At 46.7% G+C, this 275,631-nt stretch overlaps 4 protein-coding genes and 1 long non-coding RNA gene across 8 annotated transcripts; 2 read left to right on the top strand and 3 right to left on the bottom strand.

Moving 5' to 3' along the window:
• The first annotated feature begins 23,106 nt into the window (after window positions 1–23,106).
• Window positions 23,107–32,264, top strand: TM2D2 (TM2 domain containing 2). The gene is made up of 4 exons (XM_084804058.1): window positions 23,107–23,359; window positions 25,682–25,769; window positions 25,955–26,070; window positions 26,415–32,264. Exons 1-4 carry the CDS (start codon window positions 23,136–23,138, stop codon window positions 26,626–26,628), a joined length of 642 nt encoding a protein of 213 aa, XP_084660184.1. The 5' UTR covers window positions 23,107–23,135; the 3' UTR covers window positions 26,629–32,264.
• On the bottom strand, window positions 28,946–48,973 carry HTRA4 (HtrA serine peptidase 4). The gene is made up of 9 exons (XM_084804057.1): window positions 48,293–48,973; window positions 45,773–45,872; window positions 41,877–42,081; window positions 40,383–40,577; window positions 38,092–38,124; window positions 36,389–36,503; window positions 34,812–34,869; window positions 31,588–31,689; window positions 28,946–29,129 (listed from the first exon to the last, which is right to left on the bottom strand). The coding sequence occupies exons 1-9, from the start codon at window positions 48,927–48,929 to the stop codon at window positions 28,964–28,966; spliced, it is 1,611 nt and encodes a 536-aa protein (XP_084660183.1). The 5' UTR covers window positions 48,930–48,973; the 3' UTR covers window positions 28,946–28,963.
• Window positions 48,974–61,516: 12,543 nt separating this feature from the next.
• On the bottom strand, window positions 61,517–143,044 carry PLEKHA2 (pleckstrin homology domain containing A2). Of its 3 annotated transcripts, none has more exons than XM_084804053.1 (12): window positions 142,347–143,044; window positions 111,513–111,676; window positions 106,976–107,032; window positions 103,944–103,992; window positions 100,403–100,500; window positions 92,255–92,362; window positions 80,879–81,019; window positions 78,341–78,409; window positions 76,492–76,562; window positions 74,601–74,664; window positions 66,457–66,534; window positions 61,517–63,294 (listed from the first exon to the last, which is right to left on the bottom strand). In XM_084804053.1, the coding sequence occupies exons 2-12, from the start codon at window positions 111,651–111,653 to the stop codon at window positions 62,923–62,925; spliced, it is 1,248 nt and encodes a 415-aa protein (XP_084660179.1). In that variant the 5' UTR covers window positions 111,654–111,676; window positions 142,347–143,044; the 3' UTR covers window positions 61,517–62,922. The 3 variants fall into 3 exon arrangements, with proteins under 3 accessions (XP_084660179.1, XP_084660180.1, XP_084660181.1); XM_084804054.1 differs by lacking the exon at window positions 142,347–143,044 and adding an exon at window positions 124,251–124,483; XM_084804055.1 differs by lacking the exon at window positions 142,347–143,044 and adding an exon at window positions 119,012–119,372.
• On the top strand, window positions 142,339–152,363 carry LOC146340686 (uncharacterized). Its single transcript, XR_014783742.1, has 3 exons — window positions 142,339–142,493; window positions 147,352–147,431; window positions 151,842–152,363. It is a non-coding gene; the product is annotated as an uncharacterized LOC146340686 (long non-coding RNA).
• A 1,970-nt stretch (window positions 152,364–154,333) lies between these two features.
• On the bottom strand, window positions 154,334–235,024 carry TACC1 (transforming acidic coiled-coil containing protein 1). Of its 2 annotated transcripts, none has more exons than XM_084804052.1 (13): window positions 234,273–235,024; window positions 230,175–230,290; window positions 199,543–200,686; window positions 183,548–183,608; window positions 180,154–180,280; window positions 171,395–171,453; window positions 168,219–168,350; window positions 166,300–166,376; window positions 164,783–164,826; window positions 163,301–163,461; window positions 161,923–162,029; window positions 159,884–160,004; window positions 154,334–158,898 (listed from the first exon to the last, which is right to left on the bottom strand). In XM_084804052.1, the coding sequence occupies exons 1-13, from the start codon at window positions 234,482–234,484 to the stop codon at window positions 158,830–158,832; spliced, it is 2,430 nt and encodes an 809-aa protein (XP_084660178.1). In that variant the 5' UTR covers window positions 234,485–235,024; the 3' UTR covers window positions 154,334–158,829. The 2 variants fall into 2 exon arrangements, with proteins under 2 accessions (XP_084660178.1, XP_084660177.1); XM_084804051.1 differs by having other exon boundaries at window positions 180,067–180,280; window positions 234,273–234,651.
• Between the last annotated feature and the right edge of the window lie 40,607 nt (window positions 235,025–275,631).

The following is a 275,631-nucleotide window of genomic DNA, read 5'->3' as shown; positions in this document are numbered from 1 at the left end:
AAGCATATAGCAGATGGTCAGTAGCTATAGGCTCTATGTAATTCCAGAACAGTCAAGAGCTAAAACTAGAACTGTAACAGAGATCTACACAACAGGTTTCCCCACTGAAATCTCTGTTCCTCAAAACACCGGGAAAGGGGTTTGAATGATTCCTGACATAGGCTGTTCCAGGCAATCAAAGACAAGGAAGAGTAACCTGAATAATTCCTGGGGTCAAGCTTCCCAGGCAATCAAAAATAAGAGTTCTAGAATTACCCGAACATATCCATAGAGAGAGAGACTTCGTCCAACCTCGAATCTTCGTTGGGATGTCTGCACTACATGGCAAGGCTTACTAAGTCCAAGTGTACGTCCACGCGAGGAGAGGGTTCCACACCATCACTTTCACCTTGGTAATGCCAATCTGCATGAGTCCAGGCAGAGAAAAGTCCAAGAGTCAAGATCAATCCTGCCTGCTGGGACTCTGGGCTGACAACAAGGAAGACACACAGTCCACAGGAAAACAAGAGTTCAAAGTCTATGAAAAGAATCACAGTACTCCTCATGGCAAGTCCTTAGCAATCCAAAGTTCCAATTAGAAAGAGTCCAAATGCAGAGTGCTTCCAGAGTCTCAGATGGTGATGGATCCAAACAGAGAAGGTTTCAGGCAAGGAAGACGAAATGTTCCTAACAAAGTCTCCTCGCCTTTGCATCATCTTAAAAGGGGAAAGTGTGACTGTAAGACACCTCCTCCAGATCCTTGATTGTTGGAAGTGTGGGTGCAACTCAGCTAGTTTCAAAAAGAAAAGAGAAAGGCCAATGTGTCTGCATGGAAAGAGAATAGATAGAGGACCTTTCCAAGCTTCCTAGGCTGTCCTCTGATCGGTGCTGACCTTCCTTCCAGTGCTCGACTGATACTCAAAGGGTTGCTGACCTCACTTCCTACTTCTTTCTGCTTCATGCTTTTGCCTCTCAGAGAGGAGACATCTCTTTTGGTCTCCCTCCATCTTGAGTTGGGGACTGTCCTATACAACATGTCTTCCCTGCAATAAACACAAGCTTCCTTATTCCTTTGACCCAGAGTCTCCAGTGTGACTTATCCAAGGTAAACCATGCTCCTTCAGCTGGGATTTCACATGGCTCAGCCTCGTCAGATGTATTGCTGTTCTGCCAACGTTGATGGACAAGGGCTTTTGGCCTTTCAGCAAGGCCTCTGTCCAAACAGGGCCTCACTGCTCAGCCCTCTGGCAATGATGCCTCAACCTGAGTGACCCTTCTGCAAACCACAAACCACCTCTGTCAGGTTCTCATGGAGAGCTTCCAGCCTCCCTCCTTACCAAGGCCAATCTAGCAGGTGGGCACAGGGAGTTGGGAGACTCCCCCCAGCTGTACTTTGAGAATGCTGACAGAGATAAACTCACACAGATTCTGACATTCCACAGGGTGACTAAGCCAGACCTTTCCAGACTACTTCTAATCAAATCCTAGCTATAAACTACAAGGCCCACCTCTGTGCTGAAGCTTGGTACTGACAATACTGTCCAAGAACCTTTCCCACACAAACCCCAGGGCTGTCTTCACGAGCAATTTAGTGTGAATTTAGAGCAGTCTGAATGCCTTCACAACGGATGACGTCATCACCAATCCACTACCAACCAGCCACTTCCCTCTTGAAAAGCTGCATTTTCTGAAATGCCTTTTTGACTTTTTTTTACTGAAAGCAGCTCCCCAGCGGTTTTACCACAGTGTGCCATGTCGCGCCCCCCCCTGCATTAAATCCTGGGTATACCTCTACGATCTGGCAATGACGTGGTCAAGGGGGTGGGATGCCCCATTCCTCTTGTTTCCCCAATGGAAGTAGTTTTTCCCATTGAGAAAATCCCCAGGAGTGCAGAAGCGACCCCTCATATTATTGCAGAAGTGGGGACACTCATTCACCTTAGGTAGCCTGCTTTTAATCTTTAATATACCCCCCTTCTGTGCATGTTTACTCAGAAGTAAGAAATAAATTTTGTTGCCCTGTAGTGGAAGGGTTAAACAATAACTTTAATAACTAAATAACTAAAGCGCTCTCTTGCTTCTCCAATGCTCTCTTGTTGTGCTTCTTTGATGTTCTGTAGTTTCTCTGATGTAAAGTCAATTCTTTGTTATTATGTGAAATTTCAGGTTTACGGGAGTTTCTTATTGCCAGCAGGGAAAAGGAGAAAGGGGGAATTGGAAGCAATAATTCCATGGCAGCGTGCTGGAATGGGGCAAAATTGGCGGGCTGGTCTGCTTCGGGGGGCGTCTTCAGATGCTGCACTTGAGAATTGGGGATTTCGGCTTCTCAAGGCAAAAGTGTGCACATGGGGAAAAATGGGGTGGGAGCAATAACTCTGCAGCAGATTGCTAGAATGGGGCAAAATTGGGGTGGGGGGAAGCTCTCAGGGACAGCCTTCAGATGCCACACTTGAGAACCGGGAATTTTGGCTTCTTCAGGGAAATCTGCACACATAGGAGAAATTAGTTGCTCTCCATTCATACTACTGTAGTGGCCGGGGGGAGCTTGGACAGGGGCAGGAAACAAGCCACTCTCATTGGTTGAGCAGCCCCTGCCAGGTTGATAATGTTCAGTTCTACTCCCCCATCCCCACTCAGAAGCATGTTTGTTTCATATGCCGTGTGACACTTGAAAACCCGATTTTAAAGGTTTTTTAAAATACACTCGGCTTATCTTGCTTCGTGTGTCCCTGACAGACCAAAGACAATTCCATGAAAATCCGGGTAATACTCCAACCCACTTCTCATTCCATTGTCATGAAGGTTCCCCCACCCTTGACAAAAACAGGAGCTGTGGAAGAACATTATGGGTTGTTCCCAGAGGTAGATCTGCCTGTCTCACCCTCTGAGGAGGCCACCTCACCCTTGCCCATGTCATTTATGCTTCATAACAAGTCAAATTATTTGTCCATCTCGCTCAGAATTGTCTCCTGTATCCTGATTGGCATCAACCCTCCAGCCTGTGACCATTTGAGAGGCCGTACAATTTAGGCACACAGAAATACATGTGGAATACAAGTGCAGCTATGAAGTTTGGTAGGGAAACAATGAAGGACCCAACATTTCTTAACCTTTGCTTTTAAAACAGTTCATGATTCTGTCTTTAAAAAAATCTTGTCTTAACAAGCTACAATAAAGAACCCATGGATGTGTGTAGCATTGAAATGGAGCCATCTGGGAAACTGACAGTTCATATCTTAGGATCGCCTGAGGTTTCTGTTGTGGAAATTCTGGCCCGCACAGAATTCAGAAAAGTAATTATTCCTATTGGTCCTGTAGGACTGGTACAACTGTTGAGTCACCTTCTAAGCATGATAACTGTCATCCCACAGAAATTATGATCTTATCATTTCCTTATTATATAAGGATATGCCAAACCAGTAGCATACAAAATATAGCATTTAACATCTCTGCCGGTAGTTATTCCAAAACCACACAGCAGGGAATGCCCTGCTAATGGCTTGAGGTGTCAAGGAAGGCATTCAAACAGTAGTAGGAGATAATAATGAATGTGCCCAGCTTGCTTTGTCACCAGAGCCATAGGCCAGGAATGCCCAAACATTCGCTGTATTCCTATGCACCAGCCTTCCCCCAACTTGGTTCTCTCCAGATATTTTGACCTACAACTCCCATCATCCCTGGCCATTAACATAAGAAGAGCCATGCTGGATCAGACCAGAGGCCTCTCTAGTCCAGTATCCTGTTTGCACAGTAGCCAACCAGTTGCCCCAAATGGAAGCCCACAAGCGGGACATCAGTGCAACAGCATGCTCCCAAATGTATTCCCCAGCAACAGGCATGCAGATACTGGAGTTAATATATATACCCATCATGACTAGAAGCCATTGATAGCCTTACGTTCTATGACTTTGTCTAATCCCTTTTTAAAGCTGTCCACATTTACGGACCATTGGCCATGCTGGCTGGGCCAGGGGGGCGTAATTAATGCCTCCTTACAAGAGGGAGGGGTCCCAGACCACCTCAAAGAGGCAGTGGTAAGGCCACTCCCAAACAAGTGGAGTGGGGGGAGTCTACATGGAAACGGAATGAGAAGCACTTCTGCTATTATACGGATTTTCATGTAATCACTTTTGGTCCTTTCCAGGCACACAAAGCAAAAAAAAAAAAGCAGAATAAACCCTACCTTAAAACCCACTTTTCACAGGTCAGTCTGCATTTTAATCCTCCTTACTTTGCGGTTGGATGGGCGGAGTCCCACTAGTAGAAGTGAACGTCGTCAACCCCATAGATGCTGCTCAGCCAGTGAGAGAGGCCTGCTCCCACCCCTTTTCATGCTCCACTGCTCAGAGAAGTTTAATGGAAGAGATGAGTAATGTCAGATAGTTTACCATACACCTCTCCCCCTTCGCATCCACCGACTGTGAACCACCAATATCCTGTCTGCCCACCTGTTGGTCTGCGAAGCCCAGGGACAGACCGAAAGGTGGGCAGACAGGAGGCACCTAAGGGCTGTCTTCATGAGCGATTTGGTGCAAAGTTACAGTAGTCTGAGTTCCTTTGAGACAGATGACGTCATCACCAATCCACTGCCAGTCAGCCGCTTTCCTCTTGAAAAGCTGCATTTTCTGAAACTCCTTTTACTCTGCTTTTTTTTTTTTTTTTTTTACTAAAAGTGGCTCCCTGGTGGTTTTACCACAGTGTGCCATGCCCCCCCCCGCATTAAATCCTGGGCATGCCTCTGTGACCTGGCAGTGATATGGTCAAGGGGGTGGGGCACCCCATTCCCTCTTGTTTCCCCAATCAAAGTAGTTTTTTCCATATCCCCCTTTTCTTTGGATGTTTACTCATAAGTAAGAAATAAATCTCGTTCCCGCACAGTGGATTTTTAACAGACCTCAATACATACAGAGCCATGGTAAATCGCTAAAACATTAAAGCGTTTAAAGGGTTAAAGGCTAACTTTAGTAACTTGCCCTAAAGAGCTCTTTTGCTTCTCCATGAAATTGCTGTCTTGATGCTGTGCTTTTTTGTTGTCCTGTAGTTTCTATGTAAAGTTGCAGCTGTGATTGTTTGAGATCACGGGAGCATCTCATCTCATTGTGAGCAGGGAGAAGGAGGAAAGGGGTGGGGTGGAAGTAATAATTCCGTGTCAGAGTGCTGGAATGAAGCAAAATTGGGGGGCTGGGATGCTTTCATGGGAAGCCTTCAGATGCTGCACTCCAGAATTGGGGATTTTGGCTTCTAAAGGCAAAAGTGTGCACATTGGGGAAAAGGGCTGGGGAGATAATGTAGTAGCAGGAGGGAGCCTTCAGAATTGTGAATTAGTTGCTCTGCATTCATAATAATGTAGTAACAGAGAGGAGTCTGGGCAGGGGTGGGAAACAAGCCCCTCTCATTGGTTGACAAGCCCCTGCCAGTCTGATGATGTTCTGTTCTACTCCTCCCACCCCACCCCAGCTGGAAGTATGTTCCTTTCAAGTGCTGTGTGACCCCTGAAAACCAGATTTTAAAGGTGCCATACACTCAGCTTTTCTTGATGTGTGTGTCCCTGACAGACCAAATCCAATTCCATGAAAATCCAGTAATCCTCCAATGCACTTCTCATTCTCTTGTTATGAAGATCCCGCCCAGGTCGTGCACAGAGGGGAAGGTCTGGAATTGGCTCCCTCTGCTAGCACTCTGGAGTCAACAGTGACACCTACTGCTGCTGCTGCATCTGCTTCTCCAACCCACTAAGCCTCCTCCTCCTCCCCACAAACACACAGGAAAATCACACACACAGGGGACTGTTCTGAAGGGAAGACATGAATGAATCAGCGGCTGTTCTCTGTGAATGGAAAAAGCAAACTGCGGCATTACTCTGAAGGGGCAACCCAGTGTGATTCTGTGATGGAGGAAGTTTGTTCCCAACCCTGTCCATGCTCCCTTGCTGTACTGGCCGCACTTTCTCCTTCCCTTCTGGATATTCTTTAATTGTAGGTGTATTGCACGACTGCAAATGTGTAGATTACTGCGAAGTTGCAGGTGTATCGTGACTGTGAAATATCGAGGGTGGTTGCCCTCTCTCCTTCCCTTCTGGGTATTCCTTAGTTGTAGGTGTATCGCGCCACTGCAATATTGTGGGTGTATCGCAGTAATGCAACTGCGAAATACCATGGCTGCAGGATGCCCTATGACTTTCAGCGGTGTGTATTCTTTATTTTGCACTATATATAAACGGGCTACTCCACTACTGCGAATGAAACAGCTCTACTGCTATTATGAATGGGAAAAGGAGGCTACTTATTGTGAAAGCAGCCCTACTGCAAATGGGGGAAAAGAGGGGAGGGGGGAGGGGCAGCCCCACCCCTTGACCACGTCACTTGCAGGTCACAGAGGCACCCCCAGGAGTTAATGCAGGGGGATGGAGCACACTGCCGCGGAACTGCTCTGGAGATGCATGCAAGAAAAAATCATGGAGTAAAAGGACTTTCTGAAAACGCACATTTTCAGGACGGATGCTGTGGGATGGCCGCAGATTGGCAACAACTTCATCTGTCACAAACAACCCCAAAGCGCTGTACCACTGCATTAAATCGGCTGTGTAGATTGGCCCCTGAGCTCAGAAAATCTTAACGACTTTAGGCCAGTGGCAAATGTTCCTTTCCTGGGCAAGGGCCTTGAGTGGGCAGTTTCCAACCAGCTCCAGACTCCTTTGGATGAGACTGATTTTCTGGATTCATTTCAGTTAGAGTTGCCCTGTATGATGACCTATGTTGAGAGACAGGGAGAGTGTGATCCTGTGGGGTCTCCTTGATCACTCGATGGCTTTCATTACCACTGGCCATTATATCCTTCTGGGGCGACTGTCTAAGCTAGGAGAGGGGGGGGGGGTATTGCATTACAGTGGTTTTGCTCCTGCTTAGATGGCTGGCTTGGGGGATACTGCTTGGTCCCGTGGATTCTCCCCCAGCATGTGGTTCCTCCACCATGCTCTTTAACATCTCATGAAACTGTTGAGTGGGGTCCTCAGTGGTTTTGGAGTGCATTGCCATCAATATGCTGACAACAATGAAGAAGCTCCACTTCTCCTATTCGTCTTCATCAGGTGAGGCTGTGGATGTGCTGGATAAGTGTCTGGCTGCAACAATGGACTCAATGAGGGCTAATAAACTGTGGAACATCCTCCTCACTGAGGTCCACCTAGCACCGACATTGTCATCTTTTCAGCGCCAGGTTAAGACCCTACTCCCAGGCATGTGATGGGGCTTTTAAAGTCAGTTGTTTTATCAGCTCTTGGTATTTTCTTGTAACTGCTTTTTGGCAGTTTTAAATTGTTTTTAAATTTTTTTATGTTAAAGATTTTATATTATTGTTTTTATTCTGTTGTACTTTTGGGTTGTAATTTTTGTGAACCTCCCAGAGAGCTTTGGCTACTGGGCAGTATAAAAATGAAATTAATGAAATGAAATTAATGAAAAAAACAGAAAACATGGATGGGGGTGGAATACGGTATTTTGGAAAGGGGCGTGGCTGTTTGGCAGGCATCCTGAACAGGAGCACGTCACACTGCAACATTATGTTGCAGTTCCTATTTGTTCTGTTAAATATTCTTAAGTAGCCTTTCCCCCAAAAGTTATAGTCCTTTTTCAAAAAGGTGATAGTTTACTAAATAGGCCCATTTCTGAAGACAGTGCAGGCCAGGATACCACACAGTAACTGAATACAACGTAAAGTGGATAGAAAACAGCCTTCAAAAATGTGTAAAGGGGTGGGAGGCTCCAGCAATTTTCACTGCCCCAATTTTCATCTGTACAGTGTACTAATTAGATTTATCTAACAGGTCCAGTACATATGATTTTCCCCCACTGGGCATTCAGGACGATGGTGCTAACTCTGGGTGAGTTAGGACGATGGTGACTAACTCTGATCCGACTGTCGGAGTTTACCCACCAGTGCTACCTCTAGTATTTGGGCTGGGTATGGTAACACCCTTCCGAAGGAAGCAAATCTCAGAGTTTTAAAACTGAGGTGGCAATCCTCACACACACACTTACCCATGAATAAGTACAATATAACTGAGTGGGTAAAAGATGTCACATTCTGTTATTATGCTGTATTTGGGGGTTGTAATTTTTGTGAACCGCCCAGAGAACTTTGGCTTATTAGGCAGTATAGAAATGAAATGAAATGAAAAATGAAATGAAATGAAAAATGGGAATTGTGGTCCCAAACATCTGGAGACCACTAGATGGGGGAAGGCAGGCATACACGCTTACCTGGAGGAAGTCCCATTGAATATACATAACTATCAGATGAATGGGAAACATCCTGATTTCCAACCACAGTCTCACTGGCCCAAGTGTGTACATGCATGTCCACGTACGCATGCACGCACAGACACGTGCGCACGCGCGCACACACACACACACACACACACAAACACTACCTCTGTACCTCTCCTCTGTACCTGTTCTTCCCAAGACTACCCAAGGGGTTCTGCTTGTAGTTTGCAATGAAGAGCAATTATTGGGTAGCACTAGGAGAACCCTGTTCCTTATCTGGTGGGGGAGGGGGGAGGATGGTCCTGCAATCCAAACGTTGAGCTAGACGGTGAGCTTTAGAAGGCCAACCCTAAGAGATGGAGAGCCGCTGGCAAGCCAGGCATTAAGACAAGGGCTCGGAGCTCAGTAGTAGGGATGCTGGACAAATTTGAGACGGACTAAAATGTGCTCAGATTTCCAGGAATCCGACCTGCGGAATCCTCTGCAGAGCAAGCCCCTCAGGTTGCGCGGAGTCCGTGGGCTTTCGGATGATGTTTTTACTTTCCCGAAATTTACACATATAAATTCGTAGGAAAATACGTAAGTTTCTGCTGAGGAAATGTTGAATGGAATGGGGGACAATGCGCTAAATGTTACGTACTAAGGTAAATTGTGTACATACTTATGCAAATACTTACGCAATTATTTGCGTATTTTTCAGCACGATGACAAAAAAAAATATTCGCATCCGTCTCTGGGCAGATGATGGAACAAAAGGCGCCTGACAATCCGCGAAACACAAACGGAGCGGATTTTACACAGTCCATACATCCCTACTCAGTAGCAGAGCATGGGCTTTGAGCACACCAGGTCTTGGCTTCACTCCCTGGCATCTCTGGTGATTCCAGGCAGTAGGACAAGGAAAGGTTCTTCTCTACCTGAAGCTGCTACAGGTCAGAGGAGACAATAGCTAGTAGATAATACACTGCAGAATTAATGCATGCATTTGCTACTATGAGATAGGGTAACACCCACTCGCTTAGATTGGGGGGGGATTAATGCCTATGCTGGCAGAGGATGATAGGAGTTGTAGTCCAACACATCTGGAGAGCACCAGGTTGGAGAAGGCTGTTGCAGAGCAATCCTGTGCAAACTGATCTGGGGTGGAACTCCATTGATACAATAAGACTAAGCTCTGAGTAAATGTGCAAAGACACACTAGGGACGCTTACTCATCAGGCCTCCAAATGCAAACAAACAAATATAGATTTATCATAGTAGAACATGTTGCTCTGGGCACCAGGAAACACAGTGAGGGAGAGGAGGAGGAAAATACCTATGACATGTTGGAAGACCTCAAGAGAAATGAGTGGCTCTGAAATTGGGATGTTTAATATCTCTCCAAATGTTAATATGATATATACCGTCATGATTCTCTCCCAAGTAAACAGTCACGCTTGATGACAAAGTGGCAAACATTTCCAGGACATAAAGTTGTCAAGAAAAAAAAAACTGTTAATAAAATATCAAAGCTTTTTCTTGGTCAGACCACTAACCACCCTCTCCACATTAAGGAGCAGCTGGTTGAGTACGGTTGGGTACAAGTTCCAACAGGATCTACTGGGTGATTTGCATTAGGCTGGTAAGGGTTTTTGATTCCCATTCGTTACCAATTCCCCTAGCAACAAAATTCATTTTTTCCACCTAAATTAGGCTGCTGAATTGAAGAAAGCTTGGGGTAACCAGGAATTGACTTTTTGTTTGTTTCTTTTATTTTAAGGGTGTAATCCTATGCATGTTTAGACAGAGAAAAAGCCTACAATGCTGGGAGTTGTAGGCCTTTTCTCTGTCTAAACATGCATAGGATTGTGCCCTAAGACATTTATACCCCTGCCTTACCTTCAAGATGTTTGAAACATCTAGTGTATGTCTTTTGCAGCTGGCTTTAGTTGGTGGATCTTGAGGTTCTAGTGAAAAATAGAGTAGACCTGACCAGCCTGAACTCTGCCAACTTCTTCTTGACACCAATCAAGGAGTTAGTTGAGAACTGTTTTCTTGTCTGCAACAAGAACAGAACAGATAAAGGAGATGCCATGCAGATACAACTCAGTCCAGTGCCACCTAGCAACTAAACTACATAATAATACTATCAACATAGGGTGCATGAAGCTGACCGCATGACAATACCTCTTGGATCTTGCATCATTTCCTACAAGAGCTCTCGCCTGGTCTGTAACCTTTTCAGCTTGCATCTTCTCACAAAATGACAAGAATTAAAGATATTCTCTTGTTTCCAGTGGTGCAAGGACAGAGCAGGTAGGAATGATCAAGGATCAGTACCAAAAGCAAGGTCTGAAGGCTGTCTAATGTCCAAACAGAGGAGGAACCAGAGAAAAGCTAGGTAGTCAGGGGAAACACAAGTCTAGGAGTTGATGCACCGGCAGTGTTCCAGCACCCTGTGCCTAGCAATGAAGGCTTCAAAAGCTGAGCCTTCAGAGCCCGTCCTAGGGGGGATCTTCATGACAACTGAATGAGAAGTGCATTGGAGTATTATCCGGATTTTCATGGAACTGGCTTTGGTCCATCAGGGGCACACAAAGCAAGAAAAGCCAAGTGTACCGTACCTTTAAAATCTGGTTTTCATGGGTCACACAGTGCTTCAAAGGAACATACTTTCAGGTTTGGTGGAGGAAGTAGAACAGAATGTTATCAACTTGGCAGGGGCTGCTCAACCAATGAGAGAGGCTTGTTTCCCACCCCTGCCCAGCCAAAAATGCCCAATTCTCCAGTGCAGCATCTGAAGGCTCCCTATGAGAGCATCCCCCCACCCCAATTGCACCCCATTCCAGCAAACTGTCACAGAGTTGTTGCTTCCACCCCCCACCCCCTTTCTCCTTCTCTGGGCACTTTCTCCCTGCTTGCAGTGATAGGCTCCCAAGAAGCATTACTGGAGAAGCAACTTTACACAATATCGAAGATGCCATTTAACACAACAATGGAGAAGCGAAGTAATGCAAACATCAGAGACGTGCATCTTCACAGAGGCTAATTACTGGCGTAATGGGAGTGCAGGGTGATTATGAATGCTGGAAAGGCTCATTGAGGTCAGGGCCAGGTGAAAGATATACCGAAGTAAATATAGAGGCTAGGGGCACACAGCACCAGAAGCGCAGAGAACTTGAATTAAAGGAATAAAACAGAATAAAATAGTCTCAGAAAATCTGGCTTTTCCACCAGAAAAGTCCAAGGTGGCTGCAGATTGGCCACATCATCATCCACCATGAATAACTTTGAGATGCTCCCAATTGGCAGCAAATCGCCTGCGAGGCCAGCCCCCCAGAGTATAACTGCAAGCCATCTATGCCACCTGAGGAATGGTCTACTCACAAGAACAGTATCCCTTTACTCACAAGGAGTCCTGCTTCCTCAAACAAGCACTCTTGCATCTGACAGCCAACCAAGAATACACTGAGCATGGACAGTTTTGCATTTTAAACTCACTTGACTCATAGCACCATCACGACCACAGGAATAAAATGGAGTTTGCTTCTGCTGCTCTGATGCCTTCATCATCTGCTGGTCTTTGGGTGGTCAATTGGGCCCTGGACTTATTTAATTATTTATTTTATTGCATTTATATCCCGCCTTTTTTCCTCTTGCAAGGAACCCAAGGCGGCTCACATTATCCTCCTCCTCTCCATTTTATCCTCACAACAACAACCCTGTGAGGTAAGTTGGGCTGAGAGTCTGTGACGGGCTTCCATGGCTGAATGGGGACTAGAACCTGGATCTCCCAGCTCCCAGTCCGTCACTCTCACCACTACACTACACTGGCTCTACACTGACTTTAGCTCCAAGGCCAAGTTCTAGCTAGTGGAGGCTTAGTTGCTCTGATGTCCGTGGTCAATCTGAGTGCCTGGGCTGTACCATTTCAGATTGCGGGGGTGGGGCAGGGGATTACATGATCGAATAATCTTTCAACTGAACAAGAAAATTCCTTCCACATAGAAAAGTAGCATATTAGGGAGCAGGATAAGACCTAACCCTTCTCCCTGACATGCTAGTTTTCTATGTGCAAGGATGTTGATGTTGTTCTTAGGAAGAATATCCAGACAGCAGATATCACAGATGCAGGTTTAGCTCATGCCTCAGTTAGAAGCCAGCCCATCAGGTGATTATCCCTATTAGCAAGTATGTGAGAAATCACATATAGTCATTGCCATACATGTATGTCTCAGAGCAGAATGGAACTAATAAGTAGTGGCAGCGAAACGGAAGGTGCCCCAGCGACAGTTGTGGGAGAGAGCTGAACTCCACTGAAATAGATGAGTGGCTGTCAGCATATCACGCACAGTTCTTTGGGTTGCTAAAAGTAATTAGCATGTCAACAGTTTTCAGTACCTTTTGTGTGTGTGTGTGTTTCTTAAATTCAAACCATGTAAGGAGAGTACATGCTACTGTCTTTAACTTTTTACAAGTATTCCAATACAAATTCTACATAATATAATACTTAAATCAAATTAAGGGCACGATCCTATCGATTGCGCCCTTAGCAATCGGAAGCCTCTGAACTCGGAGGCCTCTGATTATCCAGTGCAGGGCGGGAGGAGAGGCAGAGGTGAACTGTGCCTCCCCGTCCTCCTGTCCTGCGGATTTTGCTAGACGGGCTCTACAGCCTGTGTAGTGAGGGCACTTCAGAGGGGGAGGGAAAGAGGCTGGAGGAGGCTCAGGATAATTCGTATCCTGGCCTAACTGGTCTACTCCCCTCCTCGCCCATCAGAACACCCCTTTTCCCCCTCTCCGAGGTTGAGTTTCCGACCTCAGAAAGGCAGCCAGCACAGTTCTCTCTGCACCTGCTTGGGGGGTGGGGGCAGGGCAGGAGGTCGGATCTCTAACTCCCCCTTTGGAACATGGTTTCTGAGGTCGGAGCGTTGTCTCCAACCTCGGAAGGATTTTACAACCAATCCTATGGTCCTTGGCATGCTCTCCCAGGCACCATAGGATTGCTATCTAAGTGTGCTTTAATTTTTTCCTTTAAACATTTCAGGTCAAATACTTGTGGTGTGTTGGGACAAAAATTAACATGGGGCTCTTCTTTAGTGTTGTTGTTTGTCTTACCTGTATTTAGTAAACATGCTAAATTATATCTCTGTAGGGCAGGGGTGGGGGCCACTTGTGGCCCTCCAGATATTTTGGCCTACCATTCCCATCCCAGCTGTAGTACTTTTTCTGTCCATACATGCATAGGATTGTGCCTTGACATATTCAGTGTGCATTTCCACAAAGAAACAGAATCTCTCCTTCCTCTAGAGCAGGGTGGGCAGTTTGTGGCCCTCCAGACTTTTTTGGCCTATAACTCCCATAGTTCCTCACCATTGGGTATTCTGGCTAGGGCTGATGGGAGTTGTAGGCAAAAACATCTGGAGGGCCACAAGTTACCCACCCCTCCTCTAGGGCATCAGGACATTCTCCAATGCAAATGAACCAGAACATGTCCCAATTCAGAATTTTCCAGAAAACCCACATCACACAGCTAGCTGGGGTAGCAGCATTGCGGCAATGGGGCTCTACCACCACCAATCTACATGTGCTCATTGGATGCCCGAAGAGGGCTCAGCACATAAAGATATAGGAGCTCTGCTCAGGCGTTCAGTACATCAGGAATCCTGCTCCCCCATCCCACACAGATTCATTGAATAGGGGGATGGGGGGAAACAGAGGCATTTGTTTATTTATTATTATATTTATAGGCCACCTTTTTTTCCTCTTGCAATGAACCCAAGATGGCCGACACAGTCGCCTTTGGTAATAGAGCAACCTGCTCTGCATGCCCAAGGTCCCAGGTTCAATCCCCGGCAGCTCCAGGTAGGGTGAGGAAAGAATCCTGCCTGAAACCCTGGAGATCCTGCCAGTCAGTGTCGACAGTACTGGGCTAGATGGACCAAGGGTCTGAGTCAATGTAAGGCAGCTTCCTATGGTCCTCCTCCTCCTCTCCATTTTATCTTGGGCCAAAGGAAGTGAGGCGGGTGGCTACTAGGAGGAGGGCTTTTTCTGATGTGGCACCCCGGCTCTGGAATGAGCTCCCTAGTGAGGTTCGCCTGGCGCCTACATTGTACTCCTTTCAGCGCCAGGTGAAGACCTTTTTATTTTCCCAGGCATTTTAGCATTTTAGCTTTCTAAATTTTTATCTTTGCTGTTTTAAATCTGTATTTTAAACTCCTGCACTGCTGCTAGGTTTTATTGTGGTTGTATTGTTATATTGTGGTTTTAATGTTCTATATATTTTAAATTGTTTTATTGTGTGTTTGGTTTTAATTTTTGTGAACCGCCCAGAGAGCTTCGGCTATTGGGCGATACAGAAATGAAATCAATCAATCAATCAATCAATCTTCACAGCAACCTTGTCAGGTAGGTTAGGCTAAGAGTCAGTGACTGGTCTAAGATCACCCAGTGGGTTTCATGGCCAAGGGGGGACTAGAACCCAGATCTCCCTAGTCCCAGTCAGACACTCTAACCACTACACCACAGTGGCATACCATCTGAATGGAGCTTCCACGTTCAGCCTAGTATTATCGACTGTAGATGGCCTCGGCTGTCCAACATGTTTCTCAGTCCTGCTGCCCAACAGCCTTTTAACTAGCGATACAAGGGAACAAAGCATCCAGTGGGGCACTCAGGGGAGACGTCTGGGCCCCCGCTCAGCAGGAGGGCACCAAACACAGCGGATCTGGCTCACAACAGTTCGAAGCAAGCTGGGAGCAGGAGTGGAAGACTGCTTGAAATAAATGAAGTAATACCATTGCCATGTAAAGAGCCCACTACCGCCCGCCAAGACCATTAAGTCCAGGGGGTGCTATAAGACCATTACATCCAGAATCTAAAATGGTCCAAGTGCTCCAGTGAAAGCCTGTGTTCGGCCGTTGAGGTGCGGCCTTTTCCCATCTGCTTCTATTCATGCGCCAAGTTTATTATTTATTTAAGGCATTTTTATCATGCTCCTCAGCCAAAAAACACTTGGAACAGCTTACAATCAATCAAGATTGTAATCAATCAATCTGTAAGGGGGTTGGACTCGATGGCCTTGTAGGCCCTTTCCAACCCAACTATTCTATGATAAGAAAAACAAGACAGTGCAATCTAAAGAAGGCACGACACAAAAGGAAAAAAGGAGAGAAGCGGGGGGAGGGGGGAGCAAGTGGTGTTTCAGCAGGACTGGTGGAATTGTGAACCACCCCGAGAGCTTCGGCTATTGGACAGTATAGAAAGGTCCTGCTTCCCATTACACGTTTGAAGAGAACCCATCAAGAGGCCTTTTTGGTGGCTGCCCCTCAGAGATGTGGAAATCTTTTCTTCAAAAGATACTTCATCAGAGTATGAGCCCAAACAGAGTCCCAAAGAGCTGTCTAGTCATCCTCTTTGGCTGGCAGCATCCAACAGGTCCAGGAGCCAATCTTCACGGAAACGCTTAGAGAAGCATTTTCAGTTTCCCTCCGCTTTTTCCTGAAATTGGCTTTGGTCCATCAGTGGCGCATGAAGCAAGAAAAGCCGAGTATGCACCACCAAAAACCCGGCTTCTCTTGCTTCGTGTGCTGCTCACAGGCCAAAGCTGATTTCATCATGAAAAACCTCATCACCCCCTTAGAGAATGAGAGAGGCTTGTTCCCCACCCCTGTCCATGCTTCACTGCTCAGGGAAGTTTACTGGAAGTGCTGAATTAAGCCCTCATAGTTTACCCCACACCTCTCCCCTCTCATCCAGCACTGGGGTGAATCCTGTCCTGTATCCTCGAGAAAGAGCCAACCTCAGTTCATCCTTCCCAGTCCCAATCCTAAACATAGTATTTACTTGGGAGCAAGTCCCACTGCCTCCTGTGACATTACTTCTAAGTAAACATCCACTGGGAAATACAGGATCCAGGCAAACTTTATAAATCCTGAGCTTGAGTCTGCACAGGAGCTAGATTTACTTCTTACTGTGGGGAGTGAAACTTACTTCTGAGTAAATATGCCCAGGGCGCTATGGGATGCAGACTTCCTTTCCCACTTTTTTCTCCCCTTCACCAGACTGTGTTAGTCTTTTCCATTCATAAATACTAGCCTCTGATTGAGTCATTCACAATCACACCCCTGGTTCCTTCATTCACAACCCTGCAATGGCGGTGTTTCGCCCCTTTTAACAGACTGCACTAACCTTCATTCAGAAATACCAGTGTCCCGGTTCATTCACAACTGTGGTGTTTTGCCCCTTCGACAGAGCACATTAACCTTCATCCAGAAATACTAGCCAGTTTCCCCAGTTGTGTGATGTTCATGCTTGTGTGTGTCTGGGGGGCGGGGGGGAGGTTTCCCCGCAGAAACAAGAGTTTGGAGCCTTGGAAGCAGAGGCAGCGGCGGCGGAAGCACTAATAATGATAATAATGACACTGCTGTGGCAGCGCCCCTGAGACCTGGTGAAGTACGGCTCAGTTCGCCCATCCCTACTTCTGATTTCCCAGCGCTCATTGATTGACTATTGAAAGGAAGAGGCGGCGACTGAGCAGTTTTTAAGAAAAAGGGCTGGCAAAGGAATTCTCCCGACCCCTCTGCTCCTGTAGGCAAAGTGCAATTGAGGGCAATGAGTTACTTCCGGGTAGACATTTAGCCCTCTGCTCTCCCCACATCCTCCTCACCCCACGCGACTTTCCCTTCCGCCTATCAGCGCTGCTTCCACCAGCCCGCAGCGAGGCCAGCTGAGGTCACGCAGGCTGCCAGATTGCACTGAAGCCGTTGTGATGGGGAAAAGGCTGACACCAATGAGTATGGGGGAAAAAACAGATTTAGGGCAAGAAATACCGGGCTAGCTGCGTGCATCATCTGACCCGATTGACTTGGGGATGGAGGAGAACCAGAGTAAAAGCCTCGTGTAGATACCCCCCAGGATAAACCTTAATTTAATTAAGTTGAACAATTACTCTTGGGTGTGTTGTTTTATTTTTGACTGTTATCTGCCCCATGCCCTCGGGAAAGGGCAAGCTAGAAACTGTGCTGACTGAATAAACAAACACCTTATATAATCAAGAGCTTTGAAAACCCAAGGTCCAAGTGAAATGTATTCGCAGCTCCATCGGGAGGCACCTTCACTACCCTGAAAAGAATTTAGGGAAGAATGTAAAAACCTCATCCCAGCCTTCCTTCAACCTGGTGCCCTCCAGGTGTGTTGGGCAGTATCTCCCAGCATCCCCAGCTGGCTGGAGATAATGGGAATTGCTGTCCAACACACTTGGGGCAAGGCTACCCCTATGCAATGGTTGTAACTTGGGGAGGGGTGTTAACGTTTATCAGTAATAGGACCCAGGGCACCTCCTGGTGGAGGAAACAGCAGCTGCGGACTTGCCCTCCAGTAGTACCACAGATCCGGTGTAGCGGTGGAAAGCAAAGGACTGCCCCCAGTAGATGCTGGGCTGAGGGCAATGCAAGGTGGGCAGCTCTGGGCCAGTGTCCTCCCTTTCGGGAAAAGGTGATGCCCAGTGGGGAAGGCAGATGCTTTGCATGCAAAAGGTCCCAGGTTTGATCCCTGCCATCTACCCTTAGGCCTGGGTAAGATCTCTGCCTCAATCTCTGGAGAGCCACTGCCAGGCTGTGTAAACAGGACTGAACGAGAAGGACCAGCAAACTGATTCAGCACATTCCTATGTCTTAACTAGCCCTTCCTACGCTCCGGCTCCCAATTCTACATCGAAGCCAGGCCCTGAAATTGACACAGGGGAGAGTTACATATAATTGGGGGCCTTTCAGGGTACAGGAAAAAAAGCCCTACAATTCCCAGCATTCCCCAGCCACCATGGCTGGCTGGGGAATGCTGGGAGCTGTAGGGTGTTTTCTGTCTAAACATGTTTAGAATTGTGCCCTAAGAGAATCAGTGTGGTACGCTGGGACTTCCAGATGGGACTGATGTTGCTCGGGTCTCCGTGGGAGCTTTCTCAAACAGCTTTTTAAAAGGTTGAAAAACCTTTTCATCTCCCCCCTGGAATGGAAGGGGGGGCAAGGCAACAGCTCTGACAACATCTTGGAGAAAGGTAACTCCCACGCGATAGTGGGGTGGGGGGCCTGGATTCCAGGATTATCTCCCCAGAGCTTTACCAACACAAAAAGCTGTACCGAGACTCCTATTTTATAGGAGAAAACAGGGCTGATGTGTTCCATAATAATATATGCTTTAAGAAATATCAACAATCTCTGAGGGATGATTTAAGAAACATTATCTGAGGACCTGTAAGATCTATTTGAGAGAAACATGTCTGTGCCGCATCCTCTGTGTCAAAAGTGTCGAAGACAGAAGATATAGGGGAATTATTTATGCTGATAAAGACTTTATCTTCACAATTTACGGAGCAAGTCAAAAGGCTGGATTTAATCCAACATTCCATCACCGCCCTGCGAGGAGCTGTAGATTTAATTAATGTGTCACAGCAAAAAATGGAGACAAAAATTACTGAGCTTGAAAACCAAGTGGGAGGAAATGAAACTACGTCACAAATTTGTTTTAAAAATATCTCTGATAGAATCGCTCAACTGGAGGCCTTCACGAAAAGATCCAATGTATCATTTATTTGCTTAAAAATCTGCCTAATTATGTAAAATTGCCTATTTTTGTGGATAAACTTTTGCATGAGATACTCCCTATTTCATCTGATTATTTATTTGATATTGAGCAGGCATTTCGTGTGCCAAATGCTAAAGGGACTGATTACACCATCACAGTTCAATTTGCAAAAGTCTCCACAAAGAATTATATCCTGTGCTTGGCAAGGGAGGCTGGAAGCCTTTCCTGGAAACAAGATAAAGTTATGTTATTCCCAGATTACATGAAAGAGGTGGCGAATAAAAGAAGGCAATTTATCAAAGCAAAGAATATGGCAAAACAAATGAATTTACAATATTACTTAAAATATCCTGCTACATTTTGTATTGTGTCTGAAGGTCAGATGAAGTTTTTAAATCATGAAATGGCAGAGGCTTGGCTTAACGTAAAAATGCGTGAGAATTCGATTACAACCCCATGAACTGGAATCGTTAAACAAGCTTTGTTAAGTGTTTGTGCTTAGTCTATATGACTCAGGCTAATTCAGAAGATAAATGATTATATTTATATTGGTCTATTCTCTTTTATTTTTTCTTGCTTTTCTTTATATTTTTTTATTTTAAAATAGATAATATATCTAGTATAAAATTTATTACTGATGGTTGAAGGTTTATATTTTTATTATTATATAATACTATATATATATATATATATATATTTCTTTATTATTATTATTATTATTCCTAATAATAATAATATAGGCTTTTAGGAATGAATTGTAGACCTGTTTCCTTGATATAAGATTGATGATATGATATAGAAATGTAAGGTTGTTTATTAAACTGTAAGATTGTTAAGGGTATAGATACAGTTTTTAAAATAGAATGGCATCAGAGGCCGGGGGGTGTTGGAGTTTAAACTTAATTTTTTAAGTGGGAGAGAGGGAGGGAAGGGGAGGGAATTTTTTTTCTTCTTCATTTCCTTTCCTTTCCTCCTCCCTTTTCCCCTTTTTTCTTTCTCTCTTTTTTCTTCTCTCTTTGTTAGTGTGGTGTCCTCATCAGAATATTATACTGTTGGGAAACTGAAGTATTGATTAGGTTGTTGGTAATTTTGGTATTATTTCATTTATAAAAATAAAATAAATAAAATATATTTAAAAAAAGAGAGGATCAGTGTGGTACACTGATTAGCCTGTCAGGGTAGGGCTTGGGAGTTCTGGGTTCAAATCTCCATTCAGCCATGAAGTTGCCTTGTGTGTCCGCCTAACTTACCTAACAGGGTTCTTGTGAAGGTAAAAGGTGGTGGGGTTGGTGGGAGAAAAGAACCATCTATAAAACCCTGAGCTGTTTGGAGGAAGGATGGGTTTAAAATATCATTAGGAGTTCTAAGGTATCACTGCTCAGACAGAGTGGTCCTGCTTTGGAGCTGTTGTGCAGAAAACTTGCTGCAATTCAATGCTGATTGTCTCTTGCTTTCTCTTCTGACACAGAATGTGGGTTACTGTGTTAGGCTTTAGGCAGTGTCAGTAAGAAGCTGCAAGGCCTGGCCTGCTGCCCCTACCAAGCCTCTGAGCAGGCCAAAAGCTGGCTTTTCATCTTCCATCTTGAAACCATGCAACAAAATGAGGTGACCGTGTTGTGAGATGGTACAATGCACTGTACCACTTCAGTCTGCAGATGGTGGATCACATTTATGAAAGCTCCCTTACTTTTCAGCCAGCCCACAAAAAGGATTGTGAGAGCCCTCACACTCATACTCCAGGACTGGAAGGACAAATCCCAGTGGTCAATCTTTCAAGGGACAGAGGACCATACTGCCCTTTCCATACCGTAAACATGCAGCTTACTATCAGCAAGAGCTCTGACTTATTTATACATTTGGATTGAATACTCTGAGGTCTATGCCTCACTGCCCTCCATAAACCCTGGTCACTCACCTCTTATTCCTATCAATGTTCTTTTTCCTCGTGCAAGCTGTAACCTATTGCTCTTATCCACCCCTTGCCTTGCCATTATGTTTGGAGTTAAAAAAAATAACAAAAAAAATCAGTAAATATAATAAATGCTCCCTTATATATACTGCAAGTAGAAAATTAACACAACAGGGAGAAGGCAGACCTAGAACCTTTCTCCCTGACATGCTAGCTGTTGACTTGCACGGTTTACATAGTGTTTTTTTAAACGTGGGAGAGCATTAAAAAATGGCATCTCTCCTCCTTCAGTCTGAGATAATATAGTCTCTAGTCATCTACCTCAGGACTCCACAGCTTTTTATCCCATCAGTCCTTTTTTCCTTGAGCGTTCTGTTTTCCTTATACAGTAATCCCCCACCCATTGCCTCCTTACCCTTGTTTCTTATATTGTTTAAAAATTAATAGAAGATGCCTTAGACAGAGTCAGAGCACTGATCCCTCTCAGTGCCAGCTCCAAGTTTTTGTAGACCCTTGGTCAAGACACCCCCAATGGCCCCCTTCCTCAGCGAGTCCTCCTTCTCACTGCCATGGTCACCAGCTGCTCTTGCTCCTCATCCTTTTTCTCATCACCGCCCCCACTTGGTTGCTTGGCAGGCAGCGAGCTGGTGAGCAAGTCTGCGAGGGCATCTCCTGCTCCCCCTTCTCGCCACCACCGCTGTCCGGAGGCGGATGAACAAGCAGGTTGCAATGGTGAAGAACAGCAGCAACTCCAGCGAGCTCTTGGCGGTGGGCCCCCGCTGAGGCGTGGGCCCTTGGCTGGTGCCCAACCGTGCCTGGGCCATCTCGATCAGTACTGTCTACACTGCCTGACAATGGGCAGCAGCTCTCCAGGATTTCAGACACTAGTCTTTCCCAGTCCTACCTGGAGACAAATTTGGGACCCTCTCTACGCAACGCATGTGCTCTTCCAATTATCTGCAGCCCTTCGCTCGTTGTTGTTTATTCGCTCAGTCGCTTCCGACTCTTCGTGACTTCATGGACCAGCCCACGCCAGAGCTTCCAGTCGGCCGTCACCACCCCCAGCTCCCCCAAGGTCGAGTCCGTCACCTCCAGAATATCATCCATCCACCTTGCCCTTGGTCGGCCCCTCTTCCTTTTGCCTTCCACTTTCCCTAGCATCAGCATCTTCTGCAGGGCATCCTGCCTTCTCATTACGTGGCCAAAGTGCTTCAGTTTTGCCTTTAATATCATTCCCTCAAGTGAGCAGTCCGGATCTAACTCACTGACCACACCGTCAAATCTATCCCCAATATTATCCTTCCTATACAGATCTTCCGTATATTCTTGCCACCTTTTCTTGATCTCTGCTTCAGTTAGGTCCTTGCCATCTTTCTTTTTGATCATACCCATTTTTGCCTGGAATTTACCTCCGATGTTTCTAATTTTCTGGAAGAGGTCTCTTGTCCTTCCTAGTCTATTATCTTCTTCCACGTCCGCGCAGTGCTTGTTCAAAAATAATCCCTTATCTCTTCTGGGTATCCTCTGGAATTTTGCATTGAACCGGGCTTAATCCCCCTATCACTGTTGCCTTTTGCTTTCCTTCTTTCTTGGGCTGCTTCCAGTGTCTCAGCAGACAGCCATCTTGCCTTCTTGGTTTTCAGCCAAGAAGGCCCTTCGCTCAGGCTCCCTTATATACGCACAAGCTCCCTGCAAGCAGAAATCTAGCACAACAGGGAGCAGGTGGACTGAGAACATTTCTCCCTGACCTGCTGGTTTTTTGCTTGCAGGGTGTTTTGCGTCTCCTTTTTTTTAAGGTGGGAAGCATGGGGGGAAACGGCACCGCCCCACCCTGGAGCAGCGCGGCCTCTGGGGTCTCTGCCGCCCCTCAACGAGCCCTCAGTTGTGCAGAGCCGGGGAACGACTCCCCCTCGCGCGCCTCCCGCCACTGGCGGCCGCCCCCCGTCGGCGCGAGAGGGGAACGCCGCTCTTCCTTTTCCTCTTCCCTCATTGGCTCGAGGCCTCAGCCTCGCGGCCAATCGCGGCTCCGGCCCAGAAGTCGGCAAGGCTGCCATAGAAACGCAGTCCCTGCGGCCTCACCATAGGCTCTCCTTCCCCCTACCGTGACCCGTACGGAGGCACTTCCGGTCAAGGGCTGGACCGCTTTCCCCAACTTCCCCAGTGAGGGAGGGTTCACCAAAGAGGCGATGAGGCCTAGAGCGGCAACATCCTGTTTTCAAAGAGCGAAACGGTTGAATCGGAAGCTCGCGCTGCGCCGCTCTACCTTTCCTAATTCTATCCCCCGTCGCTCCCGCCTCCGATTGGCTGGAAGCGCGAGCTCGCCCCGCCTCTGCGCGACCACGCCGCTTTCCGAGGGGCGGGGAGAGCGCCCGGAAGCGGGAGGCAGCTTCCGGAAGGGCCTGGCGGGGCGCCGAGGGGGCGCCATGCCGGGCGGAGGGCCGGTTGGCTACGCGCTGCTGTGCGGGCAGGCGGCGCTGCTGCTGGGCAACCTGCTCGTGCTCCAAGGCGTGTCCCGGAGCCACCAGCACAACGCCACGGGCAGCCCGGCCACGCAGAGCCACCAGCCGCCGCCGGACCCGGCCTCCGCCTCCTCCGGCACCTGGGAGTACCAAGGCCCCCAAGCGCCGCTCGTTTACTGCAACCACCTGTGAGGAACGCCGAGAGGCGGGGCCTGCTGCGGGGGGCAGGTCTTGTAGGGGTTGGGAGGGGGGAGCCTGATCGCGAAGGGCAGGACGGGAGTTCAAGGGGCGTGGTAAATGGGGAGGGGCGGGGCGTCCGTGGGAGCTGGGGGCGGGGCTAAAAGTGGGAGACATAGGGGGGCACGCAGAATGGAGTGAGGCAGGGTCTGCCTAGTGCACCCTGTGGGCAGCCTGAGCTTAGCTTCTTTGATGGCTGCTGGGAGGTGCTGTCTTCCCACAGCGCCCGGAGCGGTGCTTTGCCTTTGTGGGTCAGTGAGCGCATCTGGAGATTTGAGTGTGTCATGGGCACTCTCACAAGATGGCAGCAATGGGGGGGCTGCCTATTCATAAAATGGCTGCCATGATGGGCGTGGCTGATCACAAAATGCTAATTTCTCAGATGCGAAGTGGTGAGACTGAAAGAAAGGTAACTTGCCTAAGGAAAGGAAAGGTTCCTCCTGTGCAAGCACCGGGTCATTACTGACCCCTAGAGGGACGCTGCTTGTGCTGGCGTTTTCATGGCAGACTATAGCGGGATGGTTTGCCATTGCCTTCCCCAGCAAGCTGGGTACTCATTTTACCGACCTCAGAATGATGGAAAGCTGAGTCGACCTGAGCCAGCTACCCAAGACCCAGCTTCCGCTGGCATTGAACTCAGGTCGTGGAGAGAGTTTCGGTTGCAATACTGCGCCCACCACTCTGCACCACACAGGGCTCTACTTGCCCAAGAACCCAAGTACAACGCAGAGGTGGGGTCTGAGCTCCAAAACACAAAACTGCCCCTTTGGTCCCAAATAAAGATGGTGCTGGAGGGCAGCACCTTGCTTTGCAGGGTGCTGGAGGGCAGCACCTTGCTTTGCAGGGTGCTGGGATCCAAACTAAAAAATAAATACTTAAAAATCTTAAGCAATGCAATAAAAAGCAGGAGGGGCAGGGAGCCTGGTGTGTGCCAAGAGAAGTGTCCCACAGGCACCATGTTGGGGACCACAGCTTGAGGGCATTGTGAGTAATTTAAAATGGCAGCACAGTGCATGGGATTCCAGAGCAGGCATTGGAGCTGGCAGGCCCTGCTGGGTCTTCAGTACCCTCAACTGTCAAAGGGTTGGATCCAGGATAGGCCCTTCACAAGAGGAAGAGACCTTCCACGAGAGGAAGGGTTCTGCTTGTGAGAGGTCTGTCAGCCTAATTTGGGGGATCCCCTCCTCCCCACACCACATATTACCCATTCAGCAGGGTCTCCAGACTCCGTGTAGTATTTTTAGGGGCCTGGAGGGGCTGCTGTGGGAAGGAGGGGCAGGGAAGTCTACATCCACCAGGGCAGTTGATCCCATGTAAATCTGGATCCAACCCAAAGGATGATGGGTGTGGACACTGAACTGTGGAGTGCAGTGATGGGGTGCATTCATATCTATGCCTTCACTCAGCAGCAGTTTATTTCAGCAGTAAAGTATATTGCCTCAGTACCGGTTGCAATGCTAGCCATTCTCATTCACCTCAGTGCAGTAACTTTGGAAGTAAAACATTGCACTTCTGTACTGCCAGCTCAGAGCGGGAGTCAACTGAATTGGCACTGCAGGTAACACAGATGTGAACTTCACTGCTGAAAGCCCTAGGGCTGTTAACTGTTGCTAAGGGCATAGCTGTGAAAGCACCTCAGCTTTTGTACAAAGAACTAAAGAGGCAAAATGGTGGCATTTGAGAAGGGATTGCGAGGTGTTTAAGGGGTGATGGTGAGGGCTGTGCACAAGGGGAGGAGCAGTGCAGGGTGGAAGAGTGGTTGCAGCAGTCAGGGCCTGGGATATGAATGGGGGCAAAATGGAGGAGGGGCTGAAGGCCTGGTAGGATGAGTCTGAAGGAAATGGAGTTGGGTGGAAGAAAAAAAGGAAGGGTTGATGGATAAAGGAGACCTTAATGTGGCATTAACATGGAGGTATGTTGGAAACAGAGAAGCCATCTTACCCAGGGAGCATTATTTAGCCTTGATGACAGGTGTCTAAAGTCCAGGATGAAAGGTGTGAGTTGGGGACAGCAAACTACCCCTGTTGGGAAGATATGCTATAAAGGCTACGCTGGAAGGGACAGTTAAGAAGATTGGGACAGGGATGGGGTTAGATTGATGCTTGTTTTCCCAAATATATGCTGAGGAACTTACTGTTAACCTGGATTAGTCGCTGCTGTACTCTCCCTTTGGGCATAATAGAACTCCTGGCTCCTGCAGCTTCTGAAACTTGACTTTTGTGGACTACTTATGTACTTCTCAAAGCTGAACTCTCCTTGTGGTTTATTTGCAGACCGGAGGAGTTCGTTGAGTGTGAGGATCCTATGGATCATGGTGGAAACACAAGTGCACGAGATGAAGTAGGCCACGGGTGTCTCAAGGTGAGTCCGAAAGGGGTTATTTTGCCACTTCAATATTAGATAAAGCCTGGTAATTTTACGGGGTGGGTAGAGAGAGCTTGTGGTTCTACCTGCTATGTTCCAAGGCACATCCATTCGCAATAGAAAACGTATACAAGGAATTCCAGCAAATAAATCCTGTCTGCTGTTTTTTGTCTCTATAATAGTTTGGTGGCCAAGCATATAGTGATGTAAGCCACACTCGGGTCTCCTGCAAGGCACTGGATGGCATTGAGTGTGCAGGACAGCGGACCTTTCTGCGTGGGAATAAACCATGCATAAAGTGAGTGTCCTTTCTTGGGTACTTGCAGTTTCGGATGACTGAACCCAGAATTCAGGTGCAACATCTAAATGTGTGATAGGTGGTGTGTGTGAGATACATGTGACTCTCTCTTCACCCCTTTTGTGTCTTACTGAATTACATTCCAAGCTAAGAGTAAATATAGGACACCCCCCTGTAAGGCAAATGTAATAATTTTTAAATATACTACATTCTATGTAATTTCTTGTATGTCTACTAGAGGAAATTGTTGTGCAGCGAAGGCAATGGTTGGGCTTGAATTAATACCTCCCCTTGTGATAATGAATCTACTTGTAAAAGTTTTATCCAACTTCGTCTTTTCATAGATACACCGGACACTACTTTATAACCACTCTCCTCTACTCCTTTTTCTTGGGTTGCTTTGGAGTGGATCGTTTCTGCCTGGGCCACACAGGCACAGCAGTGGGAAAACTGCTTACTCTTGGAGGACTTGGAATCTGGTGGTTTGTGGACTTAATTCTCCTTATCACTGGAGGACTAATGCCCAGTGATGGAAGCAACTGGTGTACCATTTACTGAAAAGCTACAGCTCTGGACTTAAACCAAAAGAAGATGAGAGGGGAATCTTAGTTCAGCTGGAGACTACACTGGAGTATTAGTTTTGTACTGGAACTAGGTCCTCCTAGAATGCAATTAACTGAAAAAAGCTAACCATAATTCTGCTGTACATACCTCATTGTTTGTTTAAATGGAAGCTATACTTTTCCTGCCTACGAGGGACTGGGGAGATGTCTACCCAGTAGAATAAGTTGCCTCAATGAATTTACCACTCTAGTAAAGACGTTATTGTTCCATATATCTTCATACACTTCTGTACTTTAGGAGGCGCCAAGGTAGTAACTGTGGTCTACCCCTCCCCCTGTGCTTAGCCCTAGTTCTCACTGGTGTACGTTTTAGAAGTTTTCCAAATAAATTTGTGTATCCAGTATTTGCTGGAAATAATTTGTGAGGTTAGTATGTTCCTTAAGGGTAATACCGCAAAAGTTACTGTCTGCTTTTTATGTGTGCTCTTTTTTTTTTCATTTTTAGCTCAGACTACTTCTCCATAAGAACATAAACCCAAAGCCCCAGTGAGGTAAAATGCATCTTGGTATGCGTTTTCGTCTTCCCTTCCTCCTTCTCTGTTAATCTTCTCTTGTGATGGGACATGGAGAAGCAGCCGTGTTCCAGCTATGCCGGGTCTAATTTGTTTACAGTCAATTCCAGAACATGCTTATAAATCCAGAGAAACCAAGCGCAGTGGACCCTTCCCTCCCCAAAGCTGCTCAGTTCCTGACCCATTTTAAGAGAGTGGGAGATTGCTGTATTTTGGTACTAAGAGCCAGATTTTAAGCCAAACTAATTTTGCAGGCATCTTAAAAGTTAACTAGGAAGCAAATTTCTTCAGGGTGTCTTTGGATGATCAGTGCATGATAAGCCTCTTCGAGAATCCAACAGATGTTGGAACATTCTTAGATAATCCATGTCAGCAGAGCTACAATCCATGTGGCAGAGCTTGCTGGTAGGAACACCTCGCCCCTGGCCTGTGGAGCTGCTGCAGAGTCTGGGTTATCTGCTTTCCAACAATATGCTCCATCCAATGTCACATGAATGAGCTTCTGCTTGCACTATGGGACTCTCCCTTCCATTGTTCTCCTTGCAACCCCCAAATCTGCTCCAGAAGGTTCCCCAACCCTCTGGCACAGATTTGGGGTGTGCGCAGGTGGGTGGGGGGAGTTCGTTCCCACCGACGGATAGACACCATTGGATACAACCCAGTGGAATTAAAAATATGTTCCCATTTTTCACTATGACTAGTGAAAATCACTAGTGGCCTAGTCAGATTTAAAGCTGATGGATAACCATAATGTCTGGAAGCATAAACTTAAATTTGTGCCCATTTCAATCTCTCTTTTTTTGGAGATAGTTAAAAAGTTACTGCTTTAAGCCATGTCTGGAAGTGGCATGAGGATCAGTATTGTTAAAAGCTTGTTGGCTCTTTGTATCAGGGATGGTAAAGTAGTACCAGTTAGAGAACAGATGGTAAGATGGTTAGAAGTACCCTTGGGGATACTCAGCTACCATATTTTGCCATTGCCCAATGGGGTTGGGGAGGAATGTCCATCAAAGTAGTTGGGTTAGAGACCCCAGTATTTTTAACTGCTAATGCAGAGCTAGTTGGACCAATGTGGATAGGTCTATATTAAACTTTTTTTCCAACTTGCAGGCAGCCTCTGGCAGAACATCACCTTCATCTATGATGTTCTACACCTGGCCCACCATGAAACTGGAGGAGTTGGGTTAATGTGATCATGCAGGGCTTCTGTATGGAGGCCCTTGCCTTGGTATAGGGTAGGGGTGGGCAACATGTGCCCCACAATGTCAAAATTTGCGGGAGCAAAAAAAAAAATACTGATGTGCCATAATCAGCAGCAAACCACTATGGAACACTGCAATGGCCAGATTTGGTCATTCTAGCTTTCTTTGGAAGCAAGTTGGTGCATTCTTTGCTACCACTGAATTCCGTGGGGTTCTGGGAGGAGTGCAATTCAGGGTGTCTGAAAATAGCTCCTAGGTGTCCCAAAGTTGTCCACCCCTGGAATAGAGTATTAGACATGGTGCTCGCCAGATGCCTTCCACCTTCAGAGTGGTATGACTGGAAGGCTATTTCCCCCCAGTTTTGACTCACTTGGATGAAAGGAGGGTTTTCTTTTTACCAAACAAACCTTGTCCCGCTTTCCCAATGCAGTATTTGATGATCTGTATATACTAGAAAACTAGAGCTAAGTGTACAGTCTGTACAGTTACTCTGTACGCTGTTTCTCGCAGGCTATAATTTAGGATTCTAAACACTCTTGCTTCAGAAGGGCAACTTTTAATCAATTTCATCTGGTGTTACTGAAAGGATGATGTCTTCGTTTCCTCTCCGCACCACAACAGCGAGGGTATTGTTGTTCTGGACAGCATCTGTTACGTCTTGGGTTGAAGTGACTGTTTTCCCATTAATTGCTATAATGACATCACCGTCTAGCAGGCCGGCACTGTAACCAAAGGCAGAGATTGAAAAACGTATAAGAAAAGGCTAAAATGCCTCTCCTAAGGCTTAGTTAGCAGCAGTAAGAGCTTTAAGCTATCCTGGTATTTTTGCCCCACCCCTTTTGCATTTGGCTCCGCCCACCACTGGAATGGTGAACCCTGAGAGCTTCACCAAAATTGTATTTGGACCTCTGGTTGAAAGGTTCCCCACCCCTGCAGTAAGTCTTCATTGGCCATTAGATCTCAAAGCATGTCATCATGAGATGTCTTTGAGGGAAGGTGCAGGCTGTGAACCCTTGCTTTCAAGGCTGCTTCACACCTGCCGCTTCTTTTAGAAGGGTGCACCTTGCTGTGGAAAGCCTGTATGATGCAATCCGTCCAGTATGGCATTGTGGCAGACATGTTCCTGTTGTGAAGTGGCTGCCAGCTGCAGCTTTCCCCCAAGACTGGCTTCCGCATATTAGGGTTTGGTTTTAATTTTGTTGTAATTTACACTTTTATTGTAAACTGCCTTAAATTCTATTTTGTCATAGAAAGGCAGAATATGTCCAAATAAATAGTGCCTGCTATTGTGATATTTGCACAACAGTATGTACAGCGACTTCCCCTACAGCAGTGTCCTGTACACCCTTCTATAGTGAATGGCTCTCCTTCTTAGTCTGCACTAGTTTCCTGGGTAATAGTCACAAAGGGTTGCAGGAAATGCACCTGTTTTTTTTAATCTCTGTTATTGATGTTCCTAGTTGGTTATCTCTGGATGACCTTGGCCATGCTCGCACTAGCACTTTAGTAAACGTTCAATGCAAATGTTCAAAAGAATTGCGTGCCTTTGCTTTTTTAAAGACACCCAAGATAAGCAGGGAACCAAATACACTGGATTCTGCAACATCCCCTCTAAGGTTTTATGGGATGACACCTTCTGTTTTTTCTCACACCTCACACCATCTACACCAACCCAAGAATGGGATAGCTGGGAATGATGGGAGTTGCAGTCCAACATATCTGGCAAGCGCCAAGTTGGGAAAGGCTGATCTAAACTCTGATCAGATAGGAGTGGAGAGGCTGGTATGAGTTGATGGTACTGTTTGTATACAATGACCTGTACCTCTTTTAAGGACAAGGGATATCTGTGTAAAGAGTTTGTGCTTCCTTTCTATCTCTTGAGTAGGGAATAAGGAGCAACATGCAAATTTGTCATGCAGATCTCCTCTGTGGTCTGATCAGTATATTAGTGTAGTAATAGTAGTTTCTGTGTGGACAAGAGCCCAGCTTCAGTCCCTAGTATCTCCAGGCATGGCTAGGAAATATTCCCTCTGAAACCCTGGAGAGCAGCCACCGGTCAGTAGACAATATTGAGCTAGATTGAGTCAGGTTAATGCACCTTTCCATGTTGTGGGCTTGCCTCCTTCCCTTGAGAGCAGGCAGTTCATTCCCTTATACATCCTCAGAAAATCTTTTGGGAGAAGGAATGTAGTTCAGTGGTAGATCACATGCTTTGCATGCAAAAGGTCCCAAGTTCAATTTCTGGCATCTCCGTGTCCGGCAGGGAGGCTCCTGTCTGAAAGCCTGAAGAGCTGCTGCCAGATAATGTAGGCCAGTGATTCTCAGACCTTTTGCCCCGTGGCATGGTCTGAGGGCACATGATGCAGTCACCTTGCTGAGAATGGGGGACTGCCTGGGAACTCAACAAGTAAACTGCTTTGAATTCAATGGTGATGGAAGAAAGGCCAAATGTAGATATACTAAAGAAATAAACAATCCCCATCTGCCTCTATATATGCATATATGTGCACGCGCGTGTGCGCATATGTACACTGAGCTATATATACATAGCTCCAAAATCTGCAGACAGTACGATATAACATGTAAAGAATTGCTGCCAGAAGGCAAAATCCATGATCGTCAGAGGAGCAGGGGCTCCTTAGCAATGTATAGTCAGTATTTAACACAGCTAACATGCAAAGTTATGCTGCTACTTATTAAAACCAAATTCAGTACATTTGCCCTGGTTCAACAGTACGTAATACAGGAAGTGGGGTAGGCTGGGTAGAATCAGGATGGGTTATAGCAGCCTTCCCCAACCTGGGGCCCTGCAGTTGTTTTGGACTACAACTCACATCCACACAAGCCAGCATGGCCAATGGTCAGAAATTCTGGGAGTTGTAGGTGAAATCTGGTTAGGTTACCAGGTTGGGAAAACTGCTATAAACCATCCTGATTCTGCCTCCAACCCACCCTCCCCATAGCTGAGATTCACTTCTGCACTGCAGAAGTTAAAAAAGATTAACTCCACTGGTGGACTACAGTTCCCACCATCCCCAGCCAGCATAGCCATGCTAGGTTAACCTTTCCTGGAAGAACTTGGGCGGTAGGCCAGGACTACTGCATCCAGGGAGGGAGGGGGGAGTAGTCTATATCCCATCCCAAGGGCTTGGAGCAGGTCATTGTATGCTCAGCTTTTACCTTGCCGCAGCCGTTCCTTGAATCACTTCATAGACATAGACACCGACTCCGGCACTCAGGTCTGGAAAATCCCTGTCCCGCCGTCTCAGCTCACGGATGAGGCTGAGAAAAGAGAGTAGGACAGCTCTATCAGGCAGTTTAGAAGCCCACACTAAACACAGGGATTGCAAACTAGGTTATCAAAAAAAGAAAAATGTGTGTTATGCAACTAGTGCAGACATCTAGGGAGGGCAAGACTAGGCCCTCCATTGACTACAGACCACCGAGCTTGGCAGAAAATGGGGAGGTGCCTCTTAACAAGCCCCAGCTTCCCTGAAGGCCCCCAAAGTGGCAGAAGTGAAGGTAAGAGTTCATCAACAAGTTTGATTCTAACTCCGAAGGCTTGAATCAGGATAAAGGGTTTTTATCACACTACATGTGTTAATTGGCTTACCTCTGCCAAGATGTTTGTATTACCAGCAACAACTGCACTATGAATGACCACTGTTAATAATGTGAGTGTCACTTTCTGCATTTAATCTCCTGATGTCACTGTATACAATTCTTCCTCCCACCCTCCCTTACCATATGTACTGTATATAAACCCCAAACTCTCCATAATACTCCATGAATCTGATGATGTGGGCTATAGTGCACAGACACTTATGCCAGAATAAATTTGTGAGTCTTTAAGGTGCTACAAGACTCTTCATTGTTGTTCTTCTGCAATGAACTAACATGGCTATACTGTGGAAAGAAGTTAAGGTTGTCCATGCATAGTAAATGTATGCCACTAGATAGAGGTAATTCCAGGCCATACAGGTCCTCGCACAAGTATGAGCCCATGGGGAAGGAAATGTGGGTGGTGTCTGGGGGGCGGGGGAGGCACATCTGGCAATTTTTCCCCTTGAGCATCCTTGAAGTGGTGAGGCGGAATGCCCCATTGCAGCTTTAAAAAGGACAGAAAGGAATTAGAGGATGCTCCCTATGAGCTCAGTTCTCTTCTCCCCCCACCCCCGCATTTCACACTGAAAATGTTGACATGCCCCAACTTGCTCTACCTATTGATAGGGATGTACAGACTGTGTAAAATCCGCTCCGTCTGTGTTTCATGGATTGTCAGGTGCCTTTTGTTCCGTCGTCCACCCACAGATGGATGCAATTTTTTGTTGTTGTGCAGAAAAATATGCAATTAAATAGGTACTTATGTGTTCACATAATTTACCTTAGTACATAACATTTCCCCCATTCCATGCAATTTTCCTCAGCAGAAACTTAGGTATTTTCCTACGAATTTATATGCGTAAATTTCGGGAAAGTAAAAAAAATCATCCGAAAGTCCACGGACTCCGTGTGGCCTGAGGGGGTCGCTCCGCATCAGATTCTGCAGGTCGGATTCTTGGAAAACCGAGTTCATTTTAGTCCGTCTCGAATTTCTCCAGCATCCCTATTGAACAACTTTAGGTTTCACACTTTATTTCCCACTTGGTCCTCTAAAACAATGAATCCTGAAATGATTCTTCTACAGATTCAAAACATGGACTGTCTCTACTGTCTGCTATTAAAGGGCAGTTCACAGGGTAGATAAAAATCAATATATTTTTAGAAGATAAACAGATTTTTTTAAAAATGGATTTTTTTAATGTAAATTGTGTGTTTTTAAAAAATCATAAAATACTAAATTTCTCACTTGAGAAATAACATTGTTACAATTAAAGCTCATTCTAAACATGCTAAACCGATGCTTAAAGTCACATAAAATGAAATTACCTTCCAGTTAAACATGGGCATTTATTTTAGTTTTTCATGTCATGAAAGTAGCTCCACTCCTAACTACCTAATTAGTGAGGACAGCCCAGCTACCAGCTCTTGCTATCTGGATCAATGGTTGCTGCTGAGCCTGGGGGGAAACTGCCTATCCAGTGCAGGGTGGGAGGAGTGGTGAGGAGCAGATCTCCTTGCTCTCCCAGCCCGGCTTTCGCAGCTAAACAGCCGATTACGGCTGTCTAGCCGTGGGACCTTGGAGCGTGGGAAGCGGCAGCTGGATGACATGTAGGATGTGTCGTACCAGCATTTCTGACTTCCCCACCCCAGCGTGCCCCCAGAAATGCGCAGTTTTTGCTGCTCTGCGCTCCTCTTCCAAGCATGGAGCGCGGGGCCGTTCCACACTGCCCACAAGGCGGCGGAGGAGGAGGTGGAGGTTGGTTCTCAGGGAACCGGCCTCAGACTGCAGGTTCCAAGGTCGGTTCCCAGAAACCGACCTATGGCCATGTAGCTGCTGACTAGCGGCCATAGGATTGTGCCCTAAAGTCACATGTGCAAAGATGCAAGCTAGATAGGGTTGTTGCTCTGTGCTCATGTAGCAGTGGAGCTGGGCCAAGCATGGCTGAGGAGTTCAGTAAAACAGAAAGACAATCTAGCAGGGTTGATCCAAACTGATGCTGAAAAGAAATCCAAAACACTGGATTTTTTTTTAATTCTGCCCAATAACTAGAAAGGTTATTGTCCAGTGCACAAAATTGTCCAGTGTGCATCTTCCTGTATTCCCATACTAAGGCTGCAATCCTACACTCACTTACCTGGGAGTAAACCCATTGAACTCAATGGAACTTATTTCTGAGATGGCATGTATAGGATTGTACTGTTAACTCAAGCGGTTGTGAGTGTTGGTCATAAGAAAGACCTAGGGAATGTTTTAAAAAACATTCCCTCTATAGGTAAAAAAAAAAAAAAAGGAAAGCATGCAAAATATATACAGTGAGACAAAGAGATTGCAAAGCCTACTTGTAAGAATGAAACAGTGTAAATAATACTCTATTTAGTTATAAATGAAAACAGCTTTGTGGTCAGCTGTGCACCACTGTTCGGGCAATTTATGAAAAAGATGCAATAGGAAACTTGATTTAAATCAGTGCTTTAAATCAACCTTTTTTCCCCTGATTTAAATCATTGATTTAAATCGCCTTGATTTACATCAATCGACCCTGGCAGTTCACAAAATAAAGTTTTGGAGTGATTGCACATCCATGTCAGGTACTCCACGTATCCTCCTGTTAGTTAAAAATGTATCGGCAACAGAGGATTTGCAGTAGCAGTTTCGGCCATTTGGGTAATTATGGGGGTGGCTGCAATCACAGAAACTTGTCCTAACATAGATACTCAACCTTACAGTGAAAGGCCATGCAGCATCCAGACAGGTAAGAGGAACTGGGGGCAAGGGCCAGGGGAGCAGACTAAGAACTTACTTGAAAGTGAGAGGGAGCATTCGGAGTCCCAGATATTTTTTCTTGGGTCTAATCTTTCCTAGAAAGACAGAGGATCAGAAGCACTCTCAAAAAGCCGAGTTAAAATGGCATGGAAAAAGTTGGGTCTAGTTCACACACAACTCCAGCCCTCCCTCTGTGTGTGCATGCATGCGCACCATACCTTAGGGTCACCCACATAAGCCCTACTTCAAGTCCCCCCCCATTCTGAGGCTCAGAGGGTGGCAAACAAGAGAGATTTTTTGGTGGTGGCCCCTCAGCTCTGGAATGCTCTCCAAAAGGAAGCTTGCCTGGCACCCAAATTCTATCTTTTCAGCACCAGGCTAAGACTTTCCTGTTCTCCCAGGCTTTTGAAGTCTTTTAGGGCACAATCCTATGCATGTTTAGACAGAAATGAGTCCTACAACTCCCAGCTTCCCCCAACCAGCCACGCTGGCTGTGGAATGCTGGGAGTTGTAGGACTTATTTCTGTCTAAACATGCATAGGGTTGTGCCCTCAGACTGCAATTCTATACCCACTTGCCTGCAAGTAAGCTGCACTGAACTCAATGGAACCTACTTGTGCTGTTAAAGTGTTTTAAAAATATTTTAGTATTTTTGCATTTTACCTCTTACACCTGATAATGTATTTTATGTTTTGTTGGCACAGTTACTGGTTTTATTTTATTGGTTTGATAGTGATCTTATTTGTATGATGAAGATGACTTAAATTATAAAATGCCTACAGAAATTGATTCCATGAGGCATTCAATACATTTAGGGTGCAATCCTATCAAGATAGGCAGCTGCCTCCAAACTCAGAGGTGACTGCCAATCCAAAGCAAGGCAGGATAGGCATGGGGGGATCGTTCCCTCCGCGCCTCTCCTGCCTTGCTATTTTTTGCTAGACTGCCTTTTGGCTGTCTAGCAGCAGGGGGGCCGACCGGGAGAGGAAGCCGCTGTACGACACATTGGATGTGTCATATGCACAGCTCCATTCTCCCTGGCCCAGAACACCCCCCACCGGAACACCCCTTCTTCCGAGCGCGGAGGATGGGGCTTCTCCACGCTGCCTCTAAGGCAGTGCAGACGAGGGGGGAGGTCAGTTTTCTGGGAAACGACCTCGGAGCGCAGGCTCCGAGGTCGGTTCCCAGAAATGAGCATATCCCATGGCCCTGTAGACAGTGTCTGGTGGCCACTGAATTGCTCCCTGAATGTTTTTTAATACATGCATGCATTTAAAAAATGCCTCCTTGAGCAGCTGTCTTTTGCCTGGTTCCTCCACTGTAAAAAGGGGGCAGATGGACTGTGTGATCAGGGCTGACTTGCCTATGCCCCAATTTACACTTGAGGTGCTACCCATAGTAGTGTAGGACACACAGGAATGCCACTTATTAAGAATGCAAGAAGAGTTGTGCTGGGTCAGACCAGAGGCCTCTCTAGTCCGCATTCTGTTCACACAGTGGCCAACATGATGCCTCAATGGGAAACCCACAAGCAGGACATGTGTGCAAAATGGGGTGGGTCTGTGAGCTTTACCTCCAAGAATTGGTTTCCTACGATCTTTTCTGACACCCTACCTTTCAGCCGACGATTGTGAGAGTCTTCCAGGAACTGGCGGATTCGGTCAGAGGGGATGGCAAAGGAGATGCCAGCTGTAACCTTCAGGGTATTCATCCCAATTACTTCACCATCCTGTTAGACAGAGCACAGGTGTTGTGACCAGACTGGAGGCTTTTTGTCCCTCGAACATGCAGGGTGAAGCAAGAATACAAATCAAGGATGGAGCAGGGGACACACACGTGAAACAGAAGTGGGGGCAGGGGCATTTTAGCCAATGTTAGAAGGTAACCTGGTTCACACGTAACGAAAACTAATTTCGTACACTTAATTTCATTTTTATGCGACTGTAAGTGTAGGTTTAGCATGTTTATAATGTGCTTTTAATTGGAACAATGTTATTTTTGAAGTGAGAGATGTAGGATTTTAAAAAAAACTATTTGCACTGTAAAGCATTCACTAAACTGCTAGCGTGAACATGCCTATGGTCATCCTTCTAGGAACAGGCATAAGAAGCTAGTGGGAAAAACACAGAGTCAGTGCACATTTCTTGCATCCCTGTGTAACTATTTCCCAGGAGACTAGTGCGGACTAAGAAGGAGAGCCATTCACTGTAGAAAGGTATGCACCAATGTAGGGGAAAGTCCATGGGGTCACGAAGAGTCGGACACGACTTAATGACTGAACAACAACAACTAGGGGAAAGTCGCTGTACACAGTTGTGTAAAGATCAAAATACTAGATACTATTTATTTGGACAGTTATATCCTGCCTTTCTATGACAAAATGGAACTGAAGGCAGTTTACAATAAACGTGTAAATTACAACAAAATTAAAACCAAACCCTAAAATGCTGAGGCCAGACTTGGGGGAGGCTGCAGTTGGCAGCCGCTTCACAACAGGAGCATGCCTGCCAAAATACCGTATTGGAGTGATTGCATTACACAGGCTTTTTCACATTTTTAAAAACTGACAGGTTTAAAATTACAGGTTTAAAAATGCTTCCACTTTTATTCAGCAACCCACGATCAGCTCCTGCTGAGCATCACATCTGAACCCAGACTGCTGGAATGTTTAAGATCTAAACAACCCAGCGGCTGACCCATGGTTGGTTGTTGAGTTAACCACTGGGTTGTTTAGCCCCTAAACAACCACGCAATCTTGGTTTGGTTGTCATGCTCCACAACCTACAAAGTTGCCAATCATGGGTTGTGGGGTAAAAGCGGAAGAGGCATGACAACCCACTGTTTTTTGAACCGATGGGTTGTCATTATGTGTGAACAGGCCCAGTAACGAGGAAAATGGCTTCTCAGTGAGATGGGAAACAGCAGAGCCAATGCATTGGGGCAGGGGGACAAACCAACAAAGGCTATGTCAATCATGAAGAGAAAATGTCTGGAAATATCAAAATCCAATAGTGAGGTCAGAAGGAAATTAAATGCAAAAGGTGACAATTATTATTATTTGGGGTGGCTTTTCACAGTGCAGGTCTTGCCACAACTGCACTGTGAATGACTAGTGATAATAATGTGATTGTCTCTTGGCTTGAAAGTCTTCTGGATAGGAAAGGAAGATGGGGCATCTCTTACTCCAGAGGATGTTAATAAAGCAACAGTAGGTTGACAGCTGCTGGTGGAACAACAAGGAAAAATGCTGGGAGTCCTTCAAAATGTTTAGACAGCACTTAGGGTAAGGAAAAAAGACAAAGGAAAGGACATCTTACCAAGTTTACCAGCGGCCCTCCAGAATTTCCATACTGTGAAAGAGAATAGAATTGAAGAGGAGGTCAATACTCCAAATACGTCTCCTCTGGCAAGAATTCATTGCAGGTAGAACTTTTGACAAAGTATTTTAAGAACACAAAAAGAGCCCTACTGGATCAGACCAAAGACCCATCTAGTCCAGCATTCTGTTCCCACAATGACCACCCAAATTTATTTATTTACAATATTTATATACCGCTCCATATCTACAACAGATTTCAGAGTGGTGAACACAAGAGATAAAAGAGGTAAAGGATAAAAAGATTAAAACACCAGATTAAAATTATGCTACTTTTAAAAAAATACCAATAAAACCCACGACTGGTCAATTAAGGAGGTGCCAGAAACAGCACAGTGGCCTCCAGGGGCAGGGAATTCCAAAGAAAGGGGCCGCTCCACTGAAGGCTCTTCCCATAAATGCTTACGGGAGGCTCACAAGTAGGGCATGTGTGTAACAGTGCCCTCACGCTCATGTTCTCTAGCAACTGGTATTGAGAGGCATCCTGCCTCCGATCCTGGAGGCAATATGCAGACATCATGGCTAGGAGCCATTGACAGCTTTATCCTCCATGAATTTGTCTAATCCCCTTTTAAAGCTGTCCAAGTTGCTGTCCATCGGCACAGCCCGTGGAAGCAAATTCCATATTGTAAGCATTTGCAAAGAGTGTACAGCCTATTTGTCTGCAGCTTCAGAATCTTCTGAAGTTCACAGCACAAAAAAAGCCTCCAACCCCTGTGCTGGCCTCTGACCAGGTCAACTTACATTTCTGAACCACTTGTAGTAAGTGCCCAGGTTTGCATGATCAGCAGAGGAAAAAGAAGCCACCGTGGCTTCTTCCCCCATCCCTACACGTGCTGCTTGTGTGCCCACCATTTGCCTAAATACCCGCGATGTAACCAGAACCACGAAAAGGGCAGGGCAAGTGTAGATCTCCCTTAACAGGACTTGCTGGAGACAGGGAAGTGTGGAATGGAAGCAGACACTTAAAACCCTGGAGATCCCCTTTTCCCCAACTGTCAACTGCTGTCAAATCAGCTTATATGGAGTCCTGTCTTGTCAATTACCTTGTATGTTTCATACTGCAGTTCCTGCCCTTTGACAGCTGAAACATACAAGGCAATAGGCAAGGCAAGATATATTTTTGGCACTTGCACAACTGCAAAACCCCTGTAAAAATAATAATTAAAAAATAAAGACATTTGTGCAAATTCCTGGGGCTGAAAACATTAAGAATATTAAAAAATATTCCGCCCCCACTTGTGCAAATGTCGGGCCCCCCCAAAAAAGCCAGGGAACGAAAATGGGGTTGTGATTGGGGTTGGAAGTGTGACAGCATGGGCAGACAAGGTGGTTCTGCCACCAAGTCCCCTGGGATACCTGCCAGAGCCAGCTGGAGAACCACAGGGGAAGGAGAGGGAGCATAACCATAGCCCATTCATCTATTGGGCTCGCCATGGTTGTTCTTCTGCAAACAACCCACCCTACATAGCTTGTTTGCCAGGGTGGGTTGTCACGTCATGAAAACTCACCCAGTGGCTCCCATCCACAGCCCCACGTGTACTTCAATGAACTTATGGAGCTCCAATAAACATGGAGCCCGTGCTGGCTGGGGATAATGGAAGCTGTAGTCCAACACACCTGGAGGGCATCAGGGTGGGGAAGGCTGCCTTAAGGTCTCTTTCTCCAGATTGCAAGGAAGCAAAATAATGCATGTGGTGGGGAAAAAAAATAGGGGTCTGCCTCAGTATATAAGTGGGTGATTAAATAAACAAAGAAATAAATAAACGAAATCGTTCAAAGTATTTTTTATCCCACTCCTCAGCCGAAATGGTCCCAGAGCAGCTTACATCCAGTCCGTAAAATAAGATGATCCTCGCCTGCAGACTTACAATATAAAATGATACAACATACGAGGAAAAAGTGATAGGGAGGGAAGAGGAAAAAAATGACTTTTCAGCAGGGCTGGCAGAATGACCTCACTTCCCCTCCCATCTCCCTCTGTACAGCCTGCTGGAACGGCTGCTTCTGGTTAACTAATCACTCCACACCCATCTCATTGCAATAGCTGACCTAAGAGAAGGCGGGTGTCAAACTAGGCATAGCTGGGATAGAAGTAGGGAAGGAAGAAGCAAGTGTTTTGGCCTCTTTTGAGTAGACAGTGGATGTGTGGCAAACCAATACTTTACCAAACTTCGCAGCAGCACTAATGACTGGCAGCGGTCCAGGGAAGCCCCCAGAGGAGTCTCTTACATTGATAATGGCGTCAGTCTGGATGTATTCCATATCAGAGTACTTCATCCCCAGCTCCTTGCCGTCTCGCTGTGTGCTGCTCACAATTCCTGTCGTCACTGTATTTTGCAAGGAGAAAGGACTCCCCAGAGCCACCACAAACTCCCCAGGCCGAAGGTCAGAGGACCTGCCCAGCAGGAGCACCGGGAGGACCATCTGCATGGGGATGAAGGCAGTGAAAAACCAGGCCTGAAAGACATAATTCTTCTGCTCTCCTATGGCGATCCACAGTTGCCTGCAGGCGAGCAGACAGAGAAACGAAAACTGTTCTTTGTGAGCTATAAAGACCGTGGGTGCATTGTGTGGGTGGGCAGGCCTGAGGGCCAGGAACTGCAGTGGACTTCTTTGCAGCTTTGATTAAACTTGGCATGAGAGCTCAAAATCAGTGGTATAGCGGAGCCAGGGCTCACAGCGATGCAACACCAGCACTTTTTTATTAGCAGGAACACTGACGTCATCTGCCACCCTGCTCAGAATTCCTTGTTCCCGCTAAGCTTAATTGCAAATGAATTTTCCCAGCAACAATATCTTGTTCCTTGTTGTATTATAAAGTATTTTGGACCAGTGTGGTCTTGAATGGGCATGAAGACCCATTAGCTGTACAAAAGACCTACCTGCTCCTGCTGCAGACAGAAACGGCTAGGATTGGTTTGTTGATGTGGTTCAACACAGCTACCTCCAGTTTTGGACTTTCCTTGGGGGTGCGCTTATGGGGAGTGTCACGATGCACAGCTATTTCAACATTTACCGCTATGCTGCTGCTCAAAACACACCTCCCACACAGACTGTGACAACAGAAAACATTTAATTTAAATAGCTGGCAATCTCCCACAAGGCCTAGAGCTGCCATTTGTCCTGCTATCAATCAGAGTTGACAAAATTAGGCTGGGCAGGCTGGGACTCTCAGTTGGACCTGTCTGATTTTCCCAAATAGCCCTGCTGTATTTTCCTCATAGCCGGTAGAGGCTGGTGGCTCTGATGTCAGTGGGGTGGTGAATCCACTCTGGGTGCAGTCAGAACCAGTAGGAACTCTAAAGTTCTCAAGCTTTGCACCTTGGATTGCCCCTTTAGAGTTCTGACTGAAACCCAGAACGGATTCATTGCCCCACTGACATCGGAGCCACCAGCTTCCACTGGAGCTGAATTCTTATATGTCACCTCTGCTCTAGAGCAGAGGTGCAGAACCTCTGGCCATTGGCCTAATCCAACCTGCCAGGCTCCCCAATAAATGCTCCAGCACTAAAGCCATGGCAGAAGCCCTGAGTTCTGATCTGTCCTGACTCCAGGCATTTATAGCAGTTCCAAGCCAGGAACCTCGCAGAAATCCTAGCCTCTCTCTACCAGAACTCTGCTTATGGAAGAAGTTCTGCCTTCCTCATTGTGCCAGTAAACATGCCAAGGGAAGGTCTAACCTCCGGAGCGACTTGCCCTGCTGGAAAAGAAGCCAATACTCACATCGGTGTCTATTTTGATCAGCGCGATATCCAGCTTGTGGTCAACGTCTTTGACTTTGGCATCAAATTGGTGGCCGCTCTTCAGTTCCACTTTGATCCTCTGCTTGTTGGTGAGGACGTGGGCATTGGTGATGATCAGACCATCCTCAGACACAATGAAGCCCGAACCACTGGACACCAAGACCTCTTTGTTCGTGTGAGGAAACCTGCCCCAGGGTCATCAATCGATTGATCGATCAAATCCACTCCCACCAACCCTATAATCTTCTAAACCAAAGGCATGAGCAATTCGGCAGGGGTTCCTAACCTTTTTGGGTTGGTGGATGCATTTGTAAGTTTGAGAGAGTGTCGTGGGCATTTTCGCAAAAGGTCTGCCATGGGGGGGGGGGGTTGCCGTTTCATGAAATGGCTACCATGGTGGGGGCTTACCCAGACACAAAACACTCATTTCCCAGAAGCCCAACTGGTGAGGCTCAAAGAAAAGTAAGTTGTCCAAGAATCTAAGAACAAGGCAGAGGTGGGGACTGAGCTACAAAACAGAAAAGAAATATTTTGAACCCAAATACAGATGGTGCTGGAGGGCAGCCCTTCACTTTGCAGCATGCCAGCCTCCCAGTTAATTGTATCTTAATCTTTTAAAACAAAATAAAAATCAGGAGGACCAAGGCACCTGGCAGGTGCCAAAAGAGGTGTCTCCAAGACATTACTATGTCTTGCAATACAAGAATACAAATAGGTACAGGAAAACTTCAAAACATTACAATCAGTTCCATCCTGGTAAAAATATGATGACCTTACATTTGCAAATTGAAAAGCATATTTTGATATGAAAGCTCTTCACTTATTAGCAACTGCAAATCCAACTACTTTCTGGATAACTTTTGCGTTTATACCACTTACGGTGCAATCCTGTACATATTTAGACAGAACAAAGTCCTACAAGTCACAGCTGGTATGGCTGGCTGGGGAATGCTGCAAGTTGCAGGACTTTTTTCTGTCTAAATATGCATAGGATTGCACCCTTAATAGAAAAAAGCAAACATCTTATCTGGTATATCCAGAAAGGCAGTTTTATTATCTGGTATTATCCAGACTGGCTGACTCTAAGAAAATCTTAGAAAATCTCTACAAATCTCTACGAAAACTTTAAAGCTGAGTCTAAGAAAATCTCTTTTCAAGGTTTGGTATAAAGGAGATGAGGAAGAAGGGTCAGAGCTCCACAGGGGAGCCCCGCTTTGCATGCAGAGGGTCGCAGGTTCAATCCCCGGCATCTCCGGGTAGGGCTAGGAAAGAGTCCTGTCTGAAACCTTGGAGAGCCACTGTCATTAAGGCAGACCAGTGGCTGGGAACCTCTTTCAGCAACACTAACCCAACACTGATTTCACTGGGCTTAAGTCCCAGGGTGGCTAGATGCAAAACAGGTCAGAATTCCCACACCTCTAATAATTGAGTAGGAGAGGGAATTGCAAGCCACACCTGTGGAAACTCTCTTTGACACAACTATTAAAGGTGCAGGAGCAAACCCTATCCTCTTTTGCATTTGGCCGCTCTATTAAATCCATTGATCACAAGGATGTTACACACACCTAACCCTGTTTTCACTTGTGGCCACTATCTACTCTGGAACTTGAATGCTCTAAAATAGGGTGGGCAACTTGCAGTGCTCCAGATCTTTTGAACTACAACTCCCATCATCCCTAGCCAGCATAGCTGATGGTAAGGGATTATGGGAGTTGTAGGCCAAAACAACTGGAGGGCCACAAGTTGCTCACCCCTGTTCTTGACGCTTTTTTGGCTCCATTAGAACACAGCAGACAACCATTAAATGGGGTTTGAGTTAGGGCTGCCATCCAGTTGAAGGATTTTTAGTGGGTCTATCATCAGCCTTTTAACTGTTTAATAACGGAGACAGTAAACCTATGGTCCCAGGGTGAGCGTCCCAGGGACCACAGCATGGCTCAGAAAACCCTTCCGAAGTCAGGGGTCCAACCTCAGAAGGGGGAGACAGAGGCCTGACCTCCGACACCTCCTCACAGCTGGCATGGAAAGAACCACGCTGGCTTCTTCTCCTAGGTCAGAAAATCGACCTCGGAGGAAGAAAGGGGGTGTTCTGGTAGGCAGCCGGGGAGGAGACTGGAGAGGCCAGTATACAAGTTATTTTGAACCTCCTCCTGCCTCCTCCCCTCCCCCATGAACCACCTGAGCTAGATGGGCTGAAAAGCCCATCTAGCAAAAATACAGGAGATCACAGGACAGGGAGGCGAAGATTGCTTCTGCTGCTCCTCCCACCCTGTTGGCTTCAGCCCGGCAGGGCATAGGAATCACAGCAGTCCCGAAGTTAGGGGCCTTCTGAGCAGCAACAGTGCAGTTCATAGGACTGAACCCTTAATCAATTAAATTTATCTTAAGAGACTGCCTGACCCCCTGTACCCGCCTGTTTGGTTACCGTGCATCTGCTGATGACCAAGATTTCGGAGGTCTGGTCCAAGGTGGGTGAGAATAGAGCCTCCAGCAGGGTAGCATTCACCCTCAGGAATTTTCTGCCACTACAGATTAGATATGTGCCAACCCTTCTGGGTCTTCCACACCTACTGAAAACATACTTTTTCCAACAAGCCTAGCCAGGAAGGTAACCTTCTATACTATATACTATATATTCTATATACAGTGTTAGTCTTACTTAGAGTAAACCCATTGAAATAAATAAATCTTCAGTTAGTCATAACTAAGAAGTGCCATGCATTTCAATGGCTCTACTCTAAGTAGAATTAACACTGGATACGACCCACAATATTTAATTATGATGTTATACCATGTTTTTTGTACATCACTTAGAAATTTATTTTAATGTAAGTGATTCATACAAATATATATATACACATACATACATATAATCTTTAAAAAGAAGAATACATTTAAATTACACGGTTTAATTGCACTCTCAGACCCTTGTGTTGATCAATCACCTAGATTAATTAACGAAAAAGGTGCCTCCAATGAATTGTACAACATTTTTTTAAAATGTTAATGGTTTTTAAATACTTCTCAAAGCTGCAGTTCTCATCCTAGAACAGCCGTTCCCTCCTTTGCATATTTTCAAAAATGCCGCCTCTGAGCCTTTTTAGATGGTCTTTTCCGCTAGCCTAGTCTTTAACTGCCCCTGCGCCACTATGCTCAGTTTGTCCACTCCCCTTCTTTCCCTTCTACTCTCCCAGTGCCTCTACTGGTGCTTGTTCCAGCCATACCAGCAGGGGCGTTGCTAAGTACTTAAAACATTCGGAGCTCAATCTTTTCATTGACATCAATGGATTTATTTATTTATTTGCCACCCATCTGTCCAGCTACCCAGCCACATTTTCTGGATGGGTGTTTTCTTAGCTTAATTGCCACGTGGAGGCGGGATTGGGGGGGGGCACAGTGTATGGGGTGGGTAACCTTTCCCTCCCCAACTGTGATCCCCTAGGACATTCCCCCCTGCATGACAGCTAAATTTGGGGGGAGGGATTTCTCCCATTGGCACAGATGGACACATAGGGCTCAGGTGAACAGACCTGCAGGGGAAAGATTGCAGCATCCTTGCATCCCAGCACTGAACGGCTGCAATAACAAGCCCGGTGCCCCAAAGAGAGCCACAGTGCTTTCCCGAGGCTGCGTAGCACATCTCCCTGAAGCACCCCTTCAAGATCTGGGTGAGGCAGCGCCATCTGTTGCAACAGTGCCCTTTCCTCCAGACAGGAAGTTGCAGCGCAGCAGTGCTGCAGAGCTTGGCTTTAAAAGGCTGGGAGGGGCAGCAGCTACAGAGATGGAGAGCTTTGTCCAAGGCCAGCTCTAAGAGGAAGAGGCGGCAGCCAGGTAGGGGGCCAGTTTCAGAATCTAAGCAGACAACGCTTCCGTTACCTGCGGAAGAGTTCCAAGTGCACAACAGCGGGAGCAATCTTCTCGACCACGTCAGCAATGAAGTTGAACTTGTAGCGCAGGCTATTAGGGTCCACAGCACCTGCAGAGCAAAAAGGAGGCTACGTAAAGATTACGTAGACTACGGCGAAAATAAGGGCAACGCTATTTGCGTTGCCCTTATTTTCGCTGTAGTCTACGTAAAGATTTACGTAGACTACAGCGACCAAATAAGGAACGTGAATGGCGGCTCCCTATGGGGGCCGCCATTTGCGTACGCGCTTTTTTTTTTTTTTTAAGTCACCCGTGATAGGCTACGTGACGATTTACGTAGCCTATCACGGCTGACTTTGCAGATCTAGCCGTGATAGGCTACGTTAGTCGTCACGTAGCCTATCACGGGGGCTTTTTTTTTTTTAACTCTTTATTTCGCGGCCGGGCAAGGTGAGGCGCCTCCTCCCCAGCCTGAATTTCGGCCGGGCGAGGTGGGAAGCCTCCCCCCCGGCCTGAATTTTGTCTGGGCGAGGCGGGAAGCCTCCCCCCCCCCGGCCTGAACTTCGGGGGGAGAGCAGCGAAGCGCCTCCCCCCCACCGCGAAAAGCTGCGAGGCCAGGTGACTTTCGTGCACCCCTATCCACACTTACACTCAGCGGCCAGTCTCCAAGACCGATTCAGACATGTTTCATCATCTGATGGAACACTCTGCCCTTGATAACTCATGGAATCAAGTCCACTGAAAAACAGCGCATTCGAGGGGGCACGTGCAGTGCTACAGACATGAGGCCATGGGAGTCCCACTAGATCAGACCAAGGACTCATCTGGCCCAACATCCTGTTTCCAACAGTGGACAGCCAGATACCTCTGGGCTGCCCCCAAACAGAACATGATGGCAACAGCACTCGGCCAAGTTGTTTGTCGCCCAGTTAGGGATGTATGGATTGTGTAAAATCCATTCCATCTATGTTTTGCGGATTGTAAGGTGCCTTTCATTCCGCAGTCCACAATCAACAGAATCAGGGATGTTTTTTTTCATTCCTGAATTTGCGCAAATGCACAGTTGCACAAATTTGTATGTGCAAAAATACACAAATTCCCCCAACATGCACAAAATACCCAAGAATGTGCATTTTCATGCTTTAGCCTATGGGGGAAATTAGCATTTTGGGACATTTTAAAAAAAATGCATAGTTTTTGACGAGCAAATTTGTGCAAAATCGGGAAACTTAGAAAAGTGGTCTGCAAGTCAGCAGAATCCACCCAACCGGGGGGGGGGGGGCAGTCCACTGCAGGAATCTGCCAGTCAGATTAATCAGAATCCAAACTCATTTGGTTCCGTTGCAGATTTGTGCGACATCCCTAAAAAGGTAAAGGTGTCCCCAACCAGTCATGTCCGACTCTAGGGTGTGGTGCTCATCTCCATTTCTAAGCACTGTCCGAAGACGCTTCCGTGGTCATGTGGCCGGCATGACTGAACACCGAGGTGCACGGAACGCTGTTACCTTTCCCGCCGAGGCGGCGCCTATTTAAAGGTAAAGGTAAAGGTGTCCCCAACCAGTCGTGTCCGACTCTAGGGTGTGGTGCTCATCTCCATTTCTAAGCACTGTCCGAAGACGCTTCCGTGGTCATGTGGCCGGCATGACTGAACACCGAGGTGCACGGAACGCTGTTACCTTTCCCGCCGAGGCGGCGCCTATTTAAAGGTAAAGGTAAAGGTGTCCCCAACCAGTCGTGTCCGACTCTAGGGTGCGGTGCTCATCCCCGTTTCTAAGCCGAAGAGCCAGCACTGTCCGAAGACGCTTCCGTGGTCATGTGGCCGGCATGACTGAACACTGAGGTGCATGGAACGCTGTTACCTTTCCCGCCGAGGCGGTACCTATTTATCTACTTGCAATTTCTTGCTTTCGAACTGCTAGGTTGGCAGAAGCTGGGACTGAAGACGGGAGCTCACTCCGTCACGCGGCACTCGGGTCTCGAACTGCTGACCTGCCGACCTTCCAGTCTGCAGTTCAGCGTCTTAACCACTAAGCCACCGCGGTCCGGCGCCTATTTATCTACTTGCAATTTCTTGCTTTCGAACTGCTAGGTTGGCAGGAGCTGGGACTGAGGACGGGAGCTCACGCCGCCACGCGGCACTCGGGTCTCGATCTGCTGTCCTGCCGACCTTCCGGTCTGCAGTTCAGCGTCTTAAGCACTAAGCCACCGCGGCCGATAGACTGCTTTTGAACCTGCAGGTTCTGTTTAGGGCTAGCCGCCCTTGATAGACTTCCCGCCCTCCTTGAAATCTGCCCACGTAATCCCCCATTTAAGCTGGCAGGGAATTCCCAATTTAAGGCGGACGTTCCATCGGGAGCACCAAACCCCGTGCAACGCACTCACACGTGCCTTGGACGTCGTCGCTGCCCCCGAGGTGAGGGCACCAGCGGACCGGCGTCTCCTCCGCCCGCACTGGTCCGTGCTTGAACCTACGCCCCGAGCTGCTCCCCTTCCAAGGCTCCCCCCCGCGCGCGCGCGCCCCTTCCGCACCTGCTTCTCCGCAGCCGCCTTTCTGCACGGCGATGGCCGGCAGCTCGCCCCGGAGGCGCCCTTGCTCGTTCCGCGCCCGGAGCTGGCAGAGGCTGCCGTGGGTGCGCCCGTCGCTGCCGCACACGGGCCCGGGGGACTCGGCGCACGAGCAGGCGCCCGGCAGGCGGCTGCCGCCCGCGGGCCGCCGGCAGAAGAGCCCCGGGGCGCACAGGCCGCCCGGCGCGCAAGGGTGGCCCTCGCCCGGCGCGCACTCCCAGCAGCAGCCGCAGCGGTCGGGCCGGAGCTCGCCCGCGACGGCGGAGCAGGCTTGCGGGGAGCGCGGCGGGCAGCGCGCCCGCTCGCACACGGCCGGGCAGCGCGGCGCCGCCGCCGAGGGCGCCGCCGCGCCGGCCAGCAGCAGCGCCAGCAGCACGCGGGGCGCCGCCGCCATGGCCGCCGAGGGGCGCCGCGCGCTCGGGGGCCCCGCTGCCGCCGCGCCGCTGAGCCGGCCGAGCGTGGACGCGGCCAGCGACGACTCCCGCCGCCCGCCGGCCGGGCCGCGGCTTTTATGGACGGCGCCCGGGCGGCCCCGATGCCCCGCGGGGCGGGGGAGAGGCGCGGCGGCGGCGGCCAGCTGGTGGCGGGGCCTGCCTGGCATGGGCCCCCGGTGCCCCAGGGGGTGCTGCCACGCCAGTGACGCCAGCGTTTGCAAACAAACCCTTCCCCAACCCGGGGCCCTGCAAATGCGCTGGACGACAACTCCCAGCACCCGCCAGCCAGTGCTGGGAGGTGTAGTCCGACGACTCTGGAGGCTAGTGGCCAGGTACTCCATTGTACGCAAGACAGCCCTCTTGTGTTACAGGTGCCCTCTGCTTACATTTATATCCTGCCTTTCCTCCAAGGAGCCCAAAGCAGAGTACGTGACCCCCGGCTCCTCTCCATGTTATCCACACAACAACCCTGTGAGGTAGGCTACAGCGAGAGCCAGTGCCTGGCGCAAAGTTGCCCAGTGAGTTTCATGGCCGAGCAGGAACTAGAACCTGGATGGCCCAGTCTGACACTCCGACCACTAGATCACCTCAAGATAAAAGCCCTCAAGAAGGCAGAGCAATAGCCTTAAAGTTGCACCTCAATATTTAGCACCCGGACAACAGAGTGAGTAGGCAAACGGGTGACCCTATCACAGCTGTCCCCACAGCAGATGGATGTCTTGTATTTCTGTTTACATTGGAGATGGGCCACGTTTTGGGGCCCATGGGCACATTTAGCCATTTAAGGAACTGTGGTGGGTACCATCACAAAATGGCTGTCATGGGAGGCGTGGCTAATTACAAAGGACAAGTAACCTGCCCAAAAGATGGAATTCAAGGCAGAGGTGGGGGCTGAGCTTCAATACACTAAACAATTCATTTGAACCCACAATTTTCAGTGCCAACAGAAACCTGAAGGCAACAGGCAAGAACCTGGACACCAGACTGAGCAGGCACACAGCTCAGCAGGTCAGAATCTTCCCTGCCATGTTGAGATGCACTGCATTTCTATTTCAGTTCTAGCCATTCTTTTTAAATTTGCATCTCAGTGTATAAATCAGCGCATGCAATTTCTTTGCAAATCTGTCCTCTCTTGTCCTCTGTCTTGGTGATTCGTAAGTGTCCACCCTATGCACTTACATTGGAATACGTCCCATCAGACACTGTGAAACTTCCTTCTGAGTAAACATGCACAGGATGGCTGGGCTTTCTTTTTATTACTTTGCTTTTGTGAAAGAAGGTGCAATAACACAGATCTGACATGAGCAAAGAAACACATGGCGCTCAAACCAAGGAGAGTTTTAACATGTTCTAGGCATGAAAGAGATGAAGATTTACGGCACATGCTGGGGAATATTGGGAATTGGACATCTTTTCTGTCTAAACATGCATAGGATTGCACCCTTACTTAGAGGGTGCTTTCGGGGTGGGGGAGGTTCTGCCAATATAAGGCTCAACAAGCTTAGAGATGACCTGAAAACAAAAAAAGGCACATATAGGAAGTGGAAGGAAGGCCAAGCTACAAAGGAAGCGTACAGGCAGGTAGCACAGAATTGCAGGGATGGCGTCAGGAAGGCTAAAGCTGAGAACAAGCTGAGGCTAGCGAGAGATGCTAAAAGCAACAAAAAGGCTTTCTTCAGATACGTGCATTGTAAAAGACAGATGAAAGAAATGGTGGTTCAGCCATGAAATGAGGATGGCAAAATGATAACAGATGACAAAGAAAAGGCAGAAGTGCTCAATTCCGGCTCAATCTCCTAAAAGAAGGTCTATGACCCCCCTGGCAAAGGCAAAGCACAGGCTGAAGGGGCAGGATTGCAGCTTGAGATCGATAGGCATATGGTCAAGGAACACCTAATTACTTTGAATGAGTTCAAATCTCCAGGGCCAGATGAACTGCATCCTAGAGTAATAAAGGAACTGGCAGAAGAACTCAGAACCACTGTCTATTCTCTTTGAGAAATCATGGAGGACGGGGGAAGTGTCAGATGACTGGAGGAGGGCTAATGTCCCTATCTTCGAAAAGGGCAAAAAGGAGGAACCTGGGAACTACAGACCAGTCAGTCTGACATCAATCCCTGGGAAAATTCTGGAGCAGATTATAAAGCAGTCCATCTGTAAGCACTTTGAAAACAATGCAGTGATTACTCAACGCCGACATGGATTTGTCAAGAACAAATCCTGCCAGACGAATCTGATCTCAGAAGAACTATACAGGAAAGATCTTAATGTCCCTGATAGCCATGATAGTGCGGTCACTGAACTTGAGCCGGACATCCTAGAGACTGAAGTCAAGTGGGCCTTAGGAAGCATTACTAACAACAAAGCTAGCGGAGATGACAGTATTCCAGCTGAGCTATTTAAAATCCTAAAAGATGATGCTGTTAAAGTGCTGCACTCAATATGCCAACACATTTGGAACACTCAACAGTGGCCACAAGACTGGAAAAGGTCAGTTTACATTCCAATTCCAAAGAAGAGCAATGCCAAAGAGTGTTCAAACTACCATACAATTGTGCTTATTTCACATGCCAGCAAGGTGATGCTCAAAATCCTACAAGCTAGGCTTCAGCAGTATGTGAACCGAGAACTACCGGAAGTACAAGCTGGGTTTCGAAGAGGCAGAGGAACTAGAGATCAAATCGCCAACATTCGCTGGATCATGGAGAAAGCAAGAGAATTCCAGAAAAACGTCTCTTTCTGCTTCATTGACTACGCTAAAGCCTTTGATTGTGTGGATCACAACAAACTGTGGCAAATTCTTAAAAGAGATGGGAGTACCAGACCACCTTACCTGTCTCCTGAGAAACCTGTACACAGGTCAAGAAACAACAGTAAGAACCACACATGGAACAACCGAGTGGTTCCAAATTGGGAAAGGAGTACGACAAGGCTGTATATTGTTGCCCTGCTTATTTAACTTATATGCAAAGTACATCATGAGAAACGCCGGGTTGGATGAATCACAGGTCGGAATTAAGATTGTCGGGAGAATTATCAACACCCTCAGATACGCAGACGATACCACCCTAATGGCAGAAAGAAAGAGGATCTAAAGAGCCTCTTGTTGAGGGTGAAAGTGGAGAGTGCAAAAGCTGGTTTGAAACTCAACATTAAAAAAACGAAGATCATGGCATCTGGCCCCATCACTTCCTGGCATATAGAAAGGGAAGAAATGGAAGCAGTGACGAATTTTATTTTCTTGGGCTCCAAGATCACCGCAGACGGTGACTGTAGCCATAAAATTAAAAGACACTTGCTCCTTGGGAGGAAAGCTATGGCAAACCTAGACAGCATAGTAAGAAGCAGAGACATCACCTTGCCGACAAAGGTCCGTCTAATCAAAGCTATGGTTTTCCCAGTAGTAACGTATGGCTGTGAGAGCTGGATTATAAGGAAGGCTGAGTGTCGAAGAATTGATGCGTTCAAACTGTGGTGCTGGAGAAGACTCTTACGAGTCCCCTGGACTGCAAGGAGGTCAAATCAGTCCATCCTAAAGGAAATCAACCCTGACTGCTCATTGGAAGGACAGACACTGAAGCTGAAGCTCAAATATTTCGGCCACCTAATGCAAAGAGAAAACTCCCTGGAAAAGATCCTGATGCTGGGAAAGATTGAAGGCAAAAGGAGAAGGGGACGGCAGAGGATGAGATGGCTAGATAGCATCACCGATGCAATGAATATAAATTTGAGCACACTCTGGGAGAGAGCGGAGGACAGGAAGGCCTGGCGTGCTATGGTCCATGGGGTCACGAAGAGTTGGACATGACTGAACAACTGAACAACAAACCTCCCTTGTGGACTGTGGGAAAGCTGTGGACATAATATACCTCGACTTCAGCCAAGCTTTCGACGAAGTGCCCCATGATATCCTGATGAGCAAACTAGCTCAAAGTGGGCTAGATGAAACAACTATCAGGTGGATCCACCGTTGGCTACAGAATTGGACTCAAAGAGTGCTTATCAATGGGACCTTCTCAAACTGGGGAGAGGTAACGAGTGGGGTACCGCAAGGTTCAGTCCTGGGCCCATTGCTCTTCAACGTTTTTATTAATGACTTGGAGGAGGAGGAGGTGCAGGGAATGCTGATCAAATTTGCACATGACACAAAATTGGGCGAGATAGTAATACCTTGGAATACAGAAACAAAATTCAAAGTGATCTTGATAGGCTGGAACACTGGGCAGAAAACAACAGAATGACATTTAATAGGGATAAATGCCAAGTTCTGCACCCAGGAAAAAGAAACCAAATGCACACTTACAAGATGGGGGATATGTGGCACAACAATACTACAAGCGAGAAGGATCTTGGAATTGTTGTAGATCACAAGCTGAATATGAGCCAACAACGTGATGTGGCTGCAAAAAAGGCAAATGCTCTTTTGGGCTGCATTAATAGAAGTATAGCTTCTAAATCACTTGAAGTACTAGTTCTCCTCTACTCAGCACTGGTTAGGGCTCATCTTGAGTACTGTGTCCAGTTCTGGGCACCACACTTTACGAAGGATGCAGACAAACTGGAGAGAGTTCAGAGGAGAGCAACAAAGGTGATCAGGAGTCTGGAAACAAAGCTCTATGAGGAAAGACTGAGAGAACTGGGCATGTTTAGCCTGAGAAGAGAAGACTGAGGGGAGATAGGATAGCACTCTTCAAGTACTTGAAAGGTTGTCACAGAGAGGAAGGCCAGGATCTCTTCTCGATCATCCCAGAGTGCAGGACGTGGAATAATGGGCTCCAGTTACAGGAAGCCAGATTCCGGCTGAACATCAAGAAAAATTTCCTGACTGTTCAAGCAATACGACAACGGAACCAATTCCCTAGGGAGGTGGTGGGTTCTCCCACGCTGGAGGCATTCAAGTCGAGGCTGGACAGCTGTCTATCAGGGATGCCCTGACTTGGATTCCTGCATTCAGCAGGGGGTTGGGCTCGATGGTCTTATAGGCCCCTTTCACCCCTACTATTCTATGATTCTATTGCTTATAAAAATGACACCTGTTGAACAAATAACTTGGCCTATAAAAATAGCCAAGCTAAAGATTTTGCAGGGGCAGTGGTAAAATTTTGAAGTACAGGTGTTCATCGCGACAGTCCCCTAAGCCACACCCCCAGAGGCCAAAAATGCAGGCAGCTGTGTTGATCCATGTTATATCTACACCCCCTTTGCATTAGAACAGTGTTAGCTCATATAACAACATACTGTTGCATTCCCGCACCAGCCCAGCTTCTGAGAGTTTTGCAGCCAAGTTGACAAGAAACAGTGACACCTGAAGGGGGTAGCAGATGATGTCATTGTTCCTGCTAATGAAAAAGTGCTGGTGCTTCGGGGTTGGGATCATCTGACATCCGCTGAGGCCCACACCCACACAGGGGGTCTGCTGCCACTCTCCAGAGGCAATTCAAGCTTTTAGAATGGGGGGGAAACTGCACATGATTGGCAGTCAGGGGAAGGGATTCCGGCCATACAGCAAAGTTGGGAGATCCAGACTGGGACCCCATGTGGGCCAAATTTGGCTCACAGGCCTGAGCTTCAACACCCCCAATATAGGCGGGTCTTGCTGAAGAGGAGTCAACCTTGGCTCCTGCCAAGGTACGTCCTGTCTCAAAACACATTTTAGAATTCTTTTGAGTGTCAATATGCATGTGGACAGGGGAGATCCATGCTGGCTCAGGAATGCTGGGAGTCATAGGATATTTTTCTGTCTAAACATGCATTGGATTGCATCCTTTCTTTGATTTCCAAAAGGCATTTTGACAGAGTCCCTCACCAAAGGCTTCTGAGCAAACTTAGCAGTCATGGGATAAGAGGAGATGGCCTCTTACCGATTGGTCGCTGGTTTAAAAAAACAGGAAGCAGAGACTGTGGGGTTCTTTCAGATGAAGCTTTTATCTTGCCATCACCCCACCTCATTCATGCAATGTTACAGGGGTGCCAGACATTGTCATCTTCCACTCATAACCGATCCATGTTTTCATACCACATCTTGCTTTTTTCTTACTGTGGAAAATCCATGATGGAAAAAAGCTGCATAGTGCTTTCTGTTCGTGCTGGGAAGCACCCGGTTCTCACAGTAGAGGGATGTAAGAAACAGGGTTCCCCAAGGCTCTGCATTCCTGGTGCTTTTTTACTTGTTCATACATGATCTGAAGATAGGGGTGAGCAGTTAGGTGGCCAAGCTGGCTGATGCCACCAAATTATTAATAGTAGTCAAAACCAAAAAAGGACTGTGAAAAGCTCTCAAGGAATCTCCCCAAAGTGGGTGAATTGTTCAGGAGACCTTCTAAAGCAGAGTTTGGGTGCATATAGGGGTCTGTAGGGGGAGGAGAACCAGAGGCGGAAGTCCACTTCTGCAATGTTGGATTTAACCCAGAAACTCTTATCCTTTTATTATTTATTACATTTATATCCCACCCTTTTTCCGCTTTCAAGGGGTAGTATCCAACGATGTCATTCCGCAGACTCAAATAGCACTAGTGGAGCTACACCAGATCTTTGTTGTGCATTATGCTTGCACAATGGGTTGGGCAACTACTTGCACAGGCATGCATAACCACTTGTACAATGGGATGTGCAAGAGTAATGCACAGCCGCTTGTACAATCGCATTTGTGCAATGTAACTAGCTGGGTTCTTCTCTTGCACATAGTTCAGAACCTAGTTTCCGCTAGTGCAACATCATTTGCACTAGTGGAATGACACAGCTGGATACTGCCCAAAGAGATCAAGACGATTTACATGGTCCTCTTCTCCGTTTTATCCTCACGTCAGCCCTGTGAGGTAGGTTAGGCTGAGAGTGACTGGCCCAAAGTCACCCAGTGAGCTTCAAGGCCAAGAGGGTACTAGAACCTGGGTCTCCTGAGTCCCAGTCAACATTCTAACCACTACACCACAGTGGCTGTACATATCCTGCACACTCTCACGGAGCTTACAGAAGTGGTTTTCGTTGCTGCTAAGCTGGAAAACATGAATTTATAGATAATTTTCATGGTTTAAAAAATTATGACAGTTTAAATTACACCATACAGTCAGGGCCGGAAGAAAAACACATTAAAATGTTCACACAGTTTTATTAGAAAAACAAACAAAAAGTTACTGCCAATTACTTGTACAGATGAAGCAGTTGTACCACACATTTTTTGCTCAAGGAAAAATCACTCTACAGGAGTGCATTTCACAGCTGAGAATTGTTAGTGGAAGAATCACCGCCAAATGCACAAGCAGCTCCAAAACGTTTTATTAATAATACAAGAAGACCAGTCTTGATAATGGATCAGTTTGTTTTTTCCTTGAACCCACTGGGTGGATGCTTGGCAAAAAGAGAAAAGTTATTACAACTTGATCCATTGGCTCAATTAAGCCAAATAACTTGGATTTGCTTCAATGGGACTCATTTGGCCTACATCCAAGCATTTTGGCTTTTGTGGATAGAGTTGCTTAGGTAGTCACAGATCAGAAGGTGGCAGTGGTGCAACATGATCCTAAGCGTGTTAGCAGTCCTATTGAGTTCAATAAGGCTTGCTCTCTTGTAAGTGTACCTAGGATGGCACTCTTACAGAGAGTGGATAGACAGAGGCATTCCTCTCCCTTTCTCATAGTGCTAGAACTTGGAGCCTTCTACTGCAATTAATGGGAAGTAGATTCAGGACAGAGAAGTACTTTTTCACACAGTGAGCAACTAATTTATGAGATTTACTGCCACAAGATGGCCAGTGGCTTGGAGGGATTCAAAAGGAGACAAATTCATAGCCTGTCAGTGGGTACAATAGCTGAATGGAACCTCCACACACAGAAGCAGTGTATCCCTGAATACCAGACACGGGGGACAAACAGCAGGGAAAGTCCTCTGCCTTCATATCCCACATGTGGGCTTCTGAAGGGACATGCCTGGTTGCTGTTGGAAACACAATGCTGGACTAGGCAGACCTTTGGTCCTATTCAGTGGGGCTCTTATTCTCGTTTTAAGTTTACAGGATCCTCCTTACCCAAACCTAACCTGTCCAAGAGCAGGGAAATTTTGAGGCAGTAGCTGCGTATTCTATGCATTCAATGTTGATTTAGCGAGAGAACTTTGTGCCTGATTGAGATCCACAGTTTGCGGGCGGGTGGGTGCCATCTGTATTTTCTTCATAAAGGGCAGCCTCTAATCCGGGGAAACCCATCACACCAGCAAACGCTATCGGTGTAGCGCTAGAGGGATCTTAGGCTAGTGCAATGTAATTTACATCCCTGCGAGTGCTGAACTGGATACTACCCGAGAGGAGCCATGCTGGATCAGACCAGAGGCCTATCATTTGCACACCGTTTGTTCCCGCAGCGGCCAACCAGATGCCTATGGGAAGCCCACAAATAGGACAGGCGTGCAATAGCAGCCTCCCTGTCGTACTCCCCAGCAACATGTATCGAGAGGCACACTGCTTCTGTTGTTGGAGCCAATATATAGCTATGATGTTAGCCACGGATAAGAAGACCACCCCTTGGGCCACCCCTCCTCTGAGTTGCATCAAGTATGGTTTCCATTGGAATTCCTCAATGGCACGGATTCAGTAATGGTGCATGAACTTTTCCAAAGGCCAACTGGCTCACCGTTTCTAATCTTCCCCAGCACCGTGCAGCTCCCTAGAAGCTGGACAAGTTCTAGGGTACATGCCTGGCGAGTGCCCCGTGAACCGAGCATGTGCAGTAGAACAAGACCCAGAATCCCTTGCAGCACACAGGAGTTCTGCAGCAGTTTGGCCAGGGTTGTGTGGCCAATAAGGCCAAAGTGGAAAAGATTCTCTTCCGGCAGAAGATTTGGGAACTGTTATGCTAGTGGATTTGGGCCATTCATGATTAATTGTATACTTCTCCGCCAACGTAGCTGTGGAAGGGCAGATAATGTTATTCCATCCTCCTCCATGCACTGTAAGGGCGACTTCTGCAGAGGGGAATTGGCTTTACTTGAGTGGGCTCCCCACAAAACTTAGAGCCCTGATCGTGCAGGGTTCTAAACTGCACACCGAGTAGCCTGCATGAGTAGCACAGGCTCCCTGCTGATGTTCACCCTCCAACACATGGAGGTGATGGAGCCAAGTGACGGGAGCATGGTGGAGGGGGCAAGGCCAACGAGCGCAACCTCCTCATGAGAAAACGCCCTAACACCCTGATCCTAAGGAGCTCTACTCAGAAGTACAGTGGATTGCGTTCAAGTGAGTTTTCCTTACAGGTAAGTGTGCTTAGGATTTTAGCCTACAGCTGCCAATCCTATGACCCTTAAACCCTTAATATGCATTAAGGCTCTAATTTTAAGCACGCTTAACATTTAAGCACGCTTAACATTTAAGCACGCTTAACATGAAAAATCAATGGGATTGCAAATTAAGGCTGCAATCTTACACATACTTACTTGAGAGTAATCTCCATTGCTCAGTGAGGCTTGTTTCCAAGTAAACATTCACAGGATCATGCAGCACATGTGTTTAGAACAGTATGTCAGTGCTTTTTTGGGAGGGGGGGAGACGGTAGGCTCACAAATCTGTTGTTTTATCTACACAGATATTTCATTGGCTGAACAAAAGTGCCCCCTCTTTTTTATGGCAAAGCTCCTGTATCCTGCACCTGTTAAAAGCAGCCGACTTCCAGAAAATTGTTTGCAAACTTTTAACAGGCTGGTCAGTGTTAAAAAAAATACTCTGGTGATCCTATACATTAGTGCAAACAATTTTTTTTTTTAAACACGCACTGGTTACATGTACATTTTCATAAGCAAAGTAAAAGAAAAAGCCTAGCTGGTCCAAATACCATACCATTCGGTCCAATGTATTTTCAGTTTCCGGAAAGGTTCACTGCTCCAGCACAACTGTCTTTTAATAATTCTTTTACACAGGGTGCTTCCAGATGAGGCTTTTATTGTGCAATTGTCCTGCCTCATTCATGCCATTGTCTTCCATTTCTAACCCTCCTGTGTTTTCCCACTGCTTCTTCTGTCCTTCTTCTTGCAACAAAAGATCTGTTAAAGAGGGAAAAATGGAACAGCCGCACAATGCCTTTTGACTGGTAGCGGAGGCTCAATAGTAGAGCACAGGTTTTGCACACAAAAAGAATCATAGAATCATCCAGGGCTGTGGTGTGCACTGAGATTCTGTGGGATACAGAAAGAGCACAAAACATGGTGCTAGGACACACAATTCCACTTTCTGAGAAACTCAGCTTTTTTTTTTTAAATGGAGAGCACACAAGATTCTTACTATTACAACTGCCAAGAGATGATTAAATTTGCATTGGCAGCACATGCTGAAAATCTGCTAAAAAGCAGAGAGGTGGCTGAATAAGGCTGCAATTTTGTGCACACTTGCTTGGGAGTAAATCCCACTGAACTTAGTACAACTTACTTCCAAGTAACTTATTCCCTGACTAGCAAAACCAGAACAGCACAGTTTTGTACTTGTCTACTCATAAATAAGCCCCACTGACTTCAGTGGGACTTACTCCCAGGTAAGTGTGTATAAGATTGCAGGCCTATGCAAGTAGTTAAGCAATTAACAGAATAAATCATGCAGCAAGAAATAAGATGCAAATGGCTCAATTTGTATAATTTATACAGGCTGCAATTCAGCTTTTCTTGGAGCAGTATTAGGGTGATTTGGTCACAGAAGCTTGGATCCAGGATCAGCCTTCCATTGGTCAAAGGCCTCCACTCTTGGATGGCGTCTCCACCTGATTTGGGGGGGATCCCCCCCACAGCTCAGGCCATTTAATGGGATCCCCTGATTTTCTGTGTAGCATTTCAGGGGCTGGAGGGGTACCCCATGGAGAAGAACAGGGAAGACTGCCAGCCCAATTGCACACGCCTAAATCTGGAACCAACCCAGAATTTTTTTTAATTATTTTTTTTAGTGCAGCACATACACTGCCTTACTAATTGAAATCCCTGAATATCTCCATATTATGTTGCTTCACATCTCAACCAGAAGAGGTTTCAGGCTAATTCAAGGTCTGGCTCAATACTAGTTACTGCATCCATTTAAAAAATAATATTTTTGTGCCTGACATAGCTGTAATATAAGAAGGATGTGTACCTGAGCATATTCTTACCACAGACATTCACACAGGTTGTAAGAGAGTAGTCCTTGTACAGTTCCACACATTATTTAACATGATGCTCTGGTCCAGATTGAGTTGCGCACAACTAAGGCCTTGAATGGTGAACACAGATCCTCATCTGCATCAAATGATACATCCAGCCAATTGAATGGGGTCCAGGTAAACATTGTGCTTCTGGACGCACATCCGTTATCACATCTGCCTCACACAAGAAATTCTGCTTGCTAGATCTCCCCCGCTAGACAGGGGTGCCAGACTAAAAACACAGTAATTTACAAAACAAAAAGAAAAAAAAAATACAGATTCCCCCCTCCCCTGAGCCCCAATCCTCCTTAGTCTAAGAGCTGTGCCATACATTGACTGGAGAACATGATTGGTTGATATATTGTTACTTAGAAATATGGGGGGGGGGAGAATATTTAAAGAGGGGAGCTAGTCCTCACTGTGAGATGTAAAACCTTCCTCCTGCCTTGTGCTCACCATTCAGAGTCCACAAATGGACTGAATGCAGATCATGTGTCTTCTTTCTGAATAGCCCAGGTAGTAAGAGGCTAGCAACAGAGCTGTCCTTCTTTAAGGAGGCCAAAGCAAGGGGCCTGGGATTAATTCTAGAACAGCTGTTCTTAAACTCTGCTGTACTGACTACCATCCTTTGCATGTTTTTCGTGGCCCACTGCCTATGCTTCATGCTACAGCTGCCATGTGGGAGGCTGTTCAAAAGCCTTCCAAATCAAATCTTCTGCACTCCAAACCAGCTGTACTGAAAACACCTAGGAACAGGGAAACCGTCCTGTGCAGTGAGTAGGCGTTGCTAAGACTGTGCATGATCTGCATCACAGAGACATGCTTGGCACAAGGTGTCCGGTGCTTCCCGCATTTCCTTTCCCGTGCAGTGCAGCTGCATCAGCGTGCAGGAGGGTGGCCGTAGGTCAGTGGCGGTGTGTCTGCTGGGCATGGCAAAGGTCCAGGTAGGGCTGGTAAAGACCCCTGCCTGAAACCCTGGAGAGCCATTGCTGCCCATCAGTGCACAGCGGCCTTTCCCGACCCGGTGCCCTCCAGATGTTTTGGACTTCAACTCCCATCAGCCCTGTCCAGCACAGGGGTGCATCCAAAATAGACCCACAAATAGAAGAGAAATGTCTCAGGATGCTGAAACAAAGATTTTATTTGTAAAACCCCCCAGTGCATTTTGGCCTATTTCCCTTAAAGCCTTCTTCGGGGGGCTAAAATAGCATAGAATATTTAGCATTAAGAAACATATAGAACAGTAAACACTCAGACAGACCTGCAGACGTTTTTGTTAGCGAGTGCTATTCTAGGTTATTTTGTAATGGGTTGTCTGGTATTATTTTACAGCACCCTGAAGAAGGCCTCGAAATACAAATAGGCCAAAACACATTGGGCTTTTTTACAAATCTTTGAGACGTTTCTCTTCTATTTGTGGGTCAGTATGGCCAACGGTCAGGAATGCTGGGAGCTGTAGTCCAAAACATCTGGAGAGCGCCAGGCTGGGGAAGGCCAGTGTAGACAATACAGTCCTAAAGGGACCAAGAGCCTGAATATGGAAGGTGCTAAGTTTTTATTTGGTGTTTGCTCTGGAAAAGGCCTCGACTGTCTTCCTCCATTATTATTTTTTTTATTATGGCTTCACCTGAACGCACACTGTGAAAATCTGGCTTGGGCTGGATAAACACACTATGAACTACCAAAGGTCCCCAGGGTAGAGTTTAGACTCCAAAATAAAAGTGATGCTGTTTATCTTGTGAATGCTCCAAACCCACTCTCATCCTGCCCCCCGTTCAACATCCCCGCCAAATCATCTGGCTCAGCTGTACCCAAACTGGTGCCCTCTAGATGTGTTGGACTACAACTGCCATCATCCCACAGTCATCATGGCCAACGGTCAGGGATGATGGAACTGTAGTCCAAGACATCCAGAGAGCACCAGGATGGGGAAGGGTGTTCTATGTTATTGTATTTGATACGGATGGTTCCCTCTCTGCAGAAACAGCTCTCCAGAAACTCCACTGTGTTTCAATCTCTCTTACCATGGACAAAAAGCACGTGTGCTTTCTTTACATCCAAAGAGTGCCCCACAAAGCGGAGGTATTAGACAGGCCTTGCTGCTTTCCCTGAGGCCGTGTGTATCTCTCTCTTTTATTATTTATTTATTTATTATTAAATGTATTAATCGCCCATCTGGCTGGTCACCCAGCCACTCTGGGCGATGTACAACATACAATAAAACAGTTTAAAACAATAAAATTCTACAATAAAAACATTTCCTAAAATATGGAAATATGGTCTCTCCATAACACCCACCCCAATTGGTTTCCACGGGGTTGGAGGGAGAGAACACTTAATGGGAAAAGACAGTGCAATATTTTCTGAAAGGATTACAGAACTAAAAGGTTTCTTCCCAGACACAATGTTGGAGGAACCTTAAAGTTCATTTAGTCTAACCCTCTGACACAAGACAGGACTGTTCCCCCAGATCAAGCATGCAAGCCAGTATTGCCACTACCAGAAGAGTGAGGTACATAAAACACACACACAGGGAAGCAACACCCTTCCCAGGGTTTCTAGCTAATCACACAACATGGCCTCCCCTTCACTACATGGGGAAGCATCTCAGTGGAATGGACCACACTGTATCTAGAATGGGCCAGGTTCTTGCTCCTAGAGGAAGACCTCTATCTGATGAAGGAAAAGACTTGATGAACATCCCCCAAGCTAATATGGGGCAGGGATGGATTGCTCCATTCCATGGTTTTGCAAACTCAGCAGACTGGCAATAGGATTGAGTTTAATCCCCTGAGCACAGCTAGTCCATTGCTGCTTCAGCCTTCAGAAGGTCATGGAGCTTGTGGTCCCATCTTACATCCTTCCCAAGTCTACGTTTATAGCATCGCAGTGGTTACTCCACTCTCGGCTTCCTGAGCAGGTGCAAGCTAGCTCATGTTCGCCCAGCACATCCTGTGCTTGGGTCCGGATGTCTCCAATGCCATCTGAACACCTGCAAGCCCCACGGTGCTGTGCATGGTCACACATCTGAGGTCCGGATGCTCTCGTCATCCAGGTCATAGGGAAAAGGGTGTTCTTTAAAGTTCTGGGGTTCCGACCTGTGCCGCAGACGCCTGCCGTGCACGCCTCCGGCCTGGCGCTCAGCAAACACAGGGGCAAACTCCGCATCTTTCACTTGACCGGCCTTCTCTTCTGCTGCAGGCTGCGGCTGCTTCCCTTCTGGCTGCGGCACAGGCTCCCAGGGTAGCCAGCCTGACGTCGAGGGACCCTTGCCAGCCGCCTTAGACTCCTCTCCCAGTTGCTTCAGCCTGGGGATGGCAGGCGTGGCCGAGCTGGGCATGGCAGGGCCTCTGCGTTTGCTCACTGACATGGTTCTCAACAAGGGCATTTCCTGGGGCGGGGGGTGGGGGGAGAGAAAGACATATACATTGTAGCTCTGATAAAAATCACCCTAAAATAGCAATTTATTACAAGAAAGTGTATCCACAGTTAACCATTCTGCCTGGTAGAGGAATTTCATATGGGCTTTTTTTTGGTTTCAGATGCAGTTCCAGGCCAGTGCTGGTGATAATCAGGGCTGTGTGCATAGTACAGTTGCACAGAAAATGTCTAGGGCTGAGCACAGCATTCAGCTTTGTGAGAATCACAATAAAAAAAAAAGGAAGTTTAATCGTAGCGAAAGTGTCCTTGAAGCTGTGTGAACAATGACTGGTGAATTTCAGAAACTATTGGTTTGGCCAAGTGAAGTATTACGTGGCTGGGGCAAGTAAGGTTCCAGTGCCCGCCACCCCCCGCCCCCAGCCCTGTGCCCCTGTGCCTGACTAGCAGAAACAGCATTACATGTAGTGAACAAATAATATAAAATTGAAGAATAATTTATGCAAAATCATGAAAATGTTCCTCAACCTGCATAATTCATATAGGTTGCAGAATTCAGCCATTTTTTGGTACAGAATTTGGATATGGTTCTATATAATAATTGTTTAATGCAAAGCAAACCCAACTTGGGCTTGGCAAAGTTTTCCTATGAGGAAGCTTTCTTATGGATGCCCCACCAGGCAGCCAGAACATCTTGCACAGAGTTTAACATAAATCTGTAGTTAAATATGAATCTGACTTTGTGGGGATGCATTCTGAAGAAACTTTCACAGAAGGGGAGGAAGAGGGGAAAGTCATCACATGGCACCATTTTTCTGTCTAAAGTCATCATCTATAGCAGACTTCCCCAGCCTGGCACCTTCTAGATGAGCTCCACTACAACTCCCATCACCCACATGGGGATGATAGGCATTGTAGTCCAATACAGCTGAAGGGTGCCGTGTTGGGGAAGGCTGATGTACACATTCTACACTCTTTCATAGTCCAAACAGAGTTGAAGGCTGATTCACAAGACAATTTGTTTTGTTTTTCCTTATCAATTTTGTCACAAGCTGGCTTTTCTAGGCCAGTGGTCTCCAAAGTGGGGTGCGCGGACCGCAGGAGGTACACAAGATGATCTACTGGGATGCACGAGAGCAGACCCCTGCTGCCCTGATGAGTTGCTATTGTCAATGATGGCAGAGGCAACAGGATGGGACAGGAGCCAAGAGGGAAGCTCCATGGCATTTCTCTCTCAGCTCCAGTCCTATCCTGCCTCTGCCATGGCCACCGAGAGCAACTGCTCCAATCTCTGCCAGGCACAGCAGAGGAAGGTGCAGTTGCTTGCTTGGCCATGGCACTAGAGCAGCTACCGTCCTGCTGAAGGAGAGCAAATTTGTTCCAAATTTGCTGACCTTTTCTGTGAAGACAAGTGGCTGTCAGAAGTATGCTACCTAGCAGATATTTAAAAACACACACACTTAATCTGTCCCTTCAAGGTAAAGGTGACGTTTTAACAATGAGTGAGAAAGTAACTGCTTTTCAAAAGAAACTCGTGCTATGGAGAGAGCATTTTGAGAATGGATGTTTCCATCAGTATGTGATTTTGTTGCTGAAAACTATGTGTGTCACCTATAAAAACTATCATATCTACACACTCAAAAAACTTGGAAAAGGAATTTTCTAACCTGTTTAAAAATCTCCCAAATGAAGAGTTTCTGTGGGTTTTGAACCTATTTGTTAAAAATATAAAAATGCAACACCTTCCGATTGGTTTGCAAGAACAACTGATCGACATCAGAGAAGATGGAGGTTTACTTGCTGAATTTCAACAAAAACTTTTGCATAATTTGTGGATGAGATTAAAAAATGAGTATCGTGATTTAGTAAGTGCAGCCAACGATGCACTTATTCCATTTGGATCTACGTATCTTTGTGAGGTGTCTTTTTCAGCTATGACAGCTATTCAAACCAAGTATTGAAATAAACAGAACCAGACCTTCGAATCGCTGTATCACAAAGTGTTAAACCAAGATTTTCAAAAATAATGAAGCATATTCAATTACACTGCTCTCACAAAATATTATTAATAATATTTAATAATAAAAATATTTTAATAATATTTTTAGTGAGAGCAAAAAGGTTTTTAATACATAAAATACATTATTTTAAACATATGGTTTATTTCGTCTTTAACTCATCCTTCTTTATTTCTATTGTTTGTGTATGCTTTATAATTTACATGATATATTAGTACATTATAAAGTATATGTATATTATTTATAAATAAATATATATATATTGGGGGCGCGTACGCAAAATGTTTTACTGTTGGGGTACATGATCAAAAAAGTTTGGAGACCGCTGTTCTAGGCAGTTGTGATGAGGTGAAAGTCTTCTCAAAGAATTGGAAAGAGCTGTGGCTGGTTTACCATGTCTTTGGAAAATATGGCAAAGTGGGCTGAAGCCAGTCATAGCAAATGTCTCTTTTAGAACTGTCCCAAAATCACCAAAATGGCTCAGAAAAGTCAATCCATGCTGATTTTGCCAGAGGTCAGGTCTTAGTCAACGGCTTCAAACAAGGAAATTCTGGCCGCTGCAAGGCCATGATCAAGCCATAAATGGCAGAGTATGGCTTCTCTGACCACAACTACCTCTACTTCCATTTCTTTCCTCTGCAGAGCAAGTTACTAGTCCTCACCGATTAAAAAAGGCAAAAGCAGGCTGCCTAATAATGGAGCCCAGAGGCGAATTGGGTGTGATACCTCATACATGGCATCTCAGACATGGCCATCCAGGCACAGATTTTTGCTGGCTGGGAATTCTGTGAGCTGCAGTCTAACATCTCTGGAGGGCACCAGGTTGGGGAAGGCTGATTTAAACTTAACATTTCTAGGCCTTCAACTTGTACTTAAGGAACTTTTCCAAGGAAAAGTTTTGCTTCTCCAGTTTTGCCAAGTCCCCCTCTGCAGCTGCAGGGACACGTAGTCACATGGCCCCTGTCCCATGCCTGCTACTTTCCCCAATCTTCTCTGCTGCCCATTCCTGGTCTTGCGTTGGAGGAACCCAGGGACTGGAAATGAGCTATTTCTGAAATGTTTTGCCCAAGACATTAAAATAGATGATGTCTGCTTAAGAAAACAAACACAATAAAGTTAATTGATGCTGCACTCAAAGCGGGAAGGATATGACCTACCCTGGGGCAACTCTTTAGCGCGTGCACCGCCCCCGTGATCGCTTTGATCCAGCTGTGCATGTCCTCAGGGCTATAGGCCTGCAGGAAAGAAAAAAGACACCAGTCAAAAAACCACGAGGCTCCTGCTCACGCCCACAGATCTTTCTTAGCTGGATGATAAGCAGAGCCTGTACCCAGAGGTGAGTCAAAAGGGGAACAGAGGACACATTAATTTCGGGACTGTGAGATGGTCTGGCTAATCTGGTTCTGAATGGTCTGGCACTGTGTCCGCCCAGGATCTACATGTCATAGTGCTGCCAGGGCTGGACCACAGGGCACAGGTCAGAGGCCCTGCGGTCCAGAAAGGCCCCAAATGATCCCTTGACAAACAAAGCCCATCCTTTCACCTCCCAGGTTAAAAAAAAGAGAGTTGGCAGGGAGAGCCATGCCTCCCTCTCAGGTTAAAAAGGGGGGCTGACAGGGCAGTGGTGGAGGTGGGAAACCAACTGCCCACCCCCCTCAAACATAGTGGTGTCTCTGCCTGCATGCCAGCCCCCTCCACATACTCTGGCCCATTATAGGAAGCTTTGTAAAACAGAAATGATGTGGCAGCATCATGACCTGTGCCTCAGTTTGCATGCTGCTCCATAACAAAGTAATCTGGGCAGTTTACAATAATCCAGCATAAAATCAAACATAAGATCAAAAGTAGCATAAATACAACACATGACAGAACACACAGCACCTGCAGAATTAAAACACTTTTTTTTTTAATAACAGGCATTTCCTGAGCCAATAGGCCTGGGATGAACAGAAAGGTTTTGCCCTGGCCCCAAAGAGACCACAGGGTGTTCTGGAACCTGTAGTGTTTTGCAAACTTGATGGCATTTTTGTAATAACTTTCTAGTAATAGGATTTTTCTGGTGCGTTTCTTTTAAGGAACCAGCTGCAGTTCTAAAAGCTCTATTAACCACACCTGAACCAGCAGATTTTTTTAAAAAAATTGTTTTTATAACTGCAGGTGGAGACACTACAGTATTCTATACCGTCAATGGGTGTGGAAAGCTTGGAGAGTGCGTGCGTGTGTGTCTTTCTATATACCTTTTTACATACTAGACCACTGAAGAACATCTATGGCTGAAACGCATTTGGTTATTTCCGGTATTGAATGATATGATTGCACAACTTGATTTTGCTCTCTTCTGTTGCTTGCTGACTGTATGTTTGTAGCCTGTATAGGGTTTGGGGGATATTATTCATCTTCACCGGTTCCTTATTTGAATTGTTTTATTGCTAGCATGCAAAATTCCAGCAGGGGGCAGAAGTGAGTTTTTTTTTTTTAAAATACATTATTTCGAAAAACCAGGGGTTCTCTCCCTCCCCCCTCCCCCCCTCCCCAAAGTAACGAATCTCCAGGGCATTTTGGTAAATGTGGCTTTCTGAGAAATGGAGACATCCCCCATCCAGACAGACAGCGCACCAAACGCTGCAAAACCACATGCAAGTCCCACTGAAGTCAACAGCGCTTGCCCACGCATAACTAATAGCAAGCTCACACCCCAAATAGCCAGGGAAGGGAAAGTTCTTGTCACTCTGACTACTCATCACAGCAAGGGGGAAAGAAAATACTGAGCAGGGATAGACGGATCTGTCAATGTTCAGTTCTCTCAGTTTCTCATTTTTCCAATCTTTAGTTTGGTTCATGACGACCTTTGAGGTTTGAGATATATATTTTTTAAAGTTTGCAGGAACATGTTTATGCATTTGTGTATGCATTTGTCCTAATACGTGAAATTTTGTATGTACGTTTGGCTAGCACACGCTTAAAAAAAACTAATTCCCACAATACAACGCATTTTAATCTTTACTAAGGGCGTAATCCTATGCATGTTTAAACAGAAAAAAGTCCTATAACTTCTAGCATTCCCCAGCCAGCTATGCTGGCTGGGAAATGCTGAGAGTTGTAGGACTTTTTTCTGTCTGAACATACGTAGGATTGCGCCCTAACACACACATTTTTGTGTGCAGTTTTTAAATTGGGGGACTCCGTTGCAAAATTGGGACAAGTGTGAATTTCGAAGAATAACCAAGTTCCCATCCTGATATTGGTTCGAAAGTGTGAGGTTCGATAAGTTTGCCTTAAAATGTGACTCAAACAAATTTCTCCCCTATCTGGAATAGCAAGCAACGGTGGATGTTTTTGCCCTGGCCTTGAGGCAGCCTTCTCCAAGCTAGTGCCCTCCGGATGTATCCGACTGCAACTTCCATCAGCCAATGCCATGCTGGTTAGGAATGATGGGAGTTGTAGTCCAACACATCTATCCTGGGGAAGGCTGCCCTGAGGAATAAATCTGGAGATCCAGTGTGGTGCAGTGGTTAGAAAGTACAAAGCTCCCACCCACGAACCCCATTTTATCCTCATAACAACCCTGCAAGGTAGGTTAGGCTGAGAGTAACCTAACTGGCTCGAGAACACCCTGTGAGCTTCATTGGCTAAATAGGGATGTGAACCTGGATCTTGTTGGTCCTCATCTGAGACACTGACAACTATACCACACTGGTGTCTGAGGTTGAAGGGAATTCGGTGGAAGTTACCCCAGGATAATGCCTGGGACAGGCAGCCCCTGAATGACTGGTGGTGTGGACGTCTATAGTTAAAGAAGGCAGGCTGAAACCCAAGGCTTCTTGAGGGTGAATGGACAGGAGACAAGACGGCAGGAACTGATGCATTTGTCTGTCTAGCCCAGTCTGGTCTGGTCCAAATGACAGCGGTTCTCCAAGCTCTTCGTCTTCCTACCCAAGGTACTTTTAACTAGAGATTCCGGAGGTAGAACATGGAAACTCCATCGGCCAGAGAACTAAGGGCCACGGGGAGGTTGCACCCCCCGCCTCCCAAGAAAAACATCATGGCAAGTGGAAGACCAATCTAGCCCCTTACATTGGCCAGAGAAGGAACAGCTGCAGGGAGCTTGTTTCGCTCTTCCCTGCCAGAAGGAACACTTACAAGAACTTTAAGGGAGCAATCCTATGGCCACTAGTCAGTGGCTAGACAGCCATAGGATATGTGGTTTTCCAGGAACTGACCTCGGAGCCCGCGCTCCGAGATCAGTTCCTGGAGAACTGACCTTCCCCCCGCTTCCGCGCTGCCTCGGAGGCAGTGCAGAAGAGCCCCACCCTCAGAAGAGGAGTGGCCAAACCGGGGCGTTCCAGGGGCGGGGGGAGGCGGAAATGCCGATACGACACATCCTATGGCTGTCTAGCCGCAACTGCATGGCAGGAGAAGCGCGGAGGGAACGATCCCCTCCATGCTTCTCCTGCCCTGCATTGGATAGGTGGTCGCCTCTGAGTTCGGAGGCAGCTGCCTATCCCCATAGGATTGTGCCCTAAAACTAGTGCCTAAGTTTTACTTTTTTTTCCTCCTCCCTCCCACTCCCTTTTCCTTTTGTGGCATGCCTTTTAGACTGTAAGCTTGAGGGCAGGGACTGTCTTGATAGTAATCTTTGTATGCTACTCTGGGAGCCATTCTTGGCTGAAGAACAGGGTTAAAAATGCTATAAATGAAGTAAATTGTATGTGCCTCGCACCAAAAGATGGTGCAAGGCACGCTCCTGTGCACACGAGCTTACCGCACAGTTCTGTGACAGATAAACAAAACACAGCCAAGCATAACTCCTCAACAGGTGCACAAAAAAGCAATGTGCTTTGCAAAAACCATTCTTAAGAACATCCTTTGCCCCCACCCCACCCGATTATTCTGCTCTTCCCTCCCTCTCCAAATCTGATGGCTCTAGGGAGAGGGGCAGAAATGGAAGCAAAACTAATTAAAACTATTCCCCCACTCATGCCATTCTGCATTTTCACATTTATGAAATGTGAAAGGCTTCTACTGCATGATGAACTGCTAAAGCAGGGGTCTCCAACACGGCACCTGTGGGTCCCTCCAACAGCACCCACAAAGCTCTCCACTCCCTGCCCCCTTCAAAAATTTCTTTCTAATAGCCTGAAAAACATTAGGGTGCCCGATTCTCCTTCCTATTCCTGAACCTGTCGCTGGTCAGCTGTTCAGAGGGCTGGACAGGAAGGAAAGAGTTACTTTCTGGCCTCAGCCAATCTTCTTCCATCCACACAGTCCTTTCCCCGTTGCTGTCTCTCTTATTTCTCCATGCCCAGCTTCTAGTCTCGCCATTTCTCTCCACCCAACCCCTTTCCTCACTCTTTCCCTCCCTTCCCTGTCCCTAGCCACCTTTCTCCCCTTCCTAGCCTCTAGCCTTGCGCTGTCTCTCTCCCCCAACCTCTTTACTCCGCTTTCTCCCCACTCCTAGCCTCGCTCTTTCTCTCCCCTCTACCTTGATATTTCCCCCTTCCTCCCAGCCTCTAGACTCACTATTTGTCTCTCCTCACCTCTTTTGACTAGCCATTCCCCCACTAGCTACATAGGAGCCATTTTGTGGTGGTGCCCACAGCAGTTTCTCAAATTCCCAAATGTGCCCATGGGTCCAAAAAGCTTGCGGATCCCTGTGCTAAAGTACTGTCCAAGATCTTCCAAGCTGAAACACACCTGGAATGGCCAACTTCTATACGTTTGGGGGCCACTCCAAACAGTAGGTATATATTTTGCCTCTCTGCTCTTACATGGTTCCATCCTTAAAGGAGGCATAGAAATAATTCTAGACAGATGGACAGACAGTAGATAAATACATACATACGTGTGTTCTCCCCTCCACATTACCAACCAGGTCCACACCCACTTAGTGTTAGCAGTCCTGCACTATCTAGCATCCTTAAGTCATACATAGAGCCCACAAATTCATCTCCTGGAAGATCTCCAAGGCAGATTGGCAGTGGCCTTCTGCCTTTCCAGAAGGAGCACAAGATAGCAATACAATCTAATTTATATGAAATGCATATGAAGGCTCAAAACTACATAGTACTGCAGGCATGGGGTTGTCACTAGAAAATACAGCTCTAGGTCATTCGCCACTTATTATTTATTTTTTACATTTATATCTCGCCTTTTTTCCTCCTTAACGAACCCAAGGTGGCATACATACTCCTCCTCCTCTCCATTTTAGCCTCACAACAACAACCCTGTGCAATGGGTTGGGCTGAGAGTCTGTGACTGGCCCAAAGTCACCCAGTGAGCTTCATGGCCAAGTGGGGACTAGAACCCGGACCTCCTGGCTCCCAGTCCAGCACTCTAGCCACTACACCACGCTGGCTCTCACTTACTCCCAACAACGTGCAAGAACTAAGAAGAGCTCTGTTGGATCAGACCGGAGGCTTATCTAGTTCAGCATTCTGTTTCCCCAGGCCAGCCAGATGCCTGTTGGAAGCCCACAAGTAAGACATGAGTGCAGTAGCATCCTCCTGCTCGTGTTCCCTAGGAACTGGTATACAGAGGCAGATGCTGAGCCCCAGGGAGTGCAGGCCAGCTGCCAGCCACAGACGTGTTTGGCTGAAGTATAAGGACTCCCCATGAGTAAAGGTCCAAACACAGGGAGGTTCAGAGAAGAGCAAAGGCAAGGTCAGCAGGCAGTCCGAAGTCTGGAGAGGAGCAAGGTTATCAGGGAAAGACAAGGCAGGAATCTGGGAGCTAGTGCACAGACATTGTTCTAGCACTCTGTGCCTAGAATGGAGGGCATTTAAACCTGAGCCTTCAGAGCCCCACCCAGAGAAGAGCTGCAACCCATGAATGCCACCTGAGGAATGGTTTACTCATGAGCAGAGCCTTGTTTATGAGTATAACTTTACTCATGTAAATGACCTCTGTTGTTTTAATGAATTACTGATACAGGTTTTTAAAGACTGGATTTGAGATCCAAGGTCACCCCTAATAGAAAGGTGTTCCATGTTAACAGCATGGTTATAAACAAACAAACCTATAGAATTCTGTCTGGTTCCCATTCATTTCCATGGTGCTTATGCAGGGGAACTTTCTGGTAGATTATGCCCAGCATCTTTACGATGCTTCCTCCCAACTGCGTGTACCCTTAACGCAGTGTTCCCCAACCTGGTGCCCTCCAGATGTGTTGAGTTGCAACCCCCATCTTTCCCAGCCGGTACTGCCATATGAGAATGATGGGAGTTGCAGAAGGCTGCTCTAAGACATGCAACACAAAAATAGTAGTCCTCTCCAAAGGCAACCCAGAGCATCTGCATCTCTCTCCCATCTTCATGGTTCCTTTTTGCACCAGTACAAATAACCTCCATTGTAAATACAATGAAATGGAGAAGTGAGACTGTGGCACAGCCAGGCTCCCCTTGGTACACAGGGCCCCCTGAGGCCAAAGTGAGCTGTGTACAAAGTCTCACTTCAGTCACCCTTTCTGCTTGAAAGAGTGACAGCAAAGCATCCTGTTTGGCAGGCTTAAGGCCAGCGTTAACTGTCAAGAGCTAAATTTACTGCCTAGGAAAATGAATTCAAAAACAAACACGGCCGTCCCCGCAAGGAATCCATTTTCAAATGACGTAATACGGACTGGCAACTCGATAAATCTTCTACGTTGCTGGCTTTTGAACATTCTCGTTTCAGGGAACCCTTTGGACACTAACTCAGCAGCCAAGGAGTCAAACATGTTGTATTCTGGGGGATCAGGGCTGGCGACAAGAGTAGGTATGGTCGGGCACCTGCTAAGGGCCCACACCCAAGCATGGGCCCACTGGCAAGAGCTCCCTGGACTTGCTCCTCCTCTTCACCACTGCACCCTGCTCATTCCCCTGCCTCTCGCTCTGGCTCAGACTATGGTGGTGGTGGTAAGGAGGAGCAGGAGATGCCACGGCCGGCTTGCTCACTGGCTCTCCAACAGTCAAGCAAGCAAATGCTAGCGATGATGAGAAAGAGGAGGAGCATTAGCAGCTGGTGACAAGTGGTGGGGGGTTAGAAGGTAGACTCACTGAGGGAGGGGGCCCATGGAGGGTGTATTGCCCAAGGGCCCGCTAAAATCTGGAGCTGGCACTGGGGAGGATGTTCTAGGATGAATTCAGATCCTGGGTCCATATGAACAGGCTTCTGAGAGTGCTTCCAGACGAGGCTTTTCTTCTGCAATCAATCTGCCTCGTTGTCAGAATTTTATGAGTAGGTTGAGATGTCCTTGCCTTCCACTTGCAACCCTCCCATGTTTCCCCACTGCTGCTTCTGTCTTCTTCCTTTTCACAAAAAAGCCCCCATTAAGGATGAAAAGATGGAATAGCTGTGCAATGTTTTTTGATAGCACTGGGAACCCTCCATCTGGAAGCATCCTGATCATTAAAAATCCTTAATGGTGCAATCCTATGCATGTTTAGACAGATAAAAAAGTCCTACAACTCCCAGCATTCCCCAGCCAGCATGGTTGGCTGGGGAATGCTGGGAGTTGTAGGATGTTTTTCTCTCTCTCAACATGCATAGGATTGCACCCTAAGTCTCCCCTGGAGAGACAGGAAGAGAAAGCTGGTGGGCTCTTGGCTATCTTTCCCCATCCCTTGTTTATCTATGCTCATCTTAGCTCTCCTTCAGTAGCTAAAGGCGCAATCCTAAGCATGTTTAGACAGAAAACAGTCCTACAACTCTCAGCATTCCCCAGCCAGCCATGCTTTTCTGGTTCAGAGAGGAGAGACCAGGGATACTTACGTCCTGAAGTATAAATGTATTTATTTATTAAATTTATATACCGCCCAACTGGCAGATCCCCCTAGGGGCATTTGCAATCAAAAAGTTTAAGAAGATAAGCAGAGAGGAAACAATAAATGAGAAAGGTGGCCAGGGGCTCTATAATTCCCTTCTCAGCCCCAGCTCTCTCTATGCTTGTCTCCACTATATGTATACTTTTATACACATATACTGTACACATATGTGTACAGTATATGTGAAAAGTATATGTGTACTTTTCATGTCAGGAGTGTCATGTGTAACTAGGCCTGTGGGGTCTCCCTGTTGAACCACTTGAACTGTGAGTATGATCTAGATGCCTAACACCCCCCCACCCCCGAGGCTGCACATTGCAATGGAAGATGAGGAATGATGGGCAAGGTGTCTTAAAGAGAAGCTCGATGCTATGGCTGATCTCCTCTTGGAGTAAACCCTAAAAAGCTTCCAAAGAACCATGCTCTACAAACTCATATATACACCAAAGCTCCCCGGAATACTGTTGGAAAGCCCCTGCTCTATATGGCAGCATGTGTTTTACCTGGATATAGAAGGTCCTGTTGCTTGTTATGATTTCAAAGAGGTTGTCCCGTGTTAGAAGGTCACTAGAAAGACAGAAAGATGAGTTAACAGGGAAGTTGTTGCACACACTGGGGATTTTTTTTCTTCTTTATGCCAGTTTTTCTACAAAAGAGATTAAAGTACTGATCCTTAGCGGAGGATTTAAAGCAACCTGCTGCCCTCCAGATCTGTTGGATTGCAACTCCCACGATTCCCAGCCAGAATGCTGGCTGGGAATGATGAGAGTTGTAGTCCAACACATAATGCATTATGTAGCAATATCTCCCCAGCCTCCAGCAACACACACACACACACACACACAATCCCAGCCTTTCCGCAAAACCAAATGTATCTTCTGGAATACAAAATGAATTGGCAACCAAAGGATCTGCGACCAAAGACAGGAGAGCCTGTTGCTACTGTGTTCTGCTTGTCTGCACAGTAGCAACTCCCAAAAGCATCTGGCTGCCCTCTGCTGTAAATAGGATGCTGGGCTGGATGGCCCCTTTCGACTCATTCTGCAAGGCTCTCCTTATGTCTATACAGCAGCCTTCCTCAACCAGGAGTCCACCAGATGTGTTGGACTACAACTCCCAAAGAACGAGTTGGGAACAGAGTCAAGGAACAGAGGATCAGAGTCAAAGAACTATAAAAGGCAAGATAATTTATTTCTTTTTTTAAGAAGGCGGCACTGTGCAGCTATTTCATATTCCCTTCCTTAACAGATTATCTGCAGTAAGCAAAAAGACAGAAGGAGCAGTGGGAATATACAGGAGGGTTATGAGTTGAAGATGATGCCTAGACCCCCTGCGCCCCCCGTAAAGTTTCATGAGTGAGGCAGTGCGATTGTGCAATAAAGCTTCGACTGGAAGTACCCCCACACATACACACACCAGCTACTTTTGGCAAAACAAAACAAAAAGATCCACCAAAAAGTTATGTTTAGTTTAGCCCACAGCTATCCTATTATCAGGAACTTGGCTAGAGAAATTCAAAGACACATTCGAGTCAGGCAAGACGGGGAGATAAAAGTACTACCAAAGTTTTTCTTAGCCATTGTAAGGCCTGACCAATATTTCTCAGAAGATAATTTTCTGATAAATTTTTGAAAACCTTCATTTTGAAGCTCCTCCTCTATTGTAGGAGAATGTTAGTCCACCCCTCTAGAACATTCAGCAAAATGCTCCCTACCCCACCCCCAAGTTCACTGTCCATGAATAGGGTGGGACATAGGAAGTTGCCTTATGCTGAATTAGATCACTGGTTCATCTAGCCCAGTATTGTCAACACTGACTGGCAGCTGCTCTCCAAGGTTTCAGGCAGAGGGATTTCAATCTCTGGCAGGGATATGCCGGGGATTGAACCTGGGACCTTTTGCATGCAGAATGTGTGCTCTACCACTGAGCTACAGCCCTTCCTAATGGTGCAGCCATGGATCTTGCTTTAGAATTACTGAAGGGAGCAACATCCTTGGCCCCTACTCCTTCCAGACCACCTTCTTTAGCCCATTGCTTCCTTCCATCCACCAGTGTAAACAATATAGTTCCATTCCATATTAACTCAACCCAAATTTCTTAGGAGACTATTTCCTTTCTCCATCCTCTCCACCTCAGTTGTTGGAGAATTTCACCTTTTGCCCCAGGAAAGGCCTCCCCTCCCCACAGTTTGATTCCCACAAATAGCATGGAGAATTTTGGGGTGCCATTTCTGCTCATCCCTTCTCTCCATCCATCACTCCAGTGAGATGCTAGTGCACAAAAAACCGTGCTCTCAAATATTGGTCCTCCACATGGGCAGGCACAGGTTTTGCAGAACTTAAGCCTCAAGTGTCAATACCAAAGATAAAGACCGCCTGGAGAGAAAAGTCATACCCAGATTTGACTAAACATTCATGCGACTTCTGCACGTCCTTCAGCAGGATTGAACGTAAAGGTTCCTTATCCTGAGGAGACAAACAAAACAGATGCTGGGGTGAGTAGACCACCAGTAATGAGAGTAGATGCTACACTGGTCTGAAGGATGCAAAAACACCAGGTGATATCACTTCATGTTGAGATGGCAGAGGCTAGCAAGCTTCTGGATTGCACAAAGGTGTTTTTAACAACAGCTGTCGGAAGAAAGATACTTTGCAACTCAGATGTTTGCTACCCTACCAAACAACGAAGCCAATAGGTGTTATCCTATTTGCATAGCACTGTTCATTTATGCTGATGAGTATGCTTAACAAATTCATATGTAAGTAATTATGATGCACAGCTATATTATGAATATGATTATTTTCATTTTTATACCGCCCCATAACTGAAGCTCTCTGGGCAGTTTACAAACATTCATTAAAAAATACAGCAACAATATTACAAAAATATGACATTATGATAAAAACAGTCTAAAAAATTTTAACACACAAAATTTAAAACAACTTAAACAGCTAAAAAAAGAATTTTGGTAAACAATTTTCCCATAATAGACCTGTTCAAGACAGCAGACAGAGATGCCCCATCATATGACATTAAATGCCTGGGAGTAGAGGGCAGTCTTAACCTGGCGCCGAAAAGACAACAGTGTCCGCATCAGGCGGGCCTCAGTGGGGAGCTCATTCCAGAGTTGGGGGGCCACCACTGAGAAGGCCCTTTCTCTTCTTGCTACCTTCTGAGCCTCCCTTGGAGGTGGCACTCAGAGGAAGGCCCCAAATGTTGATCGCAGTGCCTGTACTGGGGCAAGATGCAGTTTTATACTGTTCAAATTGATTTTATCTGTACTGAGATCTTAATGATATAGGGTGGGATACAGATGTTTTAAATCAATCAATCAATCTATCAATCAATCAAATAAGATGCAGGATTCCCATTGCTCAAAATACAGGATTCCCATTGCTCAGATGACATTCCAGCCCATGAAGCCCTCTTGGATTCCCCCAGGGGGTGGGGCTTAGCCTCCAAGCTCTGCCTCCTGGAGGAATCCCCACTGTTATCTCCAATTGGCAGGGGAAGTGACACACGCAGGGGAATCCCAGCAGCTATCTCCATCACTGATCCAATCAATGAAGAGGAGTGTCAGAAGGAGGAGCCCAGCTTGGCTGGCGCTCAGAGGAGCTGCTCCTCCAAGTGCCAGCCGAGAAAGTCTTCACAGGCTGCTCGCCAGCCCAACTGGGGTGCTCAAAGGGGGTCCTTTTCTCCGTGCAGTAGTGCCTCTGTCGGCATGGAGAAATGTCAAATGGGCAGGGTGGATGAGATCAAGGGGAGGGGTTTCCTGGTATAGCTCCACCCCCTGACATCAACCAGCCCACCTCATTGGTCCAGGGGGGCAATTTGGACTCTGGATCAAATAGGGTCCTCACCCTTGTTTTACACACACATACACACAGACCTAGATTACATTATCCATAGCTCTGTATGCATGTACATTTGTGTGTGAGATGACTTGTCTCCTCCAACTGTTTACTAGCCTTTCTGGCCCATTTACTGGTCACTTCCAAACAAAAGATGTGGCTGGCCCACGTGACTGCTGGCCATTAAGGAACTTTAATTCTGATCCCCTTTGCCTCATCTGTCCAAACCTGACACCTTCAAAAAAATCAAATGGCAAATTCACAACATTAATGACAATGGTATTATTTTACTTAACGGAAATGGAGCTTTAGCTCCAAGGAGATGGGATCCTCTCCAGTCTTAGGACATGAGAGCAAATTACCATTCTACAAGGCGTGGCAGTATTGCTTACCTGCTCGCACTTGAAGTAGCTGATGGAAAAGTCATCCAGGGTAAAGTAGCGCCGTTTCCAGCTCTTTCTCTGAAAGGCAGAAACAATCCCTTTTGAAGCTGATATTCTCTTGCATTCCTTTACTGCTGCCCCAAACACTCCACATATCATAGGGGCCCATGGCTGGTTCTTCACACAACATATAATTAACCTATAGTATTCACTGCCACAAGTTGTGTGTGTGTGTGTGTTAAGGACTGGATAGTTTCAGTGACGATTGGTCTCTCAACTCATAGCCATAATAACGAAATGGAACTCTCAGGTACAGTGGCAGTATACCTCTGGATGCTTGGCATTGGGGATACAACAGGCGATAGCATCGATCTGGCTGCTGCTGGAAACAGAATGCTGTATTAGTCGACCAGCCTTCCCCAACCTGGTGCCCTCCAGATGGTGCTGGCTGTGCGATTCTGGGAGTTGTAGTCCAGCGCATCTGGAGGGCACCAGGTTAAGGAAGGCTGAAACAGACCCTTGGCCTGATCCAGCAGAGCATTTCTTATATGATACAAAGCAAGCACAATGGGATAGGTGCTGGAAGAGTCCTCACGCCATCCAGATTATACCAGCCTTCTCATCTCAATGCCAGCATGTCATTAAAAAAAGAATACTGGAGAACTGGAGAAGGTAGAGAAGAGGGTAATCAAAATGATCAAGGGCTAGAGCAACAGTTACAACACTTGGGGGCTTTTAGCTTAGAAAAAAAGGCACATAAGGGGTGGGGGACATGACAGACGTGTGTAAGCTTATGCATGGTGTGGACAGGGAGAGGTTTTTCTCCCTCTCTTATAATACTAGAACCCATGGGAGATTTAGGACAGATAGAAGGAAGTCTTTCTTTACAGAGTTAAACTATGGGATGCGCTACCACAAGATGTTGTTATGGCCAGCAATTTTGATGGCACTAAAAAGGGGTTGGACTAATTCTTGGAGGAGAAGGCTACCAATAGCTATCAGTCATGGCGGCTATATATTACTCTAACATCAGAGGCCGCATGCTTCTGAATACCAGAGGGTTACAGGAACATAGACAGCTGCCTTCTACTGAGTCAGAGCCCTCATCCATCTAGCCTGCTACTGTCGACACTGACTGGCACTGGCTCTTTGGGGTTTTTAGGCAAGGGTTTTTCCATCCCTACCTGGAGACTGAATTTGGGACCTTCGGCATACAAAGCATGTGCTTGGCCACTAAACCCGTCTCTCTGGCCCCTTTCCAGTCACTAAGGAACAGCAACTGGAGGTTGCTATTGTGTTCATGTCCTACTTCTCTCTCTCTCTCTCTCGTATTTATTTATTTAATTTCTAATCTGCCCAATAATTAATGTCCTCTTGGCAGATTACAATCAGTTCACAAACCAAAAATGCCATTTTAAAACATAGTTAAAAATATATATGCTTTCGAACCGTGGTGCTGGAGAAGACTCTTACGAGTCCCCTGGACTGCAAGGAGGTCAAATCAGTCCATCCTAAAGGAAATCAACCCTGAGTGCTCACTGGAAGGACAGATACTGAAGCTGAAGCTGAAATACTTTGGCCACCTAAAGCGAAGAGAAAACTCTCTGGAAAAGACCCTGATGCTGGGAAAGACTGAAGGCAAAAGGAGAAGGGGACGGCAGAGGATGAGATGGCTAGATAGCATCACTGATGCAATGAATATGAACTTGAGCACGCTCCGGGAGAGAGCGCAGGACAGGAAGGCCTGGCGTGCTATGGTCCATGGGGTCACGAAGAGTCGGACACGACTGAACAACTGAACAACAACAACAACAAAAATATATAAAACACAGTACAAATATTTAAAAAAATAAAATGCAATATAATAAATACGTCAGGTTGACCACTGTGGGAAACAGGATGTTACGCTAGACAGGCCTTTGGTGTGATCCAGCAGGGCTCTTCTTACGTTCTTATGCTATGGTCCTACGTCAAAGTGCCACCCCAGTAGCACAGAGAGTAAGGCGCCTGGACCCAGAAACCCTGGTTCTAGTCTCCTGTTGCCTTACTTCTGCTTCCTCCCCTTTGGAAAGAGACCACAGCTCAGTGGTACAGCATGTGCTTTGCATGTAGAAGGCCCCAGTTCAAACCCCAGCATCTCCACTTAAAAGGATCTCTCTCAAACAGGGCCAGCCCTACTCATTAGGAAGAGTGAGGCAACTGCCTCAGGCAGCTGATTTTGAGTATCTTGAAAGCCAGCAAATTGTTACTTATTTAATTTATTGTTGCATTTTTATTTCTAGGGAGGGCAAAGAAGCGCTTGTGGGATTGTCTGCTTCAGGTGACGAAATAACATGACCAGACTTGGGTACTTGGCACCTTGACTTGAGGGGTATTTGCTGCTCTGCCTCAGGCAGCAAAATGTTTTGGGCTGGCCCCAATCCCTCCAGCAGCAGGGTCACAGTTACCTTCCAGTTCAGTCACCTCCTTGGAGCCTCGCTGGGCAAGTGACTACCTCAGTGGAAGCAGGGAAATACACCAGAAAGACAGGCTAGGGTGGCCACCTACCACGTTCCCTTGCTTGACGCAATAGCCACTCTTGATGACTGGAGGTCCAACTGGCGTCTTGGTACTGGGGATGTAACTCTGGGACCGTCTCAAAAGAGGATGAACTGCTACCTCGCTGCCTTCAGAGCCATCTCCTCCATTCTGAGAGAGAGAGAGAGAAAGGAAAGAAAAAACGAAACAGTCAGACCACCACGGAGAGAGCAGAAAGAGCAACAGGGTAGAAAAGATGCAGGAGTGAGCACTTGGCAGCGATAGAAGCAGATTATATATTTTGCCAGAACTCCTGTAACTTGGCCAGAATGCTTAGGGTGCTTCCAAACAGACTGCGCCTAGGACTAATCAATCACTGCTTTTCCACTGCAAGCTACAAGCAGAATTGCAATTGCCTTTCCATATATTGGGGGATATCACGTGCTTCCAGATCGAGGGCTGCTAGACTACTGATCAAAAGGCACTGTGCAGCTATTCTGCCTTTTCTTCCTTAATGGATTTTTTCTCTGATAGGAAAAAAAGATGGAAGAAGTGATGGAAAAACATGGAAGGGCTACAAATAGAAGGTGCATTGTCTGCAGCCCTGTAAAATTCCATGATTGAGGCAGGGCACTTGCAGGATAGAAACACCCACTGTGCATGTTCTGTGAGTACATCCCACTATGTTCCATCCAAACCAGTGCCCTTAGCACTACTCTTCTGGCTTCAACGGGCGTGGTTTTGACATGGGTAGTGACTTAGCAGGCAGCTGAACCTATCACAGCTCAGCACACATTCATTATACCAGCCTTCTCCAACCTGGTGGCCTCCAGATGTGTTGGACTACATCTCCCATAATCCCCAGCTATGGGAATTGTAGTCCAACACATCTGGAGGCCACCAGGTTGGAGAAGGCTGCACTATACCCTTTGCATCCATTTCTTTCTTTTTTTAATCAATCTTTTAAGTAGTGCTAGAACAGCTTTCCAGCTATAGATTTTTAATTAAAATATTAAAAGAGCAAAATGCCACTTATATGAAAGAATGCTGTAGTGCTGAACCCCGGAAATACTACAATACAGTATATATACTTTTAAACTGATTGGGGGAGGGGCATTTCCAGTCACCACCATGTTAGTAATGGAGGTGACCAGAAAGGAATTAAAAAAAAAAATCAACATTATAGGGTTATATCCCCATTAATGCATTTTTAAAAAAAATCGTAAAAAAAAAGACAGTACTTCCTGGGTGACTTTGGGATTCATGCTCTGTCAGTCTAATCCCGATGTGAAAATAAAAATGGCATAACCTCATATATGCTCCCTTTCACATTTTGGTAATCATACAGGATACAAACACCTTCCTTTAGCTGCAGCATCAAAACCCACCAACTGTTTGTGCAACTGCAACTTATTCAGTATCGTAGGCAGAGCTGTGTGTATGCTGTAATTCCATGGGAGTGTGAAGAGAGCACAGAATATGGTACTGGTTGTAGTATTTCCTGAAAAGCTCTGTTTATATATTTTTTTTAAATCAAAGCCAAGTTTCTAGCCCTTATGACCGCAAAACTATGCTTGAATACATGTGGGCAAAGCTTGCGGAAATCTCAGAAGGCAGAATGGTTCCTGAACAAGATTTCTGGTGCTGAGAGAAGGGGGTTTCCATGGTCTATATAGCTCCTTGCCCCCATTACAAAACCAGAATGAATTACTCAAAGCAAGGGAAAATAGGCAATTATGCATAAATCATCCAGGTAGAATAATTAAGTGCCTCTTGGTAGAAAGATTAGGTTTGCCTGGGTCAAGGAATGTTGATGATGATAATGATGATGATGATGATGATGATGTTATTAGCTGGGAGAGGCTAAAGCACAGGCCTCCCCACCCTGCCTTTCTGGAGGGCACAGAACTGGATCCGTGCCGGAACATTTGTCCCAAGAGAACAGTGACCACCGTCTGTATACAGAAAAGGCTGGGGGTTGGGGAGAGGGAAAGTAAATGTGAGTGGAGGGGGTTGTGGGAAATGGCACGAGGAAAGTAATCTTTCAGCCAAACATCAACGAGCAGAAATGCAGAAAAATAAGCTGGTGATAAAAACGAGGCCTCTACAGCCTCCTTTTGGTTAAAGAGAGACCAAATGAAGCAAACAGCTGTACTGGTGAAGCTTTTGACTTTAAGAAAATGGGCCCCAAAGGCCTTAGCTCTGCAGAGAAGCAAGTGGGACTTTGCTCGTTGCATAAATTACATGGGCGAGTGCCTGCTTACTGCTTTTTAATCACTGCAGCTCCCTGGCGACAATGGGGACAGACACAGAGTGTCACTGTGTGCCCCCATTTCGAGTAGCCGACTCACTCCGGCGGGGCGTCAGTCTCCTTTGGCATGGAGGGCCCACAACAAAGCACCCTAGTGTCCCTGCCAGGTTGGACGGGGTGGTGGGATAAGGTGCAGCCAGAGGGAAGAGCTGGAGGGGGGGAAAAGCAACACTGCAGCCTCCAAAGATGGCATCTGTCCCTCTGGAGCGGTCAGGGGTTTGTCACAATGGACTAGTCCCACAGAGAGAAGCTGGCAGGAATTAAACGGGGAAGAAAGTTGCCAAAAACCGGGGAGGCTTGGCGGAGGAAAGCAGGAGAGAGGAAAAAAGCTCTGTCAAGAAGCTGTCCGTGAGGTAAACGTTTCTGTGGTTTGCTTGGGGAACCTCCTCACAGATTTATGGCACAAAGCGACCCAAGCTTAGAAAATGGGCACGGGCGGAACTGGTGCCTTTGAACATTATAGCACCCTGCCATGACAACGTGTATATTTAAAAAAAAGAAAAGCATTCTTTGCCTACCCAAGCAGGGCCGGCTCCAGGTCTAAGGGGGGCCCTGGGCAAAGTGGTGGGCACTCAAGTGGGCTGGGTAGGTTGAACCTCACTGTGACAGCAGCACTCAAAGCAGAGCCGAATGGCTGGGACTAGCCACTCTTTTAATTTCCCACAATGCAGCATGATGACGCTACATTGGGCATTGTGGGGAAATTAAAGGAGTGGCTTGGTCCTATTGCCCTAGCAACTTTGATCTGGTCCAAGGTGCCAGATCAGGGGGAAAAATGGTTTAGGAGGGCTCAGGGCTAGGGATGTGCAAATCAGTGTAACTCAAGCTTGTGGAGGTTCCCCAAATTCCATCTCAAAGCCTGTTCTGAGTCATGTCCATCTTGGATTGCAAACTTTGTGTTTTTTTTTCTTTTCACACAAAAATCTGGGTGTCTTTTCATATGCATTTCCCCAAATGTTCACATCAATCATGCGCATTTTTCAAGTGTGCGCATTTTTCAAATGCTTTTTGTTGTTGTTGTTCCGCAAATTACATTGCAAGCTCAGAAATGTATGGACTTCAACTCAGGAACGTAGGGACTTCGACTGCAACTCCCATCACCCTCACCATTGGCTATGGGCTGATGGGAGGTGTAGCCCCTCAACATATGCAGGGCTGTCCATTCCCCATCCCTGCTGTAAAGCAAGTAGGCCCGGGCACTGACAGCAGCACCAGCCATGCTGTTTTACAAATTTTAATTGAGGCTTAGTCTACCTTGCAGCAGTATGAGATGGAAGTGAGGTGTTCAGGTCCTAAGATGGTAGAATGGGCTGTACCACTTCAGACTGCAGGTGAGAAGGCCCCATTTTTGAATGCTCCTGGGAGAGGGCAGTGCTAGAACTATTCTCCTTGATGGACTTTTTTATTTGCAGGGATATTTTTTTTTAAAATGTGGGAATATTAAAAACAATGGCATGGCATCACCCCTGCATGCTGAAGTGGTACAGCCCATTCTACCACCTCATTCTGTTGCAGTCTTCCCCAACCTGGCATCCTCCAGATATGCTGGATTACAACTCCCATCATTCCCAGCCAACATAGGTATGTTGGCTGGGAATGATGGGAGTTGAAGTCCAACACATCCAGAGGGCCCCAGGTTGGGGAAGGCTGTTCTACTGTGTGTGCAGACTAGTCCCACATCAGCAATTTAACTGGGACTGCTAGTTGAAGAGAGCTTCGGCTATTGGGCGGTATAAAAATTAAATAAATAAATAAGGACAACTCAGAACACCTTGCTAGTGTGTCCCTGCCGCTTGTTCTCAGCAAAGCGGAACACAGCATAAAGAGTTCAAGCGAGTGGGTGATCCGCACAGCCAAGCCATTTAATTAAGCATGGCAGGGCCAAGCCTTAATTAAAGTCGACTCTCGTAAAACAGGCAACTGGCAACAGCTGTAATGAAACACAGGCCAGACTTCCTCTTGTAGCTCAAGCCCTTAACATCTAGCTTGTTGGTTGGCATAACTTACTTCATTCCCTAGCCTGCCCTATCCCGGGGGCTCAGGGAGGATTAACAGCACTAGAACCACAGCCCAACAAAGCCAGTAATTAGGATGCCAGGATGTAATACCAAGAGCTGATCTTCATGTTCAGCAAAAGCACCATGTCCTGGGACTGAACCACTTCAGGAGGTGTGGTGGGAAGAATATATGTTTGACTATTCCCCCATGTTTAAATCTCCCTGCAGAGAGAGGTCAGGATTTTCTCCCCAACACGAAAGATGTCCAAGGGCAGGGAGTGCTTAACATCGGAGAGGAATCAAATATCCAATTCCACACCTGCATTCTGAAGTGGTACAGCCCTTAGACCTTTTAACTGGAGATGTTGAGGACTGACCTTGGAACTCTGGACATGTTGATCATGCACTCCATCAGTGAGCTTCTGCAGGGCCCTGCCATCTTATAGGTATGGCTATGAATTGGAGTTGGGCTGATACCAAAGGCACTTTACATCAAGCTAAGGCCTGGTTCACACATGCATAAACATCAAAATGGTCCCGTTTGCATGATCAAATAGCCCAACATGGCTTATTTAAGCCACGGTGCGCTGTAGTGTGGGCAAGTGACCATACTGAATATTCAATACCTGTCTGCAGCTTGTTGTGTCGTGCGAGCCCAGGGACTGTGGGTTATAAAAGGGTTAAACAACCCTTGCATAACCCATGGTCTGTTGCTGGGTTATCCGAGGTTTGTTTAACCCTCGGATAACCCATGGTCCCTGGGTTTGCATGACACAAAAAGAATATTCAAAATGGCTGCCCATCTGCACCGCAGCTCACTGTGGCTTAAATTACCCATGATGGGCTGTTTTGATCATATGAACCAGATCAGAGACTTGCAACTGAACAGGTCAACTGCATCCTTAGTATGGACAGGGGTTCTTTTGTTTCATGCGATAGGGAAGCTCCAAGTTATAATAGATTTGGACTCATGAAGGACATCACTTGATGTTGCAGGCTAGGTCTAGGCATGCAGCAGAATCAGGTGGGAAACAGGGAGTGGAATGGAATAGACTGAGAGTCGTAGTCCAACATCATCTGGAGGGCCTGATGTAGCTTGTAGTTTAGCTCTCAGCGTGGATCCTTATGAAGCCACAACAACACCATCCGCACACAAGAGGAGGGTATCAGCAGACTTAGGGAAACCCCAAGGTTTGCAGAAGTACAAAAAATCTTGAGGGGGAAAAACCCCCTAAAGGGGCAACCTTCTCCCCCAAGTAGCCTAATGAGAATGGAAAATGCAGTGGACAGTTGGAGGGGGTTTTAAAAAACCATCCATACCGGGGGAGGGAATGGAGTACTATGGAAGGGGACAGGGCTAGCTGGCACTCTGAACAGGAGCACTCCTGCTGTAACATTTTGTTGTAGGCCCTGCTAGTTATTTATTTATTTATTTAAAGCATTATTAGCTGATCTTCAAGCCACAGCTTCCACTAGAGTGCCAGGCTTTTCCTCCTTGAGCCTCTTTCCAAACCTTCTAAAACTTGTATCACAGGATATACAGCTTTCCTTTCAAAAACAAAAAAGAAGAGTGCACTATTAAAGGGGAGGGTGGCATACTTTTCTCTCCTGAGTTAATGAGGCCTGATACGGTGGTTGTGCTAGCAGTGAGGCTAAGCAGCTATGCCTGGGATTTTGTGATGCCCAAGAGCTGGGCAGGTCAGCATTATTGCCATGGTGTCTTATTTATTTATTTTTGCCTACGCCCAACTGTAGCCAAGGGTGCCCAGGCCATTGGTTCTGAGCTGGTGGGTTGAACAGCGGCACGACCACCATGCAAATATATAGTAACAGAATTGAGAAGCAGGTCCCAAATTCATGTTGGGGCTATAGCTGGGTCCCCCCAAGAGATGAAAACTAATTTAGGGTGCTTCCCAATGGACAGCTCCTAGCCCTACCAGCAAAAGACATGGTGCAGCTATATCATCTTTCCCTCCTTAATGGATTTTCTGTGGCTAAGAAAAAAAAAAAGAGAAGAAGTTGGATGAACAGAAGATGTTGTCTGGACAACCACCTCTCTCCCTGCCACCCCAAACCCTAAGAATGAGGCAGGGTGATTTCACAATAAAAGCCTCATCTGGAAGCAACCAGAGACTCTGCACTGGAAAAAAAAACTCCAAACATTCTGAAGTAAGGTAAACCAGTTTCTGCACCTTGAGAGCCAAGGTGTAGTGCAATGGCAACAAACACATGAAGAGGGAACTCTCCAGTCCAAATCCCACTTCAGATTTAGGCAAGCCACCCATTTTCACCACAACCACACCCCTGCAATATGGGAATATTAATACTGACCTATGTTACAAGGTTGTTGCAAGGATTAATTAGTTAATGTAAATGATGCATTTTGAATGCTCTATATAAATGCTTATATTGGTAGTATTAAATGTGTACTAAGCACATTTTTCTATGCATTCTGCAGATGTACATCCCCTTACCTTCCCTCTCCTCTTTTTTTTTAATAGTACAGCCTAAATTGTATACAACCCGTAAGAAAAGGGCATTTAAACAAGAGACAGAGAGGGAGAAGTGTAAAGAGGCACAACAGCAAACCAATAAGGAGACTCTGGATCCACTATGGATGCAGTCAGTCTTAAGTTAAAATATTAATATTACTTATTTCATTTCTATACCACCCAATAGCCGAAGCTCTCTGGGTGATCACAATAATTCACAAGATCACAAACCACAGTTACAAGATAACAAAATACAGCATAACATTTATTACAGATAATAAAATACAGCTAAAAACAATTTCAATAAAATATTAGTCCTCATATGCCATTAAATGCCTGAGAGTACAGAGCAGTCTTAACCAGGCACCAAGAAGATGACAGTGTTGGCGCCAGGCTCAGGCTTCAATGGGGATATCATTCCATAACTGGGGGCCCATACTGAGAAGGTCCTCTCCCTTGTTGCCATCTTTCAGGCCTCCCTTGGAGGTGGCACTCGGAGGAAGGCCTCAGATGTTGATCATAGTGTCCAGGTAGGTTCAGGTTGGGAGAGGCGCTCTGTCAGGTACTGCAGTCCTGAGCCCTGCAAGGCTTTACAGGTTAAAACCAGCATCTTGAATCCAGCTCAGAAACATATAGACAGCCAATGCAAATGGGCCAGAACTGGTGTTATATGCTCAGACCTTGTAGTCCCAGTTATTAATCTGGCTACTGCATTTTGCAAAAGTGCCAGCTTCTGAACAGTCTTAAGGGAAGCCCCTCGTAGAGTTAATTGCAGTAATCTAACTTGCAGGTTACTAGAGCGTAGATTACTGAAACCAGGTTATTCCTGTCCAGATAGGGGCATAGCTGGGCCATGAGCCAAAGTTGGCAGAAGGCTCTCTGTGCCAGTGAGGCCACCTGATCCTCAAGTGACACAGCTGGCTCTAGGAGAACCCCCAAGCTACGAACCTACTCCCTCAAGGGAAGTGCATCCCCATCCAGAACAGGATGAGTCCCCTCCATCCTGTCAGAACAATCACCCACTAACAGCATCTCAGTCTCGTCTGGATTGTGCTTCAGTTTATTAGCCCTCAACCAGTCCATTGTCACAGCCAGGCACTGATTTAGCACAATCACAGCCTCATCTGACGAAGACGAAAAGGAGAAGCAGAACTTGCATGCCATCAGCATACTGATCGCAACACACTTCAAAACTCCAGATGACCCTACTCAGCAATTTCACGTAGATCTTGAATAGCATGGACAAAACTGACCCCTGAGAAACCCCATGCTGGAGAATCTATGGGGCCAAGCAATATTCCCCAAGCAACACCTTCTGGAGCCGACCATCCAAGTATGAGCAAAACCACTGCGATACAGTATGCCACACTCTCAGCTCAGACAGTCACCCCAGCAGAATATCGTTGTTGATGGTACCAACTGCTGCTGACAGATCCAGGGGTATCACTAGGGTCACACTCCCCCTGTCTCTTTCCCGACATAGGTAATCATACAGAGCAACCAAGGCTGTTTCTGTGCCCAAACCTGGCCTGAACCCTGACTGAAATGGACCCAGATATAGAAGAAAGATAGACAAACTAACAGAATAATTTCAAAATATATTTAGTGCTAAACCTTTCGGCTTCAGCCCTCATCAGTAGCTGTGATGTTAAATATCACAGCTACTGAATATGGCAGAAGCCAAAACGCTTAGCTCAAAATATATTACAAAATTACTCTGTTAGTCTATCTTTCACACACACACACACACACACGTGTGTGTGTGGGTGTGTGTGTGATTGAGAAAGAGAGAGAGAGAGAGAGAATGCTGACATTACGGCATTTGAGAGAAGATGCAGGTTAAAAGAATTTTATCATAATGTTAACTACACTCATATTGTGAACCCACACCATAATCTTTTCTCACAATTCCTGCCCCTCAAAAACTGGACAACACCCCTAAATAGAAATCTAGTATTGGAAACCTTCCTTCAATCAGTTAAAAAAGAATTCATGAACACAAACCTGGACTTATCTTTGACAACCTAACAAGAGAAAAGAGGCCTTCAACGGACTTCGAATTAGAAAGGACATAGTCATGAAACCAGTTGATAAAGGAGGAGCTCTTGTTGTGGTGAAGGCTGAGGAGTATATTTCTGAAGGTCTCAGACAACTAAATGACACCAATACATACAAACTCCTCGATCATATCACAGCTGACCTAAATTTAAAAATTGGCAAAGTAATCCATAAATTCCTGCATGAAAAATTACTGGACAGAGAAACTACTGACCTTTTAATTAACCCCTCCGCTGCTGCAGGAAGATTTTACAAGCTACCAAAGACCCATAAAAACAACAACCCAGGACGACCTATTGTTTTATGCAACAATACTGTCACTGAAAGAATTTCAGTACATATTGGCTCCATAATTCAATCACTAGTCCATAAACTTCCTTCATATATTAAGGACGCTACCGATTTCCTTATGAAAATTGAAGGACTAAACAGGAACATCCATTTAACAATGATACCATCATCGCAACCTTCGCTATTACTTCTTTATATGCTAACATACCCCACAAAGACAGCCTTTCAGCCTTAATACACTTCCTAAACAGCAGAACCTCTAATGAACCCTGTACTGGAGTCTTAACCTCCCTGGCTAAGTTGGTACACACTTGCAACAATTTCATGTTCAATGGCAATCACAATTTACAACTCCAAGGGACAGCAACTGAAACACATATGGCCCCATCATATGCCAATCTATTTACGGGACAACTCGAAGAAACTATCGGCAGAACTTCCACCTACAAGCCCAGCATGTGGTGGCATTACACAGATGACATCTTTGTCATCTGGGACTATGGAAGGGGTAGCTTGGAGAATTTTACTAAGTTTATCAACACTATCCACCCAACAATGAAATTTACCAGCAACACCACAACTGAAAACCCAAAATTATCCTTCCTGGATGTCCTCTTAACCAGTGAAAACCATCCAACTGTCACAGACTTATATTGTAAACCTATGGATTTTCACTTGTACCTCAACTACAAGTTATCTCATCTAAACCATGTAAAGAAGAACATTATATATAGTTCGGCTCTTAGGATAAAATGCTTTTGCAATAACAAAAACTTATCAAAAATACAGAATGAACTTAAAGAACTTCTCCAATGATGAGGAATCACATGATTGACTACAGTATCAACTGAGCATCGGTAATATCCAGGGATACCCTCCTTTATGAAGCAAAGGTTAACTCTTTGAAGGAAAATCGCATTTGTTGTGGACTACCATTCTGCTGCCCCTAAGTTAAGATTTTTAGTTAAAGATAATTACCCTATTACAGGAGTCCCCAAACTTTTTGGACCCATGGGTGCATTTGGGAATTTGAGATACTGCTGCAAGCACCAGCACAAAATGCCTAATCAGTTGGTTGCCGCTTTGACGTCTACCTGTCGCGTCTGTGGATCTTAGGCAGCGTCTTATTCAGCAAACACTTTTGCTTTGTGTCTACTGGACACCACAACGTCTCTTTAAGAAGGGATTGTCTAATTCAGCTAATTGCTGGCAGGGCAATACTATACAATACAGCTAATACTTCATTTAAACATATGTTTCGGCAATGGCTGGTAGTTGCTTCTTTTTGCTGGGAGGTTATTTCACAGATAAATTTTGTACTGGAACAGTCTTTAATATTCACTGATGTACACACTCTTTTAAATTATTTATCTGCTTCATGGGAATTAACAAATGGTCAGTGTAAATGGATTCTCCACACCCTTTTGACAGCTAAAAGACCGATATTAAAACTTTGGAAGGATAAACACTCACCCCTTGTAATGCAATGAATTAAAGACCCAACAGCACTTTCAATATTTGAAAGGGTGGCATACAGACGTTACCTTCAAATGGATACTTATTTGGATATTTGGTCCACTTTTTTGCAGCCCATGCATAGTTGTATGCATCTCATGCAAATCCATGTATGTATATTTCAAAAAAGGGGGAGGGATAAAATAATTTAAAAATATATTTTCAGGTGCCCATAGGCACCACGTTGAGGACTCCTGCTCTATTATATTCTATTGTGCACATTTAACGGAAGCCATTAATTCTCTACCATGCATCACATTCAGAAAATCCCCCAATTTACATAAATTAAGTTAAAGCAGCACTTAAACAAAATATTTACTACTCAGGATGACACCAGTACAAATCAGCCTATTGCATTACTTGCAGTTACCTTCCAGAAACCACTCCTCTTAAGAGCATAGTTACTAACAAAATGTTCTTGCATTAGACAGTAACATACACTTCCACTAAAGTGTTTTTCTTAACTGAATCTTTTAAAAAGAATCTCGTATGCAATATGTAGGAAAAACTACAATGAACCTAAGAACAAGATTCCATAGCCACAAATCTGCGATTCTTACTAAACAAAACTAGAGCAGCCTGTTGCAAGACATTTTAACTCACCTGCACATGGTCTCTCAGACTTTCAATTGCTTCCAGTTGAACAAACAAAAGGATACTGACGTGGCCCTTCCCAAATACAACCCCCCTTCTCTATATCCCTCTTCCACAGAAATAGATCAGGCTGAACCCCCCTTCTCACCTGGTTGACCGAAATGGGTGTGTGCACAACTACCCCACCAATGATCTCAGTCTTGTAGGGGCGTTTGCCAACATCTGTGGATAGGGGTAAACTTCCACCCTTCGGGACCTAAGAGAAAAAATAGGACAAGTTATGCACAAAACCAATCAACTGCCTGCTCAGAACCTGCTAGTCTCTTGGTTCCAGAGACAGATTCCTTCTGTACCCCTCCGGCTGTACCCATTTTCTCAGTACTTGTACCAGTTGTTAAGAGTGTTCTGAAGCAAACATTCTGGGATAGAAATGACTGCCAGAAATGTATACTGAATCCATTGGGGATGGTATGTATATGGATGGATGGCATGTAAATGTATGGATTATATATATGCATGGGTTTGAGTATGTCTTGGTGTGTATATGGTATACGTTTCATTTCACTTATTATATTTCTATATGGCCCCATAGATGAAGCTTTCTGAGCAGTTCACAAAAATTAAAAAACCATTAAAGTGCATTATATAAAGTATAAAACCATGCACGTAATGACAAAGAACAAATAGCATACACAACACAACATATATCCAAAACAATTTAAAACTGATTGTCTGAGACAGTAAAAGAGACTCCTTAAATGCTGCCAAATGCCTGAGAGAAGAGAGCAGTTTTAACCTGGCACCAAAAAGATGACATATATCTCCTGTTACAGGGTAGAGCAGGGTACTCCAACCGTTTTCAGCCTGTGGGAACATTTCTGAGCGCCAGTCCGAGACTTCACCTCTGCTTTTGGTTGGCTTTGTAGTACTCCTCATATCTGCTACTGGCTTGACAGGAAGTGAGTGCTACTTCGAGATCCATGTCTATTAGGGCCAAAACAGACATTACTTTAAATCTGTGTCTAGCAGCAATGTCTTTTTAAAATGGTTACTCTAGAATATGCACAAGGGGCCCAAGCCAGATTTTAAAAGCTACCACACCCCACCCACCACACCCCTTGAGGGTCCCAATCTGGACCAGGGGCCCTACAATTACTCTAGAGTAAAAAATGAAAGCAGATGTAGCTGCTAGATACACATTTAAAGAAATGTCTGTTTTGGCCTTTGTTGGTATTGTGTTTAGATGCGACGTTTCAAATCCCACTGGCTATAATGCAACACAGTGCGAACTGGCCCCATGCCTTACTTGTCCACTGTTACTTATTCCAGTTGCCTTAACCATGCTTAGTTTGGTGTCAGATTGAGGCCCAGTAAATAAACGCTGCTAATGTGTTAAAGTAGACATCACTGCCAAGGCCCATAATTTCTACAGCCATTCTTCTAAAGTAGACATCTCATTTCACCTCCAGCAATTTGTTCATGCCAAGCTTGCTGCTATTATCATATTAAATAAATCATACTACTAATATTTTTTCCTTAGGGACTAGTGTCAAGGGCTCCTTGGAGGCCTCTCTCAGTCTAATTCAGTAGCCAAGTCCAGACACAGACAAAGGGATTCTTTTCAAAGCTTTATTCCTCTTTTACAACTTAACAACTCTACCGTTAGCAACTAGATATGAGCAGCACAGTACCTATGCCCTAAGTTGGAACAGTTGGTCCCCGTCTGAAAGGGAATTACTGGCAGACCCCTGAACTTAAGGACTAGGGAGAGTCCCTCCCCTTTTCCCTTGGATCCTCTGGGCACAGCCGTTGTTTGCACGCCAGCCAGGCACTACGCCTCCTTTCTGCGCCCTCCATTTGGCGCCGCTCTCTGCGTCGGCATCGCGCGTCCATCAAGTCTGCTTCCCGCGCTCTGTCACTCCCAGGACTGCTATCTAAGCTAGGAATGCTGGTGGGAGGAATCTCCGTCAGCTGTTGGTCCTGGGAAAGAGGAGCGCACTCCTCTCCCAGGAGCGACTGCTCTTCCTCAGAATCAGAACTACTCTGGGATTCTATGGGCTCAGTGTCCACCCTGACATCTAGAACCTTTCTAAAACATGGTATCTAGGCTTCCCTGGAGATGTTGTAGTAGAAACTACATACTTTGCAACCCACAATGACATTCTCGAATGACTGGTTGCCTCCCTTTGTCCCTTCCAATTGCCTGCCCCTGCACAAGGGCACCAAGATGCTCAGACATTCTCCCGCAAGCTACAGCAGCAACAGCATCGCCCGCACCATCTGTGTGGCCAATCACACGGAGACATTAGGCAGCTCACAGCATCCATCAGCTATTCTCTCCAGGCAGAGCATAAGCATAAAAGCCAGACCAGTATCAAATTCAAGCTGGTCCTGAAGCTTTCATGCATTCCTGTCAACTAATAGCAGCAATTCTTATTCTGCAACCTGGGGGCAAATCCTGGGTGGATTGCCTTTCCATCAGAGAGGTGAAGATACTCTGTGGGCTGAGCTGGTAAAACTGGCTTTTCACTAGGCTGACACCCAGTGAGCCTAGATCCCTGCTCCCTCATCTGGTCCAACATGCAACATTCCAGGTCTAATCTCAAACCACTGGACGCATGCACATACACACACCATCAAGAGCAGAAGTATGCCAAGCCAATATGTGAGCGGAGATTGCAGTAACTCTCTGCACATGGTGCTAATGATAAAGGTGGTAAGAACCACCCTGCCAGATCAAGCTGATGTTCCCATCTAACCCAGCTAGGGACGTACGGACTGTTTCGTGGATTGTCAGGCACCTTTCGTTCCGTCGTCCTGTAATCAGTCATGACACTGCTCTGTTTTACTGCTTTGTTGTAATGTTTTAAGGTTTTTATTGTTTTATACTGTTTTTATATTGTACTGCATGTGTTTTTATGTAAACTGCTTGGAAATCCTGGATGTCAAGCAGTATAGAAGCAGCACGCATAAACTGTGGTGTCAAGAAGTCCTTCCTCTTGTCTGTCCTGAATTGACTGACCCTTGCACTGGATGACCCCAAGTCCTAGTATTAGGAGGGGTGTGTGCGTGTGAATCTCTCCATCTACTTTCTCCATGCCACGCATAGTTTTATAAACCTCTATGACATAGCTAGGGAGACAGCATTCTCCTGTGGTTTGAGAGATGGCCTAAGAAATCTCCAAACATGCTCAGAAATGAAGTAGGCAGGTAGCCTCGAGATGCCCATAATACAGACAGGAAACTAAAGCTGAGTTGTAGAGACTTGGCCCTTAGCCTCAGTGTAACTATTTCTAATATCAGAACCATAAATGAAGGTTGAATGAGTTGGGGGGGGGGGTTTTCCATGCTATCAGCTTCACTTTGTTTGCAACTTTGTTGCAATGTTTCCCCAATTGCATCTTCTCCTTTTCCTGTTTCCACAGTCCATAAAGACCTGGCTTATCATCGCTGTAGCCTGGGGCTCTGTGCTGTTTCCACTGAGCTGTAATCAAATTATTTTCTTGATGGCTGGGTGGAGTCTGGACTGGGTCTGATGACCTTATCCATGTTCCCACCTCCTCCTCTTGCCGATTCCCCCCTCCCTCACCCCCTTCTGCTCAGCTCCAGTTTCCCACTATGGCCAGTCTCCTCCTTGCCTTCCCAGCCATTTTGTTTTGCCTTACAGAAGGAGCAAAAAAATCAAAACGCCATGTTTGGGGCATCCCCTCTTTAAACCTTCCTTGTTTCCCCTAAAACAGGAATTTAAAGCGCAATTGTGCATTGACGAAGTGGCGAAAAAGCAAAGTGCTGTGTCTGGAGCATCCCTCACCCCATTAAACCTTCCTTCTTGCCCCTAAAACAAGGATTTAAAGCAAAACTGTGCATTAACGAAGGGACGAAAAAGCAACGTGCTGTGGCCAGTCTCCTCCCTGCTTTCCCAGCCCTTTTCGCTTTAGAGAAGAAGTGAAAAATCAAAGCGCTATGTCTGGAGCATCCCCCACCCCTTTAAACTTTCATTCTTGCCCCTAAAACGGGCGCTTATGTGTGCATCTTTTCATCGCTACCTGACTGCTCCCTCTAAGACCATCTCCCCCTCTCCTTCACACAACTTCCGGCTGGCTACACACCCCCATGGGCAGGACTAGGATACCAAACCCAGTGCGGGTGTGGAAACAGCTCCATGCTGGAGCCGAAGTAAACAGGAAAAGTCAGACTATGAACAGTCTCAGAAGAAGCAGTTCTTCAGCGATAAAATACAGCGCTGGTGCTGAATGGCCACGACATCATGGAAACACAGAGACCTCACAGCGCAGCCAGGTTGGAGTAAATTGCTGGTGGAAACACACCCTTGGTGAGTATAATGTGCTTTATACAATAATATCACCTGATGAAGAATGAAGCAATTGTGATGAGAGTCTCTGGCCAGGTTTGTATGTTCAAAAGAAGGCACCGTGGTTTGTGGGGGCCCAGGGGGGCCCATTCCATGACCCAACCCCTGCTCGTAGCTTGTTGTGTTGTCCGAAGCCGGTGAGGATGGGCTATTACATGGTTAACAGAATCCATGGGCTGTTCCTGGTGGTTTGTTAGCCAACAACCCACCCTTGCCAGGTTCAGATGATACGACAAGCTACGAGCAAAGGTTGGGTTATGGAATCGGCACCCGCAAACCACAGTGGCTTATTTAAGCCACCGTGAATGATTTTAATTGTATGAACCAGGTCTCTGTGACTTTTGTTTGAAAAAAGTAAATGAAATGGCCAACTGCTTGAAAATGTGAAGTTGATTGCTTGTAAAGGGCTAATGCGTCATCCTTTTCTGTGTACTCCTGCCTCCAATTCCTTCCTTTTCCTCTATAGCTCTCCCCCCAACCCATGCTGCATATTAGATTATAAACTCCTGACGGCAGGGTCCTCTCCTCTAGTAAAGTGCCATGCACACTGGTGGTGCTAAATAAACAAATATGCTTGCATTTATAAAAATGCTGCATTCCCACAATGGCAGCTGGTGGCTAGCGTTGCATACAGTCAAGATGACACGTGATGGCTTTTATCACTAAACAAACATCCCCCCCCCCACCAAAACTGTTCTATTGGAGGGGTGGGAGGATGTTAAAAGCTGTTCAAGCTCTGAGGGCCTTTGTGTGAATTATAGATTTGTCAATTAACATGGCAATTCTGACCCCTTACTGAGTGTATGTGTATAACATTCATGTGTTTTTTTAAAATTACAATTATGTATATGTCATATTTCTGGTTACAAATCCTACCAAGGCAGCTTATAAGTAAAATAAAAATAATAACATCACAATAAATATTAACATTTTAAAAATAGTCAGGATCATTCCCACAGTGCAGTTGGTGGCAAAATGGTCTTGGGGCAGGGAGCACCCAGCTGGAAGAGGAGTAGGTGTCTGGTGTCATCCTCATCCACCTCTCTCTTTCTCCTGGAATTCTTCCCACAGAGCTGTTGATGGTGGATGGCCCTGTGGGGGCAGGCGGGGGTGGTGGTGGGGGAAGTCCAGGTGAGGCAGGTCCTGACATCTTCCTCACCTGTCTGTCCTTCTCTCCTTTTTGCAAACACAAATTTATCTCCACTTCTTGTTAATGCGTAAGTATTCAGCTGTACATCTAAAATGTATTAATATATTTTTAGATGTTCATCTAAAAAACCACAAACCCACAGTGTGTGAATCAGCCCTATATTGACTTGAAGAATCTAAAAGGCCGCCTTCCAGATTCATTTCTCAGGATAATCACTCACGTTCCAAAACAGCAAGCAATTCTCAAAAGCCAAACTTGGTCAACTCAAGGGAGAAGTCGCCAGCCCTCATGGCCAGGGAAACAGGAAATAGGCATGTAATAGAGTACGGCTTCCTGTTTCAGAAGGAGCACGTTTATGTTACAGAGTGGGTAAGCATGGGGAAGTCAGGCATCCGTTAAGTTTGCTGTCAAGTCAACACTTCATTTAAAGCCCCAGTGACCAAGCTTTTTAACCAGTGCGCCACAGCCTCGGTGCTGAAATCCTTAGTGGGTACAACAACCACAAGAGTGAGATAGTGCCTCTTGTCCTTGGGGGCAGGGGGCGGGGGGTTGCCTCTAAACTTCTGAGCTGGGAAGGCTGTGCCATGGGGCTTTGAGTGCCTGCCCCCAAATGCCACAAGCTCGAACTGCCTGTGCCGCTTGTATGTGTGTTCTTGCCACAATTTGGCGACCCATGCTTGAAATGCTCCAATGGGAAAGGAGCAGGGGAATGGGGAACCTGTGGCCCTACAGATGTTGTTGGACTACCACCCCCATCATCCCTGAACATTGGCCATACTAGCTGGGGCTAATGGGAGCTAGAGTCCAACGACGTCTGGAGGGTCACAAGTTCCTCCCCCCTGCACTATGGGCACTTCCAGATGGAGGGCGGCTAGCGCTACCAGTCAAAAGGGACTGCGCAGCCGTTACATCTTTCCCTCAGAAGAAACAGTGAGAAAACACTGGGGGGCGGGGGGGAAGTTACAAATGAAAGACGACGTCATCCGGATCCTCTGCAAAATTCCGTGAATGAGGCAGGGCAATTGCACAATAAAAACCTCGCCCGGAAGCACCTTGCATCTCTCAACCCACTGCTCCACCAGACCCCGTTGCCCACCCTTGTCCTGCCTAGTGGAGCAATCAAGGTCTACCCTGCACCCAACACAGGGAAAGACGGCTAAAAGCAGACAAGCTGTGTCTTGGGGTAAAGCTTGTCTGCCCCTGCAGATCTTCTCAATTGGGGAGCTGCTGGCATGTTTCCAAAGAACCACAGGGCTCCTTGGAACAGAGCTGGGGGGGGTGGGGGGAGTTGCTTGACTTAGATAATTCCAGCTGCAACTTGGAAATAGGCCTAGTGTAACCCAGGCTCTGGAAACTGTGGCATATGCGGCAAGAGGAACATCAGAGCCAGCAGGTAGGGGCATTTGATCTCCCAGCCACCAGTGTTTGTAGTGGCGCAAACCGCCCACCCTCTGAATACTACAGGGCAATTGGCACAAACAGAAAGGCGTCCTTCTCCCACAGACGCCATGTGATGTGGCGGAGGCCCATCAGCCACTGAGGGAAGGAAACACGCCCATCTCAGCTGGCCTCTAAATACAAGGCGTTCCTACATTTTGGGTGAGAAGTTCAAATCCCACGTAGATCTCTCCCTTTAAAAGAAAGAAGCTATTGTTTTTGTCCCCCCAAAGGAGTCAGTTCAGACACATCTAGTTCTAGGTGATTACCCCAAAGTGTGGCTAATGCTTGAAAAATAGCACTAAACAGGGAAGCAACTTTTGTTTTTATTATGTCCATGTCATGAATTGGCGGGGGGGGGGGGAGGGTGTTCATATTCCGTAAAACAGGGGTGGGCAACTTCTGGCCCTCCAGATATTTTGGCCTATAACTTCCAGCAGCCCTCACCATTAGCTGTGCTGGCTAAGGCTGATGGGAGATGTAGCTCAAAACACCTGGAAGGCCACAAGTTGCCCACCCCTGCCAGAAATCCATGCATACGCCATAGAAAGGCAGGTGTATTTGCAGTGGCAGCAAACTTTTCACACAATACAGAGTCCACACAGATGGCCAAACTGACCCAGGATGAGCTCTGGCTGGTCACTATGGGAAACAGTATGCTGGCCTGGCCTATACTGACCAGCTTTCCCCAACCTGGTGCCCTACAGATGTTCTGGATTTCAACTCCCAACAGCATGGCCAATGGCCAGAGATGATGGGAATTTTCGTCCATCAGGTCTATATCAGGGCATGAGGTTGGGAAAGGCTGTTCTACATTGTATGGTTTATTAAGAGCTGGAACACCGATCGAAAAAGAAACAACAAAACCGCTCAAGTCTCTAGTGAAGATCAAATTGGTTTTGGAAACTATTTTGAGGTTGCAATTCAATACCTAAAATTGTTTCAGGGAAGAGGAAGGGGCTTCTCCTCCCCCGTCCCCGCTGCCTTTCCTTTAAAAAGTAAAGAAGAATTAATAAAAGAATAAAAAAGCAGGGGATGAGCAGTCAAGAAGCCCCTCCCCCTTGCTGGAATTGTAAGTCCCCTCTCCCCTAAGTTGTTTCACCCATCTCCTTCCGTTTAATTTCAGGGTTTTAGTCAAAATGCCCCCTCACCAAATTTGACTGAAATCTCAAAGTGAAATAAAAGGAGACCAGCTCTAGGATATATGCAGCATCAAGGAGAATCAAGCCACTTCTTTCCCACTGGGACAGTGTTAGATAGGAGTGAGGCTCCACCCCAAGGAGTGAAGCTCCATCTCTTCCCATGGAGCTTGAAAGCTACACACAGGGCAAACCTACCGTAATCTTGCTGGCCCGATTTAGTGCCTCCACCCAGTCCTGCAGATCCCTTTGGTCATTGGCTTGCAAGACATAGCGCCGAGACAACGCATTGATAACTGCGGACACAGAGATCAGTGTCAGAATTCAGCATCGTTTAAGGGAATGACGACGTTTGATCTCTGCAGCAACATCTCAGCCTCCAGAAATAAACCCTCCCCCTGTATCTCCTCCCTGCTGCTGCCTCAGGCTGGGATCCTCCAAGAAGATCCTGCTACAAGTACCTCCACCATCTGAGGTCCAGCAGATGACTGCAAGATTTAGGGCCTTCTCGGTGGTGGCACCCCAAGTCATAGAATTACTTACCCAGGAAGGCTCACCAGGTCAGCTCTGTTTTTACTTTCTATATGTCAGGGGTGTTGAAATTCTTTCAGCCCGAGGTCTGAATTCCATTTCAGAGAAGTTCTCAGGGGCTGTGTTCCAGTGGTGGGTGGGAGCCAAAGGCAAAAGGGGTGGGGCCAAAAATACCAGCATACTGTAGCTTAAAGCTCTTACTGCCAGTAACTAAGCTTTAGTAGAGGCATTTCAGCCTTTTAGAATGGGGGAAAAAACATGCAAAAGCTGGGAAACCACCAAACGATCAGTAGTCAGGGGGAAAGCAGTGGGGTGAGGCCATCTGGCAGTCCCCATCTGGCTGGATTGGAACGCTAGGTGGGCCAGATTTGGCCTGAGATTCAACACCCCTGCTATATGTCGATGAAAAGCAGAGATGGAGAATGTGGGGCCCTCCAGATGTTGTTGGACTACAACTCCTGTCATACCTCACTACTGGCATAGGCTAGGGCTGATGGAAGCTGCAGTCCACCAACATAAGAACATAAGAAGAGCCATGCTGGATCAGACCAAGGATCCATCTAATCCAGCATTCTGTTCACACAGTGGCCAACCAGCTGTCAACCAGAAACCCACAAGCAGGGCATGAGCGCAACAGCACCCTCCCACCGATGTGCCCCAGCAACTGGTGAGCATAGGCTCACTGCCTCTGGTACTGGAGGTACCACCTAGCCATCAATCAAGACTAGTAGCCATGGATAGCCTTTTCCTCCAGGAATCTGTCCAACCCCCTTTTAAAGCCATCCAAATGGGTGGCCATCACTACATCCTGTGGTAGCGAGTTCCATAGTTTAACTATGCAGCTGTGTGAAGAAGGACTTTCTTTTATCTGTCCTCTTCTTACGGTCCCCAACACTGATGAAAAGTATTCATTTCTGGAGGGCATTTGCCCTCTCTTGGAACCCATCCAGATTTCGATCTTATCACTGCCCTTAGCCACTGGGTGCTTCTAGATGATGGGCTCATAGCGCTACCACTCAAAAAGCATTGTGCACCTATTCTGCTAACAGTGTAGCCTCCAGGATAGTATAAGCTGTTAGGGGCTCAAGCAAGCCATTCTATCTCTGCTCCCCAGTTTTCCATTTTTCTTTTCCAACTGAAACTCAACATTCCGTGGCTACTGAGCATACTCAGTCATCACTGGGCTGTGTTTTTTTGCAGGGGGGGTGTTGCTCTTTTAGATTTGGATGTTTAATTTATTTTTAAATGTACTTCTGCACACCTTGGGGTTCTGCCAAACATACTGATACCTCCCTCTTATTTCTCAGTGGCCCAATTTTGGCTCCATGACTGTCGGCACTCACCCCCTGAGTTCACTATTAGAGAGAGTGATACTGACATTTCACGGCATTTTTTTAAAAAAAATGTTCATCGCATCATGAGCACTTCTTTGGGGCCGGCAAGGCCGGATTAACATTCCTGACTTGGTGAAAATCAAAATTGGCAGGGAATGTGGTTGGGGACTTGAAATGCAAGCATACTACAACTTTGTCAGTAAGCCCACACATGTTACTAGCCTGCAAAAAAGAAATTAGCCTGCTGGGGCTGGCAAAGGAAGGTCAAAGAGCTCTGACCCTCCTGCAGCAGCCTGCCACATTTCTCACTCACCTGCATGCCATTCCTTGTCACCCATGGCTACCAGGCTAGTGCTTAGAGACAAGGCTGGTGCACTGTATGAGTTTTATACCCAAAAGTACTCAGTACTTAATATGGTCAGGGCAGTGTATATTTTACAGACAGGCAGAAAGGGTGCAGCACATGATACAGGATACAGAATTCTGCTTTCTAAATGTCTTGGGTAAAGCATGTTTCTAGACCTTATGGCGGAGTGGGGAACCTCAGGCCAGGGAGCCAAATCTGGCCCTACTGTGGTCCCAATCTGGCCCTCCAGGGATCCCCAGGCCCCTCCCCCTTCCCCTGGATCCGCCCCTTTCCCCAACTACCAATCATTTGGTGATATCCCAGCTTTTGTGCTGTTTTTCTCCCATTGTAAAAGGCAGAAATGCCTCTCCTAAGGCTTAGTTACTGCCAGTAAGAGCTAAGCTAAAATATGCTGGTATGTTTTGTATTTTGGCCCTGGTCCATTTGCCTTTGCCTCCACCCATTACTGGAATGTGGCCCCCAAAAGCTTCTCTGAAACTGAATTCAGCCCTTGGCCTGAAAGAGGATACCCACCCTGTGCCTTATGGTTATAAAGATATGCTTGGGAGTGTCTGGGGAAAAGCCTGCTGAAATCTCAGCAGTCAGAGGTGCGGCTGGGTACAATTTCCAGTGGTTGGAAGCTGGGCTTACAAATGAGGGAACCAAGATCCTGGAACAAGTCTATGGCAAAGTGCTGGGTTGGGGTGGGGGAGGAGAGCCTGAATCCACTTCCAGACTACCATGGTTTGAAGCCTCATGAATGAGGCCCCGTGTCCCCCTCCTCCCTTCTCAGACATGGGACTTCATTACTTCCTGTTTTGGAAGGATCACTCGAAAACATTGTTCGCTAGTTCAGATGCAGCTGCAAACAATGCTTTGATTCAAACAGGAAGTAACAAATTAAGCCCATGGTTTGGAGGATCATCTGAACACAGCCCTTCAAGCCATGGAACGAAACCGATTCACAAACTCCTATCCCAAGTCATCTAACTGACATAGCATTAGCTCTCCTCTGCTCGCAAGAAATAGCAATAGAGTGATTTTGTGGACACTTGAGCAAAACAACTTCAATAAGGGCTGGATGTGCCTGATCTCAACTGATCTCGGAAGCTAAGCAGGGTCAGCCCTGGTTAGTACTTGGACGGGAGACCGCCTAGGAATCAGGCTTCCTGCATTGAGCAGGGAGTTGGACTCGATGGTCTTGTAGGCCCCTTCCAACCCTATGATTCTATGAATTATTTGAATTATTATGTTTATACCATCATTCTTGAACATCTATGTAAGGTAGGGCAATTCACAATTCCACATTCACCATTTAATGACTGCAAGAAACATCAAGTGATCTTGCATGTGTGAACGAGCCATCACAGGTCAGAAGCCACACATCTTCCAATGTTTCCTCAAACACCACACTTCCCAAAGCAGTCAGTTCAGGAGCCAGCTGCTAATTTTCAAAACCACAATAATCATAGGATATACATGTGTGTGTTAACCAGCCCTACCCTCCTTCCCAATGACTCATACTTACCAAAACAGAAAGGTGTTTTAGGCTTTTGTTTTGGGGTAGCCACACTGACCTGCAAGGGAAGAGTTGATGGACATGAGATGCCAGTGATGTAGCCCGAGTAATTCTGTTGCAGAGGTAAGTTGCCAACATTTCGGAATGACCTCCCTGACGAGGCCTGCCTTGCGCCAACATTATCTTTTCGGCACCAGGTTGAGATTTTTCTCTTTTCCCAGGCACTTGGCAGCATGTGATGAGTTTTAATTGATCCTGGGTTTGTTTTATGGTTTGGCTGATCGCTCAAAGTTGTTTTTAGATCTACATTGCCTTTGCGTATACTGTCTGGGTTTTTTAATGTTTTCATATTTTGCATATTGTATGTTTTATGTTTTTAATCTTTGCAAACCACCCAGAGAGTTTCAGCTATGGGGCGGTATAGAAATGTAATAAATACATACATACATACATAATTTTGAAGAGGGGGACAGGGTTCTTGCACTTTTAGGTGTGTGGCAGGCAGACATTCAGCAGCTGAAACCTCCCTCGGCACAAAAGAGGAGGAAAGGCTGCACCTGTTAAATTTCTGCTTATCATGCTGCTATTAAAGACATGGGAACCTTGGGAGGGAGGGGGGAATCATGCTAAAGGGAAGAGCCACACCGTACAAAATCCAGGGAAGAACTCAGCCCTACAGCTTCCAAGGTTCCAGCCAGAATTCTGTATTCAGCAGGAAGCAACTAAGTCCAGTTTAATCTACGTACACAGGGTGGAGAACAATCCATTGCCCACAAAGCTGCCTGCCTCCCAGCCAGCCCAGCATCTGCCCCATTTAGGAAAGGGTTAACCCTTTAATTGCAGTAAATTGTTTTACTGCAATTAAAACAGTTTAGAAACATGATGAGAAGGTAAAGCTAGCTGGAGTTGCTGGACAAGTAACTCGGCAAAAAGGGATAGGCCCAGTGACCTAGCGCCTCCCCCTCCTGTAATTGCTGCTTGCTATCTTTCATTTATTTTTTATTCGCTACGCTTTGTTATACGTTATTGGTTACCCCGCCCTTCCTCCTTCAGAGCTTGGGGTGGTGTACATGGCCCTCCCACCCCACCTGTTATCCCCACAAGGACCCTGCATCCGCCTTCTTCCATCTGCTGCCCTTGAGATGTGCGGGGCTGCTACTTCCATCGTTCCCAGCCAACATGGCCAGGGTGGAGAAGTCTGGCTTAGGGAGCAATCCTATGGCCCCAAAACATTGTCTGAAGGGCCAGAGGATACTGGGGATTCCCCCCTCCAAGGCTGGAGACAATGCTCCGACCTCGGAAGGGGGAGTCAGAGATTCTCCATCACCACCAGCCCACCCCCTCACAGCCAGCATGGAAAGAGCCGTGGTGGCTGGCTTCCGAGGTCAGCAAAGCAACCTTGGAAAGGGGGAAAAGGGGGTGTTTCAGTGGGCGGGGAGGGGAGGAGACCAAGAGGCCAGAATAAGAGCTATCCAGAGGCCTAAGCTCCTTCCACCCCCCTCCGATACACCGGTGCTGGACGGGCAAAAAAAAGCCCATCGAGCAAAAAACGCAGGGTGGGAGGACTGAGAGGTGAAGATCATTTCCTCTGCTCCTTCCGCCCTGCACTGGATGACTGGAAGCCCCAAGTGTTCAGGGGCTTCTTATCATCGAGGGCACAACTGACAGGATTGCTCCCTTAGAATAGTTGGCCCAAGGTCACCCAGTGAGCTTCATGGCTGAGTGAAGGATAAGGTTCAACCTAGGCTCACGCTTGTAGTTTGGGTGGACTTCCGGAGTCAGCCTTGAACCTGGATGCCCAGGCTTTAGCAGCAGCCAGCACCCGTTCCTACAGATGTCTGATCTGGCCACAGTCACACATGTCTTAATTATACCTGCATATTGTAGCCTAAAGCTCTTACTGCCAGTAAGACCCCTGCACTACGTGACAGCAGCTCTCCAGTCTTTATCTTCTTTATCTCTAGAGAGGGCCTTCTCTACAGTGGCCCCACACTTTTGGAACAAGTTGCCATCGAAGGGCTGCCATGCTCCGTCAGAAGCCCTTGAAGGCCTTGAAAACATATTATTTCACTGTGGCCTTCTCTTGATATGACTGCTATTATTGCTGTTATTGTCAATACCATTGTTGCTGTTTTTACTGTTGGCTTTTATTGTGGTTTTTAAACACTTTTAATATTTTAACTGTTTTTATGTATTTTATTGCTGTAAGCTGCCTTGGGAGGGTGTCTGCCCTGAAAGGTGGCCAAGAAATGTTTTAAATAAATAAATAAATCTTAAAAGTGAGAACCTGCACTAGCCTTCCTTTCCATAAACTTAATTTGAAGATATGACATAATTAAACGGCAATCTGCGAACCTTCAGGCATTCTGAGTGGAAATACAATGACGGTGATAGGGCGAAGTACTGATGTATATAGAAATATCACAATGAATGGAGTTGCTGAGCCTTTACTGGGCACTGCCACTCAACTGCAAGCTCTGCAATCCAAAGGACTAGAAACTTGGGTTTTAATAAATGGATAAAGCTGAAGTTTTCAAAATGCCCACCTGGGTGCTTGGCCCTGGCCTCTACACTGCACAGAGCCAGGATTCTGTCTGCCCCCACAGCAGGATATAGCTCTTCCTTCTTCTTCCCACCTCCTAGAAATGAAACCTCCCCTAGTTGATGCCTGTGCCAAAAGGATGTATGAATCACTAGGCTTGGCTGGTCAGTCTGAAACAGACTTACTCCAATGGCCACAGTGGTGTTTTGTGTCAGGCTATGGATGTCTTCACTACTGATGCTGAATACTTATTCACCACGGTTGATGTACTTAAGACCCCGTACTGAAATGACACAGTCTGGATCCAGGGGCCTTAAATAATCTATCCACCCACACTGAGCTTTTTCTCTGACTGTTATGTGCTCACTTTGTTATGAGGCAAAGAAGTGGATGGTTTAACCCCCCCCCCAAAAAAAAAAAGCCATGAGGGCCAGAAGCTTGTGGGAAACCATCAGGCCTAACCACTTACTTGGCAATCCTATCTCCACCTTGAGCTTACCTTAGAGATGTAGGTCAGCTGCAAAGATCCAACTGCTTTTGCCCCTACAGCCAGGTTCTGAAATACATTAAAAAGTCAATCAATCAATCAATCAATCAGGAAGCCACCAACAAACGGCCGAACTCTCCCCTGGCTTATTTATAAGTAGTGATGCCTAGTGGTCAGGATGATAAAATTGAGAGGCGGAGGATCTGGCTCAGTTACTTTTTTACTGCTTTCACACATTCATGGACTTTTGCAGAGTCTCTGGTACTAATTATGCACCCCCACCCCACACACACACGCTATACTTCACATGGCCATCTAAAAGGGGGGGGGGTTTAAGAGCATTAAGTCTAAAATTACCTAGTTGCACCACTGATGGCCATTTCTACTTTGAAAATATAAGTATCAGGAGTTATAATATCCAGAGGGAACTGCCACGATGATGCTTTTTATCCCAGTAGTTCTTGGTACAACCTAAATTAGCTTTTGTAGCCAGCACGGTCTCACCTAATTAAGTCTTCATAACATGGCCTACTGCATTCCATCTTAAGGGTAAAATCCCACATAAGTCCTACTTAGAGAAGACCCAATGAAATGAATGGGATTTGAGTGATGACTCACTTACGTCCCATTCATTTCAATGGGTCTACTCTAAATAGGACTTACCCTAGATTTTAGTCTAAGATTAACACCTTAGGACAGCCTTCCCCAATGGTGCCCTCCAGATGTGTTGAACTACAACTCCCATAATCCTGGCTGGGGGATTATGGGAGTTGTAGTCCAACGTATCTGGAGGACGCCATGTTGGGGAAGGCTGCTTTAGGATATTCCCCATCTTCCCCCACCTGCTTTAACACCATCCTGAAGAAGAGCTGTAGGGAACTTGGAAGCTCACTACTCTGCGTCCTTTCATCTGTTCCTAATCAAGGCATTTCCCTACTGTTGTTTTTGAATTCTCTATTGGGCTGATAGGACTTCCTGAAATGTTTACCAAACAGGTAAGTACTGAATCAAGATGGTGGCAGTTACTCCAGATGGATAAATCCAGGGTGCTTCCAGACAACTCCTAGCACTACCCCTTGAAAGGTGTTCTGCAGGTATTCTGTCTTTGCCTCCTTAACTGACTTGTTTGGGATAAGAAAAAACAAAAAAGACAGAAGCAGCAGTGGGGAAACATGGGAGGATACAAGTGGAAGACGATGATGCCTGTCCCACAACCCATAAAAGTCTGTGAATGAGGCAGGGTAATTGCAGAATAAAAGCTTCATCTGGAGGCACCCTAAATACTGAATCAATCTGGTTGGGTTAACTGCTGGGTTGTTTAGCCCCTAAACAACCCAGTGGTCTGAGTTCGCACATCACACTGAGCAACATACAAAGGAGCTGATCATGGGTTGCTGAATGAAAGTAGATGTGATGGGCTCAGCTCTCTCCTGCTCCTCCCAAGAGTCCATGGGTTGTTTAGCCCATGGGCTGTTGTGTTGTGTGAACCAGTTCAGAGTGTAATCTTGCATGTGCACCGTCTTCTGCAAATAGGCTCCCATTCTGTTCAGATTACAGCTGGCTTAGCGCAGCTGCCCACAGAGTGGGGGTTTCCCAGACAAAAGGATCTGCTGCAGTTTCCCTTCCAAGATGCTCAGACAGAGGAAGGCATGATATGAGTCAGAGCAAAGACTGGGTCAGATTTCCTCTTTGGACACATGAAGCTAAGCTTCACGTTGGTCTGGTAGGGAAGGATGAACATTTTGGTTTCATGGCTGGCAGCAACATCCAGACCTGAGGACAGCAGGGACTCATGGTTAGGATACCCTCGGGGGGGGGGGGGGGCAGAAAAGTGGCAGCCACAGTATAATCACCACATAACCTCACTCTGGAAATGACCAGAAGGTTCAACCATCTTGCTCTGTGGAAGATCCTCTACACATCATCTGCCCCCAAAGTAGAATCATCCAGATCACCAACACCACAGTATGCCAGGAAAGAGAGAGCTGGGATGCAGAGCATCACACCAATAAGAGCACAGCTGCACTCAGGCTACCAGATGCCAGCATCACATCCCATGAAAAACTTAAGTCCCTTTGTGGATAACACTGTTATTAATTATTCTTATTATTATATAATACATATTTGTATAGTTCTTTCAAGTGTTCCCTTTGCACACATTCTGTATCTGTAATCCTTATAACAACTGCATAAAGATATCTGTACTATTATCCCCCATATCGCATGTGGGGTGGGACTGAGGCTAGGAGAGAGTGACTTGCCCAAGGCTACCTAGTGAATTTGTGGCAGAGGCGAAATTCGAACCAGGGACTTCCTGATTTGTGACTCAGTCTCTGAGCCACAATGCTACACCCACAAGGGGAAGCTCTCTCAGTCCCTGGAGTATGCATCATCTGTTGATCTGCTAAAGGATGACTTAGATCCATTTTATATCCACTTACTGTATGGACTTTTCCAGGGCTGGCAGCAGAGCCTAATATATTCAAGCAGCTGCCAGGGCCCACCCATGCAGATGCTTGGCTTGCCTGCCTGCCTGCACTCGTGACCCCCAGGAGATCTGGTGGCAGTGGCTGTGAAGCTGCCCGCCATTTTGATTTTCCCACAATGCCCTGGAGCACCTACCATTGATTGTGAGAAAATCAAAACAGCACATTGCTTCCCAGATACAGATCTTGCTACCACGTAAGTCCATGGCTGGGGGAGCAAGACAGCTGGGGGCCCGATGACGTGGGCAGCGGGGAATCCGCCACAAGGCTCTTTGCCAGGGCCCCCCTCTAAACTGGAGCTGATCCTGGACTTCCCCTGAGAATGCTGGGCATTGCGGTTCAGTGAAGGTGTGGAGACTCCTCTGTTAGAATCCCTAAATCCCGCCTTCTCAGCCCAAACTACGGTCACTGCAGCTCTCTCTATTAAACCAGTTAAACTCTTTAGTGTAGACCTGGAGTCTCCAACGTGGCTCCCATGGATACCCATATGACTGCCAGGCTTCCTGCCCCTCCTGATATTTATTTTATTTAGGGCGCAATCCTATGGGGATAGTCAGCCGCCTCTGAACTCAGAGGTGACCGACTATCCAATGCAGTACATTTGCGGCTACACGGCCGATTTCGGCACTCTAGCTGGGGCACCTTGGAGCGGGAGGGGGGCCGGATGGCGCATAGGAAGCATCGTAGCAGCGCTTCCACTGTCCCCTCCCCCAAGAATGCCCCCTTTCCCCCCACTCCTCACTGCTCTTCCGAGCATGGAGCCAGGGATGAACCACGTCCACATCAGATACAACTTACCTGCCTATTAGATCAGCTAGGGCACATCCTAGAAATTAGAACCAATGTTGTGCTGCTTATATTTCCTGGATTGCAGTCATATGCTCTTGGTGTTTGTCAATAAGTCTAGTTCCTCGGTTAAGGGAACTTGATCTCAAGTATTCTAGCTAGCCGTATCTCACCCCCACATTAATGCCTTTGCTCTACAAAAGTGTAGTCCTCAGGGAAGTGGGTAGTTATAGGTTGGAAGCTGGCAGAGTTTAAGTCGGTACTCTGGTTAGACCTCTCCCCCATGACAATTAAGAGCCCTAACACCCTTCAGCCCAGGTGGTGGTGTGTCAGCTACCAATTTTTCAGTGTATATTTTAGGGGGGATTTAGGTCTAAATTAGGCAGGACTTTAATTCTATGAAAGCAATTGACATACATGGCATTGGTTTAAAAGAAAAAAAGTTAGCTAGCTGCCCAAGCAGGTTCCAATGGGAGCTTCCATTCTGAGGTCACAGCAATTTGCTGGGCTGGGGGGATTTTCATAGGGACCAGGGGGGAGGGAAAGGGTTAAATCTACCTCCGTGCACGTCATGGGCCCGATCCTGCTTCTGTCTGTCCTGCACCCATCCTCAGGGGCTACTGATATTTTAAAAAAACATGCATGTCAATTGTCTTCAAGCAATTAATATCATATCTAGTTTGGCTTCAGTCCCACTGGTAATGCTGAAATAACATGAAACCCATCTAATTTGGTTAACTGAATCACCTCTCCGGTAAGCACAATCTCATTCTGTCTTTCTGTCTGTCTTGTATTTGTTGACTTGTATGTAAATCTAAAAACAAGGCCAGCCCAAGGCATTCTGTTGTCTGAAGCAGAGTAAAAAATGGCACCAACCCCAAGTCAAGAAGCATAGTACCGAAGAGTAGCAAGGTTATTTTGGCACACGAGACAAAAAAAAATCCCACAAACACCTCTCCCCATCCCTGGCAGTAAAAACACAGTAACAGCAGATTAAATCACTAACTGCACTTTCATGGCACCCAAAATCTGCTGCCTGAGGCAGCGGCCTCACTCAGCCTAATGGTAGGGCTGGCCCCGTCTAAAAATATAATGAATAATTTAAATTTGATGGATTTCAGAGATGTCAGAGAGGAGCTGCCACTTTCCATGGCAGCCCAGGGTATGCCATTATGTCTAGATGTGAACTGAGTCTGCCTCTGGGGAAAAAGAACATGGGAACAGACAAATTAGGCTTTTCCTACAGACTGAGCCTGCTCCTGAGAGGAAAGTTTCACCTGGGGATTGTCCATGTACCACAGAAGGCTGTTGGCCTGGGTATCCAGGATGAAATATCTTCGCAGGAACTTTCCACAGGCTTCATTGTCCTCGATGTCCAGGAACCCACAGATTCGGTTCTGACGATCCACATAAGGCATTCCGGGCTCCTTCTAGCATCCCCCTGCAAATCACAGACACGTACAGATGAGACTCCGATCTTTGGCATACACAACGACCTCATGTAAAGACCATTCCTTCCTATGGCTCCAGAGCCGCTCTGCACATTTTGCAACCCCATCGGTGCTGAACCAGCCTCCTACAACAACACAATGCTTGCCCAGGACAAACAAAATGAAACAAAAACCCAGAGGGGTTGTCAAACATCTAGAAAGCCATGATCCATAGCTGGTAAACGTCTGTGCTGAGTTTGGTGGGTTACAAGTTGTACAGGCCTACTCTCTAAGCCAGTGGTGTTGAACCTCTCTCAGTCCGCAGGCCAAATTCCATTTCAGAGAAGCTCTCGGGGGCTGTATTCCATTGGTAGGAAGGGCCAAAGACAAAAGGGGCAGGGCCAAATACCAAAAATACCAACATACTTTAGCTTAAAGCTTTTCCTGCTGGTAACTAAGCCTTAGGAGAGGCATTTCAGCCTTTTAGACTGAGATAAAAAATACAGAAAAGCCAGGAAACTCCGAGGGAAAGATTGGAACTGCAGGCGAGATGGATGTGACCCGCAAGTCAGAAGTACTGCACCCCCACTCTATGTAGCCCACGTGTCCAATAACTGACATGCAACGTATTTCAAATATGCCTTTGAACAAAGTTCACACAACATGGAGACGATTAATGTGTGCCCATTGTACACTTGGGTTTTGTTTGGGTTTTACTGTATTTACACTTAGGTTTCTCTCTCTCTCTCTCTCACACACGCACACACATGCACACACACACACACACGAAAGCCACAGGCAGCTTCCCAGTGAGTGTACATATAGCAAAACTCCGCGAGTAAAACAAATGTGCACTGCATGGGTGTAAAGATAATTTCACGCTAATTTGGATTTGGAAATGCCCTTGACATTAGAACTGTCTAATTGGCACATGTGACAATCCAAGAACTGAATTCTATAGGCAGAAGCGGCCTTACAAGAAAGCGGCCACCTCAGATAGATTGCCGATGCTTTGAAGTTACTAGCCCATAACATTTATAGCTAGCCAACGTGAGTAATATTTTTCTTGGTAGAAAGGGGAAGTACAAACCAAATCAATCAATCAATAGTCCACCTGCCCATAGGGCATTTCTACATCAGCCTAAAATCCTGCATTTAAAACGGGGCTTTCTGCTTCCATTTTAAGGGCAGGATCATGATGACTCCTTTTTTCATGCGCTTCCTTTCCCCCCTCCCCTTTCCCCCGCCTTCTCCCCGTATCTGAGTCTTCCATTATCTTTCATAGATCTTGCTCCTCTTCTTGCCGCTTTAACTCTTCTCATGGAAGGAAGCCAAGCGGAACACAACAGGGTAATTTGATAACTTATTATCTGCGATCTATTTAAAAACGGAACAAAGGGCATTTAGTGCAGGAGGGTCACGGCAGGGTCACAGCGTTGTGTAAAGAGCCCGCAAACTTCCGTGAAGGAGCAATCTCAATCGCAGGATAAAAGCTCCGTGTCATGAAGCCCATAGTTATCTTAGTTATTTATGACATGATGAGAACTGAAAAGGGAGAAAGACATCCTCCATCAACAGAAAGCTTCTGCTGTCCAGTTGCCTGGGATCTAAAAGAGGCACTGTGGCATACTGTGTTCAACTTGGGACTCAGGAGGCCTAAATCCTAATCTCTGTTTATCATGAAACTTAGTCAGTGGCCTTGACAAAGTCATTATCTGTCAGCCCTAAGGTACCTCATAGGGCTGTTACGACAACAGAATGAGGTAAGCCCTATGTCTCCCCATGTACCCTTGCCAGAAGAAATTTGCCATGTGACAACACGAGACAGCACCTTCTCTGTGATGGCACCTCAACTTTGGAATGCCCCCCGCCCCCAGGAGTACAACTGGCCCCAGGTCAAAATCTATTTACTTGCCCAGTCATTTTAAGACCAGTGTACTGTTTGGTATGGTTGCTTTTAGCTTCCTCTGTTTTATTGTAATGTAGTGTTATTATGATGCGTTTTTCTTATGGCTATTACATATCTCCCTGGTATCCCTGAGGGGAAGGGGAGTCTAAAAATAATTTTAATAAATAACCAGTTCATGTGGCCTACCCTCTTGTTCTTAAAACCCTGTTCCAACCAAGGAATCACCCTCTCCTTCCCAAACCACAACGAACCCCATCCTCACCTATTGCTAAGAGAGGGCAAGTCCCTGAGAAATATCACAAAGAACCCCCTTGCTAAAGGGAAACTTTGAAAGGGTTACTAGGAAGCCACCACAAAAGCTCAGGGCAAATGTGAATTAGTCACATTTGTTTTCCCAAACAATGCAACAACTGGAATTTTTACCCCAGTGCTGGGTTTTTCAGACTTTCTGCCTTCAGGGAAACCCCAATAACTCATCCACCAAGGAAATCTGCATGGCTCCTACAGAATTAATGCAGCCAGTAAGGATGCCTCCAAATGAGGCTTTAATCGTACCATCGCCCTGCTGTTTCCACAAAAAATCTGTTAGGGAGCAAAAGATGGCGTAGATGCACCAAGTCTTTTGACTGGTAGCAATAAAAGCCCTCCATCTGGAAGTTACACATCGGCATACAAGAGGAAATGCGTCACCAAAAAGAAGAGGACACTGTTTTACATATGCTCATTTATATAAACAAAGACGATCAGGGGACTGGAAACAAAGCCCTATGAAGAGAGACTGAAAGAACTGAGCATGTTTAGCCTTGAGAAGAGAAGACTGAGGGGAGACATGATAGCGCTCTTCAAGTCCTTGAAAGGTTGTCACAGAGAGGAAGGCCAGGATCTCTTCTCGTTCATCCCAGAGTGCAGGACACGGAATAATGGGCTCAAGTGACAGGAAGCCAGATTCCGGCTGAACAGCAGGAAAAACTTCCTGACTGCCAGAGCAATACGACAATGGAAGCAATTCCCTAGGGAGGTGGTGGGCTCCCCCACACTGGAGGCGTTCAAGACGAGGCTGGACAGCCATCTGTCACGGGTGCTCCGACTTGGATTCCTGCATTGAGCAGGGGGTTGGGCTCAATGGTCTTATAGGCCCCTTCCAACCCTACTATTCTATGATTCTATGATATGCATAGATGCAAATTTAAAAATTAATATAGTGTAAATCAGGGGTAGGCAATGTGGTACCCACAGGCACAAGTGTGACCCCAGACACCTCTCTTGGTGCCCGTCAGGATGCCCCCCCCTTTTTATTAAGAAGTTTTCTTATCTGCTGCTGGGATTGCTTCAAAGCAAAGTGAGGGCCTTCAGCTGCTGCCATCTTCGTTTCCCATGAATGCCTCTGGGCCACACATGGAGTCTGGGCTCCACGTGTGGCCCAGAGGCATTCTTCGGAAATGAAGATGGTGGGCAGCTGTGGGCTTGCCTTTTCAGTGCACCCAGTCACCAAGAAAAAGCGGGGGGAGAAAAAGGGACTCCTGTGAGAGTAAGAGATGTGAGTATGAGTTGGCAGGCAGAGGGTGGGGGAGAAAAACAGCTTGCCTTTAGGTTTTTGTTGACGTTGAAAAGTGATGGTTCAAATGAGTTGCTTAGTGTACTGGGGCTCAGCCCTCATCTCTGCCTTGTACTCAGCCTTTGGGGCAGGTTACTTGTCCTTTGTGAATAGCCACACCTCCTATGGCACCCATTTTGTGGTGGTGCCCACAACAGTTTCTCAAATTCCCAAATGTGCCCATGGACCCAAAAGATTGCCTACTTTGGGGGTAAACAGAAATCTAGCACAACCCACAATAGTGGGGAAGGCTGTGATCAGGTGATCTGCGTACCTATTTTAAACACTTTAAGTGATGAGCTTTGGTATTATGATGTTTTTAATTTTTGATTTTGTTAACCACATGGATGGATGGATGGATGGATGGATGGATGGATGGATAGATTGATAGATAGATAGATAGATAGATAGATAGATAGATAGATAGACAGACAGACAGACAGACAGACAGACAGACAGATTTTAGATATGGTAAGCAGTATATAAATTGATCAAATAAATTAAATAAAGGAAGAAAAACTGGGACAGAGCAGGCAGAGAGAAGCAGTGATCGCAAGTTGATTTGAAATAACCAGCCACATCTTTGGCTAGCGTCAGGACTTGAGTCCTCAACAGGTCTTGAACCGGTGACATGGCGGACACTGGGTGAGGATTGGGCCTGTGTGCCACCACCCAACTGTGTAATTGCAGGGACACCAGCCAAGAAAACCTCCTTTTGCTCCTTCACCCCCATAAAAGCTTCTGGGTTGGGCTTGCTCCCTAGTCTAAACAACTGGGAGGCTGGGTTTGGACAGCAGCAGATCTCTGATACTACATTATCCCTTTTATAGCATATAAACTTGATATCTATCAAGATGGCTGTGCCCAACTCTTGTACTCAGTCCAGTGTTGCAGTTGGGTATGGCTGTGAAGAAGCTGCACTCTCAATGCTCATCAGTATCATCATGTTTGTAGCTCACACAGATAGTATCTGCATAGTGTACTTACATGTATTTATTTATTTACTGCGTTTGCCCCCTTGTTTTCATGCCTTTACCTCGCTCTTTCAAGGGTAGGTAGGTGGACATTACTAGTGGGTAAGTGAGATACTTGTTTGGTTATATTGGGGCTAATGTTGGTGCAGGCGCCCGATTCAGTCCGGGAATCTGGTGGAACCCCCCCTGCCCACATTCCTGAAGCCCATTCACCAAGCCCCTGCTCACCCCCTGCCTACGCTTGGTGAATGGCCTGCACTCACCCTGGTGGCCGTGTCAAGCTTCACGGTCACCATTTTTTGAGAAATAAAATGGCGATCGCAAAAATGTGCATATTTGTGAATGCGCATATTCGTGTATGCAAAAATGCACATTTTTTGAGAATGTGCATATTTGGGTATGCACGAAAATGCGCATTTCTGAAAAAATGCACATTTCCGCATTTATTTATTTTTTTAAAAAATGGCGACCACAGAGCTCAACGAGGCCGCTGGGGTGAGTGCGGGGAGGGGCTCGAGCACGGTTCGGGGACCAGCGATCAGGGCCAGGGGCTGGGCGGGAGTCTGGAGAACCTGGATGGGGGTGATTTCGCACACCCCTAATTGGGGCACTGTTTTTTTCAAATGGAACTTATGTCTGTATGAGAGTGTCCTCATGAGAATATCAGTAATAGCGGACAGACATCGCTGTAACCATCAGTAATAGAGGACAAGCTTGATCTTCCCCTGCAATGTGCAGCCAGTACCACAAGGAAGTGTTCTGTGGTCCACATGATTAAAAGGAAATGGGGTCATGTGCCATGCCCCCATCGGAAGACTCTGAGGAGGAAGAGCTAGAGCCCCAGTGGAGGACCGTGTCCAGGCCCTGCCAGGGCCTGTACCATGACAGGGACAAAGCCCATGGAGGAGCCTGCTGAGACCCAAGAGGAGGCTGAGCATCCCCCAAGTCCCAGGGAGCGACGATGCCAGAAGAGGCAGACCCAACTCAGAGAACCTCAATGAAGGGCCAGGTTGCAGCAGAGGTCTACTCAGAAGGAAAGGAGCTCCTCATGACTAGAGCGACATCCTCATGAGGAGGACTCTCTGCAATCGAAGTGACCAACTGTAGCTGGACTCTAGAAGCTGTAGGATAAAAAGCCCAGTAGAAGCTTACCGAAGCTGCTGGGATCAATGTCTATGTTTGACTCTGGCTCCAGCTTGCTACCTGCCTGAGGATCCTGGTCTGTACGTGACCTTGGCCTGGATTTGACTACTCTCTCTGCATAGCCCCTTTTGTCTATACTGCCTGACTTTGCTATTTGCTACTCTGGATGTGACTAGGACTGTTTGTGGACTCTGGCTTGACATGGCCCTCTGTTGTACCTTCAGCTACTGACTCACTAGGCCCCAGCTCAGCCTCAACACCCAGGGGGGAAATAAGACACCACCATATGGTGGTCCAGTCCCACCCCACTCACCGTTGACTGAACATCTGCAATGGGCCACCTACGCATGAGGAATTGCTTTCTTGGCTGACATCCATGCTCAACGTGTGGACTTTGGGGGTGGACCCGTCAGGGGTGTTTCGACCCCTTTCTTTAGTCCCTCCCGGGGGGGGGATTTAAGAGAGGAAAGTGGCTGGGTAGGAAGGTTTAAGCCCCCTACCTGCATGCAGTGGTCCTGATCCACACCAGGGCCCTGCACTCTTGCACTAAAGTAAAAAGAGAGTTAGGATAAGCTGCATGACACACATTTAATGTAGCATGTAGTATAGGCATTAGCCAAAAGCTGGCACAGGTTTCACCACCTCCAGATTGCTTCTCACATAACAATACAGATATTTATAAAATACTTTGGCGGGGAGGGGAGAAGGTGTGCTATGAAGCCATGAATGCAGCTGGGCTTACCACAAAAGCAGTTCATATGTAAAAATATTTTGCAACTGTGAAAAGAAGATGCTTGATTAAACAGAAGAATTAAAAATTGATACTCTTGGTTTTGTTCCCAAGGCAAAACTTGCCAACTATAAATAAAAAGGGTTTCTTTTTGTTTCTTTTTCCTTTTTTAAAGATAACCTGAGAAACATGTATGAGAAAGGATGTGGCCACATAATCGACAGACACAAGTATTACAGTCAAAATTTCTGCCTCCCTCCCTGAGTGGGGCATGGGCCTCTTCTCAGTTTCATATATGACAGTGTTTGCATGCTGCACCCCTTTCCAGGCGAAGGGATGCCACCGAGGCTGTCTTGCCCAAGAGCACCATGGTAGTGGAGCCAACAGTGGCAAGAAACTAAACGATATTTTAAAATGAGGACCTCCCTCCAGCTGCTGCAATGCAGCTAGTCCCAAACATGCTCCCAAGGCAGATGCATTCATATTAACAGAAGGCGTTAGAGGAGGAGGGCACAGTTTCGTCTTCTCCAGGTAAAAGCTGTAAGGTCTGTACTAGCATAAGAGAAAGGTATGAGTGAATAATGTATAAGTAAATTATGACCCTATAACTGGGGCGACTGTTTTCAATACACCAGCTAGGGGCCATGCAGGCTCAGAATGATGGCAGTTGCTGTCCAACACATCTGGAGGCCACCAGGCTGGGGAAAGCTATGACAAAGCTGTGAGAACACTGAGGGGGGCACAGTGGAAGCCAATGCAAAAAACAGAAAGAACCTAAACACAACAATATATTTATTAAATAGTTTCAATAAAATAAAAATACGTTGTTTTTTAAAAAAGGTCGGAAGGGCCTGTCAACCATGCCCATGCCTTTGCAACTACAGGCCAGTACTTTTACATCTTACGACAAAACTAGGTAGAACACAGAACACTGCCTGCCCACACATCTTTTCCTCTCCTTGTTCCTCTGAAAGTAAAAGTGCCAGAGAGACTTACCTTTTCGTTTGCTCATTTAACTGAAAACGGAGAATTTAGGGGAAATCCACGCTCCCCTCTGCCCTTCCCTTGCTAGAGCCTTGTGTCTAAGTATGCTCCGAGGGTACAGGAAGGTTTACACAGCCCACAGACATCATCATAGGCATGAGAAAACCTCCAAAGGGAGGACATGGGAGTAAAGAAAAGGTCTGGAGAGAGAGCGATGGGAAGCCAGCAAGTTCAGAAGGACACCCCAGTCATAATTCTGCAGCCAAAGTAATGGGTGGAGATTGGTAAGCACTTTCTAACTGCACAAGCTCAAACACAGCGTGCTCTGGAATGTGCACGAAGGCTGTGGGTGCAACTATCTCCTCCTCTCACTAGATCTCTGAGCACGATCTGAGGTAATGACGCCTTTTCCTGTGCAGAGGGAGCTTGGTTAAGAGTGTGAAATATTTGTGCCAATCTCCTTCAGCGAACCCCATGGGAAAAAAAAGACAAGCAGCAGCACCTCCCTGGCTTCATAAGAGCGTATCACATCTTCATTACCACCACGACTTAATGTGGTGCCTGCTCTGCTAGAAGGTGGAGAGAAATGCAGAAGATGCCCTGCACGCTTCCACTAAAGTAAAAAAAGAGAGAGTTAGGATAAGCTGCACGCCACGCATTTAATGTAGCATGTAGTATAGCCATTAGCCAAATGCTGGCACAGGTTTCACCACCTCCAGATTGCTTCTCACATAACAATATAGATATTTATAAATTATCTATATTGTTATGTTTATGAAATATCGATATTGTTATGTTTATGAAATATCGATATTGTTATGTTTATGAAATATCGATATTGTTATGTTTATGAAATATCGATATTGTTATGTTTATGAAATTTCTATATTGCGCAGGAGGTAGGGAAGAATCCTGCCTGAAACTCTGAGGAGCCGTTGTCAGTCAGTGTTGACAATACTGGCTATGCGGACCAATGGCCTGACTCAGTATAAGGCAGCTTCCTATGTTCCTAACATCAGCCCCTGACATTAGTAAGGAGTATAAAGTCACTGGATTGGCCAACCCCAGTATAAATATTAGGTGCCTGGCCTTCTGCCTGGTCAACAATGCAGCATCTCCCTTCATGCTGCATTTCAGCTCCTAGCTCAAGCCACTGACTGAACTCAAAGACCTTGACCTCACACTGCAGGCTGCAGTCAGGTACAACTGCTCACAGGTCTCCAACGTACAGTCTACTCAGGCTTAAAGCTGGCCTACAAGTTCAAAAATATAACATGGCATTGTGCCGGGCAACTGCCTGGGCTAGAGATGAGAAGGCCCAGAAAACAAACAGAAAATTTGGGGGTTCCAAATTTGGGGGTCCCCCCCCAAAACTGGAAAAACTGAACAGCTTTGGATTATGAAATATTTTCTTTTAGAATTTAAGACAAAGTGTTTATATATTGTTACACAGCCTTTACTCCCCCAAAATGATTTCTAAAAGCTATGTAATAAGAACACTTTTATAGAAAGACTAGACATGTAAAATGTCTAGAAATAATGATGCCGTGGAGGCAATTTTTTTTATCCTCTGTATAAGATTCCCAGCATAGTTATTTTTTTCATTCCTTATTAAAATTACTGTCCTAGGGTATATTTTACTGATAGATGTTCAGTTTCCCAACATCTGAATAGTCACCATTGTGCATTCTTGACAGTAAATGTGCATTCTTGAGAGTTTTCGTTTAGAGTCCTGTTTCTGAGCTTGTTCTGGTTAGATGTTGTAGCAGTCAATTAATCTAGTTCTAATCTAAAACCCTCATATGAAAAAAAAAATACTGTAGGTTATCTAGCTACTGTCACTAGATGTGACGGAACAGCATGTGGGTTATCCCACCTATGTTTCTTTTTAAAAATGAATTTTGAGGCTTGTGTCTATAGAACTCATTGTCACAGTTTTTAATAAAGTTCTCAATGAGACTTCACCACTAGGAAATGCTGCCTCAAGCTTTATAAAACTTTTTAACTGCTGCAACTAGAATAAACCCTTTACCTAAAAGAAACTCAGTAACCTGGTTCTTATGACAGCTTCTCAAAATGAACAAAAAAATAAGATGTTCATTAATGGAAATTATTTGCAAGAGTGAATAAAATATTACTCTTCAAATAATTAGTTGAGATTTCTTACCATTCCTAAGCTAAATCTTTCCTGGCTAAATAAAATCTCAATAGCTTTTCTTCCAATCAGATTTCCCTGAGCTCCACCCTACAAACAGGAAGAGGTTTAGGAATTTCCCTAAACTTCCTTACAAATAGGAACAGATGCTGTACACCAGTATTCCTCCACTTCCAGTTCTTCCTGCTTCTAGGATGATTCAAATGTTTCAGGGACTACTTGCTGATGTTCCCTCTGGTCAGATATTAAATAGGAACCTAAAGTATGTTATGTATATCTCGGTTGGCTCATAAAATTATCATGTTTACATTAATTAAATGTAAAAGTATAGTTTATTCAGGCAATAATTACTAATTTACTGAGTTTACTTTTAAACGTTTTGAAATATAATGATAGTTTTATGAGCAAACCAAGTTATATATAAAACAACTTCAGGAACAGAAAGGCTGCTTTATACTCCTAAAGCAGCCTTCCCCAACCAGGTGCCCTCTAGATGTTTTGGATTACAATACCCAGCCAGGTTGCCTGATGCTGAGGGGAGCTGAAGTCCACAATATTTGGAAGGCGCCAGGTTGGGTAGAATAAGAACAAGCAATTATATAGAACTTGTGGCATATGATGCTTCTGAACATGGTGTCAGGGTGGACACTGAGCCCATAGAATCCCAGAGAAGTTCTGATGCTGAGGAAGAGCAGTCGCTCCTGGGAGAGGAGCGCGCCCCTCTTTCCCAGGACCAACAGCTGACGGAGATTCCTCCCACCCACATTCCTAGTTTAGAAAGCAGTCCAGGGAGTGACCCAGCACAGATAGCAGACTTGGTGGATGCGCGGCGCAGACACAGAGAGCGGCGCCAAATGGAGGGCGCGGAAAGGAGGCGTAGTGCCCAGTTTGCGCTCAAAGAACGGTTGCGCTCAGAGGATCCAAGGGAAAAGGGGAGGGATTCTCCCTAGTTCTTATATTCAGGGGTCTGCCAGTAATTGCCTTTCAAACGGGGACCAACTGTTCCAACTTAGGGCATAGGGATGCTGCTGCTCAGATCTAGTTGCTACCTGTAGAGTTGTTAAGTTGTAAAAGAAGAATAAAGCTTTGAAAAGAATCCCTTTGTCTGTGTTTGGACTTGGCTACTGGATTAGACTGAGAGAGCCCTCCAAGGAGCCCTTGACACATGGCTCTAGAATAGACAAGAAATGATTAGGAGAAAGGCAGGGATTGACAAGAGAGAGGATTGGCCAAGACAGACTAGGGAATGGTGAGGAATTCATTTCAGTTTGATTTTGACCAGAATTTACCCAATTCGCACTTCTCGGAATTAAATGTGAACCCAAACGCAATCTGAAGCCTTTACATTCCAAGTTTGTGATGCAATTTACACAACAAAAAAGTGTTTGAAAAATGTATACGCTTTAAAAATGAACACAAAAATATGTACATTAAAAACACGTACATTTTTAAAAATTGCACATTTGAAAATACACACAAATACACTTTAGTTAATGGAAGAAAATGCACGCATTTAAAAATGCACACAATTAATGAGCGCATTTGGAAAAAGGCGCACAAAAACATGAACAAGCGTTCGTGCAAAAACTCCTCTCACCAAGCTTGCAATTTGATACGGACACGAGTCAGAATGAGCTTTGAGTTGGAAAACAGAGAACCGCAAGAAGCTCAAATGTTGTTGTTTCGCACATCCCTAGAACAGACTAGGATGCTTTTGGCTGCCCAAAAAGGAAGCAGCTATTTTTCAGGGTCTTCAACACCTGCACTTGGAACAGTGGCAGCCTCTGAAGGCTCTCCAACCTAACCCAATTTTGGACCTGATAGAATTCAAGTGATTTGAATTCTCTTTCTGGACATAAAAGCAGGGCAGTTAGTGGTGGTTGTTTTTAATCAACTTTCACACTGAGAGAATTGCATAGCTATACATTTGCTGTTTTATTTTACCATCTGGCTTAATAAGGAGCCAGAGGAAGATACAGTGACATCAGCCACACAGAGCAGTGAGACATATTCCTTGGGGAATACCATAGGCACTGTATGTACTCAGTTCTGCACGCAGAGGAGTTCAATTCCACCCTTGTGTGCTATGTAAATTAAGATAATTTATTTTGCATAGGGTTTTTTTGGCTTCCGCTAGTCATGCAAAAGCTCAAGGAACTATGGAAGGCACCTCAACTATGGGAAATCCTGTCACTTCCCTCCACCAGGTTTTTGAGATTTCACCATGTGTTGCTCATACACTTCTACTGCCTTATGGGCCAGAAATGCACTCTCTTTTAGTAAAAGATAAGGTTCTCAATATGCTAATTCGTTGTTTAACATCAAATGACTGTAATCAAATTATTACTTACAGAACGTCAGAATACACACTGCACTGGATGAAGTCCGATTGCTAATCCACACAGTTAGTAACTCATAGCTAAGCTGATAATGGCAATTGTACTCATTTTAATTTGATTTTATTTACTGAATTTGTACCCCACCTGTTAAACAAAAGCATCCACAAGTCAGGAGAACCATAGGGATGGACCACTAGTATAATATTTCTTGGCTTCTATCCTTGCAACCCACTTAATAATTCCAATATTTTCATATCCTTTTCTCTTTCTCAGTCCATGAAGAATAAAAATTAGATGTAATATATGCAATAAACCTAAGATACTGCCTGACCACTCTACTTGCCCATTCAGTTGCTATGTTCATCAGGAGATACCTTCCTGGTGGTACCCAAGATTTTGGAGATCCAGTCCATCATGACTTGGAATAGGGCTGTTAATATCATAGCATCCACCATCTGTAACTCCCTACCACTACAATTTAGGCAGGTGCCAACCCAGGTGGGTTTTTGGCACCTACTGAAAATGTACCTTTTCCAAGAGGCATTCCCACCAGGGTAATCTTGTCTTCTGTATGAAGACTTGTTTTTGTACATTGCTTAGAAATGTCTTTAATATAAGTGATTAATAAATATTGGATAATTAATAATAATAATAAGCAGAAGTAGAAGCAGAAGTCACATAAGCTAGGCAAGGTAAGCAAATATAAGCAAACATCCTGAATGTCTAGATGCTATTCCAGTTACAGAGTTACCCTTACCTGCACTGCAGAATCTGGATCCAAAGCACACGTAGCCCTGACTCCCAAAAATGCACAGAGAGACACACTCTGAGTCAAGGCCAGGGTCCACCATACACAAGGCTGGCATGGGAGGGTATTTTCTCCAGTCTATGGTCCCTTGCTGAGGAGGGAGCTGATCTAGGAGCTGGCAAAGCTAAGCCTCAAAGAGCAATAGGCAGAAAGCCACAAGGCTCTAGTCCCTCAAGAGCACTGGCAGCGAGAACAGGAAGTAACTAACATCGTACCTAAGAGTATTCCTGAACGCTTTCAGCCCGCAGTTGAGTACTGAACTAATAGTGAAAGAGACTCCGGAGTTTGGCATTTTGTAAAAGGAGGAACCATATATTGTGCAAAAAGGTTGCAGTAAATGATTGCTCATGTTCGTTGTGGGACACTTTTTCGCTTTACATATTTCCAAAAAAAGAAAAAAAAAAAAGGAAGAGATGGGAAATAAATGTATCATGAAAGGTCTCCAAGGACATGTGGTTAAAAGCACCACTATCTACTTATATTTTTACAAGGGATGATTCTAACATTTTTACGTAGGTTACACTTAGGCAAAATGAAATACCGTGTGGTGTAGTGCTTAGAGTTCTCAATCCCAACATGGCTGCGAAGGTCAATGACAATGCAATCCTATACGTTTACTGTGTTCAATGGGGCTTATTCTCTGAAAAGGGTGTACATACAATTGCAGCCTGAATGGTATTGGGCCACACTCTCTCTCTCTCTCTCTCTCTCTCTCTCTCTCTCTCTCAGCCTAATCTAACTCGCAAGGGTTGTTGAGAGGGCAAATAGGGTAACAACTTAAAACTAATTATGAAGCAACAACAAACTTCTGGGCTACTGACAAAAGGATAAATGGGGAAGAGGCAAGGCACAAAGTTACAGAACAAATCATACCACATATAGAGAGGGATCCAAATTAAATAACAGAACCATGACATTGTCAGAAGCAAAATACGAAAAATCCTATGATCTGTGCCACCCTAAGCTGCATGGCAGGATACAAACGCCATAACAATTTCCAAGGGAAGAGAAGTTTGTATGTGTATGCTGTGTACATATTTTTGGCTTTGGGCCCGCACACTTTCCCCTAAGGAATGAGGCCTTTGTGTGGGACATGGGGAGAAGCCCCTTGACTTAAATTCTGTCTCAGCAAAATTACAAAAATTCAAAAGATTTGCAAAAAGTGGTGTCATTTTAAAAATGCAGTCATTGTATGTTGTTTGAATGGTGGTTTAAAAACCTCCTCTTCCCATGACCCTGTTGTCAGGTGAAGAGATTTAAAATGTTATATGATACGCATGCGCACGCGGACACCCATGCCTAACACTCTAAAAAAATCTCGTGCGAGACTTTAAAGCGTTGGCCCTTTTATTTTACCGCTGCAGTGTGGGAAGGCAGAGGACGCTTCTTCACACCTGCCATGTTCGTCATTTGGATAACTGCAACATCAGACAGTGTCTTGTTCATGGGAAGTCGCCCTCACAGATCTAACACCACTGACATAACTTCCATATCCCCATATCAGGGGAACATAGGGAGCTCCCTTAGGCTGACACACAGTGACATAGATCCTATGGTCTTTCAGGTCAAACTATTCCAGTATGGTCTGCTCTGGCTGGCCATGGCTTCCCAGAGCCTCCGCTAGGCTGAGGCCTCTCTCATCAACTGGTACATGATCATTTCAGCCAGAGATGGCTGGGATTGAACCTGGGACTTCCTGCGTAGAAAGCTGGCATGTCCTACCACTGAGCTATGCTCCCTCCCAAAACTCAATGCTTGCCAAGATGCATTGGAGTTCAACGCTGTTCATCCCTAGCCAGCATGGTCAATGGTCAGGAAACCTAGGAGTTGTGGTCCAAAGGATCTGGAGGGCACCAGGTTGGGGAATACTGATATATGTGTATAAATGAACTAGGCCCTAGTCCTAAGCAGCAGGCAGCTGTAGTCATATCTGAGGCCTGAACAAGCAGAGCAAGGCATGGCCTAGTTCGTACTGAGGTGGTACACCTGTTTCTGGGCTGCACCACTTCAGAAGATGCAGGGGCGGGGGTTCATCACATGACTTGAATGCTCCCCCACACTGCAAAAATCCTTCCTGTCATAGAAAAGTATCATTTCAACGAGAAGCTTAGGCTAGAATAACCCTTGTCTTGGACACGCTTGTTTGCTAGAAGGGGGTGAGAGAATTTCAATATGGAGGGGCATTCAAATCATGCAGGCCCCCCACCTGCAGTCGGAAGTGGTACAGTCCGGCGCCACCTCATGCAGATGGCAAGTTTGAAATGTTCCTCTCTTAGTAATTCAGATTCTTACATCACATTATGTTTCCTTTTGGTGGCTGAAGAGACCAGTCCTTGATCTACAGGACCTGCCACAAATACCACATCTGCAATCATTTAGTGATTTAATCATGACCAAACACTATGCTTCTTGTAATTCAGGCTTGTTCTAAATTAGTCAGCGAGGCCTAGTGTAGCATATAGCACTCAGCATTAGCCTAAAATAGCCTTCCTTAAAATGGCACCTTCCAGATGTTTTGGCCTTTGGCTCCCATTAGCCACAGCCAGCATGGCCAATGGTCAGGATTCTGGGAGTGGTAGTCCAAAACATCTGGAGGGCACAAGGTGGAGAAGGCTGGCCTAAAAGACAAGTCCGACCTCACTGTGCAACATGGGACAATGCGCTCTCTCTCAGACACGCTTCTCCAACTTGTAAAATGGAGATAACCATGGATTCCGCAAAGGCCATTTATATCCCACTACATGCCTCAGGAATAATGCTCAGCACGTACATAGCACCTTTGAGCATTCAAAGTGCTTTGTACACATGACAGTGTTGTAAGGGTTATAACAACTCTGTAAGGCAGGTCAGTATAATTATCTCCCTATTGCAGAAGGAGAGCACAGGGAGTATGGTTTGCCCAGAGCCACCTAATGGGTTCATGGCGGAGACAATATTCAAGAGGATGTTCCGATTCATGGCCTAGCCTCTTCGTCAGTATGCAGCACCAACTTCACTTACATTATCTCAGTTGTTCTCTACAACAGCCCTGTAAAGTGGGGTCATTTTGAGAAACTACAAGAGTGGCTAGATCCAGTTGCCTGGTGTTGATTGGGAGTGCTAGGTCAGAAAAAAAATGGGGGGGCCCCCTTGGGGCAGGCATCACCAGTAGGCCTTGTCAGGCTGCTGGGGTCTTTCCAGTTGCCCAAAGATACCAGGTGTTGATGCCAGCCCTGGGCCCAGCACTCCAAGCAGTGCCAGCAGGTGGCTGCATTTAGCCACCCTTTTAATTTCGCACAATGCCCCTGAGCTAGTATTGTTCTGGGGCATTGTGGAAAATTAAAAGGGTAGCTAGGCCCAGCCGCTAGTGATGTGAGATTTCTTGAAAATTTTGAATTGGATGTGTGTGTGTGTGTGTGTGTGTGTGTGTGCGTGCAAAATTAGGATAATTTGCTTCAGGTAATTTTCAGTTTGCATTGGAAAATTTTCTGACGCCTAGACTCTGAGTGTGATCTAATTTGGCATATTTATTTTACCAGTATTTAGTAACAACAGCTTTTTAAAAAGTACCCCATGTTCTTTTTTTGGCCCAATACACTCCAAGTATTTGACCTGAAATCTTGGGGGGGGGGATTAAAACACACTTAGGGCGCGATCCTACTGAGACAGACTTCAGCCTCCAAACTCGGAGGCCGACACCTATCCAATGCAGGTTGGGCAGAGCACAGAGGGGATCCTCTCCTCTGCTTGTCCTGCAATCTTGGCTAGACGCGCGATATTGTTACCCAGCCTTTACTCCCCCTAAAATGAGTTTTTTTAAATGATGTAATAACACATTTATAGAAAGACTACAGATGTACAAGGTCTGGAAATAATGAAGCCATGGGGAAAAATATTTTTAATCCTTTCTGTAAGATTCCTAGCATAGTTATTATTTCATTCCTTATTAAAATTATTGATCTAAAGTATATTTTACTGATAGACATTTATGCTCAGTTTCCCACCATGTGAGCAGAGTCACCACTGTGCATTCTTGACAGCTTGGGTTTTGTTCTATAGAGTCCCGTGTTTCTGATATTGTAGCAGTCAATTAATGTAGTTCTAATCTATTCAGACAATAATTACAGATTTACTAAGGGCGCAATCCTGTGGCCGCTAGACAGTGGCTGGATGGCCATATGACTATTCGGTTTTCGGAAACTAACCTCGGAGCCCACGCTCTGAGGTAGATTCCCAGAAAACTGCCTCCCCACCCCCTCTTAGGCGGTGCAGATCGTCCCGGACTCTGCACTCATAAGAGCAGCGTGGAGTGGGAGGAAAGGGGGGTTCCCAGGGGTGGGGACCTCAGAAGGGCCAGTACGCTTTCTATGCATCGTCCAGCTGCCCCCCCCCAGCTCTGAAGCGCTGTGGCTAGACAGCCAAAATTGGCCATTTAGCCGCAAATGCAGGGTGGCCACAGCGTGGAGGTAAAGATCCCCTCCACCCGCCCTGCATTGGATAGGCTGTCACCTCCGAGTTTACTTTTTAAGGTTTTAAAATATAATTATATTTTATTAGCAAACTAAGACATACACTAAATAACTTTAGGAACAGAAAGTCTGCTTTATGTCCTTAAAACAGCCCTTGCCAACATGGTGCCCTCTGAATGTTTTGGACTACAGTGCCCAGCATTCCTGGCCACTGGCCATGCTGCCTGAGGCTGAGGGGAGCTGAAGTCCTAAATATCTGGAGGGCCACAGGTTGGGGAAGGCTGTCTTAAAGCAACAAAGTGACTTTACATCTGTAAAGAGTGCTAAAAAGTAAGTATTGCTTATTTTTCAATTTTTCAAAAAGAAAACACAAGAAAAAAGGTTTTCCATGGCCTCAAAATTTCCAGAAATTTTACATCACTATGTGGGCCTCTTTTTCTGAGTTTGGAAAACAGTAGGGATTCCTCCCCAACTTTTTTCTTACATTTGATCAGTCATAATTTTTTTTACAGTGATCCCCAGGACCAGGTAGGACTAGTGACCTTGGTGGACTTAGGAAGCTGACTTGTGCCAGCTCAGACTTTGTCAATTGAGCACAGTACTTGCTCAACTTGATGCCCTCCAGATGTGTTGGACTACAGCTTCCATCATCTGCCTGGGGAAGTTGGGAGTCGCTGTCAGTGGAGGCTGGTGGCTCCGATGTCAGTGGGGCAGTGCATCCGCTCCACGTTTCAGGCAGAACTAGGCAGAACTCTAAAGGAGCTCCTTTAGAGTTCTGACTGAAACCCGGAGTGGATTCACCACCCCACTGACACTGGAGCCACCAGCCTCCACTGGTTGCAGTCCAACACATCTGGAAGGCACTGGGCTGGGGAAGGATGGTCTACCCTGGCTGACAATGGCTCTCCCGGGTCTTAGGCATGGAAAGATTTTTCCCATCACCTGCTCCCTGATCCTTTTAACTGGAGATTGAATCTGAACACTTCTGCAGCAAAGCATGGGCTCTACCGCTGCACAATGGTCCTGTCAGGGTGGAGACACAGAGCCCCAGAGCAGTTCTGATTCTGAGGAAGAGCAACAACCCGTGGGAGAGGAGCCGCTCGTCTCTCAGAGGCGCAGCGGCAGGGAGAGATTCCTCCTGCCTGCATTCCTGGGAGAGATAGTGAGCCTGGCAGCGAGAGAGCGGGGGAGGGGGCCTTGCTGGACGCTCGGCGCAGACGCAGGGAGCGGCGCCAGATGGAGGGCGCCAAGAGGAGGCGCTCTGCCCGCTTGGTGCTATGACAACGGTCGCATCCCGAGGACCCACGGGAAGAGAGGACCTCTCCATAGCCCATAAGTTCAGAGTTTTCCTGCTCTACTCCTTCAAATGGGGACCAACTGCCTTACCTGGAGCTTAGGCTACTCTGCTAACTACCCCAGTGCAGTTCCTTGCTTAGTCGCTGGTGATTAGCATTCAAAAGAGCCATTAAGTTGTAAATGGAATAAAGCCTTGGAAAGAATCCCTTTCGTCTGTGTCTTGAGTTGGCTATTGGAGGGGACTGTAAGAGGCAGCTAGGGCGCTCCTGACAGGTCCTTCCTCTAAATTCTTCTTTGCTGTTCTTCTGCAAAGGAAAAATTTCCCATTTTCCTAACTCTTGAACAAAACTCACATCTTAAGGTCCCATTCTTCTTCAGATTCTCAAAGAGAGCAAATTTAGGTCAGCTGAAAACACTTTAGTTCAGGTGTTCCCAAAAGGGATGTTGCTTAATTTGACTAAGGAGCACTTAATAGCTTGGGCTATGGAACCTGTCTTCAGAGTTGGATCCAGAAAGCATGTGAAGAAAATAAGGAAAACAGGAGCATCTCAGAGCATCTGCAGCACACCTTCCCACTTATTAATCCAGTTTGGCCACTACATATCTGGATTTAAGGGAACGACTGCCAGGCTTAACGGTTCTCCCAAGAAGTTTTTTTTCCCAATGTTAATCACTGCAGACATCTTGACAATATATACAGCCTCTCTCTATTGCCCTCAGGTTGAGAAATGTTTTACTAGCCCCTGCTCATCTGCTTTAAGCAACAGCTTGATCTTCAGATATTAGCAGGTACGACTGGTTACCTCTATGTCATGAAAAGCTTTCCCTGCTTCTTTTGGCAGCCCAAGCTACCCTTAAAGACACAGAAGCATGTTTGTCTAAGGTTTTTTCCCTGGTCAGTTGGCAATCCTACATGATTCACATCCTCCAGATGACACACCATAGCCCCAATGTCCCCTTCCCCAGGGTTCATTCTCCATTTTTGTGGACTTCACAACAAATCTTTTAAAGGTTTATTTAACCTTACTTCTTTTTTTTTAAAAAAAAAGCACACACACACAGCGCTAATTGCCCAATACTGATGTTGAGCAAGGATAAATGTTGTACAGGTGGTTAATCACACTTGGTTCAAAATAACTAAGGGTGCAATCCCATGCATGTTTAGACATTATAAAATCCTTCAATTCCCAGCATTCCCCAGCCAGCATGGCTGACTGGGGCATGCTGGGAGTTGTAGGACTTTATAATGTCTAAGCATGCATAGGATTGTGCCCTAAGTGGTTAAAATTAATAGGTTCTCAATTCCTTTCAAGAGAACAACACAGAGCCTGAAGCACCATTCCAAACACTATTATCTGCTTATCCACCCTGCAGGGCCGGGTGGGGGATGTTGGTTTAGAACATTGTGATATTACCGCATTTGCAAATTCCACTTCCTTTTATGAAGGTTTGCTGAGTGTGCGCGTGTGTGTGTGTACACACACACACACACACACACAGGGAGGGGCTGTAGCTCAGTGGCAGAGCCCTGCTTTACAGATAGAAGATCCCAGGTTCTATCCCTGGCACCTCCAGAAAGGGTATACAAAGACCCCTGCCTAAAACCTGAAGAGCTGTTGCTAGTCAGCGTTAATACTGGCTTGGATGGACTAATGGAATGACACAGTATAAGCCAGCTTCCTATGTTCCTTAACATGCCTACAAACAGGCACACATTTCCTCTCCGTCTCTTCCAAAAGAATTCACCTGCAACACAGCAAGCCCAGCAGCCAAGTTACTACAGCCTGTCACAGGCTGGATAAACCTCCTGTTTCTGATGCCTGCCTGTGATTGCAGAAACAGGGGTTGTGGAGCGGGAGTGTCAAATATATGTTAGCAGGTCACAATACACAGCTGGCTGGCTGCACTTGGCTTGCAAGGTAACAAGTCATGTAGGCCTCCATTTAAGTTTCGCTACTGTAATATATTTGGGAATTCAGAAAATCAGATACAGAACTTTCACTCTCTCAAACACACACGCACGCACAGCTAATTCAATTCTTGGAGCGCCGCTCCTTCTGTCAAAACGGCACCATCCACGCACAAGAGGGAGTGGTTGGCATGCTCGGAGTAGGGTAACGTCTTGGGTGGGAGACCCAAAACTGCACAACGAGGACCAAGCATGCTTAGAGCCCACAGAATAATGACCAAACTGTTGGAGTGGTGGTGGGGAACACAATAAAAAAATTCTTGGGGATGGAATAGAATAGCTTAGAAGAGGGCATGGCTGGCTAGAACCCTGAACAGGAGCACTCCACACTGCAACATTTTGCTGCAGGTCCTAATAATACCTTTGAATACCAAGAAGTTGAAGAAAGGCAATGGAGGAAAGTGGTTGCCTTCCTGCCCTGCTGGAGAGCTTTTCTAGGGCATCTGGCTGCTCACTGTTGGAAACAAGAGGCTGGACTACATGGACCTCCCTTGGACTGACCAAGAATGAGATCTTGAGGTTGTGGTGGACAGATCAATGAAAATGTCAACCCAGTGTGCTGCTGCTGTAAAAAAAGGCAAACTCCATGTTAGGCATAATTAAGAAAGGGATTGAGAATAAAGCTGCCAATTTTATACTGCCCGTATACAAGTCTGTGGTGCGACTACACTTGGAATACTGTGTACGGTTCTGGTCACCACACCTAAAAAAGGACACTGTAGAGCTGGAAAAAATGCAGAAAAGGGCAACTAAAATGATCAAGGGGCTGGAGCATCTCCCTTATGAGGGAAGGCTACAATAGCTGGGATTGTTTGGCTTGTGTCCTTTTCCCCTACAAAGTGTCCATGGGGCAGTTCTTGCTGGGGATCTCAGACACCAGGAATCAGCAAAAGAAGGCCATCAATTGCCAGACATGATGGATTTGAATAAGCAGCAGATGAGGCAATGGGGCTGGGCTGTAGGGCATTTGTGGGGATGGAGCATTGGTCCTCGGCTCAACAGATCCCACTCTGTGGCTATTTAATGTCTGTTGGGGGTAAACTGGTGGAAAGCACTATTAAAGATAAAATCATCCAGCATACAAAAGACCAAGTCTTGCTGAAGAGTCAACATGGCTCCTGCAGAGGTAAGTCCCATCTCACTAACCATTTAGAGTTCTGTGACAAGGGCGAATAAGCTTGTGGGCAGGGGTGATCCAGTAGACATTGTTTACTTGGGCTTTCAAAAGGCTTTTGACAAAGTCCCTCACCAAAGACTCCTGAGCAAACTTAGTAGTCGTGGGATAAGAAGAGAGGTCCGCTTACGGATTGGTAACTGGTTAAAGATTAGAACACAGAGAATGGGAATAAGCAGACAGTTCTCAAAATGGATGTAAACAATGAGATTGCCCAAGGATCTGTATTGCGACCGGTGCTTATTAACTTGTTCATAACGATCTGGGCTTAGGGGTGAGTAGTAAGATGTCCAGGTTCGCCGACACCACAAAATTTAATAAATATTTGGTGCTGCTGTTTAGTTTGAACTGTATTTCTTTATTTTGTTGCTTCATCATTTCACCTTGTAAACCGCCTAGAGGAGGCTTCGCCTCACAAGGAGGTATAATAATATTTTAAATGAATAAATACCAGTTGCTGAGGAACATGAAAAGAAAAGTGCTATTGTGCGCATGTCCTGCTTGTAAAGTTGTAGTGGAAATGCAGAAGGCCATTGTAATTTCGAGGAGTCAGCGGGGAACAGGCCTTCCCTTCTGTGCCTAGGCTTCCCGTTGGCCTGTTGCATTGTAGTTAGCTATGCTGTTCTTTTATTATCTCCCAATTTCTGTTTGAGATGGTATGACTTAGAATCATAGAATAGTAGGGTTGGAAGGGGCCTACAAGGCCATCGAGTCCACCCCCCGGCTCAATGCAGGAATCCAAGTCAGAGCATCCCTGACAGATGGCTGTCCAGCCTCGTCTTGAACGCCTCCAGTGCAGGAGAGCCCACCACCTCCCTAGGTAATGGGTTCCATTGTCGTATTGCTCTAACAGTCAGGAAGTTTCTCCTGACATTCAGCCGGAATCTGGCTTCCTGTCAGTTGAGCCCATTATTCCGTGTCCTGCACTCTGGGAGGATCGAGAAGAGATCCTGGCCTTCCTCTCTGTGACAACCTTTCAAGTCCTTGAAGAGCGCTAGTACTTCAAGTACTTCAGAAGCTACTATTTACCTTTAGATAGTCCTTGGCTAGATTTCAACGACTACCACCGAGTATGGGCGGGAGTGTCTGGGATGGTTGTATAGCTATCTATGCTGGCTACTTGCCATTTGCAAGAGCGAATCCTTTCATTTTGCAAAGGTGTGTAAGCATTCTTGAAGACACTGGAGTATGGCCAGAACATAGGTAAGATTAATATGAACATAATAGTGTATATAAGTCCTTAGGACCCTTCCAGGGTAGAATCCCAATGCAGGCTGACCCAGGAAAGGTGCTGTTTACTGGAGGTCATTATTGGAGTCCATCCATTCTCATTCGGAAGGGGTTCCTGGCAACTGTAGGGACGTAAACCTTATAATCTTGCTCTGTGGTTTCTTGCTACAATTATTGCTCTGTAGTGTTTTGCTTTCCTGCTGTTAGTTTGTTCCTGCTTAATAAAAGCTTTAGCCTTCACCCATTGGCGTATTCGTTGTTTCGGAATCCTAAAGAGAACCACTGCCTCTAGGCAACACAAAACGTCCCACAGGCATCGGGGTGGCCACAGTGGGAAGGGACGCTGGACTAGATGGGCTTTTGATCTGATCCAACATGGCTCTTCTTATGTTCTTATATCAGATTGCCCCTCTTGCAGAATTAGTTGCTGATCAGGGATACATACATATACAAGCATACATGCGCGTGCACACGCACACATGGAAGAGGTTATTTCACTGTGTTGGCAAGGGACTCAAACGTCCAGCTACAGAAAGGATGTTCTGAAGCATACCAGCTTGACTAACCCTCCTTTTTCAGAAGCTTGTCCCCCGGGAAGGCTGCGAAGTTTATCGGTGACTGTAATCTACATAGCTTCCTCTCTGGGAATTCATAAAACACATGCTGACTTACATATGGTATAGAAGGAAGGCACATGCATACATGCGCGCGCGCGCACACACACACACACACACACACACTTAAGATGCAGGCAGAGAGGATAGGGTGAGGGCCACTGATGCAGAAGAGACCCTGGCAACTGACCTTACTGAGGGTCTCTGAAATCAAAATATAGATCTGAAGAGGAAAAGCCAACTTTGTCTCCTCTGCTTTTCATGCCCAGGCATGTTACCTCTCAAAGCCAGGGAGTATTCAAAGAGGCGTTCGTCCTTGCAGAAGTCACTTGAAGCCTATATGCCTGTATGTAAGAACTGCCAAAGTATTTAGGGTTACCAAGGTTTTTCATGGCAGTGCTTCCATGCTTGTAACATGTGCAAGACAGGAAGAAATGTAACAGGTGAAGCTTTTTTCCAGCAGAGAGATGACATTCTGGGATGAGCGCAACCTGTCACGGGGGAGTGGAGCCTTGCCAGAAAAAGAAAAGGAAAAAAAGACAGAACCTTAATAGTGTTTTAAGAGAAGCAAAGGGAAGACATCTACTTCCATTTGCCATGGCAACCATTTTAACATCTGATGTAGCAGCAGAATTGCTAATTTATGAACCAGGATATCCCCAGTTCTAAACTTGCCATACTAGATGCCCTTAGATATGTGCCAGTATATTCTCTTAGCCTCAGCTGCCCATCTGCAAAATAGGGGTGAAAATAATACCCCCGATAAGGGGAAAGGCCATGGCTCAGTGACAGAGCACATGTTTTGCATACAGAAGGTCCCAGATTCGAGCCCTGGCATCTCCAGGTAGGGCAGGAAAAACTCCTGCCTGAAACCCTGGAGAGCCACTGCCAAGTAGTGTTGACAATACTGGGCTAGATGGACCACTTACCTGACTCAGTATAAGGCAATGTTGTATGTTCCTATGTGGTCTATCTCACAGGGCTGTTGCAGGAATGACTGAGATTATGTGTATGAGATGCTTTGAATGCTTGAAGTGTACTATGAGAAAAGCTGAGTATTCTTAAGCAAATGTGAGTTCTCTTGTTTTTCCATCAAAAACATAACCTATATGGGGAAAAATAAGCAAGAATACAAATAGTACCTGGCCCAGGAAAAATAATATGGGTTAAAACCAGTGAACTAATCTACTGTTTCTACTGAACTAATAGACACAAAAGATGCAGAACCAAACCATCAGATTGGGTAAACTCCATTCTAGAGCCATTACCTTGTATTCACATACCTACTCCTCTCCCACTGCATGGAGGATTTTGTAATTACCCCATACCAAGATTGATGTGCGACTTAGGGCTTCTTCACATGGAACTTTTACCCTGCTATTGAGATTGGTTACTCACGGAAGTTTGCAGGTCCTTTAGACGACGTCATCAGCCTCCAGAGCATCTCCCACACTACAAGACCTTTATTCCATTTTTTTAAAAGGTCAGAGATAATCAGCTATCACATTACAGTGCTTGGGTTCCACTTGAGTTCCCTCCTGAGAAGAAAACCTGCAATAAGAGGAGCTAGACCACAGTGCCATCTAGCAGCTGTATAATGAAACATATGGAAGACTCAGATAAGGGGGAAAAGGTGGGGGGAAGGAAGCACGTGTAAAGGGGGCCCATCATGATCCTGCATTTAAAACGGAAGCAGAAAGCCCCATTTTAAATGCGGGATTTTAGGCTGGTGCAGAGATGCTTTTACTCTTGCGAAAGCATCCAAATCACGTATCACTCCTGAGTGGCCCACACACACAGAGCAACCATAAAAGAAGAAACAAGAATGAAATAAAGAAATCCATTATTTAGATAACGCCACCAACACCTCATGACCTAGGCAAACCATAGGGGCCAGAATCACAACATCCAAGCTCCCAAATTTTTCAGGATGGGAGAGATAAAAAAAACTGGCTTGGGATGGATTCCTATAACATTTGGCACCCAAGACATAAAATCTGAACACCACTATCCACTATCTTCCTCCTGGGGCACAATCCACTGGGACATTCTCCAGCACTGTCCCCATAGAAGCAAACAGGAGTCATTCAAATAGTAACTCCAAAAGCTATGCTTCTTCATCATTTTGAACATAATGATCCTGGATTTCTGCATAAACACTTTCTTAAGCAATTGTGTAGAGCTGCAAAAACATGTATAGCACATAAATGCAAGTCTCTAAAGCAACCAATGAAGCAGCCAGGGGTTGATAAAATTTAGGAGACTATACCTATATATAAATTTACTCAGCAAGAACAACAAGCAAGGATCCTAATTTTAAGAAAGCTATTATGGCACCATGGTTTCCATTCATTTCTCAAATGGAAGCCCTTCAAACATCTGATCAAATTCAAACAAGTACAGCTGCTTTTCCCCCTGACTGAAACACACACAAAACAGACCTTATATATGATTTATTTATATATACACACACACACACACACACACATACTCGTATTTTCATTATCTCATTAGTTAATAGACTAAGAATTATAATTACTGAGTTTCTGTATTCCTTTAGTGACCTTGTTGCATTATTATGTTCTTTTTTGTTGCCTTTTTTAAAACTTTATTTCAAAATAAAATAAAACTTCATGAGAAAAAAAGGGTCCTATGTGTCTGATCAGTCTCTGCTACTCCTAATGTCCCCCAAACTATCTGCGGCCTTCACACTGATTCAGGGTAACATTCTCTCTCTTTCTACATATATCTGGCAATGGTTGTTGTGGGCCAGGTCACATCAACAAAGCATCTTTTGAACTTGAACTGGATACTTCAGCAGGGAATTGGTGCGTGGGTGGGGAGGAGACAGAAATCTTCCCATTTCCTGCCCCTCTGCAGCAGAACTAAGCACCTCAAGGGAGTTCTTCCGAGCGTGCATTTCCTTTGGTGCCCTTGTCACGGCCTCTCGCTCCACGCTGATCTTCAGCACAGCAGCTGCCAAACACAGCTATTCCAAATCAGCGCATCTCTCGGAGAGCGAAGCACAGTGCATCCGTATGGGGACTTCCCTGGGTGTTGCAAATGTGCCTGGGAAGAGCATAAGACACAGCGAACGTGATGGCAGATGCACCTCACAGCCCACACTCGCCAGCTGTCTACCTGCCCACCTACACAGCTAAGCAAAGGAAGGTAAATCCAGCATAGGTTGTGCAATCATTCTGAAGGAATACATAGGAGCCCCTTTCCACCCAAGGACAGAATTCAATCTGAGAGCCCCCGGTGCTGCATTCCAGTGGTGGGCGGGGCCAAATGCATAGGAGCCTGCCAAATGCAAAAGGGGTGGGGCCCAAAACACAACACATACCAGCACACTGGTATATTTCTATAGGGATGCTCTGACTTTCTACAGGGATGCTCTGACTTGGATTCCTGCATTGAGCAGGGGGTTGGACTCGATAGCCTTGTAGGCCCCTTCCAACCCTACTATTCTATGATTCTATGATTCACCCTAACTCAAAGCTCCCACTGCCGTAGGAAAGGCATTTCAACCTTTTAGAAGGGGGAAAGAGGAACCTGCACTAAAGCTGCAAAACAACCAAATGACTGGTTGTTGGGGGAAAGAGGGCAGGTCTATATGGGGAACCCTGGAAGGCTGGATTTGTGCCCTCGGCCTAATTCTCCCCACCCCTGATCTACACAGTGGTGTTGCTAGGCTGGACCGCGGGGCCAAAGTCCAGGGACCCAAATGGCCAACTAGAGAGCAGCAGGTGATGGAGGCAAGCCAGGGCCTTCGGGGACTGATGCTGCTCTTTCAGCATAGGTACAAGTACAACCTGGGAAGGGGGGTGGGGGAGAAATCTTCCTGCACATTTTCCCAATGAACGGTAAATTATCTTGTATTCATTAAAATTCACTCCCTTATTCTCTCATTCTTATTCTCCCCACTGGCTATTTCACTATTTTTTAAAAAAGAAAAATGGGAGCAAATCACACTCCCGCTCCCCCTGCAAGGGAACAGAAACCAGCATTGAAGCACGCAAGGGCCAAAGCAGACATGAGTTTCAATGTGTGTCTAGTAGCGATGTCTTGTTTTCATTTTTACTCTAGAGTAGGTAAGAGAGAACCAATCCAGATCATGACCTTAGAGTAGGGGGCTGGGGCTTTTAAGATCCAGGTCAGGCCCCTGCACCTACTCTAAATAAAAATGAAGAGAAGATATAGCTGCGAGACACACATTTAAACTAATGTCTGCTTTGGTCCTAAGAGAGGCTATTCAAGGGGCAATTCAGAGGCCATTCATCACTACTTCCTGGACGTGGTCTTCAGGAAGCAATAAAATAAGTTAAACCTAACAGAAAACGTTTAATTAAGACTGATGGGAACCTTTGCTAAACAGACTTACTTGTGAAAGAATATTATCATAGGATCTTGGCCATGGAGAAGGGCATTGCTGGATAATAAAGCACTATATCACATGACTCTTTAGAGCCTCCATTGTAAAACCACTTCTTGTGGCTTGCAAAAAAAACAATGCCTCAGCAGTGCTGAGCGTCTCTCTAGTGTGGAAGCAACCAGCCAAAGGGCTGAACTTGGCCCACGGCAAGCAGAGTTCAAATGCCCACATTAACTCACTGGGCAACCTTGAACCAGTCACCTCCCTTGTCTGCCTAATCTAGCTGAAGATAAAATGGATACCTCCCCGAGTTCCTTGGAGGAGTGGAATACAAATGCAAGCCAAAGACAGATAACTGGCAAGATTCAAGGTGCAACTGTTCTATTTCGGTGCTATCAGTGTACAATACAACAACAACTCTTTCAGATACAAGGCAGCAACAAAGTGAAAATAGATAGAAATGGTCACAGGAAATAGATTTTATGGAGCAGAAAAATGCAAGTTGCAATGTGCTTTGAGTATTAGTAGCCCCAGTGAAGAGCAGGAGAGGTCCTCATTTAAAAAATTTACTTTCAAAACACACACAGAATCCATCCATTCACCCACACTCACTGCTGCAATTTGCACGGGGGGGGGGGGTGAGGGGTGAGTGTTGAACCTCTCAGTTGCTCCAATAGGAGTTCCCCCCACCAATACAAATAGCAGGTGCTGAGGGCCTAATCTGGATCGGGACTCTGGCAGGCGGGTTGGCCCTCAGCACCTGCAATCTGCCTTGCCCAAAAAAGGATTCCTTAAAATGAATGGATCCTTCTTTGTAATGCACGTTGTAGGCGCAGGGACGGGGGCAATCTGGATCAGGACGTTGGTGTGGGGGTAGAGGGGTTTTAACCCTTCTCCCTCAAACTGTGGTCTCACTCTAGATAAGGCTTCAGCAGCTGAGATTTGCATTGCAAAAAAATGATCCATTCATTTCAATGGATCCTTTTTTTTTAGTCATACAAATTGTAGGCCCAATCCATCTTGGGACTACAACGGGAAGGGAAGGGTTAAATGCCCCTGCCTCCATGCTAGGGTCCCAATATGGATCAGGCCCCCAGCTCCCATGCTGGATGGGGAGAAAGAGAAATGCCTCTCTCCACAGCCCGCATGGAAGCCAAGGGCAACGGGGAGGGGCATGCACCGGATCAGAAGCCTGATAGGGCCACATCTGGCCCACCCCTGCTCCCAGTCTTTACTAGATAGTAGAAGACTCCCACAATGCAGCATTTCTATAGCAGCACGCTCAAAAGCCTTTTAGCATACATTGTATGAATTCCCCATACGACAGCCCTGGAAAGTAGGCCAGGATTCTCATCTACGTAGCGCCGATGAAGCCGCTAGAGGAAGCCACCTAGCAGGTTTGTGTCAGAGTCAGTATTTAAATTTGAACCCAGCTCACAGCTTTCCCCCCTATTACGCTACACCAGCCCCAGTGTTAATAGGAGCACCTAAGGTGAGCTGCGGGACACAGCAGCACCAGAAGTGTGGGCAGCTGCAGGTGCGACCTTCGCAAGGTCAAGATAAGCTGTTGACCCACGTGCCCCAGAAATGCTTCTCAGACTCCCAGAAGAAGCCTGCAAAAGATAGGGCATGCTGAGAATTAATTAGATATCCGGGGAGGAGGTGGGATTCTGCGGAAGGCGTCCAAGCAGGGGTGTCACTAACACTGGGCACGTGGGGGCCAAGCACCAGATCTGTTTTCCAGGGCCCTGGGTCTATTCCACAGACCCCTGAGCATCTGTCGGCTGCAATTTTTTTTCTCAGCTTAATTGCCACGTAGGCGGCAATTTTCAAGGGGGCACCCCCTCAAAAACAGCAACAAGCCCCCCTTCCCCTGAATGACAATAAAGCTGTGTGGGGGGGGGGCGGGGGGGCTTTCCCCATTGCTTTGGGATGATCTGGGTCAGGGTGGAAATTGACAGAAGAAATTATGTTATTTGAGGTGATCTGGGTGACAGATTAATTGGATGGCTTTGCCTCCTATGGAATTCAACATCTTTGGAATTATTTCTAAATTTGCATACGTAGACATAAATTAACATACTCAGACTTTATGTAGATTTGTGCCCTATGGACCTGAGCCCGGAACCTTTCAAGTGCCTAGCCACACTCCTAAAGTTCAACGGTTGTGTTAAAACACACACACACACTTTGCACTGCAAGGGGACGCACCCACTAGTGGAATCGCTATTCCCTGTGCTCCGGACATTTACTTGGGAACTCGGTCGGGCTTACTTCTGAGTAAATATGCATACAAGCAGGACTCCACTCTCTTAGCAAACTTCTTTGCAAGTAAATCACGCGCGGAGGAGGAGGGAATATCAATGGGACTTCTAATTAATGCCAACACCTTCCGCAGTTTTACTTGCGAGTAAGCGTCACTACCTTACTTCAGTGTAAAGACGCAGCAGACCAAGGCGCCAATATTTAATGTTTAGTTTTGTTTTAAAGCAACGATGAAAGGCATCCTCTTGACCGCGGAAACTGCCCCACTATTCTCCAAAGTCTGGAAGCTGTCGAGATACTATAGTCATTCGTTCCGGAAGGAAAGGCGATCAGCACATGCTCAGAGGCCGCCTCGCTTCTCAACCATCGTGCCGCGCTTCCCAGGGCTGAGCGCGCTGGCATTCCAGACAGGTTCCGGGGCTGAGCCTGTCGGGTGCGTTTGCGCGAGCCCTCCAAGTCTGAGACGCCAAAGCATCCCGATTGCCGAGATGCGATCTCCCCAACAAGTCCCCCTCGCCGCCTCCTCCCCGCCGCGTCCTCCTCGACCCCCTCGGGGGGCGCACGACCCCCTCCCAGCACCCAGCCCCCCTGCCTGCCTCGCTCGCTCCCCGCCCTGGCCCTCCTGGCCAGTTGCGCGCCTCCTCGCGGGGCCCCCGGCGAAGTTCCAGACTCACCCAGCTGCGTATCTGGCCGGCGTCGAAGGAGCGGCCGGCGGGCCCCGGACATGGCCGAGGAGGCTGGGCCGCCGTCCAGGCTGCGTGCGGTTCCCGACGGCACCCAGGGGATCGCGCCTGCCTCTCTCCGGCGCCTCTATTTTCCGGGTTCGTTACGCTTCCCATTAGCCAAACCCAGCCCCGGATGTGAGTGCAGGGCGCGCAGAGAGCGCCCGCAGAGGCTCGCCGTCGCCCGCCGGCCTGCCCGCTTGGGCGCAGCGGCGAGGCGCGGGGGCTGTTTCTCAAGGCGCCCAGTGGGATCGGGGGCGGCCGGGGCGCGCCGGGCACCCTCGTGGCGCGCCGGGAGCGCACGGCAAAGCCTTGCCAACCCAAACGCAGGCACAAAGCGTGGCCCCTCGTGGAGTTACCAGCTGATGATGATGATAACGACCGCCTGCCACTGCTGCAATGCCGTTGAAAGTAGCCCGATAGAAATGAAGGCTGTGAGCCTACGCTCGCTTATTGGGGAGCAAGCCCCCCCCCCTTATTAAATCAAAGGGACCGGCGTCCGAATACACATGCAGAGGAGCGGCGTGCAAGTCCTGCCCGCTCTTATTCGGGAGCAAGCCCCGTTGAAGTCGACGGGACGGACTTCTGAGCCTTACGCGGCTAGACGCGCGGGGCTACCGGCTTGCAAACCGGAGAGTCGCATTCGCAGTAAGAAACCGGGCAACCGCAGCTCTCCCACGGCCTTCTCCGATCTCTAACAGCGGGTGTGTTGCTCGGCGCTTTCGACTAGGACACGAGTAGGTGGGAGACGCTCGAGGCGCCTTGTTCAGGCCGGTAGCCAGCCTGAAAGTGCGGGGAGGGGGGGAGCTCATCTGGTTTGCAAGCTTTTTAAAGACAAACTTGTAAACTGTTTTTTAATTATTCGTTTGTAAAAAAAATAAAAAATAGGGGGGCGGCGGCAAGGCTCCCCTAGCCCAGCCCTGCCTCATTTGTAAATGCATGGGGAAATTTAAAGGTACAGGGCAAACTTCCAAGAAGCAACCTAGTATATATAGATCCTAGTAAGGACCTACATGGCTTCATCTTGCAGTCAATTCTGCCTGCAGAATAAAAGTCATTTAATTATTACATTTATATCCCACCTTATCTCCAAGGAGCTCAAGGTGGTATCATAAGAACATAAGAGCCATGCTGGATCACACCAAGGGTCCATTCAGTCCAGCATTCGGTTCACACAATGGCCAACCAGTTGCCCACAGGAAACCCACAAGCAGGACACGAGTGCAACGGCACCTCCCACCCATGTTCCCCAGCAACTGGTGTACATAGGCTTACTGCCTCTGTACATATAGCCATCAGGACTAGTAGCCATTGATAGCCTTCTCCTCCAGGAATTTGTCTAACCCACTTGTAAAACCATCCAAATTAGTGGCCATCACTACATCTTGTGGTAGCAAATTCCATAGTTTGACTATGCACTGTGTGGAGAAGGACTTCCTCTTATCTGTCCTGAGTCTCCCACCAATCAGCTTCAGGGGGTGGTCTCAGGATCTAGTATTATGAGAGAGGGAGAAAAAATACTATCTCCCTAGTATTAAGGGAGATAGGTAACTTTCTCCCTATCCACATTCTCCACACCATGCACAATTTTGTACACCTCTATCATGTCTCCCCGTATCCATTGTTCCCTCTTCCATTGAGAAAGTTACCGGCCCAAGGTCACTCTGTGCACTTCATTGCTGAATGTGAATTTAAACCGGGATCTGTTAGTCTATCTCTAACCACTGACTCTCAAATACTTAGCTTTTATGTTACACTTTTTTAGTGTCCAAAGGACTTCACATATATTATCTGATTTATTCTTAGAATTTTGGAAGGTAGATTAGAAAGAGTTATTATTCCCATACTGTAGAGCACAGGTGGGCAGCTTATGGCCTGCCAGATGTTTGGCCTACAACTCCCATCAGCCCTAGCCAGCATAACCAGTGGTGAGGGCTGATAGGAAATGTAGGCCAAAACATCTGGAGGGCCACAAATTCCCCACTTCTGCCTGTAGATGGAAGTGTTGAGGCTGAGCAGGTTCATGGAAAGATCTGAACCTGGGACTTGTTAACTGCTCTGGGTGCTTTCAGACAAGGCTTTTAATACTCAGTCACCCACCCCATTCATAGAATGTGTGAGATTATTGTATAAGGAAAACATTACAACACTCAAGGAGAAAGGGATTGATGAGAAAAAAGGATAATGAAGTGGTAGAATCTTGAGGTAGATGACTAGAGACTACATTAGCTCAGACTGAAGGTGGTAAGATGCCATTTTTAATGCTCCTCATTTAAAGATGAGGAAGAGGATAAGCAGCAATAGCAGCTGGTGACAATGGTAGTGAGAAGCTATACTCACTGAGGGAGGGGATCTATTGAGGGGGCCTCATCCAAGGGCCCACCAAAACCTGGAACCAGCACTACTCTTGTGTTCTCTCACCTCTTCTTCCATGGACTTTCTTACCACAGAATATCCACTATGGAGGGAAAGACATAATCGCTGCACATTGTCTCTTTATGGGTAGTGCTGGGAATACCCTCAGTCTATAATCCTATGCCCACTTAGCGGATAGTAAGCCCCATTGAACTCAATGGGATTTACTTCTGAGTAGACATGTATAGGACTGTGCTGTTAGCTATCCCTAGCTGTTAGCTGTAAGGATTACTATCTGCCCCTTACTATAGTTAGTTACAATGTTCAGGGTTACTATCTGCCCCTTATTTTAGCTGGATAGCCTGATGCCTGTGTAATATGCACACTCAAACTTATTTTTTAGTGATCCCATCCCCCAAAAACACATGGAAAAATTATGCTTGAAGTACCTAACCCATGTTGTTTTTCCAGGAACTATCTGATGAGTAGGCCAAGATCCTTGCTGAAAGAGTTAGGTTCCCCCTTTGGTGGTAGGTAAGCAGGCATGTATCTGCACTAGAGATGGGTGAGAATTTAATTTCAGTTCAGTTTTGGTAAGAATTTACTAAAATTCACACAGTTTTCCATATTCGGGACACAAAGAACTTGAGGATTTTGAAGTTGACGTTGTTTTAGATATATGTTCTTGTGTTTTTTATGGAATTGGCTTTTAAAATCTGTATATTGTATTTGTAAATGTTTTAATCTTTGTAAACTGCCCAGAGAGCTTTGGCTATTGGGCGGTATAGAAATGTAATTAATTAATTGAAAAAGAACATGGAATGTGGGACAAACAGAAATTGTGAGATTTGTCCATTAAAGGCCCAGGGCTTGGAGTGCTTTGGTCTTAAAAGTGTCTGGTTTGAGTCCCTGTATATCAGTTAAATATCTTTGATGCTAGGATACCAGCTGCTTTTCTCAGACAACACAAAATATTAGTCAGCCCTGGGCAGAATTTGGCCTTTGGAGTTGCGCTTTTTAAAAAAGAGAGTGTGTGTGTGGGGGGGGGTCGTCTTCTTGGCACTGTCATTGAAGCCTACAGAGCAGCATTCAAAGAGAACTGCAAGAATCCACCTGATGCAAATGCTACTGCACAGGCCTATTGGCATGAGCTACACTTCCCATTTCTGAAACTGCGTGCATAGACAGATCACCAAGAGGTTTGGGAGTGGGGGGCAATGCTTGCAGTGGGTCCACCACTCCTATGTAACAAGTGAGTCAGAATGTAGCTGCTCTACCCCCTGGACTTTGCCTTGTGGGATACCACAGGATTCCATCTTGTCCCAAATATGCATATGCAACCACTGGGAGAGAACGTCCAGCAGTGTGGAGTATGGTGTCATCAATTTGATGAAAACACTCAGCTGTACTTGCGTTATTCAGCAACCCCAGCAGCCGCAGCGCAGTGCTGTCTGAATGAAGGCAGGGTCTGGGGGAGGGTCAACAAATCAAGGCATAATCTCCAGGCAAGACAGATAAAAAGTTCTTAGAGCGGCCCAGCCTGTTCTGGACAGCTAAGACTTTTGGCTGTTCTGGACCCAAGAGTTGGCCTTTTAAATTTTGAACCGTGGCTTCTGTGTTTTAATAGAGTTGTATTGCTTGTTATGTTTTTATTTGTACTGTTGTACGCCACCTGGAGACATTTGTGGAAAGGCGGCATATAAATATTATAAATGAACAGTATCAGCACCACCCCCTCAGGGTGCTCCTGGATCTTGCTTTGCTGCTGGATTATCAGATGGTGTCAGTGGGCAGGGGTCCCTTTAGCTGGTCAGCTAGCTGTGATCGCTTCTCTCAAAAACAGATTTGGCCTCTGTCATTCCTGCTTTGGTGACTTCATGCTTTTACTACTGCAGTGCTCTTTATCTGCATTCTTCACACAGCAACACATAGTTAACATATAGAATTTGTTGCCACAAGATCCTTGTTTCTGTATTTTTGTTGTGCTGTGAGCTACTTTGGGCACATTGTATAGGAAAGCAGCATACAAATTAAAAGCGATGATGATGAAGATGGCTTTAAACCGGGTTTACACAAATTAATGGAGGATAAGTCATGATAGCTGTGTACTACCTCCAGGTTCGGACACTGCATGCCTCTAAATTGCCACTTGCTGGGGAACAACAGCAGGAGAAGACTGTTGCCCTCGTGCAGTGGTTTAGTGAAGCTAGAGCTCACAGGGACACAGCAACGGCACTTTCTTTGGAGCAGGGATGTTTGTGTCATCTCTCACCTCCATCAGAATTCCCTGTTCCCTCTGAGCTTAACTGCAATCCTCACAGTAGGATAGTGATGGGTCATCTCAGTTTGCTTGAGCCTTAGGGCTTCTCTAAACCAGGTTTTTTATCCCACAACTTTACCAGGGCTTCCACTTCCAGATTCTTTGTGGGATTAAGATTCGCTCCTTCACACTCACTTCCTCCTTTTCTTTTTTTCCTGCAGTTGCCTTTATCTGCAAGTTCTATATGTTTAATTATACAGCCACTAGATGGCGCTGCAGTTATAGCACAACTCCCTCTTTTCTCCATCACACTTTTGAATTACCTCATTATCTCAATTTCAGATAAAGCCGCGGAAATAGTTGGAAAGCACAGGAGAGGCGCTGGAGGTTGACACCATCATGTAAAGCACCCGCAAACTTCCGTGAGTAACCAATCGCAATCACAGGATAAAAGCCTTGTGTGGAGAAGCCCTTAATGATAGTGCCAGCCCTACCACTGCCTCAGGAATTCACTGTAAGACTGGATGCTACGTCAGCACAGAGGGACAAGTGTTCCTTGTGAAAGCAGTTTCTTTCTTCTGTTTGTGTAGAGTTATTGATTCCAGTGTTATTGTGTAGAGTTATTGATTCCACTCATAATATGGATGCCATAGCATTTACATTGACTAGTTAGTTGTAATTAAGGCTTAGTTTATACATTCAGAAGAATCAAATGGTGCAGTTTTCCTGGACTGTATCACTTCGGGATGAAGGGGGTGGGGTGGAGATTGCATGTTTGAATGCTCCCCCACTAAAAAACCTCCTACACACAGGCTGAGACCTGCTTCTTAACATGTCACATTTCTTGACATATAGGAGAGGTTAAGATGGCGGGAACACGGCATAGAGCCTCCTCTGTGGTAGCACTCCTGCTGTGGAACTCTGTCTCAAAAGAAGTTAGACTGTTCCTAACAGAAGCAACCTAGTATATATAGATCCTAGTAAGGACCTACATGGCTTCATCTTGCAGTCAATTCTGCCTGCAGAATAAAAGTCATTTAATTATTACATTTATATCCCACCTTATCTCCAAGGAGCTCAAGATGGTATCATAAGAACATAATTGCCATGCTGGATCACACCAAGGGTCCATTCAGTCCAGCATTCGGTTCACACAATGGCCAGCCAGTTGCCCACAGGAAACCCACAAGCAGGACACGAGTGCAACGGCACCCTCCCACCCATGTTCCCCAGCAACTGGTGTACATAGGCTTACTGCCTCTGTACATATAGCCATCAGGACTAGTAGCCATTGATAGCAGTGCTATCCATGTCTAGTCAGACGTAAACCCCATTGAGTTCTAGGGGACTTACTCCCAGGTAAGGCTTACATCTGAGTAGACACATATAGAGTTGCACTGTAAATCTCTTCACACTCAGTTCTTAAGATTCTTTCCTCTCAGTTTCTGCTATTGGTGCTGTTTTAAAGTTTTAAAATTGTTTTTAGGATGTTTTAAAAGTTCTTTAAAATTTAAAAGTTTTTAAATTATTGTGAGTTTTAACTATAAATTGCCTTGAGGCCCCTGCTTGGACCGAAAGATGACTCATCCATTTATAAATAAATACATGAAGCTCATTGAGTGAGCTTGAGCCAACCACTCTTTCTCAGGCTAACCTACCTCACAGGGATGTTGTAAGGCTAAAATGGGGTGGGGTAGGGGAAACCATGTATGCCACCTTAATCTTCTTGGAGGAAGGACCATGGGATATATATGTAGTAAACCTAATTAGTATGGGGTGTATTCAGATCCACAGCCTGAGCGGTACGGTCTGGGAAGAGCCTTTCCAATTGATTCTGCCGAATGTCTGAAACTCACACTCTACGCTTTTCTTTTTGCAAGACCACATGTGGAGGGTTCCATGATTTAGGGAAGATGCAACACCCCATTTTCAGTTCAGTTCCGTTAGATTTCCATTTCCCCATTCTGTCAGCATATAAAGAAATGACAATTTTTGCTGGAGTTTTCTCAAAAATCACCACATATGCTTCATTCTGTTTTCCCCTCAAAACAACTGTAATGTTCCATACGGGGGGGGGGGTGTTAAAGAAGAAGAAAAACTCGGCCTAGGGCATCTTTTGCAAATCTTGTGACTGTCTGAGGTCTAGATCTGAAACATTTTTTCTATGACAGAGTCAGAGGGGAAGAGATCACCGAACTATTTATAGAACCTGGGAAGCTTTCTACTTCTGTACCAGAAACTCTTTTACTCCACAAGAGCTTTGCTCGAGAAGCTCTGTGGGCCACAGGTCTGTTGTAACAGTGTGTTGCTACAGGCACAGGAGCAAGGCCTGTAAATGTAGGTTGCAACCGTACTGAAGGTGGGCTCCATAGGCTTCGCGATTTTGCTATTCATGAATTTTGAGCAATATATTTTCTGCACATCTTTTTGCATACGGGTCTTTTGTGGCTTCAGTAGTGGGAGCCGTTTTGCCCAGCTAGAAAACTGCCATGTTGCTGTTGCTAAGCAGCAGCAAGGCCCCCTTCAGGTCAGATCCAGGAAAAGGGCCAGACCAGAGTTGAGTCCATCACATGCCTGGAAGCAGCAGTGGGAACTCCGCAGCAAGCAATTTAGCATCCAGCTGGTGCTAGAGTTGCCAACTGACCATTAAGTCAGAATGGCCTGCTACTGTGGCTTCATCAGGAGCTTGAGCTGCAAAAATCTAAAGGTGACACTTTTCACGGCATGATCTATATGGGGCTGCCCTTGAGGCTGATTTGGAAGCTGCAGCTAGTGCAGAATGTGGCTGTCCGGTTCTTGTAAGGCGCCCCTCCGTATCAGCAAGTAACGCCTCTGCTGAAGACTCTGCACTAGCTCCACATCTGCTACTGGGCCAGGGCTAAGGTTGTAGTACTAGTCTATAAAGCCCTGAACAACTTGGGACCAGGCTACCTGAGGATATGTCTTCTCCCTTATCATGCTGCCTAATCACAGGACTTCCAAAGAGGCACCCCTGGTGGTCCCAGAAGAGTCAGAGGTCCGTTTTGAAACTGCCAGGAAAAGGGCCTTTAGTGTGGTGGCTCCCGCCCTATGGAACACCCTTCCAGCTGATATCAGGCATTACTCTGTTTTTGGCATTGGCTGAAGACTTTTCAGGCAAGCATTTCCTGACTTCTGATTAAATTCCAGCCAGTTGTTTTTATTGACGTTTCTGCTTGTTATTGTATTTTTTGATGATATCTATCAATATGGAGCGATTTATAAATTCTATAATAATACGGAAAGTATCACCTATTAATGTATACAAAACATGCTGCTGTTAAAGACATGGGGGCATCCCTCAAACGCTGGTCAACTTGACTGTACCTGTATTCTCCTCACATCAGTGGAATGTAACCTGTTCCCTTGTTCCTTAGCTCCCTAGCACCTTGTCCTCATGTTTTTATTGTTTAAAACAAAATCAATAAAAGCAGATAGCAGATTCTGAATACTTGTGAACAAAACAGAACATCCCATTTTTATACGCAAATCTATCCGAAGCTGCTTGGTTCCTATTCATATTTGCTTTCTCAACTAAACAGAGCCCCCAAGTGGTGAGGGAAGAGGCTAGCTTGCGTGCCCATCCTCTGGCAAAACATCTGCCCTGGAATGCTCACATCTGCAGATCTGGGTTTTGCTGATGTTGAGTTATAAAGGAAGGGAGGAGATTAATGTCCCAAGGGGAAAACAGACTTGACACAGGGCTAAATGGCTGTAAATGTTATTAAATTAAAGGAACAAGGTGTTTGGATATAGAAACTGCTGCTTATTCATGTCTCCTGCTCCTGTCATTCTTGGTAGTTTGGGTACAACGTGGCGTTGTCTTAAAAATGTATCATTTTGGCATATGAAATCTTACATGGGGTTTACAGTTCTGCCTGTTACAGTGGCACAGGTTTGCCAGGTCTCAGGGGTGAGACCCAACCCTTTAAGGTTTTGACCTTTGTCTTAAGGTTTCATAGAATCATAGAATAGTCATACAACAGTAGAGTTGGAAGGGTCCTACAAGGCCATCAGGTCCAACCTCCTGCTCAATGAAGGAATCCAGGTCAGAGCATCCCTGACAGATGGCTGTCCAGCCTCGTCTTGAATGCCTCCAGTGTGGGAGAACCCACCGCCTCCCTGGGTAATTGGTTCCATTGTCATATTGCTCTAACAGTGAGGAAGCTTTTCCAGATGTTCAGCCGGAATCTGGCTTCCTGTCACTTGAGCCCATTATTCCATGTCCTGCACTCTGGGCTGATCAAGAAGAGATCCTGGCCTTCCTCTCTGTGACAACCTTTCAAGTCCTTGAAGAGCGCTATCCTGTCTCCTCCTCAGTCTTCTCAAGGTTAAACATGCCCAGTTCTTCCAGTCTCTCTTCATAGGGCTTTGTTTCCAGTCCCCTGATCATCTTTGTTGCCCTCCTCTGAACCCTCTCCAGTTTGTCTGCATCCTTCTTAAAAGTGGTGCCCAGAACTGGACACAGTACTCCAAATGAGTTTCCAGGGGAGGAAATAAAATCTTAAGAGTCAGGAGCCGGAAACAATGTAATCATCTATTTTCCGCAGAGCTGACCTCACCTGCCATTCCAGAACTTTAAACCGCCTTATTTTTTCCATTTCTTGTTCTTCTGTTTTCAATATCTTTCTCTTTTGGGGGTGGGGAGGGGAAGGATTGGATCGGAGGCAAGATGCAGACTCACACATTCTCAAAACGTTTTAAAAATAGAGGCGAAAGACGGCAATAACCCTGCACTGATTTTTGGTTTGTAAGAGATCCATTTATAAATAAAACCTGGCAAGTACTGTCAAGCTCTTTTATTTCTCCAGCAGGCCTGCACCTCAACTACCATGCTCTGCCACCCCATCTTGGAGTCTGGATGTCTCCGGCAACCCTACCAAGAGGAGACAGAAATCCATAATCTGGCCTTCCATTCCTGAGTCAGGGCTGGCTCCACAGGGCAGCAAGGGCAGACATTTTACAAGGCCTCGATATCAGCAAAGGACTCTGCTTGACAAAACCCACCATTCTCATGTCTCATGGAGTGCCAACCTCAGAGGCAGCTGGAGCAAATTTTTGGCTTGCATGCTCTGTTTCTCCTCCCATGTTAAGGAGGCCAACTGAGGGTCTCTGAGAGCCCCCCAAATACTGGAGTTAGCACTGCACGTAGCTTTCAGGTTCCTGAGTCTAGAAAGGAGAGCTCAGCATTTCAGGGGCAGGTGGATCCTTCTGGGCTCCCCTCCACCATTTTTTGCTTTGATCCTGGATCTCACAACGTCAACATAACTGATGAAAAATTGTGACTCTTTTGGAGCAAGATTCAAATGAATTAAAATTAGTACATTTCCAAAGTACAGAAGTGTAAGAACTGTTTTTGAGGTAGTAACACAAAGGAAGGTTTACAAAATCCTTTAAAGCACAATCCTATGCATGTTTAGACAGAAAAAAGCCTTATAATTCCCAGCATTCCCCAGCCAGCACTGCTGGCTGGGGAATGCTGAGAATTGTAGAGCTTTTATTTTTGTCTAAAGATGCATAGGATTGCACCCGTAGTGCCACTAGTTGGCCATCGTGGCTTGCTGTGTAATCTTTCTAGGGTGGCTACTTGTGCGCTGCCAAAACGGAGGACACAGACTGGCATAAAATATGCATATGCCAATGTATATATGTAAAATTAGAAAGCATTACTATAGCTTAAATAGAAATGCAATACAACTCACCGTAGCAGGGAAGACATCTCTGTGCTCGCTGCTCGGTCTGCTATCCGTGTGCTAAAGGTTGATAGGCAAGTTCAAGGGTCCTGCTGCTCTTCCTACTTGGGGTTCTTTATCTTTAAATAAGAGATGGACCAGACAGCTCTTCAAACGGAGGAAGCCTCCAAATAGAGGACTGTCCTCTGTATAGTAGGGCACATGGCCACCCTAAGAGTTATCACCTTGTGTAATGTAAGGTCACTGCAAACAAAATGGCTGTATGTTGTCTTTATTGTCACACAAACACTCGCTCCACAACGTAGCAGCTGAAATGGGTTCACAAAATGGCTGCTCCCTGTGGGAGCTGTGCCCCTTGAGGCAAGCTGCTGGTTGTATCAGAACTTGCCTTCACACAAATTTGGAGGATTTTCTGGCCTTTAAAGCCATTCATGGCCTTGGCTTCACATCTCTCAAGACGGCCTCCCCTTATATTACGGTTATATTAGGGCTTTTGGTTTAATTGGACAGCTTGTTGGACCTTTCTTGGCCACTGTCTTACCCTACATTTTATGGTATATAAAAGGAGGAGACGGCAGAGGATGAGATGGCTAGATAGCATCACCGATGCAATGAATATGAACTTGAGCACACTCTGGGAGAGCACGGAGGACAGGAAGGCCTGGCGTGCTATGGTCCATGGGGTCACGAAGAGTTGGACACGACTGAACAACAACAAAAGTTTAATCATTGTGGGAGCAGTCAAAAGGTGGCTAAGAAATGTTTTTAACTTAAAAAAGCAGCTTGGGTGGAATAGTTGATCCAACAAGTATTAACTCACTTTTAGGGCTGCAAGGAACAGTAAGAGATATACAGAAAACTAGATCCTCCATATTTGGGGGTATATGCTCTTTCAGAATGGAAACAGCAGCATAAACAGATCACAAACACACAATTGCTCACATCACTGGATTTGATTGAGAGAGGGGGGAACTCGTGGCCCTTCATATATTTTCGCCTCCTATTGTACCGCACCATTGGTTATGCTGGCCAGGGCTGCTGCGAGATACAGGCCAAAACATCTGGAGGACATTGCCCGCTCCTGCTTTATAGATACGAGTCCCTTTGGTGGAGAAGGAAGAATCTTTGTATTGGCTAATTCTGTCTATGGTTTGTTCCTTTGCCATGGTCCCTGGAACTAAATCAACAGCCAGCCAAAGGCTTCCTTACTTAAAATGTATAAGAAAGTGAATGATATATTCTGGCATATGGTTGCCAACTGTCAGAAATTTTACCCTCCTATTTGGTATTTTTGCTTCTGGTTCAGTAGCAGATATTTTGAGCTGGAATGGGGAGGGGAGGGGCATTGTAGGATTTTTTTTTTCCTTTGGACCTCAAACCTTGAGGACCTTAGGGTCCTCCCCCTGATCCACCTGCCCCTGGCTCTGCTCACCAACTAAGTATTGTTAAAATTCAAGCTTGGCAACTCTACTCTGGCAGGGTCCTGAAAAAGTGCTTTTAATGTCAACTGTTCTAAAGTAGTCGATGCACAGCAAATGTGACTACGTTTCTTAGCTTTCAGAAACAACACACACACAGAAAATAAAGATGGCCCCTAAAAGAAAAACCATACCCAAGTTGGAAACACATTTTTATTCAGGCAATGGAACATGGAAAAAATATATTAGTAATCATTATAATAATCTCATTTGTGCGAGTATAACTCTTACAAATATTTACCTGACATAGAAAAGGGAAATTATCATACATATCAAATGCGTGAAGGTGACAAGTTACTTAGAGCCACTGTACAAAGCTACCCCAGGCGCAGGGCATCTTAGCCTGGATGCCAGAGGACCTTTGCCAGATGGTAGAGAGGAACCAAATTAACAGTCAGGTTAACATTAACATTTCATGGGATGTTTGTTACAGACAAGAGCTCTCGGCAACTGTACACTGGCAGACAGTGATAACTGGGTCTATATAGGCAGGGCTCTTTTATGCAAAGGGGTTGTTTAGATTTCATTGCAGAAAGAGAAAGGCATGCTTGGAGCCAGAGATAAACAACCTCCCTTCCCGTTTTGGTCTGGAATTAAACTGGATCCTCTGGGTTATTTTACCAGGCATCAATCAGATATCAGGAAATAATGCAATGGGTCTGGATATTTTTTCTGGACCAGGGCCAAACCCTGATATGTCATCGAGGTGATGATAGCATTGACCCACATAAGTGTGCCAGACCTTGCTCTAACTGGGTTTACTCTGCAGCTTTTTCAATAGTATGACATTGTTCCCCCATAAGTGCTCCCCCAACACAGACTCCAGCATACACCATCAGAATCTATCCCCTGCCCTGCTCTGCCCCAGATTCTGAGTTCGAGGCACAGAGGGTGTTCTGTTCACCTTAACAGAATGGTAAGCCTATGAGCCACACATGGGAATTAGGCTGCCTGCATTTTCTGCAGCCACCAGAACTTACGTGGCAACAACCATCACAAGCAACTTGGGCAGCTCAGCAACAGGGGCAATGTAGTATGGGCAACGCAGTGTCAAACCCACTCCTGCTAGTGTGCACAATTGTACTAGAAATTGCACATCTGCTGCATAGACCCTGCACCTCCACTCAGGCTTAGAGCTGATCACATGGGGTGGCTGCACAATAAAACCAATCCGTGAGCAACCAAGTGCTTGTGCAGATACATCTGTACTCTGCTCTGCATAACATATTGCCTTTCCACATTGCATCAGGAGCAGCATTCATCTCTCAAATCCTCCCACAAACAGATGGGCAGAAGCTATAGCTCTATAGAGATGAGATGACAGGGAAAGAGCCTGTCTGGATAAGCATAGGTTCCCCTTCTGCTATACAGACCTGTATGAGGTGCAACAGTTCTACAGATTTAAATCACACACACCATCCACTATATAGAACTATAACCATTATATATACATTTTCTTAATATCTGCACAAACTATAATAACCATATTATAGTTAATAATGTCATTCCTTAGGAATCTTCTTTGCCCACATTTCAGTGGCATGCTTGAGAGGCACACAAAACAAGAGAAGCATTTGGCACAGTGCATGTTTGCACACATACACACACACACCACAGACAAAAGTGCAACTACTGGACACCCAGTGAATAATCTGAAGATGGTATCAAACTACAGAGCTCTGAAAGGGAGAAGTAGGGAAGTTCCTTGCAGACAGGCCGCATGTTTTTCTGTTTCCTCCCTCCTTTAGGATCAGAACGCTCAGTCCACATAACCTGCCAAAGTGACCAACATCTCACATGCAGGAATGTTATTTGACAGGAACTGGAAGCAGTTCTCACACAACTACAGCAGAACAGGACAGGACAGGACAGCTCCTTCCAAAATGTTTCTCTTCCATAGGTTCTGCTCATCTAGTTGTTACCAGAACCTCCTGCCTAAGTAAGGAACAGGGAAGTCAATGGGATTTCCTGGATCTAGTACCCACCTTCAGAACATAGGCAGGCAGGCTGATCCCACCTGCAGTAGCCCAGGCCACAATAAAATTCTTGCGCTAAGTCTGTCCCTCCACAACATCAAAAGGAGTAGATTATCCGACAGGCCTAGGCCCTTGCACTTCCAAGAATTTGCCATGCACATGTTCTGTTCGTGATGGAGCATGGAGGGGAGTCTCCCTTTACAATCGGTTTGGTTCACTGCCAGCCCACTTCCAGGTTTTGTGGAAGATTGCAGGTGAAGAGCCATGTCCTGTCCCTCACCCCACCCAAAGCTTTGGGCCAATGATGTTGGGTCCAAAATGTGACCAACTGTCTGTTGGCCTGGTATGAAACCCTGAGTGTAACAAGGGCTCTGTTGCACAGTAATCTGCTGGTAAAAAGCGAAAGGTGTGGGAAAGCAGAGTGCAATGGAGGCGTTTTGACTGAGGAATATACAATGACACAGTTGGGGGGGGGGGTGTTCCAGAGAAGCTTGCAAACTAAGCCCCTTCTGTGGAAAGGCCTGCTTTCTCACTTCAGAAGCAAAAGAGCTTGCATCGTTGATCTGATGAAGGGATGACACTCTCCACACACTACGCCCCCAGAAAATGCTTGGAGGCCATGGAGAGGCTGGGAAATGGAAACTCTGCCCCAGAATTCTGGAGCCCTTTGAAGATGTTGTCTGCACCTTTTCGGATGAATTTCCCCTAACCACGAGGACTAGAATCTTGTTTTGAAATGAAAAACAAACAACCCACGTGACAACCAAGGTTATCAGGAATCCAGATTCTAAGGAAGACTGCATGTGAAAATTAGTACAGGGAGAATAGCTGCAGATGAACCACGCTACAAATACCTAACACAAGGAGCATAGGCACGTGGCTTTGGAGCATCAATTTCACTCTGGCTGTTAGGAGGATTCAAAATATGCTGACAGCACCTGATCAAGACTAGCCTTGACTCTGCAGGGCAGGGAGAAATATCCATTGTACAAACAGGTTTTGTTTTTAAACACCAATACCTGAATACAGTCAGAGTATGCAAGAGCTCAATGGTACAAGAAAGGCCTAGAGACACCTTAAAACATCGACAATCCTTGAGGAATTTTCCTTGCTGGATTAATCAAAGTGCTTCAATGGTTCTTCAGTGGATCAACTAAAGGAGGAAATGCAAAGAGACTTTATGATGAATGCTGGAAGGCAAGAGTCTGGATGGAGCTGTTTTGTGGGCTGGCAGGTACATCTACAAGTCCTCCATCTCTTAACTTTATACAGCAACCACAGCATCTAATTCCCAGAGAAATCAGATATCAATTTAAGTTACCCATTTGTGTGTGTGTGTGTGCGGGGGAGATTTCTTTGTAATATGTTTTAGGTATGAAGTTATTCCAGGTTCTCTGGGAACTCAGGAAGGTCCTTTAGGATAGCAGAACTATGTACACAGAAGTTTGATTTCCATCCCCTTCAGCAAATTTCCAAAGAGGTAACAGCAGCATCTTGGATTGCATTAACAGGGAGAGGATTTTTCTTGCATATTTTTGAATGTCTTAACGGCTGCTCCTAATAACTTGGAAAGGCTCTGTGTTGAAGGTGCATTCTGGGAAAAATTGTGCTCTCTCTCTCTCTCTCTCGGGGGGGGGGGGTGCTGTTCTCATGCCATGGCATTAAAGTGCACTAAGTGAGAGACAAATTCTGGCAAGGTAGCCACATTAGTCTGTCACAGCCAACACAAAGGGCTTGGTGGCACCTTAAAAGGCGAACGTTTACGCCACAAGCTTTTGTGAAAAGTCTGTGTCACAATAAATAATTTGGCAACTACACGATTTATTGTGGCAGAGACTTTCTAGTCCACGAAAGCTTATGACATAATCAATCAATTGCACCTCAAGGTGTCACAAGACTGCTATTTGCATTAACAGAGAGACAGACGGGTACTTCCTTTCATTGTTGCCGATCACGGCTCACAAAGACCCAACTCTCTCAAGATCCGATCAACCTTAATCTGGATTCTACATGTGATCCACCCTTGGGGAACCAATCCGGGCATCACCCCGTGTCACAAAACAGTTGCATTTGCACTGGCCTCGTTTCTTGTGCCCTCAGATACAGTCTAGTCCATATTCCACATGGGCCTTTGCCATGCTGACTGCAGCCACAGGCAGTGGATCACCTGCTCAGTTAATGCCACAACTCCTACTGGTCCCTCCCTGCCACCAAACTGCAGTTCTTTGCAGCGATGCTCCTTTCTGCAGACGACTGTCCTCGAGGCACCAATCCAGCACCTAATGCGTGCTGGAGCCTCACCCTAGTTGCAGAGCAGAGTGGCTCTCCTCAGTGCATTCTAGCAAACAGGACTGCATCTCGAAAATACCCCCTGCTTATAGCAGTTGGGCTTATAAAGTCAGGACTGCCTGAGAACAGTGGACAGCAGAAATGTAGCCAGGGAGATCGCAACTAGAATAGAGCAGAGCACAGGGCCCCTGGGTCACTCCTCTTGCAGATGGTGGCTGCTTGATACAGAAGCTAGGGGCAAGTGCTTCTCTCTCTGCTGCAAGGGGGAGATTTTTTTCTGGAAAATAAGGCAAGGCGCTTGCTTGAAGATGCAGACAGACAACAGGAAGCAGCCAAGCATGGGTGCTCTGGACAACGGAGAGTGGATCAGTCCGTTTTTCCTAGCTTGGCAATCAGTTCATCACAGATCTTAGTCAGCTCTTCAATTTCCTGGTTCTGAAAAGGAAGAAAAAAAAGATGCAAGACATGAAGAGCTGGGAAGAAGCTGCTGTTAAATCTCCTTCAGCACATTGCTGCCACACAGGATATAATAGTATGGGGATATAAGAGCATGGTTTGGGCTGGTGAAAAAGTGGGTGGAATAAGCAGTAGCCATAGAACATTCCCATCAAAAAACAAGCATTAAAGGACAAAAGAAATGTGCAAGATCCAGTAGTGCTACAGACTCTTAGGTCGCAATCTTATCCATGGTTGGCCAGAAAAAAGTCCTACAACTTCTAGCATTCCCCAGTCAGCATGGCTGGCTGGGGCATGCTGGGAGTTGTAGGAATTTTTTCTGTCTAAACACACACAGAATTACGCCATAATCATTTAATATAAGTAATCCTTCTGCAATAATCTTTCTACATTTTTGACGTACAATAGGCTCTTGGTACTTAAGAAATTAAACAAAGTAGATTCACTGAATATTATTATTAACCATTAAAAAAGAATAAAAACAGCAGGATCAGGAGAAAACTGAAAAAATCAACGTAGATGCATTTTGCTGTCCAGGTTACGGGAATTATATAAGCTGGGGTTTGGTGTTAGTTTCTGGATTTTGTCCGGTATATCCAACAGTCCATTTTCACTATGAATGTAATAAGAGGCATACACTACATTCACTATTCCAACAAGATGATCCATGGTTCGGCCCCCCAAACAGGACACCAACTGGCACCATTGAGAGCCAATTCAAAAAGGTGACTGTATAGACTCAACGTGTTTGAAAATGCCTCCATGTCAAAAATCCCTGCTACCCACAAAAAGCCCTTGTTAAGAAAAAGGCTAAGCTAAAAACATGCAACTGCCTCCATGAGGACTATGCCATGTACCTCTCCCCTGAATGCTGTCAATCGTGAAGGTCAGAAAGCATCCTTTCTAGGACAAACAGCTCTTTTCCCCAACAGGAGTGGGCAGGAGGCATGGGAAGGTACTTTACCTTTTGCTGGAGAGCCCTCTCTAGAGAGTCCACCTTCATTTGTTCTTTCCGGAGCCCGGCATGGAGAGCTGCACTCTCAGCTTTTGCCTTGGTACGGACCTGAGCAATTTCTTCATTGGCTCTACAATGGGGTGAGAAACGAGCAAGCGAGAGAGACGGATGTCCAAAGCTTTATCTCCTAAATGTCACTAGAGTCGCTTTCCCCAACCTGATGCTCTTCAAATGTGTTGTACCACAACTCCCATCGTTCTCAGCCAACATGGCCACTGATGGGAGTTGCAATGCAACATATCTGGATGGTGAAAGCTGCCCTAGAGACTCACACCACTGTGCTTAGCCATACCGTAAGAAATACAGCTCCTTAGCCTTTGGCACGTCACTTGAAGGGGTTTTAACTGGTTGGTTGCTTTCTATTTCTTTTATAGTTGTGTTTTGAATTACGGTTCACAGGACCATCCTATGGCCCCTGGGAGGGCATCCCAGGGCCCATAGGATGGTGAAGATTCCCCCCACTGAGCCTTTTAGCTAGAACCATGTAAAGAGCGGGTAGTCTGATTGGATTGTGTTCCTAGGGTGCAATCCTATGGGGATGGCCGTAAGCCTCTGAACTGACAGGCATACGGCCACGCAATACAGAGAAGGAGGAGCGGGGGAGCCGATGTTCTCCTATGTGCTCCCCCCGCTCTGCATTTAGGTAGACGGGCCTTTTCGTCCATCCAGCTGGGGCTCTGTGGAACAGGAGGGAAGGAGACTGGGGAGGCCTGGGGATACATCATATGCCAGCCCTCCCAGTCCCCTCCCCTCCATGCCCATTTTCCCTCCTCTCTCAGGTCATTTTTGCAAGCTCAGAGAAGCAGCCAGCGCGGTTCTCTCTGCACCAGCTGTGTGTGCGTGGGGGGAGCTGGATTCCTGGCTCTGACCTTCGAGCACCGGCTCTGACTTCGGATCCAAGAATCCAAACTATCCCATGCCGCCCCACCCCTGACTCTGTCTAGGGGCCGCAGGATTACTCTCTCAATCAATCTGTTTCTATGTCCTAATTAAGTTTTTGTTTTTTATTTATTTATTTATAGTATTTCTATACCATCTTACTAGGCTAATCAAGGCAGTTCACAAAAGGTTCAAAAACTAAAAACTGCATTCACATAAAAACATGGTTAAAAAAATGAAAACACTAAAAACTGTAACAGTAATTTAAAAGGCAAAGTTACAAAGATGCATCTTGACCCCCTTCCTGAATCCAGAGAGAGTGGGGACAAGTTGCACCCCCAAAGCGGTGGCATTCCAGGATTTGTGAGCAACACAGGAGAGCACCCTTAATCTTTATTCATTTTTAATCTGTATTTTATTATTGTTAACCACCTTGAGCCCCATTTTTGGCAGAAAGATGGGATGCAAATTAAATAAATAAACAGAGAAAATGATCCCCAGCTTAGAGGTGTCAAATCAGTTGCAGGATTTACTACTGGCAATATAGCCCCTCCACTTTGGATATTATTCATGAGATGCTACAATCCTTTGATATGTTGCAATCATCATTAGTATGAAAATATCAGCTTATATTCGAAAATCTGGCTAGGAAAATGTCACTTAGCATGCAATCCTATGGATGTTTAGACAGAAAAAAGTACTATGATTCACAGCATGCCCCAGCCAGCATGGCTGGCTGGGGCATGCTGGGAGTTGTGGGTCTTTTTTCTGTCTAAACATCCATAGGATTGCACCTTTAAGCTGCTTTCACTCCCCATCCTATGGGCTTGTGTGCTTCCCACTCCCCTCTCTTCCTGCCATGCCTAGTCAATTGTTTAAAGAAACTTGAGTTGTTTTGCTGGCTTGTTGAACAAACTAGCCACAATTTTAAGCCACAACTCCTAGCTCACACATAACAACAAACTAGGAATCTGCTAAAGCAAAACTGAGTTCTGGCTTAGTCCTCCTCCGTGGGCTCCTTTCTGCTCATGCACATAGTGCTAAATTATGGTTTAGGGTTTCATGTGAAAGCTGCCATTCTCTCTTCCCCACGTGCTAAGGTTTCTTACTTGTCTAACTTCTCCTCAGCATGGATTTTCAAGGCCTGGTACCGCTGCTCCTCTTGTTTGACCCGATTGAGATAATCCTGAGCACACTTCTTCAACGCTTCTTCATTCTAGATGACAACAGTTGGCAGGTGGTGTGCATTTAATAATAAAAGACGCAAGTGTCTCAACTAGGGGGACATTAAGATGAGGGATGCTAGTGAAGTGCTCCGGAAAAGTACTTCAGGTGCTCCAAAGAAGACGCGAGCGTTACAAGCCCCTGAAGTCTCCAGCTCAGCTGGAAATCTGAGCAGGGGGGAAACTGCAGGCTCCCCCTATGCAATGTAATGGAGCGATGTTGCTGAATTACTTGGCACAAAAGGGAAACTTGAGAGGTTGCAGGTGGGGAAACTGAGGAAGGGAGGGAACCCACCTGCATGGAAGATCTGCAGAGAATGGGCTTCCCTCCTCTCCTCAGTTTTTGGTCCTGAAGCCTCTTAATCCTCCTAATTGCTATGCCATGGCACGACGTCGCTCCATTCCACTGAACAGAAGGAGAGAAGAGGCTGAGAGGGCAGTCATTTGTTTGAGCTTGGCTTGGAAAAATGATCGAAGACCTTCCTAAAAAAAAGGGGGGGGGAGATTTCAGAGCTGAGCGTATGCTGAACTGAGCGTAGGAGAGCTCCCCCTCTCTAAGATGGAGGCTTTGAAACAGTACAGAAGTGCATGTCACAGCCTATCTGTACAGAGGCATGGAAGTGTCCGTCTGGCACCGGCCGCCCTCTGCGCCTGGCACTGCACACCACAGGAGGTTATCAGCTGGGGAATCCACCCTTATCATCTCAACCAGCCTGCATCACCAGCCTTCCAAGGCCACGATACATGCGAAAAAAGAAGCGGGCCTCTTCCTCGCTCTTTTGCAAGATCCCGAACCCAGAAAATGACTCACTGCTCTTTACTGTTATTCTGGGGTATGAAAGCATGTGTATCATCCTAGGAAGAAATAGAACTGTGCCCCCCTCCCCTAGAAATACTGCTACCCAATGCCCTTTAACTGGAGATGCTGGGTATTGACCATGGGACCTTAGCCACTCAAACATGCTCTCTGCTCCAGAGCAATGTGCTCTTCCATTAAGTTGCAGCCCCACCCCAACGGAGGGTGGGGGGATGCACTTATGTAGTAGCAATGGAGAACGGTTTACTTTGTGTGTCTAATGGCCTACAGCCAAGGTGGAGAAGGTGGGCCCTCCAGATGGTGTAGGACTGAAGCTTCCATCAGCCCTGGCCAGCATAGCTATGGGAGTTGCAGTCCAAACACGTTGAGGGCCATGAGTTCCCCCAACCCTAGTCTACAGCAAAGGAACGCTAAGACAGGAAAAGCCTTTTAAAGCAGATAGGAGACCTTCTTAAAGCCTTCCAGGACCCCCTTCAGGTTCTCATATCTTCTGAAGAGGTCAGACAGGGACCTTTCCACTGAATTTAGGTCAGAGAGTGCCTGTTCCTTCTCCATCGTGAGCTGCTGGAGACTCTTCTGGGAAGCCATGTTTGTCCTCTGTTCATCCTCTGTGAATCCAAAGGCAAAAGGGGAACATTAAGCCTTGCCTGGAGCAGAGCACGCTGTAGCATATGTCCTCTGCGGCAACTAGGGGTTTCTCCTTGCTCAGCTTTGATTCCAAGATCTGAGAGCCCAGTGCTAAAAAGAGGTACACGAGGGCAACTCTTTAGGCACTGAGCACCGCCCAAGGATTAGTTCCGAGCTGCAAGCCGTGAAGAACCCTCGGTCTCTCCTCTTTCCCACTAGCTAGCCAACATTTTTTTAAAAATGTACTCCTAGTCAGGGACAGGGAACCTGTGGCCCTCTAGATGTTCCTGGACTACAATTCCCATAATTTCTGACCATTGGCTACATTGGCTGGAGCTTATGAGTGTTGACGTCCAACAACATCTAGAAGGCTGAGATTCTTTTTATACTGGAATGGCTAATGAGATGTTCAAGTGGTGGAGATAGATGGACCTTCTTCTTTGGTCTGGGAGGAACAGTTTGCCAAGTCTGTGAACATATTCTGTTGCAGAGGTGACAAAATATGTAGACTCATGTGTACTGTGCAATGAAAAAATTCTGCAAACCACACAAATTCCACAACTTTGCTAATTTCTCCTAACTTGCACAATTCATTCTGAAATCTTATTATTTTACTAAGCGCTAATACTTCAGCCAGCTAGGGGGAGGGGCAAAGAGCTATACAGGGCACTGAGTGCTGGTCCCGGACTACTGGAAATCTTCAGCAACCCATCTAGTTTCTAAGATTTCAGCAGGTATTCCTCACTTTCAACCTTATCCTCACAACCTTAAGGGCTAGAAATATGCTCTTTTTTCTTCTTCTTTTGTTTAAGGAAGTTGAATTTCCCAGGAACTCTAATGCTCCACATCTTAAACTTTGGAGGGGTGGGGGTGGGTTGAGATGCTTGCAGGGTATATACAGAGCCCTCCTCCAAGTTATATCAGTGCTGATGGAACAGGTTCCAGTTTGTCATTTGAAAAGTTAGAAAATATGCAGCTTGGATCACTTGCTTGAGCTGCTGGGAGGACTCTTAAAAATACACCTCTAAAAAAATTACTGAATTGGACAAGACCAAAAGGTCTGACCAAAAGCCATGAGGTTGGACCACCTACCATCCTTAGCACTGTTCCGCCTCTGGTCCATCTGTGTAATCCAGACCATGGCATAAAGTGCAAGCAGAGCAAACAGCTGCTGATGTATGTTTTCTGCACATTATGGTCTGGATTATACAAGCTTCCCGTAGATGGGAGGGCTGATGTGCAGGACAGTAGACTTGTTGGCTGTCTTATCGGTTGAACTTCTAGAACTTGGCAGCGGCTTACCTATCATCTGAGCAATGGTCTTCTCATATTCAGCCACAATCTTCCTAGAGAGAAAAGACAGAAAAAGCACACAACAGTCAGAACACTTATTTTTTCCTATGCTGGACGGGAACCACCAAATACCACTTATATCCCCAATTTTCTGGCGACTTCTTTTCAACCCCAATGACAGTTCAATGAAAATATCAACCCAGTGTGTGGCTGTTATGAAAAAGTCAAATCTATGTTGGGCATAATTAGGAAAGGAATTGAAAAGAAAACTGCCAATATCATACCGCCCTTATACAAATCTATGGTGCGACCCCACTTGGGAGTACTGTGTACAGTTCCAGTCACCACACCTCAAAAAGGATATTGTAGAGTTGGAAACGGGGCAGAAAAAGGCAACCAAAATGATCAAGGGGCTGGAGCAGCTCCCCTAGGAGGAAAGGTTACAACAGCTGGGATTGTTTAGCTTGGAGAAAAGGTGAGTAAGGGGAGACATGATAGAGGTGTACAAAATTATGCATGGTGTGGAGAAAGTGAATAGGGAGACATCCCCCCCACCACCTCTCATAATACTAGCACCTGGGTCACCCATAAAGCTGAATGGTGGAAGATTCAGGACAGATAAAAGGATGTACTTCTTTACTCAGCACATAAACGATGGAATTTGCTACCATAACATGGGGTGATGGCTACCAATTTGGATGGCTTCAAAAGGGGATTAGACAAATTCCTGGAGGAGAAGGCTATCAATGACCACTGTTGGCTATATGCTACCTCCAGTATCAGAGGCAGTAATCTTATGTACACCAGTTGCTGGGGAACATGGGTGGGAGGGTGCTGTTGCACTCATGTCCTGCTTGTGGGCTTCCCATAGGCAGCTGGTTGGCCACTGTGTGAACAGAATGCTGGACTAGACAGACCCTTGGTCTGATCCAGCAGGGCTTCTGATGTTCTTATGGTAGCAAGTAACTGGTTCCAAGTGATCCAGTTAGTTTGATGGCTTTGGGGGGATTCAAACCCGAGTCCCTGCAACCCAAGTATAACACACTGTACACCACAGCCAAACTCTTACATCAGCTTTCCCCAACCTGGTGCCCTCCAGATGTGTTGGACCATAACACCCATCATTCCCAGCCAGCATGGCCAATGGTCCAACACATCTGGAGGGCACCAGGTTGGGGAAAGCTGTCTTACACTCTGCCCACTGTCCTACACTGAATCCTGGTCCACCCTGCACTTCCTCCAGCAGGCCCTGGGTGAAAGAGGAGGAGGTAAAGCTTCTCCCGAATCTAACAGGCTCATCCAATAAACTAATACAGAATGGGAGAAGAGGGAAAGAAAAGAGCATCACCCCATTTCAACAGCCACTAATGGGGACACACGCACATGTGGCTAGGAAGATTTCAAAGCAGACATGGGGAGGAGCCAATTCCAGTGGCCCCACAATTCTGCAGCTGAGCTTTTGCAAACGGCTGGAGGATGTTCCCTGGGAATTCTAAAGCATCGCCCCAGGTACTGTTGCCGTTTACCTCATTTCCAAAACCTCTTGCCGGCTTCCTTCGTATTTTCGCTTCCATTCATTTGCTTCAATCTCTTTTGAGATGATCTAGAAGGCATGGAAACACACCATAGCTTTTAGCTTCCCGTGTCACACCTGTAAAACTAACGCAGGATGCTTTCGGGAAGTGCCTCTTTCAAAACGAGAAACTAGCTGTGTTGAGTGGCAGGCAGATTTAGGTTGGCCAGATGCAAACGCAGAGACTCTGCCTGGAACTTTAAATCAGGACAGTTGAAACTATCAGTCTGAGGGCCGAATTCTGCTTCTGAGAAGGTTTCAGGGGCCACATGCTAGCGGTGGGCAGGGCCGAAGGCAAAAGGGTGTGTCCAAGAACAGCAGCATATTTTAGCTTAAGGGCACAATCCTATGCAAGTTTAGACAGGCAAAAGTCATACAACTCCCAGCATTCCCCAGCCAGATTGTGCCCTAAAGGTCTTACTGCCACTAACTAAGCCTTAAGAGAGGCACTTCAACCTTTTAGAATGGGAAAACCATGCAAAAGCCAGGGAATCAATGAATGATCAGTGATCAGGGAAATGGAGAAGGGGACTTGGTCCTCTGAGGAACCCTGGAGGGCTGTACTGGAATGCCAGTTGTCCAGATGTGGCCTGCAAGCCTAAGATTCAGCATCTCCACTTGAAGTTGACATGGCTTCTCTTGTTCTTAGTAAGAATGGTCATCTCACTACTGAGAGCATCAGCAGGTCACAGGTAAGCATCACCCAACTAAGGGTGGGAGTGCTCCATAGATAGGCCTGGGCCCCTGTTGCTATCAAGGTGCTAACGGATTTCAAAATGGTTCGATCATGTGACTTCCCACTTCCACCTTGTTAAGGCCATGCCTGAGCTGTGGGCGGCTGTACTGGAGCCCAGACCTGAAGTGTGGTTCTCCCATTCCCCAAGAGCAATAGTTGGAACAGGAGGCTTGAGCCAAAGAAAGAACTCAGGCGGGCAAGAACGTACTGGCTGTGTTGACCAGGCAAAGGCAGGAGGCCAGGAAGTACTTCTTCACATGGCACATAGTTAAAGCTATGTAAGTCATCGTTAAAGCTATATAATTCACGACATGGAGTGATGGTCGCCAACTTGGATGACTTTAAAAGGGGATTAGACAAATTCGGGGGGGGGTGTTAAGGCTATCAGTGGCTACTGGTCATGATGGCTATATATTACCTCCAGTATCAGAGTCAGTATGCCTCTCAATACCACGTTCCCACCCATGTTGCTGGGGAACATGGGCAGGAGGGTGCTACTGTGTTCATGACCTGTTCCCATAGGCATCTGGCTGGCCTCTGTGAGAACAGAATGCTGGCCTAGGTAGGCCTTTGGTCTGATCTAGCAAGGCTCTTCTTCTTGCCATGTTCTAATTTATGCCAAGCCTAGCCAATCCACGGGCTGCATATGGCCTGCCAATCAGAGGGGCTGACGTTCTACAACTGAGGCTTCGGAACCGGAGATTCCTGGTTGAAACTCCTTGAGTCCCTGACACAGTGTAAGAAAATAACAGGTGGTTCCTACCTGTGGAGACTGGTGGTTCCTATGTCAATGGGGCGGTGAATCTGCTCCAGGTTTCAGTCAGAACTCTAAAGGAGCTATCCAAGATGCACAGCTCCTTTAGAGTTCTGACTGGTTCTGACTGAAACCCAGAGCAGATTCACTGCTCCACTGACACAGGAACCACCAGCCTCCACTGGTTCCTCCCCCACCACATTATAACCGATTAAGAAGACATTTTCCCTCTCAACATCTAGGCTCTAGTCTCAAACATAACTGCGTGCCCAACACCCAAACCCTCACACACACATACAAGCACACACACCAACAATAACCATATTGCTGGCATCCCGGCAGGGTCAAGTGATCAGCACTGACTGACCAGCCCAGAACTTACCTCTTCTCTGATCAGAGTCAGAACTGCTGTCTTATCAGATTCACTGAGGCAAATGGAGTCCAGAGGGCTTTCAGCTCCTCCTCTCAAGCCAGCTCCGGGAGCCTTCTCCACAGAACACAGTTCAGAATGGCCCTGTGGAAAGAATGATGGGTCAAGAGAAAACACAGTCATCCCTCTTTAACTAGGCTAGTTTTTCCTAAATTGGTGGTGTCCACTCCAGGGACCCAGAACAACAGCAGGAGATCTGAGTGATGAATTGAGGTTTATCCCATTTTGTAACCAGGGCTAATTAGTCAAATCCAGCACTCAGTACTCATCTGCCAACTGGATTTCTTGCAGATTTGGAATGTTGCGGCAAGCCTGAGGGGTGCGAAAGGCCAAAATGCGGCCTGGTAGCCGGCCAGATGGGCAGCTAATAAATCTAATAAATAAATAAAATAAAAATGGAACACAGGAGATGGGCGGTGAGGAGCTGAAGCCATGTGGTACGATGCAAACAGGAACAGTGCCCCCCCCCCTCTCTCACACACACACACACACACACACACACACAGAGTACTGAAAACTCCCTGAACGGTGCTGTTTGGATGTTGAGTTTTCAGTGGACATGATGCAACTTCACCATACACACAACCCTCAAATATAAGATTATAACGAAGCATACAAATGGAGAGATTGACAACAGCTGTGACTGTTTCCCATTTATATTAAACTCAAAAAGAAACATTTTGTTGCATAATTTGGGGAGAGGGGTTGGTGCAAAGTATGAACCAGCACTGAATGGCCCCAGAACCATACATAACACAGATGTTAATTGTTTTAGGAATCAGCCTTTTCCTATGCCTCTTCCAGCTCCCTTTTCCCAGTACCAGCAAACGGACAGAGAATCCTGTGGCTCACTAGAGCCCTTCTATCCAGCCAACGGCTAGCTCAGCAGAATTGCCACGAGGGGGCCTTGTAAACGCAGCTCGTCTCCTACATTCCTTCCCCAATTTGGTGCCCCTCCAGATGTGTTGGACTACACCTCCCATCATCCTCAGCCAGCATAGCTTGGAGGGGCCCTCGAGCAAAAGCCCTTTGGAGGCACCCCTTCCAGTGAGTTTCTCTCCCCTCTGGTGGCCCCCTCTCTTTAACTCAGGGTGGGAAACCTCTGGCTCTCTGGATGCTGTTGGACTCCCAACTCCCATTTGCCCCAGCCAGCATGGCCTGTGGTCAAGAATGATGGGAGTTGTAGTCCTCAACAACATCTGGAGGGCCGCAGATTCCCTCCCCCTGCTTTAACCCATGGGCAGTTGGAGGCAATATCCTTCCTCCATACCATGGCTACCAGTCACTCGCTTGCCCAGAGTCAGCAGGCAAACCAAGTAGCAGCTGAGGTTCTCTGCACCGCTGTTGCTGCTCGCTCGCCAGAACAGCAGCAGGCACGCGGCGATGGCAGCAAAGAAGAGCTGACGCAGGGCTCTGGTTGGCAGGGCAGTGGGCCGCCCTGGGGCACCAGCAGCTGCCCAAGAATGCCAACCCCTGATGCTGGCCCTGATGCTACCTTTGCACAGGTGCTGCCCAGGGCCGTGACTCCACGCACGTACGGAAAAGGCGCCAAAAAACGTATCCTGGACACTGAATCCAGCAAGGCTGAACATTTCCATTTTCACTGCTTAAAAATAAGTAATGTTTGTCGTACCTACAGCTGTAAAGACATGCCTAATAGGGCAAAACCCTGAAGAGATCTCAGAAGTCAGGAGAAAGAGTGCAGGAAAAACACTCCAGATAAGGTTTCAGCACGCCATTGCTGTGCCTCATTCACAGGGAAAGAGATCAATTTGTAACCCTCCTGTATTCTCCCTCTGCTTTTTCCATCTTTTTCCTTAACAGGAAAAAAAAACACACAACCCTGTTAAGGAAGAAAAGATCGAATAGCCGCACAATGCCTTCCGACTGAGTGATAGGAACCCTCCGTTTGGAAGCACCCTAAAGCGAAATAAGAAAAATGAAAAACTGAGATCCTCCAGAAGTGGAATCCTTTGGCCTGTCATGCGGTCTGTAGCCATACTGTGCTACCCAGTGCTGCAGTGGAATCAGGGCTCCCAGGGACACAGCCCAGGTACTTTTTTATTAGAAGGAGGCTGACGTCACCTGCGACCCTGCTCTGACTTCCCGGTTCACTCTGAGCTTAGCTGCAATCCTCAAAGCAGGGTACGGGTGGTGGTGGTGGGGAGAATTCTCTCTGCAACAGTATATTGTTATGAGCTATCCCTGTTGTGATGCAAAGTATTTTGGGGTGTCTTGGACTTGAATGGGCAAGACCCTTTAGCTGTACACAAGATCTGCTCCTAGTGGAGATAAACCCGCCAGAACTGGTTTGTTGATACGGATCAACACAGCAGCCTGAATTTTGGGACTCTTCTTGGGGGCCTGGCTATGGGGACTGTGATGATGAGTGCCTGCACTTCCAAAACTTACCACTGCACCGCCGGTACTACCGCAAAACACCAGCAAAGCCCTAGCCTTGCTGCACAGAAACTAAGTAAGGGAGGTGTCTGGGTGGACACTGAGCCCATAGAATCCCAGAGTAGTTCTGATTCTGAGGAAGAGCAGTCGCTCCTGGGAGAGGAGTGCGCTCCTTTTTCCCAGGGCCAACAGCTGATGGAGATTCCTCCCACCAGCATTCCTAGCTTAGACAGCAGTCCTGGGAGTGACAGAGCGCGGGAAGCAGACTTGATGGATGCGCGACGCCAACGCAGAGAGCGGCGCCAAATGGAGGGCGCAGAAAGGAGGCGTAGTGCCCGGTTGGCACGCAAACAACGGCTGCGCCCCGAGGATCCAAGGGAAAAGGGGAGGGACTCTCCCTAGTCCTTAAGTTCAGGGGTCTGCCAGTAATTCCCTTTCAAACGGGGACCAACTGTTCCAACTTAGGGCATAGGTACTGTGCTGCTCACATCTAGTTGCTAACGGTAGAGTTGTTAAGTTGTAAATGAGGAATAAAGCTTTGAAAAGAATCCCTTTGTCTGTGTCTGGACTTGGCTACTGGATTAGACTGAGAGAGGCCTCCAAGGAGCCCTTGACAGGAGGGGTGGAAGGGACCTCGCTGTCGAAAGGCTGTGATGCGTCAAGGTGAAAACCTCAACAGCCCATGCTCCATTTTGCCACTGGAGGACAGGAAATGCACGTGCACTTACCAAGGTATCGCTGGGGTTGCTCCTCTCAGCCAGACTGCACAGCGGGTCCTTCTCGAAATCTAAGGCAGAGGAACACAAGTGGGTTATACACTCTGATGGCAGGAGCCTCTGTGGTGAAGTTCCTGGAAGGAGGAAGTGGCAGTCCCATAGGAATATAGGAACATAGGAAGCTGCCTTATACTGACTCAGACCCTTGGTTCACCTAGCCCAGTATTGTCGACGCTGACTGGCAGCGGCTCTCCAGGGTTTCAGGCAGGAACGTTTCCAGCCCTACCTGGAAATGCTGCAGGTTGAAATGGGCACCTTCTGCATGCAAAGGAGGGGCTCTGCCGCTGAGCTATGGCCTCTCCCAAAGGAGCCACAGCAGGCAGATCTCCTGCTGCTTGATCCTTTTAACTGGAGAGGCCGGGAAGTGAACCTGGGACCATTTGCATGCAAACCATGTGCTTTACCAGTGAGTTATGGTCTCCCCTGTCCCCCACACGATTCATGCATGCATATACATCACCTGATCTTTTGTCACTCGATACCCAGAGACTAGAAACTGAATGTGCAAACTATCTCTGTCAGATGTGTGGCATTTGTGATGACCCGGGGTGATATGGAAGCTCCAGCTGGGACGTTAGATCTTGGATGACTTTATTCAAACGTGTATGTCATCACTCGATGGCATCATCAAGCAATGGATGTGCATGCGTGAAACAGCCCTTCTTTTTAGAGGAGAAATGCTGACAACCCCCTCCCCTCCAGCTATGCAAAGCTGCTTATAATATTGCACAATGCACAAACTAGAAGCTGCCAAAGGGGTTTCTGCAGGACCCGGAATGTCACCTGTGCTGCCAAAACCCTACAGAAGGAATGTGGCTGGTATCCAAGAAGCTGCTTCTCCAGCAGTCACCTTGTGCATCTTTGAGCTTTGTAGACTTTCCAACAGTGCTATCTTATTTGATTATTTTTTCCAGAATTACAGCCAAGATTCTATTAGACCAGAGCAGCCTTCCTCAGCCTACTTGGCTGGCTGGAGGATGCTGGGAGTTGTAGTCCCAACACCTCTGGAGGGGACCTAGTTGCGGAAAGCTGGACTAGAATCTTGGCCCCAGTTCCCTTTACATTTTTCTGTTGCACATCTAAAATATAAACTGAAGCATGAATGCAGCCAATGCATATATTTGGAAATACATGTGTTGTGCAGGAATAAGTCCAAGAGAGCCCTGCCTGGTTATGGCACCCAAGCCTGAGTCTCCCTCCATGTCTGAGAGAAAGACAGCAAGGGTGAAGAACCTTCAGATGTTGTTGGACTATGGGCAGAATCCAATGGCCTGCTTCCACCCCTACCGATTCTCTCCTGCCCTGCCAACTGCTTGCGCAATGGCAATTTAGTGCTTCTGGGGCAGCCCTGAAATGAGTGGAAATGCTTGTTTCTGGAAGGAGGCAGGTCGGTGGAGCTCACATAAGAGAGCTCCGCCAACCTGCCTCCTTATAGAAATGGTTTCTGCTCATTTGGGGGCTGCCCCTAGGAAGTGCTAAATCTCCCTCACGTAAGCAGTGCGTCCCACTTGCGCAACGGAATTGGCAGGACCCACTGCTCGCAGAAGGGAATCAACAGGGGCAGAAAGGAATCAGTGGGGGCATAAGTGCCCCTTTGGGGTCTGCCCTGTAGCTCCCATCATCCCTCATCATAGGCCTTGCTGACTGGGGCTGATGGGAATCTGAGCCCGACAACATCCGGAGAGCCACACCTTGAATCATCTGGCAAGGCGATACAGATGCTTAAGAAGGAGCCAGTGCTGTGTGGTAGGATGAAATGCTAGACTGGGAAAACCTGGATTCGAATCCCAATCAGCCATAAAGTGGACTGGGTGACCAGGGGCCAAATCACTCATTCTCTCAGCCTAACTTACTTCACAGGTACTCCTAACATACACTGTTCTGAGATCTTTGAAGGAAGGGCAGGATGCAAGTATTATATTTCTTAACAACTATAGTCCTATCCTAATAAAGTAATTGTGAGTCTACGTGCTGAGAGGACGGAAGAGGAGAGAGGTTCCAAGCCCTGGGGCGGGGCAGAAGGGTGCAGTGGCAATCTGCCACACCATTCTCCTACACAAGCACTGTTGCACAGGCTGAGCTCCCATTCATTTCTAGGAGGTATGTGCAAGAGAACATCCTGGCGGATCATAAGTTGCTGGTGGCCCTACAGAAAATGAGAAACCCCTGGATAGCGTGCCGCTGCCACCTTCTTTTTTCGCTCTCCCCTCCCTAACACACGCATGCACACACACGGTTCTTTTTACTGCTTTACAGGAAAAGCAGCTGTCGTTTTGCCCCATCTCCTGAGGCGGCACCTCCATGGAATGGGACACATCACACACCCTGCGGATATTTGTACGTGGTCCTGAACAGCAGCTGTTTTCTCCCCTCAGAATGACAAGAATGCAAGACTCACACGAGGCAAAGCTGACCTAAATGAGAGTTTCACATATCCCCTTCTATTCTTATCTGCTGAGCAAATAAATATCGTCTCCAGCTGCGAGCAAATGACGGGGAACGGGCCTCGGAATGTCTCACAATCTCCTCAGACTCCACCACAGGCTTTCCCAGAATCCTTTATTATCTTGCTAACGCAGTTTCAAAAACGTCTATGTTCAAGGAACCCTTCTCCATACTGACTGGTCTGCCAAGGAAACCCTGTATGTTGCAAAGGATTCTGGGACGTATTCCAAGGCGCTCGACTCAGTTCATGGAAGGAACAAAACAGACATTACTTTAAATTGTATCTAGCAGCTATGTCTTTATTACTTTATTTATTTTATGCTAGAGTAAGTGTGCACGGACACTGCTCCAGTTTAGGTCCATAGCATGGTGGGTAAAGGGGGCTTTTAATAGGCCCCTGGTGCCTATTCTACAGTAAAAATAAAGAAGATGATGCTATTAGATATGGATTTAAAATAAGGGCTGTTTGTCCCGTAAGGCAGGGGTTGGGAACTTCTTTAAGTCTGAAGGGCAAAATCAACTTTGGAAAGGCTCTTGGGGTCCATAAGGTGGGCCCCAAAATGCAGCATACTGTAACTTAAAGCTTTTACTCCCCATAACTAAGCCTTGGCAGAGGCCGTTCAACCTTTTAGAATGGAGGGGAAAAAAACTACACAAAAGCTGGGAAACCACCAACGATGGGTGGCTGGGGGGAAGGGAGTATTGCCATATGGAGAATCCCAGAGGGCCAGACTGGGACCTCAGGAGGACTGGATTTGGCTCCCAGGCCTGAGGTTCCCGATCCTTGCCCTGAGGGATGCTGGCAGGAGAAGCAGCGCTGCATGTCACCCACTCCTGGTGTAGGATCTCCTTTTCAGCCGTTCTGCCAAGCGCGCAGATGCTAAGGGCAGCAGGCAGAGTCCCACGTCCCCTTCTAGGCACTGACTACGAGCATCTCTACACCAGCCTAAAATCCCGCAATTAAAAGGGGGCACTCTGCTTCCGTTTTAAATGCAGGATTACGACAGATTCCCTTTACACAAGCTTCCTCCCCCCCCCTTATCTGAGTCTTCCATACGTTTCATCAATCTATCTCCTCATCTTGCGGTGTTTCCTTTTTCACGGAGGGAACTCAAGCGGAACACAAGCGGGGTACTTTGATAGCTCATTATCTCCGATCTTTTAAACAATGGAATAAGGGTAATTGGGTGCGGGAGACGCCCTGGAGGTTCACGGCGTCATCTAAAGGGCCCACAAACTTACGTGAGTGAGCAATCTCAACAGCAGGATAAAACCTCTGTGTGAAGAAGCCCTATATATGGGGGTGGGATTTTTTTTTAAAAAAAATAAAAAGCGGTATATACATTTCTGAAATAAAAAAATAAAATAAAAATATTGTATGAATAGGGCTTTTGAGAATTCTGAAGGCAGGCAGAGAAAGCTGGAGGGTGATCATAAAACCCTGGCTGCTTTTCTATAGCCACATTTTCAAGCCTGGCTTACATGTGGCTACTTCATATGCAATGCTCAGCCAGTTGGGATCTCGGGAGTAGGGATGGGGGAGAATTTCTCCCCGAAACTTCGGGGGGCCGAGTGCCAACGTATTCGGCCCCCCGAAGTAGTTTCGGGGAGAAATTCTCCGCACCCCCCCGCACCCCGCACCCCCCCCGGGATGGGACTTACCTTTCACGAATGTCCCTCCCGGCGGCGGGTCCCAGCGGCGGTTCGGCAGGTCTTCGACAGGGGCAGAGGCAGCAGCCGGTCTTTTGACCGGCTGCTGCCGCCACCGCCATTCCAATAAAAGTAAAAAAAAAAAACGCCCCCGTGATAGGCTACGTGACGATTAACGTAGCCTATCACGGCTAGATTTGCAAAGTCAGCCGTGATAGGCTACGTAAATCATCACGTAGCCTATCACAGGTGACTTAAAAAAAAAAGCGCGTACGGCTAATGGTGGCCCCCATAGGGAGCCGCCATTCGCGTTCCTTATTTGGTCGCTGTAGTCTACGTAAAAATTACGTAGACTACAGCGACCAAATAAGGAACGCGAATGGCGGCTCCCTATGGGGGCCGCCATTTGCGTACGCGCTTTTTAAATTTTTTTTTAAAGTCACCCGTGATAGGCTACGTGACGATTAACATAGCCTATCACAGCTGACTTTGCAGATCTAGCCATGATAGGCTACGTAAATCGTCACGTAGCCTATCACGGGGGCGTTTTTGTTTTTGTTTTTTACTTTTTATTTCGCGGCCGGGCGAGGCGAGGCGCCTCCTCCCCGGCCTGAATTTCGGCCGGGCGAGGCGGGAAGCCTCCCCTCCGGCCTGAACTTCGGGGGGAGCAGCGAAGCGCCTCCCCCCCACCGCAAAGCAAGCTGCGAGACCAGGTAAGTGACTTTCGTGCACCCCTACTCGGGAGCTTCTGATGGGGGGAGGCGGGGGGAAGAGAGAGTTCTCTCTCACCCGCAGCCTGATGGCTGACACCATGCAGCATTTATCCTGTGTTTATTAGCCTCCTACAACTGCTAGGTGAAATTCTCGCAGGCGATCTCTTCTCGATCATCCCAGAGTGCGGGACACGAAATAATGGGCTCAAGTGACAGGAAGCCAGATTCTGGCTGAACATCAGGAAAAGCTTCCTGACTGTTAGAGCAATATGACAATGGAACCCATGACCTAGGGAGGTGGTGGGCTCTCCCATGCTGGAGGCATTCAAGACAAGGCTGGACAGCCATCTGCCAGGGATGCTCTGACCTGGATTCCTGCATTGAGCAGGGGGTTGGACTACATGGCCTTGTAGGCCCCTTCCGACCCCACTATTCTATGATTCTATGGTACAGGAATAAAAGGGGCCCTTCTGCCTTGGAAATGCTGAACCCATTCCGCTGCAGCTCTATAAACTACCCGACCCAAGCGCCTGCCCTGCTGTCAACTGCAGAGATAAGCACGGCTCTGAGCTTTGTTCCTTCTCCCTGAACAGCGACATTTACAGCTGTTTCTAACGCTTTGTGATAAACAACGCGAGCAAGAAACAAATGGCTACAGACATTCAGCGAGGCAGATCCTCATGCCTGCACCTGGCAAACACCAGCATAGACTAGATGTTTCTGGTGCCTGGGCTTTAATTACGTTTAAGTGCATCGGCTGAAAATTAAAAAGGAGAAGGACAGCAGAACACAGTCAGGAGCGGCGCCAGTATGCCAGCACAGGCCGATTTAGGGGTAGGAAGAAACTACCCGCGGGAGTTTCAACACCTGCTCAAAGCTCGTAATAAAAGCTCACCGCAAACCCATTTACTGCTTGCATATCTAACTCCTTAAAGCAGGGGTGTCAAACCTCTCTCGGCCCAAGGGCCAAATTCAATTTCAGAGAAAGTCTTGGGGGCCGCATTCAAGAGGTGGGTAGGGCCAAAGGCAAAAGGGCCAAAATATCACCCCACCCATATTTTAGCATAAATCTCAGACTGCCAGCAACAAAACCGTAGGAGAAGTATTGAAACATTTTAGAATCAGGGCAGGGGTAGGGGCTGCATAAAAGCTGGGAAACCAAATGATCGGTGGTCAGAGGGAAGGGTGTGTGGCCAACTGGGGAATCCTGGAGTGTCGGATTGGGACCCTCAGCAAGCCAGTTTTGGCCTGCAGGCCTGAGGTTCAACACCCCTGCCTTCAAGCATTAATGGACTGGACTTTCTTGTCCCGACAGGCAATTTGAGGGGCTTCATTCTACTACCGAAGGCAATCTTTGCAATGCCTGTACTAGGGTGAACTCTGGAAAGTATGTGTGTGTGTGTTAGCATTAGGTTTTAGGAATCTTCTCCCTACCTACCAAACCATTTCAGATCCGACACCAGACTCTTGGGTCCAATCCAAAATGGATCCATAACTGCCCTTATCCCTTCCACTACCCTCCATCTTCCCACCCATTTCCCACTTACTGGCATAAGTTATGATGGTAACGAGAGCTACCAATGAATATCACAGCATAGACAGAGGCCCTGGATGCTGCCGTGGGTGCATGGCAACATCCAGGGCTGCTGGATATCATGGGAATGATAATTCTTGTAGTTCCTGGGCCCTTGGATGCTGGCATGCATGCTTGCTGCAATGTCCAGGAATGCTGTGAACCATGAGAAATATATTTCCCATGGTTCTGAGCATCCTTGGACTTTGTTGCGAAAATGAAAAGCAGCATCCAGGACCCAAAGAGTACATTCAGAGGCCCTCACCACTACGTCTCATCTCAGAAGGGTTCACACAACATGACAACCCACATGCTGGGTTGAGTGTGGGTTGTTGTTGAACCATGGGTTGTCACTGAAATGTGAGTTGTTCTGTTTTGCGAACTCAGCCGCAGTTTATTAATCACTACCTAGAAAGAGAACCCATGGTTTGTTGTTGGGTTGTGAATTAGGGGTTGTTCATGGTTAATAAACCATGGTTTGTTAGCAGGGCTGGGTTCCTACAACACAACAACCCACAGTTCAACAACAACCCATGGTTCAATGACAACCCCCACTAAAACCCATACTCAACCTTGAATGTGGGTTGCTGTGTTGTGTGAACCAAGACAAAGTATATGCCGGGGGGAGGGGGGACACTAGGGAGGTCTTCCAGGAACACTGAAGTAAAGCCTAAGGCAGGGATATTTCAGCCTACAACTCCATCGTCTCTCACCATTGGAAATGCAGGCCAAAACATCTGGATGGCCACAGGTTGCCTAAGGACTAGAGTTCCTGGTATGCAGTAATAATGTCATCTCAACACAGTAGGGCCTGATCTGCTTGGAATATAATCTGAAATTCAAACTGATTTTTTAAAGTCTGGCAAACACCCAATTAATCAGTTTGTTTTCTCAGGATCCCTTCTGAAGTAGGTTTGGGCAGATCCCAGGCCCACTTTGTCAAATCATGGAACAAGGATGGTTCTGTAGTTATTGGTTAAGAGTATACTAGTCTGCAAGTTTCAAGGTTCAATCCTATGCATGTTTAAGACAGAAAAGGTCCTACAACTCCCAGCATGACCCAGCCAGTCATGCTAGCTGGGGCATGCTGGGAGTTGTAGGACTTCTTTCTGTCTAAACATGCATAGGATTGCACCCTTAATCAGTTTAAAATCAGCAGATCAATCCATGAAATTTTAATTAATCAATCTGACCTGATGTGCGGCGGGGGGAGGGAGCAATTTTAATTGGAAGGGCTCTCTTATTCGTTTCTTTAAAAGTGTAGTTTGGCTTTGCTGCTTTGCTCTAACAGAGAATTCATACAGAAAAATATTAAAGAAAACCTCCAAGCAGCCAATGGACTCCACTCATATTTTTGCTTGTAAAGTGAAGGGGAAAATATGTTAACTCACTGCCATTAACTAGATTTAAACTTGGTGTAATTTTCTTTTCCTTTTTTCCTTGCTTGTTTGCCTTTGTATTTGGAAAATTAATAAAATTTTGGGGAAAAAAGGAAGAAAAATATTAAAGATGGCTTAAGGCGCAACCCTATTGGGTTGCTGCCCACGAGACGGAAGCCTCCAATCTCGCCCGCTAGATGGAAGCCTCTGATTTTCATCTCTCCATCCTCCTATTTTTACATTTACCTGGAGATGAGCCTCTGAGCCTGTCTAGTATTAGCCATGTGGGTGGGGGCAAGGCTGGAGAGGCCATAGGATTTTGTGTCTCCTGGCCTCTCCTCTCCCTGCCCACCAGAACACCCCCTTTTCCTGCGGTTCTTTCCACGGTGGCTGCGAGGGGGTGGGGGAAGGGGGAGGGATTGGATCTTGGAGTCCCCCTCCCAGCAGTGTCTATGGCTTTGGGAGGGGAAATCCAAAAAATCCTGTGGTCCCTGGGACGCTTTCCAGAGACCATAGGGATTGCCTCCTTATCCGTCTAACAGTTTATATTTATTGTTACTCAGTCTTCTCCTTCTTCCAGATCTCAAAGAGGCATGCATAGGCTTTGGGAATATGCATACTTTATGAACATTAAATGAAATTACAACTACAATCCTAAAACACACTAGAGAGAAAGCTCCATTGAATACAGTAAGACTTACTTCTGAATAGCACACACAGGATTGTACCGCATGTTTGTTTTAGAAGGCAACTAAAATGAATTAATCAGTTGACAGCCCTCATAGGAACACATAAGTTATTTGACCTAGAGCATTAAAGCAAGAGAGAGGTAAAATGAGGAGAGACAGAGAGATGCTTCCATACCTTCTCCTGGGGATGAAAACGTATGATTTATGGCAGACACGGGAACATTGGAACACTCAAAGTACTCCAGGTCTTCCTCGGGCTCACCTTTCGCCTCCGACTCGGCTGGCTTCTGATTGGAGGACGTGGAAGCCAGTTTTTCTTCATCGGTGGCATGCCCATCCCGGTTGGAAAGCTCTGGGATTTTGGAGATGAGCGCCTCTTCTTCTTCACCCTGTGCAGCAAGGAGGCAGTTAAAAAGGGATGAGTCCACCAGCTGATGGTCTGATCAGATTCCCCTGGAATATTGCAAAGAACCCATGGTTGAGGGCTCCTTGCAGTATTCAAGGGGAATCTGATCAGACAGGCGGCATCCAGCAATGCCAACAGGCGGGAGCGAGGATTGGAAAGAGAGCCAGAAGTGGCTTCAGTCCTTCTCCTTCAGCCCTTTTCCTTAGTCACATTCTTTAAAAGATGTGATGGTGGGATGTAGCTAGAAATGCCTGCCTTCGTAACAGGAAAGTAATTGGATGCATCAATTGGGAAGAGCCATAACTCAGTGGTAGAGCACTACCTTTGCATGCAAAACGTCCCAGGTTCAGTCACCACCATCTCCATATAAGGCTGGAAAAGTCTCCTTTCTAAAATATTGGAGCACTGTTGCCAGTCAAAGTAGACAATATGGGGATGCAACAGGGATAGGCAGCTTATGGCCTGTCAGATGTTTTGGCCTACAATTCCCATCAGCCCGAGCCAGCATAACCAATGGTGAGGGATAATGGGACTTGTAAGCCAAAGCATCTGGAGGGCCACAAGTTACCCACCCTGGACAAATAGTCTATTCTGGTATAAGGCAGCTCCTTAGGTCTATTTTTGTTTATGGTGGAGCCATAGCTCAGTGGTAGAGCCCATGCTTTGCATGCAGAAGGTCCCAGGTTCGATTCCTGGAGTCTCCAAGGTGGGCTGGGAAAAGACCCCTACCTAAAACCCTGGAGAGTCCCTGGTCAGTGTACTATGTTCCTGTGTTGGATCCAGATTGCGGCAGGGTGGGGACAACAGCAAGATGCCCTTAATAGAGACCCATCCCCGACTGGTCCTACCTCCTTGCCACTTTCCTTCTCCCTCTGGGCTCAATCTGCACCACTGCACAGAAGGAGGGAGCAAGGCAAGCGGAGGCTGCTGCCGCTCGAACACTTGGACAGGGCAGGTGAACAGGCAGGAACAGCAAAGAGGAGAAGGGCTGGAAGATTCTAGGGGGCAGCAGTAGCGCTATTCTGGGATGTCCATGGGATTTTTTCCCGGGTGCAGGGGGAGCAAAGTATACATAACCACGACGGCATTGTTAACAAACGTGTGGTACGGTAGAACACAATTTGCGTGCACAGCACACACCGCTACAACAGAGTTGTGCATTTCCTTTGTGTGCATGCATGCATGCTTTGCTGCTTAAGAGTCACATTCCATGACATTTAGAACTGTACACGGAGTGGCAGAACATCATGGGACTCTGACAGCATGAATGCAGAAGAGTGCGGTTTTCAACTTCAGACAAGAGGCATTATGAACTCCAACAAAACTTTATTTGGAGTGAGGGATATGTAACACTAAGAACAAGAGTAGGTGTGGCAGTGGGGGGGGATGGGGACAGAGGCATGAATACAGTATAGTAATCCCTGTTAAGGATGTTATCTTGGACATTTTCTGGCGTCGTCACCCTTATCGTAATATTGACAGTGTTAGGGTGTAATCTTATGTCTGTTTATGATTGATTAGTTGATTGCATTTATACCCCGCCTCTTTTCCTCTTGCAAGGAACCCAAGGCGGCTTACATTATCCTCCTCCTCTCCATTTTATCCTCACAACAACAACCCTGTGAGGTGGGTTGGGCTGAGAGTCTGCGACTGGCCCAAAGTCACCCAGGGAGCTTCCATGGCCGAGTGGGGACTAGAACCCGGATCTCCCAGCTCCTAGTCCAACACTCTTGCCACTACACCACACTGGCTCTTCTGTTTAGACAGAAATACACCCTACAATGGGTTGTAGGACTTTTTCTGTCTAAAAAGGCATAGGATTGCACCCTTACATGACTTGTCAGGAAAAGAGTTCCTATGTTCTAGAATGATTTCCTTAATCTTGGAAACATTGGCAAACAGTCTGTGGAGAGTAGCAGAGAGTGTCTTTGGTGGGGGAGGAGAAATAGGTATTCTTGTTCAGGGTTCTACAGTTCTCACTTTATCAGTCACTTTTGCATGACTTGAATTTTGAACTGCACAGATGTTTGTTTGGAACTGCATTTCCCCCACCCACCCCAAACTACACCTTTTGAGTCTGGTTGCACATCTTTAAAAAGCCTTATAACAAGTGCCAGAGAGCAGGTCTCCTATTTTTGGAAGGTCTGGTGACTAAGTGTCAACAAGGCTTGGGCTCCATATCTACCAAGATGGATAGATCTGACCTCTGAAAGATGTGTATACCACCTTCACTGTTTCTCAATGGATAGACCTGGTGTCTGGACAATGTCTTTCCACCTGCAGCTGAAACCCCCAATTCTTTACCTGCTCCCTTCACCGTACCTAGTGCTTAATGAATTGCACTGCTGCTAAATCAGCTTCACAGCCACCCCCAGAGCAGCAATTGCCCTCCCCCACAAATTCCCAACATGCCAGGATACTGGACCACACTGCAGGGTTGTCATATATTACTCTAACTCCACTCTCCCCACAGCAAACATGGGTAAAACAGCACCAGGTTACTTTACAGGCCTGGCATAAACTACCCTCTCTCAGCTAGAGGCCCATTATTGCACCCTGAAATATGGGTATAATAATGATGGACTTTATCTGCATGCCATAGCTGGGTAATTTTTTAAATCTTTAAAATCTTGGGGGTGGGGGTGGGGAGTCATAGATTTTCTTCAATAAGACCTGACTTGTGTTTTTAGGTAGACATACTATTGCCCAATCAGTTACAGTAAAATTCTGGATTCCTGATATTTATTTATTTTTGATGGGGCAGCAATCACATCCCACCAAGGAAGACCCCCTCCCAACCCGAAAGCTTAAAAACGAACCAGGAGGTTTCTTCTCCAAATGGTGGGTGTGTCAATCATTGCTATGATTTCAGTAATTGCCTAAAAATACTAAAAGGTGGAAGCAGGGTAGTTTCTCTCAAAAAGAATGGGCAGAACCTTGCCTGTACATCTAGCCTCACATCTTGGGATCTACAAAGGCTAAAAAAAGACATGCTATTTTAAAATTAAAGCTAGGAAATCAGGGGTGATGGCTCATTTGCAGGGGGAACAGTCCCCCCCCTTGCCCTCTGTGCTGACGCCCATGGTGTTGGCCTCAGTAGGGGCCTAACAATGCCAGCCTCTGATGCTGGCTTTGAGATGTAAGCATGTTCCTGGCTGCTACTGCAAATCACCCTTTCTCTCCATCAGAGGCTGATCCTATGACAATGCCAATGTGGCCAAGTGGCCAAGAGTTAGCAGCGACCCCATACCTGAGAGCAAACATCCAGAACCAGGGACTGTGTTTCATATTTCTTCACCTTGCAGCCACTCCTACAGAAAGAAAGGGAGGACGGGTTAGCGTTGGAATCTTCCTGAGTCTCAGAAAGGAAGGAGTGAGTGAGGCAGGTGAGGAGGGACACAGGCAGAGAGAGGCTAAACCAGTATGAAGGGAAGGACCAGAATTTGCATCTGCTTTTCAAACACTCAGCAGGGAAAAGAAGACATCAGCCACATTCCTACTTAAAGTGGGGGGGGGGGGGAGAGAGAAAGCCCAGCAACAACTGCTGCATTCGAGAGCTTTTATTCCTGGGAAATAGCCAATGCATACAGACATGTTTACATGTTATGCAGGTGAACGCACATTTGCTGCTGATTTAGCTAATCCTGAATACCTGAACAATTGCGCCTGTATGATAACTGTACAAGCAAACACATGTTTGTCACACTCACACTTTCCACTTTTAAGTGTAGGCTTAAAATATCTTCCAGATAAACTTAAAAAAACTCCAAATGTGGCCCTAAACTATGAAGCCATAGTTTAGGGTTATGGGAACAAGTTTGACTGAGCCTTCAGAACACTTCTACCCACACCACTTCTCCTCCTACGTGGATGTGAAGAGAGGATTGGAAGCATCTGCCCCTTCGTTTAAACTAACTACAGTTTGCTGTTATGTCAAAATTGGGTCAAACTGTGATTACTTTAAGCTATGGTTTATTGAAGCAAGCCAAAATCAAACCATGGTTTATGATCCTGCCTTGTTAACAAACCATAGTTCAAACTAACCAGCGCTCCCCCAGTTCGGATGCAACAAGAAACGCTGGTTAGTTTAAAACAGGAACATAGCACTATATCCAAACCAGGCAAGGGTATGCAGGTGATAGGTGGTGGGGCGGGGAGGCAGCCAGCAGTAGGTTGCACAAAATAGCTGCAATTCCCAAAAGGTTGCCTTATTTGTCTGCAAATGTACTTAGCAATATTGCCCCACCTTGGGATTAGGCATTTCATGTCCCACATTGAGAACTGCACCCCTGGAACCTTCTTTTCTAGTTCTTGTTCATCAGACTCTAACTACTAATCCAGTTTCACCTATACTTGAAGGACTAACCAATCCAGGATTTTGGATCAGCTGGGGTGGCTCTGCTTGTGGTATCTGTGAAGAAAGTGGCCTGTGGGGCTACCACACGTGCACAGCCTTCTTGGGGGTGGCACCCTGGCTGTGGAGCTCCCTTCCACTAGAAATTTGGCTGTCACCAACACTACTGTGATTCAGGTGCCACCTAAAGACACATTTATTTGTACAGGCTTTGGGGATACAGGCAAGTGTTTTATCTGTTTTAGTGATGGCTTTTATTGTATATTATTACGTATTTGTTCATTTTAGACTTATGATTTTAATGGTGTTTATATGTTGTACTATTTTATATGGGCTGTTAGCCTGCCCTAAGCTTTTTGGGAGGAAGGGCAGGATATGGATGAAATAAAGAAATGCAAAAACTTCTTAAGTTCCAAGCATTAACCTGCAGTAGACCCAGCAATCTCTCCCCTGCTGCTGCAAGTCAAACATCAATGAACTCCAGAGGAAAGGTGCTATTATTCCAGCAGGCATCCTTCATCTCCATCAAGCTAACCAGCAGGAAGGAGGTGGCTTGAAGCAGTCAAGTGTTTAGCTGTTGATAGCTTTTATCCATAACATCCCCCCTCCTACACACACACACACACACACCCTTTGCTGGCTAATTTTGTTGTTATCTGCCCAGCATAAGCTTTGCTGCCGTTCTTTGCTTGGACATTAGCACAGAGCGCCCTGACCTGGAATCACATCCGTGTTCTCAAGGCTGCCAAAAGCACTAAGTGTGCGTATCTTCAAAATCTAGAAGCTGTTCAAGGCAACCCTGATAAAACGCTGGCACTGGATTAAACTCCATAGATTTACATGGAGTTTTTGTCCAAGCAAGAGTAGTTAGGAGCATAGGTAACAGCAATAAAATAAAACATTTATATCACAACAGCACAGCCTGATCCTACGCATGCTTTCTTGGAAGTAAGTCCCACTCATTTCAGTGTATTTTTTCACAGTAAAATTCCCAGTCTTAATTAATCAGCAACTTGCAGTTCTAGCATAGAGCTTCTGGCTCCCTGCACGGCAAGCAGAAGCTTCGGGAGGGGAGATTTAGACAGGGGAAATGGTGCAGAAGGGTTTACAGCCCCCCTCCATAGCACTGCAGCCTTTTTTCCGAATTTCTCCCCCGCCCCCCCTAGACACAGAGACATATCTTCCGCATCATATTTAGTTTGGCTTCCCACTGTGCTAAGCCAGCTTTCCCCAACCTGGTGCCCCCCTGATGTGTTGGGCTTCAACTCCCAGAATCCCCCAGCCAGCATGTTGAGATCCAACACATCTGAGGGGCACCAAGTCGGGGAAAGTTGTCCTAAGCAACTTTTGCAGCAGTTCCGTACTCTCGCAAGTACTGTATTTTAATTCTTACAAAACAATCTATAGCCCATCCCATGACACATTCTGTCTTAATGAATGTGGGGTGCTGAAAGGGATATCTTAGAATGAAAATTTCCATTAGCTCTGGAAAATATCAGACCTTAGGAAGTAAGCATGCTAAACTCTTCTAAGCCACAAGCTTAAGAAGCCAACCCTATTTATTGATTTATTTATATCCGCACAATAACCGACGTTCTCTGGATGGATTACGAACAGTTAAAAGACTAAAATGCCATGCAAACACTTAAAAATATAATATAAAAATATAACACTTTATTGTTGAATTTGGCTTTGCTTTTACATGCCGTCTTCGCACAGCCCTGCTTCACTGACTCCTCTCTGTCTCTACCGATGGAGCAGACATAATGGACCAGTTTGCAGGACACAACAGCCCATGGGTTAAACAACCTATGGGCTATCGTGTGCAAGTGCAAGAGAGCAGACGTGTTGCCTGCAGTGTGCCTGCCACTTCTGCTTTTCCTTGGCAAGCCATGATCAGCTCCATCATAGGTTGCTTAGTATGTGGTCTGAATCCAGACCACTGGGTTGTTTAGGGGCTAAACAACCCAGTGGTTAACCCAGGGGTCCCCAACACGGTGCCTGTGGGGACCTCCAGCAGTGTCCGTGAAGCTCACCACTCCCTGCCCCCTTAAAAAAAAAATGTTTAAAAACTTGAAAAATGTTAGGGGACACAGTTCTCCTTCCTGTTCCTGAACCTGTCCCTGAACAGCTGTTCAGCGGGCAGGAAGAGAAGAAAAGAGTTGCTGCCTAGCCCCACACAATCTTCTTCCATCCACATAGACCTTTCCCCTTTGCTCTATACCCAGTCCCAAGCCTTGCTCTTTCTCTCCCCTCTACCCCTGTGCCTTGCTATCTTCCCCTCCCTCCTAGCTCATAGCCTTGCTATTTCTCTCCCACTCACCCCTTTATTTTGCTGTTTCTCCCCTGTCCTAGGCTCTAGCCTTACTATTTCTCTTCCCCCGTCTTTACCTTGCTGTTTCTCCTCCTCCTAGCCTCGCTCTTTCTCTCCCCTCTGCCCCTCTGCCTTGCTATTTCCTCCCCTCCCAGCCTCCAGCCTCACCATTTCTCCTCCCCCCTCTTTTGACTAGCCAGCCCCCCACTAGCTACATAGGAGCCATTTTGTGGTGGTGCCCATAGCAGTTTCTCAAATTCCCAAATATGCCCACGGGTCCAAAACGGTTGGGAACCTCTGAGTTAACCCATGGTTTGTTGTTGGGTTAACCGCTGGGTTTAGCCCCTAAAAAACCCAGCACTCCAGGTTCAGACAACATGCTAAGCAACCTACAATAGAGCAGGTCATGGGTTGCTAAGGAAAAGTGGAAGTGGGGCGTGCACTGCAGGCAGTGCGTCTGGTCTCTCCCGCTCGTACACGACAGCCTGTTTGTTTAAGCCATGGGCTGTCGTGTCATCCAAACAAGGTCAATGTGTCTCGGTCCTTAACCATAGTTACATGATCAACAAGAAACTAAGGGCAGCCATCCCAAATCTGGGGCCCAGCAGACAAGTTGGATTACAACACCCAACTTCCCCCAGCCAGCACGGCCAGGTTAGTGTGATTGCAACCTACATATATAATTCAGGTTAAGAGGATGGCATAAGGAAGAAACGGAACCTTGGACTAGATGGCGACACCATTTTCAGGACTGAGGCATAGAAAGGTGTGTGGGTGGCCAGGGAACATGAACAGATATCCACTCCCCACCACTTCTTTCCTTCAAAGAAACGATAGCCACATTTTGGAGGACACAGAAAACTTCTCCTTATCTGGCCCCCTCAGGTTGATGACCTGGTCCTTTTCTGTCTTCTGCCTCTGTGTGCTGTGGGGAAGGACAGACATCCTGGTGGCCAATGGGGCACAAGGCCGCTACATCCCTCCATTCTTGCTTCTATCGCCTGGGCAGCCCGTTCTGATGAGTCACCCTCAGCTGAGCAAAGAGATGACAAGCCCCAGCCCCCTTCTCCAAACCTTCATCCTTTGTACACGTCAACCCACTCCCGCCTCGCTCCTTTTCACTCCTTCCCTGAACCCTTCAACCGGCCCTGCTTTTCTAAATATAGCTGTCCTCTCTCCCCACCTCCACCATTCTCTGCGTTAAAAAGCACGCACCAAGGAGTCTAGGAGTCCTTCGGGCTGCTGCTCCCAGGAGAGACTCTCATGCCATCGCGGACACACAAGAATAAGCCTATCAGGGCGTACGTGTTTTCTTCTTTGTTTCCCCCCCACATTTATTCTCTTTTCTGTGCTGCCCAACTGACAGATGCCCTCAGGGTGGTTTACAATTATAAAACAACAATGACAACCAAAACAATAAGAACGACAATGAAAATATCAAAATGTTAAAACATTAAAAATGCTTTAAAAAATTAAAGAGCCCACTTAATAGTCTGGGTAACAGATTAAAGATTGTTGGAAGGTCTTAACATAAGACCATCAGAAGAGCCCTGCTGGATCAGACCCAGGGTCCATCTAGTCCAGCATTCTGTTCACACAGTGGCCAACCAGCGGTCGACCGGGAACCCACAAGCAGGGCATGAGTGCAACAGCACCCTCCCACCCATGTTCCCCAGCAACTGCTGTACATAGGCATACTGCCTCTAATACTGGAGGTAGCACATAGCCATCAAGACTAGTAGCCATTGATAGCCTTCTCCTCCAGGAATTTGTCCAACCCCCTTTTAAAGCCATCCAAGTTGGTGGCGGCCATCACTACATCCTGTGGTAGCAAATTCCATAGTTAAATATGCGCTGTGTAAAGAAGTACATCCTCTTATCTGTCCTGAATCTCCTACCAATCAGCTTCATAGGATGACCCCGGGTTCTAGTATTTTGAGAGAGGGAGAAAAATGTCTCCCTCTTAATTCAGTATCTAAACATATACAGTGAAGATGACAGGTGGCCCTCCTCAACAAAGATGATCAGGGGACTGGAAACAAAGCCCTATGAAGAGAGACTGAAAGAACTGGGCATGTTTAGCCTTGAGAAGAGAAGACTGAGGGGAGACAGGATAGTGCTCTTCAAGTCCTTGAAAGGTTGTCACAGAGAGGAAGGCCAGGATCTCTTTTCGATCAGCCCAGAGTGCAGGACACGGAATAATGGGCTCAAGTGACAGGAAGCCAGATTCCGGCTGAACATCAGGAGAAACTTCCTGACTGTTAGAGCAATACAACAATGCAGCCCATTACCTGGGGAGGTGGTGGGCTCTCCCACACTGGAGGCGTTCAAGACAAGGCTGGACAGCCATCTGTCGAGGATGCTCCGACTTGGATTCCTGCATTGAGCAGGGGGTTGGACTCAATGGTCTTGTAGGTCCCTTCCAACCCTACTATTCTATGATTCTATGATTCTAAGAAGGTCCTTCCAGAGACAGGGGACCACTACGGAGAAGGCTTTGTCTCTGGTAGCCACCCATCACACCATTGTGGGCAGCAACATATAAAGAAGAGCATCCGCAGACGATATTAGCGACTGGGTGGGAACGTATGGGAGAGTGCATCTTCCCACATCCATCCTCTTGACCAGCATTAAAAATCGGATCTTTGTTCTGGGACAAATGTTTAAGCAATTAAAAAAAAGTGGGGGGGAGGTTAGAAACTGCTGACTTTATAACATGCCCCTTACTTATGGCTAACGCCAATGAGAGCAGAACTCGAAAGGAGTGGAAGTTCTCCTAGGCCAGCCTTCCTCAACCTGGTGCCCTCCAGGTGTGTTGACCATGCTGGCTGGGGATGATAGGACTTGTAGTCCAACACATCTGGAGGGCGCTAGGTTGAGGAAGGTTGGCCTAAGCAATCCTTGATGCGTTGAGGCACATCGTGTTAGGTGTGCACCAGCGCCATGCCACTTCTTCCACTGCTCAGTTGGAGAACACATGCTCCGCATGCAGAAGGTTCCAGGTTCAATCCCCAGCATCTCCAGGTAAGCCTGGGAAAGACCCCTGTATGGAACCCTGAAGATGTCCATGATGTCACACCATGGGAGGGACCCATGGTCTTAAGGCAGCTTCCTATGTTCCTAACTAAAGCCTCTTAAAAACTAACCTCTTCTAATAGCTTCAGGTAAAAAGCATTTGGAATTCGAATGGGCCGACACACTGCAAGAGCGGCTGTGGACTAGACCATCGGCTACCAAACTTGCTGTGGACAAGGAGTGGAAGCAACATACCTGATGCCGCTGTGAGGAAAGACACAATAGGAAAACATAGCACACAGCACAGCAGAATATACTCCCTAGGAGTATTAGGGTGGGAGGAGGCTACTCAGGCATCCCCAGGCAGCAATAGCGCACTGGGTCATCTCTTATGCCAGACTGGAAAATAGCCTCTTGCCTAGTTGTTTGGGGTGAGTAAGAATCTCCTCCAGGTGACCAGGAAGCGAAGTGTTAGGAGAGCTGGCTCTTTTCCTCTGTTAGTCAACCAGTCACTAACATGGTACACATGGGTGGATGGGCCAGTATCTTGTATGGGCTTATTTATTTTATTTACAGCATTTGTATACTGCTCCACATCTAAATAGAACCCGGAGTGATGAACAAGAAGAGATAAAATGAACAAAAGAGAAAATGAATGAAACATGATATTAAAATTATTATTTAAAACACAGAGTGCCAATAAAACCGAGGCTGGTTAACCAAGGAAGGCTTCCTGGAAAAGAGCTGTTCTAAGGAGGCGCCGAAAACAACCCAGTGTTGGCGCCTGCCTGACATCCAGAGGCAGGGAGTTCCATAGGACGGGAGTCACCACACTGAAGGCTCTTGTCCGGATGGACTCCAGTTGGGCCATACGTCCTTGTGGAACCACTAGGAGCATGCCCTCTGATGACCTCAGTGATTGGGTAGGTTGGTGAGGGTACCTTGGTCCCAAGTTGTTTAGGGCTTTGTACACTAGTACCAAAACCTTAAACCTGGCTCGGTAGCAAATAGGCAGCCACTGCAGTTCCCTCGGCAAAGGAGTTATCTGCAAGGGTGTTTTACACTACAAATGTGTAACCAGTTCTGACAGCATAGCTGTCCTGGCCAGCAAGAACTCTGATGCAGCCACTTAGGGATCGATAAGATTTATTCAATCCTATGCAGAATGGGCTCGTAAGATGAGGTGGGGGGATAGCTCAGGGGCAGAGCACATGGTTTGCACGCCAAAGGTCCCCGGTTCAAATCCCTGCATCACCATTTAACAAGGGTCAGAGACAGAAGGTGATTGGAAAGGCCTCTGTCTGAGCCCCTGGACAACCACTCCCAGTCAAAGCAGACAACACTGAATTGATAGACAAATAGTTCCTGTGTGTCCTGCCATGGCTGAATCAGACGCAGCATTACAGCAAATTATGGGACAATCCAAAAGGCAAGGCATGGCAAGGCAACAAAACAGGCAAATGGTCAAGCACAAAGATTTAAATCCTGTATGGGATTCGGCTAAGGCAGAGGTAGTCAAGATACAAGCAAAGGTCAAAGCACGGTCAAGCAGTCAGGTACAAACACAGTCCAGAAGCAGAGTCAAGCAGGATTCCAAAGGTCAGAAGTACGGAGGGCCAATCACAATCGCAAGACAAGGCCCGGAAAACAAGGGACAAGGCACTGGAGCTGAAAGAACGATGCTGTTTCAGCACTGGCTAGGCTAAAACTGAAGGCTTATATAGCCAGAGCTCCACCCAAGGCGCAGCTGCAGTACGCTACAGACCCTCTGGCAAAAGTCCAAACTGGGAAGAGGGCCTTGTTCCCAAGGAGTCCTGCTTTGTAATCGAGCACTTCTTCTCAAAGGAGCCCTACTGGCCTGCCTCTTGAGGCAACGACGCTCCCAGGGGCTAGGTGGTCACCAAGCCTCCTCCCATCCTCTTGCAAGGATGAAGTAGTGGCGATCTCCCCTGAGGGTCCAAGCTCCCCCAGATCTCCTGACATGGGTGGCTCCTTGGTGGTGTCTGTTTCTGGGAGTTCTAGTTCCTCCTCAGAGGAGGATTCCTCCAGCGGAGGCATGACACTGTGTTCCTAAGAATTGGATAGTGGCTTCTAGGGACCAGAAATGATGCCTTTTTCAGCCCTGCCTTAACACAAACTATGGGCAGAACTATGCATTAACTACACCGTTATTTCCAAATGAAGAATTTGGGTGATGTTGGCACAGAATTTTAATTTGTTTTAAGCAGAGAGAGTATACAGTGCATACTATGCACTGTCCTGACTATATGTCTGGTTTGGCCTTCTTTTGTGTTGATTTGTCTAGCATCATGGCTGTGTTCACCAACGTCTAACCATTTCTGCACTGTAGGCGATAAGAGCAGGCTAAAGCTGACTGCAAAGGCCATGATCCCTGAAATCAGGGCTTATTTACACTTGGAAAAGATCCAACCCTTTGTTTCTACACAAAGGTGTGGTCCCAGGGATAGCCTGGGAATTCTTGATTTAGGAATGAGAGGAGTCCTAATATTGGGGGGGGGGGACACTGATTGCATAGATGGTTTCTATGCCATGGAAGTCCACTGCAAACAAGCATGCCGTGAGAGCAAGCACAACCATCTCCCGCTCCTCATTCCACTGCAAAGCTAAGCTGTCAGATAAAATCATGTCTTTTAAGAGGAGGCGGAGGACAAGAGCCAGACAACCAACCCAAAACTGTAAAATAACCAAAAATAAAAAAGGCAGGAAAGAAGAGGAAGCTGCATGCAGCAGAGAGAGAGACAGAGAGAGAGCCAACAAAAACATTTTTTAAGAAACCAACACAAAAAAGGAACAAGGAAAGAAAGGGAAAAGAGTACTTACAACAGAAAACAGAGAAATTTCACTTGTTCGGTAGTCCTGGTGCACCAAAAATGAACAGACGAGAAAGAGAGACGGAGGGGGAGGAAAAAATATATATGAAAGATCTGGATATATATTTCCTCCCTGGATAAATGCAAGTTATTGTATGCATGGGGAAAAACATGCAAAGAAGAGATGTAAAACTGCAAATATTAATTGCTGCTGCTGGAGAGAAAGAAACCTCCAAATGAACAACTTAAATCATAGCCAGGGCAGTTTGTGAACACCCTGATTATAAGACAGCACGGAATGCTGTCTTGTGGATGGAATTAAACTTCCCAAGAATCTGCTTTTATTTTCAAGAACAAACCCAAACGCAGGTTTCAAGCCAAGGGATACGGAACATCTGGCCCTCGGAGGTTCTGCATCTGGCCTGTGGAGCCTCCTTGAGTTCCTCCAAGGTCAGGGCTTGGCCTCCAAGCCTTGTCCCCTGACAGAATCCCTTAGATTATCTCTGACTGGAGATTGGAGATAACAGGGGAGGATCGAGGTGGTGTCCGAGTCCTTTTGTGCAGTGCCCCCACGGGGATGATGCATGTTCCTCCTCCCAGTACCAAACAAGTCCCTTTCTCCATGGAGCATGGAGACAGGACAAATGGGTGGGGAGATGACATCAGTGGGCAAGGCCACGCCTGCTGAGGTTGTTCACCCCACAAAGGGCTCGGCAGCAGCCAATTCGGTCCCCCATCCCAAAATGATGCAGCACCCCTGTTCTAGCCCTTTGGCTGCAAGGATATGTCTCAACACATGTGGGGCAAGTCTGATGAGATGTCAAAAGCCAGAGGAGTGGCTGAAAAAGATTGCCAGGACCCCTGCATAGCAGCCTGCCCCTTGACACGACTAGCAAAATGCAAATTACACGAGCACAAAAAATACAGAATTGTACAAAATTAGAGCAATTGTGCAATGTGCATAATTCATTTGAGCCACAGAATTCAATGGGGGGGGGGTGTCAGGGGATGAGAATGTGGATTGCCCAGGCACAGGCTCATTTTGTTGTTCATGTGGCCTTGGCCCAGGCCTGCTCGTAGCTACCCACTGCACCTTTGAATTGACGTTCTAGGTCTTCTCTCACGAATGTAAGAAGAGCCCTGCTGAACCAGACCAAAGGCTGTTCTGATCCAGCTTGCTGGTAATACAGTGGCCAACCAGATGCCTGTGGGAAGCCCACAAGCAGGACAGGAGTGCAAGGGCACTCTCCCACCCATGTTCCTCAGCAAATTCCGGAAGCCAGATTCTGGCTGAACATCAGGAAAAACTTCCTGTTACAGCAATACGACAATGGAACCAATTACCCAGGAAGGTGGGGGGCTCTCCCACGCTGGAGGCATTCAAGATGAAGCTGGACAGCCATCTGTCGGGGATGCTCTGACTTGGATTCCTGCATTGAGCAGGGGGTTGGACTCGATGGCCTTGTAGGCCCCTTCCAATCCTACTATTCTATGTTTCTATGAAATGGCATACAGAGGCAGACTTCCTCCAGTAGCAGAGGTAACATTCATGACTAGCCTTCATGACTAGTATCCATTGAGAGACTTATCTTCCATGAAGCACTGCGCCAATCTTTGTTAAGTTATCTAACATTTATAATAACACCTCTTCTCTCACTGTACATCTCAGTTTCAGCAGTGCACTGAATTTGTACCCAGTAATGGAATTCACATCTTACTAACTGCACTAGTTGGGCTGGAACAGGATGAACCGTCTTACCTAGGAACTTCGAGCCACTTCAAACATCGTAACAGTCCTATGTGAAAAGTATTTCCACAAAGAATATAGCATGCCAATTGCAATCTGCTCTCTCTCTCTCTCTCACACACACACACACACACACACACGTCTTTTGCTCCACATATACAGTGTGTACAGTGTCTCTTATCAGGCGTACATGCAGCAACTCTAACCTGTGTGCATCTGTAAGGCCTCAGGCCTGTACCAAGCTATCAGCAGTTTTAGAGGGGTTTAGAGATCCATAGTGCTCTCTGACTTTGGTTCAGTTGGCTGCTGTTAAACCTAACAGGACTCTTGATTTACCAGGATGAGTTAAAGGTCGATAGAAGGCCTAAGCACATTCCATACTAACAAGCTGGAGTGTCTTTTCAGGATGTGCCTGGGAAGTGAAGCTTGTTTGCCTTAAAGGTGCAGGTGTCTGTGCTGGGAAAGCTCTGATTGTTTCCCTTCTTACCAAGCACTGTTAGCCTATGCTGGGAAAGTTGTAGATGAATGCTAAATAATGCTTGCTGTTGTCATGCTGCCTCACTGCTAACATGTATGGTATAAAACCCATTGTACCCCATGGCTCTGGGTTCAGAGAAGCTGTCTGATCCAACCACTGGGTACGCCTGTGTACTGTAAGTTACTCAATGAAGTACTGCTTGTAAGCAAACCTGGATCTGATTTATCACTATCTTGGCACCTCTAAATTAAGAGGCCTACTGCAGAGGCAATACAGCATCATGGCACAGGACAACCTGTGTGTGGTTTGCATACCAGGTGGAAGTGCTTTCCCATTTAGACGCCTTATCATGGCTGACGCAAATTTGAGAATTACCACTCAGCTAGTCCCTGCTGAATTTTGAAATCCTGAGGCATCGTGGGGGAGAGAGGCGCGGCAATACACACAAGTGCTAACAAGCTGAGGATGTTGGGCCTGCTTGCTCCAAAAGCTTCCGAACACAGCTATTCCTGTTTGCAATACCGTCCTCAGCAACCACTGGTCCTGTGTGTACTGGGAGCACTTATTCATTAGCACTTAATAATTAATGGGTGAAAGGGGCTAAGCATGCTATAGGGTGGGAAAGGATTCTCCTCCTATATAATTATAATTTCTTGCATTGCTGGCTTTCACAGACAATACTGGATTTTCTACATTGAATTTCTGACCTTTGCACACTCCAGCCAGGGCTGGCTCAAAACCTGTTCCCTATTCGTTTCCCCACTTCCCACCCACCTGAGAAGATGGAAACGTATGCACTGAGTAAGTGGGTCACAGGACACCCTAGTCCAGGAGTGGGCAGACTTCAGGAAGGTTTTTTTTGGCGGCGGGGGGGGGGAGTTTCTGGTGGATTTTTTTTTTTTTTACTAGAACCTTGAGATCCACCATGCAAAAAAAACACAAAACACTGGGACAGGGGCACCCCTGCACACTTACCATGAAGGACCAGGGTGTCTTTGAGCACATGCTCAGCCCAGGGACTAGAACGGATCTCACAATCTTTTCACACACAAACCCACTCCTGGTCACCTGGATCCTGGCTCAGATGTCAGGCTGAACCAGTCGTTCCCAACCTGCTGCTCTCCAGATATTTTGGACTACAACTCCCAGCATCCCTGATCATTAGCCATGCTGGTCTGGAATGATGGGCATTGAGATACAAAACATCTGGACGGCACCAACTTGAGGACAGATGTGCTAAAGAAACCCCGATTGGAGAGCCCGTGGCTTGTCCAGCTGCTCTGCTGGCAGGAGGAGCCAAGCAGAGTGATCAAACAGCGTCTGCCAGCACACTTGCTCTTTCATGCCGGGGAGGCTGGTGGCTCCGATGTCAGCGGGGCAGTGAATCTGCACCGGGCTTCAGTCAGAACCCTAAGGGAGCTATCCAAGGTGAAGCACTCACCTGAGAAGCACCTTGGATAGCTCCTTTAGAGTTCTGACTGAAACCCGGAGCTGATTCACTGACCCACTGACATCAGAGCTACCAGCCTCCACTGCTTTCATGGTCAGATAGAATTCAAAAACATTCTTCTTACTGTGATCTGTGAACAGGGCCTATATTTTGTAAAACTGTATGTTGAAAGCCACCTTGTGAGAGTTTTACCCTAAAAGGCAGCCTACAAATAGTTCAGTTAAATAAATATGTTTCTGCAATCCTGCAATCCTCCCTAGGGGCCCAAAAGCAATCTAATTCCTAAATGCAGGAGGATGTGAGGCTCTGCAGATAAATGTGGTAAGCCTCTTCCTGGAATGTACCACTTCAGACAGTAGGTGGGGGACTGCACACACTTGCACAGTTGGCATGGAATGTTATGCACAGAAAGCTAGCATGTCAGGGTGAAGGAAAGGTGAACCCCCTTCCACTTGATGTACTAGTTTTCAATGTGTAGGGAGGTTTTAATTTTTATATGTTTACATCTCTCTCTCTCTCTCTCTCTCTCTCTCACGCACGCACACAAGGAGGGGAGAGCATTTGATCAAGCAACCCCTCAGCTGCGGCCTAAAGTGCTACAGTCCAGGAAGATCTATACCACACAATGAGCCATTTCTCTCAAGAGCCTCCGCATGCACACTTTTTGCTAGACATGCTGCAGAACAAGACCCAGTGAACTACAGCGGCTTCCACTGGGAATACCCACATTTCAAATCACATCGCCCCTAGAGGAATCAGAGGGGCTGGACAAGATGACCCATCCCCAAAGATTTATTCATGCTAGGGAATCTTGAGAGTTCCTGCAACTTCAATAACGGCAAAACTCGATGACTGGAAGAGGCCAAAGCAAAAGTAGCTGTCACCACCAAACATCTCCCCGCACCCCAGAAATAAAATGGGGAAGGGACATTGCTCACTAGTACAGCCCCCCCCCCCCCAATCCATGCCTGACATTTCCCGTTCAAGGATTCCTCAGGAGGCAAGACTGGGGAAGACAGCCTCATTGTGAGACGATGGTCATGCAGGGCCAGATGAACTTTACGATCCATCTTAAGAATAAACCGAGTTCTAAGGGAAGCAGCTGAGTGGCATGGTGTATGCTTTGCAAGTAGAAGGTCCCTTGTTCAATCTTCAGCATGCCCAAATGGTCTCGGGGACCTGGGTTAGGAAGTGAGCATCTCGAGACCCCTGGCTTCCATTTTAAAAATGCAAGTCCCTTATGCACTGTGAAGACACGTCTGATTACGACGAAGATCTTTAACAGTATTTTCCAAAGACAGGGCAATGCTTCCCAAACGTCCGATAACAAGGACACATGCCTTCCCCACCACCACCAACCTCATCAATTAAAAACAAAGGCATACTTGGTTCTTACACCCAAAAAGGGCTACTTGAAAGCAGAGCTGGGGAATATGTGGCCCCCCAGAGGTTGCTGGATTCCAGCTCCCAATCCTGGATTGCTAAGGTTGTCTTTGGAGGCTAAATGAATTCCCTAAAATAGCACTGTTTTAACTGTTTTATTGTTTCAGATTTGAATTGGTATTAGCATGTTTAGTAGTTTGATATGTTTTCATCTGTTTACATTATTTATTGTTTATACTATCTAAATTGATTTTATCTGTATGCTGCCCTGAGATCATAATGATACAGGGCAAGATACAAATGTTTTAAATAAATAAATAATGAATAAAACAACCCACTGTCAATCACTGAGTGTGGGTTAGTGTGTTGTGTGAACCCAGGCACTGCCTGGGTGTGGCACAGAGGTGCAGCAGCTCCCCTAGAGCAGCTCTAGGCTCATGCACAACTTCACTGATATAGCTTATTTCTGGTGATACACTAGTGCAGGGGTGTTGAACCTCAGCCCCGCAGGCCAAAACTGACCTGCGTGGGATGCCAATCCAGCCCTCCATGGTTCCCCAGATGCCCCGCCCCTTCCCTTGGCCCCACCCCCTACCCCCAAACTGGGGGTAATTCGGTGGTTAGCTTTTCTGCATTCTGTCTCTCCACGCTGCCCATTCTACAAGGTTGAAACGCTTCTCCTAAGGCTTCGTTACTGTCAGAAAGAGATATAAGCTAAATCTGCTGGGATTTGTGCTACTTTAGCCCCATCCCTTTTTGCCTTTGTCCCTTTCCACCACTACAATGTGGCCCCCAAGAGCTTCTCTAAAATGGAGTTTGGGCTTCATGCTGAACAGGGTTCAACATCCCTGCAGCAGTGTGTGCCCACACACCACTCCAGGATTGCCGTGTTAGGGGGCAGGATGTCAGTGCTCCCTATATTTTATTTATTTATTTATTTAAAATATTTCTCTACCGCTCCACATCAAAGATTTTGGAGCAGTGAACAACAAGATAAAAGAATAAAAAACCCATTATTCAAACAGTTAAAACATTATAAAAGAACAGATTCTGAACTTAATAAACTGCAGCTGGTCACTCAGGGAAGGCCTCTCGAAAGAGCAATGTCTTCAGGTGGCACTGAAAGCAACACAACATTGGCGCCTGCCTGACCTCCAAAGGGAGGGAATTCCACAGGAAGGGGGCCACCACACTGAAGTCTCTTCTCCTGGTGGACTCCAACCGGGCCATAGGTCCATGTGGAACCACCAGGAGCAAGCCCTCCGATGACCTCAGGTGACCAGGCAGGTTGGTAAAGAAGAACGCGCTCTCTCAAGTACACTGGTCCCAAGTTGTTTATAGGGCTTTGTACACTAGTACTAGTACCTTAAACCTGGCCTGGTAGCGAACAGGCAGCCAGTGCAGTTCCCTCAGCAGAGGAGATGCATGCTGAAAAGGGGCAGCTCCTGACAACAGCCGAGCTGTTGCCCGAGCATGTAATCCCATACCTCTTTAAAAGAAGACGTCTACGACATCCCATTGTCTGCAAAACTAGCGTAATGCTTATACGCAATACAAATGGAGCTTTGCAGGGTATGGGGTGCACACGGCCCTGCTTAGATCTTCATGAGCTCAAGAGCTGCCCCCAACCACTCCCTGACCAAGCTAGACACCCCCAGTCCATCATCACTCACGTTATCAATCGCGACTTGGCATTCTTTGGAGAGGCCGAGCCTTTCTTCAGTTCGTCCCCCACGGCCTCCAGCGTCTGCAGCTCCAAGATTTCATTGAGACTGTTCTCTGCAGAGGGACAGGAGTCCGCTCCCATGCCCACCAACGTCTTGGTGGGCTTGAATGGGTCAGCTGCATCAAGGTTATAGGAACCTTTCGGAAGAGTTGGGGAGCTCTGCAAATCTGAGCTCGCCGCAAAGGCATTGAAGTTGGGGTCATCCCACTGGTTGGCATTCACTGGGTGGGAGGCCTTGGGGGCAGGCACCTTGGGGGTATCTGCAAGTGTCTTCTCTCCATCCTCAGTGCCCACAACGGGCCGGTTGGTACTACCTCTTTGTCTCCTGGGAGACAATTTACTGGCTGCTTTCCTTCCGGTTTTCCTTGGCGGAGCTTTCTTGGGCTCAGGGTTTTCCACTCCTTCTGTGAAGTCGAATTCTAGTTTCACGGCCCGGGCCTTGGGTTCGCCAACCATGCCTGCCCCACTCTCCTTTATGTCACTGTTTGGAAGATCGAAGCCTTGCTGAGAAGCAGGAGGAGAGTTTTGGAGTTTGGAGCCTCCCATCACAAACGGGTTCACGTTTTCATTGTACTCCTCCGGGTCAAAGCAGTATGAGGCTTTGGAGACAGGGATACTTTCCGTGGCTGTTTCGGTCTCTGGATTCTCTCTCCCCATTTTCTTCTGGAGTGTAGCCGGTTTTGCTCTTGGGAGCTTGCTTTTGCTAATGACAAGCGTCTCACCGTTTGGCTTGGCTTCTGAAGACCCTTCAGCAGGGACCTCCTTCCCTTCCTGGGACGTCCCTTGTTCCTCTTCTTGAGTCTCTGTGGGCACAGCACTTGCTGACGTTTGGTCCGGATCAGACCTCGCTGGAGCAGCGCTGTCCTCTGCAACAGCAACAGGCCGCTCTGCAGACAGGTCTGTCCCTGGCACAGGAGGAGTCATGGATGAACCTTTGCCAAGCCCAAGGTCAGTTTCTGACGAAAACAGCTTGTCGGCTTGCAATACTGCTGAGTCTGTCCACAATTCATCCTTTGCTGAAGCAGAGCACTTCTGGCACGAGTCCTCCTCCACCTCTTTGGCTACGGACTGCACGCCATCTTCACGTGATGCTGGGGGTGGGGAAACACAAAGAAAGAGACAGAAGAAGTGAATAAAGAATATGCCTCCTATATAAAAGATTCAGCAGAACAGCTCTTCTCAACCTTGTTTTAAAATGAGTGATGCACATTTCAACTTGTGACACAGGCTTCCTTCTTTGTCCTAGTTCTTGCTGGAGGTGGTAAACCTGTATTTGGGCTGTAACACTTCAATCTGCAGGACAGGTGAGCATGACTAAAGGCTCCTCTACAATAAGTGACCTTAAAAGTCCATCCATTTAGAAAGTTAGTATGCCAGGGTGAATAGTTCTAGCCTAGCCTTAATCCTGCCTATACTACTTTTTCTATGTGCAGGAATTCATTGCTATTATTATTATTATTATATATTGTTATTATTAACAATCATATTTTCATTAATGTATTATTTTGTATTATTCTTATCTTTTTTAATGGAGGAGCATTCAATCATGTGAGCCCTCAGGTAAAGTAGAACAGGCCAAACGCAGGTTTACCACATCAGTGAGAACTAGATCGGGTTCTAGACCGACAAGACCGAGGTACTTTTGGTGGGAGACAAGAGGAGGCTGGGGGATGTTGACCTGGTGTTGAATGGGGTACGGCTACCCTTGAAAGACCAGGTCCGCAGCCTGGGGGTCATTTTGGACTCCCAGCTGTCCATGGAGGCTCAGGTATCAGCTGTGAGCCGGACAGCGCTGTATCAACTCCATCTAATATGGTGGCTGCACCCCTTCCTTCCCGGCCATCTGCTCCCATCAGTAGTACATGCCCTGGTCTCCTCTCGTTTAGACTACTGTAATGCGCTCTATGTGGGGTTACCCTTAAAGACAGTTCGGAAGCTGCAACTGGTACAGAACGCGGCGGCTCACCTGATTAAAGGCAGCCGCCGGCAAGATCACATCACTCCAGTGCTGAAGGAGTTGCACTGGTTACCAGTTGTTTTCCGGGCCAAATTCAAGGTGTTGGTTTGACCTCTGAAACCCTATATGGTTCTGGCCCAGCCTATCTTAAGGAGCACCTCCAGCAACACCAGACAGGCCGCTTAACAAGATCAGCCTCGGATGGCCTTCTCTCTGTTCCATCAGCCAGGACAGCTAGACTGGTGGGGACGAGGGAGAGGGCCTTTTCTGTGGTGGCCCCCACTCTGTGGAACTCCCTCCCTAAGGAACTCCATCATGCCCCCTCTTTAATGAGCTTCCGTTGTGCATTAAAAACGTGGTTGTTCAGGCAGGCATTTGGGGTGGGTTAGGGTATTTTAGAAAATGTTTTTATTGTAGAATTTTATAGTTTTAAACTGTTTTATTATATGTTGTACATTGCCCAGAGTGGCTGGGTGACTAGCCAGATGGGCGATTAATAAATTTAATAAATAAATAAATCAGTGAGAACTAGGCCTCAATTATGCTTTATCCTTATGTTTACAGCTCTCCCCACACCTTCCTCCTCCTCTCTCATTTTCTCCTTTTCTCAAAACAAGTAAACACAGAAAATGGCAGTGAAACAAAGAAAATGGCAGTGGTGTAGGGGCATGCCAGACCAGACCAAAGGCCTATTTAGTTCAGCATTCTGTTTGCAGAGTGGCCAGCCAGTTGCCTGTGAGAAGCCCACAAGTAGGACCTGAATGCAACAGCAACCTCCTGCTCATGTTTTCCAGCAACTGGCATACAGCTTCTGATACTGGAGGTAATATAAAGCCATCATGACTAGTAACCATTGATAGCCTTACCCTCCATATTAGGGTAAAAGCCTAATATGGAGGGCCAATGTGGTGTAGAAATCTACAAAAAGACCAATGTAAGGAATTACAGTACAGTCACTGGTCTGCGATTCTGCACACACAGTGAAATCTTCATAGAGTTTTGTAAAAATCTGATGCACACTCTAGCAACTAATACAGAGTCCTGGTTCGGAAATCACAGCAGAGGAAGGAACCATTCTGCATGTGCAACTGCCATTTGCATAATCTCCCACGATGCAGTGGGGGTTGGCATGTCATACGATCCCGGTGCGGGTGTAGCGGTGGTCACTTCATACCCACCCTGCAACCTCTACTGCACGTCGTGGGTTTTACGGTGGGTATGAAGCGACCACTGCTGTGCCCCATGCTGTAGTCACACAACATGCCAATCCCCACTGCATCGCGGGAGATTGTGCAAATGACAGTTGTGTGCGCAACACGATGGGGGAAGGAACCATGATGGTTCCTTCCTCTGCTGTAATTGTCCGAACCTGGCCAGAATCTCAAGACATAGTTCTCTTTCCTTTCTGTTTTGTTTTTTTAAAACATGCTTTTTAGGCTAGTGATCCCCAGACTGTGTGCTGTAAAAGCAGCTCAATTCCCCCCTGAGAAATTAAGCCATCATGGTGGATGCACTTGCCACTTTTGAGTCTTTCAGAATAGGGAAGCCAAATGCTTTTGCCTTTCACTGTAACGAAGGTGTTCCAAGCCCACTGACCTGAACGTTCTCCTTGGTTCTGAGTTTCTGTTAGGGGTGTGGGCGAATCTGGGAAGCTTGATTTTGCTCAGGTTCTCATTTTCCCAACGCTAACTTCGTTCTGTCCCAATTCCACATCAGACTGTAAATTCAGTCCGTGTGAAAATTTGTGGACATTTCTGTGTGCATTTTAATGCATTTTTCCCAAATGTACATAATTTTGTCTGCTGTTTTGCAAATATACACATTTTCCCCAGCGAACAAAGCATTGTTGTGCATGTTTTTGCAAATATAAACTCTCTTTGTGTACATTTTTTTTAAAAAAGTACGCATTTTATGTACTTTTTTTTGCAGACCACATCACAAACTTCAAGAAAGTGCAAACTTTTGAACACATTTCTCACCAATCCCTAGTTTCTATTTCTTTCCCTCCTTGCTAATCACTTGCAGAAAGAGAACTGGCTACGAGATTTCAGATGCAGGAAGGTGAGCCAGCCCTTCACTCACATTGGTTTTAGGGGTAGAAACGGAGCCTGGAGAGAAATCTGAACAATATGAGTAATGGAAGAGTCAGGACCACTGGGGAAGAGACACCATCAGCAAGCGGTTGTATTGCAGGGCTGTGTGAATTCTGAGATTCTGCACAGATGTTTTTCTCACCCTCACACAATACTAGAACGGTAGAACCTGGGGTCATCCAATGAAGCTGAATGAATGGTGGGGGATTCAGGACAGACAAAAGGAAGGACTTCACATGATGCGTTGATGGCCACCAAATTAGATGGCTTTAAGAATAGACAAATCCATGAAGGAGAAGGTTATCAATGGCTACTAGTCAAATGAAGTGAAAGTGGGTGGCTACTAAGAAGAGGGCCTTTTCTGTTGTGGCACCCTGGTTGTGGAATGAGCTCCCCAGAGAGGTTTGCCCAGCACCTACGTTGTTATCTTTTAGGTGCCAGCTGAAGAACTTATTTTCCCAGGCATTTTAGTCTTTCAGTTTCTCTTGTTTTTAAATATGTTACTGCATTTTACACCTTTGACTGCTACTAGGTTTTATTTTGATTTTTGATTTTTTGATTTTGGTTTTATACAGTAATTTTACACTTTTAAATTATGTCTTATCATGTATTTTATGGCTGTAATTGTTGTGAACTTGCAAGAGAGTGTTGGCTATCGGGTGCTATAGAAATGTAAATAAATAAATATAGTCAGGATGGCTATAAGCAACCTCCAGGATCAGAGACAGTATGGCTCTGGACACCCATTGCTGGGAGGATGCTACTGCGCTCCTATCCTGCTTGTGGACTTCCAACAAACATCTGGTTGGCCACTGTTGTAAACAGGAAGCTGGACTAAATACGGATTTGGCCTGATCCAGCAAGGTTCTTCTTCTGTACTTAAGCCACAGAACATGGCACTGGGGATGCAGAATTCAGTTTCCCGACCTATTTCAGTTTTCTTTCCTTTGTAAAAGTAAGTTTACTGTCATCATATTTATTTATTTCCCAACTTTTTGCAAGTATTTAAAAGGCAACTTACATAAAATCAGAGTAATAAAAATACAATGAAATACTGGCCCCCCACCTCCCACAAAAGCAAGGTTACAGAAAATCAACAACAGTTAAAACAACCAGCAGCTGAAAACTGAGATCCAGTGTATGGTAGGTGCAGGGGTGGGGACCAAATCCATCTTTGCCCGGATTTTTGTTTCTTTTCCCATTCTTAAAGGTTGAAATGCCTCTCCTAAGGCTCTCCTGGCAGCAAGAACTGGAGGGAGCAATCCTATGGGGATAAGTGTCCGCCTCCAAACTCGGAGGCAGCTGCCTATCCAATGCACAGTGGGAGAAGCGCAGAGGGGATCCTCTCCTCCGTGCTCCAGCCGCCCTGCATTCGCGGCTAGATGGCTAATTTCAGCTGTCTAGCTGCAGGACGTTGGAGTGTGGGGTGGGGAGGCCAGATGACAGATAAGAAATGTCACACTGCCACTTCTGCACTCCCCACCCCGCCCCTGGGAACACCCCCTTTTGCCCCACTCCGCACTGCTCTTATGGGCATGGAGGATGGGGACAATCCATGCCGCCTCGGAGACAGCAAGGGAGGGGGTGGGGAGGCGGTTCTCCAGGAACCAACCTTGTAGCGTGGGCTCTGAGGTCGGTTCCTGGAAACCGACCAATCCTATGGCCGTCTAGCTGCTGACTAGCGGCCATAGGATTGTGCCCTTAAGGTTCAATCCTATGCATGTTTAGACAGAAAAGGTACTACAGCTCCCAGCATGCTTCAGCCAGATGGACCATGCTAGGAGTTGGAGGACTTTTTTCTGTCTAAATGCATGCATAAGATTGCACCCTGAAGCTAAAATACGCTGGTATTTTGGTACTGGAGGTATTTTGGTATCTGAAGCCCTGCCCCTTCTGCCTTTCGTTCCACCTCCTTTTGCCTTCGGCTCCACCCACCACTGGAATGCAGCTCCCAAGAGCTTCTCTGAAAATGAATTCAGCCCTTGGGTTGAAAGAGGATCGACAGCCCTGTTGTAGTGTGTTGAATCTAGACTGGAACCTAGACCCACATTCAAATCCCCACTCAGCCATGAAAGCTCATTAGGTGACTTGGCCAAGTCACTCTCTTGCTCTCAGCCTAACCTACCCCACAGGGTTGTTGTGAGGATAAAATGGAGATGCAGAACCATGTAAGTCGCCTTGCACTGCTTGGAGGAATGGTGGGATATAAATGCAAAAAATAATTAAAAAAATAAAAAAGTACAGCAGCAGGTACATAACATTGAAGCACATCTAAATAAAAGGGGATTTGCTTGAAGGTTTGATGGCAATGCCTGGTAAAAATTCAAAAGCTAGGCAGAGGACTTACTTAATAACCTTTGCTTATCACCAACTCTAATAGAAGTAGAATTAATAATGCAAAAGAGTGAAAATTGCACGATAAATTACACACACAAACACACAGACAAACACACCAAATGAGAGAATTCATGCTAATCTAAGTAACTTCTACAGGTCACAGAATCTGAAATACCATGATGCAGATGTTTTTATTTGAAGAACTGAGTATATCTACACAAACCACATTTGTCACTAACCTTTTAATGGTTCATTAAAAGCTCCAGTTAAGGAAGCTTTGTGCAAATGACCCCATTTCCAGAGACACGCAAGATGTCTGGCATGTTATTGGGCATCAATGGTAAAAACAGAATTGGAGGAGGAGGATAATGTAAGCCGCCTTGGGTTCCTTGCAAGAGGAATATAGGCGGGGTATAAATGCAATAAATAAATAAATAAATAAATAAATATTCCTGAACTACTCTGGCTTCCCTTTATCAGCAGTGCCACATCATGAGCTACCAGATTCTCCTCTCTCTTCCAGTTGAGACACCTGACCTCTGCTTTCTTTTCATCTACCTACCTACCTACCTATGCCGTAGGTTGTATGTCTTTTGGAAACGGACAAAATCACTTCTATGCTTTGTATAGCACCTTGACAGAGTCTCCCCCACCCCCCCTGACATTTATATAGCACCATCCATGAGAAACAAGAAGAAAATAGGTTCCTGCCCCCAGGAGCATGCAATCTAATATTTGATGAAGGGGCAGCAGAGGGAGGGAAGGAAGGACAAGAGGATAAACAGAGACTAATATGTATCAGCTCAGTTACATGTACTGAGCGTTCGTTTTATAGTAGGGGATGAGGATTAAGGGGTTGTGTGCCCCAAGACTTCATAGAAAAGGTGGATTTTGAAGGGAGAGGGAATGGCATCATGAAGAGATTCTGGGATGAAGTTCCAGCAAAACAGGAAGGGTGGAGTCACTTGAGGAAACAGCAGATCTTTGAACAAAGGTGGTGGAGCTGGAGGAGCAAAGGTCACTGGTAGGAATATACTGGATAAGGCAGTCTTGTATTTAACCACTCACCTGGTCGCCACTGGTGACTCGGAATTCCACACAGGCAATTGCATGGAATTCCCTCTAGGTGAGCAAGTGGGCTCACAAAAGTGGGATAGAGTGATCTGTCCCTCCTTTGTCAGCCTGCTTGGCTTCCATACTAACCTCAGAGGAAAGGCTTCAATTCCTCCACTGCCAGTACAGAAGCCGAACAAGTTGGTGAACAAGAAGCAAGGTGCTCTGTTTCTCTTTTGCCAGCTGAACTTCCAGCTTGCAAAGCATTTTATTAACCAGCAGGTGAGTTTGTTTGTTTGTTTGTTTATTTATTTGCAGGTTAGTAACTTCGGGGGCCTTTGTAACAAGGCTGGGATAAGATGTCACAGAGATTGGACAGGAGGGGGCAAGACTATGGAGGATTTTGAAGGTAAGGAAGAGGAATTTTTTCTGGATCTGGGAGCAGACAAGAAGCCAGTGAAGGGATTTAAGGAGGGGCAGCGCATGGTCAAAGCAACAGAAGAGGTGAACAGCATTTTGGCCTTATATATAAGAGTAAGATAAACGCCATTCTAAACATTCACAATAATAATAATCCCAGCCCCTCCTGAAACTGTATCATTTTTTAGTGGGGAATTGAGGCAAGCCACACGATTGAATGTTTCCCTAGGAACAAGCTCCCTGCACTAAGAAAGCTAGCCCATCAGGAAGAAGGCTAGGCTAGAACCTTCTCCCTAACATGCTAACTTCCCCAAAGCAAGGAACAATTTCGGAGAACTTTCAAGCATGAAATCCACCCCCTCCCACATTCTGCATTGACACTGTTCTGCTGGAATAAAATAAATCTGCACAAAAGCCATGGTAGCTTGATTGATTTACTAGATCAATCCATCAGATAACATTTGCATGACCCAATCAATTCCCGTCATTTGCTCATGGTGGACCAGCAGAGTTTACATTCCCTCAGACTATTTGCCTCTTATTATTTTAGGATGCTGCAGCAAGGTGCAGTCAGTCTGCCTTGTTTATTTGGGGAATTTGTAGCCGGGTCTCCAGTATTGCTATTTCCAGGACAGCTAACAAACCATAAACACACAGGGAGAGTTAAAACAACAAGATCAATAACTAACAATAAAAAACAGCACAACAATAAGGAACATAAAAATCACAGCAGCAGAGTAAAATCAACCTCAGAGTTTGAAGAGGCCTGGGGAACTATTATTATTTTTGTCGCAGCGCCACCTCTGTACACAGCACTTTACAAAGCATGAGGGGGCAGGTCCCTGCCCCAAAGGGCTTACAATACAGATACAGAAACAGACACATGGGAGACAACAGAGGGAAGTGGAGACCAAACAGAGAACGAATATGCAACTATTGCAGTTACACCAACTTAGGCTTAGTTACAGTACGGTATTGGGACTAGGGTCTTTGCCTGGCCCTGAAAAGACTTGAGAATAGGCACTAAGTCATCATCCACAGAAAGACTGTTTCAAAAGGCAAGGGGCCATAACCAAAAAGGCCCTCTCTCTGATTGCCACCTTCAGAAGAATACAGCTGCCAGAGAAAGGCCTTCAAAGATAAAAAGTTATGGCAAGGTGAAGAATGATTTTTGGCTGAGATGCCAGACTGACACCCTCCCACCCCCCGCTCATTTTGCCTTTCTCCGTGAGAGGAGAGGCACGGAGAAAAGGACAGCCATTCCTTCCAGTGCCAGCCAATCCCTAAGTTTTGGGTGATAAGCACCACATGAAAGGACTGAGAATGCTGTTATAAAACAGAGTATATGTCAAGTTTTATTTATTTCGTTAGGTTTGTTTGGCAAGGTAAGAAATATCTCAAAATCACCAAGTTTCACACTTAAAAGTTAATGAACTCTTTTGAATTGTCTGATTGTGTCCAATGATTTGGACAATATTCAAAGTTATAAAATGCTCCAAGTTATAATTAACCACCAGTTCAAATTTTTGCCTTTGAATATTGTAATTGTTAAATAAATTACTTATTTGCAATTTTTCTTTACTTTTGTTCATTTTTCCTTTGTGGAAGGGGGTTGGCATGAACAGGAGGTTTAAGCTCCACAGGACATTACAACATACTACCAGGGTTCCTCAGTCAAAAAAGGGCTGAAAACCACTGATCTCTTGAATGGAGCATCTTTCAAGAAACAGCTAGAAAGGAAAAGATATTTCTATACATCTGATGAAACAAACTCTTGCCTAGGAATGGATGAATCCATCTGTTTCGCTTTTGATAACAGTCACATTTTCTTTCGATAACATTCACATTTTTTCAACCACAAGTTTCTTCCATCCTATTTCCACATCAGTTTGCAATTTTTTCTTTTAAATCCGCACAAAAAAAATTACAAATTTTTTACATTTTCCTCTAATATATGCATTTTTGGAAGCATTTCCCCCTAATGCACACATTTCTATATGCAATTTTGGATTACAGAATAGCACTGCAAAATTTGGAAAAAGGGTGAAAACCAAAGGAGAATTGCATTCCGACTCACATGTTTGTTTAGAAAGTGCAAATAAGGCACTGTGTTAAAATCTGAACCAAACAAATTTCACCCCCATCCCTACTCTTGTCCAGGGAAGTTTGAGCCACAGTAAAGTGGTTCATCTTTAGGAGGCCATTGGGAGACTCTGGCCCAATCTACACAATCTATTTAGAGCGCAAAGAGAGCACATCAGGGTCATTTGCGACAGATGATGCCGTCACCAATCCACAGCAACCTCACAGCCTCTTCTGGAAAAAGCACATTTTCGGAAAGTCCTTTCAGTGTGTCTTTTTTCTTTAAAGATGGCTCCCACATGGTTTTTCTGCAGTGTGCCCTGTCCCCCCATGTTAAATCCTGGGCATGCCTCTGTGACCTGGGAATGACGTAGCCTTCCCCCACCCCAATTCCCTCTTTTTCCCCATTGGAAGTAGGGAGCTTTTGGACACAGGCTTTCTTTCCCACTCAGCACTACTTTGCGCTGTGTCATCCTTTCACTATATCGCAATAGTGCTGTTTTTTCCGTTCACAACATGTAGCTTAGCACAGTAGCCACTTTACTCATTCACAGTATGCAGCCTGTTTTTCCCATTCATAATAGCTCAGTAGCAGTGTTCCAATCATTCAGAATAGCAAAACAGCTGTTCACCCATTCAGATTATGGAGCCTGTTTTTCCCATTCACATTAGCGCAGTATCTTTTAATCTTTCACAATATCCCAATGGCAGAAGAAAGGGGAGAGGTGTGGGGTTAACTACAGGGGCTTAATTCAGCGCTTCCAGTAAACTTCCTTGAGTGGGGTAGTGCGGACAGGGGCAGGGAACAAGCCTCTCTCATTCGCTGAGCAGCACCTACGGGGCTGATGACATTTTGTTCTACTCCGCCCATCCAACCCCAAAGTAGGGGGGGGGGTTCTAGTGCGGTGTGACACGTGAAAAGTGTTTTTTAGTTGTATATGCTCTATGTTTCTTGCTTCATGTGCCCCTGATAGACCAAAGCAATTTCAAGAAAATCCAGATATAACCAGAAAGTGCTTCTCATTCCATTTCCATGTAGACTGGGCCCTGATGGTTGCAACTGGAATGGTGTTCCTCTCTGAGTGGGTTTTGCAGTTCCCTGATTGCTGCCAGATTTTGGAACTGCTTGGGCCTGCTCCAAAACTCATTTTTCTCTCTCTCAAGCTCCTTTTAAAAGCGCTTGGGAGGGGGAGGGGATGTCCTGTGAGATTACAGTAGGGTGTATCGTAGGTTCGACCATTTCGGTGCTACCACCAAGGCACCTGTCAGCTCATCTGAGCTGAGCACTGTCTCTCTCTCTCTCTTTTATTTATGAGGAGAGAGGCCTGGGGCGTGTAATCAGAATTCAGAGCATCTGAACATGTGCACAAATAAATATATCAGTGGAGAATCTGACAGCACCTCAGCAGAGTTGGGAAAGCCCCACAGGGCTTAGCAGCTTCAGATGTCTTATTTCACACAAAAAGATGCTTATGCAATTCCCTGTGACTTCAAAAACAAACAAACCACTTCTTCAGCTAGTGATATAACTTGAGGAGAAACCATGATGTTTTGCTGCCCGAGGCAGAAAATCCAAATGGTACACACACACAGGCATGAAAACAGCTAGAAAGGCATTTCTAGGAAAAATACTTTGCACATATGATTGATGCATGAAGCACCATACCTTCCAGTGTTTCCCAGAGATGACTAGGGTCACTCTTTTGTGCTTGTAACACATCTATCTTCACACCAAAGACCAGTGCCTGATACACAGCCCCCCATTACACTTTGCGGACAGCTCTCACTGCCTCCTGTACGCTGTACCCATGTACTCTACAACAGCCTATTCTGTTCTAGCTTCAGAAATTAATTAAAATTAATTAACTAAAAATAAAAATCTTAACAATGTTTAACCAAATGAATGTTTGCAGCTTAATCCTATGCATGTTTAGGTTGGCGTAACTGCACATAGGATTAGCAAACAGTGAAGAATGTTGTGGAACCTTAAAAGACTAACACATTTGTTAGCCTTTACAAGGTGCCTGCCATTGGACTCCTGTATTTATCTGCATCAGATTAACATGGCTACCTCCTGGAAACTGTGCATAGAAATGCAGCCTTTGGAAGACTGGAGGTATTTATCTTGCCTCTGTTTCATCCTGCAATAAAATAATCTCAGAATTGGAAGGGTCTCAGAAGTCATCTAGACCAACTCACTGCTCAATCATGACCGCAGCTTTGTGCAGGTTTACTCTGCAGTGCAGGTCCCATTGACTTCAGTGGGCTTCTTCCCAAAAGGTGAGAGGGGGATTTTTGGAATGGTTGCGTCTAGGCCAGAGACATATCAACAGCAGCTAGAAAGGAGATGCTTCCTGCAGCCGCAGATGTTACTGCCTGCCATGGGAAGTTCACGGCAGAATAAATGTGTCTTTCTTCCAAATGCTACAGGACACTTTGAACATGCTCTTGTACAGCTCCTGTCCACTGCAATAGAGCTTGTGCAGGAGAACTTCCCAATGGACTCAGCCCCATGGGTCACATCCATCTACATCATGCTCTGCCACACGTAACAGTAGCCAAGGAATGCTGCCTCACCTATCCAGTAAGCAAGTTTCACAGCACATGGCAAAAGCAGCTAGAACCACAACAAGGCATGCATGCTGCACAATCAGTGCAGTGCACCTCTTGGGGGATGACAGGAGTTGTAGTCCAACAACAGCTGGAGGGTACCAAGTTGAGGAAAGCTGCTGTAGATACTGCTGTAGATACTAGAAGAACCACAGGTGTGCTGCTGGTGAAGAAACAGCAGCGTTTACTCAACCAACAGCTTAATCACTAGTTCTATTAGATTGCCGCTGGCATTTCATTTCCCAACAGCTCGAAACTACACTACACCTTTTAAAAAAATCCCTGCAAAAACTCAGTGAGGAAGACAGGACTGCGAAGCATGCCCAAGTTGATCAAGGGAGCTCCATGACTGAGCCGGGATTTGAACCCTGGTCCAAACCCAATATACTAGATGAGCTATGATGAGATAGGATTATAGTAAGTATTTCCGGTTTATTTATCACCATGGTATACCAACAGTGGCATTCTCATCGCTGCGTGTCATAGAGATGAAGTGATCAATTTTGCAATTTGTATCTTATGAGATTTCTAAAAAATTATTTTGATTGCTGCCTTGGAGTTTGAGAAAGGCCTTTGACATAGCTGGAAAACCCCCGAAACGCGGGTTGAGGCAGAATGGGATAAGTCGCGGTTCCGAGACATGCCAAAGAGTTCCCCAAAGCAAAGCAAGGCAACTTGTGGTGAATTCATGATGACAGCACTGACTAGGTCATAACCAGGGGCCCACAAATTTTGGTTTGGCTTACCAGCCAGCCATAATTTGGGGTCGCCACTAAACCCTCCCCTCCTGCAAGTTCTCTGTGTGTGCCAGAATTTGGGGACTGTCTTATCATGCTGGGCTTTGGAGCCAGCAGAAACAACAACTCTTCCATGCTGTGTTACCCTGGTCCAGAGCTGGAGAAACTTTCCTTCTGCTGTCCCACAACTTTGGGTGAGGGGAGGAGGGGGTCTCATGACATGCCGGGGAGGGGCACTTGTTTCTGGCAAGTGGATCAGTGGAAGCTCAGTCACAGTGGTTAGAGGAACTGGACCAGTGGAAGCTGATGGCTCCGATGTCAGTGTGCGTGTGTGTGTGAGTCCACTCCAGGTTCAGTCAGAACTGGTCAGAACTCTAAAGGAGCTATCCAAGGTGCTAAGCCCATCATCCCCAGCTAGCATTGCCAACGGTCAGGAATGCTGGGACTTATCGTTCAAGACATATGGAGGAAACAAGGTGGGGGGGGGAGGCTGGCCTAGAGCAGACTAGGCCACGCTGGATGGGGACAATGGGATTTGTAGTCCAAGACTGCCGGAGGGCCCCAAATTGGGGAAGTCTGATCTACAGAACCCTGATCCATGAAAGGCCAAACCTCAACATCCCATTACGAATGGCCAACCTATACAGCAGGTACCCTTTTTTGCCCCTAGATCCCCCCGCAGGCTACACTCTGTTGGGGTGCTGCACACTCAAGGAGAAAATGGCAGTTTGCCACGAAAACTAGGTGGCAAACTGCAACAGAGCTAAAAAGTCAAATTTAGCTTGGGAACAAGCTAAATTGAGTCTTTTAGTGCTCCGTAGGGCTAAAAACAGTGACGTTTCCCTGCTGCCACATGCAGCCCATGGCCCATGTGTTCCACCCACTGCTGTACAGACACAACTCCCTCACCAGAACTGGGCTTCTAGCATAGCACCCCCACCTCTGTGCTTAGGACAGGCAGAGTGCCGGACAGGGAGTTGGCTGCATAGCTCAAATTCCCATGTGTAGCCACAGCCCCAGAGCGGGTTTCTGCTCTGCAGAGAAGTTGCAAGGGCCAGGCAAAGAGACCCACTGCTGAAAATATTCAGGCGATTATAGAGGATATTTCAAAAGACAAGAGAAACCTGTTATGGCACAACAACTACAGACCTGAAACACTGCAAAGCTAAAGCAAGGGCTGTTTCTGTCAGGCTTCTTAATCCCAGCCCTCTCCCTGCTTCTGGAGACTTTAGACTAAAAAACAGCAGTATCCTCCTTTCTTTATATATTGACGGTAATTATGGAACCCAAGGACTAGCTCACACATGCAGATGCCTCACAGCAATGGCTTCAACCTCAGCCAATGTCTTGCCTGTGTGAACAGCCCATTACCATTCACCATGCGCAGAACCTCTGCATCATCCAGTGTCATACCAACAGCAAGGTCATTCACAAAGCAATCCTATACATGGCTACTCAGAAGTAAGGCCTATTGAGTTCAATAGGCTTACTCCCAGGTAAGTGGGGATAGGACTGCAGCTTCAACAGAGTCGGTTTTCACATGGAACTACCCATTATTGAATGTAGAGGATCAAAGTAATGTACATGCATGTGTGAGCCAGACCCAAGGCAAAAAAAGAGGGCTAGAGAAAAGCTTTTCTCCCTTTCTCATAATAGTAGAATTTCGAAGTTGTCCAATTCAACTGACAGGCAGTAGATTCCGGACAGACAGAAGGAAGTACCTCTTCACACAGCATGTAATGAAACTCGCCACAAGATGGCGACCAAAGCAGTCTCTGTCCCAGAACCAGGCCTGAAATCAGACTGAAATGGATCTAGATCAGCAACGGACAACATGTGGCCCTACAGACATTCTGGCCTATAATGCCGAACCACCATAGCCAATGGTTAAGGGATCATGGGAGTTGTAGGCCAAAATATCTGAACGGCTACAAATTACCCAGCCCTGATCTAAATAACCCAACTCATCCAGAAACCCCTGTAGCCGAAATGCTACCACACACTCCAGCGCCTCACCCAGGAACAGAATATTGGGAAACTGGCCAGAAATTATCCAGTATAGAGGGAGTCAGGGAGGGTTTTTGTTTTTAACAAAGGTCTCACCACCGTCTCTTTTAGACAAGATGGAATCACACCTTTCCATAAAGAGACATTCACCACTCCCCTAACCCACTCAGCCACTCCCCTGCGTACTTTTATACGCCAGGATGGGCAAAGGACCAGCATACACATGGCAGGTCTCACTTCTCCAAGGATCCTGCCCATATCCTCCAGAGATCTCCTAGGAGATCCTCATCTATTTATTTTTATTTATTTACAGTATATTTTTACCCTACTCTTCAGACAAAAAAGGCTCCTATTATAAAGCGTAATAATGAGACAGGCCCTCCCCTCAGGCTTACAATCTACTTCTGTCCACCCCGATCTAGACCAGGAGAGGCTGAATGATCCAATCATATCTGATGCAGAGCAGTGGCGGAATTACCCACCGCCGCAAGGAAGCTCAGCGCTAGAGCAACAGCTTTGCAGGCAGAAGGCCCCAAGTTCAAACCCCGGCAACTCCAGATAAAACAAGCAGGTAAAGTGGAATACCTCTGGAGAGCCACTGGGTACGTATTGATCTACACACACACACACACACACACACACCTTGCAGAGAAGGGGTTTATCGAAATACTATATTTGTCTACTGGCTCTCCTAGTTGCATGAAGAAATCATTGTGGAACCCTGTAAAGGCTTGTCATTATTCTTAATTGGCATGCACACAAGCAAAATTATATGGGCAGCTTCCTAAAAACAGTGATTGCAAAGAAATGTTTTGTGCCATAGCAAACATGGGGTTACCTTGCCAGAGTGAGTGCTGGAAAGCTTTGGAGAAGGAACACAAGCAGGGCAGGAATCCCCTCCTCACCTGGCAAAACAAACCAGATGGCAACCTGCCCGGGGAGCTTCTGCTTTCCCTTGTAGTACGTGGCCTGGCCCACCAGTTTTGAGAGGCCTGAAGCCACTTGCGGTGGCTGTGACCCTGCACGTGGAGGCCAGAAAACAGCGTACCGTCGCTCTGCAAGCTTTCAATGGGCCCCACAAACTACACCAGGGGAGTTGAACCCCCTTTCAGCCCAAGGGCTGAATTCCAGTTTGGAGAAGTTCTCAGGGGCCACATTCCAGTGGTGGTTGGAGCCAAAGGCAAAAGAGGCAAGACCAAATGTACAAAACATACCAGCCTATTGTAGCTTAAAGCTCTTACAGCCAGTAACTAAGGAGAGGCGTTTCAACCTTTTAGAAAGGGGGGAAAGTGCATGAAAGCCGGGAAAAGGAAAGGAAAGGTTCCTCCTGTGCAAGCACCGGGTCATTACTGACCCCTAGAGGGACGCCTGCTTATGCTGGGAAACCACCCAAGAACTGGTGTTTGGGGAAAAGGGGGCAGGGGCCTGGCCATCTAGGGAACACCGGAGGGGACTGAAAAGTATTCCACCTTTCAAGGCATATGTAGGGTATCAGCTCACATATGCCATGAGGGGCAGAATACTTTTCAGTCTTCTTTGGAAGAAGCAAGGGAGAGGGAATCCTCCAAAACAATCTCCAAGATTTTTTCCCTTGATAAAAACCAAGTGTCGAAACGTGTTGGGAATTCAGTGGGTGCAGCTGTTTCTTTGTTGACTTTGGTTTCCAGCCTTATAGCTGTTTTTTTTCTGGTCTCTACTGGCACTGGAACACACAAAGGCCACATCGAGAGCCAGGAGGGTCCGAGTTGGCCCCCGGGCCTGGGGTTCCCCATCTCTGAGCTAAGGGAACTGGAATAGCTGCAAACCATCCTGCCTGTTCTTAGCATGGAGATCAGAAACAGCACAACACGTCCACAAAATCAAAACTGTACAGAGACACTCTCACACTTCCAGGCAGGCACTGCATCCCACACAGCAGCTGCACCAAAGTAGCATCAGCAAGAACCCCTCAAGTCGCCATGGAGTGGCACCTCCATTATTTAACCACTGACAAGTGGTTGTTAAGTGAGACAGATGCCCTAGTTACTGCTTTTTACAGCTCCCAAGCTCTTTGGCAGGCAGGCAGCTTGCATGAAACAACTGTAACCTGCATGGAAGCTGCCCCTCTTTGCCTCCTGGGAATTTAGCAATGCTGTTTGGATCAAGAGAAGTTGAATGGTTGCATTAGCCAAGCTCCAGCAGACATATCCCAGCCACCCACCCCTGAGCCTCTATGTCTTGGTGGGTTTGGACGTATCCAGAACTACTTGCATTCCGTGCATCTATGTATTTGCAGAATCCAGGGTGAACCAAAAACATTTTGGTGTCTTAGGCAGAAAATCTTCCTCTCTCCCAGTAATTAAGATGGGGCCCAATCCATCAGAATGTCCTCTTGTGCAAGCCCCACTGAAGTGAACAGGAGGTAAGCAAGAGGGAGCTGCCGCTGAAATGAAACGTTGAATATAGTTTCCTTAGTATATCAGCTTCCTTTTATTCATTATAAATCAAAACGTCTCTCGTGGCTGCTGAGAAATTCTGAATTCACTAAGGCTGTTTTGTCTGCTGAGCATTAAGGAACCAAACAGAGCTTTTGGCAGGGCTTTAAGCGGCCTGGGCTCCTTCTGTCTGTACAGCATGCTGACTTCCTCTGCAGAGCTGCCATCTTACCTCCCTCCCTTCCCCAGCCTTTCTGTGAAATTGTGAACTGTCCAAGCCACAACCTTGCAACTGGAATCGCTTAGGTGCGTGTACGCAAACTACCTTTATTGACACAATTTATTCTGAGCACAGACCTTTTAGGTGCGGGTGGGGGGAGAGAGATACAGATTTGGGGAGGGGGCAGCATCATAAAGTTTGGTGAGCCTCAAATGCCATCGCTTTGAGAGAAAAAGGCTGGGGCAGATTGCTGGAGGGATCTGAAAGTCAGTCTACCGTGATATCCAACCTGACACACACAAAGCTCGGCCGACGAGAGAGTGCTATATAATGGCATGGGGAGAAGGAAGAAATTGCTGCAGCCCAGACCAGTTAAAAAGGACTGTTTCTGTATTTAGGGCTTAGCTCCCGCACCCGTTTTTCAAGTTCTGCTGTACTAAAAGAAGAGATGCATCTAAGCATGTGAAAAGGAGGGTTCATAGCTCAGTGACAGACCACACACTTTGTCTACAGAAGGCCCCAGATTTAACTACAGCACCTCCAGTTAAAAGAATCTCAGGAACTAGGAGCTTGGAGAACTGGTGTTTGTCAGAGCAGAATGCTGGAGGAAGACTGAGACAGAAAGACCTCTGCCAGGAGCCTTAAGAAGAATATTGCCAGTGAGAGCCGAAAGTACTAGGCTACAATAATGTAATGCAGCCTTCCCCAACCTGGTGCCCTCCAGATGTTTTGGACTTCAAGCCAGAGCTGGCCCAAGACATTTTGCTGCCTGAGGCAAAGGACAAGCTGGCATCCTCTCCCGTTCCATGTACAAAAGCCGACTAGCTTGTTTCTTCAACACTGACAATGGGACAGCATCCTCCACTGCATCTGAAGGCAGCAGGTTAGCTTAGGGGGCACAAGGCAGGCTGCTTGGCATTCAGCTCTCTCCTCCAACACCTTCCTGCCACCTCCCAGCATCTGCTGCCTGAGGCGACTGCCTCATTCTGCCTAATGGTAGGGCTGGCCCTGCTTCAAGCCCCTGCAGTCCTAGCTCCAAGTTTTTGAGGGCCCTTGGGCAAGACACCCTCAATGGACCCCATCTCTCAGACAGTCTACCTTCTCACCGCCATTGTCACCAGCCGCTCTTGCTCCTCATCCTCTTTCTCATCATTGCTACCACTTGCTTGCTTGACGTGCAGAGAGCCCGTAGGCAAGCAGGCCGTGGGCATCAACTGCTCTTCCTTCTCACCACCACCACAGTCTGGGCCAGAGTGACAGGCAGGTGAAAAAGCAGGCTGCAATGGTGAAGATGAGGAGCAACTCCAGTCAGTGGGCCCCTGCCGAGGTTTGGGCCTTCAGCAGGTGCCCAACCATACCTACCCTTGAGGCCAGTCCTGAGCCCCAGCCAGCATGGCCAGTGGTCAGGAGTACTGGGAGCTGTAGTGCAAAATATTTGGAGGGCACCAGGTTGGGAAAGGCTGCTTTAGAGTAAGTTAGCATTACTATCCACATACAGCTGGCGAAGGTGAGGAAGCAGAGCAGAGACCAAGACTTGCCTGACACATCTTGAGGATTTGTGCCCACAGTGTTTGGGGCTTTCTAGTTTAGATGGCAATGGGGCGGGGGAGGGGGACATCACAGAGGATTATAAAATTGTGCATAGCATATAGACAGTGGATAGAGAGATGCCTCCTTCCCTCTCATATAACTTTTGAATCCAGGGTCATCAAATGAAGCTGAATGGAGAGAGATTCAAAAGGAAACCCTTCTTCACACAGCACATAACTAATGTATTAATTAATTTATGGGACAAGATGAGGCGACGGTCACTAGCTGAGAGGGCGTTAATAGGCAATTAGACAGATTTATGGAGGAGAGGCTTACCGATTACTCTAACAGAATGCCAGACTAAGCAGTGCTTTGAAATGAGCCGGCAGGGTTCATCTTATGATTTAATGGCATCCCAATGTAACCCTGCTGAAGTGGCTTCCATGTCATGACCCGCAAGGAGCAGGGCCAAATATCTCAGTCAGCCCAGCCAGCAGAAAAAGCGGCTCCGTAGAAGGGAGAAGCCCTGAGGCCTGGGATCTACTGACTGAGATCTGTCCCTGGTTTTACAGACTACAGGCCCAAGTTGCAGTACCAGCATCCAGAAGGGAGGAGAGGACCTATATTGTGGCTGAGGACTTCTGTAGCATTTTGTTCCTCTTGTTTTCCCTCTCTCTCCTGCGTGTGTGTGCACGCGCACAGCGTATCCTCTTAGAGGGGTGCTGAAGAAACTGGGAATTTACTTGTTGCTGAAGTTACTTCCTCAACTTGTGATAAAATACCGTAAGTCTGAATATTTGGCCCATCTGATTATTTCCTAGAAGTAATTTTATGATCTTAAAGCCACAAAGGATAAAGACGCTTGAACGATATAACATGTGACCTGCGTTAGCCAATTTTGGCCGGATTACGCTCACACTCTTAAGTGTTGCACATTAGGTCTCCCTTTTCCCCATGTACACACTCATACCACAAGCGTGCTCTGCCCTCTCACGCACACCAAAGCGGGCTGATCTCAAGGGGCACATGCCCCTTTCTTGAGCCACAGAGTATCAGCCATGAAAGGTGACCACCATTTTGTGCATCCTGATAAAGATCCGATTTTTAACATTGTTTGTTTTTACAGAGCTCATCTTGTGCAGGCAGCAAGTGTCCAAATAATGATTTATTTTTGAAAAAGCTTGCATTGTGGTTTCTGTGACTTAGTGCTGAGTCAACCTCAGCTGAGTGGAATAAACAGTTTCCTTTCTTCTGTCTCCGTCTTCCTCCCCAACAACTGTTAAATCAGATTTGGCTTCAGGGAGTTGTGGGGGAAGAAGATGACTGCCAGTGCAGTTCTTGCCTCAGTCTCATCAACCAGCCAAAAACTTTCCTTATATGCCCAAAGACCAAAGTAGGCTTCAGTCCAAAGAGCAACGCTGTAAGCCCTTCAATCCCAGTGGTTTCTTTGACAGCAGTTTCTATGACAGGGGAGTGGGAAACCTGTGGCCCTTCCAAAGTTGTTGGACTCCAACTCCCATCAGCACCAGCCAACAATCAAGGATGATGGGAGTTATAGTCTAACATCTTCCTCACCCCTGTTCTATGGTATGACTATTTCAAAAATAGCTAATCAGGGTCAAAACCTCAAAGTGCCCCCTAAATACCACCACTAACCCAACACCTCTGGTCCCCCCCAGCAGGAATATACTGTAGGATCTCTACAACATTCGATGGGATTGGATCACATTCTCTATATAGCAAAAGACTTGAGGACTGGGGGAGGGAGGAACTTTGCGGGGAGGTGAAGTAACCGAAGAGAAGAGGTTTGTAGAATTATGAACAGTGTGGAGAGAGAGGGGGAGTGTTTTTCTTCTCATAACAGTCCCTAGAATTACTCTCTCCCCAATTCTTAAGAATTTAGGAGTGTCCCAATGAAGTTGATTTATATTGGGTTCAGGGAGTGTTAAAAAAGTACTTGTTCCAACAACATGTAATTAACTTCTTATAAATTATTTATATCCTGCCCTTTCATGAATCATGTCCAGGACAGCTAAGGATGCCGACAATACAAAACAACCCAATTAAAATAATTTAAAATAGTACAGATTGCTGTGCCGCAGGAAGCAGTGATGGCTAGTAACACAGATGTCTTTTAAAAATTAGACTCGTCTTTCCATGCATTTGAATATGAACAGCTAGTAGTTATACAAGCTAATAAGCATGGGGCCCATCGTTCAGTGGTAGAGCACATTCCATGGATTAGTGGAGGCTGGTGCCTCTGATGTCAGCAGGGTGGTGAATCTGCTCCGGGTTTCAGCCAGAACCAATCAGAATTCTAAAGGAGCTATCCAAGCTCCTTTAGTATCCTGACTGAAACCCGGAGTGGATTCACTGCCCCACTGACATTGGAGCCACCAGCTTCCACTGCCCTGGATGGTGAAAGCCCCAGGTTCAATCCCCAGCACCTCCAGGAAGTTGGGAAAGCCCCTTGGCTGAAACCCTGGAGAGCCACCACTAGTCAGTGTAGACAGTACTGAACCAGAGGGACCAATGGTTTGACTCAGTAGAAAGCAGCTTCCTAAGCTAAACAGAGCCTCCATTTTCAGAGGCAGTGTATCTTTAAATAGCATGCCAGGATACAAACAGTGGAGGCTTGTAGCCTTCTTGTCCTGCGTGCGTGCTTCCCGCGGAAGCCGGATAAGATGGACCTGTGTCTGGTGCAGTCAGGCTCTTCACGCATACAAATAATAGAAGAGGAAGTGGTCTTAGAAGCCAGACCACGAGCGCAAAGGCAGCTGTGCCAATTTCCTCAACTTCCTGCATTTTGACAGTCATCATACAAGCACGAACCTAAAAATGTAGCCTTCCAAGACCATGTCCCTGAACCCCTTCAGGCCTCACTTGAATAGCCCCAAGCAAAAGGCAGCCAGAACAAATTCCCGAGCCTATAGATCAACACCACTAGCATGTACCCACTCCACCGTGGCCCCAAATAGCCAGCTGTCAGCAAAACAGAGTAGAAAGACATGATTCCCTGGGGTGGGCTTCAGTTAGCCACTGCACCAACCCAAGACCTGCAATGTTACCTGCAAATATTTTCAAACGAAAGCTGGTGCAATGAACTCACATAGTAGCCTTAGGCAAGCCACTTTCTCTTAGTCCCAGCTGCCCATCCCTAATACATAGATGATGATACTGGCCCACCTTACAAGGCTGTAGAAAGATAACATACAGAAAGCACCAGAGAGAAGTGCTGTGTAAAAACTATTGCAGCTATTCTGCAGCCACAAGGGCTAGAAACTTTATCCTTGTTTTTAACAAGAAAGCTGTGGCTCTCAGAAATGCAAACTTTGCAGCAGATAACAGATTCAGAATAGAACTCCACAGGCACCAAGTAACAGAAGACAAGCAAGCTCTTCCAAGTAGCTGGAACAGCCCTTAGAAATGTACCAGGATGTGCAAGCTACAACTTGAAAGATGTTAGTTGCAAACAATTAATCAAATGCCCTTTGGCTAAATGCCAGTAAGGTTTTGGCAAGCTATCCCTGCATGCTAAAGGAGAACAGAGAGTAAACCAAGCTACCCAGCTGGCCCTGGGCACAAACTGAAAGTTGCCAAATGGAACTCTGAGATGCCCCTGGATGTCGCTTCCCCCATCAGCAGAGGCTGCAGCTAGCGGTCTCTTTTATCTCTCTTTTGGAAGAGATGTATAAGCTCCCAAGCCAGGCGATTTCTCTAGCAGGCTTTTTCTCCAGATACATTTGTTAGAAAGATGTCCTAGCATCAAAGCACCCCAAACGCAACAAGAAACAGTCGCAAAGGGTTGAGATTCAGCAGTGAGACAAATTCCTGCAAGCAGGAAGTGTCACTTCCTCGTTTTTAAAATGACTCTGGTGCTCCAAAGGGCAAGGGGAGAAGAGGGTCCAGGCAGGAGAATGGGAAATTCTAGGAGACAAAGAATCGTAGGGAGAGGCTAGGAGCTCACCATAGCCTGAGTGCAGCTGTCACAACCAAGGGACACAGAGCACTCCAGATATCTGTCGCAAGCAACCACCTGGCCATTTTGTGGAGCACAAATTTCTCTTTAAGATCAACTGCCTCATGAGTAAGAGTTAAAACTGCTAAACAGCTGCCATGTTCAAAGCCTCCACGTTCTCCCACAGCAGGGCCAGCCCTACCATTAGGCGGAGTGAGGCAGCTGCCTCAGGTGGCTTGCCTTTGGGTGTCATGAAAGGGCAGCAGATTCTTAAGTCTGTATCAACTCCAACTGATACAGCGCTGTATCAACTCCATCTGATACGGCGGCTGCACCCCTTCCTTCCCGACCATCTGCTCCCATCGGTAGTACATGCCCTGGTCTCCTCTTGTTTAGATTACTGTAATGCGCTCTACGTGGGGTTACCCTTGAAGACGGCTCGGAAGCTGCAGCTGATACAGAACGCGGCGGCTCACCTGATTAAAGGCAGCCGCCGGCAAGATCACATCACTCCAGTGCTGAAGGAGTTGCACTGGTTACCAGCTGTTTTCCAGGCCAAATTCAAGGTGTTGGTTTTGACCTTTAAAACCCTATATGGTTCCGTCCCAGCCTATCTTAAGGAGCGCCTCCAGCAACACCAGACAGGCTGCTTAACAAGATCAGCCTCAGATGGCCTTCTCTCTGTCCCATCAGCCAGGATAGCTAGACTGGTGGGGACAAGGGAGAGGGCCTTTTCTGTGGTGGCCCCCACTCTGTGGAACTCCCTCCCTAGGGAACTCCGCCATGCCCCCTCTTTAATGAGCTTCTGCCGCGCATTAAAAACGTGGTTGTTCAGGCAGGCATTTGGGGTGGGTTAGGGTCTTTTAGAAAATGTTTTTATTGTAGAATTTTATTGTTTTAAACTGTTTTATTATATGCTTGTACATCGCCCAGAGTGGCTGAGTGACCAGCCAGATGGGCGTTAATAAAATAAATAAGTAAGTAGGTAAGTAAGTAAGTAATTTACTTTGTTGTTGTTGTTTTAATTTTATGGCCAGGGTGCTTGTGGGATTTTCTGCCTCATCTGACAAAAAAACTTGGCTGGCACTGGATACTAATATGCACTTTGACTTGGTGGTGTGTGCGCGCGCATGCGCCCACCATTTCCTGTTCTGCTTCAGGCAACAAAGTCCCTTGCACCAGATCTTTCCCTCAGGATGCTCCTGAAAGATGTGTAAGGTACTGCACGGCTTTGCTGTTTTAGGAGTCTCCTTACAGAACTGAGGGCGAGTTTATGGGTCAGCTGCGCCCAGGTTTAGTGTACCCAATGCTTTCAACCTGCACCAATCCCCCACCACCCAAGGAATCCCGACCAGCACAAAAAGCCATCACATGCCAATTTTCTCTCTGATCGTAGCTTTTTCCCCAGGTGTTGTAACACTAAGGTGGATATTTGGCATGCTAGTTCAGAGTACTGATCGCCCAAAGATGGGGTGTGGGGCGGAGGAGGGCTTCCCAGTGTCATTGCTAGAGCACAGTGACAGTAGAAAAGAAGCCTCTGAAAGAGAAAGCACTTTAATTTCCAGAGGGGCAGCCATTTTAGGGGGCCGCGGTGGCTTAGTGGTTAAGACGCTGAACTGCAGACCGGAAGATCGGCAGGACAGCAGCTCGAGACCCGAGTGCCGCGTGACAGAGTGAGCTCCCGTCTTCAGTCCCAGCTCCTGCCAACCTACCAGTTCGAAAGCAAGAAATTGCAAGTAGATAAATAGGTACCGCCTCGGCGGGAAAGGTAACAGCGTTCCGTGCACCTCAGTGTTCAGTCATGCCGGCCACATGACCACGGAAGCATCTTCAGACAGCGCTGGCTCTTCGGCTTAGAAATGGAGATGAGCACCGCACCCTAGAGTCACGACTGGTTGGGGACACCTTTACCTTTACCTTTTTAGCTATTTTAGGGCCCAATTCTATGCATATTTAGTCAGAAAGAAGTCCTACAACTCCCAGCATGCCCCAGCCATTTCTTTCTGTCTAAACATGCATAGGATTGCACCCTATGTCTATTGCAGCAAAACATCACAAGGAGTCTTTTGGCACCCTAAAGGCTAACACATTTATTCTGACACAAACTTTTGTGGACTATATTCCACTTCATTAGATGCACGGAGTATTCTGGAGAGTTTCAGGTTTATATGCTGACCTTAATGTGGCCCTTGTGGAGCAAAGAAAATGCAAAGGGAGATTAGAGCAAGAGACTGCTGAGTTAGAATTCCTCAACAGGTTTAATCCTATAGCCAGAGGCTTGAATCGAGATAAAGGATTCTTATCACATGATATGTGCCAATTGCCTTACCTAGTTCAGAGGTATTTGCGTCATCAGCAACAACCGCAGTGGAAATGACCACTGTTAATAATGTAATTGTCGCTGTCAGTGCTTTCTGCATTTAATTTCCGTTTGACCTCAATTATTAGAATTCTTCCCCCCCACACAAACACACACACCATAAGCACTGTATACAAAGCTGAAACTCTCCTAAATATTCCATCCATCTGATGAAATAAGCATCTGATGAAATCCACGCAAGCCTATGCCAAAATAAATGTGTTTGTCTATCTTAGCACCTGTCATACACCTGGAAGACCCAATGCCTAGAACTGATCCAAGATGCCTTAGCTGAAATCCCCATCCAGCTCTTCCTTAGCCTCAACTTCCTCCTGTCTGTAAAATGAGCAAACTAAACCTACATAATGTTTTGCATTGTATTTGCCCTCAAAATCACCCTGTGAGACAGGACACTATTATCATTATTTTACAGGTAAAGGGAACAGAGGCAGGGAGTCCACAGCAGAACGCCTGCTCAAACCCAGATCAAGGTCTGCACCGGCTGTTGGATTTGTGATTATAAAATGTGGCCAAGACAATGGGTGAGTCTGCACATAACGGTAAACCATAATTTAGTTGTATGTGCACGAGCAAGAATGTGCCCATGCAAAGCACTCTCCCGATCCCTCTTCTTCTCCAGCACAGCTGAAAGAACAAACTAGGCTTCAGTTTCACTTTAGCGCAGGGGTGCACAACCTTTTCAATGCTAGCTCAGTGGGCCGCACACAGCCCACATATGTGCTCACACACCAGCGATTTGTATGAGGATCTCTGGGGAAGGAATGGAAAGTAAGACGGCAGGGAATTCAGTGGCAGTGTGGGGTGAATCAGGTCTCCCATAGGGCCCACAGGAAAGGCCTTGGGGGGGGGGTCACAAATTGTACGTCACTGCTGTAGCAGATTCTTGGGTTGTTCTTACATGCAAACCAAGAATTGTAGTTTAAAATAAACTCAAGGCAACTGCTAGACAAATCAACTTCAAACCCTGGATTGTTTTTGTGGTTTGTTTAGCAAACTAGAGTTTACTTTAAACCCTAATTTCTGGTTTGCACTAACACCAAGCCAAGCATCTGCTAAAGCAAAACTGAAGCCTGGTTTATTCATCCTACTAGATGCATGGGAGAAAGGGAGGTAAGGGGGCAGCGTGTGAACTTTGCGATACTTTGCGTGGGTTCATTCCTACTCATGCATGTAACACTAAATTATGGCTTACCGTTACACATGAACATGGCCAATAAATGAGATCGAATGTAAAATACCTGCTGCAATAAAAATAACAACAAAAGACTTGGCACTTCAGTGTGTTTCTTCACATACGTTACCTCTGTAATTGTCACAACGGCCCTCTCAGGTAGGCCAGTATTATTTTAAATTCCACCCCGCAAAAAAGGCTGTAAAGCACAGGTTTAGTCATGGCCAAGGTAAGATTTTAATCAGGGGCTTTGCAGCACACACTACACCAGGGGTTTTCGAACTATCTACCTTGACGGAACCCTTTCTGCATCAACATTTTTGCCACAGAACCCTCCCTGCTTTGCAGAGATCCTGGGGAGATTTGTGGAGGCAGGGGCGCAATCCATTCACACAGGGTACTAGCTAAGGCAAGGGTGTCCAACCTCTTTCAGTCTGAGGGCTGGATTCATCTTATGAGAAGCTCTCGGGAGCCACATGCCAGCGGTGGGTGGGGCTGAGGGGTGTGGCCAAAAACACAAGTGTATTTTAGCTTAAGGGCACAATCCTATGCATGTTTAGACAGACAAAAGTCCTACAACTCCCAGCATTCCCCAGCCAGCATAGCTGCCTGGGGAATGATGGGAGATGTAGGTCTTTTGCCTGTCTAAACACATGTAAGATTGCACCCTAAAGGTCTTACAGCCAGTAACTAAACCTCAGGAGAAGTATTTCAACCTTTTAGAATGGGAAAAATGGGAAAAAGCTGGGACACCACCAAACTATCAGGGGAAGGGGCAGGGCTGACAAGGGAAGCCCAGAGGGCAAGATTGGGACCCCAAGCCGGCCAGATTTGGCCTGCAGTGCTGAGGATCCACATCCCTGGGCTACAGCCTACTGACTGTCTCCATTGCCCTGAGCGAACAAGAGAATAAGAACCCAGTGTTTCCCTGTTGCTCTGTACTGCAGAGGAACATTAGCAGTGCTGGACACACTGTCCTTTGAGGAAGGCGGCCCACCATTACTGATAATCTCGGAGAGCAATATGTGCACACACATGGAAACACACAAACGCGCACGCTTGCCTGACAGCCAAAAAGCTTCTAAGGAACCCCAAAGTTCCCCAGAACACAACTTGAGAAACACGACACTGACAAGGCTCCACAGAGCAGAACGAGAACAACGATGAGTTAAGCGTTACAAATTCTAGCTTACAGCACCACAGAAGGGGTTTCTTCCACCTCCCTGTACGGGCTCACACAGAGTCCATGCTATTATCTTTTGCCTTATATAGCTCGGCTCACAGGCCTCTCTGCTACCCACCACTGCAGCTCCTCTCCAGGGCCCATCTCACAGAACCCACTGCAGCTGCCGCTGTATGGGGAGGAAGGCTAAGGAGAGAACTTCCTATCCAAGGACCATCGCTTTCTGCTTCTGGCAGAAGTGCTCCAAGGGACCTCGCAAAGGCAGAGGGGAGCTTCTCTTGAAAAGACAAGCCTCGAGCAAGAGGCCTCACCATGCACCCCTTAGAATGGTTAAAGCACACACACACACACACACACACACACACACACCCAGAGGCAGGCCCATCATAAGACAACATAAGGCAGCTGCCTCAGGCGCCAAGGACAGCAGAGTAGGAGACAACACCAGTGGGGTAGTGCAGCCAGGGCTCACAGGGCCAAAGCACAGGGGTTTTTTCATTAGCAGGGATGTTGACAGAGGAGGCTGGTGGCTCCGATGTCAGCGGAGCGGTGAATCCACTCCGGGTTTCAGTCAGAACTCTAAAGGAGCTATCCAAGGAGTTCTGACTGAAAGCGGAGCGCATTCACCGCCCTGCTGACCTCGGAGCCCCCAGCCCAGCCTCCGCTGGACAATGACATCATCCGCCACCCCCTCAGGCATCCCTGCTCCCTCTAAGCTTAGCTGCAATCCTCACAGAAGCTGGCAGGGAAATTATTCTTCTTGCTGGTCCTGGGAAAAGAAACTCCTGGAAAATCTTCAGCTGGTGGTCTTATGCTGTTTGGAAACATCCTGTGTCCTTCTTTCCCTTTCTCATACAAGCTCAGGGTCTCTCCAGCCAAAGTCCAACATGCTAACCAATACGCTGCCAGCTCACTATGCTATAAGCGTCAGCTGATTCCAATAAATTGGATATTACATTATGTACTACCGTTCTTGGGTGTTTATACACATACAGATACATTCAGAGAGAGACAGAAGAAGAGAGGTCAACAGAGTGGCCTGCATTTTGGAGTCTCCTTGGGGCTGTGGCTATGGGGACAATCCTAATGAATGCCTGCACTTCAAAATATACCACTGGACAAGACAGAGCTGACCCATGATGCACAATCCATTAGGGAGATCTCCTGTTAATTATTAATTCCTGTTAATAACCCAATGGAATTAACAGGAATTCATTTCAGTGATGTACGTTCAGGAGACTCCGAATATCTGTGAGGAAGAGGCAGTGTGGTACAGTGGACAGAGTGATGGATTTGAACAGAGAGATGTGGGCTCAATGCCCTGCTAAACCATGAAGCTCACACTGGGCCAGTTATTGTTTCTATGCCTAGCCTACCTTACAGGGTTGCTATGAGGATAAAAGAAAAGAGGAGTTGACCATGAATCCTGCTCTAAGCTCTTTGAAGGAATGACAGCATATTATTATTAATGAATATTTATTATTAATACTTATTATTAATGAATATTTATTAATAATGATTAATTATTAGATCAGGAGTAGTCTCTTCAGGGAACGTAACTGGAGGCTATGAGAGTGGACCCAGTATCCATGCAAAGATAGTGAGAGTCTCCAACAGACACTGCCTATATATTTTCAAAATGCGTCTTCCTAACTATGAGGGCTAGAAGCATATTTATTTATATTTAAAAGAAACACCAGACATTCCCAATGTTTTATCAAACACATACAAAGTGGGAATGCATGCAAGGTGGGAACGTACGTTCTCACAGCCCTAATGTTAAAAGCCCAGATTCCTGGTTACAACCAACCTTGCAGGAAAATCAAAATTCTACACCAGAAAAAGCTGGACTCTGATACCTCTATACATTAGGCAAATGAAGACACATTTAATTATTTGATTTTATTGATTTTCTTTTGGCTGTGGTGTGTTTGGAGGATGGACCTGAACGTCTACATATAGACAGGACTGAAAGCCCAAGATCTGAATATGTATTGCCCACATACTTTCAAGCCTATCCTTGCAGGCTTAAGGACTTGAAACATGCTTTTGGTTTAAATAAAAAAGAAGCTTTCTCACAACACTGAATACTTCACTCAGTACTATTCTTCTGTGTTTCTGCAGTGCACAGGGGCCAACCAGCTCTCATTACAATCTCTCCACCCTGATGCATAGCAGCCACAGTGCAGAACACTGAGAAAACACACCTCTGAGCTATACAGCACTATACAGCAATGGTCTGAATTAGTAGAACACAGTTCCCCATATTATGCTAAAGTTGTCACTTTATCCCTGTGAACAATCATGTAAGGTAACTCTACAGAAAGATCCAGGAGGCCACTTGCACAAAGAGCACCTGTGGAAGAAATTGCACCCATCTGACTTCAATAGAAAGGGATGAAAGTTATCAGCTCAGTGCCTCTTTACCTTCGGGCTCAGCCTCGGGCTCCAACAGCTGCAGAGATGGGTCTGCCAGGTCCTTCCCCAGTGAGTGGATTGGGGTCTCTGCCTCGGGAGTCTCAAAATTGCCTTCTGAATCCGAACTGCCAAGGAGGAGGGGAGAGAAGGACAAATTAACCACTTCCACACCAGTTCTGAACACCTTCCTGAGCAGGGTTTAACCAACCTTCCTGGACTCTGCTGCGGGGCATTCAAGATTTATCATTAAAATCTTCCATCGAGGGCCAAACTAGACACAACTTAAATCTGTCTTTGTATTCAGCTGCACAGTTTTTTAAAAAATCCAAAGAGCATCTCCCTCACAGCAGATGCTATTTGCATTTTTTAACCCTGCACATTAGATGAAAAGACAGTTTAACATCATGACCATAATAGCCATTCAAGCTGTACTGAGTCAGATGAGATGGGAAGCAGGGCCATTCCACCAGTCCTGCTGAAAGATGACTATTTTTTTTCCTCTTCCCTCCTCTTCCCCTTTTCCTTGTGTGTTGTATCTTTTTAGACTGCAGGCAGGGACTGTCTTGTTTAACTGATTGTATGCAAGTCGCCCCGGGAGCCTTTCTGGCTGAGAAGCAGCATTAGCGTACTTTAAACAGATAATAAATAATCAAGTCTGGCTTGGCCCTAAATCCAGCCTTTTCTTTCCAGCAGGATCTCTCAGGAAGTTCCCAAGCAGGGTTGCCATCACCTGCTTTCCCCAACCCCACCCCTGTCTGGGACTCGTTAAGCCTACTGCTTCTGTGCATGGAGGTTCCACTGTCTATCATGGCTAATCGGTGTTGATATTGACCAGGGTGGGCAACCTTTTTTGCTCCCAAGGGACACATGCAGCGATGGACAGCAGGTCAAGGGCCTGGACTCCCCCTCTCCCCTTTCTCTCTCTCTCACACACAAGTGCACCCACTGCACTATATTTCTATGGCACACAGCTCTGCCGTCCAGCCAATTATCACTGGAAACACCAGAGGAATGCACTTACCAGTGTGCTACTCAGCTGTTCCCCATGCTAATCAGCCAGCAAATCAGCTGGGGAGCAGCTTACGGGTGGCCCCTGCAGGCCACCCATAAGTCAGCTGAGGGCTACATATGCCCCACGGGCTACAGACTGCTTATATGTGATACAGACCTTTCCTTCAAGATTCACTTAGCCCAGGTAACAAGATGTCAAGTCAACAGCACTTCTGAGCATGTGCAAAATGCCTTTCTTCAGTGATGATAAGTAGCCACAATTACGCCCAATGAAAGCTGAGAGAAGGTTCCTGATTCCAGGGTGGAAAATGCAAGGTAGCAGTAACCACCACCATCCTTTACACTATTGGTAGCAAAAAGCAGACTTCCTAACACATTTGTTTCCCCCCGTGATGTTGACCTGGTTGCACAAAGGCTATGTACCTAATTTATGTATGTACCAGTGCCTTTTGAACATGTTCCATTTTGTCTTCAGTCTCCCCATACAATCCCCCTTAGGTCTAAAACTTCCCTAAAATGTAAATCTCTGAAAGTTGGAAACCCCACCCAGGGTAGAAAGGAGGGAGGCTGTAGCCCTAACTAGCTGTCACTTTCAGCAGCATACTACCTACCCACCACCCCAAACTGCAAACAGGAAGAAACACAGAGCTACGGTCCAGCCTCTTTGCTGTGTGCCTGGTTGCTGCATTCCAGGCAGCCCTGGATAGGGTAAGTACAAGGAACAGTTACAATGGTTCATGCCACCCCCATCGACTTTTGACAACTCAACTTCCGCCCCCCCACCCCAAAAAAGCATCAACAGCAAAAAGGTTGCGTTCTCCACACACATACACACACACACACACACAGGGCCCCCCACAAAAGCGTAAGGGCGAAGATGGCCTTGTTCCAGACATGCTCAGGAATACGCAGCTGTGAGCTTGCAAGGAGGACGACTAGGTGACAATGAGAAAGTAGCAGCAATTTTTGAGCAGGCACAAGGGAGCTTCAGTGCTAGAATGCCTTCTGGACTTAATTAGAGCTGCTTCACATAAGCACGTAAAGCCCTAGTCAGTGATCTAGTTTGACTAGACAGCCATTCTGAGCAAGAGATGCAAGGCAGAGAGAAAGCATCTGCTCTCCAAAGTAGAGATCTAGCAAGTCCCATTGCTATCTCTGTCCCTGCCTCTCTTGCTTCTGGATTGGCAGCAGAGGGGCCAAACAGCAGCCCTGAGACGGCCAGGTGTGGCGCTAGGGCCGCCAGTAGCTGACCCTCAAACTAAAGTAAGGTGTGTATCCCCAAATGCTGAGGAGGGTAGGGCCACTCTAAGTGGCCCCTGCAAATCTGGGGATACGTGGAACACATTTTATATATCTGCTGTGACAAACTGCCTAATGGTAGTTGCCACATCAACATGTAATGGGTTAACCAATGCTTGGCCCGGTGGTCTGCAAAAAGCCATAATGAAGGAACAGGGCCTGAAAACATGTGCTGAGTGCCTCTCTCGCTCTCTCATCATGAAGTACCCACTACCAGGCAGGGTTAATGCTTTGACTCCTCCCACCCCCATCTTACTTGACCAACCAAGAAATGAATGAGTCAAGGTAGTTGTTTTGCCTGTGTCAAGGCAGGATTTCAGCTGAGCCAAGCTTATCAAGGCTATCTCCCCAAAAACCTGTTTTTTCCAACAGAATTCAGCCTTGGGACAAGTAGAAGAGAACCAAGAGCCCTTGAGCATGTGCAGAGTACCTTGCCATGGCCTCTGACTATCATGAGGGTAGGGAACGTCTTTCAGCTGGAGGGTCACGTTCCATTTCAGAGAAGCTCTCTGGGGCAGCATTTCAGTGGTGGGTGGGGAAAAATACAAAACATACCAGCATATTGCAGCTTAAAGCTCATACAGCCAGTTACTGAGCCTTAGGAGAGGCATGTCAGCCTTTCAGAATCGAGAAAAAGCTGCACAACAGCTAGGAAACCACTAAATCAGTGGTTGGGGGAAAGGGGCATGGCCATCTGTTGGGACCCATGTTGTGACCCAAGAGGGCTGGATTTGGCCCCTGAGCTTAAGGTTCCCCACCCTAGGACTATGACAGCCAAACCGTATTCCCCAATCTGGCAGCAGAAGTGAGAACCTCTACATCAGAGGGCAACACGAATTTCAGGCAGAATTAAGCCCTGCAGTTACTTCCTGAAATACAGGTCCTGGAGCTCAACCCAGCCTAGAGTAGCCACGCACATTTCTCCTCCCACAGAATTATTATTATTATGGGTTATAGTTACCTGACTATGGAGGAGAAAGAGCACGTGTACTGAGCTCCTAGGAGGAAGGGCAGGAAGAACACATAATAAATACATGCATTCTACACATACTTAGAGGCACTTCCTTCATTAGTACATATTCAAATGAGACTGCAGAGGGAAAAACCTAGCTAACGAGAAAACTTCATTCTAGCAATAGAAGAGCTGCTTCACACATTATGTTTTTTTAAAAGCATACACCCAATACGTTTTCAGCGCATACCTGAAAACATAAAGTGTGGATCTATCAACCAAGCATAAAATACGGGTCCGTTTGTCAGGAAGCCTTGATGAACTACAGCTTTGGGCTGGTGCGCACACACACACACATTCCCCACTTAATGAATGCAACATAAAGTGAGAAGGACCTGCATGTGTGAATGAGCCATTATAAATCTAACCCCAGGCCAAGTCATCACACAGCCACAAACCTGGTAGCACTCAGGGGTGCCAGCCCACACGTTCAGCTGCCAGTCACCAAGGCCCAGTTCACACCAGCAAGCACTATCTCTACGCTTGATTGCTGGCATCTGAACAGGGAAACCGCTGAAAAACAGTTCTGGAGACGAAGCGACGCGCAAGTTCTCTCCGCAGCATTGCGCCTGTGAAGGGCACGACACACGCATACATGTGTGAACCAGCCCTCGAGTGTACAACCATCAAGTCGACCCAAAGAAGCAAGTTACGCCCGCGTGAGCGAGCCAGCCAGCGAGCGCCGCCTCCGTCTGATTTGCGAAGACGCGGCGGCTAATTCGAGTTGGCCCCGCGTCACGTGTGAAAGGGCCCCGCGCCCGAACGCGGGCGCCAGCGAGACTTGCCTGAGGCTCAGCGACTTGGTCTCCGCCTGCGCATCCTCCTCCTCGTCGTCCTGCGGCTGCCCGGGCAGCACCGCGTGAGCCTCCCCGTCTCCGCCGGCGATGCTGCCCTCCTGCTCGGAGCCCGGGCCGCCGCCGCTGCCTCGCACCGCGGACCACGTCCACTTGGCCCACTGCACGGGCGACAGGATCTGCCAGGACGAGCTGAACGCCATCAGGCCGGGCGCGGTTTCCGACGGGCGAAGTCGCGCCGCGCCGCGCCGCGTCTTCAAAATGGAGGGGCGGGCAGGAAGGCAGCCGAAAGAAGCGCCGCTATTTCGGAGCCGATCCGGCGCGGATGTGGTTAGCCGTGAGCCATCGCTTCCCCTCCCCCTCCTCCCCCCCCCGCTCCGCCTCGCAGCAGCGGCTCCCTCCCACCGCGCGCGCCGGCGGTCAGGCTGCCGAGGCGCGCCGGAGCTCCGGCTTGGTGGCGCAGCGCGCCCTGCCTCCCGCGGCTGCGACGCGACCTCCCTGCCGCTCCTCTTCCTCCTCTGGCGAGACGAAGCGGACTCGCGGCTCTGGTCGATGGATCGGCCGGGCCAACCCCGGGACGCCCCTGCGGAGCCCTTCCTCGAGCGGTCACCCCTTCCCCCTGCTTGCCGCCGCCCTCGCCGGTTTCCCCCGAGCTGGCCGCGGCGGCTTGCGCGCTGGCTGCCGGCATCAGCTGGCTGCCGGAGGGTGGGGAGTCTGGGTCGCGAGTCTCGCGGAGACTCCCCCCACCTCCCTTTCGGACTGTACTAATTGCTGGCTGGCGGGAGGGAGGGAGAGGCGACAGGCAAAGACGGAGGAGGGGGGTTGGTGTACCGCCCCCACCCACTGCATGAGCAGGGCCGCTTCACACGTTACATCAAGGGGTACACCCAAGAAGTGTGCGACGAGGGGGGGAAATGTATGGGTGGCATGTGGATGCAACACACGTGTTTCTGACGGGCGGCACAGGACTGTTAACGAGGCAGGCAGGATGGGCTGTAGCTCTGCGTGATGGGGAAAGCGGATCTCCCACACGGGGCGCAGCCGTCGTGCTTGAGCCCATAGCGGGCGTTACCAGAGAGGCTGCAATCCTAAATATACAGCTCTTGCCAGGAATTAAGTCCCGTTGAAATGGATGAGAGACAGACCCAGTTCATACACTCCGGGGCTGGTGCATTGGCCACCAACAAATCACTCCTGTGTGATCGGTACTCTCTACAGAGGAGAGGTAACCTGTGGATGGAGTATCTGCATGGCTTGCGTGACCTAGTTTGCAGTAGTTCCCACAGCTGCATAGCTACTGTGTGGGAACCTGCTTGGCATGCAGAATGCCCCGGGGTCAAGCATCTCCGGTCAAACGTATCTTGGATGGTACAGGTTCGGGGAAAGATATCTACCTAGAATCATAGAATAGTAGTAGGGTTGGAAGGGGCCCACAAGGCCATTGAGTCCAACCCCCTGCTCAATGCAGGAATCCAAGTCAGAGCATCCCTGACAGATGGCTGTCCAGCCTCGTCTTGAACGCCTCCAGTGCGGGAGAGCCCACCACCTCCCCAGGTAATTGGTTCCATTGTCGTATTGCTCTAACAGTCAGGAGGTTTTTCCTGATATTCAGCTGGAATCTGGCTTCCTGTAACCTGAGCCCATTATTCTGTGTCCTACACTCTCGGATGATCAAGAAGAGATCCTGGCCTTCCTCCCTGTGACAACCTTGCAAGTCCTTGAAGAGCACTATCCTATTTCCCCTCAGTCTTCTCTTCTCAAGGCTAAACATGCCCAGTTCTTTCAGTCTCTCTTCATAGGGCTTTGTTTCCAGTCCCCTGATCATCTTTGTTGCCCTCCTCTGAACCACCTCCAGTTTGTCTGCATCCTTCTTAAAGTGATCTGAACTGGACACAGTACTCCAGATGAGGCCTAACCAGTGCAGAGTAGAGGGGAACAAGTACTTCCCGGGATTTGGAAGCTATGCTTCTATTAATGCAGCCCAAAATAGCATTTGCCTTTTTTCCAGCCACATCACGTTGTTGGCTCATATTCAGCTTGTGATCTACAACAATTCCAAGATCTTTCTCACTTGTAGTGTTGTTGAGCCACGTATCCCCCATCTTGTAACTGTGCATTTGGTTTCTTTTTCCTAGGTGCAGAACTTGGCATTTATCCCTATTAAATGTCATTCTGTTGTTTTCTGCCCAGCACTCCAGTCTATCCAGATCACATTGAATTTTGTTTCTGTCTTCCAAGGTATTAGCTATCCCGCCCAATTTTGTGTCATCTGCAAATCTGATCAGCATTCCCTGCACCTCCTCCTCCAAGTCATTAATAAAATGTTGAAGAGCACTGGGCCCAGGACTGACCCCTGCGGTACCCCACTCGTTACCTCTCCCCAGTTTGAGAAGGTCCCATTGATAAGCACTCTTTGAGTCCGATTCTGTAGCCAACTGTGGATCCACCGGATCGTTGTTTCATCTAGCGCACTTTGAGCTAGTTTGCTCATCAGGATATCATGGGGCACTTTGTTGAAAGCTTTGCTGAAGTCAAAGTATATGATGTCTACAGCATTCCCACGGTCTACAAGGGAGGTTACTTGATCAAAAAATGAGATCAGATTTGTCTGGCAGGACTTGTTTTTGACAAATCCATGTTGGCTTCGAGTAATCACAGCATTGTTTTCAAGGTGCTTCCAGATGGATTCCTTTATCATCTGCTCCAGAATTTTCCCTGGGATCGATGTCAGACTGACTGGTCTGTAGTTCCCAGGTTCCTCCTTTTTACCCTTTTTGAAGATAGGGACAACGTTAGCCCTCCTCCAGTCATCTGGCACTTCCCCCGTCCTCCATGATTTCTCAAAGAGAATAGACAGCGGTTCTGAGAGTTCTTCTGCCAGTTCCTTTATGACTCTAGGATGCAGTTCATGCGTCCTTTATGACTCTAGGATGCAGTTCAATGCGGCCCCTGAAAGCTTCTCTGAAATTGAATTTGGCCCTCGGGCTGAAAGAGGTTCCGCAGCCCTGGACCAGACAATATGGGGCTAAATGGAAGCTGCCTTTATACCAAATAGACCACTGTCCCTTCTAGCTCAGTACTGGCAGAGGCTCTGCAGAGTTTCATATACAGGCCCTTTCCCAGCCCTCCCTGGAGATGCCAGGCATTGAACCTGGGACATAAGAACATACGAAGGACCACGCTGGATCAGATCAAGGGTCCATCTAGTCCAGCATTCTGTTCACACAGTGGCCAACCAGCTGTCGACCAGGAACCCACAAGCAGGGCATGAGTGCAACAGCACCCTCCCACCCATGTCCCCCAGCAACTGGTGCACATAGGCTCACTGCCTCTGGTACTGGAGGTAGCACATAGCCATCAGGACTAGTAGCCATTGATAGCCTTCTCCAGGAATGTGTCCAATGCCCTTTTAAAGCCATCCAAATTGGTGGCCATCACTACATCCTGTGGTAGGGAGTTCCATAGCTTAACTCTGTGCTGTGTGAAGAAGTCCTTCCTTTCATCTGTCCTGAATCTCCCACCAATCAGCTTCGTGGGATGACCCCATTGGGTTCTAGTATTTTGAGAAAGGGAGAAAAATGTCTCCTTCTGCATGCAAAACAGGTGTTCTGCCACTGAGCTACGGCCCTTCCCCAAGTCGTCTGATGCGGTATGAGGCAGCCAAGCATAACGGTCCCAATGCGGGCAGCAGAACTAACCACGCGAGCTGTATAAGCCATGCGGTTGCTGCTTGCACACATTATGGCTGTGAGGTCGTGTGCCACACCCAAACTGAAGCAGTCCTTAATGGCTACTATATCACCTCAGTATGGCATGTACCATGAACTTGAGCACGCTCCGGGAGACAGTGGAGGACAGGAAGGCCTGGCGTGCTGTGGTCCATGGGGTCACGAAGAGTGGGACCCGACTGAACAACAACAACAACACAATGGCAGTACTGGGCTTGGCCTCCAAGCCTAAGTCATTAGGATCAGACTGCAAGAGGCCACATTCCCACTCACTTTGACCAACTCTAGAATTGTTCAGATTTTTGGTCGGTTCAACAGTCAAACTGCATGCAGTGCTCAATGGTGTGAATGCCTCTCCCTTTATTTCATGCTGCAATCTGGTGTGGGTGTGTGAAGAAGGAGGAAGAGACGTTTAACTCTTTCCTTGTGAGCTGTTTTCCCCTAACAATAAGGCTTTTGTTATTTGGATGTGTGTACAGTGTATGGTGACGCAAGTTGCCTTTTTTTAAAAAGACTTTTATCTTAGATAACACTACAGGTTTTAATTAGCTTACTAATGGCAGAGTGTCTGTTATTCTCCACACTGTTTTCTGATTGGTCACTGTGCTTGTTTTGCATATATTTAAGCTTCAGTGTAATTGCCACTGTCTGTACTTCTTGCATTTCATTTGCCTCTGATCTCACTGTTTACAATCCCACTTGCTGCATACTTTTATTATATATATATATATATAGATACACACACACACCCCTACAATCCCACTTGCTGCAAACTTGTATTATATATATAGATACACACACACACACACACAACTGCCTATTGAGGATAACAATCCTCCCCTTGACGCAGGAGATTTGTCCAACTATAGTCTCCAATCAGTGGAGGCTGGTGGCTCCGATGTTGGGGGGGAGGGTGAATCCGCACCGGGTTTCAGTCAGAACTCTAATGAAGCTATCCAAGGTCGCACAAGGTTGATACCAATACTGACATTCACTGTCTTGTGAGGCAGTGACTGAAGTGAGGCCATAACTATTTCTATCCAGAGCAACCACAAATGAAGACGTCAGCTGAAACATACCCATCGCTCTGGCAGAAAGCCTGACTTTCAAAAAAGGCTACGAGAAAGCCAAGATGGTGAAAAGGGAATTTAATAGAGAGGTATCAAAATGTCACACAAAGTCCTGTATTCTCATTAACACTCTGACATGTTTTGATGTTCTTACAACCTCTTCTGCAAGGAGAAAAGGGGACCATATATTATTTAGCTGACCTCCAGACACACACTAAAGCTGAAATAACCTCTCACAAAAAAGAAACAGTCTATATTAGGGAAAGATACTGTTTCCTTCTCTCCCCTCACCCCATGTCTAACCTGCCAACATTTTAGGATAATCTTACAACCATGTCTGCCTGATCTAGCTGAGACTGCCTTCACTTGTCTTTCTTCCATCACATCCTTGAGTTTACACTCTTACATTTCTGCCTTTCCCGTACACTTAAGTAATATACTTCCTTCTTTTGCTTTGGTGTGTGTTCTTTTTTTGCCTTGAGCCCTTTCATACCTGTATAGAGCAGGGATGGGCAATTTGTGGCCCTCCCCATGTTTTGGCCTACATCTTCCATCAGCCTGAGCCAGCCTAGCCAATGGGGAGGGATGACAGGAGTTGTTGGTCAAAACTTCTGGAGAACCAAAAGTTGCCCACCCTTGCTTTAGACCATACCCTGGGATCTATAGCACATTTCAAGCTTTCAAATAACCATATACACTACTTCAGTAATTCTTAAAATAGCCCTGAAAAGTTGGTCAGTATCATTATCCCCATAATGCAGATAGGGGGAAGGTGAGGCTGAGAGAATTGCTTGCCTAAAGCCAATAACAGGAATCCTGAGGGCATCAGGGAGCGCTCAGAAAATCCTATCCTCTGGAGGAGCAACACAGGCGATCTTTGCTTCTCCAGCCTCCTTTCTGGTGGTATTCCACTAGATGCACTTTTGAGCACATCTAGTGAAGTCACGGGGGCAGGAGCTGGGAGGATCGTGTGGATCCTCACTGCCTCCCCACCCCACCCGCTTCCTCCCCACTTGCATGTAAGGAAGGGCAGTGTCTACAGCCTCAGGGGGGAATCTGCAATATCCTGTGGTCCCTGGGACGCTCTCTCCAGGACCATAGGATTGCTCTCTAAGGGTACACTCCTGTGCATGTTTTGACAGAAAAAAACCTTGTAACTCCCAGGGTGCCCCAGCCAGCATGGCTGGCTGGAGAATGCTGGGAATCATAGGACTTCTTTCTGTCTAAACATGCATAGGATTGCGCCCGAAATGTGTTTTTGTCAGAACTGAGATTTGAATCAGCATTTCCTAGTCTACTTGGCTCAGCCCCCATACTGCAGTAGCATACCCAAGGTTCATTAGAAAAATGATCTGTGTGTGTGCGCGCACATGCGCGCGCGCGCGTGTGTGTGTGTGTGTGAAAAATAACGCCAGGCTTTTCCCGCTGAAGAGCTTATCATATGATTCAGGTGCCTTAAAAAAAAAAAGGGACTTTTTAATAAGATATCTGCACCACTGTGGCTTTCTCATTGTGTTTTTCCAGAGCGAAGCTTCATGCCAGAGAGATGGAATATTTCAGCTGACATCTTCATTTGCAGTTGCTCAGCTCTGGAAAGCGAAGGTCGTGGCCTCTTTCATTGCCTCACAGGAGAGAGAAAGACAGCATTTCGACCAAAGCAGTTACTAGAAAGAACCCTACTTCTGTGAGGGAGGTGGGCCAGGGATCATTCTTACCAAGCTCACTGAACTATTTTTTCCAGGATTATTTGGGAATTCTCGCCGGTGGCTGGAAACTCTATGCATGTTGTGTGGAGTTCCATCACAGACAAAACGTTGATATTACTGTTGGGATATCTGTGTTTTAAATACCTTGCAGCCATTAATGACAGGTATTTTAATCTTGATTTTAATGTATCTAATAATAATAATTGTTATTTATTTATGTAATGTAGGGATTAAGAGGTAGTACTGGGCCTTTGGCTGTACACAGTATTAAAACCATATTCCATTGCTAGCAAATCACATTACCAATATTTAACACATCCCCAATATGCAAAACAAGGGGGGAAATTGGAATGAGTTACTAGTGACAAACAATAAAACACACGGACTGTGGCTGGTGAACCTCTCTTCCAACAGAGAGAGTTGGAGCCTGTGGAATTGTTTTCTGGAATGCGGTTGGTATGTGGAAATTGAGACAATAGATTTGCAGTTTTGAATACTAAAGAGAAGAACTGAGTCTGTAGGAAGTTTTATGGGAAATGAGAGCAACTCCAATAACCGTACGCAGCATGCATTTATGAATATATGCAGAGTGCATTTCCCTTATGGCTGAGTAATCCTACCCTTCCTCCGTGTGGAAGTCACAGGAGGATTCTTGTATCTGTACTGTAATATGGTATCACCTCAAGCTTTGAAAAGTTCTTGAAAACATGCCAGAAAGACTGGCCGTCACACACAGAACAACACCCCCAAGACATTTTGCTGCTTTAGGTGGAGCAGCAAATGGTGCCCCCCCCACACCCCCAAGTCAAGGTCCATGGTATCCAAGGCCGGTCAAATTATTTTGGCAACAGAGGCACAAAATTCCACAAGCATTTCTCCCCCATCCTTTGCAGTTAAACAAAATACATCAAACTATTTGCTGCCCTTTCATGACACCCGGAATCAGCTGCTTCACTCTGCCTAATGACAGCCAGCCCTGCCATCACAGCTCTACAGCTAATAAGGTAGATATTTGCGTAGGACTTTTTTAAAGCCCCTTTTCCTGGGAATAGCTTACTCATGGGCAGCAACTGATCCAAATGCCCGGCACGTTGGATTACAACATTGCTGCACTTAAGAGTCCCATGTGGCCCTGAAGATAACGTGGCAAAGGCAAGACGAGTAGCAGATGCCACGCAGTCTGAGCCTTTCCCCGCTGCCAACACTCGGGCTACAGATCAGCAAACTGACACTTGCTGGTTGAAGACCCGGAGAAGCTGGAGGCAAGCGGGAGGAGGATATTGGCAACCTCCTTTGATTGTCAAGGCAAGGACATTGAGTGCTGCCAAGGCAGGGGCCTCCTGCCAGGCAAAGTAAATGGAGAGGGCAGGCCTAGGTGGCAACCGCAAAAGTCTCCCAGGAAGCTCTTCCTCCTAATCCCAGACAGAGCTTGCACTTGTCAGCAGACTCAAAAGGAAACGCACACTGGCCTTGATCAGAAGTGCTGTCTTCACAGCATCCCTCATTCCAGAACTTAGTTCTAGCAGTAGAAAAAGGTTCACCAGCGCCAAAATCAAGCCCTGGTCTTTGCTTCTTTATTTTTGAACGGTTTATTGTATAGAAACAAAAAATGCCAGGGTAGGGGGGGAGACATCTTATCTAAAGAAACAAGATGTCAACTCAATAAATAAAATCTGCTTTAAACCTTGTATCTATTGCCATGTGTGTATAATTCAGGAAGCAGATGCTGAGCTTAATTTACTTCCATGTGTTCGCACCTAGAATATATACTCTAAGGTTACAATCATATGCATGTTTAAATAGAAAAAAGTCCTAGGATTACGCCGTAAAGTAGCCTCCTCTAACATGGTGCCCTCCAGATGTCTTGGCCTATGACACCCATCATTCCTAGCCAACATGGGCATTGTCCATTCTGATAGTTGTTGTAGTCCAAGGTATGTGAAGGGTTAACATTAGGGAAGGCCGCTCTAGGAGCTGGGAAAAAAACCTGAACATTTGAATATAATGCATTATTCTTTAATTTTGGCTATATAAATAATCAAATAAATAACAAATAACGTTGGTGTTGATGATGATTACATTTGTATCTTGCCTTTTTTTCCTCTTTCAAGGAACCCAAGGCAGCTTACAGGGCTCTCCTCCTCTCCATTTTATCCTCACAACAACTCTGTGAGGTAGGTTAGGCTAAGAGTTAGTGACTAGCCCAAAGTCACCCAGTGGGGACTAGAACCCAGATATCCCGAGTCCCAGTCCAACACTTGAACCACTACTCCACACTAGCTCTCCAGTCTGACTGGAGTCCCTCTCCCTTTCCAGAACACTTCCTGCTGACTCAGCTCTCCTTTCCAGTATGCAAAGCCATTGCCTGTGTTTCTGGTTGCAGTGATATTCTAGAAAGCAATGATGGAACTAACAGCAGGGGCATAAGAGCAACTGCCCTCTTTGGGCACAGCCTGGAGAGAGACATGGAATGGGCGACAGCCATGTAATTTATTGACAATTACTTAAAACGATGCTAAATGATGGTTTCAAAATGGTTCACAGAAAAAACAGGTTTCTACTTTCCCAGAGGCTTGGCAAGGGCAGCCTGCAAGGCAGAGAATGCCACTGCAGCTTCTTATTGAATCTGTGCTTGCAGCTTAACACTGTAAAAGCACATTCAGCCACTGAACCGTGCTGGTGAGGGAGGAAATTAGAAATATACAACAATGGCCTGCAACAGGAAGCAGGTTGTTAGGGTGTTTGTTTTGAAGCTTTCAACAGCAGCTTTCAAGCAGGAGCAGTTTATCTGACCACTGAGAACTCTGTTGTACAATAAACATTCTTAATTCACACCAATTGTGTGTGTGTACGCGGGGTGGGGAGGGGGAGAGAAACAGGAAATGAAATTGCTAGAGAGCAATATAGAACATATGCCCCTCTGCCGCTCTCTGCATGTTCCGCCAAGCCCTGGAGAGCCCCACACAATTTCCCCCATAACCCGATTGCTGTTTCAGCGCTGCTTTACCCTTCCACCACCAGCGATCCTGATGTAGCTGGAATTGTGATTTCCCCATCACTAACCAGTGGTATAGCGGAGGCAGGGCTATACCGCAGCCTCGGCAATTCTTCATTAGCAGGGACTCTGACGTCATCTGCCACCCCGCTCAAAATTCCCTGTTCCCTCTGAGCTTAGCTGCGATCCTCCCTGTAGCTGTGGGAGGAATGAATTTTCCAAGCAACAATATATTGTTCCATGGTGGAATGCAAAGCATTTGGGATGACTTGGTCTGGAACGGGCAATTAAGAGCTCTTCGCTTTATCAGAGGTGCTCCTGGTGGAGAGGAAAACTCCTAGAACTGGTTTGTTGATATGGATCGACACAGCTGCCTGAAATTTTTGGACTGCCCTTGGAGACTGTCACAATGAGCTCCTGCATCATTTCCAAATTTGCCACTACACCACTGTGTGTGTGTGTGTGGGGGGGTCCATCCAGCTGGGTGTGTGGACATTTCTGTTAGAGGGGGAGGGGGGAGATATAATGAAAGAGCTTACGGACGGCTAACGGGTAATGTTGGGGTGCTAAGGGGGTGTGCTAGGGGGCTGTTTAAATGAGAAGGGATCTGTCCATGAGGGCTGAGTTGAGAGGGTAAAGCTTCCATAGAGGATCGTATTTTGAAAACCTAAAATGTTTGGGTGTGAGTGAGTGAGCAGGTGAAAAAGATTTTAACAGCCCTGCATTTTTTCTCAGATGGCCAATTGAAATACCCCTGCCTTACTCTCAGCTGCACTGTTTTTGGATCCCAGTTGAAGGCTAAATATCTTATAAGGTTGTACATTCTTAGAAGGGGGCAAGGCTGTGACTGTCATGAAGGGACTCTGCACTTCCGAATTTGCCACCACACTACTGCCACTAACATTATATGGAGGTTACCGTGGATGTATAACTGCCATTGGGTTTTCAAGGCCATCCTGCAAAAGTGGTACAGGACTTGGCTGCCCCATCTCATAAGCTCTTACAGCTCATGGAATCCAACTTTAGTACTGGCTCAGTTTTCCCACTCTACATTGGATCTTCGTTTCCTAAAGCAGCCTCCCCCAACCTGGTGCCCACCAGATGTTTTGGACTTCAGCCCCCAGGAGCCCCAACCAGCATAGCCAATGGTTGTAGTCCAAAACATCTGGAGGACACCAGGTTGGGGAAGACTGTCCTAAAGTAATCATTTCTCAATGAATCCCATGGTGTAATGAGGACATATCGACATACCATGACTGTTGAATGCTACCATTTCTCTACTAAGAGCTCCAGAGGCAAAACTCACTAAAGGGAGCTTTGAGATGCCTTTTCCAAAGAACAAGCTGGGATTGGAGAGGGGGAGACACTCCCTTCTCTGGAGTCAAGAGCAAGAAATGTACGATTCTGTTTTGGGGGGTTCTCATCTATTCTCCTGAGAACAGCTGGCAAATCTGACCAAGATAAAATAATAATATTGGTGGAGGATAGAGACAAATTTGTCACATTCAGAATGGCGAGATTTATTGCAGCCGTTTAAAAGATCAAATCCGCTGTTCCAGTCGCGGATGTCTAATTGTTTATTCTGGACTGTATGGATTTTACTGTGTAATATCAGACCGTTGGAGTTGTACCTATAGTCAATATTTTTATGGGATTTTAGTAACTGAGTTATGATTATTGGCTTTGGGTGATTAATTTTAAAGGATTACTATGCTATTTTATGTATTTTAACTGATGTCTTCTATTGTTATTAGTCGTTGTGTGTTTGCTATGGCTATTGTGCCAATGCAATAAATATTTGTTGTTGTTGCTACTGTTCTTTTGGAGGGGGGTATTGAGGTGTCAGAAGCAACCCTCTACGTTCTGCGGCCCTTGCTTATCTCCACTGGCATGAGGATTGCACACGCACACCCACCAGTACAGAGTTTTGCTGTAACCTTAGTTACATAACATTTTTTGCTGTTGCTAAGAAACATGGAGTGGGAAGAGGCCCTGACGTGGCAGCGAGGAAGCCTGTGAACAAACCTAGGAGGAGATCAGCTGTTCCTACAGTACTGGCAGCTACTGTCAAAGGATTCATGAAGATGAAACAGTGGCTGCAGGCCTAGCCACGGTTGCCTGGAGGCAGCTGCCGCTGAACTGAATGGGGCTTGTTTCCAAGTAAATACACACAGCAGTGTTCCCCAACCTGGTGCCCCCCAGATGTGTTGGACTGCAACTCCCATCATTCCCAGCCAGGCACCAGAATGGGGTAGGATGACGCACAGGATTGGGCTGTGTGTCTCCATAGGCTGGTCATATGTGGCGATGACATTTTCCCCATAGAAAATGGGTTCAGAGCAGCAGAAAAAAGTCCCAGGCTCTGCCTCACCTGGGTGCCTGAAGTGTTGGTACTGGAAATTGGGGACAGGAAGCAGTGGAGGCTCCGATTTCAGTGGGGCTGTGTATCCATTCCAGGTTTCAGTCAGACCCAGACAGATCTCTAAAGGAGCTATCCAAGGTGCTGAAGCCCATTCCCAAAATAGGTTCAGCACCTTGGATAGCTCCTGTAGAGGACTGGCTGGTTCTGACTAAAACCCCAAATGGAATCACAGCCCCACTGAAATCGGGGGCACCAGCCTCCACTTACAGGAAGATAAGGAGCTACCAGATCAGACAAACTCTCTATGGAGCCCAGTATTCACTACCCTGACCGGCAGTGGCTCTACAGGATCTCAGGCAAAGAGACCATTCCCATCACCTCCTCCCTCATCCTTTTTTTTTAAAAATGGAGATGCCAGGAACTGAACATGGGACCGTCTGTGTACAAAGCATATGCTCTGCCACAGAGCAATAGTGTGTTTCCAGCCTGAGTCTCATCCAGCAAAGAGTTCAGCTGGAGCGTGAGACTCCCAGCTTCTCGAGCACATTTCTAGCCTTCTAAAGCTGGTCCAGGAAGCTTGAAAAGATGAAGGTAATTCTTGCCCAGTTTCATCAGGCAGGGGCGGGGAACCTCTTTCAGGCCAAGGGCCAAATTCCATTTCAGGGAAGCTCTCGGGGGCCACATCCCAGCTGGGGGCAGGGCCAAAAATACCAGCATATTGTAGCTGAAAGCTCTTACTGCCAGTAAAGAAGTCTCGGGAGAGGCAATTCAGCCTTTTAGAAAAACTGTATGAAAGCTGGGAAACCACTAAACCATCAGGGGAAGGACCATCTGGAGATCCCTGGAGAGCCAGAGTGTGATCCCACGTGGGCCAGATTTGGCTCCGGGCTGAGGTTCTGCACCCCTGTCATGAGGAAATTGAGATTTTAAGACACAGAGAGTCTAGGGTTTCCCTGTCTCCCCTTGCATCTTGTCACCCTACTCCCATGTCTTCCATTCTTCTGCCACTAGAGCAGCCTTCCCCCACCAGGTGCCCTCCAGATGTTTTGGACTTCTATCAGCCCCAGCCAGCAATGGTCAATGGATAGGAATGCCGGGCGTTGGAAGTCCAAAACATCCGGAGGGCCTCAAGCTGGAGAAGGCTGCTCTAGAGCGTAAACAGCCTTTATCTCAACACCTGTCAAGGACTCCAGGGCTTAAGCCAGGAAAGTCATGAAGTGAGAACTGAAACATAAGTCACGTGAGGTCCCTGGGACAGACTGTGCTCAGACCTCCCAGTCCTCTTCAGGCAAAGAAGGGAACCGAGGCTGCAACGTTGTCCTCTGTGATTGGGAGGCAGTAAAGCAACCCTGGATTGGCTAGGCCTCATATAACTACTAGAAGCTTGGGCAACACAGCACGCCTTTCTGCCTGCTCCTTTTAGCTTCCACCAGCAACTGTCCTCAGAGATCCCGACTTGAAGAAAACACCCTCACAGATTTGATTCCAGAATGGCTGCCCACAGCCCTGGCAAAGCCTTTCCACAGCACTTCTTTGAAAACCTGGATCACACTTCATAGGGAAAACGTACATAATTTATTCTGATGGAAGAACCAGATATATACATGTTTTTGTGACGTGTACACACTGCCCTGCATATGAACCACAACCCTCTTGCGTGACTCAGCTGGCCAGATAGTTTACATTATAAATTAAGGTGGTGTTTAGACGCAGATGAGTAATAGCCGTCGGAGTAATAAATATTAATGTCACAGAGGAGCAGTACAAGCTTGAGATGTTTCACACAAAGCCTTAATCACACCACAGGAAGCCAATACATCGCAGCTGAAAACGCAATGGGTTCAAGCAGCACTGTTCCAAGGTGTGATGCCGCCGAACTTTTATGTGCATTGCCAAAATAGCCACATTCCAATTAAAGATCTCTGCACCATGTGGGAGACTCTGGTTAAGGAAAATGGAATTTCCTTTCCTCTGTAAACCCTTTGTCACTGGCATCTGGTTGCTAGGAGACATCCAATGGGAAAGCCTTAAGAGAAAGGACCAAATACAGTAGTCTGCACAAGGAAGGCAGGAACGCTATTCAACAGGAAGCCACAAGAGGAGCATGATGGAATGTGACTATCCATCTCCCTCACAGGCAATGCTCCTCACAGTTCCAATCCAGATATCACTGAGAGGCAGTTTGCACCAAATTAACAGTATGACAAATTAACAAGGACTTGTACCAAGTTAACAGGATTCATTAACAGTGAATCCAACTTTGCTCAAGCTTGTGACAAGCTTTTCTCCACGTTAGCCCATTATTGCATACTTGATGTTCCTTTCTAAACAGTTTCCAAAAGTATAGCCATGTTGGTCTGTTACTGAAAAAAATTAAAATAAGAACATATGCATGTTTAGACAGAAAAAAGTCCTACAACTCCCATGCTGGGTGAGGAATGCTGGGAGTTGTAGGACTTTTTTCTGTCTGAACATGCATAGGATTGCGCCTTAAGAATATCATGGGTCCTTACATATCCCTTACATATATACCTATAGCTTATGTTTATATGTAAAATACATAACAACACATGTATTAAGGCGTAAGCTTTCATGGACTGGTCCACTTCATCAGATAGTCTTTTTTTATTCAAGCAGGCCTTTGGCATGTAAGCGGGTCAGTTGGTTTGAGGGCTGTTTTTCTTTTGTTATGATTGCATTTTTAATTGTGCTTTTAATGTATTTGTTTTACTATTGTCTTCATCAAGTTTTAATTGATCTATTATTGTAAGCCACCTCGAGTGCCATTTTTTTTGGTTGAAAGGTGGGCTGCAAATCAAAGAGAAAAACAGCCCATAAAAGCTTATTCCAGTCTTCCCCAATCTGGTGCCTAACAGATGTGTTGGATTACAACACCCGTTATCCCCATCCAGCATGGTTATGAGGATGAGAGGGGTTGTGGTACAACACATCTAGAAGGCACCAGATTGGAGAAGTCTGTCTTATACGATATTGCATTTGTTAATCTTTAAAGAGCCAGTGTGGTGCAGTGGTTAGAGTGTTGGACTGGGACTCGGGAGATTTGGGTTCTAATCCCCCCTCAGCCAAGAAGCTCACTGGGTGATTTTGAGCCAGTCACTGACTCTCAACCTAACCTACCTCACAGGGTTGTTGTGAGAGTAAAATTGGGAGGAGGGGAATCATATGAGCTGCTTTGAGTTCCTTGCAAGAGGAAAAATGTAATAATCAAGAAATATTCTTTGAGGGCCACTTTGCAAGTCAAGTTGGAGGTGGAAAGTGGACCACATGCAGATAGCTGATATAGAAAGCCAGTGTGTTGTAGTGGTTAGAGTGTTGCACTAGGGCTGCAGAGACACGGATTCAAGTCCCCCCTTAGCCACTGGGTGACTTTGGGCCAGTCACTGACTCTCAGATTAACCTACCTCACAGGGTTGCTGTGAGGATAAAATGGAGAGGAGGAGGATCTTGTAAGCCACCTTAAATTCCTTGCAAGAAATGGGGGGAGGAAGGCAGGATATAAATGTAATCATAAATAAAATAAAGGTGGTACAAAAACAGTGCACACACAGTCCAGGAGTGAAAGAGCTGTCCCTGCCACCTGGAGGATCAGAATATGCCCCAACCTCATCATTTTAGCTTTTGTGAAGTTAGCTAGTGATGTAGATTTTCAACTAAACTATGAGCACATATTATGCCAGCTACACTTCTCTGGTGTTGAAATTCTCATGTTGCTTCTCACGGAAGAAGAGACAGTTGGGAAAGATGTTTGGGTGGTATGTAGATTAGGAACCTGTTTTTTGAGGCAAGGGTGCCCCGGGATAGAAACCGTTTCTCCCTGTCACAGAACTGTTTCCACCCAAAATTAAAAGTGGGTTCTCATGGAATGTTTCGCAATTACTGCAAGATTTTCCACGATAATGTCTAAATCCAATTTAGCATGTTTTTTAAAACAAAAAACCCACACATACAGAGGGAAGTGGCACTGGGAACGTATCTCCTGTGGTAGGGAAGTTTTCCCCAACCTGGTGACCTCCAGATATGTTGGAATACAACTCCCATCATGCCCAGCCAGCATGGCCAATAGCCAGGGATGATGGAGGCTATAGTCGTGGACTATACAGTAGGAAGACAGATGTGGTAGGGAGTATACTCTGCAACAGCACCTGCATCAAATCCACCATGTATGTTCCTTCTTTGAACACTGCCAGCCTCTGCTGCAGCAGTTCTGACCGAGTGGGAAACAGAGGGAAGAGCTCAGAGAAACATATGTAGCCCAAGTATTTTGTGCTCTCCCGTTCCCCAAGTGGTGGGACATTTAGCATGTAAAGCAGGGGTGTGGAATCTCACGCCCGGGAAATTGCCCCGAAATTGAATCCAGCCCTCGGGCTGAAAGAGATTGAACACCCCTGATTAAAAGGATCAGTTTCCTTGGAGGGCAAAGATCTGGCAGTCGATGGTGCACTGATTTGTTTATGCCCCTATGTACACGGTTGGGCAGCTATAATGGGTGGGTGGTGGGGAAGTTAGCTAGCTCTCAGACCTACCAGCTTGCTTTTGGCGTGTGGCAGAGCTCCCATGCAGGAAGTTAGCAGACAAGAATGGAAATTGCCTTACGCCACGGGTGAGCAACCTGCAATTTCAGCCCAATTCCATGCGGCCCTCAGCCCAATGTCTAAAGCCCACTACATACAATCAATTCAGACCTCTGGCTAGAACCATCTGTCCTTTCCCCCTGGTAGTCTGCTGCATGGGAAGGAAGAGGGAGAGAAAGGGGGTGGCAAAGAGCAAAAAGGGGTGACCCTGCACATCTGACCCTGCACATTGCTGGCTTTGAACTCACCCACCCACTGCCATTCAGCCCCCAACAGATTACCAGCAAGGGAATGCAGCCCTCGACAGGAAAAACCCTGCCCAACTGCCCCTGCCTCATATCAAGTCAGGCCACTGGTGCCTCTACCCAGTGTTGTCTACACTAGCAGGGGTGGGCAAGTTGTGGCCCTCCAGATGTTTTGGCCTACAACTCCCATGATCTCTCACCCTTGACTATCCTGGCTAGGGCTGATGGGAACTGTAGGCCAAAACATCTCGAGGGATGCTAGTTGTCCACCCCAGTCCACTGTGTAGACTCTATACCAAAGGGCAGATGCTTTCCGGGGTCTCAGGCAAGGGTCATTCCCAGCTCTGCCTGGAGACGTTAGGGATTGAACCTGGGACCTTGCGGATGCAAAGCAGGTGCTGCATGGAGATGAAGTGATAGGAAATGTTTTGCCTGCTTAAAATCCATCTGCCAGGTAACTGCCAGGGTCATGGGAGCAAGAAGAGGAAGCGTCACCTCGTCTTTTAGTCTCAGCTTGCAGAACTGGTTTTTCCTTCCACTGTTCATTCACCCATGTGGATGGGACATTCCACTGTGAAGTTTCTTTGTGGAACTTTGAGGGGTCTTGTGGGGCCAAAAGACAATACAACTTGGGGTGGGGGCAGGAGAAAAATGACAAGAACTCAGAGAAGTGGACTTTCTCTGATAAGCAGCAGCGACAATCTACTAGCATCATGCATCTTGCCCAAGCAAGCTCATGCTACAGATGAGTTCTCAGAGCTTACTATCCTGAACATAACTACCCAGAAATAAGTCCCATGGAGGTCTGCAGGACATATGTACACTATCTAGGTGTACATACGCTGCGTTAGAAAAGACCCGACATCAGCGGGACAGGAGGAGATAACTTTAAATGCAGCTCTTCCCCAATCAGATATAAAAGGGAAGAGCGGGGGATGAGATGTACAATTTAAAAAGTGCAAAAAAAAAGTCTGAGGTGTTGAACTTGAATCCCCACCCCACCCCACACATGAACAAGAAGGCAATTTTTCCCTCCCCAGCTGGAAGGAGGGAAGCAGTAAGCAGTGGTAGGGTTCAGCATTCCCCAAATGCATGCTGTTTTTGCACTTTAAATAGTGTGTACACATACAGAAATACAAACATGCACTTAGGAGCACAGGAAGCTGCTTTATACCGAGTCAGACCATGGATCCATCTAGCCCAGTACTGTCAACACTGACTGGCAGCAGCAGTTCTCCAAGGTTTCAGGCAGGGTTTTTTCCAGCCCTACCTGGAGATGCCAGGGATTGAACCTGGAACCTTCTGCATGCAAAGCAGGGGCTCTACCACTGAGCTTCAGCTCCATGTTACACATGCTTGTGTTTAAAGACAGATCTCCCAGCCCTTAGCGTAGTGGAGGGGTGGGGAACCTCTTTCAGCCTGAGGGCCGAAAGAAATTCTAGAGAAGCTCTTCAGGGCCGCATTACAGTGGTGGGTGGGATGAAAGCAAAGGGATGGGACCAAAATAAGAGCATACTGCAGCTTGAAGATCTTATTTCCAGTAACTCAGGCTTAGAAGAGGGATTTCAACCATTTAGAATGGGGAAAAACTGCACAAAAGCCGTGAAACTGCCCAACGATCAGTAGTCATGGGAAGGGGGCATGGAGAGGGGATGTGACATTCTGGGGAACCTCAGAGGGCTGGATTGGGATCTTTCGTGGGCCAGATTTGGCCCACGGGCCTAAAGTTCTGCACCCTGGTGTAGACGGTTGTCTGGGAGCATTTGATTTGTGTAGCGTTGTTGAAGGTAAGCAGAAGGAAACCTGTTCAGTCCCCTAGACAGGAGGTCACTGCAAGGGCCACATAAGAGCAGGATATAACTGTAATAAAAGGCATGTTAATTTTTTTAATTTTTTTTTAAGTAAGGTCTGCTGCCACTGCATCTAGCTTGGTTCCAACACCCAAGTAACAGATGCTTAGGATCAGGGCAGAAATTGTTTAGCAGGCCTTGCCCGCTACACTAGATTCACTGTTTAGAACACTGCCTTTTCTAACACAGCTAGCAATTTGGTAGACACAATCCCCGATATTGAAAATCACTAGCTTCTTCACACAGCACATAAACTATGGAATTCTCTACCACAGGATGTAATGATGGCCACCAATTTGGATGGCTTCAAAAGGGTGTTGGGCAAATTCCTAGGGGAAAAGGCTATCAATGGCTACTAGTCCTGATGGCTATGTGCTACCTCCAGTACCAGAGGCAGTGAGCCTATGTACACCAGTTGCTGCAGAACATGGGCAGGAGGGTGCTGTTGCACTCAGGTCCTGCTTGCGGGTCTCCTGTGAGCAGCTGGTTGGCCACTGTGTGAACAGAATGCTGGACTAGATGGACCCTGGGTCTGATCCAGCAGGGCTCTTCTTCTGTTCTTAATTAAGCCCTGCATAGGGACTGACACAACCAGGAGCCACCGCTGTACGTGCTGTGATTGGGGTGAAGGATGTCCAAGGCCAGAGGTGTACATTTCACGCCTGGACGTCTCTCACATTAGGATGCTGACTTCTGCTAAGTCAGATCACTGATCTGTCTAGCTCAGCGTTGCCTACTACCACAGCTGGCCCAAGACATTTTGCTGCCTGAAGTAGAGCAACAAATCGCGCCCCCACCACTCAAATCAAGCTGCACACAATCCAAAGCCAGCCAAATTATTTTGGTAAATGAGGCAGAAAATCCCATAAGCAGCTTTCCCCATGCCTGGCAGTAGAAATACAATAATAACTAAGTAAATAACTAACAGTTTGCTGCCCTTTTATGACACCCCAAATCTGCTTCCTGAGGCAACTGCCTCACGGTAGGGCTGGCCCTTCCTACTACACTGATTGGCAGCAGCTCTCCAGGGTCTCCAACAGGGGTCCTGAGACCCTGAGCATGCAAAGCATGTGCTCTACCACTGAACTATGGCCTATTCCCAAGGCCAGTGTGGAGACATCCATTCCTACCCCCCTAACAGTGCATCTCCATGGCCTTCCCAGCACCTGCTCCCAAGAGCCTTTTAACCAGAGATGCCAGGGTGTGTACCCAGAATCTTCTGCATGCAAAACATGCGCTTTACAACCGAGCTACGGCCCTTTCTCCAAATTAGAAATTAAGCACCATATCAGCTCAGTCCTCAGGGGGAGAAAAATAGCTGATTCAGGAAAGGGCAGCCCTGGTCACATGTCAAAGAAGTCGCAAGGCCCAGCTTGCACAAGGAGGAGGTGGACGCTCTCTGGCACGTCATGATAAACTCTTCTTTTCGTATCCTCGCTGGCTGCCCTGCCTTTTGCAGGAAGGGGGGGGGGGCTGGAATCTGCCATCCTCACAGGTCTCATTGCTATTATCCCAGCTAGACACTGAAATGCAGATTCCACACAAGCAAACAACTGATAGAGGAAATCAAACAAGTGATAAGATCTCAGAGTCCTTAGTCATTGCCTTCAAAGCATGACTAAGTGCACAATCCTATGCATGTTTAGATGGACAAAAGTCCTACAAATTCCAGCTAGGAGTTGTAGGACTTTCTTCTGTCTAAACGCCCATAAGATCCCTAAGAGATCTGGAGTGGGCTCCAAGGTCACATATTCCCTCCCCTTACACATAAGAATTTTGGGGATGGGTGAATCCATCATGCTCAATCTCACTGAAGTCCTCATTTTCCCACTGCCAGTTCATTCTGTCCCAGTTCTGTGCGAGCTTTCCAACCTCTCTTGCAGAGAAATGTGTATGAACTTTTGCGCACATCTTTCAAAATGTGTGCATCCTTTGTGTGCGTTTTTCAAATGCACATATTTCTATATGCATGCATCCCCTAACCAATGTGTCTGTGCAAATTTTAGAAACAGACGCATTTTTGTTTGCACATTTTTCAAATGCATGCATGTTGTCAAATGTTTTCTTTTGCGGAACACATCACAAGCTTGGAAATCTACAGATTTTCAACCACAAATTGCACTGAGGTCCCGGTGCAGTTCCAGGAGGTGTGAATTGGATAATCTCGCATTAAAAGGCAAATCCAACTAATTTCTCACCCATCCCTAAATTGGAAGCCTTATCCACGGTTAAATATGACATCAGTGTTAACTTTGATCATGCTAATTTGGATCCCCTCTTAAGGTATGAAACTAGCATTTGAAACTAGTTAGCAAACCCTGGTTAATGATGAACTCTGCTTAGCATTAACCATGATTAAGGCTAGTTGACATCAACTTTAATCATAGCCAAGGCACAGTCAATTTGTTCATGAGAGGGAAGAGGTTGGGGGAAGGAGCATATGATCTAGTGACTCAGTCCTGATCTCTTAACTACATTTAAGAGATTGCCAATATTACATCTGAACTCATGTCACGAACCTGTCTGGGGTGACATGGAGGTTATGAATAGAGGAAGCAGTCTTAAGCTGAGACAGAGCAATGGTCCATCTTGTTCAATATTTTCTACAGCAAGGGTGGGGAACCTCTTTCAGCCAAGGGGCCAAATTCAGTTTCAATGAAGCTCTCAGGGGCTGCATTCCAGCAGCGTGCAGGCCCAAAGACCAAAGGAGCAGAGCCCAAACTACCAAATTTTAGCATATTTTACCTTAAAACTCTTAATGCCAGTTACTCAGCCTTAGGAGAGGTATTTCAAACTTTCCAGGAATAGGGGAAAACACTGCAAAGAAGCCAGGAAGACAAACCAATAAGTGGTTAAGGAAAAGGGGTGGGCCCTGGGGAAGGGGCGTGGCCTTCTGGGAGAACCTCAGAGGGCAGATTGGGAATCCACCCCCCCCCCCAGTCTACAGTCTACATCACACTTCCACAACCTGGTGCCCTTCAGATGTGTTGGATTACAACCAGGCCGACCCTACTATTAGGCAGGGTGAGGCAGCGGCCTCAGGCAGCAGATGCTGGGAAGCAGCAGCAAGGTGTTCAAGGAGAGAACTGTGCCTTTCAGCTTACTCTGCACCCCCTAAATTAGCGGGCTGCCTTCACATTCAGTGGAGAACATTGTCCCGTTGATAGTGCTGAAGCAGATTCATCTGCCAGTCCAGCCAGCTTTTGCTCATGGAATGGGAGGGGGTGCCATCTTGCCCTTCGCCTCAGTGAACAAAATGTCTTGGGCCAGCCCTGGACTACAGCTCCCTGGGAGGCACCAGGTTGGCGAAGGCTGATGTACACTGACTGGCAGCAGCTCTCTAGTGTTCCAGGCGTCTTCCCCACCCCTGCCTGGAAATGCCAGAGATTGAACCTGGGACTTCTTGCACTCAGATCATGCACTCTACTGCTAAGCTTTGCCCGTTCCATTTCGCTGTCCATTTGCACAGCACAGGCTAACAAATAGCAACCACCAACAGATCTGTCTTCCATAAACCCATCGAATCCTTTTCTTGACAAAGGCATCTATGCCAGAGATCATCACGCTTTCTTGAAGGCAAGCTGGTTTATTGTGACAAATTCCAGAGGGGCGGCAACATGTTGCAACAAACACAACAGAGAATCTCCTGGCACTGTAAGGACCAGCAGATTGATTGTGGCATAAGCTTGTGTTATGAGAAATTTGTTAGCCTTTAAAGGGGCCACATGTTTCAAAGGCTGAAATCCTAAATGCACTTTCTGGAAACTAAGCCCCATTGAACACAATGGAACTTCTGAGCAAACACACATAGCATAGTGTGCTATGAAAAGTATAGCACAGGGCAGCAAGCTAAGAAGGATGTTGCTAAGGATAACAGGGCGCAAGGAGTGCCAAGAAGGGAGAATATTGCATCTTGGATTGATAAAGCCCCCCACAATCCTTAATTAAGACACAAAATACCAAGGGTGCAATCCCATGCAAGTTTGAACAGAAAAAAGTCCTACAACTCTCAGCAGCTGGCTGGGGAATGCTGGGAATTGTAGGACTTTTTTCTGTTTAAATATGGATAGGATTGCACTCTAACAGTGTGATTCTAACACATGTCTACTCAGAAGTAATTCCCACTAAGCTCAGTGGGGCTTCTTACACCCAGGTAAGCAAGCACAGGATTGTAGCCAACATTACCTTATTGAAACATTCCCTTCTTAGAACCCCTCAACTTAAAAAAAAAAAAATCAGTTTAATTTTTTGTTACTAAAATACACTTACATAGTGCAATCTTAATTTCTGTACAGCACCCAAAATAAAATTTAGCCACTATAATAATAAAATGATGACAATTATAATATTAATTATTATTATATCATTGTGATTATGATGACTTGCATAGCACAACCTTAATATTAGTACAGCACCCAAAATAGAATTTAGCTACTTTAATAATAAATTATTATGACAATTATATTATTAATATCTTTGTGATGATATTGATGATGTCTTGCGTAGCACAACCTTAACTTTTGTACAGCACCCAAAATAAAATTCATCTACTTTAATAACAACAATAATAAGAGTAGTAAAGAGTATTATGACAAATATATTATTATTACTAATAATATAATTGTGATGATAACGATGATGACCTGTGTTGGACGGGGAGCCGGGAGATCCGGGTTCTAGTCCCCACTCGGCCATGGAAGCTCCCTGGGTGACTTTGGGCCAGGCACAGGCTTTCAGCCCAGCCTACCTCACAGGGTTGTTGTTGCGAGGATAAAAGGGAGAGGGGGAGGATAATGTATGCCGCCTTGGGTTCCTTGGAGGAAAAAGTGGGATATGAACGCAGTACATAAATAAACCTTAATTCTTGGATAGCACCCAACATAAAATGTAGCCACTTTAAGAATAAGAACAAGACTAATAGAGATTATCACGACAGTGATATTGAGACTGGTGCTATCACTGTGAGGATGGAGATGACACGGGGCCGCGCTCCTCTCGCTTCTCCCTGCCCGCCGCGCGCCAGCTGCCGCTCCGCCTCGCCCTCGTGGGAAGGCAAACACCCCGGGGAGGCTCACGGGGGCGGGCCGCGGGCTGCGCGCCCCGGCCCGAGCGGGCAGCCAGCCAGCCACGGCCCCTCCCGCCAGGGGCCGCCTGCCTCTAGCGCCCCGCCCCGCCCCGGCACCCCCCCTGCGCCCGGCACTCACCCGGCCCCCTCTAGCGCGCTGCCGGGACGCCGCGCTTGCCTCGCCCCGGGGGGACGCGGCGGCGGCGGCGGCGGCGGCGGCTTCTGCCCGCTCCGGCTCTGCGATCCCCCCATCGCCGAGGTCGCCGCTTCGGCCGCGGAGGGGGGAGAGGCGGCAGCGAGGCCGGCCGGGGCGCCGGGCTGCGGCCGGAAGGGCGGAGGGCGCGCCCAGCTCCGGGAGGGCCGGCCCGAGGCGAGCCGGGACGGCAGGTGCGGGAGGGCGAAGTCCGGCCCCCTCTGCCGCCGGAGCAGCGCGCCGTTCGAAGGGGAGAGGAGCTTCGCAGCGAGGGTGGCCAACTTTTCGAACTGGCTCTGCTCCGGTGCTTTCCAGAAAAGCCCGAGGCCCCGACATTAACCGGTGAGCCCTCTCCGCGCACCATTTTTCTAGCAGGGAGACGTAGGGCGGCTCTACGCCAGCCTGAAACCCCGCATTGAAAAGGGGGCTTTCGGCTTCTGTTTGAAAGGCAGGCTCACAACGAGTCCCTTTTTCACCCACTTCCTTCCCCCCTCCCCCTCCTGTTCATCAGAAGTTTCTCCTGAGGTTCAGCCGGGACCTGGCTTCCTGTCACTTGAGCCCGTTATTCCGTGTCCTGCACTCTGGGATGATCCAGAAGAGATCCCGGCCTTCCTCTCTGGGACAACCTTTCAAGGACTTGAAGAGCGCTATCCTGTCTCCCCTCAGTCTTCTCTTCTGAAGGCTAAACATGCCCAGTTCTTTCCGTCTCTCCTCATAGGGCTTTGTTTCCAGTCCCCTGATCATCTTTGTTGCCCTCCTCTGAACCCTCTCCAGCTTGTCTGCATCCTTCTTCAAGTGTGGTGCCCAGAACTGGACACAGTTCTGGGCACCACATTTTAGAGTAGCTTTCCCCACATTGGAGATTTTTATGCATGTAAGTACCTTACATGTGTCCTTGAGTCTGGCGCATGCACCTTTCCCCACACTCATGCACACTCACGCTTTGCACCCGGGCATCTCCTGTGGAGGTTGCTGAACACTACAAACTGCTGAGTTGCTTGTTTCGTACTGGCAATTTGCATGATGCCCACATACTGACTTAGGCTTCTGACAAGGTTGGCCGCCTCATTTTCCTAGGAGGGAATATTTGTTTATGCACCATCAGCAGAAATGTCAAAGGTGAATGCTTCCCCCAAAAGACGGTTGGAGTAGGCTTCACTCACTTAATGTTTGCCTGTCATGCAGCTCTTAAGGCACAAGAGCCCTTCGTGGAAGGGAGGGGGGTGGAAAGACAGAAGGGTTAGCATATGCAAAGGAGAACACTGCTGCTGCACCTACCGAAGGGGGAATTTCAGCAGATGCGGCGCTCCCAATCTCCACTGCTCCGTGAAAAGCAAAATCCCCACAATGTCCTCTCCTACATAACTATTCCAAACACCGGACGCCTGTCCTCATGAGCAGCCACCCATGATAAAAGTCTTGTGGTACCCTAAAGACTTGACAGGTATATTAGATATAATATGCCAAAATAAATTATGTCATTTATAATGGCATAATAAGAGAGCAATCCTTTGGTCCCTGCACAAGTGTCCCAGCGCCGAAAGGCTTGTTCAGATTCCCCCTTCCAACAGCGCTCCGACTGCAGAAGGGGGAGTCAGAGATCCGACCCTCCTCCCCTGGCCCCTCGCAGCTGGTGTGGGAAGAACTGTGCTGGCTGCCCCCCTAGCTCGGAAAAGCGACCATGGAGGAGGAAGAAAGGGGGCGTTCCGGTGGGCAGGGAGGGGAGGAGACCAGAGAGGCCAGGATACAAGTTACCTGAGCCTCTTCCAGCCTCCTTCCCTCCCCCGCTGAAGTGTCCCAGCTAGACGGACTAAAACACCTCTCTAGTGAAATGTGCAGAGACAAGGACAAGGAGGCGAAGATCACCTCTGCCGCTCCTCCTGCCCTGCATTGGATGATCAGACGCCTCCAAGTTCAGGGCTTCCGATCACTGAGGGTGCAATCAATAGGACTGCGCCTTAAATGTGTTAGTCTTTAAGGTGCCACAAGACTCTTTGTTAATTTCCAGAACAGAAGTGCAGAACCTCAAGCGTATTACTATTGTAATATTAGTCCATATCGCATTAAGGATACCCTCTCCCAACACAAACTTATCTGTACACTACACTCAACATCTAAGGTCCTCCTCTGGCTGCCTACTCCGAGGGAAGCTTAGAAGACAGCAACAAGGGAGAGGGCCTTCTCGGTAGTGGCCCCCCAATTATGGAATAATCTCCCCAATGAGGCCTACCTGGTGCGAACACTGTTATCTTTTCTGCACCAGGTTAAGACCTTTCTTTTCTCCCAGGCATTTGGCAGCATATGAAGAGTTTTAATAAATCCTGGATTGTCTTATGGTTATGGTTGATTGCTTGAGATTGCTTGCTTGAAGTTGTTTTAGATATATGTTCTCTTGTGTATATTGTCTGTTCATGTGTTTTTTATGTAAATGGCTTTTAACCTCTATATACTGTATTTTTCATGTTTTTAATCTTTGTAAACCACCCAGAGAGCTTTGGCTATGGGGTAGAATAGAATTGTTAATAATAATAATAATAATAATAATAATAATAATAATAATAATTAGTAGCTCCATTTTCTTGGTGGAAAGGTGGGGTACAAATAAAATAAATAAGTATTAAAATAGACTCATCAAGAACTGGTCTGTGGATACACACAGAAATAACCTAAATCAACCCATGTATTTATCTGTTTATTTAATTTTTATTTGTTTTATTGCTTTTCATATCCCAACTTTCCTCCAAGGCACTTAGAGCACAATCCTATTAGGATAGGCGGCTGCCTCCGAACTCAGAGGCAACCACCTATCCAATGCAGGGCAGGAGAAGCGCAGAGGGGGATCATCTCCTCTGTGCTTCAGCCGCCCTGCATTTACAGCTAGGCAGCTGATTTTGGCTGTCTAGCTATGGGACCTTGGAGCGCAGGAAGCAGCAGCCGGACGACACGTAGGACGTGTCATACTGGCATTTCCAACTTCCCTGCCCCAATACACCCCCAGCAACGCCCTGTTTTCACCACTCTGTGCTCCTCTTCCAAGCACGGAGCATGGGGCTGTTCCATGCTGCCTACGAGGCAGCGTGGGAGAGGGTAGAGGTCGGTTCTCAGGGAACTGACCTATCCTATGGCTGTCTAGCCACTGACTAGCCGTCATAGGATTGTGCCCTTAGTGTGGCAAGCATGGTTATCTCCTGCCTCCCTGTTTTATCCTCACAACAACCCTGTGAAGTAGGTGAGGGGGAGAGATAGTGACTGGCCCAAGGTCACCCAGTGGCCCTTTGAACCCAGGTCTCCCAAATCCTAGTCCAACTCTTTACTATGGTGGCTCCAAATTAAATATAATATCCATAGACACAAACACAATAAAAGATAATTAAAGTCTTTCAAGTAAGTTTAAAAAAAACAATAAAACAATAACAGTCTTTAATATTTGCAAATTGAACAGTCTCAAAGGTTGTTTTTTTTAATGAGCTTGATCCAGTGAAAAAGGACAGTATAAAATGATAATGTACAGATCAAACAATCTCAAATTCAGCAGTGGAAATCCACTTGATACGGCAGAGTGTTTGGTCGTTACCATTAAATATTCCACCATTCTGCTTAGGCTTCTCCTTGCCATCTACAAGAACTCTTTCTGACTTCTTCAAGCCTTAACACTGACATGGCAGTAAACCAGGCAGGGCCAGCTCAGGTTCAAGAGGGTCCCCAGCAAAATGCCATCTAGTGGGCCCCTGGTATCTGCCCCTTCCCCAACACCAGCGGGGCACTGGACGGGCTTACCTGGGGAAACAGAGCTACAATCTGCAGAGGGCAGATGCCGACTGCCTACCATTTTGAATTTCCCAGAACACCCTGACATAGCGTTGCTCTGGGGGATTGTGGGTAACTCAAAATGGCCAGCAACTTGCAGTTCCCCACTACCAGGTAAGAATCAAGCCAGGAATAGGGTCAGACAGGCACCCAAACAGCAGGCATCAGCACCCCTTGGATCGGGTGGCCGTGTGCCCTCTTTTACATTCCTCTATTTGAAGGGCTGCCAAAGGACCACCTTCATTTGAAGGACTGTCCTGTCCAATTCTGGTGTGAAGATAAAGAACCATGAGAACCGCCACCCATCAAAAGTTAGCACCTGGACAGCAGACTTAACGGGCAGGCACATCAGACACCTGGTCACAGTCTTCCCAAAATGTTCAGAAGGATGGTATTTCTATTCAAATTAGAATAGTTATTTCTAAAGTTGCATCAATATGAATAAATTAGCATATGCAACCCTTATGCACAGGAATGTCGTGGCAAATTCAGAAGTGCAGGGTCCTTTCGTGACAGTCACAGCCACGCCCCCTCTCAGCCATGCCCCCTTCTAAGATTATACAGCCTTGTAGGATATACAGCCTTCAACTGAGATCCAAAAACAGTGCAGCTGAGAGTAAGGCAGGGGTATTTCAATTGGACATCTGAGAAAAAATGCAGGGGTGTTAAAATCTTTTTCACTAGCTCACTCACTCACTCACACACAAACATTTTAGGTTTTCAAAATATGATACTCTATGGAAGCATCACCCTTTCAACTCAGCCCTCATGGACAAAGCCCTTCTCATTTAAACAGCCCCCTGGCACACTCCTGCAGCACCCCAACATTACCCATTAGGCTTCCCTAAGCTCCTTCATTATATCTCCCCCCCTCCCACAGAAACGTCAACACACCCAGCTGGATTGAACTACGCATGCGCGCGTGTGCGCAGCAAATTTGGAAATGATGCAGGAGCTCGTTGTGACAGTCTCCAAGGGCAGTCCAAGAATTTCAGACAGCTGTGTCAATCCAGATCAACAAACCAGTTCTAGGAGTTTTCCTCTCCACCAGGAGCATGTCTTTGGTAAAGCGAAGAGGTCTTAATTGCCCGTTCCAGACCAAGTCATCCCAAAGACTTTGCATTCCACCATGGAACAATATATTGTTGCTTGGAAAATTCATTCCCCCCCACAGCTACAGAGAGGATCGCCGCTAAGTTCAGAGGTAACAGGGAAATGGGGGGGGGGGTAGATGGCATCAAAGTTCCTGCTAATGAAAAAGTGCCAGGGCTGCATCCCTGTGAGCCCTGCCTCCACTACACCATTGCTTATGCAAATGTATGTCCTCTGTTTCGGTGATGCATTTCCTCTTTTTGGCAATTCATACATGGCCACCCTAACCTGGGCCTTTGGCAGCTGCATGAGGAGGATGCAGATAGGAGATTAGGGATAAGTGAGAATTCTATTTCAGTTTGGCTTTGATTAAAATTTACCAAAATTCACAAAATTCTCTACATTCAAGACAAAAGGAATTTGAGATTTTAAAAAAATCGAATGTGCAAGAAACCAAATCTGACAAATTCATCCATCCAGGCTGAGTGCTTTGAGAGCTTTGTTCTTAAAAGTCTGGCTTTGGATCCCTATGTATTCAACCATATCAGTGCTTAATTAGGGTCGCCACCTCTTTTCTCTGACAGCTCCTCTTCTTTAAGAACGGCATGCCAGGCAGGTACATCATGGCCCTCTCTCTGCTGGGAACAGCTGGACCTCCTGAATTTGGCTGGTGCAGACAGGCGGGAATTTTGTTTCAGTTCATTTTTGATTTTAAAAAATCACCAACATACACAAAGTTCTTCATATTCAGGAGAGAAAGGACTTAAACTTTCAAACATTCAAATGTGGGAGAATGAGGAACTTTCAGATTTGGCCATTCCTAGTAGGGATTAGCAGCAGAAAACTCCCACACAGAGAGCAGTGCACAGAAGCAGGGTTGCAGAGGATATATAGGGCAACTGGCTCAGGCCCCATAAATCTCTACTACCTTTTCCTCGCAAGCAAACTGCATCTGTGAAAGGCTGCCGAAGGAAGCTCCTACCACTTGGTGGCAGGTTGCGGGGGGCGGGCGGGGCGGGGCGGTGCAGCGGCAGGGGAGAGCACCAGGCAAATATTTATACAATATGAAGTTCAAACCCCTTATTCCTTGACTCTGGGAGAAGCACAACAGCAAAGTTTGAAAAGCCCTGCCCTGTCCTAACACACTAAAGAGGAAAGTAACATAGGCGGTGGCCCCAGATTGGCACAGTTCCCAAGTCTGGGTCAGACAAAGAAAGATCTTTGACTGGGAGAGGAGGAAGACTCCCGGTTTTACAATAAGCCCGCAGCTATTTTTATCTGTAACGGCTCTAAAAATGGCTCTTGTTTTCTGCTTAGGGAAAAGCAATGCTAAGGAACAAAGTCAATAACAAAATATTTTTCAAAAATGGAACATATTTCAAGTCAGTCTCCTCTGAAACCTTCCCCAGAAGAGCAGCAAGAGCCATTTGTCTCCTGCAGCCACTGCGGTGCTCTGCTGGTGTCCCAAGAATGCCATCATTCCTCTACAGGACGTACTTTCCACAGTGTTTCCAGAAACAGGGAGTTCTGCCAAGCGGCAAGAACTCAATATTTTCTCTGCGGTTTATCCAACAAAACCAGGCCCCCTAACCTTAAAGAGAAACACACGTGGCATGCTGCTGGTTCACTCTTTCACTAGATCGGTTGAAGTCACAGTAGAGTCGATGCCAAACGCTCAAGGAGATGCAATTGCTAATGAGGATTTATTGTGCAGGAGGAACTCCGTGAGGGGGAGTGTGCATGTTATGTGATCGTGTAGAAGGCCAGTAGTAGTAAATTAGCACTGAGAGAGGCTGTAGCTCAGTGGTGGAGCCAAGGCTGGCCCAAGGTTTTGCTGCCTGAGGCGAAAGTCAAGATGGCGCCCCCTCCCATTCCATGTGCAAAAGCTGACTGGACTGGCAGATGAATCTGTCTTCCACGCTAATGATGGGACAACGTTCTCCACTGAATGTGGAGGCAGCACGCTGACTTAGGGGGTGTAGAGTAGGCTGCAAGGCACACAGCTCTCTCCTTGAACCCCTTGCTGCTGCCTCCTAGCATCTGCCACCCGAGGCAACTGCCTCACCCTGCCTAATGGCAGGGCTGGCCCTGGTGTGCTTTGCACACAGAAGGTTCCAGGTTCAATTCCTGGGGTCTCCAGGTAAAAGGATCAGGTAGCAGTAGGGTGGCCATATGTCCTATTTTATAGAGGACAGTCCTCTATTTGAAGAGGCTGCCTGAGGACAGTTCTTTATTTGAAACATGTCCTTTATTTGAAGGACTATCCAGTCTGTATGCAGTCTAAAGGTAAATAACCCCAAGAAGGGAGAGCAGCAGGGGCCTTGAAGTTCCCCATCAATATTTAGCACCTGGACAGTAGACTGTACAGCAGGCACACAACTCACCTGGTCAGAGTCGTTCCTAGTATGGTGAGATGTACTGCATTTCTATTGAAATGAGAGCAATTCTTTCTAAATTTGCATCTCTCTATATAAATTAGCACATGCAAATGTTATGCGCATCTGTGCCTTCTACTGTCCTCCTTTTGGATGATGCATTTCTTCCTTTTTGGGTGATGCATAAGTGGCTATCTTAGATAGCAGGGGATGGGCGAGTCGTATGACCTGTATAAGGCAGTTGTTCTTTGGGACATTGGCCCATGGCTCAGTGCTTTGTATGCAACAGGATGCAGGTTCAATCCCTGGCACCTCCAAACAGGACGGGAAAGCTCTCCCCACCCACCACCCCACATTGCGCATTTTTGAGTGCAAAATAATTCTTCAAACAGTATTCAAAACAGATTCAGCATTACTGTTATTCAACCATCTTTCTGGCTTCTGAGATTACAGCAGGAATTGCCCTACACTTACTTTTTAAAAGTACATTTTCCAAAGGAAAAAAGATACAACAGCAGCAGCCTACCAAATGGCAGAAAAGATTCAGGCGTGACCCAGACGGGCAACAACCTCGAGACAGGAGGCAACTTTTACACATCGGGGTTGACAACTTACAGCTTTCCAGCTGTTTTAACTTACAACTCCTATCACCCTTCTCCATTGGCTGTGCTGGCTGGGGCTGATGGGAGATGAAGGCCCAAACATCTGGAGGGCCATGCGTCGCCCACCCCTGCTCTACGTCCTCCAAGTTTCCCACAAACCTTTTATACAGACAAACCAGTGGGTCGTGTCAACTCACTCTTCCCGGTGCTGCCTCTCAAATTCAAGGCGTCTTCTGCAGCCAGCCACCCTCCCAGCACCTTCTCGCTCGGCAGTACTGCTTCAAAAACGCTGCGTGTTATGCCAGCCGTGACATCGTGGGGGCTGCCAGCAAAGAAGCAGATGGTAATGATTAGCCACAAGCCAACCAGCACCGTGGAAAGTTCCATGCGCCGGGAAATGAGCAAAATGAGCAAACCCAAACCATTCCGTCAGCCTAGTGCCTAGGGCAGCCTTTTTTTATGTCCTCCTGTGGGGTGTGAGTAAGCAGGATGTCTCTCCATGACCGGCATTGTTCCTTTAAAATGTCTCTTGGGGACTCCATCACACCATGTGAGTGCCTACAAATACGACCTGGGCACTCATGAGGGCTGGATGAAATCCCTTGGGTTGATGGTAAGTAGTGCCTGCCTAGGAAACATCACAGCCCTGCTTTATCTGCGCCAACACAACATCATTCTTTCTGGCTGACCCTGCCATTTATTTGTTTATCTGTTTCTGAAATTTAATATTCCACTCAATCTGGTGGGCTCAGAACAGCTTCCCACAGTTTTTTGAATGCTAATACACTTCTATCCCCAAGGGGCACATTATTTTAATAATTAAATGCTTTGTGGGATAATGAATTGAATTATGTCTTAGACTTATTAGAAAAGTCTAATGAAATGAATTTTCCCCTTCAGCTATTTTTTTTTAAGTTGTACATCTTCGGGTGCAATCCTATGCATGTTTAGACTGAAAAAAAGGTCCTACAACTTCCAGCATGCCCCAGCCAGCGGAGTTGTAGGATTTTTTTTCTGTCTAATCATGCATAGGATTGTGCCCTTAAGTGTCAAAAGAGAGCTTTTCTCCTAGGCTCAGTGCCCCTAGGCCCAGAAAAGTGGTCAAATTATGGGGGAAGGCCCTTAATTAAATTAGGCCCTTAATTAAATCCACAAACACCGCTTGAGTCCACCTTAGAATCCATCTCAGTGTTTAGATAAACTCTCTCACACTCGTACCATTTCCCCACTTTAAAAGTACACCTGGGTATATTATAAGGGCACAATCCTATGCATATTTAGACAGAAAAAGGTCCTACAATTCCCAGCATTCCCCACCCAGCTATGCTGGCTGGGGAATTCCGGGAACTGTAAAACCGTTTTTCTGTCTAAACATGCACAGGATTGCGCCCTCAGGTACTCCCTTGCCTCAACATGTTAGTTACAGGATTATAGCACAGAACTCTGTAATCATCACCACTGCTGATGGATGGACACATTCCAGGCGTACTTATTCATCAGGAATGGTCCATATTTTGTGGAAACTGTCCCAGGAAAATCCCTGTCCCTATTTCGCCCCTATTGGGGGCCTTTGGGGAATGCCTTGCAAAAATTTGATTTACATGAGATGCTCACATTACCATTCTTTAAGTCAGCCTGCCCCAAACTGGTGCCCTCCAGATGTGTTGGGTTACAACTCCCATCATCCACAGCCAGCATGGGAGTTGCAGTTGAACACATCTGGAGGGCACTATGTGGGGGAAGGCTGCTTTAGGTGTTAACTCTCTCCCCAGCCGTCTAGACGTCAAAACTTGGAGGAGTGTGTGCATGCATGTCTGTTGGATACATCTTGTCTCAAAAGCACATAAAATGGACATGCACATGCATTGATGTGACCTAGTACATGACACCTTAGACAGCCATTTTACATGCTGGCATGGTTCATCGTGAACTGTTGAGAATAAATTGTAGGATAATTCTGTTTTCTAGAATATCTTGAACTTAAAGAACAAGCCATCTTGTCTTTTAAATCAGGTGCTAGAGCAGCTATTGCAGAGAATAAATAAATACAGATAAAGTAGCATCTTCAGCAATGTCTATCTGTGGGGCGGATAGAACTTCGGTAGTAATTCTTCAGTAGTGGCTGGTGCTCATTGAGGTTGGTGGGGCAGAGGACAGCTAACTGCAAATGGAGCCATGTGTAGCTGGAGCCAGGGGGTCACAATAGGCATAGTAATTTCAAGAGATATGTTAAGTAACCTCAGTACCATGAGTATGAAACAGAAAAGGGGAGGGGTCTGGTCTACACAAGAAGACAGAAAAGAAGCCCATTGAACCTACCTTGTGCTTCTCCAGCAGCAACCCATTGCACAGAAAAGGCAAACTGAGGCAATTAACTTCATGATCATGAGTGCAGAGCAGATCATGAGTGCAAAGCACCTTGATACAAGAACAGGAATGTTATAACCATTCTCCTATTTTTACGTGAGAAATGTTGGATGGTATGCAGCATTGCTGAAGCCTAGCACCCTGGCAGGACCCACCAGTGATGTCTGCCCTTAGCCCCCTTTAAAAAAGCACCTATGTCTGGAATCCACCATTTAAATTGCCCACAATGCTTCCAGCATAGCATCACTGCAGGGAAATTTAAATGGTGGCTCCTAGCCGCCTGGCACTGATTCAGAGCACTGCTAAAGCTGCTGCTGATGCCTCCACCAGGGGTCCCATTGAAATAGGAGGGGGACGCCGCAGGGCACGTTGTTGAAGGCCACACTCAAACCTGGATCTGACCTGACAGTCCTTACCTACTAGTGGGTTTGTTTTTAAGCTATCCTGTAAGTCACTGTATCCTCTCCTCCTTCCCTTCCTCACCCTGTATCTTATAAAGAAGACTTATAAAGAAGGTTTTTTACAGAAATGGGAAACTATCAAGTCAAAGTTGAGGAAGTAAACCCTAATACGTTTTCTCTGCAAATGTGGCTCTGTGTCTCTGCACATGGCTGAGAAGCCCAGGGGCGTGTGTTCGAATCCAGATCCTATTTCTGATCTCTCTCCCCAACCCCACCGCTGCTGGGCTGCTCTATGACCATGTGCCATTGCTTCTGGACATCACCTCTGGCTAGAGTTGGATGAAAAGTTTGTTTCAGTTCAGTTTTGATAAGAATTTACCAAAAACCACAAAGTTCTCCACATTCAGGACAAAAAGAACTTGAGATATATAAAAAAAATCAAATGTAGGAGAAAGTGAAACTGACAGCTTCACCCATCCAGGCCCAGTGATTTGCTCTTAAAAGTCTGGATGGAGTCCCTGTGTATTCAGACATGTTAGGGTCACCACCTCTTTATTCTGGCAGGCTACTCGTCTTTAACAGCTGTGTGGAAGGCAGAGCACATCACAGTCTTCTCCTTTCTGGGAATAGCTGTACCAATTGAATTTGGCTGGTGCAAATGGGTGAGAATTTCATTTCAGTTCATTTTTTATCATGATTTACCGAAATTTGCAAAGCTCTCCATCTTCAGGAGAGAAAGAACTTGAAGTTTAAAAAATGTGAAAGTGGGAGAAAAAGAAACAGACATATTTGTCCATCCCTGTCTCTTAACTGCCACAGGCTGATGGAGACAGTGGCAGAGGTGGCAAGTGTTTTGTGGTTTCCTAGCAATGGTATCTCCTTTCCCCTTCCTCCCCAAAGCAAAATGACTCATGGACCAGGACTGAAGTGCAGAAGAACTTAGTAACTACCAGCCATTAAGTGCCCCAACCGAGATGATCAGCATCCTTAGCACATCCACGTGGCTCCTCTGGACAGATCATCCGTTTGTCTAGCTCGTGGGCTTCCCTTTTTGGTGGACTCTACCTGACAGTTTAAGGACAAGACAGCCTCCCATTCTGAATGTGGCCATCTGGATTAACAGCCAGGGATGGCGAAAGGATCCCCCTTTAAAAAAATGTTTCCTTTCCCTCCTCGGTCTGAAGTTAAAGCAAAACTCTGTGAGATTTATTGCATCCTACCTTGCTCCATCTGCCAAGTGCTTTGCTCCTTGCTTCTTAAGAAACGGCCAAGAAGAAGGAAAAGGAGGCCGGGAAGGAGCTCTGCGGAAGGAAGGGGATGGACGAACTGAGGGAGGGAGGGAGGGACGGGCCTGGGGTATCTGTCAGAGAGAGCAACGCTTCTGGTCAGAGGAAAAGGAAGTTTTGTAATCTTTGGCAAAAGGAAACCGATGGTGCCCTGGGGATCCCTCAGCCAGACAGCTCAGACTCAGTCTCACAAGCCCCTGATTCCTGATGCTCAGGAATCCTTGTAGTTTTAGCCTTGCAAATTAAAACCCAGGTTGGATTCAGGGTGTGTATTTATCCCCCCTCCCAACTTCTCACCCTCTGTAATAACAGCCCCACTCTTGTCATCCTGGAAAAATGCATACTTGGCTGGAATGAGAGCAAGAGGCCTCTCTGCAGGAGAAAAGGTCCACTCTGAGAGTTTGTACAGATTCTTTCTTCTTTTTCCTTTTGAGAAAATGAGGTTGCTGCCACCAACAGAGAGCTTCGGCTATTGGGCAGTACAGAAATGTAATAAATAAATCTATCTATCTATCTATCTATCTATCTATCTATCTATCTAAAAGGTAAAGGTAAAGGTGTCCCCAACCAGTCGTGTCCGACTCTAGGGTGCGGTGCTCATCCCCATTTCTAAGCCGAAGAGCCAGCACTGTCCGAAGACGCTTCCGTGGTCATGTGGCTGGCATGACTGAACACCGAAATGCACGGAACGCTGTTACCTTTCCCACCGAGGCGGTACCTATTTATCTACTTGCAATTTCTTGCTTTCGAACTGCTAGGTTGGCAGAAGCTGGGACTGAAGACGGGAGCTCACTCCGTCATGCAGCACTCAGGTCTCGAACTGCTGACCTGCCAACCTTCCAGTCTGCAGTTCAGCATCTTAACCACTAAGCCACCGCGGCCCCTTATATATAAAATTCAAAGTCAGGAGTTAGTTGGTCATCTCTATTTGATTGCCTTCCCTTTGACCAATTCTCATGAAACATGCTTCATTGGAAAGCTCTTGGCACACAGATCCCATGAAGAACAACAGTTTTCACTATAATTCAAAGTTGGGAGTTTATTTAGGTCCATAAACCTTATTAAAAAAAAAGTAGGCTATCTTCTATAACAATGGACTATAAAGTTTTAATTTAATATCAAAAAATGTCAAGTATAATTAAACAAACATAATTAATTGCAAATTGGAGCAAAATGAAATATGAACACAAAAATGTCTTGGTACGCCTTTATAAAGAGAGGTGCAGGCCAAAGTACAATGATATGCCAGTAACATAATGCTACAGTTAAAACTAACCCAGTCAAGTTTAGTTATTGCTCAGAAAGGAAGTCTGTAGTTGTTAAATTTAACAAAATGACACCTAAAAGTCTCTGTACACCTTTATAAATATAGGTGCAGGCCAAAGTACAAAGATATGCCAGTCAATATGTTGTTCAGTCATTCAGTCGTGTCCGACTCTTCGTGACCCCATGGACCATAGCACGCCAGGCCTTCCTGTCCTGCGCTCTCTCCCGGAGCGTGCTCAAGTTCATATTCATTGCATCCGTGATGCTATCTAGCCATCTCATCCTCTGTCGTCCCCTTCTCCTTTTGCCTTCAGTCTTTCCCAGCATCAGGGTCTTTTCCAGGGAGTTTTCTCTTCGCATTAGGTGGCCAAAATATTGGAGCTTCAGCTTCATTATCTGTCCTTCCAATGAGCACTCAGGGTTGATTTCCTTTAGGATGGACTGATTTGACCTCCTTGCAGTCCAGGGGACTCGTAAGAGTCTTCTCCAGCACCACAGTTTGAAAGCATCAATTCTTCGGCGCTCAGCCTTCCTTATAGTCCAGCTCTCACAGCCATACATTACTACTGGGAAAACCATAGCTTTGATTAGACGGACCTTTGTCGGCAAGGTGATGTCTCTGCTTCTTACTATGCTGTCTAGGTTGGCCATAGCTTTCCTCCCAAGGAGCAAGCGTCTTTTAATTTCATGGCTACAGTCACCGTCTGCGGTGATCTTGGAGCCCAAGAAAGTAAAATCTGTCACTGCTTCCATTTCTTCCCCTTCTATATGCCAGGAAGTGATGGGGCCAGATGCCATGATCTTCGTTTTTTTAATGTTGAGTTTCAAACCAGCTTTTGCACTCTCCTCTTTCACCCTCAACAAGAGGCTCTTTAGATCCTCTTCGCTTTCTGCCATTAGGGTGGTATCGTCTGCATATCGGAGGTTGTTGATAATTCTCCCAGCAATCTTAATTCCGACCTCTGATTCATCCAACCCGGCATTTCTCATGATGTACTCTGCATATAAGTTAAATAAGCAGGGTGACAATATGCAGCCTTGTCGTACTCCTTTCCCAATTTTGAACCAATCGGTTGTTCCATGTCTGGTTCTTACTGTTGCTTCTTGACCCTCGTACAGGTTTCTCAGGAGACAGGTAAGGTGGTCTGGTACTCCCATCACTTTAAGAATTTGCCATGAAGAGATCTATGTTGCCATGAGTTGTGTGCACTTATTGGCAAACCTCAAGCTGTCGATGGACCAGAACAAGGATGTTACAGTGGCCAACCTGGCGTTTACACCAAGAATGTTGTATTTAAGGAAGTTTTGTAAAGACAAAAGATGTGACATTTTGAATGTTTCAATAAACACAGTTAATTAAATTAAACCTTTCATTAGATGTGATTTTTCTCCACAAACTGTGTTCGTGGGTAACCAACTGGTAAGCAAAGAAGCAAACAAACACCCCTTGTAGCCCTTTAGGGCAGGGGTGGACAAAGGGTAGAACTGGATCTATTGATGATTTACAGTAGTGGGTGATTTGCAGTAGATCAGAAAGGGTGTCTGTTTAACAACAGCAACAACAAAATAATTTTCCCCACCTTAATTATACTGCTGAAATGAAGAAAGTTTGCAGTAACCAGGAGTAGATTTGTGTGTGGATTGTGAGCTCCATTCAGTTCTTCTACTCGAAACAAATCCCTGGGCTCAGAATTCTTTCATTCCAAATGTATGTCTTTTGCACCTGGCTCTGGCTGGTGGGTCTCAGAGTTAAAGCAGAAAACAAAGTAGACCCTGCAAGCCCGAAATCTGTCCACCCCTGCTTTAGAGAATGCAGATAGCTTCCTCTTCCAGGTGGCTTCTCTGATGCAAAGAACCTGACATTCCAACCAAATTTAGTGGTTCTGGTGCAATGTGAAGATTCCCCCCACCCCACCCCACCCCAGAAGCAAAGAGCCATTGTCCCATTCATTTCTGAAGATCACGTCTGGGAATATATGGATAACATTGCAAAAAGATCACACATACACACACACACACACGTTATTAGGACCTATAAGTATTTCTCACAAAGACAACAACACCTTGTGACATCTTAATGAGCTACACATTTATAGTGGCATATGATTTCATGGACGAGATCACATTTTGTCAGATGAATGAACTGGTCATCCAAGAGGATAAGTACAGCCAGAGTACAGCAGTTGAGATACGAACGCACGCACACGCGCACACACACACACATACACACTATGTGTCACGCATGCGCACGCGCGCACACACACACACACGTACACACTATGTGTGTAACTTCAAAGATTCAAGCAATGCAAGAGGCTGTAGGTGTATCACAACACCAATGCAGAACACAGAATCCAGAATCCACTCAAATAAACCACATTCCAACCAGTGCGGCCAGGACCCACTCCACATAAGAGATGAATACACATCGCAAGCTCAGAAACATAGACATCCAAAGAAGGTCAATTATTTCTGGGAGTAAGCTAGAAAGGGACTGCATTCAGACATAACAGGAGTTTTGCACACTCAGTGTTTACTGTCATTGAGTGGAGAATAAGAATATACACACTCTGCACAGGTTGGCTGAATACTGCTAGTCTTAATGGAGAACATAAAGTCTTAAATAGGAGAGTAGAGAAACATAATGTCAGACCTGGCCAACTTTATACCTGTTCCTCTACCTTTATCAGCAACCTGAGGGCGTAGACATTTAGCAGGTGAAGGTGTTGTTTGTTTGTTTTTCTGAGATGGAGGGGGGCACCTCTTATATTTCTGCAATTGAAGCTGCTGTTAAAGGCATAGGAGCAAGAGCAGAAAAAAAATTGGCAAGCTTAAGCAGAGTGCAAAATGGTTGTTTCAACTTCTCTTCTGAAGAGCTTGAAGAAAGAAGTTGTCAGACTCCAAAGAGCGGAACAGTGCCACCTAATGGTTATTACTGTAATGGACAGGCAGACATGACAAATTACAAAGTCAATCTGGAACTGCCTCAACTATTGTGTTCAAACCACACCTACTTCTATTTTCCAAGGGAGTATCTCCACCAGCAATTTACTCTGAGCCGGCTGCATGTGGAGGTCGTTAGGGATACATGACATTATGGCCATCCAGCAGCCAGGGTGTACCTTTCACCGTGACCCAGTCAAGGGGTGTTCCCTGTGTGTTTCCTGTCCCTGCACAAACCCATTAGTGTCTACTCAGAAGTAACTCTCACTGTGCTCAATGAGGCTTGTCCCCTGAACGCCCACATTAGAACTTACAGAGATACTCCTAAATTGACATGGCACAGTTCAAAGCCCAATTCCCTAAGTGCAGTAAAGCACGATCTCGAGGCTCCAATTCTCCGTTGTTTGGTTTATTGCCTTAGGAAGTAACTACTTCACAGCTTCGTTATAGAGATCCTGCGCAGTATCCGTTTGGTTAGAAAGTGGGCTGGTTTCCCATCCCTGTGTTCTCTCCCCACCCCCGCTTTTCCCCAGCACAAACATATGTTGTCTACTGGGAAGTAACTTCCATTGTGCTCAGTGAGGCTTGCTCCTGAAATGCAGGTACATCTGGACCTTCAGGGGAAAGGAGGAAGGGGGGAGGGGGAAGCCTCTCTTATTGGTTGAGCAGCCCCTGCCAGTCAGATGATGTTCACTCCAACCCCCACCCCCACCAGGAAGTATGTTCTGTGAAGCAATTTTTACTGGTGCGGAGCACTGGCTCACGGAGCCCTGCAAGGACCAAAACACAGCAAAGCTGATTCCTTAAAAAAAAAATCTGGTACTCCTCCATTTGCTTCTCCTTGTGTTGTGGTGGAAACACCCCCCAGGATGATGGTCTGGAAATAACAGTCTTGCAAGTTTGCTGCAGAAGGTGGATGGCCCACAGACCTGGTTGGCTGGCCCATTTGTGACATCACCAAATACACTCCCTGGCCCCCAGCCCAATCTCCTGAGCAATTTTGCACTTCAAAAAACTGTTTCCGTTTTTTTATTTAAAAGACAGTGACCGAATAAATGCATGAATCTTGCATGGTGCTTTTAAAAATTCAAAAGGCTGACAGCCCACCTGAAGCATGTGGGGAGGGGCAGGACAGACAGCCATGGAAACATTTAATTTAGATGTGCTGGTGTGTAGGTCAGTTGTTTTAGTCACGATTCCAGACTCACCAACGGCTGGGGGATGTGCTGTAAACTTTGCTATGTTGTTCTAAGTTCTGTACAGAACAACAGTGCAACCCTATTTGTGTTTACGCAGACCTAAGTCCCATTGTGCTCAGTGAGGTTTATGTCCAAGCCCTATGCAGGTGTTTGCCTGTTCACATGTAGGGCTAAAGTGGGAAGGGGGAGTGTGAGCACAGCTGTGC

The sequence above is a fragment of the Heloderma suspectum genome, chromosome 6, assembly GCF_057233095.1.
Source record: "Heloderma suspectum isolate Gila_16-S chromosome 6, 16-S_ref, whole genome shotgun sequence".
NCBI lineage: Eukaryota > Metazoa > Chordata > Lepidosauria > Squamata > Helodermatidae > Heloderma > Heloderma suspectum.
The sequence above is the reverse complement of the archived record's forward strand: the minus strand, read 5'-3'. Positions and strand labels throughout refer to the sequence as shown.

Bases quoted from the DNA above. Each gene is read 5' to 3' on its own strand.
- TM2D2 (XM_084804058.1), top strand. From the start codon at position 23,136: ATGCCGGGCGGAGGGCCGGTTGGCTACGCGCTGCTGTGCGGGCAGGCG. The intron at 25,770-25,954 runs GTGAGTCCGAAA...TCTCTATAATAG, and splicing joins TAGGCCACGGGTGTCTCAAG to TTTGGTGGCCAAGCATATAG. The intron at 26,071-26,414 runs GTGAGTGTCCTT...GTCTTTTCATAG, and splicing joins GGGAATAAACCATGCATAAA to ATACACCGGACACTACTTTA.
- HTRA4 (XM_084804057.1), bottom strand. From the start codon at position 48,929: ATGCCAGGCAGGCCCCGCCACCAGCTGGCCGCCGCCGCCGCGCCTCTC. The intron at 45,873-48,292 runs GTGCGGAAGGGG...TTTGCTCTGCAG, and splicing joins AGGCGGCTGCGGAGAAGCAG to GTGCTGTGGACCCTAATAGC. The intron at 40,578-41,876 runs GTGAGTATTGGC...ATCCCCATGCAG, and splicing joins TGATCAAAATAGACACCGAT to ATGGTCCTCCCGGTGCTCCT.
- PLEKHA2 (XM_084804053.1), bottom strand. From the start codon at position 111,653: ATGCCTTATGTGGATCGTCAGAACCGAATCTGTGGGTTCCTGGACATC. The intron at 92,363-100,402 runs GTAGGTTTGCCC...TTTTTCTCTTAG, and splicing joins ATCGGGCCAGCAAGATTACG to GTCCCGAAGGGTGGAAGTTT. The intron at 66,535-74,600 runs GTAAAACACATG...TCTTTCCTGCAG, and splicing joins ACAGGACCTTCTATATCCAG to GCCTATAGCCCTGAGGACAT.
- TACC1 (XM_084804051.1), bottom strand. From the start codon at position 234,484: ATGGCGTTCAGCTCGTCCTGGCAGATCCTGTCGCCCGTGCAGTGGGCC. The intron at 200,687-230,174 runs GTAAAGAGGCAC...CCCCACCCCCAG, and splicing joins GCCCGAGGCTGAGCCCGAAG to CATCACGTGAAGATGGCGTG. The intron at 168,351-171,394 runs GTAAGTGCACGT...TTCTTTCCACAG, and splicing joins GCAACCCCAGCGATACCTTG to GGCCATTCTGAACTGTGTTC.